Source organism: Panthera pardus, unplaced genomic scaffold (genome assembly GCF_024362965.1).
Source record: "Panthera pardus isolate Hobbes unplaced genomic scaffold, ASM2436296v1 HiC_scaffold_20, whole genome shotgun sequence".
Lineage (NCBI taxonomy): Eukaryota > Metazoa > Chordata > Mammalia > Carnivora > Felidae > Panthera > Panthera pardus.
In genome coordinates, this window is record NW_026526766.1 from 19551190 (window position 1) to 19839547 (window position 288358).

At 41.9% G+C, this 288358-nt stretch overlaps 2 protein-coding genes and 2 long non-coding RNA genes across 10 annotated transcripts; 2 read left to right on the forward strand and 2 right to left on the reverse strand.

Annotated features, from left to right (window-relative positions):
• Positions 1-25607: 25607 nt before the first annotated feature.
• On the reverse strand, positions 25608-58028 carry LOC109275362 (uncharacterized). Of its 3 annotated transcripts, XR_008424155.1 has the most exons (5): positions 57892-58027; positions 53724-53862; positions 46824-47025; positions 46165-46249; positions 25608-27132 (listed from the first exon to the last, which is right to left on the reverse strand). It is a non-coding gene; the product is annotated as an uncharacterized LOC109275362 (long non-coding RNA). The 3 variants fall into 3 exon arrangements; XR_002084085.2 differs by lacking the exon at positions 25608-27132 and having other exon boundaries at positions 46046-46249; positions 57892-58028; XR_002084086.2 differs by lacking the exons at positions 25608-27132; positions 57892-58027 and adding an exon at positions 56036-56321 and having other exon boundaries at positions 46046-46249.
• A 3745-nt stretch (positions 58029-61773) lies between these two features.
• LOC128778565 (uncharacterized) lies at positions 61774-148874 on the reverse strand. The gene is made up of 3 exons (XR_008424156.1): positions 148809-148874; positions 131912-132025; positions 61774-61920 (listed from the first exon to the last, which is right to left on the reverse strand). It is a non-coding gene; the product is annotated as an uncharacterized LOC128778565 (long non-coding RNA).
• Positions 148875-148943: 69 nt separating this feature from the next.
• CEP78 (centrosomal protein 78) lies at positions 148944-177474 on the forward strand. 5 transcript variants are annotated; one of them, XM_053907823.1, is made up of 17 exons: positions 148944-149452; positions 152885-153057; positions 153153-153225; positions 154498-154601; positions 156025-156199; positions 158162-158275; positions 159824-159888; positions 160167-160278; positions 161846-161863; positions 163112-163247; positions 164724-164769; positions 166390-166518; positions 172839-172916; positions 174108-174274; positions 175541-175712; positions 176033-176080; positions 176392-176845. In XM_053907823.1, exons 1-17 carry the CDS (start codon positions 149200-149202, stop codon positions 176527-176529), a joined length of 2001 nt encoding a protein of 666 aa, XP_053763798.1. In that variant the 5' UTR covers positions 148944-149199; the 3' UTR covers positions 176530-176845. The 5 variants fall into 5 exon arrangements, with proteins under 5 accessions (XP_053763798.1, XP_019319089.2, XP_019319091.2 ...); XM_019463544.2 differs by lacking the exon at positions 176392-176845 and adding an exon at positions 176852-177474 and having other exon boundaries at positions 148950-149452; XM_019463546.2 differs by lacking the exons at positions 176033-176080; positions 176392-176845 and adding an exon at positions 176852-177474 and having other exon boundaries at positions 148951-149452.
• A 32198-nt stretch (positions 177475-209672) lies between these two features.
• LOC109275359 (phosphoserine aminotransferase) lies at positions 209673-242675 on the forward strand. Its single transcript, XM_019463543.2, has 9 exons — positions 209673-209802; positions 215058-215118; positions 216052-216121; positions 218641-218846; positions 219662-219834; positions 222036-222205; positions 229810-229938; positions 240471-240608; positions 241534-242675. Exons 1-9 carry the CDS (start codon positions 209743-209745, stop codon positions 241637-241639), a joined length of 1113 nt encoding a protein of 370 aa, XP_019319088.1. The 5' UTR covers positions 209673-209742; the 3' UTR covers positions 241640-242675.
• The last annotated feature ends 45683 nt before the right edge of the window (positions 242676-288358 follow it).

Below are 288358 nucleotides of genomic sequence, written 5' to 3' on the forward strand. Positions count from 1 at the left end.
AGCCTGGAGCCTGCTTCGGATTCTGTGTCTCCTTCTCTCTCTGCCCCTCCCCCACTTGTGCTCTGTCTCTCTCTGTCTCTCAAAAATAAATAAATGTAAAAAAAATGGTTAAAATGGTAAGATTTATGTCATGCATATTTTACCACAACAAAAGGGTGCATTTATTAGAAAATCCAGGTGTCCTTGCATTTACTGATGACTTTTTCTTTTCACAGATCATACTTTTGATGTTGTGTCTAAAAAGCTGGACTTCATTAAACTTAACTTTTCCTCTGAGAAAGACTCTGTTACAAGAATGAAAAAACAAACCGCATTTGGGGAGAAACTATTTGCAAAATGCATATCTGATGAAAGTCTAGTATCCTAAATACATAAAGAACTCTTAAAACTCAACAACCACCACCAACAACAACAACCAGATAACAAAGCTTACAAATGGGCAAGAGATCTGAACAGATACCTCCTCAAAGGAGACAGACAGATGGCAAAGAAGCATACAAAGAGATGCTCAACATTATGTCATTAGAGAATTACAGATTTTTTTTAACGTTTTATTCATTTTTGAGACAGGGAGAGACAGAGCATGAACAGGGGAGGGTAAGAGAGAGGGAGACACAGAATCAGAAACAGGCTCCAGGCTCTGAGCTGTCAGCACAGAGCCCGACGCGGGACTCGAACTCACGGACCGCGAGATCATGACCTGAGCCGAAGCCGGCCCCTTAACAGACTGAGCCACCCAGGCACCCCGAGAATTACAGATTTAAAGAGATACAACCACCTGTCTATTAGAACAGCTAAAACCGAAGACACGGACAGTATCAAATGCTAGCACGGATGTGAGCAACAGAAATTCTCATTCACTTGCTGGTGGGAACGCAAAATGGTACATCCACTTTGGAAGACAGTTTGGCAGTTTCTTACAAAACGAAACATAATCTTCACATACGATCCAACAATTGCACTCCTCGGTATCTGCCCAAAGGAGTTGAAAACTTATACATTCAAAAACCTGCACCCAGATGTTTAGAGCAGCTTTCTTCAAAATCACCAAAACTTGGGAGCAACCAAGAGGTCGTTCAGCAGGTGAATAGGCAAATACACCGTGGTCCCTCCAGACAATGGAAGAAATGAGCTATCACATCACAAAAAGACATGAAGGAAACTGAAACGCATATTGTCAAGTGAAAGAAGCCAATCTGAAAAGGCTACATACTGTCTGATTCCAACTCTGTGACATTCTGGAAAAGACAAAACTCTGGAGACAGTAAAAAGATCAGCGGTTGCCAGGTTTTCAGGGGAGAGAGAAAAGGATGAATACTGAAGCATGAGGGATTTTTAAGGCAGTGAAATAATTCTGTATTATACTGTAATGGTGGAAAAATGTCGCCAGACATTCCTCAAAACTGGTTGAATATGTAACACAAATGAGGAATCTTTATGAAAACTATGGGCTTTAGTTAATAATAATGTAACGACAGAGTCTCATAAAAAACAAAAATATTACGTTAAAATATTATTTATCTTGAAAAAATGCACTTACTAAAGTAAAGGTCACTGTTTGCAGTCACAATTCTGCTTTTAAAATATTCATTTCCATAATTACCCGTTGGTTATTTAATATTGTACGGTAATTTATGGTGTCGGACAGCAACCTCTAGACATCTTCAAGCAGATAATTTTCATACTATGTAACACTGATTTGATCACTGATTCAGTAAGAGTCCCAAGACTCCTAGTTTTTACATTTTGATTAAATAATTTCACTATCTTGAATAAATAATCGATATGCAGTTTGGCAATCTAATTTCTCAAGATTCCAATAAAGTTGCAGTTGAAACGAGGGGCAAAACTCTCACATGCATAAACCTTCAGAGTTCTGTCGTTTCTTTTTTTTTAATGTTTATTTTATTTTTGAGAGAGAGATAGTAGGGGGTGGCAGGGCAGAGAGAGAGGGAGACAGAGAATTTGAAGCAGGCTTTGTGCTGAGAGCAGAGAGCCCGACGTGGGGCTCCAACTCACAAACCATGAGATCATAACCTGAGCCGAGGTCAGACACTTAGCTGACTGAGCCACCAGTCCCCCCAAGAGTTCTGTCGTTTCTGATGATAATACAGCATTAAGAAAAATAAGATACCAATAGTATTCATTTAACATAATTGTCTTTCTTATTTTCTGTGAAGACACGCAAAGATATAATTTCTACAACGTGGATGTGTCAGCTTGGAACCATGTTGGGACTTCCGTGCTGGGACTGGGGCTGAGAAAGACTCTTTGACCCAATTACAGAGACAAGTAGTATGAATACCAGTGTGGCTAATTCAGCCTTGACTCAGATTTGCTCATGCCAAGGAATCTGCTCAGGTGGGTAGAAGATAGTCAAAGGGGCCTCCTGGCACCACCACTATTCAAGGACACATGGGCTCATGAGGCTTCTGAGTTTTAATAGAACATTATCCATCAGATAGAAATATGAGATTTAGAGCTACCTTTCAGAGGTGAGTAAGCTGGACAGATCTGGGCACTCTGGGATGATCCCAGCCACATGGCATGGAATCGAGCCTAGGACCTCAGCCCCTCCGAGAACCGGCTGTGGAACCGGATAACCAGAGTAGAAAGCCAGTTCTTCCTGTAGGGCAAATATACTCGTTCAGGGACCCGCCACTGATATGAATGGGACTGTAGTGAATGTGCCTCCGTGGTCCAGAATGACTTTGAAACTGCATGCGGCTCGGCTGTCTGGGCCTTGACAACTCCAAGAAGCCGGGGAGTGACACTAACTTTATATTCACGCATCTCTCTTTGTCATTAAAATACTACTTTAGTCTGGGACACCTGGGTGGCTCAGTAGGTTGGGCGTCCGACTTTGGCTCAGGTCATGATCACGCGGTCCATGAATTCAGGCCCTGCACCGGGCTCTGTGCTGACAGCTCAGCGCCTGGAACCTGCTTTGGATTCTCTCTCTCTCTCTCTCTCTCTCTCCCCCTCTCTCTCTCTCTCCCTCTCTCTCTCTCTGCCCCTCCCCTGCTCACGCTCTGTCTCTCTCTTAAAAATAATTAAACATTAAAAAAAACCACTAATTTAGCCCATATAGTAGAACATAGTAGTCAGGCTTCCACACTTGTCACGAGAGCGATTACTCCCATTAGATCTCAGTCCTCACGGATCAGCCTTGCCCGGAGTTATGTGTTTTGAAATGTCAGGTACTTTCTCATATAAGTTGGGCTGTCTGATGTTGCAATTGGGTGGTTGATGTCATAGATCAGTAGATACTCAAATCTCTCCCCTACAGGGAGTGCTGACATTGGCATGAAACAGCTTGTTAAGTTTGGCGCCTTGTATCGCACATTTGGCCTGCTAAACGAGTACTATGCAAAGCGAAGATGCGTCATATCTTAAAATTATGGAACAGTTGAGCCGAAAGAGGTGTTAAACATCTAACCTTACACCCTCATTTCTCATGTATTCCCCCAAACACTGTAAAATCCTAGAGAGGTGGGACGGTGTTTCATTTCTTTCCACTTAATCAACATGGCCTCCTGCTTTATGCTTGGCATGGGAAAGAATTTAGATTATGTACATGACAGCCCCTCCAAGAAGGAAACATTCTTGTTTATGGCAAGCATGTGTTAACTCCCTGAGTTTCTCATGCTAAGGCCAAGGCCCCCAGGGGTGTGATGCTTACTATGTCTAACGGGTCAATCTTGCTAACTATTGCTCCAAAACGTAGACAGGCAAAATCAGCCATTTCCCTGATGGGTTTTTCATTGCCCCGTAAGGTCAATAAGGAACAGAAGGTGTAGTGGGTTCAGTGCAAGGTTCTGTTTGTCAGACTGGCCTTCACTGGTCCTCCCCAGAAACTGGGATTCAGCAGAGGGGCTGCGGCTCTTAACGTTAACGTGCCTTTAGGAACACTTTATACACACAGAATGAATCATTTCCCCCTCAAGAATTTGGGAAGTGTTCTCATAGTAGCCCAATGGGTGCATAAAAACAGCTTCTGGGGTGCACCTGGGTGGCTCAGTCGGTTAAGCGTCCAACATCAGCTCAGGTCATGATCTTGTGGTTCGTGGGTTCAAGCCCTGCATGGGGCTCTGTGCGGACAGCTCAGAACCTGGAGCCTGCTTCGGATTCTGTGTCTCCCTCTCTCTGCCTCTCCCTCACTTGTGCTCTCTCTCTCTCTCAAAAATAAATAAACATTAAAATTGTTTTTAAAAATAAACAACTTCCGGGGCGCCTGGGTGGCGCAGTCGGTTAAGCGTCCGACTTCAGCCAGGTCACGATCTCGCGGCCCGTGAGTTCGAGCCCCGCGTCAGGCTCTGGGCTGATGGCTCGGAGCCTGGAGCCTGTTTCCGATTCTGTGTCTCCCTCTCTCTCTGCCCCTCCCCCGTTCATGCTCTGTCTCTCTCTGTCCCAAAAATAAATAAAAAACGTTGAAAAAAAATTAAAAAAAAAAAAATAAACAACTTCCACCAATCTCCTCTGTTTCTATCCTTAAGATGTTTTTTTTCAATATCAGGGGGCTTGTTGTCCCTCCTTGCACCTCGCCTTGCTTAGGACCATCTCCATTCATTCAAAAATGCTTTAGTAACTCCAAAGCTCCAAGATAAGAAGTCTGACTCCCATTCCCCTTTTCCCAGGAGGGCTCTTGGCTTGAAGAAAATCTGCCTACCTCTCAGGCTACTTGTGATAGAAGCATTATTTGCACACAGCCCTCTGTTCCTCCTTTCCTTTGCTCTGTGTGGTGTGGAGTATCTTCCCTTCTCCAAGGATGCTGAATTTGGCCATGTGACTTGTTTGGGCCCTTAGAACAAAAGTAGCAGCAACAGTGCCAGTTCTGAGCTGTGGTCTCACAATTCACGCCAGCCCTTTTGTACCCCTGCCATCCCCCCGTAGAAAGAATGTGTCCTACCTAGCTGTTGCTCCTTTAGGCCAGGTTCTAGAATGAAAGACCAGTGGGTTAGACCTGAAATAGAGCTGTGGCCTGGAGCCAAGCCCAGCTGATCAACAATTCCAGCAGATGCTAACTGACCTGCAGACTGATGGGCAAGAAATAAATGTTTGCTGAGATTTGGGGGGCAGTTTATTATTAAGCATCAACGCAGGGATAGCTGACTAATACATTTCATATACCAATGAGTATAGGTACCTGATGAAGTTCAGTGTGCAGGATGCTTATTAGAGTCTCCTAGGGATCAAGACTTGCTTGGGAGAAAAGGAAGTAGGACTGGGTCCAGGGAAAAGTTGAACTGAAATGCCAGCCTGACAACAGCCTCGGCTGACACCACAGGAGCTCTGGAGGTAAAATGCGCCATAAGTGATGTTCCACATTGGACCAACTGACCAGGCTTTCCCCACTTGCCCTGTCAGTTTTGTCCCTGAACCTGATAGCAGAATGCTGTCTGACGGGGGCACTCTCAGTGGTGGGGCAAGTCTTTCCTTGAAAGAGTTCTCATCACCTCGACCACACCTCCCTCTACATACTGAGCTATCACCTTAGGGGCCTTTGCTATGGCAGAATATTTCTGGATTATTCCTTCCTTCAGGGTAGTGAATGGGCATGTGCATCTACATAAGGTCATTCCAGGGGCTTTCCCTATACAAATGCAAAGCTGGTGAAATTTTTATGTTACAACTTAATCGAATTCCTCTTTGAGAGACCACACAGCCTTGGAGACAATCCGATGATAATCTGGTTGGGGTAAATGATGAGACTCTGAGCGGGGGTGGTGCCGAGGCACAGAGGAGATGGGTCAACTGCAGAGCAGGAAAAAAGGAGAGAAATTTGGTTTTACTCTTGAGGTAAAGAGAGCAGACAGGGGAGTCCAGAAAGCAGGGGCAACCACGTGGCAGCAAGTGGGCACTTCCAGAGGTGAAGGGACAATGAGGCGGCCTGCTCGCTGACTTCTGATGTTCACAAAATCTCCTCCTTCCACGGTAACTTGAGGTCCCCACTGCATAAAGCAAACTGTCAGCCGCTTTTTGAAAAATATATTTCAACATACCCCAAACGAAAAAGTGTATAAAGAATAATACTAAATGCAGTGTCTGGTCACAACCCAGAATTAACAACTGTCAACCTCTAGCCAGATTTTCTTCTGACCTTCCAGTATTTTAATACACAAATTTTTACAGATAGAGTGGAAGCTTTTTGCTACTTTCCTGAACCCATTTCCCTCCCTCATCTGTGGCAACCACTAAGCTGAACTTGGTGTATATTCATCCTGTCCACATTAAATTTTTTTTAAATGTTTATTCATTTCTGAGAGACAGAGAGTGAGTGGGTTGGGGCAGAGAGAGAGGGAGGCACAGAATCTGAAGCAGGCTCCAGGCTCCAAGCTGTCAGCACAGAGCCTGATGTGGGGCTTGAACCCACTAACCATGAGATCGTGACCTGAGCCGAAGTCAGATGTTCAACCGACTGAGCCACCCAGGAGCCCCACCCTGTCCACATTTTCATACTTTTACTTGATTTCGGTTCTGTGTTTTGACATTTACAGAAATAGTATCATGCTGTATGTATTGTCCTGCAAATTGCTTTTTTTCTTTCAACTTACTATTTTCAAGATATAGTCATGGTCCTATTTTTTACCTCCTATATAATATTCCACTGCACGAGTAAATCTCTATTCATCTTGTCCTATAATGATAAGTAATGAGATTGTTTTAGCATTTTTCTTTCACAACTAATTCTGCATGGAACAGCCTTGAAAAGGTTTCCTAGGACAGAGACCTTGAAGTGACATCGCTGGGTTCCTGGGACATTACTTCTTCAGTTTTTGGTTGACAAGATTAAAATGGTGGCTTCCTAGCTTAAACCATTTGAGTGGCACTGCTAGGGACCTTCCATTGGATTTCTCTGCAGATCTTCTCTCCTGGGCACCGACAAAGAGTCACGATGTAATAAATGTCTGTTAAGTGAATTAATTACAGATGAAGAAATGGGGCCTTGAGGGAGGAAGTGGCCACCACAGTCCTATGCTAATGGCAAGGCCATCTCTAGAACCCACATTTTCTGGCTCCAGGGCTGCCTCTGAAAGACCCAACGAGAAGTGAGGAAGCTCAAGTTCAACTCCAATCCCACCTAAAAACTCCAAGGGAGTCATTAGATGACCAGTTGCCCTCTTATCATGTATCTGTTCACATAAAATGTTTTGAGAGGTTATAAATTGTGGACGTTTCTGGTTAAACAACAAGAATGAATAGGGGCGCCTGGCTGGCTCAGTCAGAGGAGCACATGACTCTTGATCTCGGGGTTGTGAGTTCTAGCCCTGTGCTGGGTGCAGAGATTACTAATAAATAAATAAATAAATAAATAAACTTTTAAAAAGAGAATGTTAAAAAGAAGAAGAAGAAAAAGAAGAAGAAGAAGAAGAAGAAGAAGAAGAAGAAGAAGAAGAAGAAGAAGAAGGAGGAGGGGGAGGAAGAAGAGAAGGAAGAGGAGGAGGAGCAGAATGAATAAAATTTCCTGTTCAAGACACACTTTCATGAGGTCATTTTAGGCCATCATCTAGCATCCCCATTTGAGCTGGTGGCATATTTATTTCTCCTATATTTAAAACAATTTTTTTACATTTATTTATTTTTGAGAGACAGAGCACCCGTGGGGGAAGGGCAGAGAGAGAGAGAGAGAGAGACAGAGAGAGAGACAGAGAGAGAGAGACAGAATCCAAAGCAGGCTCCAGGCTCTGAGTTGTCAGCACAGAGCCCGACGCTGGTCCCGAACTCATAAACCGTGAGATCATGACCTGAGCTGAAGTCAGATCCTCAACTGACTGAGCCACCCAGGCGCCCCTTCCTATATTTTAAAATGGAAACATGGGATTGATCAATAAGTACATGGATAGTGGAGGAAGGAACAATTCGAGCAACAAAATAAATAACATGGTATTGGACTACAGCCCAAAGTATAACATAAATATTCACAAGTCTATATTTATATAAGTGATGCGTAATTATTTAAATGAATGAATGAATAAATAAATAAATAAATCAGGGATAACCAAATTTCCTGTGCAGAAGAATTCCAAATGACTTACGTAGATGCTGGCCCCTAAAGAAAGGAGGACATAATTCCCTACTCCTTCAGTGGGCTGCACATCGTGATTTCCTTCAAAAAGTACAATGTGGGAGGAGGAAAAAGAGCAGCTTTACAGTGGAAAAACAGAACTACTTCAGCCATATAAATATGTTTTATACCATCAGTGATAAGTCATATTAATAATATATAACCTTGTTATAACAAGGATGGGACATTATCTCTGTGGTCTCCCTCCCTAAAACCTTAATTTTTAAAAATACTTATTTGGGGCGCCTGGGTGGCTCGGTCGGTTGAGCGTCGGACTTCGGCTCAGGTCATGATCTCACTGTCCGTGAGTTCGAGCCCCACGTTGGGCTCTGTGCTGACAGCTCGGAGCCTGGAGCCTGTTTCAGATTCTGTGTCTCCCTCTCTCTCTTCCCCTCCCTGTTCATGCTCTGTCTCTCTCTGTCTCAAAAATAAATAAACGTTAAAAAAAATGTAAAAAAATATTTATTTATTTTGGGGAGAGTGCAAGCTGGGGAGGGGCAGAGAGAGGGGGACCAAGGATCCAAAGCTGGCTCTGTGCTGCACAGGCTGATAGTAGCAAGCCCAATGGGGGGTTCAAACTCACAAACCATGAGATTGTGACCTAAGCCAAAGTCAGACACTCAATCGACTGAGTCACCCAGGTGCCCCCTAAACCTCTTTTAAAAAAAGAAAAGTTTATTTATTTTGAGGAAGAGAGCATGTGTGCATGTGTGAGTGGGGGAGGGGCAGAGAGCCAGGAAGACAGAGAATCCCAAGCAGGCTCTACACTGTCAGTGCAGAGCCTAACACAGGGCTCAGTCTCACAAACTGTGAGATCATGACCTGAGCCAAAATCAAGAGTCGGACGCCTAAAGGACTGAGCCACCCAGGTGCTCCCTAAAAACCTAACCTTCTTCCAACCATGAAGAAAACATCAGACAAACCAAGTAGAGGAACATTCCATAGAATACTTGATCAATATTCTTTAAGATTTTTAAGGTCTTCAAAAAACAAGGAAAGTCTGTACAAATGTCACAGGCTTGAGGACCCCAAGAAAACATGACAACTCAGTGTAATATAGTATCCTTGGTGGGATCCTGGGACAGAAAAGGAACACAGTAAGTTCTTTTTAACACAGTCCAGCTTTAAGTACGAAGGAAAGCTAAGGAAACCAGAATAAAATATGGACTTTAGTAAAGTTAGAATGTGTCGATATTGCTTTACTAGTTGTGACAAACTTATCATCCTAACCTAAGAAGTTCACAAGAGGGGAAACTGAATGCAGGGGAAATGGTAAGTCTCTACAATTTTGCAACTTTTCTATAAATCTGAAACTATTCTAAACCAAGGAGTTTATTTAAAAAGAGCCAGGACTTAGAAAAGCGGTGATTAGCTTTGTTTTCTATTTGTTTTTTTATATCATTTATATTTTCTACTAGGCAGGGAAGGGACCTTGTCACCTACTCCTCCTATTTCATAGGATTGGTGTCCACAGTAAAAGGGTACCTGCATACAGCCCGATGGAGCATTTATAGGTCCCCTAGCTAGAAAGTCACGGATTTGCTCTACCAGTGCATGCTTCTCTGGCTCTTTAGCACTGAGATGTCTTTGGCCAGTGAATTGGCTGTCTTCCTGAGTATGACAGATTGCTGCTGCTGCCAGGCCAATTCACAGCCTGAAGATCTTAGCTAAATGGAGGAGAAATGTTGATGGTATCCTTGCCAGTCACTGTTTTGTGTCCCATTGGTGCTTCTGAAAAATTAAAGGGGCAGGACCCAAATAGAGGAGTCTTCCATTCACACTTTTGGGTGTGTCCCCCCTCACAATGACTTCTGACCTCTCTGAGTATATCTCCTCTTTTCCTTTCACTGGCCCTAGAAGGGGGGAGTGCCTATGTTGTTCTCAGAGTAGGTGGCCCTGTCTCCCTGGCCATCGCTGACTGGATGCATCACTCCCGGGTGTAGTGGACTGATCAGGAATCCTTCCTGAGGATTTAGAACTGGGGCTGAGATTTCCATCATAGAACTGAATTGGCCTCTTGAGTTGGGGCCTTCGTCAGGACCTTGATACATCTTTAAGACTTAAATGTTGGTGTCCATCCAATAGATCTAAAGAATATGAGTTTTACCTCTCTCATTCTAAACCACTTCTGGAGTATTTACTGTCCTGGGCATATATTGTTCTTGGATTCCCAGAATCCATTCCTCAGTCTCTTGTACCCAGATCCCTGATTTTCCTTGGGAAAAACTATCCTCCCTGGATTTAATCATGCTTACCAACGATCTACCCCTAGAGTTTTTAGTTATATGAACCAATAAAAATCTTCTTGAAGCCAGTTTGAGCTGAGTTCTTGACATCTGCAATCGAAAGAGTCCTGTTTGGTATACTTCCTAAAAGCACGTGTCCATGTTATCCATGGGCTCTCCAGGCTCCTCTGTGAACTCTTTGAGTCTGCTCTAGGCTTCCCTTCTTTCCCGACTCTCATCTTCCTCACCCCAAACCAGCCCGTGTGTGTGTGTGTGTGTGTGTGTGTGTGTGTGTGTCTTCCAGCAGGGTCTTGGTTTAAAAACACACACGATTTGGGGCACCTGGGTGGCTCAGTTGGCTAAGCGTCCGACTTCGGCTCAGGTCACGATCTCACTGTCCGTGGGTTGGAGCCCCGCGTCGGGCTCTGTGCTGATGGCTCAGAGCCTGGAGCCTATTTCAGATTCTGTGTCTCCCTCTCTCTCTGCCCCTCCCCCGTTCATGCTCTGTCTCTCTCTGTCTCAAAAATAAATAAATGTTAAAAAAAAAAATTAAAAAAAAAAACCACACACGATTTAAGAGAGACTATGGCTGGTCATTATTTTAGGCTTGATTAACAAAAGTTGTTTTAAAGTGCTTGTTTCAAAACCCTTCATTTCAATTTCTGTATCTCACTCAGAGTAGGTAAGCACTGTCAAAGATAAGTCAGGGTATGAATCTTGGCATGCAATCAAAATGATAACCTAAATTTTCGGAAAACGTAAGAGTTTACGGTGCATGTTTGCGTGTATTGTTTCATTTCATCCTTAACGTGTAAAGGAGGGGTTGTCTTCATTGCTCAGATGAAACAACAGATTCACAGAAGTTCAGGGACTCACTCACAGATATACAATAATGGCTAAGAGTTACATAGGAGACTACTTCCAATGCACTAAACATCTTGTCTGTTTTGACCCAATGTTGGAGATATTACATTACACTTGCATTTTATAAATCTAGAAACTGAGACAAAAATGTCCCTGAACACACCCCAGGTCATATCCCAGGCGCATGCTATTCCCTATCTGCTTATCAGCAAAATAGGGCTTGAATTCTTCTGATCCAGGTCAAATGACTTTTGTACAGTATCAGTAAATATAACAAAGTAGCAAAACCCAACAACCAAAAACACAAATGAAGTTGACCACATGGAAAGATGATCAGACTAGAATCTGAAAACGTTATGTTTTCCCAGCACCCTAATGATGTCCTATAAGGATTTATGTATTTTGCATTAAAAGTTCACCATTTTAACTAAGAGAAACTAAGATAATTTACAGAATAGCACATAAGATTGAAGTATCTTGGAATTTTCAGATGTAGTATTCAGCTCTTTTTGTTTCGCAGTCCTTAAAAATCAGTTAATATATTGTATATCCCAGTCCTGCCATCTGTTAATCTAATTTAAATCATTTTGCATTTAAAATTATTATTAAGCTTACTTTAGAGAAATAATAAGCATGAAAAACACATGATATATGTACAGATAATAAAAAACATAGTCATCTATTTCAAAGAGTTAAAACATATTCTTGAAAAGGTTAATTGGACCACAGATGTGAGTGTGTGCGTGTGTTTGCACATATGCATATACAACTCTGCAGTTTTCCATTTTACTGATCAGCAATTGCTCTTAAGGAGGAGATCTGGGTTTATACTGACTTTTTTTTTTTAACATTTATTTATTTTTGAGACAGAGAGAGACAGAGCATGAACGGGGGAGGGGGAGAGAGAGAGGGAGACACAGAATCTGAAACAGGCCCCGGGCTCTGAGCTGTCAGCACAGAGCCCGACGCAGGGCTCGAACTCACAGACTGTGAGATCATGACCCGAGCCAAAGTCGGACGCTCAATCGACTGAGCCACCCAGGTGCCCCTATACTGACTTTTTATAGGATTATAAGTGATACCTGCCAGTTGAAGCAATTTGAATTATAGTATCAACAACTCCAAAGAATTATTTGTTGTTTTCAATCAAGTTTTTTATTATGATTTTTTGCTATGTTTCTCCATTTTCCTACTTATGAAAATAAGATATTATATTGATTATACTCGCTTTTACACATTTGTACAAGAAAATGGATTTTTCATAAAAATCTCTGCAGTAGGGGTGCCCGGGTGGCTCTCTCTTTCCCTCTGCCCCTCTTCCCTGCTCATGTGCTGTCTGTCTCTCTCTCTCTAAAATAAAAAAGAAAAATTTAAAAAATCTCTGCAGTAGTCTTAATGTGGAAATTCCACCATCCCAGAAAGGAAAGATGGGTGGTCACTGGCTAACCTGTTTGACACAGGTAGAGGCCAGGGTGCAGGGAGCTCCAATGCCCGGGGCTAAGCCTTGAATCGGGACAGATGAAGAGAAAGGTGAATCCAATGAACCGAGCAAGGAAACAAAAGAAGTAGGAGACAAAAGGCTAGGAGCTGGGACACCAGAATTGACTGAACACATTCCAGATGGATGCCGCAAGGCTGAACTGTCATGAAGGAAGAGGGCTTCCCTGGGGTGCAGAGTCCTTTGGGGCTTGTCTTAGGAAGATGAAAAGTCAGTAGAGAATGTGGGTCATAGCATTGTTCTCCGGTGGAATTTGCTTGCATACAAATAAGGAATCTTTGCTTCTCGTTTTCAGAAACGTTTTAGTTTGGAAAATTGTAGACACTCGACAACGGTACAAAGAAGGGAATGATAAATCCCCATGTACCAGCCCTTCCACAATTTTGCCAGCCTTCTTTCATTCATCCCTCCCCACTCTTATTTATTATTCTTGCCAGCACATTTTAAAGCGCATTCCAGACATCAGGCCTTTCCTACTCTTCATTATGCATCTCAAACTGGTGCTTCTTCATGAAGCATCTCTAATTGATAAGTAAACTGAAAAATGAAAAGGTCTTTAGTGCTATATAAGACCATGTTTATATTAAAATGCCTTGATTGTCTCAAAGGTGTTCAGTTTGGATCAGGGTCCAAACAAGACTCCCATGTTAATTTTGATCGTTTTGTCTCAAGATTCTTTTATTCTATTCCTTGCCAGCTGCCCTTTTTCTACATCTTTGATTTACTGGAGAAACTGGGGCATTTTCCCTGAAAGAGCAATGTCCCATATTTCAGATCATGTCACTTAACTTATTCTTCCATGTCTGTTATTTCTCCTAAACTGCAATATAGATAGAGATACCTGATTGAATTTAGAGTGATTTTTTAGGCAAGAGTACATCATGGGAGATGCTGTAAATAAAATATTTACAACCCATGGGCCATATCTGATCTATAGACATGGTCTTATTTGGCCCATACAGTTTTTTTTTTATGCTTTATTTGGCCCATATAGTTAAAAAATAAAAAGCTGTATCAGTTTCTGAAATCAATCTGGGTTTTGCCAGGAAACAGATGGTACTCTCATGCAAACTCTTTATAAGGGTATGGACAGAGTTGGGGAAACAACAATGAATGACAAGCCATTCTGGGGCTTGTAACTGCGGGGAATTGTCACATTCCCCCACCTGAAGGGCTTCTGGACAGGGGTCTTTGGTAGAGGACAGTCATCACAGACACCCAAACCCAACCTAAACCGATACCTGCAGAGAGGGGCATGGAGAAGTAACTCTCTTACCTCAACGTCCTCCCTTCCTCAGTGACCCTCTGGCTGGTGACTCCCACTGGCTGAGCACAACAGGAAGCCAGAGGGCAAAGAAGCCCATTGGTACTGTACCTAAAGGCCAGCCTCCCCCCAGGGAATCAAGTCAGGAAGGGTGGAGAGTGGATCTGGAGGGGTAACACCTGCCACTATTTACAATTAAAAGGTTTTATAACAATATAAAATTCTGCATTTTCAGCTTCTCTTGTCACATGAGATGTTCTGGCAGCCCGGAGAGCCTGATATTAACAACTGGCTAGAGCCCAGCAATGGCTGCCCTGTGGCAGGACATAGGAATGTGCTGTGAACCTCAGATCGTTACCAGGAAGAACAGGAGGGCAGAGAGGAGAGAAGCCTGGGACTGTACTGATTACTTACCTAGAAATCGAGATCTTAATCCAGAAGGGTGCTGAGTTTACTTTGAATTAGCGAGATTATGTTTTTCTTTGCTATTAGAAGTAATGGAGGTTCATATGAATTTAGCTTAAATTAGAGAAAAGCAAAGAAACGTTTTTGCAAACTTGAGTATTGCATTAATATGAAGTGTGATTATCAGAATACAGAAAAGAAAATCCTCCTGTATTTACAGGTGCGCTGAAATACGCATTGTGGCTGATTGCCATGTGTTAAAATGGATATTCTGCTGAAAACAATAATCATGTTTCAGAATGAATTTCTAGCCTACAAGAATAAATCTGGAAATATTTACTTAAAAGCAATTATGAAAAAAGTTTTTTTAATCTTTGTAAGCAAACTAAAATTTTTGACATTACAGCATGGGAATGATAATTTTTCAGCACTGCCAGCTGCTAGGCTGTTACTAAGATTCTGCACACTGTGGACACTGAATATACGGGGCCACCATATACAGTAGCTCAGGTTATACACTGCACAATACTAGGTAGTGTCAATCACTACGTGGGGTCTGTAAATAGGAATTTTTCTATTACTTTCTCCTATTCTTTACAGTAGTTATTATTTCTGCATTAAGGCTGCTTAATCATGGATGTTACTATGCATAATTTAAAATTATTCTTTATTTGTGAAATGTTCAAATGTATAGTCACTATTCTGTTTTCCCGTATGATGAGAAGAATTCATAAGTAAGAATTTTCCTTTATATACTCATAGCCCAGATGGAAATAGGTAAAATTAAATACAGTTCTTAAGAATTTAAGAATGTAGTCACTTACAGTTATTTTATGTAAAATTACAAATTAAAGTTTAACAATTTTACAGATATTAGAATTATGGTATTATCCAATCTTGAATATTATGCCTTCTATTATGTAAATTTTTATAGGATATGTTGACTTAAAAAAGATACAATACACTTCCTAAATGTTTCCAGCTAATGCACTTGCTTAATATTCTAATTAAGTATCAATCTGTTGTCTACCTCATCTAATTATTTTTAAATTCCTATGTGCTTTTGTAAATAATTTTAGTAACTTTATAAGTCACCATTAATTATCATTACATGTCAGAGGAACCTGGCTGGCTTCGTCTGAAGAGCATGAGACTCTTGATCTCGGGGTCACAAGTTCAAGCCCCCAATGGGTGTAGAGATTACTTTAAAAAAAAGAAGAAAAAGTCATCATTACATGTCAACTTACAGTAACAAATATGCATGCACTTCAACTTACTAATAGAATTTCAATATATAGAACACATAAGGGTGTGTTTCACTTTAAATTAGGGAGAATGAAAGCAAATATTCAGATAGTCACAGAGAATTTGAGTGACAGGTCCTACTGGCATAATAAAGTTGTTAGGCTGATTATGTGTGATGGTGACCTACCTGAATACACGATCATTGGTCATGGTCAAATTCAAGAATATGAGAAATGAGAGTAAAAAAAGCAATCAGCTTTTCAGCCTTACAACGGCAAAGACCGAAACCAGAGCCAAGGACTAGATTTTGGCAGAATATCAAGGCAAAAGGCAACGTAGATATCTCTTTCTAGCTGTTATCTGAAAATATTCTTCTGCATAAACTTAAAATAAATGGATCACTCTAGGGATGCCTGGGTGGCTCAGTCGGCTAAAGGCCAGACTTCGGCTCAGGTCATGATCACACGGTTCATGAGTTCGAGCCCCACATCAGGCTCCGTGCTGACAGCTCAGAGCCCGGAGCCTGCTTCAGATTCTGTGTCTCCTTCTCTCTCTGCCCCTCTCCACCCTCCCTCTCTCTCTCAAAAATAAACATTAAAAAAATTTTTTTTAAAAGGGGGTGCCTGGGTGGCTCAGTCAGTTGAGCATCTGACTTTGGCTCAGGTCATAATCTTGTGGTCTATGAGTTCGAGCCCCACATCAGGCTCTGTGCTGACAGCTCAGAGCCTGGGGCCTGCTTCGGATTCTGTGTTTCCTTCTCCCTCTGCCCCTTGACCCACTCTCTCTCTCTTTCTCTCTCAAAAATATATAAAATTTAAAAAGATTTTTAAAAAAATAAATAGATCGCTGTAAAAACTCCTAGATATTAGGACAGAAAGTGGCAGCTAATGTGCATTGAGAACGAACTATCTGGTTGGTCATTGTACCAAAAACTTTATCTTCATCATCCAATTTAATCCTCCTGATGGCCATGAGGTCAGTACCATGATTATGCCCAACTCATGGATGGGGAACTGAGAAAGAACTTCACAAAAACCATACTCATTGTGGGTGATCCATACCCAGAGTCTAGTTTAGTTTAATATGTGTGGAGTTCAGGTCAAGAACTTGCCACGAACCCTTGGCTTCCATAGAGAGGAGGGGAGAGAAAAAAGAATGTGTATGCTTCCCAGACACCACAGTATCCTAGGGGCTCCTTGCCTAACCCATCAGCTACCAAGTGATGGGCAGTATGAAGGCCTGGGGAACATGGGTCAAAAGCAAAGAGTAGGAGTGATGAGAATAGTGAACAGAAGACGTTGCATTTGCAACGAAGGCACTGCCTTTGGCTTGGGTCCCATTCTCCTCATCTCTCTCCAGGACTATTGTATAAGACCGGAGACGGGTATCAAACTTAAACTAGAGGACAGAGACATAAAGCAAAGGTCTCATAGGGTCACCATGATTCAAACATCTCCTACAAAGCACAGCATATATGGTTTTGTGTATACAGCCTAACTAAATTCATGCATCAAAGTTTGAGAACCACTGAGCTGACATAAAAAAAAAAGGGAAGGAAAATAAATTCATTTGTCTGGGCAGTCAAACCCGGCTTTTTAAAGAATGACTATCAATTCTCTTGTGTTGATGGTAAATGGGTGGGGAATCCCAAAATGTTTACTAGATCTCATTAATATTAAGTCTCTGTAACATTAAAAAAATTTTTTTAATGTTTATTTATTCCTGAGAGAGAGAGAGAGCAAGCATAAGGAGGGGAAGGGTAGAGCAAGACAGACACACAGAATCTCCAGGTTGTGAGCTGTCAGCACAGAGCCCGATGCGGGGCTCAAACCCACGAACCGTGAGCTCATGACCTGAGCCAAAATCAGATGCTCAACCTGCTAAGCCACCCAGGCACCCCTAAGTCTCTGTAACTCTAACTTTAATGCATGGTAAGAGACTTTACTTTCCTGCTGTTGTAAGGATTTAAGGAGTCACACCCTACAAGGGGATTCAGTTCTAAAGTCTGAGTGTAGATTAAGCTAAAGTTACAGTTTTCTCAAATTTTATCCTAAATTTTCTTCCTAGAATGCAAATCTGGTCACATCACACTCTTCCACAGAATCCTTCCATAGACTGAGTTGCTGATCTCTGATTTCACTGACAATAATTACAGGGGATAATAGGTGTTCAGTGAAACACCCCTTACCCCCAGTGGCAAGACCTTCCATGGCTCATCATCCCCCACATACAAGCATGTGACCCACGGGGATACAGGTCATAGTTTGGGGTTTATTGTTAAACTTGATTTGGTTCACCATTTAATTGGTCTGGTTAAGCCACATGGACAGTGTCACCTAATGGTTGCAGCCTCAATCACCATAGATGGCATAATCCAAAGCCACTCAAACACAGAAGTGTATGAGTTTCTAGGGTGCCTGGGTGGCTCAGTCGATTAAGCGGCCAACCCTTGATTTCGGCTCAGGTCGTGATCTCATGGTTCATGAGTTTGAGCCCCGCATTGGGTTCTGTGCTAACAGCACAGAGCCTGCTTTGGATCCTCTGTCTCCTTCTCTCTGCCCCTCCCATGCTCTTGCTCTCGCTCTCCCTCTGACTCAAAAATAAACATTAAAAAATTTTTTTAAAAAGTGTATGAATTTCTATTAATCAGAAACAAGGGTGTGCTATTCAAATATTTGTACACTTAGGAGGGAAGTGAGAGGTGTCCCCGTTCAGGAGCTGCTCGAGAGTCAGGCACAAGCCTTTTCCAAATCTGGCCCCTGTCAACCTTCCAGCCACGTCCCCTGCCACAACCCATGTTTACTACCCCCCAGTCCCCCCTTTACACTCAGTACTTGTCGCCTGCCATTCCTTTCCTTGGTCCTGCCTTCTACAGCTCTTCTTTGACGGTCCTCCCCAAAGACTTCTCTACAAGTTTTTCTTTCCTGATTTATTATCCCTCCCTAAAGTACAGTTCATCTTCTTTGACATCTCACTTAAGTCAACTATCACTTTTCTTAACTGTAATGTAATTAATTATTGACAGAAAGAAAGGAAAAAGAGGGAGGGGGAGGAGATAGTTTCGAATGGAGAATAAAGACTATTATAAATAAATGTAGTATGTGAGGCAGGTGTCTCTAAAATGGGTAGGATCAGAATATCAAAAACTATGATTTCTCCACACAGGCCTCCAGTTATGGCGCAAATAAGTCACAGGAAGGCAAGGCACCGAGTAGGGAATATAGTCAACCGTGTCGTAATAGTGTTGTATGGTGACAGATGGTGCCTCCCTGGCGGTGAGCACGGCAGAACATATAGGCTTGTTGAATCACCATGCTGAATACCTGGAACTAATGTCAACTTGTATGTCAACTGTACTTCCATTAAAAAATGAAGATATTCTGGGGTGCCTGGGTGGCTCAGTCGGTTAAGCACTGGATTCTTGATTTCAGCTCAGGCCATGATCCCACAGTTCGTGAGATGGAGCCCTAGGTCAGGATCTGTGCTGATGGGGTGGAACCCGCTTGGGGGTCTCTCTCTCCATCTCTCTCTCTGCCCCTCCCCTGATCCTGCACACATGCATGCTCTTTCCCTCTCTCTCTCAAAAAAAAATTTAAGTGTTTATTTATTATAGAAAGACAGAAAGAGACAGAGCATGAGCATGGGAGGGGCAGAGAGAGGGGGAGACACAGAATCCAAAGCAGGTTCCATCCTCCGAGCTGTCAGCACAGAGCCGACACAGGGCTCGAACTCACAAACCGTGAGATCATGACCTGAGCCAAAGTTGGATGCCTAACTGACTGAGCCACCCACGTGCCAGCCCCGCCCCTCCAAATTTTTTTTTTTTTTTAAAGTCAAGAGGAGCACCCGGGTGGCTCAGTCGGTTAGGACTCTGACTTTAGCTCAGGTCATGATCTCACAGTTCGTGGGTTAGAGCCCCATGTTGGGATCTGTGCTGACAGCTCAGAGCCTGGAGCCTGCTTGGGATTCTGGGTCTCCCTCTCTCTCTGCCCCTCCCCCACTCATTCTCTGTCTGTCTCTGTTTCTCTCTCTCTCTCTCTCAAAAAATAAATAAACATTAAAAAAATTTTTAGGGGCTCCTGGGTGGCTCAGTCTGTTGAGCATCCGACTTCGGCTCAGGTCATGATCTCACAGGTCGTGGGTTCGAGCCTCATACCAGGCTCTGTGCTGACAGCTCGGAGCCTGGAGCCTGCTTCTGATTCTGTGTCTCCCTCTCTCTCTGCCCCTTACCCTGCTCACACTCTGTCTCTCTCTGTCTCAAAAATAAATATTTTAAAAAAAAATTTTAAATCAAGATATTCTGGGACAATTGCAGAAAGTTGAATATGGATTTTATATAAGTTAATCCTTACTATTCAGAGTGTGAGCTGTTGACCATCAGCAGCATTACCTGGGTGCTTGTAAGAAATCTGCTTCATCCCCCACCTGAGGGGATTTATACGTACCCTAGAGGTCAAGAAGCACTGTATTAGACCAAAATAAAAAATCCTTTCTCCAGCTACAGCTCCTTACTATCTAGGAGTCCACAAATCTTCTCTAGAACATCTAAAATCACATACATCTCCCTTCTCAGAGTTCACCTCCAACTTGTCTCTGTGCCCAGTCAGGTTTACCTGACAAATTCATCTTGCCCTTATAATCTTCACTCTTCTCTGCAAACTCCTATCCTGGGTTTAAGAGCTTTTAACCCCACCCTGTCCAGAGTTACATCATAAAGCATCCTCCATTCACTGGATTATGAAGGTCACCATGCTCCTATCTCTTCCTCTTCATTTTCAGGAGTGGGCACCAAGAGGGATTCTTTGGCCCAGCAAATGAATATTTGAGTATTTATTGCTTCACTTACCGCCCCCGTCCCATCCATTCACTCACTCAACAAACATTTGCTGAATTGTGATAAATGCAAGGTGCTTGCCAGGGGCTACATAATCTACTTAGATTAGAGATCCGAATCATTCTTTGAGTCTTCCTTTCAAAGGCTTTTCTTTCGCACTCTTCCTCTCAAAAACCCACACAACTGTTCTTATCTTATTTCCGTTGCAAGTCTCTAATTTTCTTGCGAGAATTTTTGATTAAAAAAAATTAACCGTATAAGCAACTGTCAAGTAATATACAGTCACGGCAGTTCCAGAAGCATCTATGTACTGCTGAATTTACTTTATCAACCCCAAATTTTGCTAAGAGGCCCTTCTCTTGCCCAATTTCCTTAGAAGTGTATTGCCTCCCCATCTGGCTGGGTTGCTTATTCTCAGGTTTCTATTTTAGGTTTTGTCCCCCAGAAAAAGCCCTGACACGAGATGTGAGTCCAGGTCGTCTGTCTGAGGTGGTTTCCACACAGCAGTCAAGAGTGTGACCCTGAAAGGAGGCCGGGCTTTATTGTGACCTGGTTTAGGAGTCCAGGAAAAACCATCGTTTCATCCTGACACACACCCGCAGTTTTCTCCTGATATACACCTGCAGTCAACTCGTATTCCCTGTGTTCAACTTCAGCTATTTCTTAAACGAATGCAACTCAGGGGTGCCTGGTTAAGCATCCAACTTCAACGCAGGTCATGATCTCACAGTTGGTGGGTTAGAGCCCCATGTTGGGATCTGTGCTGACAGCTCAGAGCCTGGAGCCTGCTTGGGATTCTGTATCTCCCTCTCTCTCTGCCCCTCCCTTGCTTGCTTCTCTCTCTGTCTCTCTTTCTCTCTCAAAAATAAACATTAAAAAAAATGAATGCAACTCAAGAATTTAAGTATTAGCCAGAAATTGCTCAGAGGTAGCTCTTTCAGTGGTAGTCTTTCAGATTTCTACTTCTTAAGTCAGAGGGAAAAAGAGAATTGTGGTATTTTCACTTTTATTAGCTCTGGTTTGCATAAGACAGTGGTGTAAGCTGTGCTTTGAAGCTATGCCACGGCCCTGCCAGGGGCCCCACGGCCTCCTGCGAGGGTGGTAGTGGCTTGGCCCCAAAGCTGGGTCTGCTTTCTCCTTATCATGTTATTCCTGTTTTGTCAATGTAATGATGACCATACACTATTATTTTAAAAGTGAAAACATATGGGTTCTTTTCCATTTTAATTTTTACAGCTCTTCTGTATCTATAAAAGTACACGATGTTTGCTATAGAAAACTCAAAAAAGGTAAAGAGAATAAAATTAAAATATCACTTAGAGATAATCACTTTGAACATTTGATGTCTATCTTTCTTGTGTATTTATAAAAATTATACACATTTTTAATACAAAGTTGACACTACATTATACATTTAATGTATAACTGTTTTAATGCCTCAGAGGTGTAAAGTTTTTCACTTAAGCATTGCTTTTTAAAGATTTCAGTTTAGGGGCACCTGGGTGGCTCAGTCGATTAAGCATCCGACTTTGGCTCAGGTCACGATCTTGCGGTTCACGAGTTTGAGCACCAAGTCAGGCTCTGTGCTGACAGCTCAGAGCCTGGAGCTGCTTTGGATTCTGTGTCTCCCTCTCTCTCTGCCAACCCCTCCAAAAAAAGAAAGAAATAAAAAAAAGATTTCAGTTTATACACTCTATAAGGTTTTACAAATGCTATTTGACATCTACAAGTAAAACTATTTTATAAAAAAGTGAAGCACTCATTTCCCTTTTTTAGATGGGTATACTTACATGTAAACCCACCAGTCTGTATTTTCTGGCCATCAAAAATTCTCTCTAGCTTAAATCACAGGAATGTACCCCAAAAACTAAGAGCACACTGTATACACTGTATGTTAGCCAACTTGACAATAAATTATATTAAAAAAATTCTAACTTAAGAACTAGAAAGTAGCATTTCTAAAAAACAAGAATTTCTCAGCAGTTTTATCTAAAGATTGGCCTTTACAGGATGTGAACATTTTAAGATTTGATTCATAAGAACATTTACATTGACCTTTTGCTCAGTTTGCTTTGGAAAAGTACACGATGTGATGGATCTAAGCATTAGTAAATGCTTTTAATAAAAAATAAATTCCATTTCTCCTGGGAACAAGAGGTCATATTCTTTATTTGAGCAATGTTAGGTAGCTATAAGTTAAAAGAAAATCACAGAGAAATTACCGATTAAAAAGAACTTAAATTCTCTTCCCCCCTATAAAATGTGCCAGTTTATGGTCAGAGATCTCTCCTTCTCCAAGGGAAGCTCTGTTCTGAGATAGTCACAATGTATTCTCTGTTGAAAATTACTTGCTTTGTACAGTGATACACATCTTGAAACACACTATCAAAGATAACAACTTCCTGAGTTCTCATTAAAAGCCTGTGAGTTGGGCAGTCCAGAGTTACTATTCCATTTCATAGAGGAGTTTGGTTAAGCCATCTGCTAAAGTGGCCCTCAAGGACTCCCACCTGGGATTCATGCCCTTGTATAATCTTCGCCCCCTGAGTGTGGGCTGGACATAGGGACTTGCTCTTATACCTACAGAATACAATATAGGTGAGCAGATGTCCCGTTGTGACCAGGTTCGAAAAGCCTACAATTTCTGTCTGCGGAACAGATTCTATTGTCGCTCAGCTTACATGCTTGGATGAAGCACGCTGCCATGCTGGAAAGTCTCACATGACAAGGAACTGAATCCTGCCAACAGTCACGTGACCTTGAAAAAGGATCCTTCTCCGGTTAAACCCTGAGATGACTGGAGTCCAACCTAGTCAATTCCCTGACTGCAGCTCATAGGAAACCCTGAAGCTAAGCTCTGCTCAGATTCCTAGCCCACAGAAACTATGAAATAATAAATGTGCATTATCTTAAGCTGCTTTGTGGCAATTTGTTACCCAGAAATAGATAACTAATGCTAGGGATAAACTGAGACTAAAGGTAACCTGTCTGTGGAAACGGTTAAACATGGCCCCAAATTCTTTGACACTCCTGCCATCCAGAGCGGAGTTCTCTGTCCCCTCTACTTGCATCTGGGCAGGCTTGGGATTGCTTCCAACCATCAAGTACACTGGAAGTGATACTATGCGATTTCTCAGGCTGCGTTGTTCAAAGGCCATGTAGCATCTATTCTGATTACTGAAGCCCTGAGCTGCTGTGCAATGAGTCCGACCACCCGGAGGCTGCCATGCTGTGAGGAAGTCCACGCCACTTGAGAGGCCTCATGTGGGCACTCCAGACCACAATCCCCACTGACCCTGCTCATCCCAGCTCAGGCACCAGACACACAAGTGAAGAAGCATCCAGAGGATTCCAGCCCCAGCCATTCAAGTTTTCCCAACTTAGTCACGAACATCGTGAGGCAGAGATAAGTCATGCCCACCATGCACTTTTGGAATTCCTAAGCATGGAGTTTCTGAGCATAACGAAATGTTTGGGGATGTTACTCCATTGCACTGATTTTGGGGGTGGTTTGTTACACTGTAATCGGCAGCTGGAACACTGCCCAATGTCACACAGCTTCTAAACAGCCACGTTAAAACTCAGATCCAGGTGTTTCGATCCTTACTTCAGCATTCTTTCCACCAGTCCAGATGTTGCCTTTTATCCGGGGCAGGGGGTGCTCCTTTCTCACTTACTATAAGAGAATCTGTTCTGCAGTGCGGGTCAACTTTGGGAGCACATTGGAATCACTAGGGAAGCATTTAAACTACTGATACCCGGATCTTGTGCCCAAAGATGCTGACTATTTGGTCTGGGGTGCAGCCTAAGTGGCAGGAGTTTCACAAAACTTCCCAGGTGGTTCTAATATATAGGCATATTTGAGACCTACTACTCTGTACCAACATGCTGATCAATGCAAAAAAAAAAAAAAATCACACCTGGTAATGATCAAATCGATCCTCGATGATCCATCCTAATGGAATGACATAGAGGCACAGAGGATTCAAAAGAGATTATTTTAAAACCATAATTGTATTATATAAAGATTATGTGTGAGTGTGTGTATGTGCATGAATGTGCACATGAGGACCAGTGTGTGTGTGTGTGTGTGTGTGTGTGTGTGTGTGTGTGTATCTACGAGGCAGAACATTAGCTCTCCAACAGTATATGCAGACGGTGTGCTAACCATCAGGACCTATAATAATATTAAGACCTGATACGTTCTCACTAAAGGAACTTACCCTCCAGTAACAAGAGAAAGAAGAGGAGGAGAGCCTTGCAGTCTAAGACGCCCTACATTTTGGAAGTAGTACTATCCCACTTAATAGGACTCATCACACAGGGCACTCATGATAAGTGGAGAACCATGAAGTCATGTTGAAACCCAAGTGCTAATCTCACTCACATACGAGCAAAATGACCTGTTCCTGGGTGCCAGCTTCATAGCTCTCAAAAATCAAAACTGTGTGTGTGTCAGATAAAATGACAAATATTCCCAGGTCTCAGACCTTCAGGGTTATTTGCAAATCTTTAGAATCAGACAAGGTTAAAATTCTTGAATATGAGGATTTACTGAATCCTATAAACTATAATTCAATAAAGATATAAACAGTGTGTAGTAGCACAGGAGAAAAATTCCCTTTTTCTGATGTTTTTAAAGAAGAAGGTTTGGGGCACCTGGGTGGCTCAATCGGTTCAGCATCCAACTCTTGGTTTTGGCTCAGGTCATGATCTCACAGTCTGTGGGTTTGAGCCCCTCGTTGGGCCCTGCACTGACAGTGAAGAACCCGTTTGGGATTCTCTCTCTCTGCCTCTCTCTCTGCTCCTCCCTGGCCCATGTGCGTGCACACTCTCTCTTTCTCTCTCACAAAATAAATAAATACACTTTTTAAAAAACCCAAGAAGGTTTAAGAAACTTGAAGGAGAGATTATGTAGGATGTGTGCTTTAGAGTGCCCACATATACGCAGAAATACTCTGCATACAAGCCACATCCTATAGATCTATATAGACAAAAATATTGTATTATAATCATCGGACTTGCTAAGAGACTAGATCTTAATGATTCCCAACACACACACAAAAGAAATGATATTATGTGACGTGACAGAGGTGCTATTACTACAATGACAGTCACATTACGATATATAAATGTGCCAAAGCGATATGTCATACGCCTGAAATCTATACAATGTCTTACGCCAAATACATTTCTTTTTTTTTTTTTTAATAATTTATTGTCAAGTTAGTTAATGTATAGGGTAAACAGTGTTGTCTTGGCTTTGGAAGCAGATTCCTGTGAACGTTAAGTACAGTTCAATGAAAAATCGTGGTTAAAAAAATTTTAAGCTATGAAATTGTTCTTGTTTGTAGTGATGAAAGGAAGATATTGAAATTATATACTCAAATAAGGTAAATGATCAAACAATGGAGGAAAGTTACTGGAATAGGAAGTTAATAATTGAATAAACACACTTTAAGGAGAGAAAGGTTGTACCATCACAGACACTCCATCTCAATTTCATCAAATCACACAAGGTATATGTGTGCATGTGTATATGCACGTGTATTTCTAAGCTTTTATATTTTGCGTGCCAAAAAGAAATAGGAAGAGGGATCAAAACCGGAGAATCTTAGACTGCATTAGCTGAGACATCCCTGAACCAAGTTATGGTTCTAGCTGTAAATGCGTTGCTGTTCATGGAAACATGGCCCTGAGATAAACAGCAGTTCGCCTTTTAGTGGACACTAACCCCCCCCCCCCCACCCCCGCCGCGTGTGTGTGCCAATGAAATACATTAATTCTGTATCTATCCTCATTTCTCACTCTGCAGGTCTGCGTGTTTCCTCCACTGGCTGCACATTAAATCAGAATCTGTCACTCGCCACACACTTTGGCTACTAGGTATTAGCCTCAAATTGTGTCCCAGAGTCATCCAACTTTGCCAAACTCAAACTGTCGCTTCTCCTTTAAGCATTTAAGGAAAACACGATGCTTTCTCCTTTCTTTCTTTAGAGGGATTCTCCAAGTTCACACTGAAGAAAAGGTGAAGAGTAAGTCTCACTGTACTGCTTGGGCAAATATTCACAGAAAAGGTACTTTTTTGAGCTGGTCCCAAAGGAAGCCTACTGAAAACTGTAGAAGTTTCTAAAACACACACTGTACAAAGCCTTAAGAATGTGTATAGCATGGTGAGGGAGTTAAAAAACTGGTAGAAGTAAAAATTCATGAAAATTAAATCATGTCACCAGACAATGATATAAGATATATCCGAGACATGCTTAAATATTTGGCAAGTGCTGGGTATAGATAACTTAGGCTACGAGTTTAGAAAAGGGGGTTCCCTCCATAAGATGGGATGAGCTTCAGCAGAATGTTGCATTTTGTGAACATTACATACAAGAAAAGAAGGAGCACCAATAGAAGTAAAGAAGTAACAACGTGTAAAAAGCAATACATCAAGGCACTCCCTTGCAGAGAGGGAGGAATCATTCAAAAGTGTGTTGGTCAGTTGCTATCACCACCTTAGCGTAGATTCGCAGAATTTAGTAATTCGTAAATAACTACTCCAATGTTGACTGTGGTATTCTGCTTTCAGCGGCTGCCACCTTCATTTCGATTCATTGGGTCCTCTTCCGTGAGCTTCTGTACACCCACATTTCCTCAAGACAGGGGGGCTCTCTGGTGAGCAGACAGGCAGAGGAAAGACAGACGGAACCGGTTGGGTATTCCCGCTGAGTCCCTGTCTTGCTGTTAAGCAGAGAAAAGATTTTACGATCTGTTGATGGCTTTCAGCTTTCTGTCTACGCTAAGGTTGTTTTCTGTTTTCTAGGCCGTTCCTTTGATCGCTCTGCAGCAGTCACATGAAGGGGGAGATCCCCGTGATAATGAAATGCTTTTTGGTTCTTATTCCTTGCTATTGTACCTCCTCCCATGGTGATACACAGTCAAAAGGTGGAAGCATCCTGGGGTCTGAAGTCGTCCTCTTGGCGACAGGCAAGAGAGAGCTTCATATTTGTATAAATCAAAAATCATTTGTGAATAAGCAAAGCCTAAATACATACATACGTAAGCCCCAAATAATAAAATACATGGAAAATCTGGAAAAGATTTTGGGGGGGACAGGATAAAGCAACTATGTGATTTTATTAAGTTTACAGGAACCTTAATTTCTAAGAGTTTTCCTCCCTTGTGGGTCCTACTGGCACGTTCTCCGAGTGTGAAAAAGAAATGTACAGGCGGGTGAAGTCCACAGGCATTGCTCAGGGCTGCTTCGAATAACCTGCTCTTCCTCCAAAGATCCTTATGTGATAATAAGGGATCATCACCTTGATGTATTGGTGGTGAATAAAAGGAAGTTCCAGAACAACTAGTATATAAGACCATAAAAAACAGGAGTGGCTCAGTTGGTTGAGAGTCTGACTCTTGATTTCAGCTCAGGTCATAATCCCATGGTTTGTGAGTTTGAGCCCCACACTGGGTTCTGCACTGACAGCTTAAAGCCTGCTTGGGATTCTCTCTCTCCCTCTCTCTGACCCTCCCCTGCTTGCTCTCTTTCTCTCTCTCTTTCAAAATAAATACATAAACAAAATATAATAAAGGTGCACAAGAAAACTATGTGTACGAACGGATGGATGCATGGATCTATCTGTCCATCTTTCTACATTTATCTATCTATCCACACATAGGACAAATCTGGGAGAATACACACCTAATTGTAAATAGTGGTTAATTCAGCAAAGGAAACTTGCTAGCAGTGGAGTGGGGATGATGAAGAAAGATGATACACATTATTTTACGTATGTCTTTTCAATTGCTTGCAATTAATTAGTTTTGATTTTTAAATACGCCACAAAAAGAAAAAGGAGTGAGCAAATAAATCGCCAGCCGGGATCTAAAATACAAAAGTGAGTTGCTTACAATGATAGCATAATGATTTTATTTTTTGCAATGATAAATTGACTGCTTTGATCTCACCATGATGTGTTTATAGAAGCTTATGGGAAAAAATAACAACTGTGCTTGGTGGTAACAATGTCTTCAGTGGCAAATCTGTTGCTCCCTGGAAGTAACTTGGAAAGAACAGACGATAAACTACAAAGATGGTGCTACAGAATAGAGAGACCTGGAACTGAGCTGTAACATCACTGTAAACATGCATCCGAGGGGCACCTGGGTGGCTTACTCGGTTAAGCACCCAACTTCGGCTCAGGCCATGTTCTTACAGTTAATGGGTTCAAGCCCTGCATCGGGCTCTGTGCTGACAGCTCAGAGCCTGGAGCCTGCTTCGGATTCTGTCTCTCTCTCTCTCTCTCTCTCTCTCTCTCTCTCTCTCTGCCTCTCCCCTGCTCATGCTGTGTCTCTCTCGGTTTCTCAAAAATAAAATTAAAAAAACATAATAAATAAACATGCATCTGAGGTGATAGAAACCAAACAGAACAAAAGCAAAAAGCCCCCATATGTCTGAGAGGATATTGATTGCATTATTTTTAAAGGTAAATTTAATTTAGCAGACATTTGTGATGATTACCCAGTGTTATGGACTGAACCGTGCCCCACCCCCCACCAAATCCCTATGTTCAAGCCCTAACTTCCAGTGTGACAGTATTGGGAGATGAGCCTTCGATGAGGTAATTAAGGTTAAATGAGGTCATAAGGGCAGGGCCCTAATGCAAGACGACTGGTGTCTTTATAAGAAGAGGAAGCGACACCAGGAGTGTGTCTACACAGAGGGAAGGCCATCTGCAAGCCAGGAAGAAAGGTCTCAGAAACCAGTCCTGCCGGCAACTTCATCTGGACTTCCAGGGTGCAGAACTGTGAGAAAGCAATTCAGTCGTGTGAGCCACCCAGTCTGTGTGGGCAGTCCAAGCCCACTAATCCATGCACCACAGCACGTGCAAGGCGGTGTTGTGTGAGAGAGGGGGGAAAGGTTACAGAAATAAACAAGGCAAGGATTCTGCCTTCCAGGATTGAGGCACAGTAGCGCATGATTCAGAACATGACTCTGGAGTTAGACTGCGCTGTGTGACCTTGAGCAAGTTACTTAACCTCTCTGAGAGACAATATCAGTATGCGGGGATGTTATGAGCCTCATGAGGATTAATTATAAAGAACCTGGAACAAAGACTGGCACACAATAAATGCAATTTAAGTGTCTGGTCAACAAATAGATGAGAGTGTTGTCCATTGGAAAAGAGGATATGAGATAAAAAATATGATGAATAATTTTAAACACTTTTTTTTAAGTTATTTATTTATTTATTTATTTATTTTATTTATTCTTGAGAGACTCTGCAAGTGCACAGGCAGAGGTGGGGCTCAAACCCATGAACCATGAGATCACGACCTAAGCTGAAGTCAGATGCTTAACTGATTGAGCCACCCAGGAGCCCCTAAATAATATTGATTTGCTTATAACTTTAATTTAACACCCCAGAGAAACTTACATATTCCCTAAAAATATTATGGAGTACCTCTCTTGAATGTAAATACAAACTATAATGTTAAAGAGAAAATTAATAATAATAAATAAATTTTTTTATTAATTATGACATTATACTCCTGTCAAATGTTACTAATAAGGGAAATTGGGCATGGGTGTATAAGAATTGTCTATACTATCTTTGCAATAATTCTGTAAATCTAAAACTATTCTAAAATAAAATTTGTTTTTAAAAAAGAAGGCAGGGGCGCCTGGGTGGCTCAGTCAGTTAAGCGTCCGACTTCGGCTCAGGTCATGATCTCACAGTTTGTGGGTTCAAGCCCCGTGTCGGGCTCTGTGCTGACAGCTCAGAGCCTGGAGCCTACTTCGGATTCTGTGTCTCCCTCTCTCTCTGCCCCTCCCCTGCTCATGCTCTGTCTCTCTCTGCCTCTCAAAAATAAATAAGTGTAAAAAAATTTTTTTCTAAAGAAAGATAAATTAAAGGGTAATTATTTGCTAAAATATGGACCATTAAATAATAAAATTTAGGAACTGAGCCACAGTAACCTTTGACTCACGCCTTTCTATTTTACAGGAGGGCTGACTTAAATCAACCTTTACCCAAATCTGATTTTCAAGGTCAAATTCATATAGGACAAAAAAGGGGGCAGAAAAAGAAGAGCAATGACCTAGTAAGACAGGAGGTACCTTGTCGAATTCTAGTTCTGCCTGGAACTGGACTGTGACCTTGGCACATCACAGTGACAACTCTGAGTCTCCATTTTCCATTGGTCACTTTCGGCTCTAGCATTCTTGACTGCCAACTTTATGTGCGTCTACTTCACAAAGTAAGGAAGCCCCAGGAAGCAGACTCTAACCCAATCATCTCTCCAAGCCTCTTTGGGTGTTGTATGTAAGCAATGAATCATGGGAATCTACTCGTGAAACCAAGAGCACACTGTATACAGTGTGTGTTAGCTAACTTGACATAAATTATATTTAAAAAAAAAAGAAAAAGAAAAAAGAACTGTATGCAGTTTATGCAACAACTTTGGAGTGTGAGTGGATTGTGAAATAACTAGACAAATACTTTAAAAAAAAAAAAAAACAAAAACTCAACACCCAGGGCTAGGTTTTCAGAGGCTATACTATCCAACAATTCATTCAGATTTGGATAGGAGTCATTGAGGACCAATCCTGACACTAAAATATTTACAGAAAACTTGCAAGCGACAGGGGACATTCTAAATAAGTTTGGGGTATAAGATATTAGTAACAGATAAAATCTGATGCAGAGAAAGGAGGGTCTGGAATTTTCCTACAATGGTAACTGAGCAAGAAAGATTAGGAACTAAGGCAAAAAACATTTCAAGCCACGGGGCGCCTGGGTGGCTCAGTCGGTTAAGCATCCGACTTCGGCTCAGGTCATGATCTCGCGGTCTGTGAGTTCGAGCCCCGCATCAGGCTCTGGGCTGACGGCTCAGAGCCTGGAGCCTGTTTCAGATTCTGTGTCTCCCTCTCTCTCTGCCCCTCCCCCGTTCATGCTCTGTCTCTCTCTGTCTCAAAAATAAATAAACTTAAAAAAAAATTAAAAAACAAAACAAAACAAAAAAAAACATTTCAAGCCAAAAGGAAGAACACTTCCAAAGGTTTGCAAGAAATTCAGCCTGATGCCAACTAATATTGAAGAAATGCCACGCCCAATAATAAACAGACTGGCTCCAAGAACCATCTATTGAGAAAGCTGAAGAATAATGACAGCTATTCAGTCAACAATTCAGGGGAGAAATTCAATTGCCCCAAAGCCCTTTTCAATCCCTCTACTAGTCATGAACAAATTGTCATTCACATTGTAAACATTGTGTATGTTTACTGTAAAAGTCATAATATTTTCCTTTTGTGAGATACTAGCAAAACATGTACTCAATAATAACACATAAACGAAAATTCAATGATACATGGGTTATGATTTCTTTTCCACCTAAGTAAGTCCTATTCTCATGTTTGCAAATTATTAGACGCCTAAAAGTCCCACACCCTTCATGCCCTGCATAACCATTTGATTTAATGTGATTGCACATTGATGCACAAAGAAGTTTTTTTTCTTTTCTTTTAACCATTTTTAACAGCATTGATTGAGACAAAAGTTCAAGAAACTGAACAGCCTCTACATTGGCTCTGAGCTTGATGTTATTTAAAAGATCTGTGCTTGAAACATTGAAAACTAATGGCAATCCTAATTGCTCTTTTAACACCATTAAATAACCATTTCAGGAGTCAATTCCTTGGGGCGCTTATATGTGGGCAGAATATTTATATTTTAACAGACAATGATGCATTCTAGGTACAGTAAAAGGGATTCTCTCATGCTTATTTTCTACCCGGATATACATTTCTTTTTTTTTTTTTTAATTTTTTTTTTTTAACGTTTATTTATTTTTGAGATAGAGACACAGCATGAATGGGGGAGGGGCAGAGAGAGAGGGAGACACAGAATCGGAAGTAGGCTCCAGGCTCCGAGCCATCAGCCCAGAGCCCGACGCGGGGCTCGAACTCACGGACTGCGAGATCGTGACCCGGGCTGAAGTCGACGCTTAACCGACTGAGCCACCCAGGCGCCCCTACCTGGATATACATTTCATCAAGCAGAAAGCTGGATGTCGCTAGTGTTTTTTTGATAGTCAGTAGAAAAGTCTACTGATACAAAGAGTGAAGTATGACAACTTATGTAAGAATTTGTCCTTCCAGAACTTTCATGATGTAAACACTGTTGTCAACAACCAATAACATAACTGAATTACTTAGTATGTTTGATCAAGTTATATACGCAAACAGCTAAATAATATTTATTTATTTACTTATTATTTATTATTTCCTCATTTGGACCAATTTCTTTTTTTTTTAATTTTTTTGACATTTATTTATTTTTGAGAGACAGAGAGAGGCAGAGCATGAGCAGGGGAGGGGGAGAGAGAGACACACACACAGAATCCAAAGCAAGCTCCAGGCTCTGAGCTGTTTGTTAGCACAGAGCCCAACACGGGCTGAACTCGCGAACTGCGAAACCATGACCTGAGCTGAAGCCAGAAGCTCAACCAACTGAGCCACCCAGGTGCCCCTCAATTGGACCAATTTCTAATCACTTTATTCTAAATCAGGACTACCATAATGCACAACGTCAGGGGCACTCTTCTCATTATATTCAGTTTAACTTACTGTAGGTAACAAGAATGATGCCCTCTTTGAATTGTACACTATAGTGTCCCTGCTACAATTAATAAAAAAACACGATGAAAAATGTATATCAATAAATATCAAGTTATTGACATGTTTCATTTTTAGCAAAATCAGACTTTCAAAGGCCATAGCATTTTGGAAAAAGAAACCCCATCTTGGATATTTTCCTTCAGTTTGGTTCCTTTTCCTTCCCAACATTCCTTTTTTTGGGACAAAGGCTCTTCCCCGACTCTGAGCAATTTTAGTGATGCTGACAATCACCAGTGATTAAAGTAGTGGGCATGGCATCCAGGCCTTACCAATCATGACACCATATTACCTGGTTGACAGTGATTGGTCCAGGGGTAAGCATGTGATACCAGCAGGGCCAATCAGAGTTCTTCCATAAGATTTGCTGTGTGGATGTAGAACTGTAAGTATGTAATCCCGGGAATGTTGGCAGCCCTTTTCCCTACTGGAGGGAAATCTCAAAATGTAAAATTAGAGAGATCAAAGCCAAATAGAGAAAAGAAGAGTGTGCAGTGGAGAAAAATATTTCTGAGAACGTCTATTTGAGTCCCTTGATTTATCTCTGACCTCCTCCCAGTTATGTGTGCAAACAACTTAACTATTTTTTCCTCAATGTACATCAAAATGAGTTTGTCACTTGTATTCAAAGGAGCCTTAATTATCAGAACCCATGACTGCAAGTTTTTTATTCCTCTCAGGATACTTCTCCAAGTTGAGTCAATTTAAAGCCATATAGGACTACATCCTTTCTCAGAAACACAAACAGAAAAGTTTTAAACACCAGGTCTCCGGGCTGATTAACTCACTTGACCCATGATATTAAGGCAATATTTCCAGGCAATACTCAAGGTTAGTAACAATATATAGCAAATGAAACGAGTAGAATTTTTAAAATATCTTCTTCATTACAAAAACATTCAGAGCACAGTTACTGACAGTAAGATAAGGGACTGTGGTTTCAGTAACACCAAGTGTTACCAAATCTTCATACTTTGCCACATGAAGCTGAAATTCATCACACCTCTAACCAGGGTATAAATTCTTTCTCACATCAAGTCCATGACTTGAGAAAAAGTTAAGATGTGAACATTATATATATACTATATACTGAACTAATACCAGTTCAATAACTTATTGGGTGAACATGGACAAATTATGTAACTTCTCTGAGCTTCAGTTTCCTCATTGTCAAAATGCAGACATAAAAAAGAATCTACAGGTTTAGAACTGCTATTGCTTGTGTGTGACTGTTTTCCTATTCATCTTGTATTCTGATGCCTTGCACAAAGTCTTGCATGGAATAGACATTTGACAAATAATTGGCAGGAGAACTGGATAAACTATGAACACATATTCACCTCGTGCGTTGTCATGAAGAATATACCAGATAACCCAAAGTAAACATTATAATACCTAACACATCATAGTTGCTCATAAATATTAGTTCTTTTCTTACCTTCCTTCATCCTCCTGCTGTTGAGACACAAACCATTTAATGTGTCTGATGCTTTGTTCACCATTTTTGACACTAAACCCTCTTTATTCAAAACCTTCCAGAATTCTCCATAAGGCCTCTCTGATGGTAAGTCCACTAGCTCCAAATCAACTTCACTGTGAACACCACAGCTTTGCACTAGAAAACCTTGCTCTACTTGGCATGTGCCTGTGTGGTTTTTTTTCATATTTGCTTGTCCTCTCTCCTGATTAACCTCATTTCCTACAGTGTCTAATATAGTATTTTCACTAATGGGATAATAGTGATTTCCTGACTTCAACAAAATTTATCAGCTTGGAGACAATTGGAGCCCTCCCTTCCTTATGTTACTTTACCTAAACTAACTTAAAGCATAGGCCCCTTTATTTTGTTGTTGTTGTTTTCTAATTTGAGAAAGAGACAGCGAGAGAGAAAGAGAGAGAGAGCATGGGGAGGGGGGTGGGGAGTGGCAGAGGGGGAAAAAGAGAGAATCTCAAGCAGGCTCCGTGCTCAGCAAGGAGCCCAATGCAGGGCTCAATCCCATGACCCCAGGATTAGGACCTGAGCTGAAGTCAAGAGTCAGATGCTCAACTGACTGAGCCACCCAGGTGCCCCCCTCTTTCCTTTGAACTTGCTTTCTTCTGCCTATGTAAAGATAATTCTGAACTCCCTGTTTTACTTGGGAATAAGCCACTTTTCTTTAAAGTTCATTTATTTCTTTTTAAAGAGAGACAGAGAGAGAGAGAGAGAGAAAGAGAGAGAGAAACAGAGTGTGTGTGAGCAGAGGAGGGACAGAGAGAATCCCAACAGTGTGGAGCCCAGTGCGGGACTCAAACTCATGAACTGTGAGATCATGATCAGAGATGAGATCAAGAGTCAGACGTTTAACCAACTGAGCCACCCGGGTGTCCCAAGGGATAAGCCACTTTTTGAATGAGAATAATACTTGCTTATAATACCATCCAACTTTAGAATGGCTTTTCATGTAGAATGTTTCAATTAGTTTTCATAACAGATTAGTTTAGCATGGCTTTTGGAATCTAAATGAATTGGGTTGGAATCTTAACTCTATCACTTAATAGCTGTATGATTTCAGGTAAATTACTAAACCTCTCTGACCCTCAGTTTCCTCACTTATAAATTCAAAGAAAATATAATCGTGCTTCTTAGGATGATTGTGGGAATCTAGTGATACATACAAATCAGGTACCATGCTAAAATTTAATCAATGGGATGGGAGCCATTAATAAATGATAGTTATAATTATTATTTTATAAACAAGAAAACCAAGGCACACAGTACAAAGGAAGCAATCAGAAGGCTCTGTGTAAAGACAGATTTTGATTCCAAATGCCATGCTTCAATCTACTTCTCTGCCCTTCCAGCAAAGCAGCCTACAAAAAGCTTCTTCACACTTTCTTTAATTTGATCTTTATAACAACCTTAAGAGGTTTATGTAGAAAATTACTCTCTAACTCTGTGGGGAAGTGAATTTTAATGGACGAGTTTTAATGGTTGTTCAAGTTAATTGGAAAGGTTGGCCAGCATCACAACCTCAACAAGGAGACAAGTAGAGCAGAAATATAAAGAATAATAAGTATGTAAACTAAGATGATCTGGCCTAGAGACGATGAGGCTAATGGCACTAACTCAGGACAGGTGCATTTAACAGTGACTCACAGAAACCAGAATCTAGGGGAGCCTGGGTGGCTCAGTCGGTTGAGTGTCTGACTCTCAATTTAGGCTCTGATCATGATCGTAGGATCAAGCCCGTGCTGGGCTCTGTACTGAGCATGGAGCCTGCTTAAGATTCTTTCTCTCCCTCTACCCCTCTCCTTCACTCACACACTCTCTCTCTTAAAAAAAGAAAGAAAGAAAGAAAAAAACCTGAAATCTAAACTCACCCTCACCTGATACTCAAAAGCAGTTTCCTTATTTTTTTCTTATTTTAGTTAATTGTCCAAAAGGGCAAAAAGAGGCCCCAGAAAGAAGCAAAGAAAAATTTTCTTCATGCTTAGGAGGCCAAGTTGATGTTAGATAAATGACCTGGGACACTAACTGACTTCTTTGTGGTCCTGTTTCCTCATTCGCAAATGAAGATAATATCACCATTAGTGTTCTCCAGAGAAATAGGACCAATAGAGTGTGTGTCTATGGAGAAATAGTGAGATTTTAAGGAATTAGATTGCATGATTCTAGAGCAGTCCAAAATCTGCAAGAAGGCCAGCTGACGAGAACTGGGAGAAAGTTGATGCTACAGCTTGAGTCCAATGGCAGTCTGCTGGCAGAACTCTGTCTTTCTGAGGAAAGTCAGTCTTTTTCTTAAGGCTTTCAGTTGCTTGGATGAGGCCCACTAACATTATGAAGGGTAATATGCTTAACTTGAAGTTTAATGATTTCAGTGTTAATCTTATCTAAAATACACTTTAACAGTAACATCCAGACACGTTTAACCAAATATCTGGATACTGTGGCCTAGCCAAATTGACATATAAAATTAACCATCACAGAAGGAATACTGATCATGCAAGGAACAAATTTAGCACAATATCTAACACACAAAGCTAATCATAATAATGATGATAATAATAATAATATAATATAGCTATTATTATTTCTGCTGTTATTATTCTTTACTGAATACCTTTTTTTTTTTTTTTTTCTGGGCATCAAGTGAGGTTCTGAAGACATGAGAATTCACAAGATACCCAATCTTGGTCCTCAAAGAACTTACAGTCTAAACACAGATCCTAATAAGCTACCTGACAGCGTTCTGAATACTATGAGAGCAAAAGACTACTCTGAGGAATATGGGTATGGTAAGAGTGCATAAAAGGGCCCTGACTCAGAATGGGCCGAGGGGCAGGGATAACTTAGAGATGGTAGATTGGATGAACAGACTCCAGTCAGGTAAATGGACACCGGTGGCGGGGAGGAAGAAGCAGGTGTATGGTAAGGAGATAAGTGCATGGAACTAGAATTGACAAAGAACACAGTCTGTTCATAGAACTGCCAGCAGTTTATCATTCGTTGGGTGAGAGGATGAAAGAAGCAAGTAAAGACAAAAAGGCAAAAAGACTGCAAGTTTAAGGCTGTAAGAGGGCTCTTACCAACCTAAGCAGTTTGGATTTTATCCCCAAAGCAATGATGACCTAAAATATGGTAGTGATGTTGGAAATGGAGAGAAGAGACAAATTTGAGAGGTCTCAATGGGTGAAATGGATAAGGCCTGATGATGGATGAAATGTTTGAGATGAGGGAGGAGGGTGGGAAAGCTAATACTTAGAAGTGAGCTAGAGTGTGTTTAGAAGATGCTAATAACTAGGGGCGCCTGGGTGGCTCAGTTGGTTAAGCGTCCGAGTTCAGCTCAGGTCACGATCTCACAGTTTGTGAGTTCAAGCCCCGCATCGGGCTCTGTGCTGACAGCTCAGAGCCTGGAGCCTGCTTCGGGTTCTGTGTCTCCCTCTCTCTCTGCTCCTCCCTCACTCACGCTCTGTCTCTCTCTCTCCTTCAAAAATAAACAAAAACATTAAAAAATTTTTTTTTAAAAGATGCTAATAACTCTTGTAATTCCAATAGGATATTCTGAAGAAAGCTGAAGGACTTTGCACTTGTCATCTGCCCTTTGTTGTTCACTTTCCACATTTGTGAAATGAAGATATTGGACTCAATTCTCTTTAAAAGCCCTTGTCTTACTCTAAACTTCTGCAATCCTGTGACTACTTTGTACATAATACATTCTGGAGGGGGATGGGGGAATACTTTTGGCCCTACCACGTCAATAAACTGAAAGCAATAAGTAGTACCACCAGATTGGTATTTAACTATGATTTTGCAATTATCACAGGATGTCAGAATGAGAAAGATCAGGAAATTAGATAACACATGCTAGTATCTTTTCTGTTCTGTTTGAGCTGTCAGAAAAATAGGGGCGGTTGACACTGCAGATCTAAAAAGATTAGACGGATTGTTCTAACTAGAATCAAAGTTGATAAGCAAATTTCTATGAATAGTGAAACAGACCAAAAAGCTGATTGGTGAAAAAAAAAAAAAATGCATGGGAGAGAGAAACAAGCACGCTCTTTTTTCTCTTTTTTCCTATTGTGTGTTTGCAAAAAAAAAAAATTATTGATTGCTCTGGTTTCAAGCACTTGATTTATCTTTTATGACACTTGAAACCCAGTGTTTGCTCTACAGCTTAAAGTTTATTTGGTGAGCTAACAAAGGCCCTGTGGAATCTAAAGGAGAGGATGAAATCAAATGACGATTTGAACGGAAACCAGTCCAGACGGTCATTGTGTCCCTCCTCAACTTGAACTTGAACCATTATTTGAAGTTTTTTTTGAGCAAGAACTGAATGAGGAAAAGATTTTCAGAGATAATCTGGTATAAACCATTCATAACCTGGTTGATGAGTTGCTGGAGCTCTTCTGACCTGAAAAATAAGGAGCTGAACATGAGGCTGTGACACAACAGTCCGATGTTCTGGTAGAGTGCTGGGAGTGAATATCTTACATCGCAAACATCGTATTTGCAGTTAGTTATCATCGTTTAGTTGGACGCACACAAAAAGCCATTGGAAGACATTTTATAAAAAAAATCAGAATACATATTAATTTAGTTTAGACTCAAGGTGTGTGGGTGTGTGTGTGGGGGGGGGGGTTGGATGTCTATAATTTGCTAGGCAGCACCATTAAAAATAATGGGCAAATTTAGTTTTTTTCCCATCTTATTGCACCTAAGAAATCATTACAGACCATATCAGTAGCTCTGATGTTCTTGGGAGAACAAGGGGAAACTATTTTCAAGCCTCACTTTGAGAAACTCTGCCATGTAATATTACCGAGTTCTAGTCTAAGGGTTGTGGGATTTATCTAAGGGCTAGATGAATCCGATAAATTTTCTGATCCCACAATAATAATCATAAATAGTATTATCTTTATCTCTCCATTGAATTAATAATTGAATGCTGATTCACATTCTTCCCTGATTTAAATCCAAACCTGAGAATTATCTCTTTCTGAGAAATATCCTCAAATAATCCTTTCTATTGTGCAGCTAACCCTTTACAATGTGTTTGAATTAAGATCAATTTTTTTCTAATGCTACTACCATGCAAATTTACTTAAATATTCAAGTAATTTTAGATATTTTATTCCAAGGCAATAAATGAATTTAGATAACCCTAGGATTAGTGAACCAAGTTAGACTTAACCTGAATAATAATGTTTTATATAATTTTGCTAATTCCATAATCTATTTTGTCTCTATGTTATTAAAATCCTCTAAGGACAAGAACAGTGCTTATTTTTCAAAATGTGTTTCAAATATCCACTGAATTTTCAGTCCTTTGATGTTGGTACCCACATCAAGAAGAGTCAGTCGGCCAAGGTGAGGCATATATCCATGTGCATTCATACTAGCCTTTGGGATCTGAGATAGGGAAACAAATACAAATTAAAGAAGCTTCCTGAATTTACAAGGAAAGGGGAGAACAAGAAGTATGAGTCCAAACTCAGGTCATAAGAAAATGTAGAAGGGCAAGTCAGGGAAACTGAGGTAAGTGAGCAAGTGCCAAAGGCAATAACAAGAAACTATCAAAAGGAGAGGCAAGTCAAGGGTCAAAAGCTGAGTTGAACTGGAACCAAGTGGGAGCAAGGGCAGATCTGGAACACCAGTATTCTGTTGTGACCACAGCCTCCTGTGCAAGGTGACTCCGTCCTTATGGACTCTTGGGTCAGGCTGGACTTTGCATGGGCCACAGGACATCTTCTTGGTCTGGAAGAAGTCCTAAGTTGCTTGTAGGCACAACTCTGATGCCTACATTGCCTTGAAAGGATGGGGGCACCTCCTTTCAAGCAGAAGAAGGAGGTAATGTGTCATCTACCTTTAGGAGTTCAGAGAAAGGAAGAAATGAAACATTCCCAAAGAGGCCCAAGGATGTTTTTGTCTTGTTTCTATTTTATTTATAGTCCCTTTCCTCCTCCCATCAGAACTTTGCTCCTTCATTCAGTAGCTTAAATTTATCCTTGGTGTCCATTTTGTCCATGACCTATACCTGAGGTCTCCTCTTTAAGGAGGACAAGGAAGTTGTGAGGGAAGACACAGAGTTTTAATTGTTCCCCAGGGGTCTGCAGTTGATGCCAATATTCCCCTCCACTTCCATCTGTCCTGAATTAACCCAGTGACACTACAGACCAACCACAGTTGACATGATTGCTACCTCCCCACCACCACAAAGGAATACCAGCAGAATGAGAGAAGAGAATAGTTTTCCAATCTGCACCATCAGTCCTTTATTTATGTGGGACCACGGATATGGACAACTGAGGCCAGTATGGCCATATGTGATGATGTTTTCATGTAGCTGCAGAATTTTCTAAAATGGGACAGAACCTCCCTTTAAGCTACATTACACATTAGACAAAGGAAGATCCCCTAGTATCCTTCCGATCTACTGCTACCAAAAACAAAGCAAAAAAACTTACTTGATCAGATTTTATGTCAACATTTAGATAATAATATAGGGTATTTTAAAAATAGGATGTTACAGTATTAAGATAGCTCAGACACACACACACACACACACACACACACACACACACACACACACCACCTTCTCATTATCAAGTCAATCCCTTCATATCACTAAAAAAGTCAAAGGGATCCTATTTTGTGCCAAATTCTCTTCGTTTAGCAGCTGCAGCCAGGTATTCTTCCACGAGGATCAAGCAGCTCTTCAGAATCTCCCAAGGTAGAGAATTCTAATTTAAATTCTCTCAGGTATACTATGAACTTCAAGTTCATAGTATCAACTGAATACATAAAACATCACAGCCACAGACCCATACCCATATCCATACAAGACTAGCCACTAAATACCAATTTCTTTAGACCAAAATTTTCAACATGGGAATGAAGTAGTTACTTAGCTGACAAGGTTGGGGATAGTAGGCACAAGCAAAGAGGTATCCCCACAAAACTAAAGCAGCTTCATTTTAAAAGGTATTTTTTTATACATTGGAGATTTTCAGAATATTTCATTTGAAAAATAGGTTCTTCTCTCTCTGCAAAATTTTAAGAACTATTACCTTATAAAATACTCTTTTCCAAGCTGAAGTAGTGTTCTCAGACTCCACTAAATGTCTCATAACCTAGAATCGCATTGCTTTTAAAACTGTTGACCTTGGTGGGATTGGAGGGGAGTGAGGCTGGTAAGGAGCAGGCAGAGAAAATGAAAGAGAACAAAACAAAACAAAAAAAAAAAAAAAAGAAAGAAAGAAAGAAAAGAAAAGCTTCGTGGTTTCTATTCATCAAGTGCAATCAATCACTCTGTGCCAGCTGCCCAGCCACCTGTAAACTTAGAATTGAAATGGCTACCCAGATATTTCACTCCTACCTATCTATTCAAGGGAAGAGAAAGACTAAGTCCACAAAAGGCCTTGTAGGGGAATGTTCACATCAAATTTATTCATCATAGCTCCAAAATGGAATTAGCCCAAGTGTCCACCAGCACAACAAACTGTGATTCGTCCACACAATAGAATTTCTCAGCAATAACACTGGAGCGACTCCTGACATATCCAACAACATGAATAAGTCTCAGAATGATCGTGCTGCATGAAAGAAGCAAAAGAGACGCAAGACACAAAAGAGAAAATATCTTATGATTTTATTCACATGAACTTCCGGAATAGGCAAATCTAATCTATGGCAGAAAAAAACCCAGAATGCTGGTGGCTTCAGGGAAGGGATATAAAGTGACTGGGAGGAGACACAAGGGAAGTTTATAGTAATGAACATGTTCTATATTTTGACTGAGGTATGGGTTACAAGAGTAACCCATTGATTTGTCAAAACAGATCAAACCATACACTTAAGAATTGTGCATTTCAGGGGCGCCTGGGTGGCTCAGTCGGTTAAGCGTCCAACTTTGGCTCAGGTCATGATCTCACGGTCCGTGGGTTCAAGCCCCGCGTCGGGCTCTGTGCTGACAGCTCAGAGCCTGGAGCCTGTTTCAGATTCTGTGTCTCCCTCTCTCTGTGACCCTCCCCCGTTCGTGCTCTGTCTCTCTCTGTCTCAAAAATAAATAAACGTTAAAAAAAAAAAAAAAAGAATTGTGCATTTCAGGGGTGCCTGGGTGGCTCAGTCGGTTAAGCGTCCGACTTCGGCTCAGGTCATGATCTCGCGGCCCGTGAGTTCGAGCCCCGTGTCGGGCTCTGTGCTGGCAGCTCGGAGCCTGGAGCCTGTTTCAGATTCTGTGTCTCCCTCTCTCTCTGACCCTCCCCATTCATGCTCTGTCTCTCCCTGTCTCAAAAATAAATAAACGTTAAAAAAAATTTAACAAAAAGAATTGTGCATTTCATTGTGTGGAAATTTTATCTGAATAGATTTAACTGGTGGGGAAAATACTCAACTGAAAAACTAAATGTGGCAAAAAATTGAGACAATATAGAAAAATATCTTTATGAGCTCGGAGTAGAAAACAATTTCTTTAAAGTGTTTTTATTTTTTATTATTTTTTTAATATGAAATTTATTGTCAAATTGGTTTCCAAACGACACTCAGTGCTCATCCCCAACAGGTGCCCTCCTCAATGCCCATCACCCACCCTCCCATCCCTCCCACCCCCCATCAACCCTCAGTTTATTCTCAGTTTTTAAGGGTATCTTATGGTTTGGCTCCCTCCCTCTCTAACTTTTTTTTCCCTTCCCCTCCCCCATGGTCTTCTGTTAAGTTTCTCAGGATCCACATAAGAGAGAAAACATATGGTACCTGTCTTTCTCTGTATGACTTATTTCACTTAGCACAACACTCTCCAGTTCTATCCACATTGCTACAAAAGGCCATATTTCATTCTTTCTCTAAAAGTTTTTTTTAATGTTTATTTATTTTTGAGAGAGAGAGAGAGAGAGAGAGAGAGAGACAGATCATGAGTGGGGGAAGGTCTGAGAAAGACAGAATCTGAAGTAGTCTCGAGGCTCTGAGCTATCAGCACAGAGCCCAACACAGGGCTTGAACTCACAGACTGTGAGATCAGGACCTAAGCTGAAGTCGGACACTTAACTGACTGAGCCACCCAGGTGCCCCAGAGAACAATTTCTTAAACAAGATACACAATGCTCTACATAGAAAGTACTGATGAGTATCTTTATTAAAACTTAAAATTCATGTGAAGAGGAGATGTACAGAAAAGGTCAATTCAGAAAAATGACCAATAAACATCAGAAAGGATGCTGACAGGTGGTAGCTACACTTGCAATGAGCATACCTATAGAGCTGCTGAATCGCTATGTTGTACACCCAAAACTAATGCTCACATAGTGTGTCATCTACGCTTCAAAAAAATAAAACAAAATAAATGAAAGGGTGCTTGACCTCGCGAGGGATCCTGTGAATGCAATTATTTTTTAAAGAAACAATTTCTTATCTGCCAGATTGGCAGCTTCAGAGACTTGGGATTTGGTGAAGCCGTGAGATTGTAAATCATACCGTGCTTTGTGACTGTCGATCAGTTTGGCGAATTCAGTCATTTTAGTATAAACAGAGCACTAGATCTAACACCTAGAAACTGAATTTCTGTTATAGACTCTAGAGAAACTCTTACATGGGCCCAAAGAGCATGTACAAGGAAGTTTATTGTAGCACTGTTTGCACTAGTGAAAAGATGGATTCCACTGCAACATCCGTTCATAAAGGTGGTATAGTCGTATGGGGCAATATTACATGGCAGTTAAAAAGAATAAACCATATCTCCATGTATCAAGGTAGCTAGGTCTCAAAAACATGTTAAAGTAAATATAATACCATATTTGTATTAAAACTGTGTAAGTGTATAAAAACTGACTCATAAAAACCTTAATCTTGGCTATGCCTCAGAAACAAAGAAAGGAAAAACAAGTGATGTAATGATTCGAAGGACTTTATCTGAAATTTGTTATTAAAATAATAGGAAGAATCATCAAAATGCAAATGAATGAATCTTGATTTATTTCTGATATGTTACACAAAAATTAACTCAAAATTAATCCTAATAGGCATTGATTCTAGACTGTGACCTTGGGTTAGGCAAATAGGTCTTAGATATGATGTCTAAAGCACAAGGCATAAAAGAAAGAAAATTGATAAATTGGACTTCATAAAAATGCAAAATTTTGTTCTGTGAAAGACCCTGCTAAAAGCATGAAAAGACAAGCTATAAAACGGGAGAAAATATTTGCAAATATTCTTATCTGACAAAAAAAATTGAATCCAGAATATATGAAGAATTATCAAAATTCAACAATAAGAAAATGAACAGCAGATATTTATTTTTTTAATGTTTATTTTTGAGAGAGAGAGAGAGACAGAGACAGAGTGTGAGTGGAGGAGGGGCAGAGAGAGAGAGGGAGACACAGAATCCGAAGCAGGCTCCAGGCTCTGAGCTGTCAGCACAGAGTCTGATGTGGGGCTTGAACCCATAAACCGTGAGATCATGACCTGAGCCTTAGTCGGACGCTTAACCAACTGAGCCATGCAGGTGTCCCTGATTTTTTTTTTTTTTTAATGAGCAAAGATTTAAACAGGCACTTCACTAAAGGCGATACATGGAGGGCCAAGAAGCCACATGAAAGCTGCTCAACATCGTTAGTCATTAGGGAAATGCAAATTAAAACCGTGAGGAGACCGTGCTACACCTAACAGAATAGCTTAAAAAAAAAAAAAGAATTTTTTTTCAGACAATTCCAAGGGCTGAGAGGGACGAGAGGCAACTGGAATTTCAGATACTGCTGCTGGAAATGCACAGTGGCACAGCCACTTTGGAAAACTTCAGGCAAAGGAATGTGGGTGCTCCAGGTGAAATCAGGCAGCCTACAAGGAAGTGGTGAGGGCAAGAGAAAATGGGTAGGGTACCCCCTGCGTCTGTTTCCACCCCCATGTAACTGTACTTCAGTTCCCAGTTTATGGAGGGTTCTGTGAGGTTCTTATAAGGACAATCCAACCGTAAAGATTCATCCTTAACGCTTTATCCTAAATGCTTTATCCGCAATCTTAAGCAACATAAGAAAGAGAAAAAAGGGATGTTTGTCACCAGGGCCGGGTATAATCAAACCAATGCCTGCACACCAATGCCCTATGGATTCTGAGGTGAGCCTGCTCTGTCCCTAGAGGAGAATGGCTAGGGTTGCCAACCCCAGATTCTACTCCTACCACACGGAACGTTGCCCACCAGATATGAAAAATACTTTCGTAGGTTGAGATTCCTTAATGAGTCTAGTGAAATAGTCAAGAGTCTAGTGAAATGAGTCAAGAAAATAGAAGTATAAGTATGATGATAAATGACAGTGGACGCTTGGCTTTGATTTGGAGGGTGTCGGGGAGAGAAGGATGGGGATAGTGGCAATTTACAGAGTCCATGCCCATCTGAGGGAAGCAACTTTGCTATGTGGAAATGCAAGAGCAGGTTTCAAATCTTCTTATTGTCCTAGGGAAGCAGGACACCTGGGTTTGTACGTGAAATCACCTGAGTCGTAAACATTGGAAATGATTTTAAATTTTATTAGAACAACAACAAAAAGGTCTGGGGGCCAGATGAGGACTGGGAGGCACCATACTGTGTCCTCTGATGTGGACAGACTAAAAGCTAGGCCAAGCCACTCACCCCAGGCATGCTTTCTGTTGAACTCCCTTGGTTAGCACCTCCCAGTCTAGAGGAAGTCCCTGGGTTGGTTTACTTCATTAGCTGCCTGGAAGAGAAGGGAAAAAAGAGAAGCCAAAATTACTCTGAGGTCCCCAAAAAAGAAGAAGCAAACATTTGCTACAGGCCAGTTATTATTCTTTTTGTCCTGGAATCGCCTGGGGTGGGAAAATGCAGAGTCTCAGGTCCCCTCTCAATTTACTTAATTAGAATCTCTGGTGGCTGGGTCTGCTGTAGATTTCCATTTTAACAAGCTCCTTGGGTAATTCTTACCCCCACTGAAGTCTGACACCCACTGTATTGAATTTTTCCACCTTTACTACAGAGGATTCAGTTACCATTGGGTCCATTTGGTCCTGTATCTAAACTTGAGGTCTCCGGTGGGAAGAACAGTAATGGGAAAGAAAGGAAAGCTTTGAGCGCCCCCTAGGGGTTATCTTGTACAGTGAGCAGCTTTATCATGATCAGTGATTTTTCAGAGGTGCTAGGAATAGAAATTAAGTAGTATTTTTGAGCCCTTATAGGCATTAAGCATTGTGACTGGCCACTCACATACATTATCTGATTTCAGCCTATGAGGCAGGTACTATTATTATTTGCATTTTGCAAAAGAGGAAATTTACCTGTAAATCCAGTGGCATGGCTGATGACTCCCTCTTCCTCAATATATTTTCTTCACATGGCTTCCAGGACACCATACTCTTTTCCATTTGCTTCCTGGCTCACTGGTTATTCCTTCTCAGTCTTCATGCTAGCACTCTCTCTTCTCCAAGACCTATTAATTTTGGAGCATCCCAGGGATCAGTCCTTGGTTTTCTTCTTTCCCTGTATAATTAACATACAGTGTCAAGTTAGTTTCACGTGTACAATGATTCAACAATTCTATACATTGCTCAGGGCTCATCACATGATAAGTATACTCTCAATCCCCTTTATCTATTTCACCTATTTCTCCACCCACCTGCCCTCTGGCAACCACCAGTTTGTTCTCTGGATTTAAGAGTCTGGTTTCTTGTCTCTTTTTTTCTCTGTTCATTTGTTTGTTTCTTAAACTCTACATATTAGTGAAATCATATGATATTTATCCTTCCCTGACTTATTTCACTTAGCATCATACCCTCTAGACCCATCTATGTTGTACATGGCAAGATTTCACTTGTTCTTATAGCTGAGTAATATTCCATTATGTATATATACCACATCTTCTGGGGCACCTAGGTAGCTCAGTTGGTTAAGCATCCCACTTCAGCTTAGGTCATGATCTCACAATTCATGAGTTTGAGCCCCACGTTGGGCTCTGTGCCTGCTTTGGATTCTGTGTCTCCCTCTCTTTCTGCCCCCTCCCCCCACCCACTTGTGTTGTCTCTCTCTCTTTCTCTCTCAAAAAAAAGAAACATTAAAAAATTTAAAAAAACATATTCCATATCTTCTTTATCCATTCATGTATCAAGGTACACTTGAGTTGCTTCCATAATTTGGCTATTATAAAATTGCTTCAATAAACATTGGGGTGCATATATCTTTTTGAATTAGCGTTTTTGTTTTCTTTGTGTAAATGCCCGGTAGTGAGAGTACTGGATCATATGGTAATTCTATTTTTAATTTTTTGAGAAACCTCCGTACTGTTTTCCACAGTGGCTGCACCAATCTGCACTCCCACCAACAGTGCATGAGTGTTTCTCTTTTTCCACATCCTTGCCAATTCTTGTTATTTCTTGTGTTGTTGATTTTAGCCATTCTGACAGGTGTGAGGTGATATCTCGTTGTGGTTTTGACTTGCATTTCCCTGATGATGAGTGATGTTGAGCATCTTTTCCTGTCCTGGCCATCTGTATGTCTTCCAGACATCCAGACATAAGCAGGCATAACCAGAATGATCTTCCTAATATGTAATTCAAAATGTATCATTTATCTGCCTAAAATCTTCCCAGGGCTTCCCATTGCATTCAAACAAAATGGCGAAATCCTTAGACTGTCCAACAAGGCCTTCTACAAGTAGGGCCCCATCTCCTCTCTGACCTCACCTCCTGTTACTCCCTCCCTTATCCTGCTCCTGACGCACTGGTCTCCAATGCTATTCCTTACATATTCTTGGCTTGATTTGGCCTGAAGGCCTTCACCCTGGCTCTTTCATCTGCCTCAAACATTCTTCCCTCAGAAGTCTACTTGGGTAACTATGTCACTTCCTACAAATCTTTACTCAAATGTCACCCTCTCAATGTGACCAACCCTGATTCTGCTGTCGGAAATTACGAGCTGTTTTTCTCCCTGCATGCCCAAACCTCTTATCATGCTCCATTTACTCCATAGCGTTAGGGCTTGGCAACGTATTACATAATTTAACTCTTTATTATGCTTGTAGTTATTCCCCCCCCCCCACCCCCCGCCCCACACACTAGAACGTAAGCTCCAAGAAGGCAGGGATTTGGGACTGTTTTGTTTACATACAGGTCGCAAACACATAGGTCAGTGCCTGAGATTTAACAGAAATATCTCTTGAGTGAATGAGACATGAAGAGGTTACATACCTAGTCCTAAGTATTCAATACTCCATTTGACAAGTAAACCTGAATAAGAAACAATTCTTTTCTCCTTATAGAGAAACATACAGAAGCTCCATACAGTCTGTTTGGACATCTTCTATGGAGAGGAGTGCTGAATACCAGCAGCCACAGACCCCTTTAAAGAGGTGACACACAGCAGTGGACTGTGTCTATCACTCACCTCTCCACCACTTGTACCACACACAGAGCTGGGCACTGTCTTCTTTACCCAATTTATTTAGGGACTGTAATGCTGAGCTACAAGTAGTATTCTTCCCTACCATGAGAAGTAATATACAGTCTGTGGGGTACATTTTTTAATATACTATACAGGTTTATTTTTTAAGTTTATTTATATTTATTTTGAGAGAGTGAGCATGAGTAGGGAAAGGGTGGAGAGAGGGAGAGAGAGAATCCCAAGCAGGCTCCACCCTGTCAGTGCAGAGCCTGATGCAGGGCTCAAACTCATGAACCATGAGATTGTGACCTGAGCCAAAATCAAGAGTTGGACACTTAACTGACCAAGCCACCCAGGCAACCCTACCAAACGGGTTTAAAGATGAATTGCAACTCACAAAAAGAAGCAACGTAAAAAGTCTGTGGAATAAACTTTCACTAAACATGTTACTGAGTGAGGCTGGCTTGCCATCAGCTGTACCTTGATGAGGGATGCAGCAAATGGCTCTTTTCAGGGCGTCCTGAATTGCCAGAACTTCTCTGTAATTCTCACAGAGAAGCAAGCAACAGCTTCCTGTAGTAAGTACCTTAGGCAGCTGTATCAAAAAAAACAGAGACTTCTTTTTTTTTTTTTTAATTTTTTTAACGTTTATTTTATTTTTGAGACAGAGAGAGACAGAGCATGAACGGGGGAGGGGCAGAGAGAGAGGGAGACACAGAATCGGAAACAGGCTCCGGGCTCTGAGCCATCAGCCCAGCGCCCGACGCGGGGCTCGAACTCACGGACCGTAAGATCGTGACCTGAGCTGAAGTCGGACGCTTAACCGACTGAGCCACCCAGGCGCCCCGAGACTTCTAAGACCCAGTACCAGAAAATAAAGGGATTGGGGCAAGAAAAACCTCCATACTTCCTGAAACATTTATCCAATTTACTCACACAAATTCCCAGCAATCTGAATCACACCTACGATTCCCGCTCTCACAACTGGACAATTCGCTTCAAAGACAAAAGGCAGCTAGACAGACTGCTTAAAGATGAAAGAAAAGATTCTAGTCTATGTCAACAATTAAATTGTGTCAATGGTGTGTTTTTCGATTGCAGCAGCAAAATCATCTCAAAAGGGTGTGTGTGTGTGTGTGTGTGTGTGTGTGTGTGTGTATAATTTCAATCACGGTAACTACCTTTTCCTGTGGGAATAATTTATCCATAAGGAACCACTTCCAAATTTGGCATATTCCATGGTAGCCAGTATCTCCTCCTTCACAGAGGATGCCTGGTGGTCACTGTTATGGCAAGATGGCTTCCTAGCAAATGCACCTGAACTTGTTGACATACTTACTTCCCTTGACATCCAGGCCACCACACCCTCCAGGTTTTCCTCTCACCTCCCTGCTCACTTTTCAGTCTCATCTCTGCTCCCTCTCATCGCCCTGACTTCTAACCATTGGACTGACTGCCACAGCGTCAAGCGTTGAACTTCTTCTTTACCTTCATTCTCTCTGGTGATGATCTCAGCCAGCCTTCATGACGCCATCTACATGCTGCTGGCTCCTGCCTTTCTACCTCCAGCCCAGAATTCTCTCCTGGATTCTAGACTTTTCTAAGAGAGAGACTTGACTGGCATCTCCACTTGGATACCTAACAGGCATATCAAATCTAACATTCCCCGAACCAAACTCCTGATATCTGACCCCACCCCCACCCAAATCTTTGCTGTCTCAGGAAATGGTAATTCCATTCCTCCAGTTGCTTAATCTAAACTTTGGCTTTCTTTGTTTCTTTGTTTCTTTGTTTCTTTGTTTCTTTGTTTCTTTGTTTCTTTCTTTCTTTCTTTCTTTCTTTCATCATGCTCCACATTCAATGTTTCAGCAAATCCCATTGGATCTATATTCAAATTCTATCCAGAATCTAATCTCTTCTCACCACTCTTCTGCCACCACCTGGTTGAACTGAAGCCATCAGTATCTGTTTTTTTCTGGATTATTGTGAAGAGTCCCATAGCTGGTTCCCCTGCCTCAACTATTCCCCCTTTTAGAAACTATTCTGTTTACCAGCCAGCGGTTCTCACAGTGTGGTGCCAGACCAGCAGCACTGGCATCACCTGGGAACTTGCTAGAAATGCAAATTCCCCTGCATCACACCAGACCTACTCAATCAGAAACTCTGGGGATGGACGCAGCAACTGTGTGCTAAGAAGCCATCAGAGGTGGCTGATGCACACTCAGGTTTGAGAAACGATGCTCTACAGAAGTGGTTAGCCAGAATGATCCTTTAAAAATGCAAATCAGGGGGTGCTTGGGTGGCTCGGTCAGTTAAGCATCCGAATTTGGCTCAGGTCATGATCTCGCGGTTCACGGGTTCGAGTTCTGTGTTGGGCCCTGGGCTGAAGCTCAGAGCCTGGAGCCTGCTTCGGCTCCCTCTCTCTCTCTGCCTCTCCCCCACTTGTATGCTCACTCCCTCTCAAAAATAAATAAATAAACTTTAAAAAATGCAAATCAGATCATGGTCCCCTTTCCACTCACAATCCTCCAGTGGCTTTTCTAGCTCCTTTGAGTAGGAGCCTGCCTCCTCCTGATGGCCTGCAGCCACCCTTGTGATCCATTCCCACTCACACCATATGTGTAACCACCTCTCTCTTCTCCCTTTATTCACTGTGTCTCTCTGCTTTGCCTCCAGGCAGGGCCTTTGGACCACTGTTTCCTCTGCCTGGGACACCCTCCCTACTCCATTCTCTCATAACCATGTGTCCCTCTCCCTCTTTTCCTTCTAGTCTCTGCTCAAATGTCAGCTCATCAGAAGAGTTTTTCCAGCCACCATATTTAAAATTAAAAACCCCACTTCCCATCCCCACTTCTTGTGCTCCTTTCCCCCCTTACTCCACATTATTTCTTCTGCACAGTGCCTGTCACCTTCCAGCATAGAGTATGCTGCACTCGTTTATTTGTTTAATAGTCACTGCACCCAAGAATATACGCTCTATGAGACCGGGATCTGTGTGTATTGTATTCACTGTTGTATTATCAGAGCCTGGAATAATGCTGGCATATGGTAGGGGCTCCATAAGTATTTGTTGACTAAGTGAATAACTAAATGATGGCCAAAGCATTCCTCTGGATAAATGATACATTTCTAGTCATGATACTGCCATTGCTGAAAATATTTTTAGGGCAATAGTCGGGAAGAAGGGAAACCATTTAGGAGGACACTATTTGCAATAATCCTGAAGAAAGATGACAATGGCTTCAATTTGAACAGGTGGTGCATAGGAGGTGGTCAGAAGTGACTGGCTTCTGGATACAAGTTGAATATAGCACTGATGGACTGAGGTCAATTTATAGGTCACATATGGAAACTAGTCTCAGAATTTAAGAGAGATCGCCCCTTTAAAAAAAGTGAAAAATACAGTAGCTCAGCTTAATTACACACATTATTTACTAATCCCAGAATCATACGACATTTGGCTTTATTGCAGAAATCAAATTTCCCCTTGAAAAGAGAAATGGAGAACCACTGAAGACATTCACAGGCTATGAATGCAGTTTCCTATATGATGAAAGAATACATTGGATTTTCACAGGATACAATCTTATATTTGTGTGATTTAATCCTCACAGCAATCCTTTGAGATCCTTATTATTAACCCCATTTTTCAGATGAAGGAAATAAGGCTCCGGGCAGAGGATTTCAATCCAGGCCAGGTCACACATTTTCTTGATGAGTAAAAGCAATGTGCTGGGAACAAAGGCACATGCTGCCTAGAAGAGAACATTTCGGTACGTCTTCTCTCTCTTGACTTCATATTCACATTTCATAAGGACAACTTCTCCAGAGGATCAGAGCCCTATAGCAAATATAAAACAGCCAGGACGATGGGGGTCAATTCTGTTTTTCCTGCCGTTCAGGCTGGGAACGAGTCTCCTTTCAATAGCCGAAGCCCTGGGTCAGGTGCCATGGTTCCTCCAGACACCGTTTCCAGCGTCCCCAGGAGAAACCATTGCCATCTTGCCATCGCCACGGGGATTTGATGCTCTCCAGGGCTATGTAGACAGCATTGTCTCAAGACAAGGAACTATTGTTTGGGTAGAAAGAGAGGGTGTTTCTCACTTCAGTGAGAATGGACTTGAATACGGATTCACATTTCAACAATGCGTCCTTTTGTAAAAATGGGTGGGTTTTTATTTATTTATTTTTTTGGCTTATGTGATTTTCTTTTCAGACTCAGATCACTGTTTCTAATGACGATTTCTCCTACAACGTTTCTTAAGAATGTTAGGTATGTGTTCCTGGGTGCTATGCACCCAGGGAGTAAAACTCATGTTGCATATTAACCTGAAGTCTCCTTGCTATCTTGAGCAGACTCTGGGGCAGAGAGGGAGGCTGGGGGCAGGAAGACGTGGGTTCATGGGTGGGAACTGGCACTTACTGAGAGCAGCATCTAATGAGCAGACACTTCAGATACATTATTCCAATTAATCCTCACAATCACCTGAGCAGATATTATCCCCGTTTTCCAAATGAGAAATGTAATTAGGTAACTGGAGCAAAATCACACAGCTGGTGAGACTGGAATCTGGGATCGGTTCCCAGATCTCACTCTAAACCTGTTCTCTTTCCATTTCCTGTTCCAGGCTTCCTTGCTGACCTTTTTAAGCTTTAGTTTTCTCAGATGAGTCACCTGGTGGGAAGAGTATGTGAGATGGTGCTTCTGAACGAATGTCTCCATCATAGCCGCATGTCACATAATAGGTACTTGAAAATAATCAAATTTTCTCCTGTCTTCCTTGTGCATCATCTCATCTTACCTTTCTAATTTCTCTTTCTCTTCTCTCTCCTATTCTTTCAGCTCCTGCTTTCTTTTCATTTTCGTATCCTTTTCTTCGTAGAAAATCAAAATCTAAAGAACTCATTCCCAGTGGCAACATAAGCTTTAAAAACAATCCCCTAGGAGTAAACCAACAAGAACAATGCAAGGTCCATGTGAAGACAACTATAAAATTTTATAGAAGATATAAAAGAAGACCCAAATAAATAGAAAGCTACAGTTTCTGGATGAAAGACTTGATATTATAAAGATGTCAACTTCCCAAATTAATCCATAAATTCAATGCAATCCTAATAAAAATCCCAACAGGAGATTTATTGAATTTGATAAGCTGATTTTAGAGTTCATGTAAAAGAGAAAATGCACAAGAACAAGCAATAAAATTTGAGGAAAAAAAAGAACACTGAGGACTTTTCAGTTATCAAAATATACTAAGTTTATGTTAAACAATGTTGTATCAGTTCAGAATAAAGACATGAAAAATTGAACAGAAAAAGGCAATTCAAAAACAAAGGAACATGCATTTCAAATCAGAGTAAGAAGGATACACTATTCACAAATTATATTGAGAGTGTTGGAAATCCTGAAAAATATTTAATTTAGATGCTAGTATCATATCATAAACACAAAACCAAAATGGATTAAATTCTAAACACTAATTTAAAAAAACAAATCAGAAAGGAACTACATGATATATCAAGTTTTATAATGTTGGAAGAGGCAGTGATAAAGCCTTTCCTAAGAAAGACAAAAATTCCAGGAGCCATTAATAAAAAAGTCTTACTGTGAACAAACTGAAAGATCTGTATAACAAAAAACCCCACAAAAACAAAAACACAAACAAAATAAAAGGTCCCACTGAAAGTCTCTGTAAAACATATAAAACCAAATATAGTATACAAAAGCCATTAAAATCTCCTAAAGTTATTGCAAATATAAAAAATACAAAACTGGTTAAAAGAAATAGAGAGACAATTCACGTACACAAAAAGAATGATAAAATCTAAAGTTGTTTAATGCCCAGAGTAATAAAGGAAATGCAAAATAAACCATGAGGCACACTTTATAACCAATCAGGGTCTGACACCAGTATTATCAGATGGAAATGGGCAGTTTCTGTAGAGGCTGTAATAGTGTACATTGATATAAAATTTTTTGGGGCACCTGGGTGGCTCGGTCGGTTAAGCATCCGACTTCGGCTCAGGTCATGATCTCACGGTCCGTGAGTTCGAGCTCCGCGTCGGGCTCTGTGCTGACAGCTCAGAGCCTGGAGCCTGTTTCAGATTCTGTGTCTCCCTCTCCCTCTGCCCCTCCCCTGTTCATGCTCTGTCTCTCTCTGTCTCAAAAATAAATAAACGTTAAAAAAAAATTTAAAAAAAAATAAAATTTTTGGATGGCAAATTAGAAATATCTATTAAAATTTAAAGTAAGTACATCCTTGGAATTCTATTTCTAAAAATCTGTTTTTCTGAAATATTCATTCACGTTCAAAAATAAATAAACATAGGGGGAGCCTGGGTGGCTCAGTCAGTTGAGCGTCTAGCTTCGGTTCAGGTCACGATCTCATGGGTCGTGAGTTCAAGCCTCACATCGGGCTTTGTGCTGACAGCTCTGAGCCTGGAGCCTGCTTCGGATTCTGTTTCTCCCTCTCTCTCTACTCCTTCCCCACTTGCGTGTGCTCTCTCTCTCTCTCAAAAATAAACATTTAATAAATAAATAAATAAATAAATAAATAAATACAGTCATTGCAGCTTTATTTATAATAAGGAACAACTGAAAAGGGCAGAAATTTCCCTCAAGTAGCGAATGGTTGAATGAATTTTGCGCATTTGTATTGTGGAATACTATACGATGAGTGAAAAAAAATGAGGTAAATTTATATTTACTACGTGAGAGTTCCAAGACATATGATCAAGTAAAAAAAGCAAGATGCCAACTGCTTTGGGTGAGGAGGACTTCTTTTTTATTTACTCTTATGACTGCATATTTGTATGCAGTTAGCACATTTTGCTTACATAAGTAAGAATAAAAGGAATCTTACTTAATAGGATCCAAAAACCACAGCAGTACCATTACTGCTGTCACGTATCCATAAACCTCACCGGGGCCCACAGGCTGCAAGAGGTCCTGGGCTACACCCTTCCAGGTCAGGGGTTGATTGGTGATACCAAGGTCAAGAGGTTGGAGGCTCAAAAGAACAAAGCTGAAATAATGCTGAACTAGCTAGCACAAGAGGAGAAAGTTCTTCCTCAACACCGTTTACTGGTCCAGCTGTCGGCAAGAATCACTTACTTCCTCTTCTGTTTTGGACTTCATTGGAATTCCTTTCGTCAAAGGGAACTGCAGTACCCAGGACACGACAATGCCGTATCCATCTTCTATTTCTTGATAAAATCCCTCCTGTCACGGGGGAAACACAGCACCAAGTCTCTCTCTCCTCCTTTCCCTCTGCAAAACCTTCATTCTTGTTTAGCGGAAACATTTAGGGAAAACAAAACAAAGCAAAAAACTACTTAAAAACAGATTTTTTGTAACAAAAACATAGGTGCATCTATAAAGGTTATGTATTAGACTTTGCACCAAGAATCATTTTCTCTGGAAAAATTCATTTAGAAAGTGAAAAAGTATCATCATTCAAAACAAGGCCATTATTCTCCTACAATTTTTTGCGTATGTATTCTAATTATTTTACACTATGTTGCACTATTTAAGAATCTTTCTTTTTCCATGTAGGTTTTTCAGCTTCTAATCATTTTGCACTGTTTTCATATATTTTTCAGAAGAGTATATTGTTTAGCCTAAGGTTCACAGGATAGCAAGCTAGAACCAAAACTGTAAGTGATCACACAAATAAGGAAGCAGGTGGGAAAAATTCTGTGCTTATCACTTGAAGAATAACCAAAACACTTGAGCATTTTGAGCAGAATGAACTTTGGTGTGAAAATTAGGAAACCTCAACTCCACTGTTCTGCACCAGTCATTCCATGAGATGTTGGACAAATGTGTGGCCTCTTCAATATTTCACAGATAGAGGAGTTTCCTTATCTGTAAATGAACTGGACTGGATAACAATCCATTGATAAGTTGCCTGAGCTCTTACTGTGTGTTCAGAACTAGGCTATGCGCTTTATATATATTATCTTGTTTGATTCCTATCACAGCCATTTGAGATAGAGATTATTCCCTCAATTTTTTAGATGAAGATGATGAGGCTCAGATAGAGTAAATAACTTTATTTCCCTAGGGAATACAACTGAACGTGGGGAGTCTGGATTTGAATCCAGATCTAATTCTGAAGTTTGTATTCTTAAGCTAAGAGCTAATCATAACCTTCACTATATGTTGTTTTAAGGCTACCTTTGCATTATACTTTTACTCCTGATGGGTTGAGGGAGAAGGAGGAGAGGTTTGAAATAAGAGGACTTTAAGATTCCCTTGCTGTTTCAGACAGCGAGTATAACTTAAAGCTTCTTCCATATCTAGAATGTTCAGATGTGGGGGGCAATACATTTCCACACCAGGCTGGAAATTTATAGTTGTGAGGCCATCCTGAAAATTTCCACTAAGATGACAAATGATTTAAGCGGCTGAAGACAGACAAATCTCTCAGCTAAAAAGACACTTCCAGGTCAGCTTCGCTGGCTAGCCTGGATGCTTATGATTCACTTATTGTGCGATAAAGTGGTGGGCTTATGTTTCCAGAGCTAATGATTCAAAAGCTTTCTGTGGTATTAAACTGAGACGCATACAGAAACAAAAGGCAATTAGAACCAATCAAGGCATTCAGAAATTAAGATTCAATTCTGCATTTGCTAAACTCTTCATGAAGGAAATCAGTAAATTTTTTAAAGCCATGAATATGATACACAAAGAATTAAAAAAGCAATCAATTTAAAAATGTACACATGCTTCCCAGAATGCTTAGGGTATGTAGGACTGAGCCATTTTTCACTTGTCACATTCACATTTATATAGACATGTGCCTGTGAACACTCTCTTGAGTAATATTTCTATTTCAGTTGACAGATGAACGGGTATGTAACTCTTTGAGCTCCAGAAAAATCCTTATGACCATCTAAGACTAAAAGCCACACTGAACTATTTTTACAAGTACTTCTGGCAAAATGCAGTGAGCAGGCTTCTCTTACTTGGATTTTGGTATAAAAGATGTTTGAAAATCCCTGAAGTCACCTTCAGCTGGTAGATCTTAAGGTTTGTGAGAGTACCATCATACTCAGCCTCTAGGAAACTCTAAAGTGACAAGAAGACAGGAATAGAAATAATTATTTTTTAGGGTACCTGGGTAGCTGTCAGTTAAGTGTCCGACTTCAGCTCAGGTCATGATCTCACGGTTCGTGAGTTTGAGCCCCACATTGGGCCTCTGGTTGACAGCTCAGAGCCTGGAGCCTGCTTCAGATTCTGCGTCCCCCTCTTTCTCTGCCCCTCCCTCACTCAGGCTCTCTCTCTCTCTCTCTCTCTCAAAAATGAATAAACATTAAAAAAAAGTTAAAAGAAAAGAAATAATTATTTTTGCATCCAAGCAACTCTTTGGCTTCTTCAGTTAATACTTGCATTTTTCTCAGTGCCAAATTCAGTACCTTTAGAAGATGGAGTAAAGCATTTACGTTTCAGACATCACCCTTCCATTAGTCACTCACGTTTTTTGATTTTCTTCACATGGTTCAGTTTCTATATTTCATCCAAATTTTTCCTGCGCAGCTCCTTTGTACCTGTTGTTACCTATGTCTGAAATACTCCTATATCTCCTCTCCCTTTTCCAGCTGGCTCACGTTTTAGGTTTTAGCTTAAATATCACCCTTTGGGAGAGGTTTTCCATACTAACTGCTAAAGCACGACTCCCTCCTGATGCAAGAGTGGCTCAAAATTCACAAATCAATCAATGTGATACTTCACGTCAACAAGAAAAACCACATGATCATTTCAACAAGTGCAGAAAATCACCTGACAAGGTAACAACATCCACTCATGATAAAAACCCTCAACAAAGTAGGTTTAGAGAAAACACACCTCGAAATAATAAAGGCCATTTATGAAAAACCCACACCTACCATCATACTCAATGGGGAAAAAATGAGAGCTTTACCCCAACATCTGGAACAAAACAAGGATGTCCACTCTTACCACTTTTATTCAACATACTACTGGAAGTCCTAGCTACAGCAATCAGACAACAAAAAGAAATAAAATGTATCTAAATTGGTAAGGAAGAAATAAAACTTTCACTATTTGCAGATAACAAATCCAAAAGATTCCACTAAAAAACTGCTAGAATTGATAAATGAATTCAGTAAAGTCACAGGATACAAAATCAATGCACAGATATCTGGTGCATTTCTATACACTAATAATGAAGCAGCAGAAAGAGAAATTAAGAAAATAATCTCATTTACAATTGTGCCAAAATCAATAAAATTGCCAGGAATAAACTTAACCAAGGCAGTGAAAGACCTCTACTTGGAAAACCAAAAAACACTGATGAAAGAAAGTGAAGATGACACAAACAAATGGAAGGATGTTCCATGCTCATGGATTAGAAAAACAAATATTATTATAATATCCATAGTGCTCAAAGCAATCTACAGATTTAATGCATCCCTATCAAAATACTCAACAGCTGTTTTCACAGAACTAGAACAAACAATCCTAAAATTTGTATGGAACCACAAAAGACCCCAAATAGCCAAAGCAATCTTGAAAAAGAAAAACACAACTGGAGGTATTACAATCCTAGATTTCAAGATATACTACAAAGCTATAATAACTAAAATAGTATGGTACTGGCATAAAAACAGACACATAGATCAACAGAACAGGAAAGAACACATAGAAAAAATCCACAGTTATATGGTCAATTCCTCTTTGACAAAGGAAGCAAAAATACGCGATGGGAAAAAGACCATCTTTTCAACAAATGGTGTTGGAAAAACTCGACACCTACATGCAAAAGAATGAAACTAGACCACTTTCCTACACCATACACAAAAATAAACTCAAAATGGATTAAGGACCTAAATGTGAGACCTGAAACTATAAAAATCTTAGAAGAGAGCACCGGCAGGAATTTCTCTGACATAGGCCATAGCAACATCTTTCTAGATATATCTCCTGAGGCAAGGGAAACAAAAGCAAAAACAAACTATTGGGACTACATCAAAATAAAATCTTCTGCACAGCAAAGGAAATAATCAACAAAACTAAAAGACAATCTACTGAATGGGAGAAAATATTTGCAAATGACATCTCTAATAAGGGATTAGTACCCAAAATATATAAAGAATTTATACAACTCAACATCAAGAAAACAAATAACCCAACTAAAAAATAGAAGAAGATAAATACCATATGATCTCAATCATGTGTGGAACTTAAGAAACAACAAGTAAACAAAGATAAACAAGACAAACCAAAGAACAGACTCTTAACTATAGAGAACAAGCTGGTTGTTGCCAGAAGGGAGGTGGGTGGGAGGATGGGTGAAATAGGTGAAGGGGATTTAGAGTGTGCTTATTATGATGAACACCAAGTAATGTATAGAATTGTTGAATCACTATATTGTACACCTGAAACTAATATAACATACTATGTTAACTATACTGGATTTATTTTAAAAATGGGAAGAAAACATGAATAGACATTTCTCCAAAGAAGACAAACAGATAAGGGGCGCCTGGGTGGCTCTGTCGGTTAAGCATCGGACTTCAGCTCAGGTCATGATGTCACATTCCTGAGTTCCAGCCCCAAGTCAGGCTCTGTGCTGATGGCTCAGAGCCTGGAGCCTGCTTCAGATTCTGTGTTTGTGTCTCTCTCTCTGCCCCTCTCCCGCTCATGCTCTGTCTCTCAAAAATAAATAAAGATTAAAAATATTTTTTTTAAAAGAAGACAAACAGATGGCCAACAGACACAGGAAAAGATGCTCAACATCACTCATAATTAGGGAAATGCAAATCAAAATTACAATGAGATATCACCTCATACCTGTCAGAATGGCTAGAATCAACAACATAAGAAATAACAAGTATTGGCGAGGATGTAGAGAAAAAGGAACCCTTGTGCACTGTTGGTGGGGATGCAAACTGCTTCAGCCACTGTGGAAAACAGTATGAAGGTTCCTCAAAAAATTAAAAATAGAATTACTATATGATCCGGTACTTCCCCTAATGGGTATTTACGCAAAGAAAACAAAAACACTAATTCAGAAATATATACGCACCCCTACGTTTATTGAAGCATTTTTACAATAGCCAAATTATGGAAATAACCCAAGTGTCCATCAATAGATGAATAGATAAATTAGAAGATGTGGTATATGTATACAATGGGATATGATTCAGCCATAAAAAAAAGAATGAAATCTTGCCATTTGTGACAACATGGATGGATCTAGAAGGTATAATGCTAAGTGAAATAAGCCAGAGAAAGATAAATACCATATGATTTCACTCAAATGTGGAATTTAAGAAACGAAAATGAAAAAAGGAAAAAACAGGATAAACAGAAAGACAGGCTCTTAACTATAGAGAACAAACTGGTGATTACCAGAGGGGAGGAAGGGGGGGGGGGAACAGGTGAAATGGGTGAAGGGGATCAAGAGTATACTTATCATGATAAGCACTGAGTTATGTATAAAATTGCTGAATCACTATATTGTACACTTAAAATTAATATAATACTGTATGCTAATTATACTGGAATTAAAATGTTTTAAATGTCCACCTACCTCCTTCCATTTGGTTCCATTACTTTAAATAATCATATAAAATTATTCATTTATTTTAAAACAATCATATTTATACTTGTATATCTAAAATAGCATTTATTTTCTTTTAGTATTTCTGACTTTTCCAACAGGACTGTAAACTCCATGAGAGTACAGAATGTAGTGAACATTACTCACTGCTCTATCTGTGACCTTAAGGTGCATATACATTGCATTGTTTCCAGGTGAAAAAGTGATACATATACAAACAGTATAAGGCGCACCGCCTCTCTGCCCTTCCTACCCTCTTCCGTGGGCCTCTTGTCTTTGCTTGGCTCTAGAGAGTCCATTCTGCTAGTCTTCTGGCGGTTTTCTGGGTTATTTAAGCAAGTGTGGGTGGAATCTAAGTGATCAGCAGGATGAGGTGAGCCCAGCGTCCTCCTATGCTGCCATCTTCCCCCTATGTTATCCAAACACAGTATAAGAAAACTACAGACCAATACCCCTCAGGAGTATAGAAGGAAAATCCTTAACAAAATATTATTAAACAGGTCTCAGCACATATAAAAGCAATTACACATCATGACCAAGTGGAGTTTAACCCAGAAATACTAGGTTAGTTTAACAACTGAAAATCAATTTAATGTGATGCACTATATTAATACAGTGATGGACAAAAAAACAAAACAAAACAGATTACTATCTCAATAGATGCAAAAAAAATCACTTGGCCAAATTCAATAGCTATTTATGATTTAAAAAAATATTCTCAACCAGCTTCCTCAACCTGATAAAGGGCATCTCTGAAAACCTACAATTAACATCCCATGTAGTAGTGAAAGACTGTATTCTGTCCCCTCCCCCCAAATCAGGAATAAGACTAGGATGTCCACTGTCATCACTTCTATTCAAGATTGTACTGGAGATTCTGTCAATGCAATAAGACAAAGATACTAGAGGCATAAACATTGAAAAGGAAGAAGTAAAACTATATTTGTGATGACAGAGTCATGGATGTAGAAAATCCTAAGATACAAAAAAAGAAAAAAGAAAAAAAAACAAAGAACTGGAACAGTTTGGGTTAGCAAGGTCAGAGTACACAAGATCAATATAGAAAAATCAATTTTATTTCTCTAAGCTAACAATTAACAATCCAAAAGTGAAATTGAGGAAACGATTTCATTCATAATACTATCAAAAGATCAAAATACTCAGGAATATATTTAACAAAAGAAATGCAGGACTTGTACAGTGAAAACTATACAGAATTGTTGAAAGCAATTAAATGCTTAAATAGAAAATTATTTCATATTCATAGATGGGAAAGACTTAATGTTGTTAGTTGGCAATTCCTTCTAAGTTAACCTATTGATTTAATGCAATCCTTATCAAAATCCCCACAGGCTTTTGTAGAAATTGACAAGAAGATCCTGAAATTTACATAAAAATAAAAATAGAACAGCCAAAATCTCTTTGAAAAAGGACAAAGTCAGAGGACTTATCTTACCTGATTTAAGACTTACTATAAAACTTCAGTGATTAAGACAATGTGATATTAGCATAAGAATAAGTATAGATCAATGGAACAGAATAGAGTCTGGGAATAAGTTATACATACACAGTCAATATATTTTTGATAAAGTTTCCAGGGTAATCCAAGAGGATAAGAATTATCTTTTGAACAAATGAAATGGTGCTGGAAAAACTGTAAATCTAAATGCAAAAAAATAAACCTAGCCTTCTTCCTTATACGATGTACAAAAACTTACTCAAGACAGATTGTACACCTAAATATAAGAATTAACTACAAATCTTCTAGAGGCAAAGAAAGATTACAGTCTTTGCAGTCTTGGGTTAGGCAAAAACGTCTTAGGTATGACACCAAAAGAATAAAGGTTGGCCAACTGAAGTTACAAAACTGAAAATGTTTGTTCTTCAAAATACAACACTGAGAACATTATGAACTGACAAAGTCATAAGCTGGGAGAAAACATTTACAAAACATACACCTGATAAAGGACTTGTACCCAAAATACATATAAGAAAAAAACTTCGTAACTCAATAGTAAGACCAACAGCCTAATTAAAAACAGGGAAAATATTTTAATGGACATTTCACCAAATAAGATAAATGACTTGAAAATAAGCACATGAAAAGATGTTCAATATTACTAGTCACTTCAGAAATACAAATAAAACCATAAGATACCACTGCACACCCACTAGAAAGGCTAAAATCAAAAGGCTGACAATATCAAAAGGCTGACACAGATGCAGAAAGATGTTGGTTTTGAAGGAATTCATGTGAGAGAAAGATAAATGAGTGCTTTGGGGAACAAACCTCATGGAGGTGATGTGGCTTAGACTTTTTAATTTTTTTATTATTTTTTCATGTTTATTTATTTTGAGAGACAGTGTGAGCAGGGGAGGGGCAGAGAGAAAGGGAGACACAGAATTCAAAGCAGGCTCCAGGCTCTGAGCTGTCAGCACAGAGCCTGATGTGGGACTTGAACTCATGAACCCTGAGATCATGACCTGAGCCGAAGTTGGATACTCAATGGACTGAGCCGCCCGGTAGCCCCAGCTTAAACTTTTTTGATTGGGCAAATCTCAAATGGTTCTGCCAGGCAGCTACAACTTAAAAATGAGAGAATTGTATTAGAGGAGCCATACAACTCCTTCCTCTAAAATGGGAATAAGTTACGGGTGGACCTAGGTGGCTCAGTCAGCTGAACGTCCAACTTCAGCTCAGGTCATGATCTCAGGGTTCATGGGTTAAAGCCCCACATCTGGCTCTATGCTGACAGCTCAGAGAGTGGAGCCTGCTTTAGATTCTGTGTCTCCCTCTCTCTCCTGTCCTCCCCCACTCGCATTCTGTCTCTCTCTCTCGAAAATAAAAAATAAACATTAAAAAAAATTTAAATGGGAATTAGTGGAAGGGAGAGGAAATGCAACCTCAGGGCAGGGAGAAGTATACATGGAACACATAAGTGGTTATGCTGAGCGTGTGTGTGATAATGAGACAACAGCCAGACGAGGGATAGGCTGCAGGCAGATGAGCTTCCAGGAGTAGATCAGGAGAGAGCAACATCAGATTTGGGTTGTCCTTGAAACCACAGCTCTGGAAAACTGGGTTTGAAAACAGTATAGAACAAAATAAAACGTAAAAAAAATTTTTTTCACTCTTACAGTAAACTATTTTCTTCACTCATTTGGGTTAGAATTTCCTAGTGATTTAATTCTCCAGGCAAATTCACTGCAAATCTTTGATACAAAACAGTGAAACCAATTATCAAGGGGAAATTTTTATGTCCCTCCTCCTTCTAGTGTCTTGGTTTTTCCTCTGAACTTTTTATATTGTGTTTAAAATGAAAATAAAATTTCATTTAACACCTGTAGGTAAAAACTGAATCATTAGTACACATTAAAGTTTGAATTTGACATGCCTGAGGATGTTAATTTTTTGGAGTGTTCTTGGTACTTAGTAAATTTTACTCACCTAACCATCGTGCATATTCTTATGAGGCATCACTAGCTTTACAGGAAGGATTCAGAGGAAATCAGTATGAGAAATAGGTTTCACCAAAAAAATATTTTAATAATTTGCTTTTACTAATACAACCTGATAAAATTCAGAATACATATTGTCTGATTTAAATTTTGCCAGAACTATTATCTTCTGATTTTTCCTCTGACTGGGCTGCCTGACACTGGAGAGCACACATACCATTTAAATTGTCATTTTATGCCACAGAAATTTTATATAATATTAAATTCATGAGACAATAATGGTTACACCATCCCACCTCACAAATGTAACTCTAACATGTGATCATCTAGTGACCATCTGTAAGGATCTTAGAAGAGGAAAACTGCTTCACAAGGCAAGCATTTTCCTTGTTTGATAATACTTTCATTTTCAGATATACAAATGCTCAATATATAATTTTTAAATTAATAAAGTTGACTATTATTTTTCTACTTATAAACAGTCTCTGATTTCAAAAAAAAATCCACAGATATGCTACATTGTGATGCTCAAGAGAAATTAATAATCAATCACCCCCTATTACTTGAATGGTCAATCAGTGGCAGCAAGCAAGAAATGGGGAGGGATTTTTTGGCATAGAGTAGACTATTTGATTCTACTGTGATCAAGAGAACTGTATTCCTGGGGCACCTGGGTAGCTCAGTCGGTTAAGCATCCGACTCTTGATTTCAGCTCAGGTCATGTCCCACGGTTTCTGAGATCAAACCCTGAACTGGGCTCTGCACTGACAATATAGAGCCCGCTTGGGATTCTCTCTCTCCCTCTCTACCTGTCCCTTCCCTGCACAGGTGTTCTTTCTCTCTCTCAAAATAAATAAATAAAAACATTAAAAAAAAAAGAGAACTGTATTCTCAAGCAGGATGGTTCAGTGGTTTACTTAGGCTTGTTTTGATTCCCATTGGTACACTGATTTATAATATTGTGGTCTTTAACCTCTCAGAGAAAAAGGAAGAAAATATGTTACATCGAGTTATTAACACTAGAAGGAGAAAAAGCTCTTGCCTACAGTATAAAATGAAGGAGGCCAAAGAAAGTAAGATGTCTGTCTTCCATCCATATGTTTCAACAGGGCAAATGATGTTCAATGCTAAGGAAAAGGTTGTAAAATCTGCTGAATCTGATATAAGTGCTATCATCCTGTGGGATGTCTCTCAACCATTGCTCAAGGCATGGAAATACTGCAGAGTCACAATCAAGGAAATTTTTGAAACTTCTCATTTCTTAGAATATTTGCTAAACCTTCAAAGACTTTTTCTAAATTAAAAAAAAATTTTAATGTTTACTTATTTATATTGATAGAGAGTGCAAGCAGGGGAAGGACAGAGAGAGAGGGAGAGAGAGAGAATTCCAAGCGGGGCTCAAATTCCTGAACCACAGGGTCCTGACCTGAGCTGAGATCAAGAGTTAGATGTTTAACTGACTGAACCACTCAGGTGCCCCTAAATCTTCAGAGTTTAAAAGTCATCAACGAGAAAGCAACTGAAGGGCTGGAGACCAGCATGCAAAGAACGGGAATTCAAGGGAAGTTGCAGAAGATTCAAGAGAGTGAATAAAGAACCATGAAGACAAACCACTTTTGTAGCTTTATTCCACACGAAGAGATGGCATCTGTCCACATCAACCCTGGAGAACTTCAGAGATTCATCATCACAGGAGACAGTTCTCTTTAGAGAGGAGTCTTATTTGCCAGGGAATGGCCTCTAGTATTCCAATTACACAGGGGAGAAAAAGAACCTCTTTCAGGACTTACCTAAACTGCAAATACTTAAATACCTCCTGTACATTTTTTTGCCATGTTGGTATATCCCTTGGTATGATTTTTTAATGGATTAAAATTTTCAGACTCTAATATATTTACTTAAAGTGGAAAAAATAGGTAACTAAAACAAATGGAACTCCAGGAATGTTACTTTTAAAAGAAGGCAACCATTAAAATAAATATACATTATTTTTTTATTTGGTCCCTGATTAAGTATTGTAGCTTGCTAGAAGTTCTGGGGAGGTATAGGAGATATAAGACCATAAGACTAAGCCTTTCATCTTGACTACTGAGAAGAGTTAAAAGAAAATTAAAAGGGGATAATCTACACATACAAGTGGAATCATCTCTTACACCACTGTTTGTATGATCTAGTACATGTATAGCACATGTATAGTTAGATAGGTTGCTTTCAGTATTTTGAACAAGCTTTATTCAATAATTTAAAAAAATCTTAACTGTTTTCTTAACTTTTACTCTGTGGGGACATTCCCTTGCCTTGGATTAAAAGATTTTGCTGGTCATCCTGCGGTAGTAAAAATCCAAAGATTATATTAAGTGACAAACACATTGTCACTTTTAAATTTGTCTTCTCTCTGCTACTAGAGTTGGCTGTAGCCAAGGCATAAGAGTCTTCCTACAAGATTTTCTTTATGCTAAGCCAAAATCTACTTTCTGGTCTCTCCCATGCCTAAATCCTACCTCTCCTCTATGGAGACATTCTAAATAAGCCCCACCCTTTTCCTCGGAGGTAACGCCTCTATAATTGAACATAGCCATCTTGGCTTTTCTTCCATTCTTCACTTAAGCCCAAATTACTCTCCTCTCAGTGGTTTCTCAAGATAAAATTTCCCCTTTAAAATTCTCACACCTATAGAAAACTGGAAAGATTAATACAGTTGTACCTATATATCCTTCACCTAGATTTTACATATATGTATAACTCTTATCTTTCTGAGCCATTTGAAAGAAAGTTGGCAACAACATGCTGTTTCATGCTTAACTATTTTAGCGTGACAACGTGTATCTCCTAATAACAAGAACTTTGTCTTCAAAACCACATCATCATTATCTCACTTAAGATTAACAGCAATTTGGAGCACCTGGGTGGCTCAGTCAGTTAAGTGTCCAACTCTTGGTTTCAGCTCAGGTCATAATCTCACAGTTCATGAGTACAAGCCCTGCATCAGGCTCTGCACTGACAGCACGGAGGCTGCCTGGAATTCTCTCTCCCCCTCTCTGTCTCTGCCCCTTGTCTGCTCTCTCTCAAAATAAATAAATTAAAAAAAATTTTTTTAAAAAGATTAACAGCAATTTAATACATTTAATAATATGGTATATACGGACCATATAAAATTCCCCCATTATTCAAATAATGTCTTTTTAGTTTGTTTTTTTTTTAAATCTAGGATCAAATAAAGGAGCTCACATTGCATTTGGTTTACATGATTTCTCCAGTCTCTTTTAATCTAGAATTGTCCCTTCAAATTTGTACGAATTTCATGACATTGCTCAAGTTAAAATTTTAATCCAGCCATCCTGACCAACCTCAATCTGACAAATCAGAGCCCAGAACTTTCTTCAGATGTAGACAGGCAAAAATAATTTAGAAGAAGATTAACATCTCCTTTTCTTTCATAGCTTTTTTAGTAGCTGCAATAAACAGTTGGTTCCTGTGGTCAAAAACAGCATACCTTAGGCCTGTTTTTTATGAATACCTGTCATGCCGAGTCGTCCCTACCTTGGACTCTTATAATTCTGTTTTTTTTTTTAAACATTTTTAGTGTTTATTTATTTTTGAGAGAGAGAGACAGACAGAGTGAGACTGGGGGAGGGGCAGAGTGAGAGGGAGACACAGAATCCAAAGCAGGCTCTAGGCTCTGAGCTATCAGCCTAGAGCCTGACGCGGGGCTCGAACTCATGAGCCGTGAGATCATGAACTGAGCCGAAGTCGTATGCTCAACCGACTGAGGCACCCAGGGGCCCCTTATAATTCCGTTTTTGACCATACTAATAAAACCTTCTTGGTGGGTTCTTTTCTGTTGGTCTGGATCACTCGTGAAAATCAGTTGAGATCATTTTGAAAGCTGAGTCTCTGTTTCATTCATATAGTTGTCACCCTGATTTGTGACATGCCCACATGGGATGAACATAGCTTTGTAGCAGAGGAGAAGAGCTGAGCACAGCTGAGCACAGGAGTTGGTCACTCAGGCAGGACCAGAATGGGGCAGACTGACAAAGTGTTGATACAAACGCAGAGACTCAGGATGGCCAGCAAAGAAAGATGACCCAGGGTTCCTAACAATCCCCGTTTTACTGCAGGCAATGGGCCGCCAGGGATGGGAAGGTGAAGATTCCAAGATGGTACTGAGGTCTTCAACGGTGAACAGTGAACCTGGACTGGAGTGTGCTGTGGGGCGCTCTCAATCCAGGAGATAGGCAGATTGCGGGAAGGGAATTTTGTGCCTGGACAAACAGGGTCCTTGCCCTCAGACAGAAGTTCAGGACATATTTTCTGTCCCCAGAAAGATTGCTGCATAAAACAGAGCAAGTATTCGGAGAATTTATGTACATAGGGGGTTAGAACTGGCTTTTAGAATAGAGACAGAAACAGTATGTGAAAAGGGGGTTGTGGTCTGGGGCAACAGTAGACCACCGTATCTTGATTCTGTATTCAAAACACTATACCCCAAATCAGTGGCAGTTCCAGGGAGTATGTGCGCATTTGATACTCCTCAAGTCAGTTTCATCCTTGCTTTACCTTTTGGCTCAGAACCTCGCTGAAAAACAAAACAAAAACTCAAAATCCCCTCAAACCCTTTTCATTAATATAACCTCTGTTTTATCAGGTATCATCAGCCTATTGTATTTTCATTTGAAGTAAAAATAAATAATACACTTTGTATTCCAGGGGATTTCTTATGTCCTGCTTCCTCCAGACAATTCTCACATTTATCTTAGCCCTGAGTTCCTGGCAGATTGCTCTGGTTCTTCCTCTAATACTCTTTCACTGCCATCCTCTGGAGCCTGCAGATTGTCCCTGGTGACCAGAAACGCTCTATTCTTATCCCCAATGCCCTGGATCTTGCAGGTTTTAAGAGTAAAGAGAAGCCAGGTTATGCTGTCGTAACAAACGGTCTCCCAAATCACAATGGCTAACTGCAAAGATTTATTTCTCACTGTGCTTCATGCTCATTACAAGTCAGTACAGCTTTGCTCATACTGCTTTAACCCGGGACACTGGCTGATAGAACAGCCTCTATCTGGAACATTGCCAGTCTCATCGCTGAGAAAAAGGAGAAATGGCAAACCACACACTGGGTCTACAAGTGGCCGCCTGGAAATGACACATGCCACTTCTGCTTACATTTCATTGGCCAGAGGAAATCTCATGAACTGACCTGACATCAGTGCTATAGGGAAGTATAATATTCAGGAACAATATTTCAATTTACCATATGTGTTGTTGCTACTAGGATATAGGTTGCTATCAGGGTTCATGTGCCTATCAGGATCCACTTGCTTCTCTATCAGGATGGATGTGCCATTGCAAAAGGACAAGAAGCTTCGGGGTCATTGGCTGTGACTGAGTTTCTAACTGGTGTATTGACTACATAGTTCTCCCTAGGAATACAGGTTTCCAGAATTTCTTCTCCTCTTCCTCACATGCACTGTGGGTTCTGGGCTTGCTTAGGGATCAGGCTTAGGTCCCGATTGATACACAAAGAACAAGCATGGGATGCCTTCTTTTCCTCTCTTACTAGCAGCTGGGTCACAGGCCTCCCCCAAGCTTTCTTTTTGGCCCATACAGCTTCTTCCTGAAAGACTGTTTTTGTTTCATTTTGTTATTATTATATTTTTTTCATCCTGGCCAACCATTTCACAACAGACTGACAGCAGATTCAATTTTTCTTATGTTTCTTTATGAAATGATTTTTTTTCTTTAGCACTTTTTAAAACCCCAGTTCATTCTAGGTTTTGGCCTGCCTGGCACTATTGTCACAGGTTTCTATCATTCTTTTTGATTTATTTCTCTGTGACTCAAATTTCTACTCAAGGCTATGAGTACAAATGAGATCACATTTACAGTAATAACTCAAATTTCCTTGATTCATCTTGTCCCCTTGCTCATGTAAGACCTCTTGATCTCACCAAATGTCTCTCCAGTTATTTCTGGGCATGCCAGGAGTGCAAGCTGGGGTCAGGAGTTCCATCACATTCTTCTGTCTAGGCCTCCATCCCACAAATATCTACTGTTGGTGAACCCAGCTTGACACTTGGGTTATTTAGGATTCTGGCTGCAAGTTATAGAAACCAGCTGAGCTAACTTAATCAAAATGGGGAGTCTACGATAAGAATACTAGGCCATCTCTCAGAATATATGGAATATACCTGGGTCTCAAGAAAGTTCTATTAGACATGAAAAAGAAAACATTTAAGAATTTCCCCTCTTTCATCTGCTCATTTCTAGGTGTCTGTTCTCAGCTTGCCTTTACAGACAGGCCCTTTCTGCTCTCTGGGCCCACATTGGAGAGATCCCCAAATTCTCCCCAAATCCCAGATTCAATTTCTGCTGAGAGGATGCCCTTCCCTCAGGTTTGATCAGGAGTCCAGGTGTGGACTTTAAGTTAAAAATAAGGTTTACTTACCACAAAAAAAGTAGGGGAGAGGTCTGGAGATTTGGCAGAGTCAGGTGGGAATTGGGGGGGAAAAGATTTTTCTTGAGTTTGTCAGACACTGTAAAATAAAGTACCACAGACTGGGTGACCTAATCAATAGAAATTATTCTCTCATAATTCTGCAGGCCAGAAGTCCAAGAACAGGGTATCAGCAGGTCTGATTTCTTTTGAGGTATCTCTTCTTGGCTTATTGATGACCTCTTTCTCGCTGTGTCCTCACATGGTCTTTCCTCTGTACCTGAAAATCCTTGATGTCTCTCTCTGTCCTAATCTCCTCTTATTTATAAGGACACCAATTGGATTAGATTAGGGTCCTTGTTTTAATTCAATAACCTCCAAAAGGCCCATTTTGAAATACAGTCACATTTTGAGGCATAGAAGCTTCAACATATAAATTTGGGGGGAACACAGGTTAACCCATAACATCTGTTGCCTAATAACTCATCCCAAAATTTGGTGATGTAAAACAAACAAAAAAATTTTAAGTAAGCTCTATGCCCAATGTGGGGCTTGAACTCATGACCCCAAGATCAAGAGTCACATGCTCTATTGACTGAGCCAGCCAGGCACCCCTGCAAAACAAAATTTCTTCCTAAACTCATAGATTATGCAGGTCAGAAATTCGGAAAGGGCAGAGTGGGGATGGCTCTTCTCTGTTCCCTGATGCCTGGGCCCTCGGTTGGGGGGTGACTCAAATGGCTGGGTGCTGACAATCAGCTGAGCTAGGGGATTCACATCTGAGATGGCTTCTTCACTCACAACTTTAGTGCTTGGGCTGAAATGGCTGAAATATATGCTTAGAAGGTATTGTCAACCACAACAAACACATGTCACCTCTCCATGTGACTTAGGCTTCCTTGCCAAATGGCAGCCTTGGGAAATATGGATTTCTTAAACGTCCACTCAGAGCTCCAAGAATGACTGCTCCAGCGATCAAAGAACACAGTGTTGGGGTGCCTGGGTGGCTAGTCGGTTAAGTGCCCGACTTCGGCTCAGGTCATGATCTCACCACTTGTAAGTTCAAGCCCCACATCAGGCTCTGTGCTGACAGCTCAGAGCCTGGATCTTGCTTCATATTGTGTCTCCGTCTCTCTCTCTGCTCCTCCCCCACTCACACTCTGTCTCTCTCTCTCTCAAAAATAAATAAACATGAAAAAAATAGAAATAAAAAAGAACACAGGATCACTTCTGTTGTATTCTATTGACTGAAGAAGTCACAAGCACAGATAAAACAAGGGCCAAAGAATTTGTGGCCATATTATAAAATTGCCACAACATACATGTCCAAACTAGCTACTACATCACTGTCCCATGTACCCTCTGTGAGAAGACTTGGGATCTAGACTTTACTTAGACTAGTCTTTATTTATTTAATTCCCTCCCCAGATTGTTTGTTCTTGATGTACCTTTTAAGGTAAGCTTTTTAAAAACATATTTCTTAAAGTTTATTTCTTTTTGGTAATCTCTATACCCCACATGGAGCTCAAACTCACGACCTTGAGATCAAGAGTCGCATGTTCTACCGATTGAGCCAGCCAGGTGCCCTTGTAAGCTTTTTAACTGTTTAATCCCTGTCACCACTAATGTGTCAACAGCCACACTCAAGTTCTTTTCTAGTCATGCATCTTAAGTCTGCAATATTTCAAGGTTTTTTCAGTCTCATCCTATCTCACCATTTGCTTGTGGGCACTTACGTCTTTTAAGCCCTTGTGAGAAATTCACACTTTTAGTATCATTTTTCTAAGCATATTTTGTTCAGTTTAAAGGAATTAAAGAGGTATCAAACTGTTTTTGTTGAGATATAATCGACATATAACATTATATTAGTTTCGGGCATGTAAAAGAATGCTTCAGTATTTTATATATATTGTGAAATGATCATCATGATAAGTCTAGTTAGCATCTGTTACCATACATAGTTACAGTATTTTTCATGTGATGAGAACTTCTAAGATCATTCTCTTAGCAACTTTCAAATACACAATACAGTGCAAGTAGCTATAGTCACCATACTGTACGGCCCATCCCCAGGGCTTATTTATTTTATAATGAGAAGTCTGTATCTCTTGACCACTTTCACTCATTTCACTCACCTCCAACTCTGGCAAACACAATCTGTTCTCTGCATCTATGAGTTTTTTCTTCTTTTTTTTAATTTCACATATAGGTGAGATTATACGGTATTTGTTTTTCTCTGTCTGACTTACTTTACTTAGTGTAATGTCCTTAAGGTCCATCCATGTTGTTGTGAATGGCAAGAATTCCTTTTCTTATGGCTGAGTAATATTACATTATATATATAATGGAGATATCTTTTCAGATTAGTGTTGTTGCTTTCTTCAGATAAATACCCCAAAATGGAAGTTCTGGATCATGTGGTAGTTTTATTTTTAATTTTTTGTGGCTCCTCCATAATGGCTGTACCAATGTATATTCACACCAACAGTGCACAAGTATTCCCTTTTCTCCACATCCTCGTCAACATGTTATTTCTTGTGTTTTGATTTTAACCATTCTGAGAGGTGTAAGATGACACCTCATGGTTTTGATTTTCATCTCCTGATGATGAATGATGAGTGATGATGAGCACCTTTTCATGTACAGGTTTGCCATCATCTGTATGTCTTCTTTGGAAAAATATCTATTCAGATCCTTTGCCCATTTCTTAATCAGATTGACTTTTTTTTTTTTTTTTTTTTTTTTTTTGCTATTGAGTTATAGGAGTTCCTTACATATTTCGGATATCAACCCTTTATCAGATATGCTACTTGCAAACATTTTCTCCCATTTGTTAAGCTGCCTTTTTATTTTGTTGGTTTCCTTTGCTGTGCGTAAGCTTTTTAGTTTGATGTAGTCCTACTTGTTCATTTTTGCTTTCGTTGCCTTTGCTTGTAGTAACAAGTCCAAAAAAATCATAAGCAGAACCAATGTCAAGTAGCTTACTGCCTGTTTTCTTCTAGGAGTTTTATGGTTTTGGGGCTTATTTTCAAGTTTTTAATCCATTTGAGTTAATTTTTTATATGCTGTAATGTAGTGGTCCAGTTTTATTCTTTTACATGTGGTTGTCTAGTTTCCCCAACACTACTTATTGAAGAGACTGCCTTTTCCATGTTCTTGGCTCCTTTGTCATGAACTAATGAACCATTTGTGTGTGGATTAATTTCTGGGCTCTCTATTCTGTTCCACTGATCCATGTGCCTGTTTTTATGCCAATACTGTACCGTTTTCATTACTATAGCTTTGTAATATAATTTGAAATCAGGAAGTATTATGCCTCCAGCTTTGTTCTTCTTTCTTGAGATTGTTTTGTCTATCTGGAGTCTTCTGCAGTTCCAAACAAATTTTGGGATTAGTTCTTGTATTTCTGTGAAAAATGCCATTGGAATTTTTATAGGGATTGCATTGAATTTGTAGATTGCTCTGGATAGTATGAACATTTTAACAATATTAATTCATCCAATTCATTAGCACAGATTATCTTCCCATTTATTTGTGTCTTCAATTACTTTCATCAATGTCTTATAGTTTTCAGTATACAGGTCTTTTACCTCCCTGGTTAAATTTATTCCCAGGTGTTTCATTCTTATCACTGCAATTATAAATGGAATTTCTTTCTTAAATTCTCTTTCTGATAATTCACTATCAGTGTATAGAAATGGGACAGGCTTTTGTATTCCGATTTTGTATTCTGCAACTTTGCTGAATTTGTTTATTAGTTCTAACAGTTTTTGGTAAAGTCTTTAGGGTTTTTTACATATAATATCACATATGCAAACAGTGAGTTTTATTTTTTCCTTTCCAAGTTGGATGCCCTTTATTACTTTTTCTGCCTAATTGCTCTGGCTAGAACTTCCAATACTATGTTGAATAAAAGTGGCAAGAGTGGACATCATTGTCTTGTTCCTTAGTAATTTTTTATTGGATACTCGCTCTTGTGAATTTCACATTCTTTGGGCATGAGTATTGTATTCTTTAAAAAATGTTAAATATTTTCTGGCCAGTGGGTCACTAGCAGGTTAGTTTGATCCTTTTAAGGTTATTTAAAAGTCTTTTTTAGAGTGAGTCTAGAAGAGCTTTTTTTCTGGAGCTAATTTAGTCCTGTTTCTAAGGCATATCCCTCATGGAGTCTCTACCAAATGTCCTTCGTACTTGGTGAAATCTCTCGTTTGGATGGAAAAACTCTAATAATTAATATGCAGGCCTGGGGCCTATTCATCTTATAGCTCCCCAGTAATTGTTGCTTCCTTTGAAGTTGCTCTTTTCCACCTACATGGGGTCTAATCATATATATTTGCAGACTGGTATTTTGTAAAAACATGAGGCAACCTATGCAAATTTCTAAAGTTCTTTCTCTGTGTAGCTGTATCCTCTCTGGTACTCTGTCCTATAAATTCTAATTGCCTGAAATCTAAGCTCTGCCTTCTTAATCCCAGAAGATTGTCAAACTCTTTTTGTGTCACAGTCTAAGAATGATCCCAGGAGAGAGAAAACCTAGGCAATGGGAGGGGGCTCACCTCTCTTATTTTTCTTTTCTCAGGAATAAAGTTCACTATTGCCTTATATCTAATATCCGAAAATAGGTGTCTCCTATATATTTTCCACTTTTCTAGTTGTTTATGGTGGGAGGGTAATTCCAGATTGTTACTCTCTCCTGGCTGAAAAAAAAAAAAAAAAAAGCCAGGATACTTTAATAACTAATCAAAGCACTCAAGCTAAGGAGCTTAGCTACTTCAGTTGTATGCTAATCTATGTCCAAGCTTCCTGGAATTCAAAGATTATAAGGGCAATAACTTCTGTACCCGTTCTTTAAGGATATAAATTCACAATTGGCTGTGTACATCATCAACTACATTTAAGAACTTTCTTCTGCATCAGAAATATTCCCAATTGAAAAAAAAGAATTTTATTTATAGAACCACCATTCTCCCTGGCCATTTAATTGTCTTCCTTTCTGTGTTTTCTTAAAACTGCTTTCTTATAGTCTAGAGTATATGTATGATTATTTCTCAGATTTCTCTTCCTTTCCCTGACACTTTCCATGTTGATGAAATTCAGAATTCTATCATTTCCACATCATTATAACTTCTTCACTGTTCTTTAGAATTAGGTCCAAGTTAGTAGTTCTCTTTATTCCTTCCACCACCTGCTTTTAGGGAGAGTGATTATAAGGGCAGAATTTACCCGTGCTCTGTTTTTAGAAGATTGAGACTTTGTGCAGACATCTGTCTGTTCAGGAGAAGTTCCCCATCCTTATTATATCTTGTCTCTAGACCAATCTTGTACTCTGTATGAGGAAAGCATTTCTGAGGCAGTCTGTAAAACATATTGTCTTATAACATTCACCCCATCTAGTCTTCTCTTTGTTTAATTTCATCCAAATGGCCTCTGAATCCATTTTACTGATGGGGAGGATGTATATACTTGGTTTTAGTACAGACCATGACTCTTTCTAGACAACAATGTTCATAGTTAAATGAGAACTATCTGTTATTTTTCCCAGGTCTTGCCCTCCTCTATAATTTCACATAGCAAGGATAGGGCAGCAAGACATAGGCAATATTGTCAACAGCCATCAAAACCCCAGGTTGGGGTCAAAGAGTTTCAGGCTCGAGGAAAGATGGTCTGGTGATGTAAAGAGCGAAGTGGAAGAGTGGAAACAGCTGTATCTATTATTTTGGGTGCTTTGGTAAATACAAATAGGGCCTGTGCCTTGATTATTGATTAGAGTCTTCGTAGGTTTAATGATTTTTGAAAACCACAATATATTTTCCATGACCATGGTTTACTATCATATGCATATTGGCTCCTTCTGGGATTTACAGAAAAGGAATGTACACAACTGAATGAAAAAAAAAAAGCTGGCTGTGTGTATCTTGAATATCAAATGTGAAAAGACCAGCTACTGAAAGCTGATTAAAGTACTGCTGTATACAAAAGGCAGTCTGAGCAGAAAAAAAAGTAATACAGAGTTGTTGTTTTTTTTAAGTACCCAAGCCCAACAGTATTTATACCACTCACCAAACATAATTGATAAGAGATAAATTTTTTCCTAATGTTAAATGAAGTTAATTTTGTCCCTCTTCAAGGATTTTGAACATTATTTCCATAAAACCGTTAAGACAGGGACACCTGGGTGGCTCAGTCAGTTAAGCATCCGACTTTGGCTCAAGTTATGATCTCATGGTTCATGAGCTTGAGTCCCACGTCGGGTGAGCTCAAGCCAGGCTCCACACTCTCTATCCCTCTCTCTGCATCTCATGGGATTCTCTCTCTCTCTCTCTCTCTGCCTCTCGATCACTCTTGGTCTCTCTCTCTGCCTCTCGATCACTCTTGGTCTCTCTCTCTGCCTCTCGATCACCCTCGATCTTTCTCTCAAAAATAAATAAATAAACAAACAAACAAACAAACAAACAAAGATAATAGTAGATGATTGGTTCTGCTTACATTCAAATGGTTCACTAGCATTTCCCAGAACCATCGTGCATAGGTTACACACACACACACACACACACACACACACACACACACACGCACGCACACGGGAGCCGGGGCAGGGGGTGGGGGGAGAGAAGACAGTTGTATATTTGAAATAACAGTGAATTAGGGGAGCCTGGGTGGCTCAGTTGGTTGGGCATTGGACTTTAGCTCAGGTCATGATCTCACCCTTGATGAGTTCAAGCCCTGCATTGGTCTCTGTGCTGACAGCTCAGAGCCTGGAACCTGCTTTGGATTCTGTTTCCCTCTCTCTCTGCCATTCTCCTGCTTGCACGCTATGTCTCTCTCTCAAAAATAAATAAACATTAAACTTTTTTTTTAAAAAGAGTGAATTATGTGACTATAATCCCAGTGTTTAAAAAGTACTGACATGTTATCTTGAGAGATGCTTATAAAAATAATACATAAAAGAGTAGGATACTAAATTGCATTCATCAATATGGCTAACTACGTAAAGTAAAAGCATGTAGAATATTAGATATGACTTCTGGTTAAACGTTATAGACTGAAAGTATTTCTCTGTTGCTTCCTGAAACCACAGTTAAATGATGACAAAATAATTGCTAAAAAAAAAAAAAAAAAAAAAAAAAAAAAACTAACAAAGAGAATACACCCAAGATGTCAAAGAAAATGCCATTAGAGATGCCCGTGGATGAGAGACATCATTTAAATTTAGATCCCTAATAGGTGATACACAAGTGTTAACTGACTTGGAAGACCAAAGAAAACTGAAGAAATAAGACCTAAACAAAAAAGGAAGCCAATTCATGCCACCATACCCCCTAAAGCCTCAGGAATTGGTAAAGATTACCTTCGATGGTGGAGGTACAGAATTGCTCAAATGTCTATTTTTAAAACATTTAGACCATACAGGTCTCCTTGCTGCCCACACAACCAGGGGATAATCCCTGGCAAAATACTAAACATTTATTGACCTGAGAGTTAAACCAGAGGAAGTCAAGAGGTTCAGATAAATTACTGGATGGGGGAATAGTAGAAAAAGGATATTAACTAAGTGATCCCATTTCCTCCCACTCACCTCCAAGAAGACAAATTCAGATCATACACTTTTTTATGCTGAAGGCTGGATTGCTCTCTATTCTGGCTTTAAAAAAAGACCTACAGATATTGACAATTGGGTATGTTTTCATAAAATAGCCAGACTGTCTTCTAGGAAAGTCTACCATACCACTTGTACAAAGAGCTTCCAATCAGCCTTTGAGGCCCTCCCTCAATATGTTTAGAATGCCAAAGATCATGAGGCATTTGGAGACAACCCCTAAGAGTAAGCATAGAAACCAGAACAAATGCGAATAAAAGGAATCTCCAAGGAAAAACATTAAATACCAAAATCAGAAGACTTCAAATCCTTAACATCCCCAGAGATATGGGAGAATTATTACATCCAAAAGAGGGTCAGATTGTTGTACTTAAATTATAAATATCATAGCTGATATAAAAAAATTAATAGAATGGTTGGAGAATAAAGTGGAGATATCTAGAAATGTTCTTCTAGAAATTAGAACAGAAAGACAATGAGATGGAAAATTGGATACAAAAGAGAAGAAAATAAGAGGATCAGATAGGAGATTCTACATTGTACTAACAGACATTCTAGGAAGTGAGAACGGATAAATTAAAGAGGAGAAAATTATTGAAGAATTATACAATAAATATTTCCAGAAATAAAGAATGAAAATTTAGGGTGGAAAGGGCCATTGAGTGTGAAGAATAACGGGTAAAAAAAGTATGTTCCACACGAACAAAGAACATCACAAGGGACAGAGCTACAACTCAAAAAGCTTTCAGAGAGAGAAAAACAGGTCTGTACATAGAAATGGCAATTAGAAGACAGTATAAACATGTCTTTAAAATTCCTAAAGTCGTCCCCAATTTGGATGCCTTGTATTTCTTTTTGTTGTCTGATTGTGTGGCTAGGACGTCCAGTTCTATGTTGAATAAAAACATGGTACATATAAAGTATATAATATATAATATGAATATAACACATATGAAGTATATAACATATATACCACTCTTTTTTTTTGAACCACCAAAACAACATAAATATGGAAATAAACTATTTACAACTGGCCAAGCACGCTCCTCTTGCACCTCACCTGAATCACTACAAAAACTTTCAAAAGCATTCTCATTTTTCAAAACACAACTAAAATGAAGTAAACGTAAAGAGAAAATAAATAGCACCTAATCAACTTTCGGATCATCCACTCTTACCTCCATTATCTTTTATCAATGCATAAACTCACAGTGTTACTGAATCCTATCCTGTGTACACCTGTGTAATCTGGCCATGGTTGTTCCCCAGAAGGAGCATTGCTCAGTCTGGGATTGGTGCAAGGTGAAAGGGCTCGGGAAAGAAAGTGGGCAAAAATGGTCTAATTCCTTGAGATTTCTATTTCTTCATCTGCAAAATAAATCCAGTAATTCCCCCCCTTATAGGAGGAAAAGAAATGATATATTTAAATCACCTGCCATTGTGCCTGACAGACATTAAGCATGTAGTAGGCATTTTTCCCTCCTTCATGACACCTTCATATTTTTAAAAGCACTTAGAACAGTGCTTTGTATATGACAGATAGTGAGAATCTATCTGAGGTATAAAAATGTCACACTTTCAAAGTAAGTTATTAACCTGATCATTAGCTCTCTTTTCTTCAGGCTAAGAAATCTTAAATTGTTATGAAGGTTTTTATAAAGGACTTAATAATTTTGAATATATTCTTCTCTGGACTTTCTCCAAGTTCTCCACTGTGGCAGATAATCCGGGTTGCCTAGCCCACAGGCAGGTTCCCATAATGCCTCTTAGTGGAAAGAGACTCCTTCCTTTCCAATACACAGTGAGGAAACCAGATATTCAGTTTCCCAGCATTCCTTGCTGCCAGAAAATGGGCAAGTGAGCCAACTGTGACAATGGGACCTGAGAGGAATGTGCTGAGAAAACTTCTAGAAAAGATTTTCTTCTTTAGTAAAATAGAAACTCTTTCCTTCCTGCTTCTGTTACTGGAGAGCATGATCTTTGGGGCTACAGCAGCCATATTGTGACCATGAGGAGAGGAGAAAAGAATCACAAAGAAGCTGAACCTAGTACAAAACCTAGTATAAAATTCTAGTTATAAGAAGAAAATAAACCTCTATTACTTAAACAACTTTTAGTCCGATGTTCTATTTTCTAAAGCCATAAGTATCTTTAAAAACATCCATGATAAGCTTAAATTATGTAATGAACCCAGCATCTTAATAACCAATGCTGGTAAACAGTCACATAAACAGCTGCTTTTCTGTTTTGTTTTTATTTACAGGCTAATCAAGAAATTTTCTTTTTAGGAGGAGGAGGCCAAGATGGTGGAACAGCATGGAAGTTTTTATTGCATTCCTTGTCCCTGAAATGAAGCCAGATCAACACCAAACCATCCTGTACATGAGAAAAGTGATTTGAGGATTAACACCACAACCTGCACAACTTGAACCAAAGAATTTGGCAGATATGCAGCATGGAGAGATGAACTGGGGGAGATAAGCCGTGGAGGGCAGGGAGCTGTTTGTGTTTGCAGACAGAAGACAGAGAAGGGGATAGAGTACAGGAAAAACAATGCCCTGCCCCAAACAGCTGGAGAGAGAAAGAGTGGAAATAGCTGCAGGTACTGAACAAAAAAGGGAGAAAAGAGAAAGGAGAGGGTTTAAATTCCATTAAGACTCTATAAACAGGGGAGCACAGAGTCTGAAACCCCACAGCTGGATACCTGGAGGTGCTATGGTGGGAAGGGCAAATCCCCAGGAGCAGAGAGCAAGGTCCAAGGGGTCCTCAGGTCACATGGGGAGAAGTGGTTCCTCTGCAGGGAGGAAATTTGGTAGAGGTTGTGTGGCCTCTCCTTAGGCAAAAGTCCCAGCAGACCCTGGAGAACAACCACATTCGCTGGTGTTGGAACAAGGACCTTAAGGGTGAATCCTGGCACCAGATGTGTGTTTTGATTTACCATAATCCCTGAAACGTTGCTGCTACATGATCATGTGACCTGTTTCTGGGGTGGGCTGGCACCTGGCTGCAGTCTCTGGGCATCAGCAGCAGCATGGTCTTGGTGAACATTCCTGGGGACAGGCTGGCACCCAGCCATTGCTCGGCAAGACCCTCTCCTAGAGGGTATGAGCGGGTCAAAGCCACAGTCCCTCAGAATTGAGGTGTTGGGAAACACAGCCACATCTGAAATAAGATTCAGGAGGGAGGTGCTACCTGACAGCCTGATGGCTTGGTCACAGACTGTGTAGAAGTTGGGGAGTGAACAGAAGCCTGAGACAAAGGAGGGGTGCTTGATTGCCGGTTTGACACTAAAGACTGGGTAGCTGGGTGATGCCATTTCCACCCCTCCTGCACATGTGCATACATGTCTACCTGTGCCACAACCCACCTCAGTAAGCTAAGCAGTGCCATCTAGTGGAGAACAGAGCCATCACACCAAGCCCCACCAAACTGGGCCAAATGTGCTCTTGAGGAACACAAGTTTCTCCTCCTGCTTAGTTTATGAACTATAAAGTGCTTCATAGTTTGACATCTAGGGGAAACTGATTGTAATTTCAATCATATGTTTGCTGGTCCATCCATTCAATTTTTTTTCTTTTTCTTTTCTTATTTCTTAAAAAAAGTTTTTTTAATGTTTGTTTCTGACATAGAGAGAGAGAGAGAGAGAGAGAGAGAGCAGGGTGGCAGGCAGAGAGAGAGAGAGAGGGAGACACAGAATCTGAAGCAGCCTCCAGGCTCTAAGCTGTCAGCACTGAACCCAATGCAGGGCTCAAACTCACAAACAGTGAGATCATGACCTGAGCCAAAGTAGGACACTCAACGGACTGAGCCACCCATACACCCCTCTATTGTATCAAGCTTCCTTCAACAACCAGACAGAAACATACCTAGGATCTGGTATCCTTTGATTTTTTTGTGTTGTTTTTAATTTTTTAATTTTAATTTTTTTGTTTTATTATTTCTTTTTCTTCCTTCAAAATGACAAAATAAAGGAATTCACCCCAAAAGAAAGAACAGGAAGAAATGACAGCCAGGGACTTAATCAATACAAATACAAGCAAGACATCTGAACCAGAATTTAGAATCCTGATAATAAGAATACTAGCTGGGGTTGAAAATAGATTAGAACCCCTTTCTGTGGAGATAAAAGAAGTAAAATCCAGTCAGGATGAAATTAAAAATCCTATAACTGAGATGCAATCTTGAATGGTTACCACAGCGGCAAGGATGGATGAAGCGGAGAAGCAAATCAGCGATACAGAGGTCCTCTTATGGAGAATAATGAAGCACACAAAAAGAGGGGCACTAAAGCAAAAGAGCATGAAATAAGAATTAGAGAACTCAGTGACTCATTAAAAAGGAATAACATCAGAATCACAGGAATCCCAGAAGATGAAGAGAGAAAAAAAAAATGGGTAGAAGGTTTATGTGAGCAAATTATAGTAGAAAACTTTCCTCACCTGGGGAAAGATACAGATATCAAAATCCAGGAAGCATGGAGGACTCCCATTACATTCAACAAAAACCGCCCATCAGTAAGGAATATCATAATACTCCGGCAAGGAAAGAATCATGAAAGCAGCAAGGGGAAAAAAAAGTCCTTAACCTATAAAGGAAGACAGATCAGGTTTGGAGCAGACCTATCCACAGAAACTTGGCAAGTCAGAAAGGTGTGCCAGGATATATTCAATGTGCTGGATTGGAAAAACATGCAGCCAAGCATTCTTTATCCAGCAAGGCTGTCGTTCAAAATAGAAGGAGAGATAAAAATTTTCCCAAACAAAAACTAAAGGAGTTTGTGACCACTAAACCAGCCCTGCAAGAAATTTTGAGGGGGATTCTCTGAGGGGAGAAAAGATGAAACAAACAAACAAACAAGCAGACAAACAAACAAAAAGACCAACAGCAACAAAGACTAGAAAGGACCAGAGAACACCACCAGAAACTCAAACTCCTCAGGCAACATAATGGCAATAAATTCATACCTTTCAGTACTGACTCTAACTGTCAATGGACTAAATGATCCAATAAAAAGACACAGGTAACAGAATGGATAAGAAAACAAGATCCATCTATATGCTGTTTACCAGAGATTCATTTTAGACCTAAAGACACTTTCAGATTGAAGGTAAAGGGATGGAGAACCATCTATCGTGCTAATGGTCAACAAAAGAAAGCTGGAGTAGCCATACTTAGACAATCGAGATTTTAAAATAAAGACTGTAACAAGTGATGAAGAAAGGCATTATCTCATAATTAGGGGGTCTGTCCACCAAGAAGATCTAACAATTGTAAACATTTGTTTGTGTTTGTGTAAACATTTGCCTCCAAACGAGAGGCACACAAATATATAAATCGATTAATCACAAACAGAATATCAACAAGGAAACAATAGCTTTGAATGACACACTGGAGTGAATAGACTTAACAGATATATTCAGAACATTTCATCCTAAAGCAGCAGAATACACATTCTTCTCCAGTGTACATGGAACATTCTCCAGAACAGATCATATACTGGGACACAAATCAGCCCTCAACACGTACAAAAAGATCAAGATCATACCGTGCATATTTTCAGCCACAATGTCATGAAACTCGAAATCAACCCCACAAAATTTTGGAAAGATAACAAATACTTGAAGACTAAAGAACATCCTACTAAGGAATGAATGGGCTAACCAAGAAGTTAAAGAGGAAATTAAAAAGTACACAGAAGCCAATGAAAATGATAACACCACAGCCCAAAACCTCTGGGACACAGCAAAGGTGGTCATAAGACTGAAGTATATAGCAATCCAGGCCTTCCTAAAGAAGGAAGAAAGGTCTCAGATACACAACCTAACCTTAAGGAGGTGGAAAAAGAACAGCAATAAAACCCAAAACCAGCAGAAGACAAGAAATAATAAAGATTAGAGCAGAAATAAATGTTATCAAAACAAACAAAAAAACAAAAACAAAAAACAAACAAAAAGTTCAGTAGAACAGATCAGTGAAACCAGGAGCTGGTTCCTTGAAAGAATTAACAAAATTGATCAACCCCTGGCTGATCAAAAAGATAAAGGAAAGGACCCAAATAAATGAAATCAAGAATGAAAGAGGAGAGATCACAATCAACACAGTAGAAATACAAACAATAATTAGAGAATATTATGAGCAATTATATGCCAATAAAATGGGCAATCTGGAAGAAATGGATAAATTCCTAGAAACATATAAACTACCAAAACTGAAACAAGAAGAAATAGAAAATTTGAACAGATCCATAACCAGTCAAGAAATTGAATCAGTAATAAAAAATCTCCCAAAAAACAAGAGTCCAGAGCCAGAATGCCATCGCATTCCAGGGGAATTCTACCAAACATTTAAAGAGTTAACATCTATTCTTTTGAAGCTGTTCCAAAAAATAGAAATGGAAGGAAAACTTCCAAAATCATTCTGTGAAACCAGCATTACCTTGATTCCAAAACCAGACAAAGACCCCACTACATAGGAGAATTACAGACCAATTCCCCTGATGAACATGGATGCAAAAATCCTCAACAAGATACTAGCCAACTAGATCTAATAATACATTAAAAGAATTATTCACCATGACCAAGTGGGATTTATACCTGGGATGCAGGCCTGGTTCAATATCTGCAAAACAATCAATGTGATACATCACATCAATAAGAGAAAGGACAAGAACCACATGATCCTCTCAATAGATGCAGAGAAAGCATTTGACAAAATACAGCACCATTTCTTGATAAAAACCCTCAATAAACAGGTATAGAAGGATCATACCTCAAGATCATAAAAGCCATATATGAAAGACCCACCATTAATATCATCCTCAATGGGGAAAACTGAGAGCTTTCCCCTTAAGGTCAGGAACAAGACAGAGATGTCCACTTTCACCACTGTTATTCAACATGGTATTAGAAGACTTAGTCTTAGCAATCAGAAAACACAAAGGAATAAAAGCATCTAAATTGGCAAGGAGGAAGTGAAACTTTCACTGTTCGCAGATGACATGATACTCTATTTGGAAAACCCAAAAGATTCTACCAAAAAATTGCTAGAATTGATTCATGAATTCAGCAAAGTCACAGGATATATAATCAATGTACAGAAATTGATTGCATTCCTATACACCAATAATGAAGCAATAGAAAGAGAAATCAAGAAATCAATCCCATGTACAATTGCACCAAAACCCATAAAATATTAGGAATAAACCTAACCTAAGAGGTGAAAAATCTATACGTTGAAAACTATAGAAAGTTTATGAGAGAACTTGAAGAAGACACACACAAAAAAATGGGAAAATATTCCATGCTCCTGGATTGGAAGAACAAATATTGTTAAAATGTCGATACTACCCAAAGCAATCTACATATTCAGTGCAATCCTTATCAAAATAACACCAGCAATCTTCACAGAGCTAGAACAAACAATCCTAAAATTTGTATGGAACCAGAAAAGAATAGCCAAACCAATCCCAAAAAAGGAAACCAAAGCTGGAAGCATCACAATCCCGGACTTCAAGATGTATTACAAAGCTATAATCATCAAGACATATGGTACTGGCACAAAAACAGACACTCCAATCCATGGAACAGAATAGAGAACCCAGAAGTGGACTCACAAACATATGGCCAACTAATCTTTGACAAAACAGGAAAGAATATCCAATGGAATAAAGACAGTTTCTTCAGCAAACGGTGCTGGGAAAACTGGACAGTGACATGCAGAAAAATGAACCTGTACCACTTTCTTACACCATACACAAAAATAAATTCAAAGTGGATGAAAGACCTAAATGTAAGACAGGAAGCCATCAAAATCTGAGAGGAGAAAGCAGGCAAAAACCTCTTTGATCTCAGCCACACCAACTTCTTACTCAACACGTCTCTGGAGGCAAGGGAAACAAAAGCAAAAATGAACTATTGGGACCTCATCAAAATAAAAAGCTTCTGCATGGTGAAGGAAACAATCAGCAAAGTGAAAAGGCAACTGACGGAATGGGAGAAGATATTTGCAAATGACATATCACATAAAGGGTTAGTATCCAAAATCTATAAAGAACTTATCAAAGTCAACACCAAAAAAAAAATAATAATAATAATAATCCAGTGAAGAAATGGGCACAAGACATGAATAGACACTTCTCCAAAGAAGACATCCAGATGGTTAACAAAACACATGAAAAAAATGCCCTACATCACTCATCATCAGGGAAATTCAAATCAAAACCACAATGAGATACCACCTCACACCAGTCAGAATGGCTAAAATTAACAACTCAGGCAACAACAGATGTTGGCGAGGATGCAGAGAAAGATCTCTTTTGCACTGCTGGTGGGAATGAAAACTGGTGCAGCCACTCTGGAAGACAGAATGGAGGTTCCTCAAAAAATTAAAAATGAAACTACCCTACAATACAGCAATTGCACTACTAGGTATCTATCCAAGGGATACAGGCATGCAGCCCAATGTTTATATCAGTGCTATTGACAATAGTCAAAGAATGGAAAGAGCCCAAATGCCCATCGATGGATGAATGGATAAAGAAGATATGATATACATATAGAATGGAGTATTACTCAGCAATAAAAAAGAATGACATCTTGCCATTGCAACTACATGGATAGAACTAGAGGGTGTTATGCTAAGTGAAATTAGTTAGAGAAAGACAAATATATGATTTCACTCAAAAGAGTAAGTTAAGATACTAAACAGATGAACATAAGGGAAGAGAGCAAAAATGATATAAAAACAGAGAGGGGGACAAAACATGAGACTCTTAGAGAACAAACTGAGGGTTTCTGCAGGGGCTGTGGGAGGGGGGATGGGCTAAATGGGTAAGGGGCATTAAGAAAGACACTTGTTGGAATGAGCACTGGGTGTTATAAATGGGAGATGAATCACTGGAATCTATTCCTAAAATCATTGCTGCACTATACGCTAACTAAAAGACTAAAACAAACAAAAAAAAGAAATTTTCTTTTTAGATAAGCTAAATCAGCATATTACCTACTCTCTGCATTGAGTTGGGTGGTGGTGATTGCCTTCAAACCACATGAGACAGCTTTGTCTGGTTCTAAACTAAAATTTATTACTGTTAAAAAAAAAAGTCATGCAATTCAGAAAGGTACCAAAAGAGAAGTAAAAAATCACTTTTAGTTCTACTTTTTAGAGAAAACTACAGTTGCCATTTTGCTGTTTCCTTCTAGATTCATTTTATATGCATCAATTCCAGTTGTTGTTGCTATTTACTCATTTTATGACAGAATCAGATTACTCCAGAGAGCAAACTGGTTGTGCTAGGTAGATGTCAGAATCCTGAAGTCCTTCTAATGACACAGCCAGAGAAGCAGCAGCTTGTTCACATACCTGGAAACCCTGATCTGTGATCTGGCATGGAATGTGTCCACCCTACTTTGGAAAGATAATCTGGCTTTTACTAGATGGACTGTTTGCATTTTTTTTTCTTCACTCCTCCAACTAAATGTATCTCAGCACCCAAAGGAGCAAATGTTCACCAGGGGTGGAAGTTTCTACAGAAAAGGACGTTGGTTCAATGTGGTAGCAGTTTGGAATCAGCTGAGAAAGGAAAGCTACTGTCTAATATACACGGAGCCAAACTGGTAAACCAGGAAGGGTGGCAAGTCAGAACTGCAGAGTTAGGGGGAAATAGTCTCAAATTGTAGGCTAAGAACACGGAGAGTAAGGATGCTTGGGAAGCAACATCAAGAGATAGCCATGGCCTGGGACAAATGACCTTTAACCACTTGGCCCAAATCTATAAGTTGCTTCTCCATCATCTCAAATGGTTGTATTTCCAAATGGTATACTCATGATTGCAGTATCTTTAAAACTCACGTAAATTTTGTTTGAAAACATAGACATCAGTGGCTGTGGCAGTGGGTAGTGACAGTGGGGACAGTGAGGGAAGAGGAGAGAGCATGGTAAAGTTAGATGAAGCCCCCTCACCTGTCTTGTCGTCGAAGAAGGGTCTGCTGTGGACCAAGGGGAATGAGGAGGCTGGTGGGGTTGTCCTATTCCCCATCCACCTGCATGGCCATCTCTCTCATCTTGGCCTATAAGTACTTGGAGCCTAAGTAATCCCTCAGTAACTCAAGCCTTGGCTTCCTGGGAATAACTATCATCTCTTGGACCTGGACCTCCAGAATAGTGGCATATTCATTGCCTAGGGTTGCTGTAATGAAGTACCAAAAACTGGTGGCTTAAGGAGTGGCATGATATATTCAAAGTCCTTAGAGGAGAGAATCTGCAGGCAAGAATACTCTATCCAGCAAGGCTGTCATTCAGAACAGAAGGAGAGGTAAAAAGTTTCTTAGACAAACAAAAGCTAAAGGAGTTAGTTTATGACCATTAAACCAGCCCTACAAGAAATGTTAAAGGGGATTCTGAGTGGAAAGGAAAGACCATAACTAAGAATATGAAAAGTAGGAAATATAAAAGCAGTAAAAATAAGTATATCTGTAACAATCAGTCAAGGGATTCACAAAATAAAAGGGTATAAAATATCACACCATATACCTAAATGGTTCAAACTTAAGCAATCATTGACTTACCATTGACTGCTATATGCAGAAGATGCTATATACAAACCTAATGGTAACCACAAATAAAAAAACAATATTAGATATGTAAACAATAAAGAGAAAGAAATCCAAATATCTCACTAAAGAAAGGAAGCAAAGCATAAAAAAGAGCAAGAAGAGAAAGGCTCAGAGGAACCCTATAGAAACAATCACAAAACAAGTAATAAAATGTCAATAAATACATACCTATAAATAATTACTTTTAATGTACCTGGACTAAAGAATCCAACCAAGAGTAACACAGTGACAGAATAGATCAAAAAATCTATCTATAGGCTGCCTCCAAGAGACTCATTTCAGACCTAAATACAGGTGTAAATTGAAAGTGACATAATAGAAAAACATTCATCATGCAAATGGATGTGAAAAGAAAGCCAGGATAGCAATACTTATATCAGATAAAATAGAGTTAAAAAACAAAGAGTGTAATAAGAGACAAAGAAGAACAATGTGTAATAAAGGGGATAATCCAACAAGAAGATATAACAATTGTAAATACCTATGCACCCAACATGAGAGCACCCAAATACATAAAACAGTTAATAACAAACATAAAGTAACTAACCAATAGTAATACCATAACAGTAGGAAATTTTAACACCCCCTTTAATCAACAGACAGATCAGCCAAACAGAAAATCAACAAGTGAACAGTGGCGCACTGGACCAGATGGATTTAACAGATATATTCAGAATATTCTATCCTAAAACAGCATAATACACATTCTTTTCAAGTGCACATAGAACATTCTCCAGAGTAGATCACATATTAGGCCACAAAACAAGTCTCAAAAAATTAAAAAAGATCAAAGTTATACTACATATCTTCTCTAACTATATTACTATGGAACTAGAAATCAACCACAAGAAAAAATATGGAAAGAGCACAAATATATGGAAGTTAAATAACATACTACTAAACAATGAGTGAGTCAACCAAGAAATCAAAGAAGAAAAAAAATGACATGGAGACAAAAGTGAAAACACCATGGTCCAAAATCTTCAGGATGCAGCGAAAGCAGGTCTAAGAGGGAAGTTTACAGCAATACAGGCCTACATCAAAAGCAACAAAAATCTCAAATAAACAATGTAACCTTAGACCTAAAGTAGCTAGAAATATAAAAACAAAACTCAAAACCAGCAGAAGGAAAGAAATAATAAATATTACAGCAGAAATAAATGATATAGAAACTAAACAATAGAATGGATCAATGAAACCAGGAGCTGGTTCTCTGAAAAAAATCAACAAAATTGTTAAACTTCTAGCCAGACGCATCAAGAGAGAGAGAGAGAGAGAGAGAGAGAGAGAGAGAGAGAGAGAGAGAGAAAGGACTTAAAATCACAAATGAAAGAGGGGAAATAACAACCAACACCACACACAAAAAAAAACAATTGTAAGAAAATATTATAAAATCCATATGCTGACAAACTGGACAACCTAGAATAAATGTATAAACTCCTACCAACATATAACCTATAAAAACTGAAGCAGGAAGGAGTGCCTGGGTGGCTCAGTTGGTTGAGTGTCCAACTTCAGCTCAGGTCATAATTCACACTCCGTGAGTTCGAGCCCCACGTCAGGCTCTGTGCTGACAGCTCAGAGCCTGTAGCCTGCTTCAGATTTTGTGTCTCCTTCTCTCGCTGCCCCTCCCCTGCTCATGCTCTGTCTCTCTCTGTCTCAAAAATAAATAAAAACATTAAAAAAATTTAAAAAAACTGAAGCAGGAAGAAACAAAATTAGAACAGAGAGTTTACCAGCAATGATACTGAATTAGTAATCAAAAAACTTCCAACAAATATTCAGAACCAGATGGCTTCACAAGCAAATTCTACCAAACATTTAAAGAAGTTAACCCTATTCTTCTAAAACTATTCCAAAAAATAAAAGAGGAAGGAAACCTTCCAATTTCATTCTATGAGGCCAGCAGGACCCTGATACCAATACCAAATGAAGACACCACAAAAAAAGAAAATGACAGGCCAATATCTCTCATGAACATGGATGCAAAAATCCTCAACAAAAATACTAGCAAACTGAATCCAACAATACATTAAAAAAATCAGTCACTGTGCTCAAGTGAGGTTTATTCTCAGTATGCAAGGATGGTTCAATATTAGCATCAATCAACATGATACATCACATCAACAAGGGAAAAAAGCATAAAAACCACATGATCATTTCAATTAACACAAAAAAGCATCTGACAAAGTAACAACACCCATTCATGATAAAAAAAAACAAACGTCAACAAAGTAGGTTTAAAGGGAACATACCTCAACATAATAATGGCCATTTATGAACAACCCACACATAACATCATACTCAATGAGGAAAAATTGAAAGCTTTACCCTAAGATCAGGAAGAAGACAAGGATGTCCTCTCACCACTTTTATTCAATGTAGTACTAGAAGTCATAGCTACAGCAGGTAGACAACAAAAAGATATAAAAGCCATCCAAATTGGTTAAGGAAAAAGTAAAACTCTCGCTATTTGCAGATGACATGATGCTATATACAGAAAACTTGAAACACCACACAAAAAAAAAGCACTCTAGAACTGATATATAAATTTAATAAAGTCACAGGATACACAATCAGTGCATAGAAATCTTGTGCATTTCTATGCACTAATTAATGAAGCAGCAGAAAGAGAAATTAAGGAAACAATCCCCAGGGCATCTGGGTGGCTCAGTCAGTTAAGCATCCAACTTCAGCTCAGGTCATGATCTCCCTGTTCATGAGTTCGAGCCCCACATCAGGCTCTGTGCTGACAGCTCAGACCTGGAGCCTGCTTCAGATTCTGTGTCTCCCTCTCTCTCTGCCTGTCCTCTGCTCACACTCTGTCTCTCTCTCTCAGGAAATGAATAAACATAAAATTTTTTTTTTAAAAAAGAAAACAATCCCATTTACGATTGCACCAAAAACAATAAAATGGCTAGGAATAAACTTAACCAAGGCAGTGGAAGACCTGTACTCTGAAAACTATAAAACACTGATGAAAGAAATTGAAGATGACACAAACAAGTGGAAAGATGTTCCATACTCATGGATTAGAAGAACAAATAGTATTACAATATCCATACTATACAAAGTAATCTACAGATTTAAGGCCAACCCTGTCAAAATCCCAACAGCATTTTTCACAAAACTGGAACAAATATGGAACCACAAAAGACCCCGAACAGCCACAGTAATCTTGAAAAAGAAAAACAAAGCTGGAGGTATCACAATCCCAGATTTCAAGATATACTACAAAGCTGTAGTAATCAAAATAGTATGGTATTTTCACAAAAACAGACACATAGATCAACAGAACAGGAAAGAACACCTAGAAAAAAACCCACAATTATATGACCAATTCTTCTTTGACAAAGGAGGAAAGAATATACAATGGGAAAAAGACAGTTTCTTCAATAAATAGTGTTGGAAAAACTGGACAGCTACATGCAAAAGAATGAAACTGGACCACTTTCTTACACCATACACAAAAATGAACTCAAAATGGATTAAGGACCCAATGTGAGACCTGAAACTATAAAAATCCTAGAAGAGAGAACAGGCAGAAATTTCTCTGACATTGGCCATAGCAACATCTTTCCAGATATATCTCCTGAGGCAAGAGAAACAAAGACAAAAATAAACTATTGAGACTACATCAAGAGAAAAAGCTTCTGTACAAGCAAAGGAAACAATCCCTAAAACTAAAAGAAATCTACTGAAGGGGAGAAGATACTTGCAAATAACATATCTCATACTGGGTTAGTATTCAAAATATATAAAGAATTTATACAAATAAAAAAAAGCCAAATAATCCCATTAAAAATAGGCAGAAGACACGAATAGACATTTCTCCAAAGAAAACATACAGATAGCCAAAAGACACATGAAAAGATCAACATCAGTCAGCATCAGAAAAATACAAATCAAAACTACAATGAGGGGGCACCTGGGTGGCTCAGTCAAGTTTGACATAAGCTAAGTTTGATTCTTGGTTTTGACTCAGGTCATGATCTCACAGTTTCATGGGTTCAAGCCCCACATCAGGCTGTGTGCTGGCAGCACAGAGCTTGCTTGGGATTCTCTGTCTCTCTTTCTCTCTCCTTGCCCCTCTCTTCACACTGTCTTTGTCTTTCCCAAAATAAGTAAACTTTAAAAAAATTACAATGAGATATCACCTCACACATATCAGAACGGCTAACATCAACAACACAAGAAACAACAAATGGAGAAAAAGGAACTCTTGTTCACTGTTGGTGGGAATGTTGGTGGTGCAGGCACCGTGAAAGACAGTATGGAGGCTTCTCAAAAAGGTAAAAATAGAGCTACAATACAATCCAGCAATTGCACTACTTGGGTACTTACCCAAGGAATACAAAAACTAATTCAAAGGGATACACACACGCCTACGTTTACAGGAGCATTATTTACCACAGCCAAGATATGGAAGCAGCCCAAGTGTCTACCAGTTGGTGAATAGATAAGGAAGATGTGGTCTATAGATACAATGGAATATTATTCAGCCATAAAAATGAAACTTTGCCATTTGCAGCAACACAGATGGAGCTAGAATACATAATGCTAAGCATAAGTCAGTCAAAGAGAAAAACCATGTGATTCCATTCATATGTGGAACTTAAGAAACAAAACAAACAAGCAAAGGAAAAAAAAGAGAGAGAGAAACCAAGAAACAGATTCTCAACTATAGAGAACAAACTGACGGTTACCAGAGGGGAGGAGTTGGGAGGGTAGGTAAAATAGATCACCTATTTTAAAATTTGAACTTAATGAAACATACTCGTGGCTTAAAACAACAGCAATTTATTGTTTCACAGTTCTGAAGGCTAAACGTCTGAAAATCAAGAAGTCATCAGGGCCATGCTATCCATTTCAAGGCTCTAGGACAGAATCCTTCATTGCTCTTTTAGCTCCTGGTGGTCACCAGTATCTTTCGCATTCTTTTGCTTCTGGATGCATCTCTCTGATCTTTGCCTCTGTTGTCATATGGCTGTCTTCTCCCTGCATGTCTTCACATCGTCTTTACTGCCATCTTCTTAGAAGGACACCAGTCATATTGGATTAGGGGCCTATCCTACTCCAGTATGACTTCATCTAAACTAATTACATCGCAAAATCCTGTTTCCAAGTTAAGATCACATTCTAAGGTACTGGAGGGGAAAACCTAAGTATATCCTTTTTTTAGGGGAGCATCATGCAACGTATCCAAGTAGCAAGAAAGAGATGCTGGTTACAAGTTTTGGAGAGCCTTGTTTTTTACGGAATATAATTCTGAAAATTTTTCTTAGGATTCCTTGGACAATACATACACTTGTGATGGGTCCTAGAAATACCGCTGTGTTGGGATTTGAATTCTCATTCTGGAAGATTTTCTGTTATCAATACCAGCACAATGTGAGCACAAGAGAAGTAGAATTAGAGAATGACAGCAAGGAGGAAGAAGATCATCACACACAGAACTGGGGCAGAAACATGGAGGCAAGGAAAGAAATACAGTCAGGGACTGAAATCCAAAACAGGACAGTCACCAGGCACAGAGACAGCTACCTTCCCCTTCTCCACACTGGACAGGAGGCCATTCATTTTTGCTTCACATTGCACCTGCTTTTCCCCCTTCTTTTTCTCTACTGTTTCTCTGTTCCATTGGCTCAAAGCTTCCTTTTCATCACATCACATTCACCTTATTTCCCAACTGTATTTCCTGGGAAAGAGAATCTAAATGAAAGCATAGAAAGCATTATTAAATACATGAGACTGCTCCTTTTGTATGGCTTTAGTTCACAGGGAGAATGAAGATGACGAATGCTCTAGAGAGATCTTGAAAAGGCAAATATAACAGAACTCGGTAATTGTTTGTGTGAAGGGTAATGAAGAAGGGGAAGTCAAAGATAATATCTTGTTATTGTCTTCAACAAGTAGGTAGATGATGAATTAGAAGAGGCTAGCTTATGCCACTTTAACAAATAACCCCTGTATGAATTGAACCGTGTCCCTCCAAAATTCATATGTTGAAGCCCTAACACCCAGTGTGACTGTATTTGAAGTAAATAAATAATTAAGGTTAGATGAGGTCATAAGGGTGGGGCCTTGATCCAATAAGGACTAATGTCCTTAAAAGAGGACACACCACAGAGCTCATTTGTACTCCCTCTCTCCACCATGTGAGGACACAGTGAGAGGGCAGTCATCTGCAGGCCAGGAAGAGACACCTCACCAGGAACCAAATCAACTAGCACGGGCATCTTGGACTTCCCAGCCTCCAGAACTGTGAGAAACAAATTTTTGTTGTTTAAGCCACCTGGTCTGTGGTCTTTTGTTATGGCAGCCTGAACAGACTAAGACAACCCCCTCACCCCCCGCAAATCCCAGTGGATTGTGATGCTGAGGCTTGCAACAACAAAAGTTTCTATCTTGTTAATGTTATGTGTCCATTGTGGGTTGGCTATGGCTCTATTCCATGATATTTTTACTCTGGGACTCAAACTGACAGAGTAGCATCTATCTGGTATATAACCTATTTTATGAAAAAGAGAAAGAAAAGACATGGTAAAACATGATCTGGCTGCTAAGGCTTCTGTTTGAACAAGATAAACATCACTTCTGCTCCCGTCTCATTGACCAGAACAAGCCATATGGCCAAATCTAACACCAGTGGGGTGCAGTACTATAATACCCCCAGAGGAGAGTAACAAATGCTTGTGAATAATATAATAGTCTACCACAACAGTGTTGCTATTCACTAAAATCAATGTGGTGTAGACTTGGGGATATGAAATATACAGAATAATAATGCCCCAGATGTGGTACTGGGAAGTTGGGTTAACAGTGGCCCCATTATTTATCCCAAGGTTCTTGGACTAAAAGAGACTGTAGATAAATCAAAAGGTAAAATAGCACTCAACAAAAAGGCAGGGGATGTGGAGGTATTTGCTATATGAAATACAACTTGCTGGGAACACAGTGTAAAAGGTTGGGAAGTAGAGCTCAGTGGGAGTCAGGTCACACGAGATAAAGCACAAAGAAGTATGGAGAAGTGTCACAGCAGCCTGTCTAAAACTCACATTGTGCACAAACACATAAAAGATCCTGAGAAGTCCTGCAGTTAAGATTCTATGAAATGTATTTGTCCAGATAGTAGCCCTCCCCTCATTTTCTATTAACACCAGAGTTCCAGAGAATGCATTTCAGAAACACTCCTGTTGACACAGTGAGAACTGTGAATTCAGTAAAGTCCACTGTAACATCTTCCATCTATCCTTGTAACCAGAGAATTTCAAGAACTAGTCGGGAACAAAGAAATAGGCTGGCAGAGAGGTGTTCAAACTGTGTTATTTCCAACCAAATCTTACATAGAACCTTGGTATACAGAATTGAGAGAGGCAGAGCTGTTGTGGTTTGATCAGGTCTGAGAAGACTAGAGCTCTGCTTTGTTAGCCCTTTATGCCACCTCTCTCACCTCAGCTGCTGAGAAAGCCTCGTGGAACCCTAGGAACTGGAGAAACATTGGCTTAAAAATCCATAATCCAAGACGAGTCCTTCATTCTTGGATGAGGAGACAGCAGCATACTTAACACAGTTAGGGGCACAACTCCATCTATAGTAAAGGTCTCTCGCACCACTAGGCAGAGCATATTTTCTACAGCATTAAAGCTGCCTTGTATCTTTGTCCCTCTACCACTTGTATATCTCCTTGTGATTACTCTGTTCCTCTGGTGATTCCTAATATCGCAGCATCAGTGAACATAATGAACTCTATTCTTCTTAAGAATCTCCCTGGGAATAGGCATTACACTGAGAATCATTTGGCCCATTACTGGTGCACTAAATAATAGCATCCTAATGGAATGAACCAGTTAATGTTACTACTCAAGTGTCAAACATTTTATAGAAAGTGACTTGGCCACATGCCAGATTAAGTCTCTAAGATTAATAGCCTTTCTACAAACTTCCTGAATAATGGCTTATCCCAATCTCAGAACAAGATCAAAATGATTTTGTGAACAAAATTCTTAGCAGATTTAAGATTTTGAAGATCTGGATATGAATGTGCTTGAAAGTTTTCAGGAATATTCATATAGGTATTAAAGAAGCACTAAGAACATTCAAGCTTGTGCACATTGCTTTGCTAAGGCCTCATCTACTTAGCACTGTGCCCTTGGGGAATGGTATTATTATAAAAGCCAAAACTTGCATATTAGATTTTATAAATAATAGAAAACAAGTAAATGGGACAGCTGTGCCAATGGCAGAAAGAACATTGTTCACAGCCTCCTGAAAGCTCCTGTGTTGTAATGCAGGAATTATCTTAATAAATGGACCCATTTAATGTCAATGTTTCCATTTTACATGCACTGATAAGGGTTTCCTTGCTAACAAAAGGAAGGATTATCCGTTCTTTTACAAAAATTATATGACACTATGGTTATTGTTCTAAGACAGGCTTTTTTCATTTAAAAATATTCAAGACTTTTTTCCAAATACGTAGAAAGTTACCTCACTCTCTTCATAACTGCATAATATTTTAAAGCACAAATCTACCCCAGTTTATTCAACAATTTCCCTTTTTATAGTCTTTCCTTTTCTTGTGATAGCATCAGATGTTTACAATCTTTACAATCTTTGTCATTATGAGGAAAAATACCTTGTTTTAACTGGCATTTCCCTGATCAACAGCAAGGCTAAACTGATTTTGTGTGTTCCTTGGCCAATTAGAATTTTCTCTTCTCTACATTGGTTTGCAAGTGTTCATCCATGTTTCTACTACATTGTGTAGTTTTCTTATCAAAAGAATAGGAATAGTTTGTATATTAGCGTTTAGCCATAAGCCATAAGCCTACCTTGTCTTTGACACATTTATATTTTCCTCTATCCTTAAGTACTTTTAGAGTTTAGTGTTCTCAAATTTTTCAATCTTCTCCTCTATGATTTTCATTTCCATGTCTTATGTTTTTTATTTGAAGTTCTAACTGGCTTTACTCAGTGATTCATAAATCAGCATCCCATCTAGCAATTAGAAAGGAGCTCCCAGGAGCTGTACAAAAAGCTGTACAAAATGCTGATCTGGAGGCTATACAATTTTTTCCCTAAAAGTTTTTGAAGTTTTGTTTTTATCACATGTATGTCTTTGATCCATCTGGCATTTATATTTATGGATGGTGTGAGATAGGGATCTAGTATCATTTCTTTCCCTGTGGAAAACCAATTTTCCTTCTATCTAAAGGATTGTCTTCCAATGCATGTTCAAAGCTGGGTTGTTGCAGGTCCACATTACAGCTCACAGGAAGGGGAAAAGGAATAACCAGGGCAAGAGATTTTCTTTTACTCCCGTTCCAAAAGCCAGAATTTAGACATGAGCCCGTATGTAGCAACAAGGGAGGCTAGAAAACCAGCCTTTAGCTAGGTAGCCATGTGCTAAAGGAAGAGAGTGAGACTGGATTTGAGTTAATAGCCAGAAATTTCCACCAATATACATTTCTCCCATCGTCCTTAATACAAGCAAATATTTTTTAGGAGAGCAACAGTTTTAATTAAAAAAAATCTCTTGCTGCTTGCTATGGTCATGTGACTATATGTAGAAATTGATGTGTAAGATTTCTGAGACAGATCCTCCACAGAAGGACAGCTACCCTGGTATACCTTTCTATCCCTCTCACCTCCTTTCTTCCTGTTACCTGGAATGTAGACATTACTGTTGAATTTCAAGGAAGCATCTTGGAAGATGAAGAATGCTGAGACTGAAAATCAAGCACTCAGGATGGCAAAACACAAATCAGAGGATATCTTGGTGGCTGATGACTTTGCAGAACTGCCACACCAGTCCTGGGTGACCCATCTCTAAATTTCTTATATACAAGAGAAAAATAACCTCCTGACTTATTTAAATTATTTTAAAATTTCTGTCACATGCAGCCAAACCTCTTATTAATTTACTTTCAGTTCTTCTATTTTTTTAAGTTTATTTATTTATTTTGAGAAAGAGAGAGACAGCATGAGCAAGGCAGGGGCAGAGAGAGGGAGACAGAAAGAATCCCAAGCAGGCCTGTGCCATCAGCACAGAGTCAAACTCAGCGCTCGAAGTCACAAGCCACAAGATCATGACCTGAGCCAAGATCAAGAGTTGTATATTTCATTGACTGAGCCACCCAGGCTCCCCTATTTTCAGTTCTTATTGCTCTTACCCTATTTATTGCACAGGCACTTTTTGTGTAATTATAACACAGTGATAGAATTTGATATCCTGTCTCATGCCTGATTTTAAACAGGACTCATCTAAACTTTCCCTACTAAAACCGATGTTTGGGGGCACCTGGCTAGCTCAGTTGGTACAGCATGTGACTCTTGGTCTCAGCGTTATAAGTTCAAGCCCCAAATTGGGTGTAGAGATTACTTAAAAATAAAATCTTTTAAAAATTTTTTATTTTTATTTATTTTTTTAATGTTTATTTTTGAGAGACAGAGAGACAGACAGAGCACAAGCAGGGGAATGGCAAAGAGAGAGAGGGAGACAGAATTCAAAGCAGCCTTCAGGATCTGGGCTGTCAGCACAGAGCCCAATGTGGCTGTGGGGCTCAAACCCACAAACTGTGAGATTATGACTTGAGCCGAAGTCGGACGCTCAACCGAATGAGCCATACAGGTACTCCTTTAATAAAGAGACTGATGTTTGCTGTGATATTTTGGTACTTATCTTTGGTCCGTTAAGTGTAAGGAAATCCCCTTCTATGCTTAAATTACAAAGAATTTTTTATTTTTTTTTTAATTTTTATTTATTTTTGAGAGAGCGAGAGACAGAGTGCGAGCAGGGGAGGGGTGAAGAGAGAGAGGACAACACAGAATCCAAAGCTCCCAGGCTCCGAGCTGTCAGCACAGAGCCCAACATGGGGCTTGAACACATGGATCATGAGACCATGACCTGAGCCAAAGTCAGAAGCTTAACCAACTGAGCCACCCAGGTACCCCAATTTACAAAGAATTTTTAACCATGAATTCGTGTTGGATTTCAATGAATAAGTTTTTTCTCTGTATCTTAACAAGATGGTCATAAGATTCTTCTTTCTTTAATCTGTTAATATGCTGTTTGCCTTAGAAAGACTTTTCTAAAATTTTCTGAAAACTTCTACAAAACATGCTAAATGTTGTAGTGCCTGTCCCAACCTCTTCCCTGATATCCAGACTTATTTATCCAACTACATCTTTGAGATTCCTCTTGCATATCTAATAGGTATCTCAATATTAAAATGCTCAATACCTAATTCTTAAATAGAATCCATACATTCTTTTCTCCCCAATTATTCTCCCACTTGATAAATAGCATCTTCATTTACTTAATTTCACAGTCTCATATTTGGAATCTACCTTATCTATTCCCCTTCTCTCACATCCTACATCACATCCATCTGGGAATCACACTAGCACTGCTTCAAACATATTTTTATATTTTCATTCTTGAACACCTCTATTTCTTCTATACTGGCCTTGTGGCTTAAGTTAAGTTCCTTGGGAACTGATTTCTGAGATGGAAATTTGCATGCAGAAAATTTACTAGGGAATTCTTTTGGAATAAAAATAGCAAAGGATAAAGGAAGTAGAATTTGCAGAGGGAGAACTGAATTGAGATGGAGTTGCAACAAAGGCCTTGGGTGTTCTGGAACTGGGACAGTCCTTTCCTCAAGCCTGGAGGCAAGGGGACTAGACTTTAGATCTCAGCATTGATTGTCATTGGAAGCGAGCTGCCCTTGGGGACTGGTATTACATTGAGCACAGCAGGCTTTGACAAAGGGCAATTTCTAGAGAATCCAATTGAGAGTTGTCAGGTACCAACATCTTCAGCATCTGGGGGAATAAATTTCTCAGTCTTAAAGGGAGCATCTTGATGGCAATATTACATCATCCATTTCCAGTCCTCCCCATCAATTCTTCTAGTCCTACTGCAATAGTTTTGTAATGATCTCCTGCTATCCCTGCTCCATCAGATATCAAGACTGATTACAAAATTATGGTAATCAAAAAAAAAGTGTGGTACACAAATAGAAACAAGTAGAGCAGAACAAAAAGTCATGAAACAGACTCACACAAATACACTCCCATGATTTACAACAAAGGGTGGACTTTTCCATAGTGAGGAGTCAAAATATATGTGGAAAAAAATATTAGCCACTAATATCATATCATATACAAAGTCAATTCTAAATGGGCTGATGATCTGGATCTCAAAAGTAAAACTATAATATTTCTAAAAGAAAATTTTCATAAGCTTGAGGTTGGGTAAAAATTATAGTTTATAAATAAAAACACTGATTATTGGACCAAACTAAAATTAAGAACTTCTGCTCATCCAAAGATACCATTAAGAGGAAAAAAAAAAGGCAAGATATTGTCCCTACTTACTTTTAGGATTTTCCATTTATCACTGGTCTTCAGCAATTTGTCCTGTGCATTGATACAGTTTACTTCATGCTGATCTTGCTTGGGGTTTATTAAACTTTTTGGATATATGGGTTTATCCTTTCACCAAACTTGAAAAATTATTCAACCATTACTTCTTCAAGGCTTTTTCTGCATCCTCTTTCCTTTAGGACTCTAATTACACGTATCTTAGATGTCTGATATTTGCTCACAGGTCACTGAGGCTCTCTTCGTTTACTTTTTAGCTTTTTTTCTCTCAATGCTTTATTTTGGATGGTGTATATTGCCAAGTTTTCCATTTCGCTGATCTTTTCATTTGCAGTATGCAAGATATCAGTCAATCAGTAAATTTTTTTATTTCTTATCCTAGTTTTCAGTTCTAGAACTTCCAATTTTTTTAATTTCTTTATTTAAAAAAAATTTTAATATTTAGTTTTGAAGGAGAAAGAGAGAGTATGAGCAGGGGAGGGACAGAGAGAGGGAGACACAGAATCCGAAGTACAGAGCCTGATGCAGGGCTCAAACTCACAGACTATGAGATTATGACCTGAGCTGAAGTCGGACACTTAACCAACTGAGCCACCCAGGCACCCTATTTTTAAAATTTTTTTTTAATGTTTTAGAACTTCCAGGTTTTTTTAAGCAGTTTGTTTTCATTTCTCCTGTATTCTATATTTATCCTCTCATGTTTTCCTTTAAAACCCTAGTTTTATTCTCCAAAGAAGACATCCAGATGGCCAACAGACACATGAGAAGATGCTCAACATCACGTCATCAGGGAAATGCAAATCAAAACTACAATGAGATATCACCTCACACCTGTCAAAATGGCTAAAATCAACAACACAAGAAACAACAGGTGTTGGCAACGATGTGGAGAAAAAGAAACATTCATGCACTGGAATGAACTGCTGTAGCCACTGTGGAAGACAGTATGGAGGTTCCTCAAAAAGTTAAAACTAGGACTACCCTACGATCCAGCAATCACACTACTGGGTATTTACCCAAAGAATACAAAGAGATACATGCACCCCTATGTTTACAGTGGCGTTATTTACGATAATCAGCCCAAGTGTCTATCATTGGATGAATGGATAAAGAAGATGTAGTATATAAATATATAATGGAATATTATTCAGCCATAAAAAGAATGAAATTTTGCCTTTTGCAACAACATGGATGGAGCTAGAGAGTACTATGCTAAGCAAAGTAAGTAAGGGAAAGACAAACACCATATGATTTCACTCGTATGTGGAATTCAAGAAAAAAGCCAAATGATCAAAGGAAAAAAGAGAGGGAGGCAAACCAAGAAACAGACTTTTAACTATACAGAACAGATTGATGGTTACCAGAAGGGAGGTGGGGGGGATGGGTGAAATAGGTGATGAGGATAAAGGAGGGCACTTGCTATGATGAGCACTGGGTGTTGTAGGGAAGTGTGAATCACTATATTGTACACCTGAAACTAATACTACACTGTATGTTAACTAATGCTGTTTGTGAACAGATTAGTATTTGGTCAATATGTATGGGGTCTGCTGTGCAGATTTCTGGATCTTCTTCCATATAAAGTTGCCTTCTTTATAGGCACATATAGGCATTCTTGTCCACATTAGCCTTCTGGACAAATTCCAGCTACCTTAGGGTCCCTGGATTCTGATCTCTGTCAGTTCACCTCATTGAGACTGCTGTGCTCTATTTAAGCTACCTATCCTTGCACCGTTGTGCAGAAGATGTGTCTGCAGAAATCCAGGGTGTCTATGGATTTCATTTGTTTCCATTCTCTCAGGGATCAGTCCTGAGATGTCTACTGAACATTCTCTTAAAATATATACATGTACATATATACAGTCAAACAGTTATATTCAATATATAGTAACAGATATACATATATATATAATAAATATATCACAGAGTAATTACCTCATTATGGCTAGAAATGACTTTGATTTTATTGATTAATCAAGAAATCTCCATCCAATACTTGAACAAAATCAGAGTTCTAATAAAAGTTTTGAAAAAAGGCCAGTGGTTTATGGACTCAGAAAGAGAGACCACTTTGAGGAGGAGGTCACTGTATCTTTCATTATATATATTTTTATATGTTTATTTTGAGAGAGAGAGAGAGAGCAGGGGGAGAGACAGAGAGAGAGGAGAGAGAGATTCCAAGCAGTCTCTGCACTGTCAACACAGAGCCCGATGCAGGGCTTCCTCTCACAAACCATGAGATCATGACCTGAACCAAGCTCAACAGTCAGACACTTAATGGACTGAGCCATCCAGGTGCCCCTGTGTTTTTCAATATAGATAACCTCATTTTATTCTTTGATCAAGGTTTTCCCCTTTTCTTTTCCCTTTCAATGTGTCCATTGAGGAATTATTTTTATTTATCCTGCACAAGATTCATTGTTTTTTCTCTCATCTGAGAATTGACATGTTTCATCAATTATTGAAAATTATCCATCAGGGGTGCCTGGGTGGCTCAGTTGGTTAAGTGTCTGACTTCGGCTCAGGTCACGATCTCACGGTCTGTGAGTTCGAGCCCCACGTCGGGCTCTGGGCTGACTGCTCAGAGCCTGGAGCCTGTTTCAGATTCTGTGTCTCCCTCTCTCTCTGACCCTCCCCCGTTCATGCTCTGTCTCTCTCTGTCTCAAAAATAAATAAACGTTAAAAAAAAAAATTAAAAAAAAAAAAGAAAATTATCCATCATTATTAAGTAAATATTGCCATTCATCCATCATGCTCTTTATTCTCTTCCTTTGGAGAACTTAGAGGTGAATTAGATCTTTCATTCTTTGAGGCTTTTCTTCTCTTTCATATTCTTTTGTTTTATGCTTCATTTTGCAAGATTTCTCCAATCTATCCTCTATTTAACTAATTGTCATTTCAGCTCTGCCTAATCTGCTGTTTAATCTGTTCAATAAATTTGTAATGGTAATAGTTACAATCTACAATTACAACTGCAGTCTAATAGTTGACTCATTTTTCATTTCTAGAAAATTATTTGGCTCTGTTCAAACATGCTTGTTCTTGTTCTTTTTTTAATAATAGGATCCTCTTTTTTCCCACTATCATTTATCAGTTGCTTTGATCTGCACTATAAATAACAAAAGACTAAGAAAATCATTCAAATTATAAGAAGTTATTTGACAACATAGAAAATTCAGAGATAGGGTAGCTCCAGAGCAGTCAAATTCAGCAGATCAGGAATATCAAGGACCTAGGGTCTTTACAACTTTCTGCTCTTGATCTTCTTTGGCTTTTATCCCTAACCTTTTCCTCTTATGGTCACAGAATAGCTGCAGTGGCTCCAAGCACCTCATCCTTATGCAGGTTGCCCAGTGGCAGAAAGGATACCTCTTCAAACATCCCTTTATATGATCAAAGAAGACTTCACCAAAATCCTACAGCAATTTTTTCCTCATGCGTTATTGACCAGAATTTTGCCACATCTTTCCTAAATTAGAAGGTGTTGAAATTACCATAAGTGACTTATACCAATTATGATTTGTCTTCTAAATCTGGGAAGGAACCCGTTCTCCTCTGAAGTACATGGTGGCTTACAATCTAAACAGAAGTAGCATCCCACTACAAGCAAGATATTGGAAAAAATAACTATTTTGTACACAATTAAGAATATGTTCCATTGTATCTATTCCTTTAGAAAAATCTAACTAGGTAAATGTTAAATAAGTATTTATTTTAAGGAATTGTTCAGATTATTTTATTACTTACATGTTTAGGGTCATAAGACTCCTGATTGTCTGCTGGCTGCTTCTCAGAGTTGACCACTTCCTCATGCGACTTGTAATTATCTTATAATGAGCAAACCTTCACTAGGAATTTTTTTCCCTGTGGAGAATTCTGTAAATACAGTGTTGTGAAAGTGGTCTATGGTTTTATTATTGGTTTGTTCAAATGTTTGCTGCATCTGGGATTCCCAAGAGTTTTGACTAATCTAAGACCTGTTTTTAATATTAGTATTTCCATGTGGGGAATGCCACACTAAATGTGTAATATAAATTTTTATTCCATCCTATGCAGAGTCCAGATGTGGACCTTTGATGTCTTACCAAAGGCATGTTTGATTTCTATTTTGAGCCTCACAGAGTCAAGCTCTTTTTTGGCTTCCCGGGACCAACGACCATAGTTTTTTCAGTTTTCCTTTTCCAGAAGTGGCAGCTCTTCCAGAGACCTGGTTTTATCCAGACTTTACCCTTCTCAAAGAGAATGTTTTGGTGCACACCTCCAGCGGAACACCATTCACATTAAGAACCGTCATTATAACTGTCATTCACATCGTGCTTTGTTTCCTCTAGCCGGTGGGGGCTCAATTTCAAGCTGTAGCCCTGAGAGAGTATGTTGCATCTGAGCTCTCCCCTCTGGGGAATGTCCTTTTTTGTTTTGAGCCCTGTAAAGTATTTAATATTTTTTATTTGTATTTTCTCCAGAAGTTCAATGTATTTGTGGTTACAAGTGAGGGGTCTACGTTAGTTCAGATTACCAAGCTGCCAAAACATTTTATTTATAAACATTTATTATCCACTCAATGTTTTTCTTTTTTTCAGATGATAATTGGGAGAGTGGATGTTTAGAAAAGCTACTAAGTTCTGTCTGTTGATTGTGTATTCTGCAAATCTTATAGAACAAATATTAGGGTTTTATTTTGCTGTTGTTTATTTTCTTACATTTTCTCTGTATGCAGCTGTACTGCCAGCAAATAATAGCGTTGTCTCTTACTTTCCAATATGCACACCTCTTGCCAGTTTTTTTCCCCTGAGTATTGCATTGTCGACGATTTGCTATGATGAATAGTAGCAGCATTAGCAATCACCATGCCTAACTTTACTAGAAAGAATTCTAAGTAACGATTTTTTAAAATCAGGTTGTGGTGGGTATGGGGATGAACCACCCAGATCCCCTTTCAAGGGGGGAATTGTTGCCACAGCTCTTAGGTCCTCAGCTACAGAGAGCTACCGCAGCCAGTGACTGATCAAGGCAGAGGATAAAAGCCCAACCCTATAGATCTACCGTAAGACTCCATCGATTGGTTTATCTCTTTGCCCAATCCTGCGGTCTCCTTCCTTGCATGTGGATTGGTCCCGATCTTGTACACTGAACTCTGTGTTTTTGTCTATATTTTTGGCTACATCCTATTGATAGTATATGCATTTATCATAATCACATATTTTCAATTAATTTGTAATTTTAGCTTTTTAAAATCTCTAATCCAAATTTCACTTAGAAAACTTTCTTAATTCCGGGTGTATGTGTGACTTAAACACACACACTTATAGCTACCTTTTAATATTAATTTTCAGATGTTTTTGATTGTGGTCAAAAATCATAATCTAATATATTTCTCTAGAATTTACTGATATTTTATTTGTGGCCTAGTGGTTAGTCCAGTGCTGTATATTTTTCATAGCTATTAGAAAAACATGATTCTCTATTCATTGGGAATACTGTTAACAATATATCCATTAAATCATTCTTACTAACTGGATATTCAGATTTGCAAAGTCGTATATTATTTAAATTTTGACCACTTGATATATTAATCCGATAGAATGCTGTTACAGTTTGACACTATCATCATGCATTTTTCATTTTCTCAGCAATTGTATTAGTATTTCCTTTATGAATTTTGGTCCTATGTTACTTGGGGCATAAAGATTTATAACTCTTATCTCCTTGGAGGATTCTACCTTTTCTCAAAAACCTTTCTCAGTTTAATTCTTTACTTTTTACTTCTGGTATCCTTAACTCTAAATATTGTCATATGCTTTATTTTTGTGAGCCCTCACCTAACATAACTTTGTCCCTCCTTTTATTTTAACCCTTCTGTTTTGTTTCATTTTCAAGGGGTATTTTTTTTTTTTTTCAACGTTTTTTTAATTTTTTTATTTTTGGGACAGAGAGAGACATAGCATGAACGGGGGAGGGTCAGAGAGAGAGGGAGACACAGAATCGGAAGCAGGCTCCAGGCCCTGAGCCATCAGCCCAGAGCCCGACGCGGGGCTCGAACTCACGGACCGCGAGATCGTGACCTGGCTGAAGTCGGACGCTTAACCGACTGCGCCACCCAGGCGCCCCTTCAAGGGGTATTTTTAATCTTTCTTGAAAGGCAGTGTCTTTAAAAAAATTTTTTTTAATTTTTATTTATTTTTGAGAGAGAGAGAGAAAGAGAGAGAGAGAGAGACAGAATGTGAGCAGGGCAGGGTCAGAGAGAGAGAAGGAGACAGCAGGCTCCAGGCTCTGAGCCGCCGGCATAGAGTCCAATGCGGGGCTCGAACCCACAAAGCGTGAGATCATGACCCAAGCTGAAGTCAGATGCTCCACCAACTGAGCCACCCAGGTGCCCCAAGGCGGTGTCTTTTAATATGGATATTTTACTCCTCCTGTGGGTGAAATGCTACATCCTGTTTAGATCTGTACAACTAGGCCAGGAAAAACTAGAAAATTAGGAAAAGATAAGATAGGAATAATTTGCATAAGTAGGAGTTTGTCTTCTCACAAGACATTAGAAACATTTTCAGTGGCTCATTTGTTTGTGTTTCAAAAGGTGCTAAGAAAATGTGCAGTTTGGACAACTAGCTGGAGACAAAGACATCCTGAAATGAGACCTAATCTAAGAGTTTTCAGAGAGCAGTCCTGAGGAGGTGTGCTCTTGTGGCTGAGGTAAGCAGTCTGAACAGCTATAAAAATTCTCTCCCTTCTGTTTCCAAGGCCAGAAACTAGAAGTGAAAATCAGTGGGTTAAAAAAATATGTGGATGTAGAATGTGGTCAGAAGTCTGCTGTTGGAGGCTCTCATAGAAAACACTGAAGTTAACAAGTTTGTTAGAAATGCTTACTTTCCTCTACACTGTCAAGTTCTCCAGTTTCAGATTGACAAAAGGCTGCTGGGAGTAACTCACAAAGCCTATGGGCTTGGCCTGTTTTGTTTTGTTTTGCTTTTACACTGACCAAAAAAAAAAAAAAAAAAAAATGGCTGCTGAGTACAGATTCAAATACCTCTGTATGGGTGAGTGCTTTCTTATGTTCATGGGTGCCTAAGGCCTGTTTATTTTGGGAAGCTTATTGGTACTCATTTCCACTAGAACATAGCAGAAGGAAGCTAGATCATTTTATTCCCACAAAAGGGGAGTAATAAATATTCTGTAAAAAATTGTTAGGAAGGAAGATCAGTGATAAGCAGGAACATGTCAAGGAATATTGCATATTCTGTTTTAGGAACTTTTGAAGTGCGCAGTGCCTGAGAAATCAGAAAAGCTGCTTTTGTTGTAAGGAAATGGCAATTTGAAGGTAATCTATTTCTAAATCTCAGGGGTAGTATTGTAAGCCTATCCAAGGGTCTGAGGTCTAAGTACAAAGGAAAGAGGAAATGAAAAATAGGAAACAAGAAGAACTCAATTTAGAAAAGAAATAGCCTATTCCACCGGAAGAAACACTGGACACAGTTCCTGTACTAAGCCACAGACATTTTCATGCAGGGCTATTTGAATTACCAATAGATTCCCAAGTGGAAGATCAGCTGAGTTGAGTCACATTAGATATGAAAAAATATGGTGTGCCCAGTTTGTAGAGGATAGATTGGCCTATTATTTCTTACTGCGTTTTTAATTTTATATAGCTGCTCTTCTAAGGAGAAGAAATCAATAGCTCTAGTATGACTTCATTAACTAAGCATTTCTTCAACATTCTTACCTCCATGGCTATTAAAACAAACTTGCCTAGAAAAGACAGAGTTCTCAGCACTAGGAGCTAGAATCTCAGATCAAAACAAGACATCTGGACCTCAAACCAAAGGTACAGACATATGACTCTCGGCAGTTCATGTGATTTCCAGCTATAGACAATAGCTACACAGTCTCTGGGACAGTGGGACTGTAGCAGTTAATTTCTAAACAGCCCGGGATTGGAGTAGTTAATCTCTGAGACCTAGATGCATGGAGAAGGATGTATGTCCTCCTACGCCAGGTATAGATCTATTTAATTAGAGAGAGGGAGACACAGAATACGAAGCAGGCCCCAGGCTCTGAACTGTCAGCACAGAGCTGACACGGGGCTTGAACTCACAAACTGTGACATCATGACCTGAGCCAAGTCGGATGCTTCAACTACGCCATCCAGATGCCCTCACACAGCAATCCATTTTTGAGTAATTTCTTCCATGAAAATAAAAGTACTAAGATTCATTCCCCAAAATGCTTACTGTAGCAATGTTTTAGTGGTAGCAAGACTGGGTCCAACCAATGGCCATCATTAGGAATGGTCAGATGAATTTTGGTATTTCCATTCTATGGAATATAGCTATTTAAAAATGAGTTAGTGGGGCGTCTGGGTGGCTCAGTCGGTTGAGCGTCCGACTTCGCTCGGGTCACGATCTCACGGTCCGTGAGTTCGAGCCCCGCATCAGGCTCTGTGCTGACAGCTCAGAGCCTGGAGCCTGCTTCCGATTCTGTGTCTCCCTCTCTCTCTGGCCCTCCCCCCGTTCATGCTCTGTCTCTCTCTGTCTCAAAAATAAATAAAAATGTTTAAAAAAAAAATTAAAAAAAAAATAAAAATGAGTTAGACCCCTATTTATTGATGGTGGATATAGTAGATGACATTTATGGAAAGCTTACTATGCAACAGTTCTGTGCTATATATTTTATAATTTTAAAAAATGAGAACAATTATTTCCCGCACATTATTTTATGGACAAGGAAACTGAGCACAAAGATGGTTACCAAAGATACTAGAGCTAATTAACAAGGAGTCGTGACGCAAGCCTAATCAGTTTGACTCTAGAACCTGTGTTTTCTTTAACCATACACTAGTTTACAAATTGCCCAGAGATGGAATGTAAGACAACATCTGAGTAAAAGCTAACAAGCCAAAAAAAGTACATAATGCATTTATGTGTCTGTTTCAATTTGTATGGACATGAAGAAGAGACTGAGGATGTGCAATGGGATTATTAAGATGGATTACCTTGGGGAGTCAGGTGTGGGTGGAGATAAATGGAGTGGGAGAGCTCATTACCTCTTCATTTATAACGTTTGCCCTGTTTTCCAGTTCAGAGACAGCATGTGTCTAATAGTTGTATCTCTAGCCTAAGTGATAAGGTTCTTTGTGCACCCACAATACATGCCAGAATTCATCCATCCATCCAAAGAACATTTACTGAGTTTCTGTTATGAGGCAAGCACTAAGCCAGGCTTAAGAGTACATATGTGAAAGCTATCTAGGGGGGACTCCCCCGAGTTCAAGGGGCAGACAAGTAGAGCACGTGATAAGTGTGAGGACTGCAGCAGCAGCAGCAGGAGCAGCAGCAGTAGTGGTAGTAGTGGTAGTGGTAGTCATAGGGACAGTTAACATGGGCAGGGCCAGGACTGAGGGTGGTGGTGGGAAGAATGGTAATCTTGAAACATTTCCCAAAAAAGCAGCACTAGGCAGCCTCAGTTTAGCAATCTCCTATGCTCCTACGATCTTGACTTTACTATTACTGCCTCCTTTTCTTTCATTTCATTTTCTTGCATTTCATTTCAGTTCAACTTTTGGCTCAGAGAGGCAACTAAGGTATATTTAAAAAAGCCTGGGCTTTGGAATCCGGCAGGTTTGGGTTCAAAATCCTACTCTGTAATATACCAATTGTAAAACCTTGGGCAAGGCACGCACACTTTCTCTAAGCCTCAGGTCTTAGTAAGAGTTTTACCTCTTAAAGGCTGATAAAAAAAATTAAAAAAAAATTCTTTCAATGCAGAGTAAGTGTCCTGGGAATCTATCGCTGCATTAAAAACCTTCCAAAAATCGAACAAGAGGACATAACAATTGTAAATATCTAAGCATTCAACATTAAAGCACAAAAATTCATAAACCAAAGATCAACAGACAAAGAGGGAGAAATTGAAAATAATACAATAATAGTAGGGGACTTCAACACCAACTTACATCAATGGATAGGATCATCCAGGCAGAAAATCAATAAGGAAACAGTGTCTTTGAATGATACATTAGACCAGATGGACTTAACATATAAATATAGAACATTCCACCCAAAAACAACAGAATACACATTTTTTTCAAGTGCACATGGAATATTCTCCAGGATAGATCACATCTGAGGCCATGAAACAAGTCTCAATAAATTTAAGAAGATTAAAATAATATCATGCATCTTTTCCAGCTGCAACACTATGAAACTAGAAATCAATGACAAGAAAAACACTGAAAAAAATGCCACAAACATATGGAGGCTAAACAACACACTACTAAACATCCAATGGGTAAACAAAGAAATCAGAGAGGAAATTAAAAAAATACATGGAAACAAACAAAAAGATACATGGAAACAAATGGAAAGAAAAGCAGAAAAGTCAAAAATCTTTGGAACACAGTAAAAGTAATTGTCAGAGAGCAATTTATAATGATATAGGACCACCTCAAAAGCAAGAAAAATCTCAAATAAACAACCTAAACTTAAACCTACAGGAACTAGAGAAAGATGAACAAAGGCTAAGGTTAGTAGAAGGAAGGAAATAATAACGATCAGAGAAAAAATAAATAAAATACAGACCAAAAAAACCCAAAACAAAACAAAACAAAACCTCCCACACAATAGAAAAGATCAGTGAAACCAAGAGCTGGTTCTTTGAAAAGATAAACAAGATTGATAAATCTTCAGTCAGACTCATCAAGGAAAAGAGAGGACCCAAATAAATAAAATCAGAAATAAAACAAAGGAAGCAAAAACCAATCCCAAAGAAATACAAAGGATTATCAGAGACTACTACACAGATTATATGCCACCAAACTGGACAACCTAGAAGAAATAGATGAATTCCTAGAAACATACAATCGTCCAAAACTGAATCAGGAAGAAACAGAAAATCTGAACAGACCAATTACTAGCAACAAAATTGAATCAATAATCAAAAAATTCCCCAAAACAAAAGTCCAGGACCAGATGGATTCACAGATGAATTCTAGCAAACACTTAAAGAAGATTTATTAACTAACTAGAACTTAAATAAAAATTTGAAGAGAAAAAAATTAAAAATAAATAAAGAAGAGTTAATACCTATTCTCCTCACACTATTCCAAAAAATAGAAAAGAAAGGAAAGCTTCCAAATATATTCTTTGAGCTCAGCATTACTCTGATACCAAAAGCAAACAAAGACATTAAAAACAAAACAAAACAAAACCCTACAGGTTAATATCCCTGATAAACATAAATGCAAAAGTCCTTAACAAAATACTGGCAAACCAAATTCAAAAATACAATAAAAGGATCATTCAGCATGATTAAATTGGATACATTCCAAGGACGCAAGGATGGTTCAATACTTGCAAATCAATATGATACACTGACATCATGAAAGATGCGTTAACAAAAGATTAACAACAATGACAAAATGAAGCATAAAAATATGATCATCTCAATAGATGCAGAAAAAGCATTTGACAAGATTCAACATCTGTTCATGATAAATGCTATCAACAAAGTAAATTTAGAGGGAACATACCTCAATGTAATAAAGACCATATGAAAACCCCACAGCCAAACCCATACACAATAGTGAAAAACAGAGCTTTTCCTGTAAGATCAGGAACAAGACAAGGATGCTCATTCTCACCACATTTATTCAACATAGTACTGAAATTCCTAGCCACAGCAATCAGACAACGAAATAGAAATAAAAGACACCCAAATTGGAATGGAAGACATAAAACTGTCAGTATTTGCACAATGTATTTCTATACATAGAAAATGCTAAATATTCCATCAAAATCAATTAGAATAAATGAATTCAGTAAAGTTGCAGGATACAAAATGAATATACAGAAATCAGTTGCATTTCTGAAGTAGCAGAAAGAGAAATTAAGAAAAAATTCCATTTATAATTGCACCAAAAAGAATAAAATGCCCTAAAAATAAACTTAACTGAAGAGGTGAAAGATCTGTACTCTAAAAACTATAAAACACTGAAGAAAGAAATTGAAGGCAACACAAACAAATGGAAACATATTCCACGCTCATGAATTGGAAGAATTCATATTGTTAAAATGCCCATACTACTCAAAGCAATCTGCAGATTCAATATTACTCACTCATATAAAAATACCAATAGTATTTGTTCACACAACTAGAACAAATAATATTAAAATTTGCATGGTACCACAAAAGACCCTGAATAGCCAGAGTATTCTTAAGAAAGAACAAAGCTGGAAGTATTCCAGTCCCAGATTTCAATATATACTACAAAGTTGTAATAATAAAAGCAGTATGGTACCAGCACAAAAACTGACACATAGATCAATAGAACAGAATAGAGAGCCCAGAAATAAGCCCACACTTATATGGTCAATTGATCTACAACAAAGGAGGCAAGAATATACATTGGGGGAGAACACAGTCTCTTCAATAAATGGTGCTGGGAAAACTAGAAAGATACATGCAAAAGAATGGAACTGGACCACTTTCTCACACCATACACAAAACAAACTCAAAATAGATTAAAGACCTAAATGTGAGGGGTGTCTGGGTGGCATCTAGCTTCAGCTTAGGTCACGATCTCGTGGTTCCTGGCTTCGAGCCCCACGTAGGACTCTGTGATGATAGCTTGGAGCCTGGAGACTGCTTAGAATTCTATGTCTCCCTCTCTCTCTCTCTGCCCCACCACCCCCTGCTTGCACTCTCGCTTGTTCTCTCTCTCAAAAATAAATAAATAAACATTAAAAAAATACCTATATATGAGACCTGAAACCATAAAATTCCTAGAGGAAAACATAGAGAGCAATCTCTTTGACGTCAGCCTTAGCAACATTTTTCTAGATATATCCCTGCAGGGAAGGGAAACAAAAACGAAATTAAATTATTGGGACTACACCAAAGTCTTTTACACAGCAAAGAAAACCATGAACAAAATAAAAAGGCAACCTATTGAATGGTAAAAAATATTTGCAAATGTTATATCTAATAAGGGATTAATATCTAGAATATATAAAGAACTTATACAAATCAATAATCAGAAACAAATAATTCAATTTAAAAAATGGGCAGAGGAACTAAACAGACTTTTTTCCAAAGAAGACAAGTATAGATAGCCAACAGACACATGAAAAGAGGCTCAACATCACTAATCATTAGGGAAATACAAACCAAAACCACAATGAGACATCACCTAACACCTGTCAGAATGGCTAGAATCAAAAAGACAGAAAATAACAAGTGTTGACAAGGATGTAGAGAAAAACTAACTCTTGGGCGCTGCTGACAGAAATGAACATTGGTGCAGTCACTGTGGAAAACAGTATGGAGGTTCCTCTAAAAAATTAGAAATAGAAATACCATACAATCCAGTAATTCCACTACTGGGTATTTACCCAAAAAAACAAAAATGCTAATTCAAAAAGACTAGGTACCCGTATGTTTATAGTAGCATTATTGACAGTAGCCTGGATATGGAAGCAGTCCAAGTGCACACCACAGATGAATGGATAAAAAAGACATAGAGAGGTAAATAGATAGATACATAGGTAGATAATGCGATATTACTCAGCCATAAAAAAAGTATGAGATCTTGCCATTTGCAACGATATGGATAGACCTAGAGGGTATTTTGCTAAGTGAAATAAAACAAAGACAAATACCATATAATTTCAGTTATAGTGGAATCTAAAAAACAAAACACGTAAATAAACAAAGAAGCAAAAAACAGACTCTCAAATGAAGAGAACTGGTGGTTGCCAGAGAATAGATGAGTGGGAGGATGGGTGAAATAGAGAAAGGGGATTAAGAAGTAGAAACATCCTGGGGCGCCTGGGTGGCTCAGTCGGTTAGGCGGCCGACTTCGGCTCAGGTCACGATCTCGCGGTCCGTGAGTTCGAGCCCCGCGTCGGGCTCTGTGCTGACAGCTCAGAGCCTGGAGCCTGTTTCAGATTCTGTGTCTCCCTCTCTCTCTGCCCCTCCCCTGTTCATGCTCTGTCTCTCTCTGTCTCAAAAATAAATAAACATTAAAAAAAAAATTAAAAAAAGAAGTAGAAACATCCAGTCGTAAATTAAATAAGTCATGGAGATAAAAATTACAGCATACAGAATATAGTTAATAATATTGTATTAACACTATGGTGATGGATGGTGACTACAGTTATCATGGTTAGCACTAAGTAATTATTAGAATTGTTGAATAAACATGCTGTACGACTGAAACTAATATAAGATTGTATGTTAATTATATTTCAATTAAAAAACTCCCCAAATTTAGAGATTTAAAACAACTACATAGCGCATTTTGCTTCTCACTCTGCAATACAGGCTAGGCTCGGCGGAGAGTTCATTCCTGCTCTACACGGCATCACACTAAGGCTGAAGGATCCTCTCCCTAGTTCACTCTCATGGCTGGATACTGCAATTTGGCACTGGGTCCTTTCCACATTGGTCTCTCTCTGAGGCTCCTTGGACTTTCGCACAGCATGGAGTCTAGATTCTAAGAGCAAATGTTCCAAGGGATAAGAAGTGCAAGCTAGCAATCTCTTCTGGCCTGGGCCCAGATATTACAGACTTACCCCTGCTATATTCTATTGGTCAAAGCAGTCACAGAGCCCTCCCAGATTCAAGGTAATGATTGTGTTAGGAAACTCTGAGGAATACAAGTCTGTGCAACTTATGGTCAGAGAAATTCCTGAAGCAAAAAAAAAAAAAAAAAAAAAGCAGGTCTGGCAGTAGGTAGTTGGATGATGTGAACTAAGGCGATAAAGTCAGGGGACATGGCCAGAGCAACAACAGGGCAATACTACTACCTGATCTGCTGTAGGCTGTAAGCCCCGTGAGTTACAGGAATCCTTGACTATGGAAACAAATATGTGCTCAATAAATGATTACAGAATGAATAAATGACTGAATGACTCTAAAAAATTGGCCCTAAATGTAAACAAATTCATATTTTTCATTCTCCCATTTAATTCACTAGAGTGAAATGGAAGTCCTAAAACAAAATCCCTCTCCCTCTAGTGAAATTAAAATCTGAAAGAACTTACAGTTCATTTTTCTCACCATCCTAATTTCTTATTTTGTTCACTCCCAGTTAGAGTTGCTTCACTCACATGGAGTCCTAATTCCTTTGTTTGCAGCTATGGCCTAGGACATCTTCCATTTAGATGGGTGAAGCTCTCTCAAACCCTCTAAAATTAGGTTAATGCAAACTGACTTATCTCACTGCTCTGGTTTTCTCAAGTTCATATTGATCAGCAGAACACATAAAAACATCAATGGGTGCTACACCCAAGAATACAAACGAATACCAAGTCGTGACAGTAGTTTCTATCCAAGCAAAGTTATTTCTCTAGATCCCAGCATATGGTATAATCCAGACCACAGTTGTGTTGGCAGTCAAAGAACATAGCAGAGACTTAATGTTTTCTTGGAAAAGGTGGGTAGGCAAAGAAAATGGCAGAAAGAAAATCAAAGATGTGTTTTATATTCTTCCTCTTCTAAGACCAACACCTAATTTATGAGATTATCACATTCCTTTTTAAGTTTTGAAGCAAACCTGAGTCCTAAAGGCACAGTGTTTGGGCACAAGCTTTTAAATTTCCTTTCTAGTCCTTAGAATTTTAACAATATCATTGAATTTTTTTCTCAACATCAACCTGACTAGTAACGGTTTCCATTTAAACATCTGCTTAAAACAAAAAAAACCCTCCATGCCAACCCTTACCCTGACCCCACCACAGCTGAACTCACAAGCTTGACTCATATCTATGATGTGAGCTTATGAAATGAACAAGTTGGAGCCAGCATGAGGGAATGGGCTGGTAGAGACCCCGGTGGTGAGGGGCTAAGGTAGTGAATTCCAGGACCTGAGAATGACCCACATGAATCCAAAGCTGAATTCCACAGTGATTTTCTTTTCCTTGCATCCTCTTTGAAATGAAGAGAAATGAGATTTGGAATTACCATCCTAGTGCCACCTACCCATGCCAAGCACTAAGAATTCAGATCCCAAATGTTTCACACATTAGTGTTCCCAAATCTTCAGGAATTAAATAGCTTTTACAGTTTAAAATACTGGCTACAGTAATGACTGAATAACACAACAAAGGGAAAAACAGCTCTTGTGGAAAAAAAAATTACTGTACCTACCAGTACCTAAAACACCTAAAACAGTATACTGAAGCACTCCCTATCTTGAGATGACCATCTTCTGACCCCACAAAGCACCTCTATTCCTAATAATCTGACATTAACTCAAGTGACAGTGTCAGTTCTCATAGGTACACCAGGAGACTCAGTCTCCCTAAATAGTACTTGGTCCAATTACCAGTTCTTATGTAGATATCCACATGAGCCCACACTGGATGTCAATATGTACCTGTTTGGTGAAAAAGGTCATATGCTATTATGATAATAACAATCCTGCCCTAATTATTTACCACTCACCGCTCCTCCTTGTGAGATTTCAGACCAAATATGTACAAGAAGAAATAACCAAACGGGAAACAAAATATCTCTATATTAATGGCAAAAACCATACACAACCATAAACACACCTGTGTATGGCAAGCCTGAAGGTATGTCATCATAGTTCAATATCCTTTGGTATTTCTAGAAAATACAAAACAGAGGAAATAAACTAATGGCAAAACCCAACAGAGCTGAACTCTCAACTTCATATAAGAAAAAAGGGAATATTACAGGAGAACCCTGAAATATGCCCAGCTCAGAAACTGTTTGAATTAAAAGAAATACTTGCTCATGGAAAAATTAATTAAACTCAGCAAACAGAACTAGTCCTCATAGAAACAGAGTTAATACAAAGAACAGAAGAAGAATATACTTGGTAACCTGAGAGAAATTTGATAGGATATTTTATTAAGGGGGGAAAAGGCTGCTGTGAAAACCAAGCATTCAGGAATTTGGGAAATTAAAAACATAATTCCAGAAACACAAAACTAAGCTCAATGGAAGGCTAAATAGTAGGATGGACCCTACTGAAGACAGAATTAGTGGGGTGCCTGGGAGGCTCAGTCGGTTGAGCATCTGACTTCAGCTCAGGTCGTCATGATCTCCCTGTTCATGAGTTCGAGCCCCACGTTGGGCTCTGTGTGGACAGCTCAGAGCCTGGAGTCTGCTTCAGATTGTGTGTCCCTCTCTCTCTCTGCTCCTCCCTTGCTCATGCTCTGTCTCTCTCTCTCTCTCAAGAATAAATAGAACATTTAAAAAAATTTTTTAAAAAAGACAGAATTAGTTAGCTGGAATATTAATCACCTTATTCTTGCAGAGAATACATAAAAGAGAAAAAAGAAGACAAGATAAGAGACATGGGGGCTCTAAGGTCTCAGATTCAGGACAATGGAATGAAGAAAATCGAAAAACGGAAATATCTCCCTGTGTTAAAAAAACAAAACATTGAGCATCCATTTGATTAGAATCTGCCTTACCAAATGGCGATCAAGAAAAACAATTATTAAAATACCTACCATAGTCCTAGTAAAATTTCAAGTATTAGATGAAAATACTAAATTATCCAGACACTAAAAAATTACAATAGGTCAAGAATCAGATTGACTTCAAAATTCTCATTTGAAATGCAGAACACCAGAGGGTGAAGCAATAATGTCTTTCCATTTCTGCAGGAAATTTTGCCCTAGAGTTCCGTATCACTCAAAACCAGTATTTAAGGCTGAGGGCAGAAGAAATATTTTCTATAAAACTTATCACCCATGGGGCGCCTGGGTGGCTCAGTCGGTTAAGCGGCCGACTTTGGCTCAGGTCATGATCTCGCGGTCCGTGAGTTCTAGCCCTGTGTCGGGCTCTGTGCTGACAGCTCAGAGCCTGGAGCCTGCTTCAGATTCTGTGTCTTCCTCTCTCTGACCCTCCCCAGTTCATGCTCTGTCTCTCCCTGTCTCAAAAACAAAAATAAAACGTTAAAAAAAAATTAAAAAAAAACTTATCACCCATAAAGTCCTTTATTCAGAATTGAGCAAGAATGTATTCCAGAAATAATAAGGTATAACCCAAGGAAGAGGAATATATCAAATAAAAAAACCAATAGTGAATAAAAATGATACTAAAAAATTGTTGATACTAAGTTTGAGTGGCCTAATACCAATGTTTTGACATCAATGAGAATAGAAACATAATGTAACAATAGAAGTATGATAATAACATTTGATAGAATTTGATAATTTGATAAAACTTGATCTAAAATAAATTGGTAGATTATTTCAGAAAAACATGGAACTTCTCAGAAGCAGTGTGGGGAGATTTTGAGTGCTGAGGGTAGAGTCCCAATGGGAGGAGGAGAGAGAGGTCATGGGTCCTGTAGAGTTTTGATGCTGAATGTAAGCTAACAGTTTTATTAGAAATGGATTGTTTACAACCTTTATATGAAAAATTCTGAAGTCTGGAATGCATTTATCCAATACACTTGCAGATAAGAGACTGTGGACCTCGTAGCCATTTAGCAGAAGGTGTGGCACAGAGCTTTTGCTCTCACAGTGAGTAAGCGCTACATTCTGGATAATATTGCAATGTGCTAACGCAGTAGAGTACTTAAACTGAACAAGAAGAAGCTATGCAAAAGAAAAGGGAAAGATGTATTGTTTGAAAGACCACTAGATTGGTCTTTCTCAAAATGCAGTCTGGGGACCACCTGCATCAGATGCTCTGAAATGCCTATCACAGATTCGGGGGCCATATGGCAAATGTTCTAAGTAAGTTTCTGTGGGTGAGGCCTGGAACCTGATATTCATCTCCCTTAGAACTCCAAAAGTTCTTTAGCTGTATCTCCTCTAGCATTTTGCCTCTCTGCTTTGTGCTTTGTGTATGCACTTATCTCCTCCCCATTATAAGATTCGAAGGTTATGAAGGCAGAGACTGTCCTTGAAAACCCTGCAGTACACAGCACACTGCCTTTCATAGAGATATGCACTGACATATTCAATTGTGTTTATGCTTCTCCACAATATTATTATCTGTTAGAGTGTAAGATGAGTTGATTTGCTCAAACAGAACCCTGTGCAAAAAGTTGTTTTAATAAATGTTTGAGAACAAAACTGTTTTGTGCCCTTTTTGTTAAAAAAAAGAGAGAAAGAGACAGATTATGGAAAATACTCCCTCACCATGATCCTTCTCCATTAGAAGGATTTTAATATGTATGCATACATAAACCTAATGCATCATTACAACAAAAATAAATAGCATCACATCTATAAAAGTAGATGCAAAATATATACAGAAGACTTATCATTTTTTAAAAAATAAGCAGGAAAGTGTTCTCTACAAGAAATCTCCTACCCTGGCCTTGCTATCATCCTCCTCTCTTACAGCTAATGCCAACAGCTGAAAGGATACAGCTGGAGCTTCCTCTAAGGTCCCTAACCCAAGAAAAGATGAAGGGAATAGAGAGGTAAATAACTACCTACACAGCATTTCATACTAATCCACCCCTGCACCCTTTCTTTTGTCTCTAAGATATTTCATCAAGGTGTTAAATATGAAAACGGCTAACCTTGTATCATACCAGGACAAATAGTAGAGAATTACATAAGACACACAAAAGCATACGATAAAAATACAATTTTCTTCATTATATTGGGAGATGTTAACATGCACATAAAAACAAATACATTTCATTATTTGTTTTGAACGTTAACTTTCACTAGTATTTAATGTAAGTTTCCTTTACTGTTATGTCTGATAAAACAAAGGCTCTGAGGTGCCAATCTGGCTTGTGTCCTTCTGAGAAAAGAGTTCAGGAACAGTGTTACAGCACATTCTCCCATAAAAATAGCCCTGAGAATGTTTACGATTAGGCCTCCTGGAATAGATAATTTCCATTTCTACTCTTGACATTTATTCCTAAAATATCAGTGGTGAGGAGGTGGGGGGGGGGCAGTGCTGGTACATAAACCATCTCTGGGCTTATGCTATTGATTTTGAAACTTTGAATATGAGATGGTTTGGAAAGTCCCATCTCCACCTGTGATCTGAAGACATACAGAATAAGCTAATAAGTATCATGCGTGAATTTCCAATACTGTGAAAAGGAGAGGCCACATCAACGGGATAGAGCACAGAGAGGAAAACAGTCTCGTGGGAGTGATTCTGAGACTCATTAATGTACCTTATCATTGATTCGGCAATAGAACCAGCAGGAGTCATCCTAGCCTCCCATTGGGAAGCAAATCATTATTCACTGGGAAAGGTAATTCAAATGTAGCTCTTATAGAAAGCAAATTAGCATATGTAAATCATACTATCCAATAAAAAAAAAAAAATACCCTGGGAACAAAGGAAATAAAGTGTAGAATAAAAGAATGTAAGCTATAGCAAGGTACATTTCTCTATTTCCCTAGTTTTCACCTCCTGATTCCTAAATTACCTCTGAACTAAAGAAGAGAAGTGACAAGAATCATAAGTCAAAATAATACAAAATGAAGCCCTGTTCATGTTTGCAAATACATAAAATACATCGTATTACAAAGAATTCCAATAACATTGAAATACAGTTGTCAAAATACAAAATAATATGTTTTGGTAATTAATGTGCTGCTTTATTAATAAATAACAATATCTGGCAGCTGGTCTGCTAACTACCATAATTTTATAGTAAGTTGTATTACATGATGTCTGCAACAACTGCGATGGGATGTGCATGGATGGTTCACCATCCCATCAAAACCACAATGAGATATCACCTTTTAGAATGGCTATTATCAAAAAAGACAACAAATAAAAAGTGTGGGCAAGAATGTGGAGAAAAGGGAACCCTCGCTTACTGTTGGTAGGAATGCAAAATGGTGCAGATGCTATGGAAAACAGTACAGAGGTTCCTCAAAAAATTAAAAATAGAACTACCATAAAATCTAGCAATGACACTTCTGGATATCTATCCAAAGGAAAAAAAAAACACTAATTTGAAAAAGATATATGCAGCCCCATATTAACTGCAGCATTATTTACAATAGCCAAGATAGGGAAACATTCTAAGTGTCCATTGATAGATGAATGGAAAAAGAAGATACGGTATGTATATATATATATAATGGAATACTTTATGTCAGCCATGAACAGAATAAGATCTTGCCATTTGCAACAACATGGATGGGCCTAGAGGGTATTATGCTAAGTGAAATAATTCAGGCAGAGAAAGACATATACCATATGATTTCACTTATATGTGGAATCCAAAAAAAAAAACAACAAGACAAACAAATAAGTAAAACAAAACAGAAAGACACTCATATATAGAGAAAAGTCTGGTGGTTGCCAGAGGGGAGGAGGGTAGGAAGATGGGTGAAATAGGGGAAGGGGATTAAAAAGTACAAACTTCCAATTAGAAGGGCGCCCGGGTCACTTAGTCAGTTAAGCATACAACTCTTGATTTCAGGTCAGGTCATGATCTCACAGTTTGCGAGTTCAAGCCCTGTGTCGGGCTCCTTGCTGATAGCACAGCACAGAGCCTGCTTGGGATTCTCTCACTTTCTGCCCCTCCTCCACTTGCTCCTCTCTCTCTCTCTCTTAAAATAAATAAATAAATAAATATTTTTTTTAAACTTCCAGTTATAAAATAAATAAGGGGCTCCTGGCTGGCTCAGTTGGAAGGGCATGTGACTCTTGAACTCAGGGTTGTGGGTTTGAGCTCCACGTTGGGTGTAGAGACTAGTAAAAATAAATAAATAAACATTTTAAAAATTAAAAAAATTAAAAAATATTTAAAATAAAATAAACAAGACACAGGGGTACAATGTACAGCACAGAAAATATAGTTAATAATATTGTAACAACTTTGAATAGAGAGGATAGTCAGTTTACCATGGTGATTGCATCACAGTCTACATAAATCTTGAATTTATGTGTTGTACACTTGAATCTAATACAATATTGTATGTCAACTACACTTCAATAATTTAAAAAATCTTTATCCTGAGCCCCCTGACCCATTTCTTCCACCATCAGTATAAGAACTAGCATGTTTGTTTTGATGCGTGAGAAGCATTGAGAAGGCCCCTGATCTTTCCAGTGTTTCCCTCCAGGGTGTCTTAGGATGGGGACAAGTCCTTGTGATTATGGAGCTCTCGAGGGTTACAATCTTGAGACCTCTCATAAAATAAACCTCAAGACTCTTTCAATCCCCTTCCCATTGTTCAGGGCCAACCTAAAGGTTGCCACTGAATTTAAACACCCTTGCAACTTGCATTAGAGAACACCAGGGGACTGGTGTTTGGACTTACACAGCGGTTTCACTTGCAATGACTCTTAACACCCGGAAAGCAAACTGGAGTCTCCTATGCCAGCCTTGGGAAAGCGTGGGACTGGGGGAGCGGTGAGGCTCTCCTTGTAAGGATACCCCTATCTGACATATTTGCTTGTTGGAGATAGGATTGCAAGTCACTGGGGCGTGCCTATACCACTTCCAGGGACTTGGGTCTGTCTTGTGCCTGGAGTCTTAAGTGTATTATTACATCTTCCTCTTGGAAGGTTGCAGTCATTGTCTGCTTTTCTTCTTCAGCCCTGATTACCTCTCACTAATCACAGGAATTCAGGCCACTCCAGGGGTTTCTGGTGAAATCTAATAATTCCAGCATATAATTTTCTCCCATTCAGGTCTAATCTTATTTCTTCAAGCTGGGCTCCCTTATTCTTCATCATGAATGGCCAGTTGTAGACATCCCTCCAGCATGAGCTAGTAATTAGATTTCTCCCTTTTGTGTGGATGCACAGTTGTGATAATAACTGATTCCCAGTGGGTTCTACGACCCATTCTGCAAGGCCAACCAACCGAGAATATAGAAAGAATCTGGAGAGCAAATCCATGACAAATGCCTGGAGCCGTGGCTCTCAAACTCGGCTGCATGTTCCAATCACTGAAGAAGCCTTTGAAAAACGCGGAGTACAGAACACACCCCATACCAAGTAAATCAGAATATTTGGAGTAGGACCCAGGCATCATTACATTATTATCACAGCTATGAAAAAAAAAATGTAGACAATTCAATAAAATTATTACCTTGCTACCTCTTTGGGCGGGAAGACCATGCATTACTATTTTGCATTTTCTAATTTTCTTTGCAATTTTAGCTTTTTGTTTCACTATGTATGGCTTTTGTGATAGGTAAATGTGGATAGGTAATCCACTTTTGCTTTAATAAAACCAACATTTAAATAGTAATGGAAAGGCCTTATAGCTTATGGAAAGACAAAAAAGAAAAATCCCCTTGCTCTGAGAAGCACTGGGTAAGATGATGAGTAGAAACAGCAGGAGAAATGAAAACAAGCTTGTGTTCCTCTCACTTCTGGGGAAGACTTGAGCTTTCCAGTAAAGTACATGACATGATAACTCTCCAGTTCTCACTCTGGAGTTCATGAAGTTGATGAGCTTTGGTCAATCCTGCAACCTCCTGAATTGTGTGAGAAGTACTGAGTTTCCATGAATATTTTTCTGGTAAAAGGCTTGACTGAATTAAGCATAATCTCAAGGAGATTCATGACCCGACTGCCTCAGATCCTCACTGTTTGAAAGTGTGAGTATCACCTGCATGGGAAACAGTAGGGATTTTTGTTAAGATGCAGGTTCCAAGTTCCACTCCCGGCCCAATGATTGAGAAATTTTCAAATAAAAAACAGGTACTCTTTTATTATAAGTGAGACCCAATTATTCCATGGGTCATACTAAAATAAAATAAAATAAAATAAAATAAAATAAAATAAAATAAAATAAAATAAAATAATTCCATCAGTGTTACCTACAACCAGATGGATGAATCTGAAAAGCATTGGGCTACATGAAAGAAGCCAGACACAAAAAGCTACATATTGTATGATTCCACTTACACTGTGTTGTTTCTAGAGGTAAGCTTACAAAGACTGAAATCTGATCAGTGGTTGTCAGGGGTGGAGGGTAAGTGAGGGATTGACTAAAAGGGAGCACAGTGGAACTTTGGGGGGTGATGAAACTATTCTGTACCTTGAGTGTGGTAGTAGTTACATGATGTATATGTGTAAAAATTTATAGAACTGTATACCTAAAATGGGTGAATTTTATTATGTGTAAATTACACTTCAATAAACCTGACTTTTAAAAAAATTCATTGTTCATCTGAATTTCACATATAACTGGTCTTCCTGTATTTTTATTTTCTAGATCTGGCAACCCTATCTTGTATTGTGAAATTGACTCCTTTTTTTAAAATGAACCTTTAGTGATTCTTAGGCACACCATCCACAGATGTTTCATAACCAATGCTAGAGCTCTTTTGTAAACTTCATACTATACCTACTACCAGTCATTGGACAAGTGAGATTATATCACTTGTTCACTAGGGCCTGGGACAGCTCTGATCCCTGCCTACAGTGGATTTTTACAGTTACTGGAAACAACCATGTGCTTTATACCATAGGCTGCCCAGTTTTGCAAGGTACAGTGGGTAGCAGGAAGAAATTTTGTTTTGATCATTCCAGCCTGGCAATTTCTGACAGCCCCGGTGCCTCTTTGTGGGCTAAAACCAGGAAACCTGGTTGAAAAATTGCTAATGAAGAAGGAATAAGACCGTGTTTTCCTTTCTGTTTCAGAAAGGGATCTGACTGCAGACTCATTAACCGCCGTTTTGTTAAGGGAACATTGCCACCTAGCAACAGAATCAAGACTCCAGACAAAGAACTGACTCTGGCTACACATTTTCAAGTGCACAGATTTGCAAGTTCAGGTTTTGATTACTTTCCACTTATCATTCAGGGTCTGTAAGCCTTCCATGGAATGCAGGGACAAAAAGTCATTTACCAGTAAAGCCCAAGTTTGTGAAAAGTAGAAAGGATCTCTAAAAAAGGAGAGTAATATAAATAAGAATGGATTATTCCCTTTAGTATGCACTGGTAAGTATGAGAATAAAACAAACAAAACTAAATAGACTTTGTTGCAAGAAACTTTTCTGCCAGGAGCTATGTAGATGAAATTCATATTTATTTTGCAATTCATAAAATGTCCAAGTCCCTGGCATATACAAAAGGATGGATAAAAATTACCAAACTAGAATCTCACATATAAAAACAGCATGGCTTGGAAGCATTAAGCTTTGGCTCCCACTTGAGATTCCAGGACCAATTAAGTGCTCCCCCAAAACCTAGCTAATCCTATAGCTTTCAAACTCAAAATTCACAGCAAAATTCACAAAGTCTCATGTCACGTGTGTTTCAAATAGAAATGATAAATCTTTCCATCAGAAAACAGAGATTGACTAAAAAGGAGCACAGAGTGTTAGAATTTCCCAAGCATTTGATGTAGGCCTTCCCCCCACCCCACCCCCACCTCTTTTTTACAAGGGGACTGAAGCTAGTGAAAAAAAGAAAACTCTTTTCAACTTGTCAATTTAATAGTTACTCTTGGCTTAGTGCCACCAATCTTAATAAATATATCCTTGTGAGTTGTAGCAACAAAAACTATATTGCTGTAATAAATATTTACTGTCCCTTATTTGATCCTAAAGAATTGTGATTTCAAAGTAGTATAGTCTTACAGTTGGTTACTGACTATGGATATGTCCTACAAATTTGTACAACATCCAACAAGATTATTTTGCATAGAAAAAAAAACTTTAAACATTTCATCTTTCAATCAAAATAATCACTTTTTTCTTATTGAATACTTACAATGGGCCAGATATTGAGCTACAAGCTTATATAAAAGAGGTGGATATCATTATGCCCATTTTACAGATGAGGACACTAAAGCTTGAAGAGTTTAAAGTAATTTGGCTCAAATCACACAACCAGTTAAGTGTCAGAGCTACGCTTCTATGCCACTGATTATAACTCCAGAGAGTGGGACAGATGCCTCACTAGCAAAGTCAGTAATGAAAACTTTAAACACGTGGCTGCATTTTATTTAAGCCAGGCTGAAACAGATAATGTCTATCTACCTAGTCAACCTGCTTCACCTGTGTCCTGAGAGAAGGTTGTTGAACCCAAAATAAACCCACAGCCAGATCCCAAGGCCACATCCTCATTACAGAGTTTCATCTTAGCACAGAAGACTCAGATGCTTCAGGTAGGGCCGTGGACATTGGATGATGTTCCAGTAATCCACCTAAAACTTAATGGATTAACAACAACAACAACAAAAACTTAACGTATTAAAAGACCAACGACATCTATTTTGCTCATGAATCTGCAGTTTGGACAGGGATCAGCACAGACAGTTCATCTCAGTAAGAGCTAGCACAGCTCAGAGCCTGGAATTAGAGTCATCTGAAGGCCTTTTCAGTTTACATGACTGGTGATTTTATAATTGGAATCTTAGCCAGGGCTGTTGGCCAGAACACCCAAATGTGGCCTCTTCTTGTGTCTGGGGCTTCCCTCACAAAATGGTAGTTGGTGAGTAGTTACAAAGGTGAGTACCCTTAGAGAGAAAAATCCAGACAGAGGTTGGATTGCCTCTCATAACTTAAACTTGGAAATGACTTAACCTCACTCTTGTGGGTTGAACTGTGTCCCCTCAAAAGACATGTTTAAGTTCTAACCCCCCAGTACCTATGAATGTGTACCATTTTCTTTAAAAATTGGGTCTTACTCATATTAAGATGGGGCCATATTGGATTAGGGTAAGCCCTCATCCAATGACTGGTGTCTTAGAAAAAGAAGAAAATTTGGACATGGACACACACAAGGAAGAATGCCATGTGACAATGGAAGCAGAGATTGGAATGATGCATCCGCAAATCAAGAATGCCAAGGTTTTCTGGCAATTACCAGAAGCTAGGAAAGGGACTTGGAACAGACTTTCCCTCAGAGCTCTCCAAAAGGAATGAATCTCAATGATGTCTTGATTTCAGAATTCTATGCTTGAGAACTGTAAGAGGATACATTTCTGTTGTTTAATTCACCCAGATACTTTGCTGTGGCAGCCCTAAGAAAGGGATTCACTGGTGTCTGCTGCATTCTACTCACTGAGACAGCTAGGAAGGCCCACCCAGCTTTAAGGGAAAGGTGAAGAGACTCCAACTTTCGGTAGAGGCTAGCGTATGTGTATATGTTATGTATATATATGTATGTCATATTATATACATATGCACATATATTTGTGTATATATGTACATGTATGTATATGTGCATGTGTGTATGTGTACACACACACCTGAATATAAATATATGTATATTCTTAAAGGCAACAAGAGCAGAAAACATTTTCCATTTTCATTTATTCCCACAACATTTATTTATTGTTATTGTTTTTTAATATAATTTATTGTCAAGTTAGCTAAATACAGTGTATACAGTGTGCTCTTGACTTTGGGAGTAGATTCCCATGATTCATCACTTAGTTACAACCCCCAGTGCTCATCCCAACAAGTGCCCTCCTCAATGCCCATCACCTGCTTTCCCCTCTCCCCTGCCTTAACCCCATCAACCCTCAGTTTGTTCTCTGTATTTAAGAGTCTCTTATTATTTGCCTTCCCTCTCTGTTTGAAATTATTTTTCCCCCTCCTTTCCCCCATGGTCTTCTGTTAAGTTTCTCAAATTCCACATATGAGCAAAAACATATGATATCTGTCTTTCTCTGACTGACTTATTTCATTTAGCATATTACCCTCCAGTTCTATCCACGTTGCTGCAAATGACATGATTTCATTCTTAGTGCTAAGTGGTATTACATTGTATATATAAACCACATCTTTTTTATCCATTCATCAGTTGATGGACGTTTGGGCTCTTTCCATAATTTGGCTATTGTTGATAAAGAGAGCTGTGAATGGACTTCACTATATGGTTTGAAATAAAACAAGTGACAATCTAGGGCATTCATCCACATGCCCATGCTAATTTAAAGAACTTTGTGGTCCAAGAAGCTGGGCTCTTAGAATGTTGTGTGCTCTTCACTCCGAAGGGGCAGCCAATTCATGCATTTTGGCTGCCCTGACATAAGATGTGGGGTGTGAGATATGGTGATATATAACCCCAGGGAGCCCATTCCCTTTGTGTCTAATGTCAGTGACAACTGCTAAGGAACAACTCTGTGGTTTCAGTCCAACTCTGAACTGAAAACTGCTAAGGAACTCTTTGTGCTCTCAGTCCAACTCTGAACAAACTGAATGATGGCCTTTAGGTTATACCAGCTATGAGCCCTGGAAGAGGGCACAAAGAAGTTGAAAATGTTTCCTAGTGTGAGTGTCCTCATCTCCCTATCGATGAGCTTTAATACTTTTATGTTTTTCCACACGGGCAAGAGTTGGGGAAGGGGAGGGAGGGAAACAGAATTGCCGAAGCAGAGCAAGACTGAGACATTTCCCCACAAACATTTCCCGCTGTCCATTTGAGACTCTCTGATACTAGCCTTCTGGTATAGAAATCCTGTCTGATTGTTTTTATCAGAGATAAAAAGCATGTACAGAGATACTCAAATAAACAGGATCCAGGAATTACTTTTATGTAACAAAAGGCCAGTCTCTGAAAACTTTAAAACTATGAACTCTCCTTTGATGAGAAGTTCTTGAGTCCCAAATACATGAAAGAGATCACTGGCATGGGAGACTCATGTCCTGAGTCTTTTAGTTCTGCCTTTTCCACCTAATGGGTCGCGGAAAATCTTAGAACTTCAAGTTGGAAAACTCAAACACAATGAAAGGTATGCAGTATTGTTCAAAAAATTATTAAAATAATGAATTAATTTCTCAGATTCTAGGCTGTACATGCTCTCTAAGACTGCCCCACTTGATAGGAGTTAAAGGTTGCTAGGGCAGGTGGAGAGCCTGGAGGAGCCAGGTGAGCCCTACGGCCCCTGAATTTTCAACCCTTCTGGGAGTAAAAGACAATACTGGTACAAAGGGTGGCTCTGGCGGCTTCTTTCATCACATATTCATGAAGAACCCCCATACCTCCTTTGCCTTTTTCTTTGTGGTCTTGCCCTCTTTGGAGTCTTTGAGAGCAGTTGTTCCACTCAGTCCTTGAAGAAAGCTGTGTCCCATATGACATAGATGAGGAAACAGTGCCTTCAGACACTCTGACTTAAGGCCGAATAGGGATCCAGAGTGATCCCAGCACCACTGAACGCTGAGCACAAGAAACAAGGACCACATCAGCAAAGGGGCCCTGGAGAACACCTATTTTGGCAACTTCAAGTTCATAAAGACTCACAAGGTGGAAACCAACCCTGATGAGCTAACCGTTCACATCAAGGACAAGATCTGGTGAACTGTCATCCTGCATGGCTGGAAAAAAAAATAACATTCCCAAGAAAGGGCAATGCCTGCCATGACAACATCCATGCTTGAAGACATTATCTTGTGCTCACATATAAAGCCATTCACATCCCTGCTGGGATGGCACCCAAGTGCTGCACACTCACCTGATCAGGCGCAAAGTCCTGTGGCCTGGATCAGGCTGGGGGTGGGTGGAGAAGAGGGCAGGAGAAGGCAGATGAGAGCCAGGGATAAGTAGGAAGGAGGAATTCCATCTCACCCGCTTCCTCATACTTTCACCTTTTCATTCTTTATGACTCAAACATCCATCAAGCTTACCCTCACCCTCTGTCTCATTTTCCCCCAAGTTCCTTCATGGGCGGCTGTACCATGAACACTCCCATCACAAATGAACAGACGATGCCTTTGTCCTGCATGAAGTCACCAAGCCAGGCATGATGGAGAGATTGTGTGAGGAAGTCCTCGTCTTTGAGAAGATACCCAGACAGCAGGGGACCTAGGTTGAGTTCAGATGGGTTTCCAGACAGCTCAACACTCTAGACACAACAGAACCTCCTTCTAGGCCTTGCCCCAGCTTTCCCAGCCACAGTCAGAGCAACATTCACACTACAACACACACCCTACCCAAGGCCCACTCTGTTCACTGGACAGTGGCTACATTTGCTAGAACACAGAAACAGGGACAAGTTTTCAACAAAATGTCCTTGTACCTGAGCCCCTTCAGTGCTGTTGTTGCATGGTTATCAAGGGTGGGCAGTCAGGTGAGCTGGACCCGGCCGGGAGGCAGTATTCATCATGTTCACGGCTTTGAATCCGGTTTTTGTCTGGAACAGGAAAGTGACCTGAGTGTTACTTGTAGACACAAATATTTCTTGCCCAACCCTGGAATGTCCCCTTCCTCTCCCTACTCTGCCAAGACTTTCCTCTGCCCTCATCCTCCAGCATCCTCCTGTTGAGGAAGGCAAGAGAGGAGACAGGAGGCTACCCCCTCAGCTCACCTGGGCTACAGTTCCCAACTACAGACGACTGAGGTAACTACACATATTTCACCTACCTGTGTCATTACTAGATGCTGGGGACTCACAAGGGTTGACACAGAGGGGAAGCAGTCACTGACGAACCCCTTTTCAGGGGGACAGGGGTTGGGCAGGAGGTAAACGAGGCTCAGAGATGACTCCTTAACAGCGCTGCACCTACAGGGGCTGTGAGGCCTACAGCTTCCTTCAGATATTACACTGCGGAAATCTAGCACCATATTGTTCCTTTGCTTTGATTTCCTCAATCCTCTTGCTAGTTTTAACAGATCATCTACAATTAGGACACCCAAACCTTTCCTTTCCACATAAGTTGAAACCTCTTTTGCGTGCCTGTCTTCTCCCACAAAATCAGCCATCCTCCAAAGAACTCACCCTTCCAAACACACCTTCTCTCCTCTCTCTTCAGTGTAAAATGATTCTTAGCAAATTCCCCCACACATGCCAATATCTCTGGCTTTGGCATTTATGGCCTCATTGTGGCCCTAAAAAATCCAAAGGCTCCAGGACCCCATATATCACATGTTCTTCACAGGTTAAACACAGCTAAGCTTTAGAAAGAACATTTTCACTTGAGAATAAAGGACTATAGGAATGGTCCATCACCTGTATTTCTCAAATATGTCAATATCCTGAAACACAGAGAAAGGCTGGGGATTTTTAAACCTGGAGAAACCACAGAGACATTATATTTAAATACCTGTGTAATCTTTGCTGGATCCAGAACCTGAGGAAAAACAATGCTATAAAGGACATTACTAGAATGAATTGAAAGAAACGACATTAGTAGAAAGAATTGAAATATACATAGTAGATTAAATAAAATTTGTATTAATGTTAGATTTCCTAAAGTTGATAAGCTGGTAAGTCAGCCACTCAACCGACTGAGCCACCGAGGAGCCCCAAGCGTCCAATTCTTGATTTCTGCTCAGGTCACGATCTTGGGGTCATGGGATTGAGCCCCAAATTGGGCTCAGCACTGAGCGTGAAGCCCGAATCAGATTCTCTTTCTCTCTCTCTCTCTGCCCCCTCCCCATCTTGGGGAGGAAAAAAAATTAAACAGAAAGGAAGGAAGGAAAGAAGGAAGGAAGGAAGGATGGGAGGGAGGGAGAAGTCTATCTTGGAAACACATTCTGAAAGACTCAGGGAAAGGGACCATGACATATGCAACTTATTGTCAAATATTCAGGAAAGAGATTAATATAGGGACACAGTAATGGGATAACATTTTTTAAAATACAGAAATTCATGCAACTTTTTTGTTTTATTTCTTTTAACATTTATTTGTTTTTGAGAGAGAGAGAGAGAGAGAGAGAGAGAGAGAGAGAGAGAGGCAGAGAGAGAGGGAGACGCACAATCTGAAGCAGGCTCCAGGCTCTGAGCTGTCAGCACAGAGCCCCACGCAGGGCTCGAACTCACGAACCACGAGATCATGACCTGAGCTGAAGCTGGATGCTTAACCTACTGAGCGACCCAGGTGCCCCTCCAAATAAAATGTTTTAAAATACTGCCCACAAAGCACCAGATGACTCAGGCCTTAGAGATGCCAAATAAGAAATAAGTGGGAATGAAGGAGGCTATAAATAAGGGACTAGTTACAGATCTGGGTAATTAGATGCACCCTCCCCCCCTTCCTTAACTGAAGGGCTTCTACCCATCACTGAACAGCAAAATTGGTTTCCTTCTACCTCCTCCCCATCCTTGCACCCTGCCTCAAGCAGAGTGGACGGTTGGTAATTTATCACTGGAAAAGTGGAACTCAACAGGCTTTGAGCTCAGGGATCCAAGTAAAGCAGAGTATGCGGTGAGGTGCAGGGATTACCTGAAAGTGCCTTCAGAATGGGAGTTCCCCTCTTGGCACATACCTCAAGCACCCAATATTGCTTTAAAAACTCCAGCAACCAAGACAGTTACAGAAACCAAGACAGGAGATCAGTGGGCCTTACCCATGAACATTTTAAATTCCAGAGAAAAGCCCTCCAGATACAGGTATCTGAGCGTCCAGTCCCCAAAAGAAGCTTTCTACCCAACTCCTCTGGAGTAAATTACACATTGGTGCGCAGAGTCTCCATATACCTAAGGTCTTATTCTAAAGATGGGAAGAAATCCAAAGTTCACTGTACACTTGAGAAAAGCCTAAAACATGGAAGACACAGACTTGAAAATTGGAAAATTGTTCATAGGTAGGACAGAAGACAATGTTTAAAGAAATGCCCCAAAGAAGTGAACTAAAAGACAGAAAGAAAAAAGATTAGAAGCTAGAGGCTTAGACCAAAAAGATAAGAATCCAACTGAATAAGTCCTCCAGAAGACAAAAGGGAGAAAAATTATTTTTTTAAAGTCTATTTATTTATTTTGAGAGAGAGAGAGAGAGAGAGAGAGAGATCGCGAGAGCAGGGAGGGGGAGTGAGAAAGAAGAGGGAGAATCCCAAGCAGGCTCCATGCTCGGCACAGAGCCTGATACAGGGCTCAGTCCCACAACTGGGAGATCATGACCCCAGCCAATATCAAAAGCAGGATGCTTAACTGACTGAGCCTCCCAGGAACCCCAAGAAAAAGTATTTTATAAACATATCATATGGTGTGGTCAGAAACCATATGAGCTTATCAACATAAAAAGGCCACTGAGTACTATGAACAAAAATGAAAGATCCACAATCAGGCAGTTCCACAGGAAATTTCAAAGAACCCAGCTGGAATAAAAAGAGAATTACTTACAGTATCGGAAGAAAAGCCACATAGGGAAACCAGAATTGCATGGGATTTCTCAGTAGCAGCTATGAAAGCCAGGTCATGAAGAATGCTGTCAAAATCCTAACAGAAAATTCTTTCCAAACTCGTATTCTCTACTTTGACAAACGATCATGAGAAAAAGAGAATGAAAACATTTTCAGGGGGTGCTCAGTCTGTTAAGTGTCCGACTTTGGCTCAGGTCATGCTCTCATGGTTGTCTGAGCCCCACGTCAGGCTCTGTATTGACAGCTCAGAGCCTGGAGCCTGCTTCGGATTCTGTATCTCCCTCTCTGCCCTCCCGCACTTGTGTTCTCTCTGAAAAATAAATAAATATTAAAAAAAAAAAAACATTTTCAGACATTTGAGGTCTCCAAAAATTGACCTCCCTTGCCCTTAGTGTTAGGAAATTCCTGGAGGATGTGTCACCACTAAAGTGAGAGAGAAAAACAAGAAAAAGGATAACTTAGCATACAGGAAATAGGGTCCTGGAATATGAGTGCATGGAATGGGAGCCCCTGGGGGGCAACTTTGCAGCAGATTCAGAAAACAAGTAGTCCATATTGAATAAGAGGATGGAGGGCTGTCTTCAGGGGAATAAAGGCAATGATTGCTTGATGGTCTTGAGCACATAGCAAATGGGCATGAAATTTAGGATACAAAGGAAATCTGATCAATTAAAAATAATATGTGTAAATTTAAAATATATTTCCTGCATAAAGAACAAAATATTTTCCTGGAAATTTAACACAATTATAGTATCCTACTGGATACAACAGTTAACAATATTTATCTGGTCACATGTAATTATGTAAAGAATACAATTTACTGAATATTATGTTTGCAATGTACAATGATGTGCCATGCGTCATAATGTATAATAATAATGTAAAAACTGAATACTGATTTAACCATATATTATAAAGTAACTGTATTATGAGGATATGGGAAAACAGGGCTGGTGGTGAAAGCAGTATTCTCAGTTTCCCTTGTAAGAGGACGATGTTGTAAGATCTAAAACTGATGATTCAATAAAATAATGATTAAAAGCATACTATTTAAAAATATGGAGATTAACACTGCAAGAAATGAGTGCAGGAATTTAAAGCCACTACCTTTGCAAAGCAGGACTTGAGATAGATGGAGGTGGGGGAGAAGGGACTTATATTTTTGGTTATAAGATTTCTAGCAAAATCTGACATTTCAAAGTGCATGAATTACTCTGATAATTAAAATTCATTTAAGAAACATCCAAGATAAAAACAAGCATTCCTCAGAGGTTTGTGAAACCTGAAGAAGACTTGGATTGTTGTGAAATAAGTAGACAAAAAAAAAAAGTACTCTGATTTCCATTTCCATGAATTTAACAAGAAGGTTTCTCCCATCACAAAATACCAAAATACCAAATCCTAGGTAAACCAGAGCAAATCTACTTTTATATGTCCTACTCAGCTCAAAAGAAAATAAACATGGTCTCAAATAAATTTATTAAGTGCTGAAACAAGAGTGGTGTGCCAACACAGGAGCCCTAGCTGCCCTGAAGTATGCCAAAACCAGAAACCAAGAGATGCGTGGGTTAACGGTCCACAGGACTGAGCAGGGCCTGGGCCTTGGAGAGCCAGGGCTACCTTCATGAGCAGTCAGCCAGAGTCCCACACTCAGAACCCCCTACTTTGGTTTAATATTCTATTGTCATCTTTCTTGAAATTCTTAATTTTATTTCTCAGCTTGTGTTTTCTAAGTAAAGTTTATGGGACAGTGGAACAGGCGTGTAAGAGTAGCCCGTGCAATCGCATGCCCATTGTTCTTGCTGCCCCATTCATGCACAGCAGTCACAATGCCCCATGTGCACAGCACTCAGGTGGGCCTGCAGTGGTGGCAGCTGAGCAAGAGCCGGTACCCAGTACCTGAACATCCGAGTACGCAGAGGTGCTGACGGCCCCCAGAGGCTGTGCTTTACACGCTCACCAAAGTCCTTCGGACACAGGGAAGGCAATGGGGTTCTAAGAAACATGAACGACCAAGGAACCTATCTATCCCAGCCTTCCTTATTCAATTACTTCCCTGTATTAGTCAGTTGCTTAGTGGCAATGATAACACAGAAGGAAAGATAGGGCAGCCCATAGTTCTTTCTCCTTTCGGCTCTTTTCATACAACGATGAGCTGAAGGTACGAATCAGGGGAGAAAATGTACATGTCAAAAAGTGAAATTAAAACTGTTGACTTAGTGGGGCCCCTGGGTGGCTCAGTTGGTTAAGCGTCCGACTCTTGATTTTGGCTCAGGTCATGACATCATGGTTCTTTGGATTGAGATCGAGCCCCGAGTTGGGCTCTGCACTGATAGCATGGAGCCTGCTTGGGAGTCTCTCTCTCTCTCACACACTCTCTCTCTCTCTCAAAATAAATAAACTTAAAGCAACTGCTCAGTTAGGTTTGTGCAGCGCTTCCACAGCATAGGTAAGAAAGAACTACATATGCATATATCGTCTATGAAGGCTAAATTGTGTAATTTGGTAATTTTGCATTTAAGTGAAAAGCTCTTACATTTGCACTTAAAACTCACCTTGTACAATATAAAAGTGAACAATAAAATTCATGATAATCGTGCAAAATTTTAATTTTTCTTTACTTAGAACAACGATCAAAAGCAAATAAAAAATACCCTGACAAGTTGAAAGACAGAGACTTTGAGGAAAAAAAAAAGGAAAAGGTTTTATATTTGAGTACTGTTAACACCACTTTTCTCTTGCTTTTCAAACAAAGGACTCCCCATTCTCACTTTGCCCTGGGCCCTGTAAGTTATGGAGCTGTGCCTGGACATTTTTCCTGATTAACTTAAAGCTATGCTGTGTGAAAAGTTTGAGGTGAGAAGGTCATCTGCCTCATCCTCTAATAGGCACCAATGTTTTTATTGTTTTTAATTAACAAGTGACTTAGACTGGTTCCCAGAAGCAGACTCTGAGAGGGAAGCTGTTTTAAGACAATCTGGGGGAGCTGGAACTGGAAGGAGGCCAGAAGGAAAGTGCAATTTCAAGGAAAGTCCCCTGAAGTCAATGAAGTCACTTAAGGGTGAATCACAGGGGAGCTGTATAGAATCAAAATGCATGCCTTTGAGTTGCTCAAGCAAGGCTAGACTGTGGGAGTCTGTACACTCCATCTGTCAGTTACTTAAAAGCTGGGTGGGGACAGGAACAGGAACCACCAGTCACGTCTGGCTCCCCAGGCCACAAGCAAAGCTGTCTCTGGTAGCCTGAAGTCACCCTAGTAACAAAGAGACACAGGTGCTGACCGCTGCAGAGCCAAGCACCCTAGGTGCCAGAAAGCATAAAACATAAATACATTCTAATAAAACTACCTGAAGCATCAGAAATGTAGCAAACAAAAAGTGTTCCTCCAGAGAAGGGTAACCCTGATACCAATTCGATTTGATGTGTGTTCTTCCAGGTCATTTTCTGTGCTCTCACAGTCCACAAATATTTACGAGTGCCCACTGTGTGTCCACTAGAGGCTGAAGATATGTCAGATGGACTTCGTCTCTGCTCTCACACATTTTTTTTTTTTAATGTTTATTTAGAGAGAGCACACGTGCGCAAGTGGGGAAGGGGCAGAGAGAGAGGTGGAGAGAGAATCCCAAGCAGGTTCTGCACTGTCAGCATGGGAGCCCAGCTCGGGGCTCGAACTCATGAACCGGTAAAAGCATGACCTGAGCTGAGATCAAGAGTCCATCGCTTACCCGACTGAGCCACCCGGAGCCCCTGCTCTCACACATCTTACATTTCTGTGGGCATAGTGTTTTCTGACCATTTTACATCTCACCTGTTTCACTTTCAAATATATTTTGGATAGCTTGCTACATCAACATATGCAGATTTGCTACATATTTTATTGGCCACATAACATTCCATAAAGTGATATGGGGTAATTCATTTAACCACTTGCCTTTTGATTAATCAGTGATTCCTAAAAGAAAATATCTGAGAAGAAAATAAAGCAAGTATCTCCTTCAGATCTGTGTGTGAGTATATTCTCTGAGGCTGACCAACAGAGGATCACTGTTTTAGGATGAAGACATGTAGGGAAAGGTAGAGCAATCTACCTAAAGTTACACCTAAGATTATTCTGTCTGGGTGAGGATGAGCAGAGATCTGGAGTCAGGCCAAACTGAGCACAAAGGCCATAGTAATGTGATTAAATTGAACAGGTGTTGCAATTAGAAACTATTATGAATCTTTGGAGGAAGTTTAAGTCATATACGTTTAGAGGAACTTTAAGGTGTATATTGTATGATTTCCAGTTATTAGTTTGCCATGCAATCCTCTGATGCATAATACAGATGAGGAAAATAAAGACCAAGGGTGCATACCCAGAAACCTGGATTTGAACTTTAGTCTGACTCCTCATTCTTTAGCTTTTCCAAACACAATGCTGCCTGCACTTTTGCTAAATTGTCAGCTTTTAAGTGGCAGAGTATAAATTGGTTTGCATTTTACTGCCTGGCCCAGGAGAGGGGGAGAAACCATGATTATGGAAAATGAAAACTGTTTATCAACAGGATGAGTCTGTAGGGGAGAAACTTAATTCTTTATTTTTCAGTACATTTTAAAATAGAAATGTAACATGCATTTGGGAACAGGTGCACAAATTAGAAATATCAGTGAGTTTTGGGGCGCCTGAGTAGCTCACTCGGTTAAGTGTCCGACTCGTCATTTCAGCTCAGGTCACGATCTCACGGTTAGTGAGTTCAAGCCCTGTATCAGGCCCTGCACAAACAGCACTGATCCTGCTTGGGATTCTCTCTCTCTCTCTCTCTCTCTCTCTCTCTCTCTCTCTCTCTCTCTCTCTCTCTCCCCCTCTCCCTCTTTCTCTGCCCCTACCCTACTCTCTCTCTCTCCCAAAAACAAATAAACATAAAAAAAGAAGTATCAATGAGTTTTTATAAAGAACACCTGTGTAACCAGATCTTTGCACTATTACTAGCAACCCAAAGCTCCATCAAGATCCACCACAATCCTGAGCCTATCATCATGGATTTATTTCACCTGATTCAGAACTTTACGCATGGAATCACATCGGGTGGTAGGCAGCTTCTAAATGAGTTCCATTGACCTCTACTTCCTGGTATTGGTGTCCTTGTGTAATTCCCTCCCCTTGAGTATGGCCTGGAACTAGTGACTTATAACAATAGAACGCGCCCAAAGTGATGGGACGGCACTTTCAAGGCTAGGTTACAAAGATCCTACCTTGTCCTCCCTCTTACTCCCTCTGATAGAAGACAGCTGCCATGTCATGAGCTGTACTATCAGAGACTCTGCGGCAAGGTCACAGACCCAGCCAGGGAACGACTGAGGCTCTCAGCCTAGTCGCCTGCGAAGAAGGAATCCAGTCCAGGACAAAACAAGCACACCTGGAAGCAGATTCTCCCTCGTTCAGTTTTCAAACAAGATGACAGCCCCAGCTGACGCTCTGAATGGCAGCACTGAGGCAGAGGCACCCGCCTAAGCCACACCTGGGCTCCTGAGCCACAGAATCTGAGATAAATAAATGCATGTTTTAAGCTGCTAAATGTTGTGGTAATCTGTGATGGAGCAACAGACAATATGTGGTATGCACGCATTTGCATCAGGCTCCTTTCACTCAGCATTAAATTTGTGATTCAGCCATGTTTTTGCATGCAGCAAGAGTTAATTCACTTTCGTTGTCTTCTAGTGCATAAAGTTACAATTTATTTATTCTGCTCTTGATAGATACCTGAGCTATTTCTAGTTTGGGGCTATTTAAATAGTGCTTCTTTGAACACTCTTCCCATGTCTCTTGGGACATACATACACACACATGTCCTGAGTGTATACTAGGAGTGCAATGGCCAGGTCACCAGCAGCACACGGGACTTCCAGACACTCCCCATCTTCATCAGCTCCATTTTCAACGTGACCATTATGGTGCACATTTAGTGGCATCCCGTTATGGTTTTAATATCCCTGATTAACTCGTGTTTTAAATGTTTAATTAAATTACTTAATTTTCACTCCCCTCATTAGGATGGGCACTTTGTCATGGTGTTTTGTTTTGTTTTATTTTGGTGATTTTGCATATTCTATTCTGTGAAGTGCTTATTCAAGCTTTGCCTATTTTTTTGTTGGGTTGTCTTTTTCTGGAATCAATTACTTTTTCTGGAACCAAGCTCTTGCCAGAAGTAGATATCGAAAGAATCTTCTCTCATTCTTTGATTTGCCTTTCCACTCTTTAGTGATCATTTTGTTGACCATTTAGTTCAACAATCCATCTAGAATTGACTTTGGGGTTTTTTGCTTTTAATATTTATTTTGAGAGAGAGAGTGTATGAGCAGCAGGAGAGGCAGAGAGAGAGGGAGAGAGAGAATCCCAAGCAGGCTCCACGCTGTCAGTGCAGAGCCCAACATGGGGTTCCATCTCATGAACCATAAGATCATGACCTGAGCTGAAACCAAGAGTTGGATGCTTAACCAACTGAGCCACCCAGGTGCCCCTGGAATGGACTTTTGTATGTGGAGTGAGAGAAGGATCAATATTTTTTTCCACAAATGACACATAAGCATTTATTGAAAAAAAAATCCTTTATCCATTATATTGTCATCTTTGTCATAAATGAAGTGACCTTATCTCTCTGGGTAGGGACCAAACCTTCTGTTTTCTTCCATTGCTCTTCCATTCTATTCTTGTATCATACCACATTGTTTTAATTATCATACCTTTAATGAGTCATGTTGTCTGGTAGTTTAAGTACTCCAACTTTGTTCTTCTTTTTCATGCCTTACTATGACTGACCTTAAGAATCTCCAAATAGGGGTGCCTGGGTGGCTCAGTCAGTTGAACATCTGAAACTTGATTTTGGCTCAGGTCATAATCACAGTATCATGGAATCGAGCCCCGCGTCCATGTTCAGCACCAAGCCTGTTTAAGATTCTCTCTCTCTCCCCCTGCCTCTCTCTCTCTCTCTCCCCCTCTTCTCCTTTCCCCCATTCATCCATTCATTCATTCTCTCTCTCTCTTTCTCAAAATAATTTTAAAATCCTCTGTTCTGAGAGGAACAGCTAAAATTAACAATTCAGGAAACAACAGATATTGGCGAGGATGCAGAGAAAGCGGAATCCTTTTTGCACTGCTGGTGGGAATGCAAACCGATACAGCTGCTCTAGAAAACAGTATGGAGTTTGCTCAAAAAATTACAAATAGAACTACCCTATGAGCCAGCAATTGCACTACTAGGTATTTAACCAAAAGCTATAGAAATGCTGATTCGAAGGGGCACATGCACCCCAATGTTTATAGCAGCATTATCAACAATAGCCAAATTATGGTAAAAGCTCAAATGTCCATCAACTGATGAATGGATAAAGATGGGGTATGTATAAAATGCAATATTACTCAGCAATCAAAAAGAATGAGATTTTGGAGCACCTGGGTGGCTCAGTCAGTTGAGCGACCAATTTCAGCTCAGGTTATGATCTCAGGGTTCATGAGTTTGAGCCCCACATCGGGCTCTGTGCTCACAGCTCAGGGCCTGGAGCCTGCTTTGGATTCTGTGTCTCCCTCTCTTTCTGCTCCTCCCCCGCTCACACTCTCTCTCTCTCTCAAAAATAAATAAACTTCAAAAAAAAAAAAAATGAATGAAATCTTGCCATTTGTGACAACATGGATGGAAACTCTTAAATACAGAAAATAAACTGAAGGTTGCTGGAGGGGAGGTTGGTGGGGGGGGGTGAGCTAAATGGGTGATTAGCATTAAGGAGGGCACTTATTGGGATGAGCACTAGGTATTATATGTGAGTGATAAATCACTAAATTCTACTCCTGAAACCATTATTACACTATATGTTAACTAACTTGGATTTAAATAAAATTAAAAACATTTTTAAGTATTTAAAAATTTTAAAAATAATTAAAAAAAGAGTCTCCACGTAAATTTTAGATTCAGCTTGTCAATTTACACATGCACATACAGAAGGAATTCTGATTCCTACTGCACTGAATCTGTAGAAAGTTTGAAGATTACCGATTTACAATATTGAATCATGCAATCAATGACCCATGATATACCAGACCATTTATTTATGTCTGATTTATCTCAGTAAAGTTTTTCAGTTTTCTGTGTAGAGTTTTCATAAACTTTTTGTTATATTTATTCCTAGGTGCTTGATTTTTTTAAACATTTTTGTTATAAGTTACAGACTCAGGAAACCACAAAAGGTAAATAGATAGCTTAATGATCTTATAAGACAAGTACCCTTGTAATCACACCCAATGCAAGGAATAGCACTTTGCCTGAAGCCCCTTCTTGTGTCCTGATATAATTATAATTTCTTTCTTCCAAAAAGTAATCATTTTCCTGACTTTTATAATTGACTCATCCTTAAATTTCTTTATAAATGTATCATCCAAGTTTGCCTCCCTAGACAGCATGGTTTAGTTTTCTTGTTTTAAATAATGACTTTTTCTCTTGTAATCTGTAAGTCACCTTTCCATCCTTTTACTGCCCTTCAATCTATCTGTTGAAGAATGCAGGCCACTTGACCTGTAGAGTTCCCCACAATATGGATCTTGCTGAGTACATGTTCATGGTGCAGCTACACATGTTCCTCTGTCCTCTATATTTCCTACAAAATAAGAAACTGATCAGTCCTTTTGGGAAGACTATAGACTGTGGCGTATTATTTCATCAGATAATATCTGGTTATCTCTCTTTATGTGATATTGGCAGCCGCTGATACTCAGTGAATACACAACTTTTTCATTCAATCACCAGAACCCCCATTTCTTCTAGTTAATCTTGCATTTCTGAATTCTGCCAGATCCCAACATGAACTTATCAGAGACTGCAAAATTGTGATATTCCAACTTGATCGCTTCTTTTCCATTTATTGGCAGAAATACTTTTATGAAGAGATCTATCCCCTCATCTACAATTTGGTTACACAATGATATAGTTCACAATGGAAAGGCAGGATAAAAAACTTGGTTATTCTCCCACCCCACCCAATCCCACCCCTACTATTTAAAAAATCCATTTTCATTATAATGAATGTTTCCCAATTACCCTCATACGTTGACTTTTTTTTTTTTTTTTTTGGTATCCATAGAAACCTGTGGATTTAAACATAGTTGATGGGTTTCAACTCATTGTAATTTTATCCTACTGAAGTTCAAAATGTTCTATTGTCCACAGAGAGCCTCTGCACATTTGGCTCCTGAATCCTTTTGAAATGACCTTAGTACTCTTTGATAACTTGTCATTTGGTATCACAAAATTTTCCAAGTTCATCTCACACAGATGCACCACAGACCTGAAATAAGCCATACCAAGACCATAATCTGGGCCCTATGGATGTCTTTTGCTATTGGGTTGGTCACTGGTTCTAGGCCTATTCACAGACAGAGATAGGATGTGTGTGTGTGTGTGTGTGTGTGTGTGTGTGTGTGTGTGACAAATATATATGACATATGTTTGTTGTATTTAATCATATACATAGATAGTATATAGTTTTATATAAATTTATTGTTATACAGAAATTGACCTAAGTTTGTATATAAATATAAATACGGTTAAAATACTTTATGAATTACAGATAATTCTAATTCTAATTCAGCACTCCAGTTTTAAGTAAACCTCCTCTATCTCTGTATTCTTTTTCTTACATCCTGAGAACCCTATTGCCCTAGCTCACAGATGTTATAACTATAATAATCCATAATTTCTCATTCGTCCTATTCCATATGACTCATAGGACAGACTCAGAATTGCAATTTCAATGTTATGTTTAATAAACAATGCTTGAAAACACTTTTAACTTCATTTGGTGTTTGTTCAGTCCTTCTCTGTCATTTATAGGACTGATACCTGCATTGTCAGAGCACACAGCCATTAGAAGTGATACTCTTTCCTGTGTAACCCTCATTTACTTCTCATTCTAGAAGCAGCAGTTATGCTTAATGCTCAATAGCAGTACTTATATTGATTGTCTCCTGCCATTTTGGCAAGTGGAGTGTGAGGGGATATGATGCCAGCAGAGGTCTTAAATGGGCTTAAGTGGGCTCTCCTCTTGTGTTTCAGTGGCCAAGGTGAGAAGAGTGTGCCGTAGGAGCTGCTGCCCCACGGTTGGGCCCTCGAGTCAGATATGTGGGACAGACCTCAAATGGACCCAACCATGGAGCAAAACCAGACATCTGGAGGTCTAGAACAGAGTCACTACAGCTAATCCTCAAATCAAAAAATCCCAAATTCTTGTTGATGTCACTGAGCTTTAGGATGATTTTCTTCCACATTATTACAGTATGAGTGGACTAACAGAATATCTTCCAAATTACTGTTACCTAGATGGCTACCACTGTGCCTATATATGAGGCAACTGCGTACTCAGAAATTTTGAGAATTCTTGAACTCTTGGTGCCTCTCCAGAATATTTCACATGGTTAAAGTTTCCCCCAAACAAGTCTGGTAATGTGCCATAAAGACATCTCCCTAAACTTTTATTAAAGTAGAGTTCTATTTATTTTCTGCTTGTATGTAGTCAAGATGCTTTTTATGAATATAAAAGGATGAAAAATTGTACAGGAACATCTTTTTGGCTAGCTGTTATTCACAGGGGAAAATTACAATCAAAATGGGCATTTCGCTGAATGTAGAGCACTGATGCCCCCAGTGTCTCTCAATGCCAAGTAAACAAAGGCACTTAATAAGTATGGAAACCTACTCTCTCCATTAGAGAGGGAGAACAAGTTGTTCTTAAGTGGTGGAGGGATGCTCTTAGCAACTATTTGCAACGCTCTGTGAGCTTAGTTACTATGTTGCTATGAAGCAGCCTATTGTCCAAGTGTAACTACAGAACCTTGAAAAGTAGACACGGAGAGAAAGGGCTGGGGAACTCATTTCATTCATCCATTCATTCACCAAATATTTACTGACCAGGTTGACCATGTGTATAGCACCATGGTAAGAAGTGCACAGAGCACAGAGTTGTATCCGCACTCTATGAGAGCTTAGATACCAGCGGCGAAGATAAAATGTAGATGCCTTACGGCAGCTCCAGACGTATCCTACTAAACTGTTCGCAAGTTCGGAGAAGAGAAGGGATCCATATCTTGCTTGGATTCTCAGTGAGGTTTTCCCAGAGAAGGAGACATAAGAGTGGTGACTATAAGAGTTTTTAATATTATAACACACGAGCTGGAAGGGAGCAAAGATGTAGAGATAATTAGACTCATCGATTAAAAACAAGTCTGGAGGGGCGCCTGAGGGGCTCAGTTGGTTAAGGATCTGACTCTTGATTTCAGCTCAGGTCATGATCTCAACAGTTTGTGAACAGAGCCCCGCATCAGGCTCTGTGCAGACAGCGCAAAAACTGCTTGGGATTCTCTGTCCCTCTCTCTTTGCCTCTCCCTCCTTCTCTCTTTCTCTCAATAAATAAATAAAAACTTTTTTAAAAGTCCAGAAAGTGAAACTCAAGACAGGTTATGGAAAGTTTTAAATGTCATTCTTAAACATTTGGGCTTTACTGTGTTGGCAAGATGTGTCAATGGAAGGTTTGGAACAGGGCAACAGCATGATCTATGAACCTTGGGAGGTGTAATAAATGATGTTTAGTTGAGCCTGAATGTGGTATTCTCTGAAGCAAGCATGATAATCCACACGTAAAATAATGAATAGTGGCATTGGAGTAATGGCAAGGCAGATAGAAGGAAGGAGTATCAGGCATGCTGTAAGGGAAAAAGTGCCAGGGCTTGCTCATTGATTAGGTCCACTCACTTGTTCATTCAACAAGTGTTATAACTAGTGCTGCAGTTACATGTAGCATGTAGTAACTGTGCTAGTCCCCGGAGATGCAAGAGGAAGTAAAACAACGTGATCTCTTCCTCATGGACCGTATAGTCAACATCTATCTTAAAACGACTGTGAAATGTGATGAAGGCCTGAATGAAGAAGAGGTACATGGTGTTTGGAGAGCTCAGGCCAGGGGGCCTGATGAGTTGAGTAGGTAAGGGAATGCTTCCTTGGCAATGTGATACATGAGCCGAGAAGGATGAAGAGACATTAAGTACATACAGACCAGAGGGAAGGATATTTCATGTAGAGGGAAGAGCATGGACAATGAGCCATGAAGCATGTAGGCCTGAAAGGAGTCCACTGTGGGCCAAATTCTTGAATACAAAAGGGTGCAAGATGAGGGGCGCCTGGGTGGCTCAGGCGTTTAAGCCACTGACTTTTGATGTCAGCTCAGGTCATGATCTCCTCGGTAGTGAGTTTGACCTCTGAGTCAGGCCCTGTTCTGACAGCGGGGAGCCGGCTTTGATTCTTTCTCTCCCTGTCCCGCTCGTTCTCTCTAAATAAACAAACAAACAAACTTAAAAAGATGAGGAAGTCTGTGTCTGAAAACCTATTTTCCCACTGAAATAAGAGGTATCATACCTCCTCATACCTCTTCCGGTCAGAGAGCAGGGACACAGAGTCTAGTGGTGACACGAGAAGAGTGGAGGAGATTTGGAAGAGCCATTGCGAACAACTTATGGAAGTGGAAAAAAAGAAATGGGAAGCACATGACAGTTAAAATAAGACAGGACTGGATCCAACAAACTCATTGCTCTGAAAGCAGGTCCAGAGAAGATCAGTGTTGGAGATGAGCAGAGAGCATCTGCACTGAGGCTCCATGGGAAGGTAAGCTGGGTTCGACGTCTGGGTATAATGTTGTCAGGATGAACCAGGAGTGAAGTACAGTGAATAAGAGGTAAAACAATCCTACTCGACCAGCGGATGCTGTCAAAAACCAAACTCCGCCCACTGAATAAAAGGAAACAGAAAGATGAGTTTGTTGCAAGGCTTTCAACCTCCAACCTGGGAAACTCAAAGCGAGGAGAGCAATCAATTCTGAGTCGCTCACAGGTTAAGGGATTTTTATAGGGTGATGCATAAGTTATTTGGATTTTTCAGCGGATTGGTTGCCTACTGGTCTTCTATTTTATTTGGATCAGGGTAGCTGAGTCAAGGGAACAAGGAAGTCCAGAGAAGGGATGATCAGACTTGGCATTTGGGGATTGGCTGGCGTCCTCTGCTGATGTCTGAGAAGAGCTACACGTTCCTGTAACTCAGATTAAGTTTCCCGTATGTGTGGCAATTGAATATCTCCATTCCGTCCCTAACAAAAATGATTTCCACTTTAGCTTGGTTCTACAGTGGAAGAGGAATGCTGTAAACATAATGCCTAAGGCCTGACCAAAGGACTATCACTGTTCTAGAAAACGGATACAAACACAGGTTCTGAGGCCAATTATCTGAGTTCTACTTACTTAGCTGTAAGGTACCTAACGTCCTCTGCCTTGGTTTCCCCTTTTGTAAAGTAGATATACAACCGTTACGTTCCTTGGCGAGTTGTTAAGAAAATTAAATTATTTCATACTTAAACAATGCTTAAAATGATGCCTAGGAGACAGAAAGCACTAATTATGAGAGAGTTAACCGTCGCTGTCAATACAAAACAAAGTGACTATTAGTAATCACAACAATGTCCTGAATTCATGGAAGTCCTTACAACATGCCTACAACCGCGTGAGGTAAGTAGAAACAACACAAGTGAAGAGTTACTTGTAGAAATTGATACAGACAGCAAAGATTTAATGCACATGCACGGCAGCGGATATTCACTCGGTCGTTTGCACATCCCTCACCAGGGGTCCTCTCTCCTGGGCGGTGCAAGCGTAGACACTTGTCGCAAGTTTACACTACTTTGTAAATGTGATGCTACGTCCGCCTCTCCCTTTAATTCGATCAACCAGTTAAATCCTTTTCTGCAAACCCCAAATTCCGAAAACAGCCTACCTTTCGCACCTTCCTCGCCTCGAACCTCCCGCCTCTCGTCCTCAGGCCCCGTCCCCAGGAGAGGCGGGGCCTGCGTGCGGACGCACAGCGAGCGCGCTGACGTCTCCGCGCCCCGCCCCCCACAGGCCCCGCCCGTCGGCTTGAACTGCAGCCCCGCGCCGCGGAGGGCGGTGAGGCGGGAGCCAACGGCCGGCGCCGCGGGGCGGGGGGCGGTGCGCGAGCGCGGCGTCGGTGGGCCTAGCTGGGGCCGGGGGCTGTGAGTCTTCTGGCCGAGCCGCCGCTCCTGCGCAGCCGTGGGATCGCAGCAGTCGGGCCTTCGACGACCCGGCGTTCTGGGGCGCCAGCGGGCATTGTCTCCGCCGCCGGCGTCCCCCGAGGCCGTCCCCGGGCCATGATCGACTCGGTGAAGCTGCGCCGCGACAGCGCGGCCGACTTCTTCTCGCACTACGAGTACCTATGCGCGCTGCAGGACTCAGTGCCGCTGCCCTCGGTGCGCGCCTGCCTGCGGGAGGGCGTGCTGGACTTCAATGCCGACCGCCTGCGCGTCGTGGACTGGGCGCCGCTCCTGAGCACCCTCAAGATTAACAAAGATCTGCCCCTAATCTCCATCAAGAGCTTCTTCCAGCCGTGGCTTGGCGAAACAGGTTTGTAGTTCCCGCCAACAGTGGTCCTCGTGTCGGTGCCGCGGCGCGAGATTTTAGACGGCGCCAGGTGGAGGCTGGGCGCAGGCACGGGTGTGCCCTGCTCGGGTATGTGTGCAGCACACGGGGCGTGCGGCCTAGGACTCTTACCAGCTCAGGGGGGCCCGGGGTGAGTCACTTAAGGCCTGCGGGTCTCAGCGGTCTCTTTCGTAATATAGACTAACAGGACGTGCTGTGCCTGGCGATTACAAAAATGCACCAAGTTAATGCTTGTAGAGCACTTAAGGCAGTTTGGGACATAATTAAGCATTCGACGTATGTTACCTATTGGGTTACCTTGGTTTCTCCCATGCCTTCATACACTCGCCCACAGAGCCCAGACCTGCACCTGGGGCCCAGAGCTGTCTAGCACGCACGATTGGATACCCCACTTCACCCTTAATCCAGACTAAACCCTATGATTTAGTCTGATACAGAACAAAGCATTAGGAAAACTGATACATCCCAGCCTTTTGCACCATTTCCTTTTGAATAAGACATGGCTGTTAATCAAAAAAACGTTTTTGTTTTGTTTGTTTGTTTAATCACACATAGTGGAAAGAGCACAGATGGGAAGGCAGCCTAGGGTTTGAATTCCAGGGTTTACACTCTGTGTGGTGGGAGCAAGTTACTTTTAAACTACAATCCCCACACTTGTAAATTAACATTTCCATGGGTTGTTAGAGTTAAGAGTACACTTAACTGTGGTGAGCACCGAGTAATGTATAGAATTCTCAAATGACTATAATGTACACCTGAAACTAATACAACACTGTATGTTAACTATACTGGAACTTTAATAAATCAATAAATACTTTTTACTCCTAAAAATTAAGCAGGTTGTTGGTATACAAGTGTCCTGGCACTGGAATGAGTTCAGCCAGCACCCAGCACTGCAGGAGACATGGTTCCTGCCCTGGAGGATCTCCTCTTCTGCTGGGAGAGGCAGCAAGTAAACACTAGCACCGAAGTTAGGGCTCTGGAAGAAGAGAGCCAAAGCATAAGAGACTCTTAAAAACTGAGAACAAACTGAGGGTTGATGGGGGATGGGAGGGAGGGGAGGGTGGGTGATGGGTATTGAGGAGGGCACCTTTTGGGATGAGCACTGGGTGTTGTATGGAAACCAATTTGACAATAAATTTCATATATTGAAAAAAAAAATAAATAAATAAATAAATAAATGAAAAGAAGTGAGCTCTGGTGCTGTAAAGCTGAGAATGTTAGAAGGGAAAGTTAGGGAGGGTTTCTTGGAGGAGCTGCCTCCTTTGTAAGGTTGTGTGGGAGCTGCTCAAATGGCAGGAGGGAGCTGCTTGTGCCCAGGTTTGAGAAATGTAAGAAAATATGGCAAAACTAAGGTAGAGGACTGCAATTTAGGGTTTAAAGAAGGGAGGGCTGAGACAGGAAACCTGGTGGGGGCCACACAGGGAGGGGCCTTGTTTGTCCTATCCAGTGGTTGGATGTTTATCCTAACGGCTGTGAGAGGCACTCAAGGATGCTGAGGTGGACTTTTGATTTAGAAGCTTGCTCTGACTTCCATCTGGAGGGCAAGTTGATTGGGAGGAGGGCGAATTGTAATCTGAGATATCAAAGAGACAAATGGATGGGGCCTGGGGACCAGTTAGAAGGACGGGGGGACAGCAAGCTTGGGTGACAATTTATAGGAGCACCCTTCTGTGAGACACAACACAGCAGGAGCGGATTGGGGTCTGGGGTCAGGGAGAAGATCTCGCTTCATCCTTAATGCTTTAAGAGGGCCCTGTGGGGCATCCAAACGTGTGTCTAGATAACTCTGGGCTCCAGGTGCAGATCTGGGCTCCATGGGGGAGTGTTTGAAGGCATGGGAGAAACTAAGGTAACCCACAAAGAAGATCTAGAAAATCCTACCCCTAAAAGATGTTTTTTAAATGGACATCTTTGAGTATGTTTATAAGCTGACGCAAAGTAGCCAGCACACAGGGAAGGTGTGAAGATACAGGAGAGGAAGTAAACTACTGGTTTATTTTTTTTAAAAATCTGGACACTCGGGGGCGCCTGGGTGGCTCAGTCGGTTAAGCTTCCGAGTTCGACTCAGGACGTGACCTCACGGTTCGTGAGTTCGAGCCCCGCATTGGGCTCTGTGCTGACAGCTCGGGGCCTGGATCCTGCTTCAGATTCTGTCTCCCTCTCTCTCTGGCCCTTCCCCTCTCAAGCTCGCTTGCTCGCTCTCTCTCAAAATAAATAAACATTAATTTTTTTTTTTTTTTTTTTTTTTTTAAATCTGAACACTCGTCATGTGCCTGGTCCTTTTCTAGCTTCTGGGTTTCATGTCATCTGTTATCTCTTCTGCAGGGACATCTCAATTTGTCCTCTGGTGAAGAGAAGTGAGATTATTGTCTACATCTCATTCAGGTTTAGAAACTGTTCTGTTCCTCTGGAGCGACTTGACTTAACTAAAGTAATAACTTAGAAATCAGAAGAAATTACAGTTGGAAGGGATCTCAAAGTCAAGGCCATTGTACTTAATCTTGCCTCATACTTCACAGTGAGTGTATGAAAAATGTATCACACAGACCATTCTCTTCAGAATCCCTTCACTGAACCTTTGTTTTCTCTTGCATCCCGTGGGTCCAGACTATACGTTTTGTCCTCCTGGGTCTGTTTCTTTATTCTCACCAGCTTGTAACCAGTTGTTGCTGCCACTGAGCTCAGTTTCTCTCTCCATTCATCTGCCTACTGGGCTTCCGTGATCTTCTAAAATGAAAACGTGTCCTTAAAATAATGCTCATAATGGCTCACCGGCACAGGATCAGCGTGCATTGGCTGCACAGCTTGTGTCCTACACAGAAGCATGGAATCTGAGCCGTGCTCTGCTAAAGCCCAAGGGGCTGGTTGACCCTGGGGAAGGGATGCTTTTTCTAATCTATCTGACTTAGGTACGGTTTTCTAACCTGTAGAGGCACCCTTACTGTGCCCCTGGTAGCCCTGGTCCTCTTTACCTATGAGATAAAAGCCATCGGCTTTTTATCCCAGGCTGATTTGGGCCAACCTCTCCATTTTAATTTCTTTCTCCTCCCCCTTGCACCCTGGCCTTTAGATGTCCCCACCTGCAATATTTTCTGTGGCCGGCAGGTGCCAGGCTCGGACGTCTTTGCACTTCCCACGCAGACTTTATGTGGTCATTCTCTTTCTAGATTCAACTTCAGCGTTGCCTTGAAGCCATCACTTAGGTAAAACTTTGTTTTCACAGGAACCTCTTTGCATGTAATTTATGTTTCTGTAAGTCATGTGATTGACTTTTTGAGTTTACATGTGTCCCTCAAGGAGGACTTTAAGAGCACGATTCATTTTTGTACCTTAGCGCTGAGTAGATATTTTCTAATGATGACAACACATACTTTACAATAATTTTTGTTTTAGGTTCTGACAGAAATAAAGTTTGCAGAAGTCGTGTTCCTGCAATAAGAAGCAAAGATGTGACCTTCCAGTTATGTAAAGCCCTCAAATGCTGTTTAAGTATATCAAACGCTCTGAAGAACCTAGAGTTGAATGGACTAGTTCTGAGAGAGAGAGATTTAACAGTTTTGACAAAGGTAAGCCTTCTCCAGTGTGTCCTGCAAACACTGAATATTTGCTTTAGAGGGTAAACTGAGCCTGTAAAATTTTTAACTTTTTCTCCCCCTTAAAGGGATTGAATAAATCGGCTACTTTGGTGCACCTGTCTCTTGCAAATTGTCCAATTGGAGATGGAGGTTTAGAGAGTAAGTTTCAATCTTGTTTAAGTCTCCTCCCGTCAGACTGATCTCACGTTTCCCTGCACGCATGTTAACTGCTGTCTGTACCTTTTCTTGGTGCTGCTCTACCTGGATTGTCTCTTGTGCCTGTTAAAACCTTGGCCTCATCTCACTTGTACGCCAAAAGTCTGTCATGCTGTATACTCTGAACCAGTTCGACTTAAGATTGTGTTAAGCCACAAGCCACACACATATATACTATTCTGTTTTTTTGTGTTTGTTCACCTTTTTCTTTTCAAGAAATGTTATGGGAAAGGAAATAGTAAGATGTAAAGACAAAAAAAATCATTATCTTTAAATAGTTAAAACTATTCATATGCAATCATAATTATGTAATGCATATGTTATGTACTAAAATAGGGAACATATGCAAAGATCAGCAAACTCAGTGGTGCTGGTAGGAGCGTATCATGGAAATAATCACGGAGAAGGTGATTGTTGATTGCGGTCCTGAAGAATTAGTGTGTGTTCACTGTGTCCAGTAGAGTCTGGGGTGGTAAGGAAGGCTGCATTTTAATTTGAAGGAACTAAGAGTTTGACATCTTCCATCTTCTATTGCTCTAGTATATTTCATAGCACCTAATAAAACGCCGGGTTTATAGTTGACATTTAAACTGATTGATAACCGAGTTTGGGTTGTATCACTGGAAATGAAACTAGGAAGGGTCTTAGGCTTTTTAGGTTTCTCTTTCTTATGTCCCAAAAGGTATATAGTACTTTACTGACTAGTTGGGAATAAAGTTTTCAGTGTTTGGAGTATTCATTTTTAGCATCTAAATAGAATTAAACTATTGCTGTAAACTGGAATAACACTTTGTTGCTGACATATTTAAATTTTTTTTTTAACATTTGTTTATTTTTGAGAGATAGAGACAGATCATGAACAGGGGAGGAGCAGAGAGAGAGGGAGACACAGAATCCAAAGCAGGCTCCGGGCTCTAGGCTCTGAGCTGTTAGCCCAGAGCCCACATGGGACTCAAATCCACAAACCGTGAGATCACGACCTGAGCTAAAGGATGCTTAACTGACTGAGCCACCCAGGAGCCTCTGTTGCTGACATATTTTAGAATGCACCAATCCATCAGTTGTCTGGGAAGACTGTAGATAGTGAATTTAAGAATACAGCTGTAAACCTCCAATAGGCTCAGGAAAAGCAAAGATGTCAGGATTGACCAGACTGTATAGGCTCTTCATCTTATTGTATGTGTGTTTTTTTGTTTTTTTTGTTTTCCCTTTTAGTTATTTGTCAAGGTATAAAGAACTCTATCACTCTTAAGACAGTAAACTTCACGGGCTGTAATCTGACGTGGCAGGGAGCAGATCACATGGCCAAGATCTTAAAGGTGACTTTATGTTTAAACTTTCATGAAAACATTATGTGATTGAAACATTATTATTTTGATTCAAGATGGCAGGGGTTTTTGTTTTGTTTTGTTTTTGTCCTTTGATACATGTGCTTGCAGTTTTAGTTTTATTGAAAGAATATGACCAGTTTTCAGTTTGGGATTTGCCATTTAGTGAAAGTAGTTCACTTATTCCTAGAAATAAGAAATTTCATGTATAATACATTATAAATACTGTCATGTATTTTGAGTTACTGAAAATAGCCCATCACCTGTGATAAATAGTTTTTTTAGAATATAGCCACACCCATTTGCTTATATAGTGACTGTGGCTGTTTTCATCCTATCCCAGTGGAGCTGAGTAGTTGCAACAGAAACTGTATGGCCCCCAAAGCTGAAAATTTTACCTTTGGGCCTATATAGAGCAAGTCCATTGACCCAGGATACAGAAAACAGTGAAGAGCATGGATTCTGAAACCAAATAGCCTAGGTTCAAATTCCAACTCCATTTTCATAGCTTGTGACCATGGACGTATTGCTTAGCCTCTGTGCTTTGTATTAAACGAACTAATTTGTATAAAATAGTGCCTGGCACATAATAAGCACCATGTAAGTGTTTTGCTGTGATTCCCACTTGTTGCTTTTATAGGTTATTGTTAATAGAAAAACACCAACGATTTTCCATTTTAGAGTGTCACAGGAACTTTGAGTCTTTTGTTGTTTGAGCATGTAGTAAGATTGCTTTCTTTGAAAGTCAGTGTTCCCTGTAACCAAAATTTATCTTACGAATGTAGAGAAATAAATATATCTTTCTGACTATATCTCTGGTTAAAACTTAAACCATCAATTTCCTACAGCATGTCAAACTGCCTTTGCATGTTGCAGGCCACTGAAGTTAGTGTACATACCTTAAAGTAGTAAGCAAGATCCCCTGGGTTAGGGAAAGAAAATATTAGACCCCCTATATTTGTTTGTGTATCATTTAAAAAATACCTTGAGAGTTTATAATGTACACGGAATATATGTACAGAACTTCCTGTGTATAATTTTTCAATCAATAAGATACGTGTTGCAGAAAGTGCACTTGCAGGATGCCCAATCAAGTGTTTGGAGACCACCGGAGGACAGAATGATACAGCCTCAGCAATAACAGAATTTAGAACTAATTCCCTGGGTTGGAGATAAGGAAAATAAAATTTGTAGAATGTAATTGATTGCCAGAGTTTCTATAACTGATCAGCGGTTATCCAGTGGCTAGAATCTAACCAATCTCTGGCAAACTAGAATCTGGGTCACTGGACTCCTAAACCCGAATCGACTGTTAAATCTCTTGGGTTGACCGTGACATGCTAAGCCATCTTCAGTAGGCCTCCCCTGTTTCCTTATTCAAACGTCTTCATTTCATCCTCTTAAATCTTTGAAGTATCAGACCATGAGAAGGCACGAAGAAACCTGGGCTGAGAGTCTTCGTTATAGGAGACCTGACCTGGACTGTATGGCTGGTTTGAGGCGTATCACTTTGAATTGCAACACGCTCATTGGTGACCTTGGCGCAGGTGCTTTTGCAGAATCTCTCAGTGATGATTTATGGCTTAGAGGTAAATTCTAAAATGGAAAATAGTGAATTTTTAAATGCTAAATATGCTTAGCTTTTGGCATGATATTGTCATAGGATTTTTTTCAAAGCCTTATTTTTCCAATACCTTTTACTGTGCTTTACAGCTTTCCTAAGAATTACGTATATTTATTCTTCACAGAAAATACAGAGTAACAAGAAAACACAATTACCCATAATCTTAATACCTAGACGCAATCACTGTTCATTTTTGGTATACTTTCAGTGTTTTATTTTTCTACAAATATCCTTGTATACTTCAGAGACTAAAAAAGTGGACTCATAGCACACTTACTAATTCATGCTCTTTTAATTAATGATGTATCCTGTGGTACTCCATTTATATTGACATGTAATAGTGTTGCAAATAGATGTAGACAGTTGTGCTTTTCCCTGTAGGAAACAATGTGTGGTGAACACTTTGTTCATACATCTCTGCATCCACTGGTATTACTTACGTAGATTAAGTTACTAAAAGTGGAATGACCTCGTAAGATGACATTTTTAAGACATTTACTGCGTGTTGCCAAATCACCATTCAGAAATTCTGTGCCGATTTATAATCCACCTTAACAGTGTCCGTGAGGCCTCTACCCTCACAAGCACTGGCTGTGTCACTTTGAAAAACTGTAAGACAAACAAAAGTTAGTAGCCCACCCTCTTTTATGCAAGTAGGGTTACTCCAGATTTTATAACTTTTCTCATTTCATATAGTATGAGCTACTTAATGAGTCACTAAATTTCTATCTACCACATCATTTTTAGTGACTGTTCAGAGTTCCATTGCATGAATATGCCATAGTACACTCAGCTTACTCATTCTTGCTAGATATAGGAGCTCTTTGCAGTTTTTCACGTAAAAACAGTACTCTGATACATACCCTTGCCTACATCTATTATTGGTTAAATTCTTAGGGAGTTGTTGGGTCAAAAGGGCATGCACATCCTAAAGGTTTTGTTTATATGGTCTTGACCTAATCTGGTAGAACAATCATATTATATTGTTTTAATTTGTATTCAGTGTATATAGTAGTGGCAATTAACTATTGTTAGTAATTTAGCTAGTTGATTAATTGTATCCTCTGTCCATTCTATAGTAAGAGTTTGTAAGGGTTGCTTCATATCATTTCCATAGATCTGGCTCACTTCTTTGTACCCTGGGGTTTTAAAAGCCTCCAGTTACTTTAATGTAATGGTTTACACGACACTTTTAGAAAAGGGCTCATATGATAGTTTCCTCCTATGTAATGTTTTGTATGCCTGTGCTTTTGTGATGATCCCTTTGGTTTAAATGAACTACTAGTGTTTCGGATCACTTGTTCTGTTCTTTGACCTTTTAAAGACGGTGTTCTTGACTATCATTCTTTGTTGATAAGTTCTTAGCGTATGTTCCCTATTCACACATTGTTTGGATTTGTTATTGTTCACATCCTCTTGAGACGTCTTTCTTTGTCTTTTTTGTTCTAAAACTAACACTTATTACAAATCTTCTATTTGGCTTTTTTCTTTCAACTCATTTCAAGAGTGATTTGGAGCTCAAGATCATACCAAAAGAATGCAGTGCGGTTTCTGAGCTCCACCGAGTTTTTGTATATGAGGTTCCCACTGCCACCAGCATTCTTGCTGATTATGAACTGGGATTCCTTTTGTGATGTTTTTCACTCATAGACTGTATCCAGTCATTCTTCAACTATGTAATCGTAAAATATGTTGGGTGATATGTTGGTACTGTGGGCAGGGTAATTGAGGCACATCCGAGAGTTTTTTATTGGATTTTCTATTATGTGTGTGTATACTTTTCTGTTTTTCTTTTTTCCACGTCCAAGATTAAAACCCTGCCATGATTAGGCTTGTACCAAAATCTTACACGCAGGAATACGTGACAGTTGACTGTGTGTTAAATCTGTGTAGAGTTGGCAAGTGACCTTTTGTCTTTCATCAAAAGCACTTGACCTGCAGCAGTGTGGCCTCACCAATGAAGGAGCAAAGGCTTTACTAAAGGCCCTGGAAACCAATAGAACTCTGGTCATTCTGGATATAAGAAAAAATCCGCTTGTTGGTATGTCGCATCTTCTTTAATCGATTAACGAATGGCAAAACAAAGAATTTGCTCATGTATTGACAGTTTTTAAAATTTAATGTGTTTACTTTCCTAATCTTATACTTTTTTGAATCTTGTACTTCCCTTGTGTTTTTAGCAGATAATTTACTAATTGAAGTGAATTGATACTTGTAAATTGCTCTTGGCCGCCACTCTGTATAGACTTGAATCTAGATAATGAACCTGCTTCCACCAAGAGAGCTGTTTCCTCCTTGTGGAACCTTTGCATTCTTGGAAAGAGCATTTCATTCATTTCTAAGTTACCGAGTAATTTTTTAATCCTTTCTGTGTTCCAGACACAGGTTTTAGGCACTAGGAATGTGGCAGTGAATCAGATATTCAAAAGTCTTGTCCTCCTTCCAGTGGAAGGGTTCAGGTAGAAATGAGTAAACAGATAAGTAGTGTACTCTTAGATAGCAGGAAGTACAGAAACACCTTAAGGTGAAGACATTGAATGGGGCAGTAGGGCTGTATTAGATTTGTCAGGGGACAGCTTCACTGGAGAAATGACATTTGAGGGGACACCCAAGTGAAAAGTGGTAAGCCATGGGAGACCTGGAGAAAGCACGTTCCAGAACCAGGAGGCTACGTGTGCGGGTACATAGGTGGCAGGGTGGGTAAAGTACTAAGGAAAAGTGCAGAGGCCGCCATAGCCAGAACACTGAGTGAAGGAGAGCATGGTATGCAGTGAGGTCATGTTGGTGGCCAGGGGCATGATCTTGTAAGGTCTTGGAAAGCCACAGTAAGGACATGAATCACTCTGTGTGAGCAGAGGGTTTTGAGGTGGGAAAGGCTTGATCTGAATAGCGTTTCAGTAAGATGACCCTGGTGTAGAGAATAGACTTGGGAATGGGCGTGGGGGATAAAGAAGGGAAATGGGGAGACCAGTCAGGAGACTGTCACTCCAGTCAGGAGTCCAAATCAGGGCTGTTTCTGGCTTAGCTTAGGGTGGAAGGTTGGAGCTGGTGAGTGGTTGAATTCAGGTTGTGTTTTGAGGGTGTAGCTAATAAGACTTATGGATAGATCAGATATGGGGTATGAAAGAGATAGTAATAAGCAAGTCCTAGATGATTATGTGTGCAACTGGTTGGTACCACTCACTGAGAAAAGGGGGGCTGAGGAGAGGGGCAGCTTTGAGAGACTCAGGACTTTGGTTTGATGGATTAGGCACCTGTTAGGTATCTAAGCATCTGGACAGTGCCCCCAGACTCTTTGCTTTATAGCCAAAGCTATCAAAGCCACTTTAGACACAAAGTGTCTAGATTTTATCTTGGCTGCTGCCAAAATAGAAGTCATCGGGGACCATATGGGAGGAGGCATACTTTCATCTTAGGTTTTTGAGGAAGAAATTAGAATACTCAAAGGGGGAGATAGGTAAGTAACTGCATAATGTGGGTCTTATACTTAATTTTATGTGAAGAGCAGTAATTAGTTGGCTTTTGTTTTAAATGGGCATAACCACTCATTGGGAGGCAGTACTATAATTTCAATTTTATTTCACTTTAGATCATTCTGTGATGAAAGCAGTTATTAAAAAAGTTCTCCAGAATGGAAGGAGTGCCAAGTCAGAGGTAACATGTAGTCCTCTAGGAAGAACTTTTCGTTAATTGCATGTTTTTCTTTTTTTTTTTCCTAATAAAACTATCAAGGCATTTTTCTGCCATCTTAAACCAAATAAATCAAATCAAATGGCCTTCTGTTTTTGAAAAAATTGTGTGATTCTTTAATATACGGTCTCAGAAATGCAGATAGCAAACCTTTTATTAACTTAAAATATCTGAATTTCAGTTGAGATCAAACCTCATAAATTACCTGTAACTGAAATGCGTATGTATTATTTCTCTTCCAGTACCAGTGGATCACTTCTCCATCAGTGAAGGAACCATTCAAAACTGCTAGACAGAAAAAGAGAACTATAGTTCTGGGAAGTGGTCGAAAAGGGAAAGCTACTATTAGAATCGGTAACTCTTTCTAGCCTGGCTTTTTAGCACCTACTAGAGCTTACACCCCTTATGTGTTCCAGGGTGCTAAAACTGAAATCTGTTCTCATTATACGACATCAGTGGCAACAACCAATATTGACGATGTGCAGATTAGAAAGACTGTAAATGTTCTATACAGATTATGCGAATTTATAGAATGTAGAAATAATTTTTAAAAAGAGATACTAATATTTCCATTTTTTTAGTTAAGCAACTTTATGTTTCATAGAAAATTCATTATTTTGAATATATTTCTTTGTTAAGATTTTCGTTTTCTCCTTCTGTTGTCTATTAACATAATTCCATGTGGCTTAAGTATAATTTGCCACTTTTCTATTTTCACTTCATTTTAATTTTATTTTAAGTGTTTATTTATTTTTGAGAGAGAGCGCATGCATGTGATCTGGGGAGGGGCAGAGAGAGGGGGACAGAGGATCTGAAGTAGGTTCTGCACTGTCAGCACAGAGCCACTGGGCTCAAATTCACGAACCCTGAGACCATGACCTGAGCCGAAGTCGAACACGTAATCCACTGAGCCACCTACGCACCCGCTTTCACTTCATTTTAAACTAAATTTAAATTCTGTACGGTTCATAGTTATACTTTTTAATGTATTCACAAGGTTTCACTGAGTTGATTTGTCCATTTTTTTAATTACTGAAAAATTTGGGGTGCGTAGCTGGCTCAGTCAGTAGAGCGTACGACTCTTGATATCAGGGTCATGAATTCAAGCTTCACATTGGGTATGGAACCTACTTAAAAAATAAATAAATTAGTGAAAAATATTGTAAACATTTTCATAAGTGTAACTGCTTTTTTTACCACTAAAAGATACATGTTTTTGATTCTCCATTAATCAGCTTATTTGATCAACAAAATATTAAATAGGAGTTAAGAGTGTTTATTAAATCAAAAGAAAGCTTACAATTATCTACCAATTTTTATTTTAAAACAGTGATATTTTAGTAGTTAATATATACAAAAAAGTTGAGATTTGTGGTATCACACTATGTATTATTATGAAAAGTTTACGTCGTGTGTAAAACATTTATAAAAGTGTCTAAGTTGGGGGATGCCTGGGTGGCTCACTTGGTTAAGTGTCCGACTCTTGGTTTTGGCTCAGGTCATGATCTCATGGTTGTGGGATCCAGCCCTGCGTCTCACTCTGCTGAGCATGGAGCCTGCTTAAGATTCTTTTTCTTTCTCTCCATCTGCCCCTTCTCTGCTGGTGCACGCTGTCTCTCACTCACTCTCTCTCTCTCTCTCTCTCTCTCAAAAGAAAAAAGCGTCTAAGTCGGTATTTTGATATAATATTAGAAGTAGAGCTATCTATAGGAAAAAGAAATATATCTATATGTTATATTCAGATTCCTGTAATCTTAGTACCTGGAGGTATATAACAGGACTTTGTGGAATGAGAATAAAAATTTTAAAAATTTTTCTTAGCATGATTAAACAAAGTGGAAATGTGACTGAAGTTTACAAGCTCACTGAGCTGTTTCAAGAGTAATTTTATTTCTTGGGCTTTTTTCTGTATTTGCCTCAGTTATATGGAGACATAGAGGTAAGCCAAATCAGCGTCTGGCTATATAGTTAGATCCAGGTGAGTATAGGGGTTAAATAATTGTGTGAGTTGTGTCATATTCATATTATAATTGTGTGTGCAGAAAGAAGATAGGAACTTTTATGGGATTTTTTTTTAATCTCCTAACAAGATAAGCGTAGATTCTTTTGGTTTTACTTAAAAATGACATTTGCATTAGTTTCTGAAAGTAAGGGGAAAGTTGTATACATATAAACCATATACATGATGAACACTATTTGCTTGAGAGTAATTAAGTTAGACAACAAAACATAGCACATGGTGAATGGAGCTTCTGTGTATTTTAAGAGGCGTGTAAATGTATCCAGAGAAAACATACAGGGGTCATGTGGTGATTGCCAGTAAGCTATACTCTATGAAATATTTGCTCTGTATTACCCCTTACACTTTATTTCACATACTTTCCTGATGCTGCTAAAGTAGTATAGTGAAACAGACTTGAAGAACGAATAGAACCAACCTATATTACTTGTTTTCAGTAACATAGAAAAAAATAAATCTTTAAATGTAGGTCAATTTTAATATATGGTTTATTCTAAATAAAGTATATTAGCATGTAGGTCTAGTTTTGTTACCAGATATTTCATAAGGATACTTGACTCTTCAGTATTGAAATATAGGCTAAGTCTCCATATCTTGCTCTTCTATCCAGTGGTTTCTTTTGTTTTCTATTTGAAAATAAATGAGTAATGAGGGTCAGCAGACTTAAAGAGGGTAACATTGACTCATCTGCCTATTACAAGCTTCAGTCCTGTTACTTTTATCATTTTCACATAGAAAAATGAATCTTAAATTGAAATTTTGTTCTAATTCAGATCCTGTTTGGCAGGAGTCATGGATCTATCAGTGTTTCTCTACCTTGGAGACTCAGATATACCAAAGCTATTCTGAGATTCAGCAAACTGAATGTTTCTGCATGATACAAGAAACGTATCATGCATGTTTCATTCTTTGGGATATATTTTTTATTTACTTTTGCATGTTTTGTACATTTCACATACTTATATTTTAGTTAAAATGGTAACTTGTTACTGGAGAGGACTTGTATTTTTAAACGTTACCAGTCTTTTTACAAAATCTTGTTCTTAATGGCTTTTGCATCATTGTCAATTGCCTGTTTTATTCTTTTAAAAGTGTGAACATATGATGATTGCTCTGTTGCCCTTCAGTGCATCTTGATTTTTTCTTTTAATGCTTTTGCAAACATAGGATTGGGTACAAAGAAACCTGTAAGTAACGGAAGAAAACACTCCCTTGGTAAAGACTATTATGCTCCTGAACCTCTGCCTCCTGGTGTGTCTGGTTTCCTGCCGTGGCGCACAGCAGAACGTGCAAAAAGGAGCAGGTAGGGCATCTTTAGTCCCTGTCTTTAGTCATTCACCATTCTTCATTTTGGAGCTTCTATTACGTGGGAGATCTCTGGTGGTTTCTGTAGAGGAAGAACGATAAATCACACTTCTGCCTAATGAGTCCTTTAAGGAAGAAAAACAAAAACAAAAAAATTATAATTGGGAATTTCAAGTGATTTCTTAAGTGTCACAACAAAGGTAACCCTGTGGGAATCCAGTGGAGATAAAATTATCTTCACTTGAGCAGATGATAAAGGTTTCATTAAAGGCAGTTGTGACTGAGCCAGTCCCTACAGTACAAGAGTAGGAGCTTGGATTTATAGGAATAGGGAAAAAAGACATTTTAGGCATGGAGAATAGTTTAGTGCAGAATGGATGGGGAGTATGAATTAGACTTAATCTAACTCGGTCAACCGGCTTAACTCACTTCAGTGAATCAGATTTAGCAAAACAAACTAGATATAACTAGTTTTAGCTGATTACTTACCTGGGGATAACTGTGCAGAATAATTTTTTGTCCTAGAAGTATAAAAGTCTCTTTACACGGGGGCACCTGGGTGGCTCAGTCAGTTGAGTGTCCGACTTCGGCTCAAGTCATGATCTCGCGGTCTGTGACTTTGAGCCCCACGTCGGGCTCTGTGCTGACAGCTCGGAGCCTGTTTCAGATTCTGTGTCTCCCTCTCTCTCTGCCCCTCCCCTGCTCATGCTCTGTCTCTCTCTCTCTCTGTCAAAAATAAATAAACATTAAAAAAAATTTTTTTTATAAAGTCTCTTTACACGATTAAACTATAATTTTAGGCTTGCTGAGTAAATAGAGTAAATAGTAAATCTATAGGCCTTGCTATAGATTATTTTCAAGTAACTTAACCTGGTAGTAGTCAAGAAATTGAGGATGAGCAATTGCTTAAGAAAACGAAGAGTTGATTTTCAATAAGGCTTGAAGAAGGTGCTGTGTAAATTAACCGTGCAGTAGCTCATGTTAAGTTGATGAATATAATCTCCGCTGGGCAAGTGACTGCTGTACCTTTTCACAAATGGTGATGTGAATTATTGTCGTGTAAACTATAGTTCTGAGTCCCCAGTCTTGCACTTCAGTTTTATAGCTTTGTGGTTTCATATCTTCTTCTCATGATACTTAGTCATCTCGAGTCCATTCTGAGCACAAGGAGTTGTCAACTGGAGAATGATTATCAGTTAGAGAAGTTAGATTGGAAATCTCAACCATCCTGAACATAGGAAGTGGAGACACCTCTCAGCGGTTCAGAGAGTTACCACAAGGCAGTCTGCTAAATTCTGTTCAATTTTCTCCATAGCAGAGCCTCCCAGGTCCTTATTTTGAACTTACTCATGTTTATACACAGTTCGTATGTATTCTTAATAGTATTATTGTACATAATACAAGTTTTGTTAACTGAGGTTAACTGGTGATGTATTCACATCAAATATAACTGAACTTGTTGGTATCTCTTCAGGGGTTTTCCGTTAATCAAAACTCGTGACGTGTATAATCATTTGCAGGTATGTAGTTCTCATATTTACAGTAGGTAGAAGGTTGAAGTGGGAAAGGTGGGAGGACGTTCTCTTTGCTTTTCAAACTAAACAGGAACGCCTGGGTGACTCAGTCGGTTGAGCGTCCAGCTCTTGATTTCGGGTCAGGTCACGATCCCAGGGGTCGTGGGATCCGAGCTGAGCGTGGAGCCTACTTGAGATTCTGTCTCTCTCTCTCCCTCTCCCTCCCCCTCCCTCCCGCCCTCCCTCCCTCGGCCTCTCTCCCCTGTCTCTCTCTCTCTCTCTCTCTCTCTCTCTCAAAAAATAAAAAAATAAACTGAACACAACCTTACAGGGAACATCTCCCTCCCTGAAATAAATCCATTTGAAACTTGTCAGGGTGCTCTCCCAGTGACACTGTGTAGTTGTGTGGACGCGGCACATGCTGGGGCCCTTGTGGTTTCATCTGTAAACAGGGAAGCCATTCTCCAGTTCACGAGTCACCTGTTACCCAGTGAAACAAATTTGACATTCCTGACCCCACATGTGGAGTTATCATTTTCAGGAATGTCCTTCTGTTTTCAAGAAATGTTGTTTGGGGGCTCTATGTAGAAGTTCCAGATCCTGAAGGCAAAATAAAGAGGCCAGTCCCAAAGCTTCCACTCTCTCAGAGCACTTCTCCCTCTCCCACCCACACCACACACACCCCCTATCCTACTGTCTCCTGGTCTTAAAACCAGCCGATCCCCTCAGAGTGTCAGGTTCTCCTTCCCCTTGTCCTGGGAGACTGCGTAGTTGCTCTGAATAAGGTAACACTGTTGTGACTGAGAGAAGAGCGCCCTGGGTGTGAGCCCTGCCCCCCGCATGCCCAGAAGAAGGGGCACACACCTCTTCCTACTGTTGGGATTTTCCTGCCCTGTGGGGTTTGCTACCTGTGGTCGTAATGGGACCCTAGTGTTGTGTCTTCTGTGCAGTTACGGAATCCCAGTGCACCTCTTTTTAATCTGTAGACTTTTTATGGGGTGTGACCAGGTCATTTTTCTAATGTTTGGAAACATCATATTCAACTGCATTCCAGTGGCAGTGAAATTTTACAGGAAAACTACATTACTCTTACCCTAGTTTTGGCTTGAGGTGGCTTAAGGATGATAAAATGAAGTTTTTGATGGGTCAGTTTTAGTTGTGTATGTGTAAGTGATTCATTTTTTAAAATTCTCATGTTCAGCATTCACTAGATATGTTGACTTTCAAATTATTCTTCTAATTCTTTATCAGTCCCCCTACTGATGGATTTTCCTCCAAAACTACATTTTGTTTTAGACTTTTTGTGCCTAATGGTGGAAAATAAATTTCTTGTCTGCAGTATAAAGTTGATCTGAGAAAAGTGTTTGCCCTGGCTCCTCACTTGGCTTATGTGAAAGAAATTTTATAAAATAATATGGGTGATTTCAAATATTAATCTTAACAACAGAATTCTGTACAGTAACAGCAAAAATAAGTTACTGTTATTTTGTCATTGCTTGTTTTTGACTAAGAGCAGTGGAAGACATTTATAAATAATGATACCTCACATCACTTTTGTTAAATGTGCTGTAATATCACTCTCTGGCTTTTGTTATCTCTTCTACAACCCTGTCTCCTTTCTCTAAGCAATCGAATTTTCCTGTGACTGTGACAGTAGAGAGTCCTTCTTCCTCAGAAATTGAAGAGGTCGAAGATTCTTCTGAAAGTGTTCAAGAAGAGCCTGAGAAAACCAGTTTAAAACAAGAAGCATTACAGGTACAATGTTATCACTTTAGAGATACACAGATTATTGTTTAAACTGTGGTGGTTATCTGGCGGAAGCCTGATCACAGCACTGGCTAAGCTCACACATGGATTCTGTCTTCCCCTCAGTGGTTCCTTAGCTTAGACCAGGGCGAAAGGTAGACGTTTGAATTCTAAGAAATGAAAATCAAAACATGTCATCAGTAATATATATTTTCCTTTCATTAGAACCATAGACTCTTAGATGTAGAGAGAACCTTAATGATCGTCAGATAAACTCAAGGAAACAGACTTCTGAATGAATGTAGTCAGCTGATTTGCTATTCTTATTTTACAGATCAGGAAATTGGAGGTCCTCGCTGAACTCTTCTTTTTCTAAGAGGAAAATATGACCTCGTTTTTAATAAAAAAAAAAAAGTTGAAAAAACGATTTGGATGTTGACAGTCTCCCTTCCCAAATTAAAAATACTCAAGAAGCTATATTGTACTGCCTAATAAACCTGACCTCTAACGTCATTTGATATTTCTGTTTGGACAGAAAAGAAAAATTGATTTTTATAACAAATTTTATAACAAAATACCATAGTTATTTTATTTCAACTTTAATGCAGAGCTGACATTGGTAGTAAATAAGGGAAACACCGTTTGGGAGGGACCTTGTCTTTTTTTGTGCTATCGAGTCCACATTTAATTTTTAAAAATGATTTAGGATGGTTTTCTTTTACTGTCAAACTTGACAGATTTAAAACTAGTTATCTCATTATTGTAGGACTGTGGAAATTACTATTTGATTTTTTTAAAAAAGAAAGCCAGATTTTTATTTTCTTAATTAAAATTAATGACAATAGTGGAGAGAAATTAAGATAAGTACTTGGAAAATGATGAAGTGTTAGAGTGGGAGGAATGTGTAGTTGATGTAGAATTATCCACTTCAGGGTGCCTGGGTGGCTCAGTCGGTTAAGCGTCCGTCCAACTCTTGATTTTGGCTCAGGTCATGATCTTGTGGTTTGTGAGATCAGGTTCCCCATCAGGATCTGTGCTGACAGGGCGGAGCCTGCTTGAGATTCTCCCTTCCCATCCCTGCTCCACTCACTTGCACACTCGTACATGCGTGCACACATTCTCTCTCTAAATAAACTTAAAACAATTACCCCTTTCATCTTGTAAATGAGCAATTTGTAGCGATTAAGTACTTTGTTACTAAGTTGCAGAGTGGCAACAAGACCCTGGACTATCTAATTTGCACTCATGGTCATGTTAGATAGGGGTTCCTTTCCTGCATGGAGAGACTAGGGAGATGGTACTTGCAAAAGGGACTCTAGGCACTGGGGAAGACCAAGAGAGTTAGGAACTATAACTAGGGAACAGCTGATTCAAGATGTGTTGAGGATCCTTTTGGCTCTTCTCCATTTTGACAAGACACAAAAATGATGGGGGCACCTGGGTGGCTCAGTCCGTTAAGCATCCGACTTCGGCTCAGGTCATAATCTCACAGCTTGCGGGTTCGAGCCCCGCATCGGGCTGTGTGCTGACAGCTCAGAGCCTGGAGCCTGCTTCGGATTGCGTGTCTCCCTCTCTCTCTGACCCTCCCCCGTTCATGCTCTCTCTCTGTCTCAAAAATAAATAAACACTAAAAAGTTAGAAAAAATGATGGTATTAAAATTTTTTAGACCGTATCCGCAACAATTAAGAGATTTCAACATTTTTTGCAAAGACAGAAGACAAGTAGAAGAGTGTGAAGCCAGAAACTAGAGGAAAACCACAACCTAGAATATGCACAGAGATGTGCTGCAGCTGAGGGGGGACCTGTCCCCCAGGCAGAGATAGCTCCAAGCCCCAGGTGTGCATGTGGGAGAGAGGGTGACGTTAGTTAGAAATGTGACTGAAACGAGGAGAGCGTGTGGAAAGTTCATAATTGGCAGCGTGAACTCTCGATCCCACCTTCATTCTCCTAAAATGAGACAATTTTACTTTAAAAAGAGCTGGGAGAACTGGGGCTCCTAGTATGTAGTTTTGCCTCTTCACACCTAAGAGAAGCCAGTCCATCATGAGCTTCCAGGGAGCCTTCTTCTCCCTTAAGAGTTAAAAGTTAAATTATGTGTGGGGCGCCTGGGTGGCTCGGTCGGTTAATTGTCCAACTATTGATTTCGACTCAGGTCGTGATCCCACGGTTCAGGAAATTGAGCCCCACAGCAGGCTCTGTGCTGGCAGCGCGGAGCCTGCTTGGGATTCTCTCTCTCCCTCTTCTCGGCCCCTCCTGTATTTGCGTGCTCACACACCAGTTCACACTCTCTCAAAGTAAATAAATAAACATTAAAAAAATAAATTATGTGTATTCATAAAGCAATAAAATTTAACGAGCCAGAGCCCCTGGCAACAGTGTGGATGCATTTTTAAGAACAGTGTTGACTGGAGGACTGTATATATTGTGAATTCAGGAGGTGGCACAACCGGAGCGTATTTTTAGTGATGCGTGCATGTAAGGGATGCGGGTGGTCTTTAACTCTGGGAGGAGGGAAGGAGCTTGTTATGGCAAAAGGATATGGGGATTTTCGAGATGCTGACAAGCTGTATATACAGGCTTGAGTGCTAGTTATGTAAGTAAGTGTTCTCTTTATTTGTGACACTGACAGTTTTATTCTTTGCACTTTTTAGTATGATATCACATTTTACAATTAAAACCTGCTTAAAGGGGCGCCTGACTGGCTCAGTCGGTGGAGCATGTGACCCTTCACCTCAGGGTTGTGAATTCGAGCCCCGCATTGGGTGTAGAGATTACTTAAAGAAAAAAAAAAATTAAAACCTGCTTAAAGAAGGGTTGCCTCGGGGCGCCTAGGTGGCTCAGTCAGTTAAACATCCAACACTTGATTTTGGCTCAGGTCATGATCTCAAGGTTTATGAATCCAAGCTCCACACCGGGTTCTGTGCTGACAGCGCAGAGCCTGCTTGGCATTCTCTTTCTCCCTCTCTCTCTGCCCCTCTCCCATTCCTGTCCTTGCTTTATCTCTCTCAAAATAAATAAATAAACTTTAAAAGAAAGCAAGCAAGCAAGCTTGCCTCTAGAGGGCAGGATGTGTGAGTGAGAGGAGACTGATTTTAAGTCCACTGCTGTTTGTATTCACATATATTCATTAGCATTATGTGTGTGTTAACTCATGTAATCCTCATTAAGAACTCTGTGGCGTGGGAACCTGTCTTCGCTTTATAGGTAAGGAAATTGAGACTTAGAGTTACTAGCTTGTCAAAGGTTATAGAGCCAAGGGGTAGGGTCAGGTTTTAGCCACAGAGATTCTGAATGGTTTTGGTTTTTTTTGTTTGTTCGTTTGTTGTTGTTGTTTTTTGTTTGTTTTTGTTTTTAGAGAGAGCACATGTGGACTTGAGCAGGGGAGGGACAGAGAGAGAGAAAGAGAATCCCAAGCAGGCTCCATGCCAGATTGAAGCCCAATTTGGGGCTCAATCTCATGACCGTGTGATCATGACCTGAGCCAAAATCGAGAGTCAGACGCCTAACCAGCTGAGCCAGCTAGCAATCTAAAAGAGAAATTTGATTACTAATTATAAGCAAAGCAGTACATACTGAGGGAGATGGCAAGTTTTCACCTATCCAATTAGAGAAAAACCTTCTGCCTTTCGCACACATATATCTTGGAGTGACACGGGTTTTCCTTATTCAGCAATTACTTATTGTGTGCTTTGTGCTAGACACGTGTGCTGGGATAAAACACCCCTGCCCCTAAATTTCTTGCACTTTAAAGTGAAGAAGCAAGCCACCAGTTACAGAAGTTAGTATACCAGGTGACACATTGCTGAAAGCAGTCTAAAATGTTAGGAATCTTTTGGAAAGCAGTTTGGAAATCAGTATAGCAGAACCTTAAAAATGTTCATTTGCTTTGATCTCAAACTCATTCTTACTGATTTATTGCAAGAAAATTATTCTTACATGTGAGGAAAAGGCTTCATGCCTAAAAATAGGTATTTTTTTTTATAATATTGAAAAGTTGGAAAGAATTTAAATGTAAAGGAATGATTACATGAACCGAGAAACCTGCTCAGTGGAATATTTTGTAGACCATTAAAAAAATCAAGGTTATGAATTCCCTGATTATATAAAAATGATTCAATGTTAAATGGAAAAAAAAGTTGAACATAAAATTATTAATACAGTATGATGGGAGCCTTGTTCCAGAAAAAATCAGACGAGCCAATGAATAGAAGGGGAAGGAGAGCAGATGAAGGAAAATTTCTCCAAAACCTGATTATTAGTCTTATTTAAGTAACAGAATGTCAAGCAATTTTACTTTCTAATTTTTTGGTTCCTTATTTTTTTTAAGGAGCATGAATTCCTTTGTAAGAGGAAGGTACACTTTTTCATGAAAATTTAACATTATGTCCTAATTCCCTCCACTAGGGGGAGAAACTATTTCATGTAATCACATGATATACTCTATATTTAGAGCTAGCTGAGAAGGGAGTATTTCAGTCTACTTTCTCTAACTGTGGCGCTAGTTTCTTGTTTGCTTATTGTTTAGAATTTCTGTGAAATAAGTTTTAAATATTAAAACCATTATATAAGTAAGTGGAGGAATTCTGCAGTGTTTTTCCTTCATCCCTATTAAAGAATTTGAAGTTCGGCTATTTTTTATTTTTTAAACCTATGTTCTGAATATAAAGATATATGTTCATTGAGCAAATTTTTTTAAATGATGAAAAATTTATTGAAGAAAATAAAAGCCATCTCTGCAAGTACACCCATCTAATCTACCCTTTTGTCTTAAAAAGGTATCAAAAATAGGGGTGCCTGGGTGGCTCAGCCGGTTGAGCATCCAACTCTTGATTTTGGCTCAGGTCATGATCTCACGGTGCATCAGTTGGAGCCCCGAATTGGGCTGTGTGCTGTTAGCACAGAGCCCACTTCAGATCGTCTGTCTCCCTCGCTGTCTGCCCGTCTCCCCCCAAAAATAAATAAACATTTAAAATAAATAAATAAATAAATAAATAAAGCTGAAATCAAGATGTCAGTCATACATCAGATAGACCCCAGTCACTTTTAATTAGCCACCTGATTAGGTCACATCCACCAAAAGTAATCTCTTAATATCAATTAAAGATCAACCGATTTGAGGAACCTTAATTACATTTGCAAAATCACTTTGCTGCAGCACCTAGGTTAGCATTTGATTGACTAACGGAGGATTGTGTAGTTCAGCAGGTAGGAATCTGAGGAGCATAGAATTCTGCCAACCACAAGTAGCGTCCCTCAACGCAAGGACCTCACTGTTTTGTTCCTGGAAACCAAAAGGGAGTTTACCAAGTGCATTCTATCTTATTGACACTAGCGAATGGGAAGATCACCACCTCTCTGAACAGGCATGGCACCCAGCCTCCTCAATTCATAACGTGACTCTATAGCATAGTTAGTGACGTGATCTTAGGTGTCCTACTCTACTTGTCTCTGTCTCAGTGTTTTCAAAGTGTTTACTTTTTTTTAAAAAATGTTTAAATGTTTATTTATTTTTGAGAGAGAGACAGAGGACGAGTGGGGGAGGAGCAGAGTGAGAGGGAGACAGGAATCTGAAGCAGGCTTCAGGCTCCATGCTGTCAGCAGAGAGCCCAACGTGGGGCTCGAACTCACAAACCGTGAGATCATGACCTGTGCTGAAGTCAGACGCTCAACTGACTGAGCCACCCAGGTGTCCCCAAAGTGTTTACTTTTTTAAAAATGCATTTGAATCTGCCATTACGTAATTCAGGTGGGTTAGCCATGTTACTGAGGTTTTCTCTTATAAAGGAACCCATAAATAAAAGTAGAATTTTCCTTTTTTCACCTTAGTTTTTTATATATGACTTACTATAGTATACACATATGCCTTTTATGGTGAACTGCCACAAATTTATTTTGGAAAGCGTGGGACTCAAAGTCTTTTTTAATGATTATTATTTTGAGAGAGAGAGAGCGAGTCGAGTAGAGGCAGAGAGAGAGAGGGAGAGAGAATCCCAAGCAGGCAACACACTGTCAGCACAGCACAGCCCAGCACGGAGCTCCATCTCGTGAACCGTGAGATCATGACCTGAGCCGAAATCAAGAGTTGGACACTTAACTGACTGAGCCACCCAGGTGCCCCTCAAGTAAATTTTTAATAGCTAATTTGATATATTTTGGTAATTAATTTCACTAGCATGGGATGATATCATAAGTAATAGACGATAATCCTAAAGTCTTGAGTTCACTTCTGGCCCTGTGCCTAAATCCTTGTTGAAATGTATAACTGGAAAGGCTTTTAGATCTCATACTCTGAATCGTTTATAATATTTACTCTATTTCTTCTCACTAGGAAAAGCTGGAGGGGTGCCTAAAGCAGTTAAAGGAGGAAAGAGTAATAAGACTGAAGGCCGATAAACGAGTCAGTGAGGTAAACAATTTTTCCTCATACTTTTGAGAGTGTTTTTGTTTTATTTTGATTTGATTTTAAGCCATGCACATGCAGTTTTTAAACTTTAAAACTGTAATATGTTGCAAACTGTTGTACCGTATGAATCTTTGTATTATATTTAGTGGTTATATGATCTCTATTCCAGAAAACGTGTTTATAAAATGGAAAAATCTTAGGGTTTGTTTGTTTTTCTTTTTTTTTTTTTTGGTGTGTGTGTACTTTTATGTGACCTTAGCTTATTTTCTGCTCCTGATGCTTCAGTTAAAGCACTTATGCTTATACTGTATTTACAGTAACATAGAAGACATGATGAGACTTTACTATCAGTGAATTAGAAAAGTGAATAATTTAAATAAGTATAACATATTGGAAAACTGCTAAGAATGCAATGAAAGATAAAAATATATATTGTGAGAATTACATTAGCCTAATGTTCATGGAAGCAGGGCATAAGCTAAAAAGTTGAATGTAAATATATTTTATTATCATAAGGTGAGTTTAGGGAGGAATTTTTGCAAGTGCATCCGTTGGATTGAAAGACATTTACTCATTCAGTAAGTGTTGAGCACCTGTTAAGGTAAAAGGTGAATCATGAACAAAAGGGCCTTTCTGAGAAATACTAGAGTTAGGCTCATACATGGTTTTAGATGAATAGATATTGAGGGGGTGGGGATGTCCAAAGGAGGAAACATCGTCAAGAAGCCAAGGAGAATGTTGGTCATTGTACAGTTAATAAGTTGAGTATGATTTAGGACTTTTAAACCTAGGCATTTAATATCTTTCCCAGTAAAGTTAATCCTTAACGTCCAGCAAAGTTGGAATATGCTTTGCTCGAGTCAGACTATATTTCACTTTCTGATTTAAAGGGAACCACTAAGCAGCTAATTTTCTAATGTAAAATGAGGGTCTGTTAGGAATGTAACCAGTTAGAAAAGTGATCTTTTCAAAGATCATTAATAAAACAGAACTTTGGTTTATTTATATACCATCTAAGTGTTGTATAGGAAACTTCGTTGGATGTCTCTGGACTTTATTATCTGATGTGGTCTCTGTCTTTACTGGTGGAAAGTTAGGTTAATTACAAATTAATTATGTTTGAAATGTTTAACTCTTTTCTTTTGATGACAGTGAGAGAAAATCATATCAGACATTTTCATTCTTCTTTTATAGCTGGAACATGAAAATGCCCAGTTAAGAAATATAAATTGCTCTTTGTCTGAAGCCCTTCATGCACAGTCATTGACAAACATGATCCTGGATGACGAAGGTGTTTTGGGCAGCATTGAGAATTCTTTTCAGAAGTTCCATGCTTTCTTGGATCTCCTTAAAGATGCTGGGTTAGTTCATTTCTTTCGCATCATTCTCTTTGCAGCTGTAACAGTGGTTTGCTGAAGAACATGAGCCATTTTCATTGCTTCTATAGTTTTACTTAGGGTGTAACTATAATATAGAGGGTTGTTGTTGTTGTTGTTGTTGTTTTAATGAGGAATTACATGTTAAAAGAAATGCAAAATTGTAAAGTTGCTTCGGTAGAGGAGAAAGCCCAGTATGAAGGAGTAACCTATAAATAATTTGTAAGTATTGTCTTGGGTAAAGACTAAATTGAAGGTAATTTAACTTGAAAATATTCCAGAATGCATTGAAATTTCCCTCCATGTTATTCATTTTCCTTGTAAAATACGTTTGAATTAAAGCAATTTTTGTCCTACATATAATAATTATCATTAATCCGCAGGGCAGACATAGATCAGTCGTTTTCAACCAGGAACGATTTTGCTAAAAGAAGTTGTTGAAAGAGAGAATTGGAGATTGAAATTGATGGAGTGATGTTTTGTAGGTGAAGGGGTTGGCGTCGGGAAGGAAGGAAAAAACACGCATTTGGAGGAGAGGTGGCAAAGAAGTGGGGGAGAGGTGAGGGACGATGCACTAGGTGCATGCTAGAAGCTAAAGCGTTGCAGTGGAGCAGTAAATCAGGTGGTGGGCCAGACGTTGGGGGAAGAAGGAGTGCTTCAAGGATTGCATGATCTATTGTGGTCCCAGAGCATGAGTCCGGAAGGGCTGAGAATTTGGGAGAGAATAGGGGCTTGTAGGTGGAGTAGGATATTGGCTTTTAAGATTTTAGAAGTATTTCATGAGTGGGGCGCCTGGGTGGCTCAGTTGGTTAAGCATCTGCCTTTGGCTCAGGTCATGATCTCACAGTTCATGAGCTCGAGCCTCCCATCAGAGCCTGCTTGAGATCCTCTACCTCTCTTCTCTCTCACTGCTCCTCCCCAGCTTGCACCTCTCTCTCTTTCAAAAATAAATTGAAGGAGAGAGATACACAGCATGAGCAGGGGAGGGGCAGAGAGAGAGTGGAAGACACAGAATCCAAAGCAGGCTCCAGGCTCTGAGCTGTCAGCACAGACCTTGACATGGGGCTCGAAGCACAAACTGGGAGATCATGACCTGAGCTGAAGTTGGATGCTCTACTGACTGAGCCACCCAGGCCCCCTGAAAAAAAATTTTTAAGAAGTATTTCATGATTCTAGGTATGGGGAAATCTAAGCTGCTCATACACAGTTATAACAATCTTTGTTTTTTTCTCCTTTCCTCCTTTCGTCCAGGCTTGGTCAGCTTGCCACAATGGCTGGTATAGATCAGTCAGATTTTCATTTGCTGGGTCGTCCCCAGATGAATTCTACTATTAGTAGCCTGCCTAGAGAAGAAAAGAAGGCACTTGAAGATGAAAAACCAGAATCAAAGCAGAACTCCATAGGACAGATGCAGAACATCCAAGTGAGTGGACGGAATAGAATTTAATGATCCTAAGAGTGATGAGCAGAAGGGAATTACAGAGTCAGAGAGAAAATGATGACAATCTGTCTGTAATAATTCACACGCTTGGGAGCCTCTTTGGGGTCCTTTCCCAATCTGAAATTAGTAAGTTTGTGCCCATTTCATAATATCATATAGTTGTAAATGAGAAAATTGGGAGGCCTTTTGAAAATTTATGATGTAAAGCAAACTATTCTCAGTGAAGAAAGAAATGAAACATTAGAGAAAATATTCCAAATTTTAAATTGTGTAAATGTCTATTCTATTCATATTTCATCTAGGTTTCTATTTGTATGCAGTCAGCTTACAATGAAGGAACTCTAATGAAGGTACAAGTACTGATACAGATAATTTTCTTAAATAAGTAATCCAGACATAACTAAGAGACTAGGTATTAGAGTTAACCTTCCAGTTATGGGAACGAGAGAGGGGAACCCGTCTGCTTTCCCTCTGGCCTTCCCTTCCCTTTATCTCCCATATCGGCCAACCTCAGACAGTCTTGGGACCTGATAACTTGAGAACATAGTCTTCTCACAGATTGGATACTGCTTACATGTTCCTGGAGGATAGAGAAGAAATTAATTTTCTTAGGGAGGAAGGCTTTATTATTTTTTTTAATGTTTGTTTATTTTTGAGACAGAGACAGACAGACAGTACGAGCCGGGGAGGAGCAGAGAGAGAGAGGGAGATACAGAATCCGAAGCAGACTCCAGGCTCAGCTGTCAGCACAGAGCCCGACGCCAGGCTTGAACCCACGAACCGTGAGATCATGACCTGAGCTGAAGTCGGACACTTAACCAGCTGAGCCACCCAGCCTCCCCTATTATTTTTAATGAGGGAAAGGGAAGTGGGTAATAATTACCCCAAACCACGAAGTCTGAAAATGTAGTAGATGTTGCCTTGGATATAGCTAAGTTAAGTTAGGAATCACCTGGCAAGATACAATTAGAAAAAAAACGGATCTAAAATCTTCTAATTAACCAATTGACTGTCTTAATAATAAGATCACAGAGTAACATTAAAGTCATGGACTCTACTTTTTAATGGTTGGCTTTTTCATCACGGAATTTTTGTTTTGTCTTCTTTTGTTTTCCCTCCAGTTTCAGAAAATTACAAGTGATGCCAGAATTCCTTTGCCTCTCGACTCCTTCCATGTCCCTGTCTCCACGCAGGAGCCCTTAGAAACTTCGAGAGACAACCTGGGAGCCCCAGTCAGTGAGCAGTGGCAGGAGTCTTTCAAAGAATTCATTGCTAGAACATGTTCTCCGTCAGCAGATGCGATATCTGGCACTGGAAGCCAAAGAAAAGACGACGAATTATCTAGAAATAGCAGATCTTCTTCAGAGAAATTGACCAAAACAGGTGAATATACCAAAAAACACTCTGCTAAAAAACAGTCCAGAAACGACCTGCATTCCTGCTCTGACTCACCTGCAAATCAGAAAAGTCACAGAATTGGGCAGAATGGTGCTTTGGTTAACGAACCAATTAAAAGTGAGTCTTTGAAAAACCCCATTTCTGTCAAGAAAGAAAGTAAAATTGTGACTCTTTCATCGAAGAGAGCTAAAAGTAAACTCAATCTGTTAGAACACTCTGAAAGTGATACTCTTGGATCTGATTTTGAAATTCAAGAAAGCATCCATACTGTATCACACCTGACATAGGTCAAATCTTTTGAAATTATGTTTTGCGTCCTAATCTTAATAAATTTCTTATATTTTCATTGTGGCATATGGTGTCTTAAAATACAGTACTGGAAGCCATTGGAGAAAGATTCATCTGGTCTTTTTATTGTAATGAAACTTTCGGTGTATGTTTTTGACATTCTACACCATTCACTCACCAGGTGTGTCCTGAGGGCCTAACACGTGCTATACCATCCTGGGCGCTGTTGCTTTCAGCAGTGAACAAAACAAAACCTGTACCTTCATGGAACTGATATTCTGCGGAGGGAGGAAAAAATAAATGAAGCAGGGCAAAGCGCTAGAAAGGGATGAGGTAATAAGTGGGATGGTTTTAACATTTGGTTAAATGCGGAAATACCAGCAATCCCTTGGCCAGAAGTCAGTGGTGTGTCCTAAATCATAATAACCAAAATGGCAAATATTGACCAAGGTTCTTAGCCGTATTTATAGATTACAGCAACCATATAAATAGAAGGTAGGGCACCATTTTATGGGTGAGGAGTCGGATTAAGGTGAGTTGCCCAAACTTACAGAGCTTTAAGTAAGTGGTTGAGCTGGGATTTGAACCAGAACCTGTGCTCTTAATCTCTTTGTTGTCCTGTCACCTTGTTAAGAGAGGAAGGGCTTGAGGAGGCCATGGAGAGAAAAGCCAGCAAGCACCGGAAGTGCAGAGTGGGACTGTCAGAAAGTATAGCCGCCCCTCCACCATCTGGGTTGGGATTTCAAAGGCAGAATATGCGGGGCACCCGGGTGGCTCAGTAGGTTAAGTGTACCACTTGGGCTCAGGTCATGATCTCGCAGTCTGTGAGTTCGAGCCCCGCGTCGGGCTCTGCACTGACAGCTCAGAGCCTGGAGCCCGCTTGGGATTCTGTGTCTCCCTCTCTCTCTGCCCTTCCCCCACTCATGCTCTGTCTCTCTTGCTTTCAAAAATAAATAAGACAAAAAAAGAATTTTTTTTTAATAAATAAATAAATAAAGGCAGAGTATGTAAGGGTAAATGAGCACACGCCTCTGGACTAAATTCTGCCTCCCTGGTAAAACATGCATAGGTAAGTCTTGAGTTCAACCAGACTGTGACTTGAGAGGTAAGATCAGAGAAAAGCTGGGGTATCGGGTGTCTTCTAGAAGGTCCTGCCTGATTGATACCCAGAGGACTACTACAGTCCTACTGAGTTCATGAATCATGGAGTGAGTGCTATTGGAAGAAAACAATAGAGTTGTGCTCTTGGCGCTTAACTAACAGGAGAATGAAAGTGGTAGTAGACACATAAGAAGAGGACCTGTGACGGGAACGTAGCCCATGTTTGGGGAAGAAGAGAGAACTGGAAGGGTCATCTAAAGAAGTGATAACTAAGCTAAGTCTTGAAGGATTAGCTGGAAACTGGTGAATAAGGTGAGGAAGGGAAAGGATACTCAAGGTGGAGGGAACAGCATAAGCAGAAGTGCGGAACCAGGAGCGTGAGAGTGGTATGTTAGGGGGACGCCAGATACAGATTTCAGAGTTAGTCAGAGTTGGTGGAATGTCATCAGGCAGTGGCAGCAAGGAGATCGCCGGCAGCAAGGAGATCGCCTGCAGCCTCGCAAGCCGTGTTGCGTGGAGCTGGTTCTTTTTTCTCAGGAAATAGTGAGCTAGTAAAAGGGTTGAAGAATGGGGATGCCTGGGTGGCTCAGTCAGTTACGCATCTGACTTTGGCTCAAGTCATGATCTCACAGTTCATGAATTCGAGCCCTACGTCAGGCTCACTGCTTTCAGCACAGAGCCCACTTCAGATCCTCTGTCCTCCTCTGTCTATGCCCCTCTCCCATTTACTCTCTCTGTCTCAAAAATGAATAAAATATTTTTTAAAAACTTAAAAAGGGTTGAAAAATGGAAATGACATATTGAGGGTTGCATGTTAGAGCATGGATGTTCATTATTGGAACCATCAGTTTGAAGAAGCATGGAGATCAGAGATGATGCCACACTCTTCTGAGGAGCATTATGTTTTTATTTTTAAATAAAAATTAAAGGGGCCCCTGGGTGGCTCAGTCAATTGAGTGTCCAACTTCAGCTCAGGTCACGATTTGGCGGTTGGTGGTTTCGAGTCCTGCGTCAGGCTCTGAGCTGTCAGCACAGAAGCCTACTTTGGATTCTGTGTCTCCCTCTCTCTCTGCCCCTCCCCCACTCATGTACTGTCTCACTCTGTCTCTCAAAAATAAGTAAATGTAAAAAAAATTTTTTTTAATAAAAATTAAAAACTTCCTTGTCTTTACTAAAAGGGTTCCATGGACAAAAGTAAGGTCAATTCTGGCTTTAAATAAAGTTAAGCAGGTTTCTTTATGATTTCTTGGGACTTGTGCAGGCTAATGGTCATTCTGGATTTCCAAGACAGGCATAGGGATAGGGTACACATCCCTTTTCAAATATATTTGGTTATAGAATCCATTTTTAAAAGGAGTGTCTAATGGGGCGACTGGGTGGCCCAGTCGGTTAAGCGTCTGACTCTTGATTTTGGCTCAGGTCATGATCTCATGGTTCGCGAGATTGAGGTCTGCACTGACAGCACGGAGCCTACTTGGGATTCTCTCTTTCTCTCCCTGTTGCTGCCCCTCCCCTCTCCCCCCCCCCCCCAATAAGTAAGCTTTAAAAAAAAAAAAAAAAAAGGAGCGTCTAACAACCAATTCTACCAAACACCAGTTTGGGAACTTCTGAATTAGGCGATAGCAAATGGAAAAACGGTCTGAAATAAGATAATCTATGAAGGGAGGAAATAAATTGGAATTTTACTTAGGAAATAAAACAAGCAAGACGCGGTTGTGGGAGGTAACGAAGAAATAGGAGGCAGAGGCCAGACTCCCATTTGTGTGACTGAGGTTGGGTGGTGGTGTCACTGAGGTTGGAAATAGGGGGTGAAGAACTGTACTGGGGAGAAGACTTTAGCTTTGGATGTGTTCGGTTCTGAAGCGCCTGCAGAATTCAGGGGATGACCGGTAGATAACTGGACGTGCGTGTGAGGACACGGAGAGAGACACGTTTGGGTGTTGTCAGCACGTACGAGCAATGGTTACAATCACGAGAATGGTCGAGGTCACAGAGAACTGTGAAGACTGTCAGAAGTGTAAGTCCTAAGCAAAGACAGGATTTGGAGGACAGCGATCATCCTGTTTCGAGAAGGAGGAAGTAGGTAACAGTGTCACGCTGCAAGCAGTGTAAAGTGTCCACTGGATTTGGTGGGTAGGGCCCTGGCGACTTCAGCGAGAGCAATTCAGTGAAGTGGTAGGTGAAGCCAGATTAGACACGTTGAGGGGACAGGGCTGCCCTGAGGGGACAGCGAAGAGTGGGTATGGGCTCCTCCTCGAAGGAGTTTGGGTGAGAAGAGGAGGCAATGAGCCGAAAAAGAATTTTTTTAGAATGAGAGTGACTTAATTGTTGAAAGGAAGGAACCGAAGAAAGGAGCTACTGAAGATGCCCAGCGAGCGGCTCACCTGTACCTCGGGACCCCAGGAGGCGGGAGCGTGAGATGCGTTCATGCTCGTAGGACTGGAAGAAAGAGATGCGAGCAGGTGGGGCTGTAGATGGCTTGAATGCTCGGTGAATTTGCGGCGTCTCGCCGATATGCATACGGTGAAAATGATAATGTAGAGAATTGGGAACATACAGTGAGAAAACGGATACAGTTCATACTGCAAAATACAGAAGAATAACTTGTACGCCTCAAGTGAGATGAATTCTGGCAGTTTTGGGGAATAGAGCATTGGGAGGAGGTAGAAGTGAAATGAGTTTATACTGATAGCCTCAGTTTTCTTTTACCACACATTTTTAAAAGACATACGTGCCGGGGCACCTGGGTGGCTCAGTCGGTTGAGTGTCCAACTCTTGACTTTGGCTCAGGCCACGATCTCACGTTTTGTGAGATCAAGCCCCTCATCCAGCTCCTTGTTGACAGGGCAGAGCCTGCTTGGGATTTTCTCTCTCTCTCTCTCTCTCTCTCTCTCTATCCGCCCCCCCCACCTCCCCTGCTCATGCTGTCTCTCTCAAAAAAAACAAAACAAAAAAAAAAACACATGCATGCATACACATTACAGTTTTTAAATTCTTGCTTATTTTATGTGTTTCTTTAATCATTTGAAATGATTTCATTAAGAATCATCAATATGATTTAAAAAAAAAAAAAAAAAGAATCATCAATATGGGGGCGCCTGAGTGGTTCCATTGGTTGGGCATCTGACCGGCTCAGGTCATGGCCTCATGGTTTGTGGGTTCGAGCCCCATGTAAGGTTCTGTACTGACCCCTGAGATTCTTCAGATGCTTCCAATTCTGTGTCTCCCTCTCTTTCTGCCCCTACCCTGCTCTATCTCTCAAGAATTAATAAACATTTTTTTTCATTAAAAATTTTTAAAAAATTTAAAAATCATCAATATGAATGTTTTGTTGTTTAATACTTTCTAGCACTTTGATGTTAGACTTCCAACACTGCACCTGAAGCAATGTCACTTCCTTGAAGAACAGTATTTTCATCTGGGTTAGAGAAACTTACAAGCATGTTCCTTTACTGAGAAGCTACTGTGTACCTTTGCTGAGTGATTACCAGAGCATATGAAGTCTATGCAAAGAGGACTTTCTGAGGTTTTTTAAAACAGTGTCAGATGTGATACTGTACTGTAGCAAAGAGTTTGTCATCCTGCCCTAAGTCCAAGTAATTACTCTTGGTCAAAAATTACTATTGTATGCCTATCTGGTACTGTATCCAGGAATCCATCTAATTTCAAATGGATATTTACAGAATAATCCCTAATCTCAAGACTAGAACACTTGATTTTCAGAGGGTCAGCAAGAGAGGATTGATGATTAATTTTTTTTTTTAAGATTCTGATTATAAACTATATGCTGGAGTTTATCGTTTAACAGAGCTGACTGAACACATTCTTTGACTCTTCAGAATCTCACCAAGATGATTGGAGAAGTATTAAAACAAAAATAGATTAATAGCAGAGTTGGAAAACCAGAAAATGAACAATGTGGGATTTCTGGAAGATAAAAAACATATTATTGAAGGATCAGTTAGTTATTAGGAGCAGAACAGCTAAGCTTCCATTCCGTGCATCTTTGAAGCACCTCATTAGGGAGGTGACCACCAGGCTGAGGCTAAGAAAGCAGCTCTCTGAAGTGGCAGTTCTGGCCCAGGACACACTGAGATTGGAGAGGGTGTCACCCAAGTGACTATGAGGAGGAACTGAAGACAAGCCGCCCACCCACTCTCTCTGGCTGTGGTCACCAGCCACTCCCTTTATCATCACCAGAGGCGCCTGTGATCAGAATCTGTGTTCACTGAAAGTGCCACAATTACTTGGTTTAGGAAAAGCACTTCAAGCTGTAAACCTTAGGTCCACACCTATAAATAACGCCAAGAATCATCAGACTTGAAGAACACCAGTTCTTGAAGAACATAAGAGGAGACTCCAAATTAAAACAAATTAACCTGTTAAAGTAGTTACTAGGAAAAACAGAAGAAACTTTAAAATATGATTATGGGGGCGCCTGGGTGGCTCAGTCGGTTGAGCGTCCGACTTCGGCTCAGGTCATGATCTCGCAGTCTGTGAGTTCGAGCCCCGCATTGGGCTCTGTACTGACTGCTCAGAGCCTGGATCCTGTTTCAGATTCTGTGTCTCCCTCTCTCTCTGACCCACCCCCGTTCATGCTCTGTCTCTCTCTGTCTCAAAAATAAATAAACGTTAAAAAAAAATTAAAAAAAAAATATGATTATGATCTTCAGAGAGTCCCAAGGATGTGGTATCCATACAGAGTAAGATGCTAGGAAAAAGAAGGCTTTCATTTCCGGAAATTAAAAATACGATTATGGAAATGCACTCAGAAGATGGACTAGATCACAGAATGGGTTCAGCTGAAGCTTAAATTCGTGAACTAGAAGCTTTGAGAGATCCCACTCATGCCCTGCAAAGGGATAAAAGAAATTATCCCAAAGGGATAAAAAAAATTATGAAAGAAAAGTGAGAGCCCGCCACAAACAGGCATAGAGTAATTGCACAAGCACACAGATACTTGTGGGATGAATGAGACACAGATTTTGGTATTAGGGTTCTCAGCAACAAAAAGACATTTTTCTCTAAGAATTACCAAGCAAACGGAACAGTGAGTCCATGAAAGGTTTTAAATTAAAGAAACTGATGCTGCCATGTCACCTGCCAATTCCCCTTTATAATCACGAGATGCCGATAATCAGAAGTCTAAATGAATATTAATGCATATGGGAAAACAAAGTGAACTCCACCTCACCCTCGACCTGGGAGCCAGCTGATGAAGCATCACTATTTAGAATATTGCTGATTGCAACCTAAGGAACCAGACTGATGCAGTCATGCACACTGACTTAAAGCTTCTGCACACGGACCGTTTCGTTAGCCAGAGAGTGTCACATGACCATGCCCAAGTTCAACAGGGCAGGACAGGGTGGACTTCCTGTGTGCCAAGACAAGGAGAGAGAGAAGCAAATACATGTCACTAATAGCTCCCAAGCTACCAGGAATGGGGGATGGAATTTAAAAATCCACAAAAGTCAGGGAAGAGAAGCAAGTTACATAGAAAACAAAAGGTAGTAAGTAAGACTAGATGCTTTTCTCACAGTAAATGTCGAGTAGGTTAAATTCTCAAATTCCTTAGGCTTGAGTAAAAACATAAAATCCAACTACGCACTATTTACAAAAAGCAAACCTAAAAAAACCATCACGGATTATAAAGAAATAGATAAAAGTATACCAGGTGCTAACAAAAGTATATGTGGCTCTGTTGATTTCTGGCTAAAGAGAATCCAAGATGGAAACCATTAAATGGGACACAGAAAGAAATTCTTTTTGACTAATAGAAGGTATAGTTTTGCAGAAAGATTTTTTTTCAAATACCGTTTCAGGGGCACCTGGTTGGTTCAGTCGGTTAAGCGTCTGACTTCGGCTCAGGTTATGATCTCCCAGTTCGTGAGTTCCAGCCCCGCATCGGGCTCTGTGCTGACAGCTCAGAGCCTGGAACCTGCTTCAGATTCTGTGTCTCCCTCTCTCTTTGCCCCTCCCCCAGTCACACTTTGTCTCTGTCTTTCTCTTTCTCTCAAAAGTAAATAACATTAAAAAAAAAAACAGGGGCTCCTGGGTGGCTCAGTCGGTTGAGTGGCTGACTTTGGTTCAGGTCATGATCTCGTGGTCCATGAGTTCAAGTGCATCGGGCTCTGTGCTGACAGCTCAGAGCCTGGAGCCTGCTTCAAGTTCTGTCTCCCTTTCTCTTTGCCCCTCCCCTGCTCACACTCTGTCTCTCTAAAATAAATAACCATTAAAAAATTAAAAAAACAAAAACTTTCTTATACACCAGCAATAACCAATTAGGAAATGTATGGAGGAAAAGATCCCATTCATGTAGAAATAAGTTTCAGAGAGAAGTGTTAAGGCCCATATGAATAAAAAAAAAAAAATCCATGCTGAAAGAGATAAAAAAGAAAGACTGCCAAAATGAAGAGGCATGCCACATTTCAAAGAAGATCCAAACACAGTAAATAAGTTCGTTCTACCAAATAAACTTACAAATTCGAACCATTTTCATGTAATCAAAGGAAGGCTTTAAAAATGGATACAACAGCGTGATTACAAAGCTCATCTGGAAGAATATACATAAAACAATTCTGAAATCAAAACAATCCAGGAAGCCAGAGTGAATGAAATAGTTTAGTACTGGCAACAATAAAACAGGTTAAAGGCACAGAACAGAGAATGCAAGACAATGTGTATATACGGGAATTTAATACGTGAAAAATGGCATTACAAACAGGTAAGGAAGAGTTGAACTATTCGGTAAATGATGCTGGGATTGCTAATTACTTGGAAAACACTTCCTTCTTTCATATCATGGGAAAGAAAATCCAGATGAATTAAACATTAAAATATAAGAATAAGTAGAAGAAAATATTGGAAAACAATTTTCAATAAATGTGGCGTGAAGAAGGACCTCCTAAGCAAGACTCAAAATCCAGTATCCATAAAAGAAAAAAAAACTGATTTGACTACATTAAAAATATCAAATTTCTATATACAAAGTAAACATAAATAGGAGACAAAGCGTTGGGAAAATACGTGAAACATAACAGAAGGTTAAATATCCCTAATATAAAGCACCTACAAACCAGACAAAAAAATGGACAAAGGATATAAAAATATTTTTGTAAAGAAAAAGAAACCTAAACATTCAACTTCATAAGAAATCAAAAATTGAAATGAGAGGCTGTTTTTCAATCCTTGAAGTGGCAGATATGAAAAGACCAGTAATAGCTATTGCTGGAGATAATGTGGGTAAAGAGCACTCTTATTGTTGAAGGAAGTGTAAGTTGAAGCAGCTTTTTGAGTGGACAATTCAGTGTTGTATATCAGTAATTAAAATGTGTCCAGTCATGATTTAACAGCCATGGTTCTAAGCAGCCAGCCTAAAGATATATTCATACAAGTGTCCTAAGCATCGGGTGTAAGAATGTGTACTCAAGTACTTTCTAAAATAATGAGAAATTAGAAACAACATGATCGTACACAAATGTGGAAATTATTGAATTAGTACCTACCAATTCTTACCATGCAATACTCTGCAGCAGATAAAAGTAGCAGCTTTGTAGTATGGGCATGTATGTATTTTTAAGACCTACTGATGTGGGGCATCTGGATGGCTTAGTCAGTAGAGCATGCAATTCCTAATTTTTTTTTTAACCCACTTTCCCCTCCCTCCCACCCCCACATCAACCCTCAGTTTATTCTCAGTTTTTAAGAGTCTCTTATGGTTTGGCTCTCTCCCTCTCTTTTTTTTTCCTTCCCTTCCCCCATGGTCTTCTGTTAAGTTTCTCAGGATCCACATAAGAGTGAAAACATATGGTATCTGTCTTTCTCTGTATGACTTATTTCACTTTGCATATCACTCTCCAGTTCCATCGAGAAAAAAAAAATTTTTAAGGTTTATTCATTTTCAGAGACAGAGGCAGAGCGTGGGGGCGTGGGGACAGAGAGAGAGGGAGACACAATCTGAAGCAGGCTCTGGGCTCTGAGCCGTCAGCACAGATCCTGACATGGGGATCGAACTCACAGACCCTGAGATCATGACCTGAGCTGAAGCTGAACGCTTAATCTTAATCGACTGAGCCACCCAGGTGCTCCAGTAGAGAGTGCAATTCTTGATCACAGGGTTGAATTTGAGCCCCATGTTGGGTGTAGAGGTTACTTAAAAAAATAAAATCTTGGGGTGCCTGGGTGGCTCAGTCGACTTCAGCTCAGGTCATGATCTCATGGTCCGTGAGTTTGAGCCCTGCGTCAGGCTCTGTGCTGACAGCTCAGAGCCTGGAGCCTGTTTCAGATTTTGCGTCTCCCTCTCTCTGACCCTCCCCTGTTCATGCTCTGTCTCTCCCTGTCTCAAAAATAAATAAAATGTTAAAAAAAATTTTTTTAAATAAAATCTTAAAAAAAAAGATATACTGATGTGAAAAACGAGTTCCAACCTAATACTTATTGCACACTGTTAACATGTATATGGTTAAAAACCTGCTTACAGGTACATAGCGTTTGCGTGTGTCTGTGTTTGCCTAGAAAATATTCAGTCATAATACATATCAAGCTGTTGACGGTGACTCTGCAGAGGGCAGTTAGAGAGGAGGGATGGAAGGGGGCTTTTTGTATTTGACTCCATTTACTTTAGGTTATTTGATTTTGTTTTTTAATAAGTATATTTTTGTGCTCGACAAATAATTTTCTAAATTCTCTTCGTCACAGAAAACTTAGAAAATACAAATATATGTATGATCTGTCATCCTATATATCCTGTGTCCATTGATTTTTCAAAATCTGTCCTAGTATCTGTGTGGAAAATGAGCTTTACCATGTAACCTCGCAGATCTTTGTACCACTGGATGGCTCCCTACATATTCAAACTATTGTTTTTTCCTTTTAATCGCAACCCACGGTAAAAATTGTATTTTGTGCAAAGCACAAGGTAATTGTCCTGGCCCACACCTGCCTTGCGTGCATACGTAATGAATGGAAAATTTCATCAAACTGCTCTCACAGTACTTCTAGTGACACTCTGGTGTGTCCTGTTCTGTTTCATTCCTTTGAAGATTCTGTTTGCAACGCACTAAGTAGGTTTCACAATCCGCTACTGGGTGATGACCTATGGTTTGAAAACGCTGGGTAGAATGTCTCAAACATTTGCTTGCTACTCCTGACCGAATTGCTGTGCATGTAGAATGCAAAGCTTTCCTACGTTCACTTTGTTACGAGATGGGTCAAAGTCCTTCTCCGTTTGTACATTGCTTCCAGAGCCCAGCTTTCTTCATCTCTTTCCCTCTCAGTAGGCTTAAGGTATCTTAGGTTCGATTCCCCTTTTAAAAGTCCTTTTGTTACCCTGAAAGCCCGAGTTTTCAAATTGACGCATCTACGGCAGAATCCTGAAATATAATTTTGTCAGCTAAAAAAGCAAAGCAAATGCCCCCTGACTTAAGGCAATCCTTTGTTATGCGTGGTTGCTCACAAAGTACAAAACGTACTGTAAGGGTTGAAAGGGCTCCATACCCGAGTCCTCTTAGATGAGTTCAGAAATTGTAAACCAGTGTGAATTTCAAATACAAAAACCAAAACAACAACCAGGCAGTTTAGAATTAGCTAAGTACGCCTCCTATAGATTATATAAGCGTCAACTTTGTTCCTTAGTGACCGGTGAGGGTTAGTTGGTTTACTTACTGTCTTAGAAAGATAGTCCTCAGAGTCCTTGACCTGTGGAGGAGGCTTTTATCTCTAAACCAGAAAAACCAAACAAAACTTTACAAAATCTTAAAACTATACATAATCCCAGGTCAGTATCTTAAATGGTAAAATTTGACTGTGGTGTGAAAACACTAAAATTTTGGGAAAGAGGATAGGAGAGGTGTTGTATAAAGCTACGAATTTGCAACAAGTACGAAGGCCTGCACACATAATGTACAGTGTAGTAAATATAGGCAACAATAGTGTATTAAAATCATCAAACTTGCTAAGAGACTAGATCTGAGTTATTCTAACCACTAAAAAGAAATGATACTTGTGCGATGTGGTAGCGGGTGCTAAATTATCGCCACAATGGCAATCATAATACACAAATGTGTCAAATCAACGTGTCGTATGCCTTAAATTTACAACATGTTGTATGTCAAATATATTTCAATAAAACACACACACACACACACACACACACACACTAAAATCAATTTACTAAATAGTCGCTCTCCTATCTTTACACCAAAGTCCCAACTTCACCTAAATCTTTCCTAAGAATCGAGGTACCTTGCTGTATACCAGAGAGCAGATGCTTTCACACATCATTCCAAGACTTGAAAACCTGTAAGGGGTCGGAAGTATTATCTTTATACCCTTTCTATCAGTCATACCCTGGTACATGCTACTGCTTACAGTCAAGTGAACCGCAGCCTGTTTTTGTGATGAGAGGTGAGAACAGGAAATTTGAAGCTGTGGAACATGGTGTTTTTTTGTTTGTTTGTTTGTTTCATTTTATTTATTTATTTATTTATTTTAACATTTATTTACTTCTGAGAGAGACAGAGACAGAGCATGAGCAAGGAAGGGGCAGAGACAGACGGAGACACAGAATTCGAAGCAGGCTCCAGGCTCCGAGCCGTCAGCACAAAGCCCGACGCGGGGCCCGAACCCAGGAGCCACGATATCATGACCCGAGCCGAAGTCAGACACCCAACCAACTGAGCCACCCAGGCACCCCTGTTTCCTTTCCTTTATGGACACTTAAGCTTCTATCATTTCCTACAGTTGCTTTCTTCTCCAGTGTGGTTAATATAATAACCTCATAGCTATATAATAAGTTTAAATTGGCTAATGCCTCAAAAAGTTTTGGTATAGTTTTCCATTCATTTTTGGTTTTTTAAATGTTAAATACTAGAACTTTTTTAATAAAATAATTTTTTGCAGAAATCAATAATCTGTTTTTAAAATTTTTATTTATTTTTGAGAGAGAGAATGCACACAAGTGAGAGAGGAGCAGAGAGAAAGGGGGGCAGGGAATCTGAAGCACGCTCTATGCTGATAGCAGCGAGCTGACGTGGGGCTCAGACTCACAAACCATGAGACCATAACCTGAGCTGAAGTCAGACACTCAACCCACTGAGCCATCCAGGCACCTCAGAAATCAGTCATCTTAAAGAATGAAGTCCGTAGTCTTCAAGGCCTCAATTTTGAATACAACTGATAAGATAAAGTTTGGCGTTTTCTGCACTAATAGGAGCAGATTTACCCTGAACCTTTCATAGGGGGTTAACATTTTAGACCTTTAGGTTAACGTAAAGCTTCAGGCCTACAACCCGATTTTGCCTTACCTTTAAAGTGTTTCCTTCTTGGGGTGCCTAGGTGCCTCAGTCGGTTGAGTGTCCAACTCCTGATTTCAGCTCAGGTCATGATCTTGCAGTTTGTTGGGTTGGGGCCCTGCATCAGGCTATCCGCTGGCCATGTAGAACCTGCTTGGGGTTCTCTCTCTCCCTCTCTGTCTGTCCCCACCCCTGCTCTTATGTGTGGGCGCTCTCGCTCTCTCTGTCTCAAAAATAAACTTAAAAAAAAAAAAGTATTTCCTTTTTGTCCCAATTTTAGTATACGTGCTGCCAAAGCAAGCACTTGAGTATTTCCTTTTATAAAGAAGACCAGGATTGAACTTTCCATTAACCTGAGTTAACTCTGTTCTACAACGTACAGAGAAATTTCTAATCATTTAGGGTTCCTTCCTGCCTGGTCAATTTGAAACCCATAATTCTTCTCTGTAACAAAAAGATATCTCTCCACCTGACTTCTTCTCCATCTCCCCCATTCTTCCTTGAAGGAGGGTCAAATGCCTCAGGCCTTGGGTTAGAAATCAGCCTTGCAGGGGCGCCTGGGTGGCTCAGTCTGTTGAGCACCAGACTCTTGATCTCTCGGTTCATTGGTTCAAGCCCCAAGTCGGGCTCCTCACTGACAGTACAAAGCCTGCTTGAGATTCTCTCTGTCCTTCTCCATCGGCCCTTCCCCCACCTCAAAAATAAATAACTAAACTTTAAAAAAAAGATCGGCCTTGAAGGTTGTTGGTCTTGTGTGTCTGTAATAGCTTACATTGCTGCTTCAGTCCTTGCCAGTGACTTCAGCACCACACGCCTTTCTTCAGGACAGACTCTGAGAGAAATTAGAAACAGCTTCATTTCATCAGGGACTTCAAAGTCCCATGTGGAAGAGACAGGGTGCTTGCTAGAACGAGAAACCTCTTACCTGCAAGCAGGCAGAGATACTTCTTTGAGGTGGGTTTCCTTTTAAAGGTTTTGAGGAGGGGCGCCTGGGTGGCTCAGTCGGTTAAAAGTCCCACTTCAACTCAGGTCATGATCTTGTGGTTCATGAGTTCGAGCCCCTCGTCGGGCCCTGTGCTGACAGCTCAGAGCCTGGGGCCTGCTTCGGATTCTGTGTCTCCCTCTCTCTTTCTGCTCCTCCCCCACTCACACTGTCTGTCTCTGTCTCAAAAATAAATATTTTTAAAAACTAAAAAAATAAATATTTTAAAAACACATAAAGGTTTTGAGGAGAAGCCACTTTGGAGAGCTACTGCCACAGCACTTAGGCCTCAGCCAGCCCTGGACATCCGCCAGCCGTGGGGAGGGTTCTGTGGCAGCAGGACTGATGCCACGAGGGTGGTTTTCTCCTGGTGGAGTTGTAGTTCACGAGTCATGGACCCCAGACAACCGGCCAAGGGAGTGACATCCTGGAGAACCTGAAGCCAAGATTGTTGTGTAGTGGAGGCAGCTATGGAAAGAGCCAGACTCTACCCCCATCGCTGAACAAGGCCCCTCTGACCGACCCTGAACCGAGAAGAAACTGGGCGGGAAATAATTGTGGATTTTTAATTTCTTTAGAGCTCAACCTTCAAGAGAAAGGATATTAATTTTTTTTAGACTTTAATTCCTCCCTGAGAATTTAATAATGTGAGGCATTTCATATAGTTCAAATCAGGGCATTTTAATATTGCTGGCATTTATTATTTGGAATAGATTTATGCCTTCATTTGAATTCATCGCATAATCTCCAGTGAGCTCTACTGAATGTCCTACCTGGGAAAATCTAAGATGGAAAATAGATTGCAGAGGGAATTTTTCGGCTAGAGCGTTGGGGTAGCCTAGAGGGAAATTAAAAAAAAATTTTTTTTAACATTTATTTATTTTTGAGAAACAGAGTGAGGCAAAGCGTGAGTAGGGGAGGGGCAGAGAGAGAAGGAGACACAGGATCTGAAGCAGGCTCCAGGCTCTGAGCAAGCGGTCAGCACAGAGCCTGATGCGGGGCTCGAACCCACAAACTGTGAGATCATGACCTGAGCCAAAGTCGGAGGCTCAACTGACTGAGCCACCCAGGTGCCCCGAACCTTGAGAGAATTTAATCAATGCTCCGTTGAGACCCATTTCACAGCCTTCAGGGTGCCCTGGCTGACCTCAGGAGGGATCTCAAGGGGATGGTGATAATTCCCGGGGAGCAGCCTCATCACGGCTGAGGACACTTAGCATCCTTTCTCAGGAGGTATAGATGCACTCAGGCGGTGCTGAGCCCTGCATGTTAAGAAACCTAAATGTTAGAAATATTGGGGACACAGGGAGAGAGACATTTTCCCCTCCCTTCAAGCGTCAGCCTAAGTCACCAACCGTAAAGGTGAGTCGGCTTTCTCAGAGCTTCTGGACACTCAGCTTTCCTTCTCCCTGTCAGGTCCCTTTCTTTCTCCCAGGATGAGGGAATGGCTTCTTCTCGCTGTTGAGGTTGGCATTGGGGTTATTCCTTACACAGGCATGGCCTCCTCCTTCTGGGGACAGGCAGGATGTGGTCTTCTCTGTCATCCTGTCCACTCTCTGCAGTAAATCCATCAGAGCCTTCTCTGCCACTGTTGTGGGACAGGGGAGGGAGGGGTAAGGAGGGGTGGCACAGCAGGCCTGCCATTGCATTGCCTGGTAAATAAATTCCACTTGGTGAGGGAAGAGGAATAGAAAGACTAGCCTGGACGTGACTTCCAGACAGAGTCCGCGGTCCACCTTGAAAAGTACTGACGTGGCTACTTCAGTCCCCATTGGAGCCTCTTGGGCTTCTGTGAAGAGGGCTCAGTTGGGTTCAGAACTTTGAAGGGAAGAATGGTAGGATTAACTAGCACCCTAGAAACAACACAGACTGTGTTCCTCCACATGTCAAGAAAATATGACAATTAACTCAGGAGTCCCACCTCCATGGCGTCTGTCATAGGAGAGAATGATCAGTTAGAAATCCTGGCAAAACCACCTCACACCCATTAGGATGGCTAGTCTAAAAAACAAACAAACCCCAGAAGATAGCAAGTGCTGGTGAGGCTGTGTATAAATTGGAACCCTTGTGCACTCTTGGCGGGAATATGAAATGATGCAGACGCTATGGAGAACAGTCTGGAGGTTCCTCAAAAAATTAAAAATAGGACCACCCTATGATCCAGCAATTCCACTTCTGAGCATATACTCCAAAGAACAGAAAGCTGGGTCTCAAATATGTATCTGTGCTCCCGTGTTCACAGAAGCATTATTCACAGTAGCCAAAAGGCGGATGCAACCCAAGTATCCATTGATAAATGAATGGATAAACAGAATGTGGTATGTGCATATGCGAGATAATAGAAACTAGATATGTTGGTCTCTGTCAATAGAAAGTACATATATTTTATGCATATGTAACTATATATATATATATATATATATATATATATATATAGGCTCCTGATTCTTTGCACAGAGCTCCTAAAACCCTTGTAATTTCCTAAGTCGTCAGGGCACTATAGGAGCATCTCTTGTTCTAATGAGGTGACTCTGGGTGGACTTCTGGATGACTCCTGGATGAGGGCTGGTCACCACAAGGACCAAGACATAAAGAAGAGCTTGGAGTTTTCAGCACCACCCCCCCCCCCCCCCCCCCCGCTTCTCTAGGGAGAGGAGAGAGGCTGGAAATGGAGTTAATAATTGATCGTGCCTATGTGAGGAGGCCTCATTAGAGTTCCAGTAGTATGGGGTTCTGAAAGCTTCCAGGTCAGCAAACACCTCCAGGTACCAGGTGAGTGATATATGCCACACCAGGGGCAGAATCTCCTGAACTCAGGACCCTCCCAGACCTCGCCCTATGTATTTTTCAAATTTAGTTGTTCATCCATATCCTTTACCATATCCTTTAATAAACTGATAAATATAAGTAAGTGTCCCTGAGTTCTGTGAGCTATTCTAGGAAATAATCAAATCCAAGGGGGAGGTCATGGGAACCTCTGGTTTGTGGCCAAGTCAGACAGAAGATGTGGGTAACCTAGGGACCTACTACTTGCTCTTGGCATTGAAGTCCAACGAAGTTTTAAGGGACTGAGCCCTTACCCTATTGGATCTGATGCTAATTCCAGGCAGAGAGCGTCAAAAGCGAGTTAACTTGTGGGACAGTCAGCTGGTGTTGCAGAATTGCTTGGTGGGGGAAATGCCCACAGCTCCAATGTCAGAAATGCTGTAAGTGTGGAAGTCGTGTGAGAGTAAAGGAGACACACAGGGGGACGACTGTTTTTTTTTTTTTTTCCTAATACAACGTACAACAGTCATATTCACAGTGACAGAAAGTTGAATGATGGTTTCCAGGGCTCAGAGGAGGGGGGAGAAGGGAATGGAGAGTTAACGGGTTAAGAGTTTGAGTTTTCCAAGCTGGAAGAGTTCTGGTGGTTGCTGGCACAACAATGTGAATGTACGTAACGCTACTGGACTGTACATAGAAAAATGATTAAGATCGTAGATTTTTTAGTTATGTGGATTTGACCACAATTTTTTTAAATCCTGGGGAAGATTTGTGACGAATGCGTCTTGGATCAGGGCTTCGTTCTTGAAGCCATCAGTTGTGGCCAATGGGCAAGGTCAGCTCAGAACATCTGAGCGTCCGCTCCTTTAGAGAGAGGAGCACTAAGTGCCTGCTGCCGCTGGCATTCATATAACTTGAAACTCGTGAGCCACTGGAAGGCTTTGGAATCCTGTGGCTGAAAGATATCTGTGGCAAAGAAAATCATAAATAGAATGGAAGAGTCATTGAAATTTTTGCAGAAGAAACAACTCTGTAGTTTGGTGCTTTTTTACCAGGCAAGAGGAAAGGGTGAAATATTTCTTCTTTCTGAAGCTGTCCAAGCTCAGAAGAATAAAGCTAATAAATCTCAGAAGTTCAATCTGAGATGCCAGGACAGGGAGGGCAGGAAAGACTGATTTTTTGCTTGAAGCCCTAGGATAAAATGTTCTTGCTTGAGAAGTATTTCCCCAACGATGTATGATCTTCGGAGTTCAGGCATTTAAGGTCGTGTGCAATTTGCAGCAGTAAGGATTTAACGATTTTAAAATAAAAAAAAAAAAAGTCTTTCTTTTGTAATGTCACCTAGCACTTTGGTTCAGGGTAAAATGTTAATCATTGATTTTTTTTTTTTTTTTTTTTGAAACTTGGTTTTCTGCTGGGCTAGTCCCTCAGACTGAGGGGTCTACCCACATGGGTGATGAAGTGGAATGTCTGAGAGACAGCGCACATCAGCAAAACAGCTCAGAATTCTGGGTATTGAGAATTTGAGATGAGGTCGTCAGGCCGAGCTGTGCAAAGGAGGGGAAGGAGAGGGGCCATCCAGTGTTTGTCTTCCCAGCCCTCTGCCTTTCTTCTGTGGAGACCATCCCATTGTGGGATGAATTAATCCCACCTCTCTTCAGTATTGGGGTGCTACCAATCCTACCCCTTTGCACCCCTGAGTGCAGGAGTAAGTATGTGACCCAAAGGTCCCGGAGCCCTTCAGGGTTGTTTTCAAACTAGAAACAAAGGAAGAGAGTCCCTTCTCTTGTCTTCTCTTGTGGCAAAGATGGGACAGTCCCTGGCTGTGGTTTCAGGCCTGAGGAGAAATCCAGTTTGACAGAATGAAATGATGTGAAGAGAGAAGCAAAGACAAAGACATATGCAAATACACACCTTACAGCACGTGAGGGTCTGTCCAGGTTGTCCCTGAAGCAAAGATTCACCCATGTCCACCACCTTGAGGTTTGGTTCCAGGCTCCAGAAATGGATTCGTTTCCCCTCTGCCTAAGCTGGTCAAGGTTGAGTTTCTGTCATTCGCAATTGAGTGAGTCCCAGGATACAGCCCAGCACGTCAGCATAGGCCACTCAGCACTCACAGGTGTCCCTCAGAGATAAACTAAGGCAGGATTCGACTACTGCCTTCCCTTTCTGAGAAAACCAGCAGTGACAGGAAGTGGACTTGAACACTGGACTCAGAAGAGCAATCTGCCTTCTGCTCCCACTATTAACTGCCATCTTGGATGAGTTACCTTCTAGAACTTGTAAAACGAGGGGGCTAGATAGTGCCATCCAAACAGCATTTCAGCTTATATTCTTTCATTCATTCATTTATTTATTTAACTTCAGAGAGAGAGAGAAAGAGTGCCTAAAGCAGGAGAGAGGGGCAGAGGGAGAGAGAGAGAGAGAGAGAGAGAGAGAGAATCTTAAGCCCAGTGTGGAGCCTGATTTGGGGCTTGATCCCATGTCCCTGGGATGGTGGCCTGAGCCGAGATCAACATTTGGATGCTCAACCCACTGAGCCACCCAGGCGCCCCTTCTTTCAAATATTTAAATGTCAATTTATGCTACCAGTCTTCTCTTCATTTTAACTCCAACCCTGCCTTCAGTTCTTTGCTGACTTGCTCAGTTTTTAACAGGATTTAAAAATGAATCCTTGGGGCGCCTGAGTGGCTCAGTCGGTTAAGCGTCAGACTTCCACTCAGGTCATGATCTCGTGGTTCTTGAGTTTGAGCCCCATGTCGGGCTCTGTGCTGACAGCTCAGAGCCTGGAGACTGCTTAGAATTCTGTGTCTCCCTGTCTCTCTGACCTTCCCCTTCTCACATTCTGTCTCTCTCTCTCTCTCTCTCTCAAAAATAAATAAACATTAAAAAAAATCATTTAAAAAAAAATGAATCCTTCCTGTGCTGCCTAGAAGGACTAAGAGAGGGAAAAATAGCACACCCTGTATCTCCCCAGTTGAGTACTCAGATATTTAATAAAGACAAGACCTCTGGACTTGGCAGCACAGGGCAGAAGAAAGAGGAGTCCTCAGCATTTTCTGTTCCCGAGGCTGAATGCTGTCACAAGCTGATGATTTGCGGTGGGACAGAAGTGGCCAAAGAGGCAGAAGGTATGTACCCAGGGTTGAGTTCTGCTGTCTGAGCAGTGATTACAATTGCTATTTTGGAAGACTTGGAAAAATTCCCTGTGTAGGTGTGAGTTCCCCTGACATCCTCATGTAAGATCCTTTTAACAGCCTGGGACTGTAGTTCCTAAGCAAAATACATTAAGGTTTCTGTGTTCCTTTCAGGAAATATCTTGTCTGCGTTGTGAGGAAGGGGAGTAATGCAGCGTCCCTTGAATAGGCTAAGTCCCTCCGAAACACATGCTTGCTTGTTTGTTCCTTTGAAGTGTGTGTGTGTGCGCGCGTGCGTGTTCCTACAAGCACAAGAGCAGTTAAAGAAGAAGATTATGATTGGTTGATACCAGGAACTTTTAGTTTTTCTTTGTGCTGAGAGAAATTAAAAAAAAAAAAAAATAGGTCAGAAGATTTCTTGGAATAATTCTACTTTCAGAGGCTTGGCTGAACTTCTCAGCAAAAGTCACTGGTTGGCCACCCGCTAAGGAATGAACTTCACCAGTTCTGGACCCTGGGACAGTCAGCACTGTTGGAAAGTCTTACTCTCAGACCGACGGTGAGTTCTGTATTTACGATGACATCGTACTTAATAAAGAATAAAGAAGATGAAGCCCATTCTTTAGTTACTGTCTCTTGGGATGCTCTAATATTTGTTTCTGGTGATAAAAACAAAGTGTAGAAAGCCTCCAAGAGGAGAGGCATCCCCAGTTTTGGTTGTCCCTAAAATAGCTGGATCTCACAGTGTCTTCTGAACAAGCAAGACAGGAACCTGAGCAGTTCTGGCTCCTACGCCTTACCTCCTCCCACCTTCTGCTACTACCTGTCAAACAGAACCTTCTCATCAGACTTTATCCCTGGTTTATTTCTTCCTAAGGCCCATGGAGAGGAGCAGGCTGAACAATTATTGGCTCAATTAATTTATCCTGCTTACTTAGGCCAAAAAAAGAAAGGAAGAAAAGCGTGTGTGTGCGTGCACACATATGCCATGGCTTTGTATTTCTGGGTTCTTTACGTTTGAATCAAAAACTGCTTAATATCTCTTATATAGAATAAAAAAGCAAGATGCAAAGCAGTGCTCACAGTATGTTACCTTACGTGTAAAGGGGAGGGAAGGAATAACTATAGATATGTTTTTGCCTGGATTTGCTAAAGAAACTTGGAAAGATGCAAAAGAAACTGACAAAAGTGTCTGCTAATAGAGGTGAGATGGAAGCTAGCTGGGGGGAGGATAAGGAAATTTTCATTGTACATCTTTTACATGTGTGGTTTTTGAACCAGGTGAATGTATTGCCAATTCAAAAAAAAAAAAAAAAAAAAAAAGACCTGGTCCCTAAGCTAAACTTGTCTCCATGGTTGGATATTCCCTGTCTACCCTCTGAATGTCCCTAACGTTTGAACATTTCAACAACGATCATGTTACATTGGCCTCCGGAAAACTGAAAAAGGGAGAAAACTGTTAGGGATCAACGCATGGTGTTAACATTTTTCCTATGTAAGGAGCTCTAGGAAAACAAAGGCAAAGAACCAGAGATTTCTCCAGGTCCCAAGACTGTATGTAAGTGCGCCAAGTTCAAAAAGTAGGGAAGAAGAGGGACTCCCCCAACCACTGGGTCTTCTGATATGAACATTTCTAAATGTGCATCACAAATCGGTCAGAAAGCTTCTCCTCTGTGCCAGACCTCTAAGGATAGTTAATAATGTCCCTCTGGCACTCAGCAACTGCAGAAAGATTGAAAAGCAGCATGATGGCAACGGCTAACTTAGTGATAAATGGATGAAAGCAGGTGATAGTTAGCTTAGGATGGAAAGGGACTTCCCACCTACAGAGAAAAACGGAAAAGTGTAACCAAGGCTACTTGGGATACCATGGATCAACCCTGGGGCCGGCAGAACAGGGGAGCAGTGCCTGTAAAGGGGGACAGGAACGTTACGTGAAGCCCTTGCCTGCAGTTTGGAGAGGACACAGGCTTTTACTGAGGGAGTGGCGGCGAGGCGGGGCTGTGGGGCCGGGTGGGGCCAGGCTTCTGCATCTGTCTACACGCACACGCCCTTCGCTTTCTAGATCTCAGAATGCTCAGGTTCAGGTTGTATTTCTTGAAGCTTGCTCTCTTCTGGGAGAGTTCCAGTAACCTTGCAGACACCTTGAAATCATTTTTAAAAGCAGGGAAGTATGCATGAGACCAAAGGGTTATATTTTCTGGGCTGGAAATGCAATAGTTTGGTGTCCTCTCCTTGGTTTGATTGACCAGATTCTTGGTGACCTTAGCCAAATCCTTGATCTGGATTTCAGTCTTCCTTCCACCAAATGGGAACAAATATTGGTTACCATCAGGAGGTAAGAGCTGTTGGAGACACAGAGGGCGGGACTAGCCCTACAGTATCACTTTTCTCAACAGAAACTGGAAAAGCGACACTAAATTCCTGAGATCTATGATTTAAATTCTGTCAACGTCCCCAGAATACACGTAAGACACACTGGAAACGCTTCATATGTAATGCCCGAGAATGCTCCCATGTTGTTTGGAAGAGGGCAGATGCTTTTCATTTTATTCTTCAGAAACACACTTGGTCATTTTTCTTTCTTTCTTTCTTTCTTTCTTTCTTTTTTTTTTTTTTTTTGATGTTTATTTATTTATTTTTGAGAGAGACAGAGTGTGAGTGGGGGAGGGGCAGAGAGAGAGGGAGACACAGAATCTGAAGCAGGCTCCAGGCTCTGAGCTGTCAGCACAGGGCCTGATACAGGGCTTGAACTCATGAACTGCAGGATCATGACCTGAGGTGAAGTCAGATGCTTAACCGACTGAGCCACCCAGGCACCCCTTGGTCATTTTCTTCTATCTGTAACCTTAGAGTTTAGAATGCAATTTCTTTTGACCCCTGAGTTCCATATCATCAGTCTACTGGTTCGTTGCCCAAGGAAGTTTGGTCACGTTTAGAGATTTGAGACTCATGGGGCCAGCCTGGCACCACGTCATTCTATGTTACCTGAGAAGATTTTTGGTGCTATAAGTTACCGGGACGTTGGGACAGACAACATCAATATGGAGATTATTATTATTAAAAAATTTTTATTCTTTTATCCCATTCCCGGGTTCTGCCAGCCTCCACCCCAATCCTTGTGCAGGCCATCTGGGACTGACTTTGTGCGATTTATAGGTGAAGTAATTTTCCTCTCTGCTGCCCCAGGACAATGCTTGGGAGAGGCTGGCTCTCAGAATGTGTGGGTGGATAATTCTAGATGACGTTCCAAGATACCTTCCAGCTCTCTGGGTACTCTGTCTCCACCCTCTGCCACCCTGCTCCCCTATCCCCTCTTTTTCCCCCACAACACGCATCCCTTCCACAACTTGCAACTCACCAAGGGCTGCTGTGAACTTTGGCTGCTTGTGTCCAGGTACAGAAGTGCAGTCAGATCCAGTGCCTGTTGGACAGGAGCGAGGGATTTGCTAATCTCCCACTTGCAGCTTTGCTCACCAGTGAAAACCTTAACCTAGAATTCTAATTACACAGCGACATGTCAATACTCGATGCAGAGAAGGAGCCTTCCAGTCTCTGCACACGCCTTGGGCAGGATGGGCCTCAGCAGTCACCACGTTGCAAAGTGGTGTGCCAGGCTCACCAGACCTTCTCGTGGTCTAATGCCTCTCCTCACCCCACTCTTTAAAAATAACCAACTTTGGCACGCCTGGGTGGGTCAGTCAGTTGAATGTCAGACCCTTGATTTCAGCTCAGGTCATGATCCCAGGGTTGTGGTATCGAGCCCCACACTGGGCTCCACATTCAGATTCTTAAGCCCCACATTGGGCTCCATGCTTAAGAGTCTCTCTCTCCCTCTACCCTTCTCCCTGGCTCGCACACACTCTCTCTCTAAAATATAATAAATAAATAATTAAAAAATAAAGATAACTCACTTAAAAATGATTATTAAGTGTTTAATATTCACTATAGAAAATTCTAGAGCAATAATAGATATCCTTTCTTTCTCCCAGTGACAAAGACTATCAGCATCATTGTTAATTATTCTTCCTGCCCCAGACATTCACTCAGAAAATGCCTACCATGCATGTACTAATGCTAATGCTGGGGCTACAGCGTGAACACAGTGGGTGTGATCTCAGCTCTCAGAGGATATGTGTTCCAGTGGGGGCGGCAGCGGGGGGGGGGGGGTACAATGAGTAAGTATGCGAGTATTTCAGAGCCTGGCAAGTTATGAGAGACCTTCTCTGAAACCTTGCAGAATGGGGTGAGGAATAATTCATTACTAAAGGCAAGCTGCTTTCTGTCTCTAGAGGTAGATACCTCAACAGACCTTTTTGTTTTAGGAAAATTATCATAGTATATACAGTATTTTTTTTTTAATGCTTATTTATTTTTGAGAGAGAGAGAAAGAGGGAGAGAGAGAGTGTGAGCAGGGGAAGGGATGGAGAAAGACAGAGACACAAAACTCAAAGCAGGCTCCAGGCTCTGAACTGTCAGCACAGAGCCCGACGCAGGGCTTGAACTCATGAACTGCGAGATCATGACCTGAGCCAAAGTCGGATGCTCAGCCGACTGAGCCACCCAGGAGTCCCAGTATATGCAGGATTACTTACAAATTCAGTTTCTCAGTGCACAAATCCTTGTAGCTTACCCTAGACTAGGCACTGATCTAGGTGTATTAGCAAATTCACAGACTTTGGATTCTACCACACAGACTAGACAATGTGGGGGCCACGGGTAGGCCTGCCCCAAAATGTGCCACTGTGGAATATTGATTATTATAAGTGAAAGTTTCTTTGAAAAAAATGCTTATTTACTTGGAAAGAGAGAGAGAGAGAGAGAGAGTGCACACAAGCAGGGGGGAAGGGCAGAGAGAGGGAGACAGAGAATCTCAAGCAGGCTCCAGGCTCATCTTGGAGCCCCACACGGGGCTCGAACTCATGAACCATAAGATCATGACCTGAGTCGAAACCGAGATTTGGATGCTCAACTGACTGAACCACCCAGGCGCCCCTATAAATAAAAGTTTCTTAAGTGCCAGAAGACACTCTTAAGTGCCAGAAGACAGACCCCCTCTGTCCCCTTGAAAGCAGGAAATAACTCTCCCTATGAAAGGTACCCTCCCTGTACCATGAAGGAAAGAGACATCCTTTTCACCAGAGATGGGCAATTCAGAGCAGAGGAGGCTGAATAAACAACCTTGTTACTCTTTACTAATTTACTCCACCAGCCCAAATTCTGTTTAGAATTCCCTACTAACCGAAGCTCCCAAAGTTAACTTTTCTTTGTCCTGTCAATTCCTCACAGATGTATTGTCTTTTTGTCTAGAAAATGTAAAAACTGCATGCCTCAGTCATTTCCTTAGATCTCAATTTCATTATTGGTCCTCCATGAGCATGTAGTAAAACAAATAAAAATTAAAATCTCTGGGTTTTTTTCTATTAATTGGTCTCACATCCATTTAATTCTTAGTCCAGCTGAAAGATCCTGAAGGACAGAGACTTTTTCCTTCCCTTCATACATGTAAATAAATAATAAATGAATGAATTCTATTGCATGTTAGAGGTGATTCTTGTTTTGGAAACAAGAGAAATGTTAACAAGGTAAGAGTAAGCAGGAGCCCCAGGTGTGGATGGGGTGGTTTCGATGTTATCAGGGTGATCATGGAAGGCCTTGTTGAGCTGATGACTTTTGCCACATATAAATAGATTCTCTATAAATTTATCAAACACCAGAAGCTGCAGGAGGCAGGGAATATGCCTCATTGTTCGTGGTACATGGTAGGAACACAGTATTTGTGGAATGAATAAATGAACCTGAATGCATTTATTAACGTTCTGGTTTGGGACTATAAATTGTTGTATAAATTTGAGTAGGAATTGTGACCCCCTCAAGGAGGCAGGTTTGTTTTTTTTTTTTTTTTTTTTAATTTCTTTTTTTAACATTTTTATTTATTTTTGAGACAGGGAGAGACAGAGCATGAACAGGGGAGGATCAGAGAGAGGGAGACACAGAATCCGAAACAGGCTCCAGGCTCTGAGCCGTCAGCACAGAGCCTGACGCGGGGCTCGAACTCACGAACTGTGAGATCATGACCTGAGCCGAAGTCGGCTGCTTAACCGACTGAGCCACGCAGGCGCCCCCCCTTTTTTTTTTAAATGGGGGAATCATTGTTATGTTTGAAGAATGGAGATGGTTAATGGTTGAAGTGATATCAAGTGGCTTTTGTTTTCATTTGATTTTTCCTACTGAGCGTATTCCTGTGTTATTAAAAAGTCCTTGCGGGGCGCCTGGGTGGCTCAGTCAGTTGAGCCTCTGACTTTGGCTCAAGTCATGATCTTGTGAGCCCTGCGTTGGGCTGCTTCAGATTCTGCTTCAGATTCTGTGTCTTCCTCTCTCTCTGCCTCTCCCCAGCTCGCGCTCTGTCTGTCTCTCTCTTTCTCTCTCTCTCAAAAATAAAAAGTCTTCAGGACATCTGGATGGCTCAGTTGGTTAAGCATCTAATTTTGCTCAGGTCATGATCTCACGGTTCATGGGTTCGAGCCCCGCGTTGGGCTCTGTGATGACAGCTCAGAGCCTGGAGCCGGCTTCAGATTCTGTCTCTCCCTCTCTCTCTGCCCCTTTCCTGTTCTAGCTCTGCCTCTCTCTCTCTCTCTCTCTCTCTCTCTCTGTCCCTCCCCCGCTCATGCTCTGTCTCTCTCTCTCTCTCTCTCAAAAATAAGTAAACATTAAAAAAATTTTTTTAATAAATAAAATAAAAAGTCTTCGTGTGCATTCCATGTATTAGTGGTATAGCAGTTCACCACATGCATAAACCACGATCTATTAAACTGGCCTTCCCATGTTTTCCAGTTGTTTCCCTCCAGCCACATTGCCCACCTGTCCTTTCCTCTGTTTCATCTCTAGGATCACAGAAATGGTTCACCTATGCAGCTTTCAATTCTTGTTATTTTTTATTAATCTTTGCTGTCTTTCTATACCAAACATAAGCCAGTAAATAAATTAGATGATGGTCATCATTTATTTCTGAGGCAGTGTGTGTTGGAGTTGGGATTTAGTTGAGGTATAAGAAAAAGCAGGGTCAGAAGCAGGAAGTCCCAAGTCCTGCAGTGACTCTGCCCCCATTATCCCTGGCTTTGCTCTAGCTCCTTCCTTTATCTTTGTATTTGCTCTGGCCCCCGAAGAGGAAAACAAATTTAAAATGAGGGGCGCCTGGCCGGCTCAGTGGGTAGAGTGTGTGGCTTATGATCGGGGGGGTTGTGAGTCTGTGCCCCGTGTTGGGTGTAGAGATTGCTTAAAAATAAAATGTTAAAAAATAAAAAAAATAAAAGGAAAAAATAAAACCACCACCAGATTATTAACACTACAAAAGTCATTCTACATTTTTAAAAAATTTATTGTTTAATGGCTATTCATTTTTGAGAGACAGCATGGAGGGGGAAGGGCAGAGAGAGAGAGACAAAGGATCCAAAGCAGACACAGAGCCCAATATGGGGCTTGAACTCACAAACCGTGAGATCATGACCTGAGCCAAAGTCAGGTGCTTAACAACTGAGCCACCCAGGGGCCCCTGCAAAAGCCATTCTAAAAGACACTTGATGGTTTCTATAATGGGCACATGAAGACTTTGGACAGCTGATTGAACAAGTGCTCCGTGGCCCATTTTCATGCTTCCACATGGAACCCAGGTGAGGCAGCCCAGGTGAAGAGTGTTAATCCAAAACTGCACAGGTACATGACCAGGGGCAGCCCGGCTGGGTGTGGTGAATACTGTGTCTACACATCAGACAGATGGTGTCAAGGGGTTGCTCTCTTCCTTAAAAACAAAACAAAACAAAACACACACAAAAAAGTAGTGACATAAGTACATTTTCAGGTTTAAAAAAAATCCTGATGCCTTTTCCATACCAGAATCCTTTTAGGATGTTGGGAGATATAAGCAGTGTGCAGTCCCCTGTGGGGGATGCCCAGTGGTCCATACAGAGCGTTTCTCTTAAAATGACCCCCTTAGAGATTTTACTGGTGCAAACTTTGCTGTAGAATGCTCTCTATACTGACCATTCAAAAAGGGAGACAAAGGAGGCGCCTGGCTGGCTTAGTGAGTAGAGCATGTGACTCTTGATCTTGGGGTTGTAAGTGAGCTCCCACACGTAGAGATTACTTTAAAAAAATGAAAAAAAAAAAGAGAGAGAGAGACAGAGGGATGAATAGAGCACTACTCTGTATGATACTAATCAGGGTGGATATGCAACATTATACATTTGTCTAAATGCATAGTATTTTACAACATCAACAGTGAGCCCTAATGGAAACTCTGGTCTTTGGGTGACAGTGATGTGTCAACATAGGTTCATTGATTTGTAACAAACTTACCACTCAGGTGGGGAATATTGATAATAGAGGAAGCCATCTATGCATATGTAGGGGATGGGGGAGAGGAAAAATAACTTCCTCTCAATTTTCCCGTGAACCTAAAACTGCTCTAAAGATAAAGTCTACTTTAAAAAAGATATATAAAAAAAATAAATAAAGCAAAATGGATGAACCTTGAATACATTGTGTTAAGTGACATAAGCTGGTCACAAAAGACAAATTCTGTATATTCAGATGTGGAAATATTGGGGTTTGGCAGAAACGGTCAAGAAAGAGTTCTTGAGAGGTCTTCGGTTTATTAAAAGCACAGGGATAGGACTCATGGGCAGAAAGAGCTGCACTGGGGTTGTGAGGAAGGACTGATTATATACTTACAAGTTGGGAGAGGGTTAGGGATAGCGTAAGTCTCTAAAGAATCTTGGAAGAAATGTTTCCAGGACCTTGAGGGGGCTAGCTGTTGTTAGGAAAAGGTCATTTGTTACTGTCTAATGAAACCTCAGTCATGAGACCATTCATATGTATATCAGTGGTCCATACGCTTGGAGAATGGTTGCTAACATATATCTTGGAGGGATTTGAGATAAAGGAAGTTTCCAAAGGAATTTGTATATGTTAAAAGAAACTTACAAGAATCTGGAGGTCAGGATAATGTTAAGCTAAGATTGCCTTTTGCCCTTAACAAAGTGTCAACATCCAGACTGCTGAGTTCCTAGAGCAAGGTCATTCTGCCTGTCTCAAGGACTTGGAAAGTTGTAAGGAAATTTAATTTTTTTCTTTTGCCTTTGTTTCCCACACCGTGTTCCCCTTATGAGAGGTACTCAGAGCAGCCACATGCATAGAAACAGAAAGAACGGTGATTTATGGGGGCTGGGGGAAAGGGGAGTGGGGACTTACTGATTGATGGATAGTCAGAGTTTCAGTTGGGGAAGACGAAAAAGTCTGGAAATGGACAGTGGTGACGATTGTGCAACACTTAATGTACTAATGCCACTGAGCTGTACCCTTAAAAATGGTTAAAATGGTAACTTTTCTGTTATGTATGTTTTATCACAAATTTTTAAAATGCAGTGAAGTAGGGAGAGGGAATAAACTGAGGTCGTAAAGTAAGCAGGGTGAGTAACTTTTCCCACCTTTTGGGGTCAGAATGAAGAGTGTTATAGGATTTTGACTTTTTGTTTGAGTCCCTTGTCCTGTCCCTCATTTCCTCCAGGAGTAATAACAGAAAAGGATCTTCAGCTCCAACTACAGAAAAGGGCAACAGAAATACTCTTCCCTCATTCCCAACAGGTTTCTTTTCTGTTCAGTTCTCTTCTCCTTCCCCTCTTTTTTTTAAAAGTGTGTTTATTTATTTTGAGAGAGAGAGAGAGAGCGTCTGAGTGGGGGAGAGAGAGAGGAAGAGAGAGAGAGAATCCCAAGCAGGCTCTGTCAGCGTGTAGCTTGACTCGGGGTTTGAACTCATGAGCTGTGAAATCATGACCTGAGCCGAAATCAAGAGTCAGATGCTCAACTGCCTGAGTCACCCAGGCGCCCCTTTTCTCCTTCCCCTCTAAATGGGATGGCCAACCCGACTGGAAATGGCGGCACATTCACATATGTACAGTAAGGGCTCAAGAAATAACACCTGTGAAACTGACATTTGCAAAATACATCTTTCATAAAGAAGCTGCTTTTAACCTCAGTGAGAGCCTACTAAGAGGGGAGGGGCCCTCCTGAAATGCAGGAATCCCCTGGGCTGTCTTTATACATCTGCACTGCAAGATAGGCAAGGGTGACAGAGGGATATTTTGAGATTAAATTACATTTCCCCAGTGGTTTTTTTCTTTTCCCGTTCTCTCATTCAAGCAGGGAGCAGAGTGTATTCCTCGCTGAAGGAGGGAATTATGCGGCAGAATACTGTAAAGCAGTCGTTAGAAGGAGAGCTGGTGGCCAGCAAGCTGAATCAGGCCTGGAGGGAATCTAGGCGGGACCCCTTAACAATATTGACCTGTACAGTGCGTTCTGAAATTTAAATTCGGAGACGTTTAAAAATTGGAAGACATCACATCAACATCTGGGTTTTTGGTTTTTCCTTATAAATGGGAAGACAGCTCCATCAGCTTTGCCCATTTGGCAACAACAGTTGGACCTGAGCTGCAGCTGTCGTGTGGAGAGTGGGGTATTAATTCGGATAACATGAGCCACCGGAACAAAAAGCCCCTCGGATTTCAGTGGCACGACACAAAAGAAGAGATACTTTCTCGATTGTGAATAACAAGCCCGGAGTCGGTGATACAGAGACTGGATGGAGATCCTTCCTTTCTGTGTCTCCACCATCTCCGGGGACCGCAGAGTCTCTGATTTCAGCCTGTGGAGTGGGGAAAAGAAGTGCAGAAACACACCATTTCCCCACCCCGGAAAGGGACATCCTCGGTTCCATTCCACTGATGGGACCCAGGCACGCGATCTGCCTGGATGCAAGGAGAGCTGGGAAATGAGGAGACTGGCTGGGCCGCCACTTCCTGGCGACGACTCTGTTCCAGGGAAGGAAAGCAGGAACGCGTGGTGGGCCCGTGCAACTCCTGCACAAACGGGTGCACGTTCCAACTCACCACAATTTCACTACCACCTTTCTATTCCCAAGTGGCCCAGGATACACTGGAATTTGTGGTGCAGAATTAAGGTATTTGTGCCCAGCGTGTGAGGAAGAAACAGAAAGAAGTGGATTCTCTCTAGAATGAAAAAGAGATTCCCTTGGGCTGGGAGGAAGAGAGACAGAGAGAGAGAGAGAGAGCCAGAGGTCAGCAGCACCTGCCTGGGCAGAGGCTCTGTGTGCCTCAGTTCCCTGTAATATCATCTCAGAAACTGGAAAGCCCTAGAAGGAATGACCTCGTGGCCTGTCTCGGCCGATAGGATGATCGCCACCTCCAGCCCACCCGAATTTCCTGTGTTCCTTGTGGGACATAGACGTGGTTTCATTGACTGAAGCAGCCATATAAACCTGAATAGTGGAGACAACTCAGCCAAATTTGGGGGGATGGAGACCAAATGGCTGGGTGCTCCCCTCTCCATCCCACACCGCAGGGCCGTGTAAATCCCTGTGGTTAGGGACTCCAGGAAGGAGGAAGGCCAGCTCCCCCACTCCTTCAGTGGATTGGCTGCTCAGGGTCTATAGCTAAGTCTTTATATAAAATAATGGATGCGTGACTATTCTTGCACATCTTAGTTTATGGACTGAGATTCACACCTTTTTACTCAGTTTTTCAATTTCTTAAATGAGGGTGCTGTGGAAGGCAGTGACCTTGTTCATTTGAGCTTTTTCTAGAAATTTTGCCCTCCAACTCACAAATCCAAAGCAGGACCTCCACCCCCAGCCCCATCCCACCCACGTACCACAAAAAACAAACAAAAGCCAAAAAAACCCAGTCATCTTACAAGCCTTTTCAAATGGGGCGGTAGGTCCCCCTGTGGGTGGTGTTACAGGAAGCCCCGGTGTGTATTCCTGGAGCACTAATTTTGCTCAAAGATTTGGTAACATATTTTTTATATTCAAAGAAACTAGGTTAAATTATGGAGTAGAAAGCAGACTTCGCAGTTCAAAAAATAATGAAATTCCAGAATCCAAAGAAATATCTTTCTTGTGGGGAAGGGGGGGCCTCCCTGTTTCAGAGCACCATGCGGGTCTCCACGGGAGTTCTCTTGAGAAGGATGCGTCTGTGGAAAAGTTTGAGCAGCGCTGGCCTGGCGCCCGGCTTGGCTTGGGCTGCAGACTGACTCTGGGCCTCTCCCTAGGCTTGCACTGACTCCCTAGTGGTTTCGCATTGCCGTTAATATCTCCTCACGTTTCTAAACCCACAGCTTGTCAGCACCGGTGCAACCTGAGAGCGAATGCCAGGTCGTACTCGCTCTTTTCACAAAAGGAAATGGAGAATCAGCAACTTGAAAGGACTTGCCTGGGGGGGGGGGGGGGCATCCAGATTTCCCAGGCCAGTGCTCCTCCTCGAGTGCTTGGCCGCTCCATCCTTTCATTCTGCAGGAACTCCTGGTCCATCTATCCATGCAGGGAATCTCATTCCCCCTCCCCCCGCACTCCCCCTCCCGTCCGTCCACCCTTCACCCTGTAGTTCCATTCTTGAGAGCCCTGCCTCTCCAATGCGGCATCCGGGGCTGGTGGGGGGCGCTTAGAAAAGTTTCGTGAATTGGTAACCGCTGGTTCTGAAGCATGCATCAGAGCCCAGACCAGGGGCGGGTGAAGTGGTTGGACTGGGGAAGGATTTGCTCCACGTCTCCCAGTGCGACCAAGAGAGAGGGGCTGCGGTTGGAGGGGGGAAACGGTCCGGATCCAGGCCGCAGAAGCACGAACCCACGTTGGCAGGGGCAGCCCTTTCCCGCCGCCCACGATCCTAGGGCGGGCACTCTGCCGAGCTGGGCGGCTGGTGCAATCTCCCGCGCGCCTTGCACTGATCAGAAAGAGAGGAGCTGAGGCAGTAGACGAGAGGAGGAGCAACTGCTCCTGGGCCTTGGCTGAGGCGCATGACCAATGGGGATGCGAGCCCCGTAGCGCGAACCAATTAGCGCAGGGCCTGCGACAGCGCGGGCCAATGGGGGCGCCGACTGGGCGCTGGGAGGAGGCAGAAGGTCTGAGCCAGCAGTAGACTTGCGCTGCCCACGCGGTCAGTTCTCTCGTTTTCCCTCGCCTCCTGTGCGGCCGCATCATGAGCGCCCGGAGGCAGGTGGTCAACTTCGGGCCCGGGCCTGCCAAGCTGCCGCGCTCGGTAAGTCCCCACGAGCGCGAGCCGAGAGTGCGGTGCGGGCGGGAGCGCGCGCGGTTCGCAGTGTATCTCCGAGGCGGGGCGCTCGGATCCCCTCTCCCGGCTCGGAGTCTTCCGAGCGTTCTGCAACAGAGTGCATGCCCAGTTCAGGATCCCTCGCAAGTGGGCTTCTGGAAGAATGCATCTGGGGGAAAGGAAACTCGGCGACTTGCTTCTACAGCTGCCCCTGGCGCCGACTGCCCTGGGCGCGGCGTGCACGACTCGGCTCGCCCGTGCGGCGCACCTGCAGACTCCGGTGCTGTGCCTTCTCCTGGGCTGGGCCCCGGGCGCGGCGGGAAGGCAAGAGCTCTCATCTCTGCGTTCGCCTTGCCCGGCCGGCATTGAGAGCCAGGCAGTGCCGAGTGGATCTGTGAAGGGATACTTTGAATGAATGGTGAATGAGGATCGCGTTAACTGGAGGGGATGGCAAACTGGAGTCCCGCGCATGACCCCTCCTCGTAGGGAGTGTTTGGTTTAGCCGGCAATTGGGAACGTTGCTTTTCAGAAATGTAAATCTGAAAGCCTTCAGTCCACCCTTTCCTTGTTCCCCTAGAGAAGCTGCCCCCCCCCCCCCCCCCCGCCACCTTTATTTCAGCTCTGTTCCACGCGTAGGTTTTGTTTTTTTTTTTTTTTTTTTTTTTAAACTGGCTTGTTTCCTAAAAGCATTCGAGTATTCAAATTCTGTTAGGCTTTGGGCTGCTTGCCCAGTTAGCTTCACTTTGTTTTGGAGGAAATGGGATGATTGAATTCTCCCTGGGGCCACAACCAGACTTTTCAAGTCCTAGTGGAACTGACTCCCTGCCTTCCTAGGCACCATGCCAGCTTCCAGCTCCTCCCCCAACACCCATTCCTCCTTTCCCCATCACCCCTCCCCCACTCCCCAGTTTTGAAGAAGGCAGTTTGTGATTTGCCTTGAATGACAAACTGCTATCGCTGCTGTTATATTTTTATTTTTCTAACCAGAATGACTGATAATATGTTGTTGCAACATGAGGCATAGCCAAATGCTTTACAATTATCTATTGTTGAACAGAGTAGAAATCTCCCCGGGATAGAGCCTCCTCTGTGTTGTACGAACAGAGAATCTTACAATTTTAGAAGGGAAAGGATTTCTTGCATTTCTAGGGGCAGGGCTCGCGGTAGCTGAGAGAACAGGGCTTGTTTTTTCTCACCTATTACAGTCGGTTTTAGGCGAGATTCCTTCCCTGTCAGAGCTGTGCAAACGTTTCTTGTACCTGCCTCACCTTTGTCCCTTCTCTGTTTTGGAATCTTCTATTTGTTCCTTGTGCAATTTCTTTCTTTCTTTCTTTTTTTTTTTTTTAAGTAATCTCTCCCCACCCCCATGGGGCTCGAACTCAGGCCCCCTGAGATCAAGAGTCCCATGCTCTACCCATTGAGCCACCCAGGCACCCCTCCTTGTGCAGTTTCTTTATGCATTTTTTAAAATGGCAGTTGTGATCATCAGTAACGTAATTATTGTTTCCCTGGGAAGATTTTTGCCCTCAGATGCCCTCTCTGGGTGGGGGAGGGGGTGGGCGGAAGGAAGTGGGCAGATGTTGCTTTTTATGAGTTTTGATTTGATTGAATTGTTAGGATTAGAGAAGGTTTTCAAACTTTACTGTTGACTGTGACCACAATGAAAAATATATTTTACAAAATGACAAAATATATGCATATAATTATAATGAAAGCCTTATATTAAGGTCTTATGAAATATTTGGCCTAAATAACTACAACATACATAGTTTTGTATTCTATTCCACTCTAGTCTATTTCATTTAAAAAACTAGTTGTGAGGAGCACCTGGGTGGTTCAGTCCGTTAAGTGTCTGACTCTTGATAGCCGCTTAGGTCATGATCTCACGGTTCGTGGGTTCAAGCCCCGTGTTGGGCTCTGTGCTGACAGCACAGAGTCTGCTTGGGATTCTCTCTCTCCCTTTCTCTTTGGCCTTCCCCCGCTCGCTGTCTCTCAAAATAAATAAATAAACTTTAAAAAAGTTAGTTGTGACCCACAAAAGCAATTGTACTCTGCAGCTAAAGAAACTCCACTGGAGTAGAGGGGCATGATTTTTGGGGTAGAAGTCTTTTAAAACTCTTTGTAATGATTTGGGTTATAACCTCATTTTAGGGGATACTGTCTGTAAGAGAAATCCAGTCTTTTTTGTTGTTGTTTGTCCAAGATTTTATTTAAATTCAAGTTAGTTAACATTTAGTGTAGTATTGGTTTCAGGAGTAGAATTTAGTCATTCATCATTTACATATAACGCCCAGTGCTCATCGCAAGTGCCCTCCTTAATGCCCCTCACCCATTTAGCCCATCCCCCACGTAGCTCCCTTCCAGCAACCCTCAGTTTGTTCTCCATATTTAAGAGTCTCTTATGGTTTGCCTCCCTCTCTGTTTTTATCTTGTTTTATTTTTATTTCTCTTCTCCGGTGTTCATCTATTTTGTGAGAAATCCAGTCTTAAACAGGAGTTCAAAGATGGATTCACTAAAGTTTATTTGTTCAGCCAGTGCTAATAAGCATCTGGTAGTTTACAGAATAGTGACAAATCCTTTTTTCTAATGCTAGCTTTTATGATTTCTTTCTTTTCTTTTTTGAAAGTAATCTCTATACCCAAAGTGGGGCTTGAACTCACGACCTAAAAATCAAGAGTGTCATGCTCGCTGACCAAGCTGCCAGGTGTCCCAACAATGACAAATTATTGACCCCCCCCCCCCCCCCCCCCCGCCCCCGCCCTTGCCAAAGGAACCTTTTGTTTAATTCTTTATTGTTAAAATGTTGTTTTTTTCAGGGGCATCAGGGTGGCTCAGTCCTTGAGCATCGGACTCGTGATTTCAGCTCAGGCCATCATTTCACGTTGGTGGGATGGAGCCTGGCATCAGACTCTGCTCTGAATGTGGAGATTGCTTAAGATTCTGTCTCCTGCTGCCCCTCACTCTTGCTTGTGCGCGTGCGCACTCTCTCTCTCAAAAAGTTTGTTTTTTTTTTTTTTTTAGACAAAGTACACTCCAGTTTAGATTGTTTTATGACCGTCCTGTTTTAGCCTCTGTCTTTCGAGGAAACCTCTGATGCCTCTACAGAGGGCTTATCTCACCTGTTTAATGTATGTTTTCAGGGCATTTTTTCCCTTTCTTTGTACTTCATGACAGTTTGCACAGACACAAAGGTAGAGAGGGAATAATACAGTGAAATCCATGGACCCATCTCTGAGGATTTTGAATTCTGTGGACGTTTTGCCAGTCTTGCTTGTTTCAGTACTCCCTCCTCCAGCACGCTCTTACTCCCCACCGGCTCTGGGATGATTTTAAAGCCCATTCCAGGGGCGCCTGCGTCGTTCAGTCAGTAGAGCGTCTGACTTCAGCTCAGGTCGTGATCTCATGGTTCTTGGTTGGATCTGAGCCCCACGTTGGGCTCTGTGCTGACAACTCAGAGCCTGGAGCCTGCTTTGGATTCTGTGTCTCCCTGTCTCTCTGCCCCTACCCTTTGCTTGTGCTCTGTATCTCTCTCTCTCTCAAAAATAAATAAACATTAAACAAAATTTAATAAAAAAAAATAATAATGCCAATTCCAGGAACGCCTGGGTGGCTCAGTCAGTAGAATGTCTGACTTCGGCTCAGGTCATGATTTCATGGTTCTAGGCTCCGAGCCCCATATCGGGCTCTGCGCTGACAGCTCAGAGCCTGGAGCCTGCTTCGGATTCTGTGTCTCCTTGTCTCTCTGCCCCCACCATTCGCTTGCTCTCTGTATCTCTCTCTCTCTCTCAAAAATAATTAAACATTAAAAAAAATTAATAAACAATAAAGCCAATTCCAGATATCATGTCATTTCACACTTTAACATTCATCTCTGATAGGATTTTATCTTCCTTCTTTAAGAAAAATAAATAAAGGATTGGTGTTTTTTTGTTTTTTTTCAGTGTGTAGTTACTTGCATTTTACTTACTTTGGAGGAACAAAACATCAATGGGGCTCCCCCCAAGCCAGCTGTGTTTTGTAAGGTTTGGTGAGCCGTGCCCCATTTCCTGACTCTTTGGGATTGGTGGTAAATTGGGTCTCCCCTGCCCAGTTGTCCCTGTAAGGTAGAATGTGGTTAAGGGACTGCAGTAATCTTAGTAGAGGGGTCAAAGGGCTGGCCAGTTGCATAGCCCTCAGAGCCTTGGCTGATATTACTCATCTGCACATTGGGGATAGGAATATCCCCCTCATGGCTCTGTCGGTATGTCATTACCTCCCCTGCCCATTGATCTTTCACAACAGGTGTTTCTTTCTTTTTTGTTTTTTTTAAATGTTCATTTATTTTGAGAGAGAGCACGTGCTCCTAAGCAGGCTTCTCGGAGCCCGACAGGGGACCGGATCTCAGGAACCGGTGAGATTCGGACCTGAGCCCAAATCAAGAGTCCAGCGCTTAACCAACAGCCACCCAGGAGCCCCTTCATTCACAGCAGGCTCTTCCTAATTCCCGCACACCCACCCTGTTCCATTTGAGCACCTTAGACTAAAAAGATGGAAAATTGAGTTATCAGTTTAATTTCAGCCTCACCGACTTTTTTTGTTTTTCCTCGAACCCAGAACTTTATGCATTTTGTTGTGTTTCTGCATTCAGAGTGAGAAATGTGATAGTGGAGGGGATATTTTCTAGCGCGTCCGTTTTTTCCCAAAGGTCTTATCTTGACAGCTGAGGGTTGTCATCAGAAAAATTCTTTATTTGAACTTTATTTTTTGAATCCAGGTGAATTTTTATACCTAAATAAATTCATGCTTTTGGAAAAGCTGTATTTTTTTTTTGAGTTTATTTTTATTTATTTTGAGAGAGAGAGTATAGAGAGCGAGTGGGAGAGGGGCAGAGAGGAAGATAGAATCCCAAGCAGGCTCCATGCCATTAGTGTGGAACCCGACGCAGGGCTCGAGCTCATGAACCATGAGATCTTGACCTGAGCTGAAAACAAGAGTCTGATGCACAACTGACTGAGCCACCCAGGTGCCCCAGAAAAGCTGTATTTTAACATCAATCGCATCACATAATTTCACACTTAACTTGTGTGTCAATTGCATTAGCAGGGCTCTGTGGGCTGGGTGGGAGGAAGGGGATTGGCCGTGGGCACGACAGAAGCTTCCGGACCTCACAGGCCCTGTGGGTGGACTCCCTCTCTTTGATGTCCAGAGGGAGTGCTCTGCACAGAATATCCAAATCATTTTATTTTCTCTTTTTTTTTCCTAGGTATTGTTAGAGATACAAAAGGAATTATTAGACTACAAAGGAATTGGGATTAGTGTTCTTGGTAAGATTTACTTTTTGATTCTGAATATCCAGGTTCCAAAGGAAACTGATTAAATGCATCAAGCCTCGAATTTTTTCCCCTCAGTCTTCCTTTAGGCCTTTGTAGATCTATTTTTAAGTTTTAGTAATTTTGGTCGCATGATTGATGGAAGCAGTTTTGAAATCAGTACCCATGCTGGTGAGGGGTTCTTGCCTCTCCGCTTACCCTTTCATGGTTGGTTTTTGCTGTCGATAGCATCGGAGATCACATGCCTCACCATGCTCTGAACCTTTATAGTATTGCCTCACATTCATTGTACAGCCTGGTCTATACTTACAAATGAACTCAGTAAATGTTTAAAGGTCTACAAGCCTTTGCTCAAGATCTTGCGCGTTAATAATTTCATTAAGTTTCTCTTACATTATTGAGGAAGAGAACCTTGGAATTTAAAAATTTCCTCTTGAAAATTTAATGTCCTTTTTCTTGTTAGGTAATTCCAAAGGCCACATAGTATTAAGAGATCATAGGGTTAACTGCATGCTTGTTGCTATTAAATTTTCTTCCTGTGGGTTTGGGACGAATACTTGGGTTTCTGTGAAATGAGAGCCGCAGTGCGGAAATTTGTGCTGCTGTTCTCGGGGGTAGCCTTTGTGCATGGGTTCGTGTTTGTGAGAAATCACAGGGACGGAAGGATGAATTAGTAAATGGCTCATTCAGTGAGTATGCGACTTGAAAAATCATTCCGCTGTGGCTGTAAGGTTCAAATGTTTGCAATTGGAAAATCAGTTTGGATTTTTCCCCTAAACTAAGTGAGCCTTGGCCCACAATTTGCAAAATCACTGCAATTTCCCGTTATTATTTTATTTGCAAATTGTGCACTTGCTTCTAAAGTTTCTTCTGTTCATTTGGTTTTGAACTGGAACTGCGTTTTCTTGTTTTTCTTTCCTTCCACAGAAATGAGCCACAGGTCATCAGATTTTGCCAAGATTATTAACAACACAGAGAATCTTGTGCGGGAATTGTTGTAAGTTCAAAATTTTAAAGACCAAATTCGTTACTTTTGTTTGATAATCCACATACCTGGGTGTCTGTTATAGTATTTACTCTGCTGTGTGTTAAGAATATTTCATAATTAAAAATAATCTTTTAAAGATTCTCCCAAAGTCACTAAATTAGTACATCATGCTTTTTTTTGTTTGTTTGCTGTCCTGTGTTTGTGTGTTTTTATTTTATGTGGTGTTTCCAAAGATTTGGAATCATTATATCTAAGAAAGATTTTTCAGGCTTAATAGGGATTTAGATAACAAAGAAATGGTCATCTTGGTTAGTTTACTGACTCCTAAAAATGTGGGTCTCAGACCACCTGTCAGAATCACCTGGCTGCAGGGAGGTATTAAAAAATTTAAGTGCTGGGCCCCCTCTCTAGCCCAGCTGAATCCGAATCTCTGTAGAAACTTCATCTTTTGCAAACTTTTTGGGTAATTTTAAGAGTTCTTCACTCCAGGAACTTCTCAGGTGGTCCCTCTTAGCTTATCTGTACCATTCTCCTTACCCAGAGGAAACCTTACTTGTAAATAGATTGCTGTTTAAATGAGAGATATATTATCTATACATATTCACATAAACGTTATGAATATGGTAATCTTGGGTGGGGGGGGAGAAATCCACATTTTCGTTCTGCTCATAGAACTGGTACATGTTCATGGTAGAAAGTTTAGGGGAAAACCTGAATATCACAAATTAAACTAGAATTTAAACTACTGGATAGTTAAACTATGGATAGAATTAAACTATCCATAACCCTATCAGTCAGAGGTAATTATTATTAACATTTTAGGGTTCATGTTTGCATTATTTCGTTAACAAGATTGGAATTATATGGACTACTTCCTTTTAAATTGCCTTGATGAGACGCTTCAAGATGGGGCAGGCTTGGGGACACTTTTGTGAGGAGCCCCTAGAAGCCCAGTGCAATGCGAGTGGTCAGAACCAGTAATCGTTCGCGTGACTTCACTCACTGGGTCTGCCTGCTGGGTCCCGTGTCCTGTCCACAGCATAATCCTGTGCTTCATGGAACCTTGGCCCCAGAAGATGTGGGCTGTGAGCCTCCTGGGACTGGACTCTCAGTTCAGTTTATGGGCCTGTCCTTTAGTCTCCTAACCAAGTGCCTACCTTGTACCCCTGTCTGCTCTGTCTCTATCTGCTGTCCTTCCATCCAGGTGTTGGCCTTCTTATCTGTCTGGCATCTGAATAACATAGACCTGGAACCCTCTCAGCTGCTGAGAACCTCATGTTTAGAACCTCTCAATGAGACCTGGCAGTACGCACTGGATGATCACAGGCAGACATAGTTCAGGACCAGATATTTGCACAGCACCCATTCCCCAGGACCCTCTCGGGTTGCCCTGCCCTTTGGTTCTTACCTTGGTGCTGGGCCTGTCTGTAGCCACCTGCCTTCCATATACCTGTTTCCAAGCTCTGACCTTACTCAAAGGTTTGGGTCCAGTTTCCATGGCCTAGTCCCTCTGGAGCTGGCCTTCTCTTAGTGCCTAGAGCCATTCCAACCATCATCTTCATTTTCTATGCTGGAGTCCAGAAATTTCCCTGTTAGTCTTGTTTTTTTTTTTTTAATGTTTATTTATTTTTGAGTGAGAGACAGAGTGTGAGCTGGGCTGAGGAAGGGGCAGAGAGAGAGGGGAAAACACAGAACTCAAAGTGGGCTCCAGGCTCTGCACCATCAACACAGAGCCCAACGCAGGGCTCGAACTCACAAACTTTGAGATCATGACCTGAGCTGAAGTCGCACGCTTAACCAAATGAGCCACCCAGGTGCCCCCCTGTTAGTCTTGATGTATGTCCGTATGTGATTACATGCTTAGGCCTAAAACGTTATCTACGATTCTTATCACCGTCCGCATGGTTCATAGCATGGACCAGCACATATCTATTTTTAGGACTTCTGGTTGTAAGTGACAGATGCCCAGCTCTTAGCTTAAGTGAAAGAGGGGGTGTGTTACCGTGTGTAACCGTAAAGTGAAGGAGTGATTTAGGTGATGTTCAGGAAGGTCTTTATCTTCATCTTTTGGCTCTGCTTTTTTAGGTGTTGGCTTCACCAGGTGGCCACCAGGGGTTGTAGGATTAGCCGGTTTATCCTTTCCCTCAGTAGAAAGCGTTCCCCTTTTCCTGAAGTTTGAGCAAAGGTCTCAGAACCAAACCCCACTGGCCGGCTCGGGTCATGTGCCCTTCTGCTGGAGCGAGGGTTGGCCTCCCTTGAACCATGTAGTCTGAGAGTGGTAGCAAGATGACCAGCAGGGTGTTACTGACTTCCCTCCAAATATTCCCCATAGGCTTCCACACAGAGTCCGATAACGGTTGTCCAAGGAGGGAATAGATAAGTGACTGGATTGGGGAAGGCAAAGCCGCTGGGGGGACTTTACCATATTTCTTGTAGTATATCCACCCAGGGTAAAGTGCTGGTAGAGAGCATCACTCATTCTTGCGCCCTTTGTGTCTCTGTTTACCGTCACATGTGCTTCTGCCCAGAGCCGTTCCAGACAACTACAAGGTGATTTTTGTGCAAGGAGGTGGGTCTGGCCAGTTCAGTGCTGTCCCCTTAAACCTGATTGGCCTGAAAGCAGGAAGGTGTGCCGACTATGTGGTGACAGGATCTTGGTCAGCTAAGGCCGCCGAAGAAGCCAAGAAGTTTGGGACCGTGAATATCGTCCACCCCAAACTTGGGAGTTACACGAGTAAGTGCTGGGATCTGAGTTCAGCAGTGATAATGAAATGCTGACAAATGTTGATGGGTGGGTAGTCCCTCCTTAGATGTCAGGTTACCCCCGCCAAGGGCAACCAGCAGTTTTTAATTCCTTCTTCTGGTCAATAGTTGGTTTGGTACCATTCAGACTGGATGGTTGTACTTGTTAAGATTGTTCACTGGCTGCTACAGAAAGAGTGAGTATTCATAGGTTCTCTCACCTGAAAACCTAGAGGCTGATTGGCTTCAGGAATGGCTTGATCAAGGGCCCCAACAAGTGCCTGCAGGTCCTGGTGTCTCCCCTCGTCTCTGCGGTGGCTCCACAGTCGGAAAAGCTGTACTCCCTTTTAGAAGATGCTCCTGACCTTCTGTTCTCCCAAGTTTCAGTGCCTTTGCTCAAGCATTTCCAGTTAGAGTCTGACGTCTCCTGTGTTCCATTCCCAATCAGTCATGTGACTGCCAGTGGAATTGGCCACACTGGAGCTTCGTGGGCTTGAGCTGGGGAGGCTGGGGCCCCAAGAAGAAACTCAGTGGACATAGGATAGATGGATGCTGGGTAATGAGAAAAAACTCGACAAATACCCACCACACCATTCTTGAAGATGAGTTACCCCCCATAACTGTCAAAGGGGTGGGGTTGATAATCTTTTAAGTTGTTGATGGGGATTATAATGCAAGATGGATAGGGTAGTTTCACTTGGGAGGGCTTGGGATGAGCCTTTCACTGCTAGGGGAAGTGTGTCAGTCCCATCTACACAAGGAAGGCAGAATGAAAGTCCAGAGTCTCCACCTTTTCTTCTGTGGTAGAAATTCCAGATCCAAGCACCTGGAAGCTGAGCCCCGATGCCTCCTATGTATATTACTGCGCCAACGAGACTGTGCACGGAGTGGAGTTTGACTTTATCCCAGACGTCGAGGGAGCAGTGCTGGTTTGTGACATGTCCTCAAACTTCCTATCCAAGCCAGTGGATGTTTCCAAGGTAGAGTGTAAAAGAGCCTGGCGGGGGCACCCCAGTGTCTCGGATTCCGTGAGAGCATTTTAACATACGTACCAGGACACGGAAAGGCCCAGAGCGTCTTGGGCCAGCAGAGACCTCGAAGCCAGGGCAGCTCACAGCGATGGGCCGACAGTTGCTTATTTCCTGTGGGTTGTCAGAATGCTTACATCTTGATGTTACCCCGTGTTAATGATTGCTTCACAGGGTCACACTGGAGTCCTTGGGGAGTTTATCTGCCTTCGAGGGTCCCTCTTAGAAGTGTTTGGGCCAACGCAGTGGGAGTAGCTTGCTGTCTTCCAGGGAAAATTTAGATTATCCAAGCTCAGGGGATGTGTGAAGGAGCTGCACCTGGCCGTGAGCCCATCTCAACTCCCAGAGCATCAACAGGGCATATAGCCTTTCCTAGTGGCACACCAGGGTGGACGGGGGAGCACAGCACTCAGCTGAATGCAACCAGGGGGTGCAAAAAGTAAAGCATTTACTTTTTTTTTTAGTGTTTATTTATTTTTGAGAGAAAGAGAGAGATAGACAGAGTGCTAACCAGGGAGGCGCAGAGAGAGAGATACATACAGAATCCGAAGCAGGCTCACTAGGCTCTGAACTGTCAGTACAGAGCTCAGTGCGGATCTTGAACTCAAAAACCGCGAGATCACGACCTGAGCCGAAGTCAGATGCTCAATTGACTGAGCCACCTAGGAGCCCTGAATTTCCTTTTTTTTTTTTTAATGCTTATTTTATTTTTGAGAGGGAGAGAGACAGAACGTGAACGGGAGAGGGCAGAGAGAGAGACGGAGACACAGAATCCGAAGCAGGCTCCAGGCTTTGAGCTGTTAGCACAGAGCCCAATGGGGGCTCGAACCCACGAACCATGAAATCATGACCTGAGCCAAAGTTGGAAGCTCAGCCGACAGCCACCCGGGCGCCCCCTTTAAAGCATTTAAAAACAAACTCACTAAATGGTAGCCTGCCTTTAAAAAAAAAAAAATTACGGTAAAATATACATAACATAAAATTTACCACCTTAACTGTTTCTGAGTGTATAGTTCAGGGGCATTAAGTACATTCACACTGTTGTGCAAACAGCATCACCATCTGTCTCTAGAACTTTTTATCTTCCCAAGCCGGAATTCTGCTCAGTCGTCCCCCAGGCCCTGGTAGCCACCACCCTCTGTGAATTGGACTCTTCCGGGTCCCTCATAGAAGGGGATTCAGGCAATATTTGTCATTTTGTGTCAAGTTCATTTCACTTAAAATGTCCTCGGGGGTCATGCACGCGGTAGCAGGGGTCGCACCTTCATTCCTTTTTAAGGCTGAATAATCTTCCGTTGTGCGGTTATACCACATTCTGTGAATAATCCACTTTTGATGACCAGTTGCCGCGCATTGGCAATTCTAAACAGTGTCACCTATAAAGTACTCCCTATCAGGCCCGGCTGTCTTCCCTCCTTATCCTTGGGATGCCGTTTGATATTTATAAAGCATTCAAAGCGTTCATGGGAGGATGTGGGAGAGGGTTCTGGATCTTACATGACAAAATTTTCTGAAGTTCCTTTAAACATCTGTTGCCTAAACTTTCTTCTCTTTCAGGCAGCTTGTCTATTATTTCTCAACATCTTCCGATTGTCCTTTTATACAAACACGAATGCATTCAAAACTGTGTTTCTTTTGGTTACCAAGAACAGTTAGCCCCATTTTTTTATACTTTTTTTAAAAAGGTTTATTTATTTATTTATTTGAGAGAGACAGAGGCAGTGTGAGTGGGGAAGGAAAGGGAGAGACTCCCAAGCGAGAGCCTGACGGGGAGGTTGAACTCATGGGACTGTGAGATCATGCCCTGAGCTGAACCCAAGAGTTGGGACACTCAACCGACTGAGCCACCCAGGCCCATTTTAAATATTGGTTTGGGTGTAGAAAGGACGTATACACAGTGATAGGAATATGTATAAGGTCTTTGTAGTGATTGGTTCGGGCTGGCCCCTTGCTGGTGAGTGGGACCAGGGACATGTGTAACCTGCAGGCCTCTGAACTCTCCCAGGCAGAGATGCCTTTAGAGAATAGAATGCACTTTGAGCAAGATTAGGATAGAATCACTTCCTCATACTTTAGAAAGACATTGGGAAATTTGAATACAGTTATGAAAAATGACCAAGTGTATCTACAACAGCATGCCTTCTCTTTTTCAGTTTGGTGTCATTTTTGCGGGTGCCCAGAAGAACGTAGGCTCTGCCGGGGTCACGGTGGTGATCGTCCGTGATGACCTGCTGGGGTTCGCCCTCAGGGAGTGCCCGTCAGTCCTGGACTACAAAGTGCAGGCTGGAAACGGCTCCCTGTACAACACACCTCCGTGCTTCAGGTTAGCTCCGGGGCATGGCTCGGGGGCCTCGGGGACTGACGGAGGAGGTCTCACTCTTTCCCATCAAAGCGGAGGGAGGTAGCTTTCTGAAGTAAGTAGAGCACGTTTTCATTAGCCAGTGACCTAATGGCTCAGACATCCTATCAGGATTCTTTGCCCAGCTCACCTCTCTCTGTTATCCCCTGTGCACTGTTACATCAGTTTTCCTTGCCCTTTTTAGGTCTTGATAGCCTTAGGAGTTTACCATTAACCCAAAAGCTCTCTGCAAATGAGTGGCAGGTGTGCATCTCAAACATGAAGCTTTGGAAGCTTCCATGAAACTTTGGAAAAGGACTTTCAAAGGCCAGACCTCCCCGGCTTTCTTTTCTTTCCCTGCTGGACCTGCACAAAGCTGGCCACCAGGCAGCGAACATACTGGCTTGGGCTTTTCACCCAGTCTGTGCTTGTCCGGTACGCCTGGCTTCCTATTAGCCAAGTGAGAAAAGTGTATTAAAGCACATTCAGGGACAGCGAGGCTCCCCTGCCCCATGGTCTTTTAACGCCAAGCCTCGGATATTTTGTGAAAATCTTGTGACACTTAGGATTTAACAGTTGCCTGGGAGATTTTTACTACTTACTAGCTGTGTGATCTTGGGCAAGTCACTTAACCTGTCTGTGTAGCAGGTTCCTCCAGGAGTAATAATAGTACCCTGCTGATAGTGCTGTGAGGATTGATTGATTGATTGATTGATTTACTTACTTACATCTAAAACGCATTTGGTGGTTGGCACATGGTAATTTATAAATGTTAGCTGCTGTATTATTACTGTTTCTCTTGTTGCTAGTTCCCAGAGCTTTAGCAGGGGAGGGAAAAGCCAGAATTTATGGATTACCTTTCAGGCCATGTATGATATAGAATGGTGATACTTTATTTGTATGACCCTTTTAGTGCTCCCGAGCACCCGAGGAGGTAAATACTCTTTTTATTCCCATTTTGCAAGTAAAGAAGCAAAGGCCATACTTGTAGGTCGTGGCACGGCTGGGATTGGAACCTGGACAGCCTGGTTCCAGAGCTTGGGTGGGTTCACCCTGTACCTTAAGTGTTCTCCACAGGTGAAATTACCAGTGTGTGTTTCTTTGTGTCTGAAGGATTCGTCTTAGGAGATCACTGTTGGAGTCCAGCTCTTCCGCTCATGGAATTTTCTGGGGGGAAAGTGCTTTCGGAAGAGCATATGGAAAGGCAGGCTCAGGCTGGCGCAGAGAGCATTTCCCTCTGAGTTGGGACTTTGTCTGAGTTCTTCCTGATAGAGGCTGCTTCTAGAAAATCTTCTACGTAATTGGCTCTAGGAAGGAAAAGTGTTTTTTTCTCAAAGTTAGAATTCTTTTTTTTTTTTTTTTTAACATTTATTTTATTTTTGAGACAGAGAGAGACAGAGCATGAACGGGGGAGGGGCAGAGAGAGAGGGAGACACAATCGGAAACAGGCTCCGGGCTCTGAGCCATCAGCCCAGAGCCCGACGCGGGGCTCGAACTCACGGACCGTGAGGTCGTGACCTGAGCTGAGGTCGGACGCTTAACCTACTGAGCCACCCAGGCGCCGCTTTTTTTTTTTTTTTTTTTAATTTTAAATTTTTTAACACTTATTCCTTTTTGAGAGACAGGGAGACATAGCATGAGCGGGGGAAGGGCAGAGAGAGGAGACACAGAATCCAAAGCAGGCTTCAGGCTCTGAGCTGTCAGCGCAGAGGCCGATTGCGGGTCTGGAACCCATGAACCATGAGATCATGACTTGAGCTGAAGTCAGATGCTCAACCGACTGAGCCATCCAGGTGCCCCAGAATTCTTTTTTTTTTAGGTTAATTTATTTATTTTGAGAGAGAGAGAGAATGAGCAGGAGAGGCAGAGAGCGGGGGGCGGGGGCAGAGGAGCCAAAGCAGGCTCTGTGTTGACAGCAAACAGCCGGATGCGGGGCTGGAACTCACGAACTGTGAGATTGTGACCTGAGCCAAAGTCAGACGCTTAACCGACTGAGCCACCCAGGTGCCCCTCAAAGTTAAAATTCTGATGGAAATTTCCACTGGATTTCTGCACCGCTGACGGGGGCACAGCAGCTAATTTGTGTCTCCTGTTTTCCTTGGGGAATGGGGTGTTCTAGTGGTTACTGTCCTGGTCACTTCTAAACCCCACTCTGTTTCACCCTGGTTGAGAATGTTTCTGAAATGCCTGTTAAGGGTGGGGACGGTGGGGCTGAACCTCTTGTCCATCGGTCCTGTTTCTGGGGTTCCAGGCAGTTCCAGGCGCCAGTGATCACTGGCCAAGTTGGAAACAAGTTGGAAGTGCCGAGTGGTGAGGATGCAGGTGCAGGGGAGCCTGGGGAAGGGGCTTAGGTGCCAGGCTGCACAGTGACAGGTGGTGTTTGTCCTCCCTGTTATAGAAGGTGGGGCCAAGGCCTGGCTCGCCATCAGGTGGGTCTTTCAGGGTGAGACAGAGACCACCGTGGGCTCCAGGAGGAGGTGGGGGGAACACTGTCCTGAAATGTGGTCTGAAAGCTGGCAAGTTCAGATCACAGCACAGCCTGGAGGGGCGGGGGGGGGAGGGGGGGAGGGCACACTCTCTGGCACCTTCTCTGGTAGCTAAGAGTTACCGGAAGCAAATTCTAAAACATACAATGAATATGTTAAAATGCTGTTTGTTTGTTAATATTAGGGTGAAAAGTCAGTGGGAACAGTGAGAAAGCAGGTCAGTCTGTCTAATAAATATGACAAAATGATAGGAGACAACAGTGTGTGGAGTCAGACCCAGAGAGGGACTCCTCAGTGACTCTCATGTAGGGTCCCTTCCCTACCAGCTCCTGTGCAGGCCTCAGCCTGGGCCTTGACCAGTCAGCTCAGCTGGTCACCTCAGCTGGTCACCTGGAGGAGGGTTACATTGGGTGGAGGAGGGCCGTCACTGCCTCCCCAGAGCTTTCCTGCCTCAGGAGAGGGGGCTGAACCAGAAACAAGGGCAGAAAAGGGGCAAAACTTTTCCCCCCGGACAGATCAGAACAGTGCTGAGACCATCGAGGGGCAGAATCATTAATATTCGATTAGAATAGTGTAAACATAGCAGAGAAAGACCGGTTTCAAATGTGTTCTGACCAAGACCCCCTGGAAGTTGCCGTCCTTTCTCTTACCCCGAAAGAAGAGAACAGGAGAGAAGTAAAAGTCCATTCAATTGACCAATTACCGTAAATCTATGGCTTGGATAACCAACTTAGTTCATTTGTTGGTACTTAACAACCTTCAAGGTTAGAAAATTTTAGCTCACGCAGTGAGAACAAACCCCAAGTTAGAGATAAGATTTGTGCCAGATGCCCTCCCCGATCCTTGAATGTGAGCCGATAAGACAGGCAGAAGACTCCTGAGCTTTGAATCACACAGAAGTCCTTGAAAAGGCCCCAAGTTGTTTGAAAAGAAGCGTTTTTTTTTTTTTCCTTTTAAAATCAGAGCTGAATGACCATTGGCTCTGGGCATTTTGTGTGAACTGGGCTGAGTAACGCTTCACATAGTTGCCTGTAGCCCTGAGCTGTGAATTAGGGTGGAATAAAGGATCGCGTGGGCCTTCTGTTTTAACCCTTTAGTACATCACACTAAGCCCAATGAATGCACAGGCAAGAAGGTACACACACTTCCCTCTGTACCCACAAATAGTTCTCTGACCCTGTAAGTATATATTTGTTTTTTCTCTGTAGTACGAGGTAAAGTAACTAATAAGAAAATAACCCCGTTAATCAAGGCCGCCTCTCTTATCAGAGTAGGAGTGAGGGCCTGCCCAGGGCCTTAGCCTTGCTCCTCATGAGCCCCAGAAGCAGATGAGTTTCTGCAGTTAGAATCTTCAGAACAAACAGCCAGGGAGAGTTTTTCTGAGGATTTCTGGTGTGCTTTTCTAAGCCTTAGTGCACAGAGAGTATTTGTATTGCTTTAAAAAGTTAACATGTATTCTTTTTTTTAAATAATTTTATTTTTTTAAGTTAATTTATTTTCAGATCGGGTAAAGGGCGTCGGGGGCGGGGGGTGGCAGGCAAAGAGAGAGAGGAAGGGAGAGACGGAGAGAATCCCAAGCAGGCTCCATGCTGTAAGTGCAGAGCCCAGTGCGAAGCTTGAACCCACAAACTGAGATCATGACCTGAGCCGAAATCAAGAGTTGGCCACTTGACCAACTGAGCCGCCTAATGTGTTCCTAGCAAAGATTTCTGAAGTGAGCAGAACCGGCCGGGGTAACCACTATTCACTGCTCGTTTTGGGTCCCGACAGACCCTTAACTGGGCGTATGCAGATATACAGAGCTGTATTTAGTTATGTGAGTGGGACTTTACCCTGTAGACTATTCTGTGAATTTCTTTTTTCTACCCCACAATCTGCCACGAACACTATGCTATGCGATATAAGTTCAAATACCTGCCTTCCCCCCCCCCTTTGAATTGCTGTATGGTGTTCCAGTGGTATTCCACAGAATGGATCTACTGTGATTTATTTAGTAACTTAATAGACAAGCTTCGATGGTAAACCTATGCTGTGTGATGCAGGTGGCATTTTAGAAGTGAAGGCATGAATCAGGCATGTTAAATTGGTTAATGGGGAGAATTGAGACCGAACATTTAGGGTCCCTATAGTTTGAAGAGTTTGGATTGTGTGAGGCTAGAAGCTTGAGTTGATAATGAATCGGAAGCCACAGGGAGAACCCGCTTCCTTCCGAGCGGTCTGCCTCATGCTGAGGCTTCATAGGCGAGGCTCCAGGTGCCGGCTCTGGGACAGCATGGAAGATGGGAGGGCTTTCTGCCGAGCGCCTGCTCAGATCCCATTAAGATTAGCACTGAGTCTGAGCATGACAGCTACGGAGAGGGCAGTGTGTTGGTGCAGAGAACTGGCTGGGACTGTGGACCTTGCTGCAGCCTTGGATTTGAGTAGCGAGAAAGCAGCTAGGGAACGCTAGGATAACAAAGCTATAGGTGAAAGCGAAATGCGGCTTTGGAAGGGTACGGTCAGTGAATAGGCACCAGTGGCTTTGCCTGGGTCATGGGGCGGGGTGTGCTTCTGTGGTTCGTGGGAGAGTGAGTTTGGGGTTAGAAGGGAGTTCTAGAGCGGGTCACCGAACAGAGGAGTGGGTGGGCAGTGTCATATCTGTGGTTTTTTTTAATGTTTATATTATTATTTTTGAGAGGGAGAGAGCCGGGGCGGGGGGGGAGGCAGAGAGAGAAAGGGGCAGAGGATCCGAAGTGGGCTTCGTGCTGTCAGCAGCGAGCCCGATGTGGGGCCCGAACTCACAAACCATGAGACCATGACCTGAGCCCAAGTCGGCCGCTCAACTGGCTGAGCCACCCAGGCGCCCCCTCTTTTTTTTTTCCGGAGAGAGAGAGAGGCGGGCAGCGTCCTATCTGGAACACACACACATCCACACAGGTGTGCTGTGAAGCTGCTCTAGCAGCCGCACGGGCAGCTGTGTCTGAGCTTTGGTGCCAGCCTGGCTGCCCCACTAGCCGGTGAGGTAGTGGCTGAGGGTCCTGGAGCCCCTACGAAACCAGATGCCTTGGTTACTGCGAAAAAAGCCCAGGCTTTGGAGTCCGACCAGGCGGGGTTGCCATCCTGGCTTTATCAGCCACTACATGGGTGACATTAGCCAAATTAAATTCCCCAAACGTCAGTTTCCTCATCTGTGAAATGGGATGATGGTAGCTCCGACCTCAGGATTATTGTGATCAAGAAAAGAAGGAACAACTAGCAGCCTGCCTGGCCCCTTAATAGATGTTGGAATACACTCCTCTGCCTTTCTTCTTTCCACTTTGTCCCTCTGCTTTCTCAGTCATTATCCACAGAGCTGCAGCTGAGGCTCTAAATTACTCAGGGGCTGTTCTCCACTCTATTCTCTCTTCCCTTTTTGCCACTAGCTACTGTTTCTCATTCCTCAAGCTGGGGAAGCTTCTGGAGAGGCTATTACACGTCTTTGGGTGCAGGCTGCTGTCTGCCCACTGCCTACTGAGCAGCCCAGCGTTGGCTTCTCCTAACTTCTGGGGATGGAAACACCGGGGTCCTCTACCTACCAGGTTGACACAGTGAATGAGCCACTTGGTGCCTTGGGCTTCCTCTGGGACAAGCTTCTGGCCATTAGAGTGCTTTCCAGATCCAGTGATCTCCCTCTTCAATCTGTCACGGTGGTAACAGACCCGTGGTGTTAATGAATGAGGCAGCTCTTGTCCAGGGGTTAGCACCCCAGATCTTTGCTGGGCATTGACTCCTGGCCACTTGGTTTGCACAGATCCCTGGTGGGGACCTCTTTTCCACTCCTGGAGAGTGCACAGCCGAGAGCTGATCTGCATATTCCCAGCTCAAGTGGATGGTATCTCTTCCCTTGGAGACCTGTGCTCCTGCCCCCACAAACTTTCAGTGAGGTACACACGGAGCTGTTTGCGCCTTTAAGAGATGGGCTTTCAGGGTGGCTTTCAGGGCCTGGGTGGCTCAGGCACAGAGCCTGCTTGAGATTCTCTCTCTCTCTCTCTCTCTCTCTCTCTCTGCACCCCTCTGGTGCACACACATGCTCTCTCTCTCAAAATAAATAAACTTAAAAAAAAGAGAGAGATGGGTTTTCAGAAGGCCACTGGGAAACCATCCACTGCTCTTCAACATGTGTGTTCAGTGCAGTTATGAGCACTTCGTAATGAAGATGCTGTTGACTACACTTGTGTCACCTACCTGCCATGTGCCAGACCCTGCACTAAGCACTTCACCCGATCTGTCTCCTAAGGTCCCCTCGAGCCCCGATGTCTCACAGGTGGCCGAGCTGACATTTTGGCTCAGAGAGGAACACTGCCAAGCTCCAGGAGGGGCTGGGGTGCAGTGGCTCCTCCTGGAACCAGGGACACAAATCCCACCCCACTTGCTCTCCGTTTCTGATTCTTGCTTCTTTCTGCTGGAAAGCAGATGAGTCTCTGTCACATGTTCTTACTCAAGTCTCACACTTTGACCAGCGCTAGGTCTGCCTCTTTGTCCTCACTCCCAGGTCAGAGAATCCCAGGGAGGGCTCTGATCGGCCCCGTTAGGTCCCCTGCCCAGCTCTGAGACCAGAGGACAAGGGACCCTGCTGGGTCTGCCCGTCGGGTGGGCGTGGGGTTAGGAAGACTGGGACAGCTGAAATGCCAGGTGTCCAGCATAGGGTGGTAGGTGTCCGTCTTTCCAGATGGGAAAGCCGGGGTTTGGATTTCCAAGGTGACTAATCCTGGGTAGTCTTAGTGGCGGCAGTGGGACCAGAGTCAAGATTGACTCAGCCCCTGCTTCTAGTGCCATACCACACTTCTCCCTCCAGGTGGGGGCCCCGGGCCCCCTGTGAGGGCTCTGCTGTAGAGAAGGTGAACACTGTGCTTCAGGTCTTCCACAACCATAGAGTCCAGATCGTGGGCCCAGAGAAATACAAAATAAAGGAGTGAATGGTACAAACTATGGGACGTATGGGCTCTGTGAGTGTAGGAAGTGAAGGGTTAACTGGGTGGGGGTGGGGAGGATGCTTGCTGCAAAACAACAGTCGGCTTGAATGTCTTTCCACCTTTGCCAAGCTGAACTAGATGGATTTTCTTTTTTTTTAAATCTTTACTTCAGCATCTATGTCATGGGCTTGGTCCTGGAGTGGATCAAGAACAACGGCGGTGCAGCAGCCATGGAGAACCTCAGCTCCGTCAAATCGCAGATGATTTATGACATCATTGATAATTCGCAAGGATTCTACGTGTAAGTTGATGGACTTTCTCTCACATCTTGCCTCTTGTGAATTTATTTTCTTTAATTAATTAATTAAAAGGTTTCATTTATTTTTGAGAGCACGCAAGCGGGGGAGGGGCAGAGAGAGAGGGGAACAGAGGATCCAGAGTGGGCTCTGTGCTGATGGCAGCGAGCCCGATGTGGGGCTCAAACTCATGGAGTCGTGAGACTGTGACCTGAGCTGGAGTCGGACGCCAAACCGACTGAGCCACCCGGGTGCTCCTTGCCTCTTGTGAATTTTCACGCCTGTATATGACGTGTGCCTTTGAGAAATGGACACGTTTCCCTTTCTTGATGTTGAAGTGCCAGTGAGCTGGGTGGTCATGGGCCCCAGCAGTTGGAGGCAGGTGGGTTCTCCCCTTGTACGGCCCCACCTGCAGAATCGCCGGCCTAGGGACCTGTTTCCCGGGGGTGGTGATGTTTCTCACACCAAAGATCTCTCCTGGGGAAGAGTCTCAGTTCTTCCTGGGGCAGACCCCTTCTCCCTCTGTCTGCATCCTTGGTACATCCCTCGGGAAAAATCACGCAGATTTGCTGGAAGCGCTCCCCTTTATGTAGGGATTCCACTGGAGGCCCTTGGTATAAACACCTAGTCCTGATCCCCTCAGCCGGGTCGCCTACCTTTTTAGAAGTTCGCTGCTTCCGTTATTACAGGACAAATATTCCCATTCCGGGCCTGCAGTCTGTGAATGAGGAGACTTCTAGTTAAACATTTTTGTGACTGGGGAGCCTGGGTGGCTTAGTCGGTTGAGCACCGACTTCAGCTCAGGTCATGATCTCACGGTTTGTGGGTTTGAGCCCCGCATCGGGCTCTGTGCTGACAGCTCAGAGCCTGGAGCCTGCTTCAGATTCTGTCTCCCTCTTTCTCTGCCCCTCCCTCACTTGCACTCTGTCTCTCTCTCTCTCTCAAAAAAAAAACAAAACAAACAACAAATTTAAAAAACCAAAAAAACATTTTGGTGACCAGAAGATTCATGAATGTGTGTTGACTACTGGACCCGCTCCTGTGAGGGACAGAGAAAACGTATGGGCCTTGTATTCGTCTCCTAGAAGTGCTGGAACAAAGATTCACTAACTCGATGGCTTCATGCAACAGAAATCCATTCTCCACGTTCTGGAGGCCTGAGGTGCAAGGTGTCAGGAAGGCTTTGCTCCCCCCAGAGACTCCAGGGAAGAACCATTCTTTGTGGCTCCAGGCATTCCGTGGCCTATGGTGCATCACCCCAGTCTCTGACCTCACCTTTGCTGTGTGTCCTCGCTTCTGGTTGCTGGATTTGGGGCCTACCCAGATGATCCCAGATGGTTTCTGTCAACTAGAGACCGTTAACTTAATTACATCCTCAAAGACCCTTTTTCCAGGGGTTAGGACATGGATCTGCCTTTTGGGGGGCCACTATCCAGTCCCCTACCATAGACCTCTCACCAGAATGCTGAATGTGAAGCACCTAGCACAGTGCCTGGCACACAGGGAGCTTAATAGATGGTGTTTTTGTTTGCGTCCACCACCCCCCCCCGCTTCCAGGTGGCATACAGGTGTAGGAGACTTTCTGCTGCATGTATGTACATGTACACACATACACGTATGTTTGTGTGTACACATTTGTATGCATGTACATAAACACATACTCATTTACCAAGCCTGAGACCTCCTCAGTGACTGTTACTCTTTGGGTTCCATGATAGTAACTGACTGATAAGAACTAGAGAATGTATACTCTTCTTTGAGAATTCAGTGTGCCACGACAGATGGACAAGACGATGCTTTAGGCCTAACTTTAATACTTCTCCCTGACCACCCATGGGTGGTGGGTGGGGGTGTACTTGTGGAGTAGGTAGGATAAAGCAGCCTGCTACTGCTCCCTCTCTGTCCTTAAAATGCTTTTGGCTTGTTCCTGTGAGTTCTTGGCATGCAGTGACCCTCTAGCCACAGGCCCTGGGGGAGTTGGGTTTGGATGGATGCCTTAGCCTTTAGGCTTCTCCCCCACATGTGGTCTGGGGAGAGGTGTGCACGTTGTGCTTTCTGTCTACTCTGGTTCTGCACAACAGCGAAGTACAGACTGGGGGCTTGGTAGATGATCCGAGGAGTTCACAGCCAAGGGCTCAGTGATAGTTACTATAAGCTTGGAGCAGTAAGATGATAATGCTTTGCCTGCAGGTGTAGGGGGGGTTTTGAATGAGCTTGATTGCACCTTGGGCATGAGTAGAGTTAGAGGAGGGCAAAAGTACTTTTAGGAATTTTTAGGAAGGCAGGGCCCAGCCCCGCAAAGGTACTGAGGGGAGAAAGTACATTGTGTTTGGGGAGCTAAGAGGGGGTTGCCTAGAGGGGATGGTTGTGCTGGAATGAGAAGGAAGGTCTGGAAAGGTCTGAAGACACACTTAGTCCACCTGTTTAGTCTTCTGTTCACCTATCCACACATCTACCCCCCCACCTACCCTTCTGTCCACCCACCAACCCATCCATCCATCCATACATCCATCCATCCATTCATCCATCCATCCATCCATCCATCCCATCATGACCCACATGCCCATCCGTCCATCCATCCATCATTCATCCACACACCTTTCCATCCAGCCGTCCATCCATCCATCTATCCATCATCCATCCACACACATCCGTCCATCCATCCATCCCATCGTGACCCACATGCCTGCTCATCCATCCATCCGTCCATCCATCCATCCATCCATCCAGTAAATTTTCCTGAGCACTTCTCTGGGCTAACCTTGTTCTAGGCCCTGGGATACACAGAAGAGTAAGGTATCTTTCCTGACCCCCACAGTGCTCAGAACCTGAATGTGAGTGAAAGCACTTGGCTGTTGTGGAGGGGAGACCAAATTTTCTATTAGCTTTTGGCTCCATTTATTTCTAAGGAGATGTGTAGGCATGAAATGAGAAGACAGAAAGAATGATAATGCCTCTGGAAGAATCCAGAGAATTAGAAGCAAAACAAGGCATAGGAGAGAAACACTGAGAAACCCCAGAATTCCTTTTTCCCCCAAGGTTCTTATACTCCAAGCACGCAGCCTGGCATTTCCCAGAAAACAGCCTGCTGAAGCCAACATGGCAGGCGGGTTGTCTCCTGAGGAATCAGGTCACTTTCCCACCTAACACTTTTCATTTACTTATGCACAACCTTGACCCGGAATTTTCATCTTCAGAGTAAACCTCTTTCTGGGAACTTCCATCCGCCCTGGGCTGCCTGCCCAGAAAATGTCATCCTGGCGCCTGACGTTCTTGTGGGACCCTGTTACTGGAGTCAAGCGGCCTTTTGCTTGCTCCCCGCTCAGTGTTTGCAGTGGGTGCTTACTAGCTCTTCCTGTATTCACTTGGATTTTCAGGAACTTCTTCGCTTGTCTTTTCAGCTATAGACATATGGCCCCCGAGGGAGGTGAGCAATTTTAAAGAATACCAAATAGCCTAGAATTAGACTTTGTCACTTACCACCACCTCTAGCTCCTTATTTTTGTTCCCCCCTCCGCTTTGGCTTCCCCCAACTCATAAGGCAGCCCATTACTGAACATGGTTCTGGGCAGTTTCTAGGGGGTTGTACCAGCTCTGCCAGTGACCCTGGCATGGACTCCGACACTAGAAAAGTCAGCCTTCGAAGTCCCTGAGTTCATTACATAGTCTAACCATCCACATGGTGCTGGTTGACCCTGACTTGAGCCCATGTGGACAGTGAACCCCTCTTTGCCACTTATTAGCAAATGACCTAACTGCTCCAGACTCTGTCTCCTTATCTGTACATTGGGTGTAATGATGGTATACTTTTTTTTTTAGTTTGTTTATTTTGAGAGAGACAGAGACAGTGCAGTGGGGGAGGGGCAGAGAGAGGGAGAGAGAGAATCCCAAGCAGGCTCCACACTGTCAGTGCAGAACCTGACACGGGATTCAAACTCTTGAAACCGTGAGATCGTGACCTGAGCCCAAACCGAGTTGGACACTTAACCAACTGAGTCTCCCAGGTGCCCTAATGGTACATACTTCTTATGACTGTTGTGAGAAGTAAATGAAAATCCATGTGAATAAAGAATATATAACAAGGGTTCAGAAGAAGGGTTCTAGCGTGGGTTACCTTATAGAAAGCCCTGGAAGAAGTACTTGGCACCTAGGGAAAATTCCTTAAGAGTTAGTTCCTGGGGCACCTGGGTGGCTCAGTCAGTTAAGCGTCCTATTTCGGCCCAGGTCGTGATCTCACTGTTCATGAATTTGAGCCCTGTGTTGGGCTCTGTGCTGACAGCTCAGAGCCTGGAGCCTGCTTCGGATTCTGTGTCTCCCCGTCTACCTCTGTCCCTCCTCTGCTTCTGCTCTCTTTCTCTCTCTCTCAAAAGTAAATAAGTAAACATTAAAAAAATAAATTAAAAAATGTTAGTTCCTAATATTATTATTTTGTGTTACTATGGGAAGCCCTTAGAATGGTCCTGACACACAGTGCTCACTATATATTAGATACTAATTTTGATATTATAAAGATGTCCAAGTGAAGGTATCCGTATCCAGACCTGAGGTCCCCTTTCTTGTTACCTTCTTTTGGGGATCAGACCTTAGGAAAGAGGGGAGCATGGATGGGTCTAGTGATAACACTAGCATAAAACAAAGCAGGCAAAGCCCTGGTGCTTTAAGGTACACATTTTATGACAGCACAGCCCCGTGAAGCAGACAGTAAGCCTGTTTTCCAGAGGCACAGACAGGTGAAGGTGAAGGTGGCGGCTGGGAGGCGGGAGCAAGCCAGGATATGCACTTGAGGATATGCACATTAAGGACCCCAGGGGCGCTGGGGCCGGGGTCCTTAACTACTACACTAGGCAAACTACAAAACTCATAGACTGTGACTCTCTATTCGTAATGCAGGGATCAGTGGAAAACCTTAGAAATGATCAAGGTCAGAATTGTGATTAGTTACAGCTAAATATGTAAATGTCGATTACTTTGCTGTACTCCAGAAATAACAATGAAAAGCGTGATGAAGTAAAAAGATCCCATTTGTAGTAGCCACAAAAATGATAAAATATCTACAAGTAAATGCAGATGCTCATCTGGGCAAGTTAATGCAAAAGGATCGCTGCAAATTTTAAAAAATAACATATTTACATCAATCAAATGTAATGTTAATGTACAGTCTCCTAAAACTCATCCATGTTAATGTAGTGGGGCAGTGATAGGGACAGACAGTATTACTGTCCGTGGAAGAGTCAAGGCCAGAAGCTGTCCATGTTTGCTTGAGAATTGCATTTTATTTTTTAAAATTAATTAATTCATGAATTTTGAGAGAGAGAGAGAGCTTGGGCAGGGGAATGGCAGACAGAGAGAGACAGAGAGAGAGAGAGAGACAGAGAGAGACAGAGAGAGACAGAGAGAGAGAGAGAGAGAGAGAGAGAGAGAGAGAATCCTAAGTAGGCTCCACACTGTTAGCACAGAGACAGATGTAGGGCTTCAACTCAAGAACCGTGAGATCATGACCTGAGCCAAAGTTGGAAGCTTAACCAACTGAGCCACCCAGATGCTCCTACTTGAGAATTGCATTTTAAATTAGAGAAGAATGTTCGAAACTTTCTTAAGTTTTGATATTTGAAGCATTGTAATCCACTGAGACAAATTGTAGAGTTAGATATTTGCATCATGCCATGCTCAAAAAACAAGTTGTAATTAGTCAAAAGATCTAAATGCAAGAAACTGAAATAAAAATACCAGAAGAAAATATAGGAGAGAGTTTAAGTATAGGGAGTATAGAAGGTCTTTCTAAACAAGCCATAAAACTCAGAAGCCATGAAGTAAAAGACACTTAATTACGTGAAAATCTTTAAAATTTACACAGCTCATGACATCACAAATAGAGTGAAAACAAAAACAAACGACAGACGTGAGAAAAGATGTGTAGTAGCAAAATATATAAATGACTATCCTCGGCAAGAGCCCACAAGTGGAAAACGATAACCAAATACAAATGGGGTGGTTGCTAATGGTTTGAGCCAGTGACCCAGAAGAAACCCAGCTGGCTAATAGGCAATGAATGCCAACCTCCTTAAGAAATGCAGATTATAATCAGGAGATTTTGTTTTTCCCCTCTGATCAGCAGAAATTAAAAAGATGGATAACGTCAGGCAAGGGAACGCACTTGGTGTGTCAAGTATAAATTTGGATATTTCTGGAGTGACGTTTGCATCACCCATCGGAATTCAAAACTCTCGCTCTCTGCCCAAGGAGTTTGACGTCTAAGTAGATGCCTGTGTCCTTTCTCTTTGTGGATACAGAGGTGTGCCTAATTGTGGATACAGATACATGCCTAATTTGGTCCCTGCAAGTCCAGTGCTGTTAGGTGAAGATCTGTAGACAACCAGCATGCCCATCAGGAGGGGTGTGACGAAAGAAGTTAGGGTCCATCCTAATCGGGTAACGCGTGCGGTGAGAAGGGTGAGGGAGGTCTGTGTGAACAGACGTGGGAGGCTGGCCACGTTCTGTCATTGGGATAGAAGAGAAAAGTAAGTGTAGGAAAGGATGATGCATGTATTATTTCACTTAGAAAACCACAACATGTATATTTGTAAGCCCTGCATAGGTGTGTATATACACACATGAACATACATATACATGTCTGCACACACATTTGTATGTTTAAAAAGATGCTGAGGAATGCACACCAGGTTACTGATGGTAGCCGTCTCGGGGAAGGGGATGGTAGCTGTCTGCATTTTGACTCTAGATTTTCATAAGTTGTATAGAAATTTAAAATTAACTTTAAAATAATGTTTATTTTGAGAGACAGGGAGGGAGAGAGAGAGCGAGGCTGAGTGGGGGAGGTGCAGAGAGAGAGGGAGAGAGAATCCTAAACAGGCTCCAGTGCAGAGCCCAGCTTGGGTCTCGATCCCACTAACCATGAGATCACAACCTGAGCCAAAATCAAGAGTCGGGAAGCTTAACTGATTGAGCTACCCAGGCGCCCCTAAAGTTAGCTTCATTTAAAAAATCTGGCAGTAAAGAGAGGCCTCGTGATGGTGTTTTGCAGGCTTCTGTCCCACCGGGTGCATTCTTTTCCTTGCTCCCTGTGCTTCTCAGCTTCCTCATAGAAGGACATCGCTGAAGCTCACGTCCTGTGCCCTGCCAACCCTCACCCCCTCTGTGAGGTGGGTGATTGCTGAAGCAGTGCCTTTGCCCCACCCGGTCCGCTCCGGAACCTTGAGAAGTCCTTGTGTTCCTCAAGGGTCATTCTGGAGCTCTAATCCCAGAGACCCAAAGGGTTTCTCAGCCGCATGCATTTGAGGAAAACTGTATCCCTATAGGAATTGATCACGTGGGGAGCTTAAAATTCATATGAAATTCATGACAGGCTCCGGGAAGTTTAGTAGGAGTCAAGAAACTGGTTTAACCCTGTGACTGCAGGATTTGCTAAATTTATCAGGCCATGGAACTGCTTTTTCAGTAATCCCTCCCACATCCACTTTTACCATAGACATAGTGGGAAGCACTGCTTAGAGTTTCTCCTTAAATCTTTGTAGTCCTGGGATTACCCGGCTGATTACACCCTGCCTACCAGGACCCACCCTAGCTCTCTCAGCCTTGGCACCTTCTGCTAGCTTCCGAAATTCAGTAGTAACTCCCCAGATTGCACACTGGGGAGCAGTGGCCAAGTGTAGCCCACGACAGTGCTTTGTAAAGCTCACAGAGCGTTTATTTTATTTTATTTTATTTTATTTCATTTTATTTTATTTTTAATTTTAATTTTACCATTTTTGACAGAAGGAGAGAGCGTGAGCAGGGGAGGGACAGGGAAAGAAGGAGAATCTCAGGCAGGCTCTGTGTCGCCAGCGCAGAGCCCACGCGGGGCTCCAACTCCTAAAACTGCGAGATCATGACCTGAGCCGAAATTAAGATTCGGAGGCCCAACCAACTGAGCCACCCAGGCGCACCTCGCAGAGTGTTTAAAACACAACTTAAGCCGATATCGGAATATGGGAAGATCTTTAAAAATCCAGATTTCTTCATTTTTTAATTTTTTTGTGTTTATTTATTTTTGAGAGAGACAGACAGAGCATGATTGGGGGAGAGGCAGGAGAGAGAGAGACACAGAATCCGAAGCAGGCTCCAGGCTCTGAGCTGTCAGCACAGAACCTGACCAGGGCTTGAACCCGTGAACCGTGAGATCATGACCTGAGCCAAAGCTGGACGCTCAACCGACTCCAGATTTCTTACTTCATAACCCATGTGTCCCTGACAGTGGAGTGGGGCTGGTGGGGGGGACTTTGGTCAGGAGGACCATGTGTTTCAAGAAGAAGAAGGAGCATATTTCCCTGGGGAGGTAAAGAACGGGGCAGTCACATCTGTTAGGTAACAAAAGGAGTTTGTGCTGGTGTGGCCTACGGACCTGTTCTCATTTATATGACAGCGGGGCCCCTGTTGGCATTTGAGTTTACCCCCCATGCTTGAGGCTCCCCAGTGCCCCTGCCTTAGTCACAGGCCCTCATTCTTCCAAGCAGGAAACCTCTTTGTAAGAGCTTTCTAGCAGGTCTCTCCACCTTCTGGTGTTTCCACTCTGTTCTCCTCTGCGAGCCATTGTTCTTTTTAATTCCCTATACGGCCATCACACCAGATGGGGGCAGTGAATCCCCTTTAATCTTTGCTTCCCTTGAGCCTTACACCACAGACCCTCTTGGGCTCGAGGGAACGACTTGTGTGCCAACGCATGGCTCTCCTGCTGCCGTCTGCTTTCACGATAGAATGGGGTAGATTTGGGGTGGGGGTGAACTGTAAATAAGATATTTCATTCTTCCTCCTTTTAATTTTTTTTCTCTTCTTAAATTAGACGTGCTTTGTGCTATAATTGGACCCTCCTGTTGGGAGCCTGAGGCAGCAGAATATCAAGAGGGTAGCCAATGAATTTTTAATTTAAATGTCAGCCATGAAACCTACCACCTCGTGAAAGGGGGGTGCGTGGAATTCGGGCTCAAAGCCTATTACCGGATATTTGGTTTCCCTCCTTGGCATCTCTTCTGCCTGTGGGTGTGCACTTGACTCTTATTAACTTTAACAGGAATTATGTATGTGCCCTTAGGGGAGAGCATAACTTTTAACAGGGGCCTCCTCACACTGCTTTTATTTGCTGTTTAATTTTAATGAATCACACCCTGTGGAAGTGTAAGAACAAAACAGGATGAGCTTGAAAATAGAGAAAGGGTTATTACATATTTGACTCTTCTTTATTCTGGGTCTAGATGTCAGCTCTTCCATTTGTCTCCTTTGATTGTCAATGGGACTTAATCTTGGCTGCTTGTTTTTCAGATCTGAAACCGAAGTCAAATTTCTAAACTTTCCTAGATAAAAATTCACACATCATTTCATTTTTGAGAGTTTGTATAAGTCTTGAGCAAGGTGCTGGGAATAAAAAGATGAATTTGTTGAATTTAACTGATACTTGTATAGTTTAATATGTTCCAGGCACTATTTCGGATTGTATCAGTTACCTGTTTTGGCATCCCAGATCAGGCAAGACAGTTGTCAAAGCAACAGCCATTTTCTTTGCTCATGACTTTGGGTCAGTAGGTTGGGCTGGGCTTAGCTGGGTGGTTCTTCGGCCACTCTCACTTGGGACGTTTATTCGTTCAAGGTCATCTGGTCATTCACCTGGAGCCAGTGATCTACAGTGACCTCACTCACATGTATAGGAATTGGTGCTGGCTGTTACCTGGGCCTCTTTCCAGCAGGCTAGCTCAGGCTTGCTAATATGGTGGCCATGTTTTAAGAGGACAGCTATGGAGGCCGCATTCCCCTTGCAAGTTGCACAGCAACACTTCCGTTGCAGTCTCTTGGTCAAAGCAAGTCACAAGGCCAGCCCAGATTCAAAAGCTGTGGAGAGCTAGACCCCGTTCTTGCTGGGAGAGCTCTAGAGAATTTGTGGCCATTTAAAAATATACCTCAATATACCTCAAAAACTCCCTATAAGTCGTGGCTCACTTAATCCTCACATCAACCTTAGAAGGTATGTTCCATTACTCTTCCCACTATTCAGTAAATGAGGAAAATGAGGCACAACAGAGAGGTTTAGTAACTTACTCAAGGTCACACGGCTTGGGACAATCAGTGTTGACAAGTGATTTGAAAGCTGTTCATTATTAAGTTTTTCAGCCACTCTTAGGACTGACATATTTTTTCTCTCTAGCCTTGTAGAGAAACAATGTCACATTGTCATGTGGCTGCCATATGTTAGAAGCTCCATGTATGTTGTGCCATTGAACTATCACAACTAATCTGAAATGGAGGTGTTATTTCCATTATTTAGGTGAGAAAACGGAGGCTCATGGAAAGTAAGTACAAGTCATACAAGGCAGTGCTAACTCACTGTTCCATATGCAAGAATGATCTCCTTAAGTAAAAGTTATAAATGTCCTGGGGCAGACTTTTTAAATCTTCTATTGTAATGACAAAATGTTTAAAACAATTTTTCTGTTGATTGTTAATGGCTGTCGCACGTTTTGGAAAAGTAGCGAATAATAAACATGCTTTTCAGATGTCCGGTGGAGCCCCAGAATAGAAGCAAGATGAATATTCCATTCCGCATTGGCAATGCTAAAGGAGATGATGCTTTAGAAAAAAGATTTCTCGATAAAGCTCTCGAACTCAATATGATCTCCTTGAAAGGGCATAGGTGAGTATGCTTCCAGATCAGAAGCTCAGGTCACTGGCGTAATGTTCTGTTTTGTTTTTTTTTTTTTTAATTTTTATTTATTTATTTTTTTAAGTTTATTCATTTATTATTTCTGAGAGAGAGAGAGAGAGAGAGAGTGAGCACGCACGGGGGAGGGGCAGAGAGAGAGACACACACAGAATCGGAAACAGGCTCTAGGCTCTGAGCTGTCAGCACAGAGCCGGATGCGGGGCTCAAACTCACAAACGGGATGATCATGACCTGAGCCAAAGTTGGACGCTTCACCAACTGAGCCACACAGGTACCCCGTAGATTTTATTTTTAAGTGATCTCCACACCCAACACAGGGCTGAGATCAAGAGTCGCATGCTCTACTGGCTGAGCCAGCCAGGCGCCCCTCTCCTCTTGCTTATAGAGCCCTTAGCATGATTCCCTGGCTGGGTGCATGGTGGAGCCACATCTACAGGCTTTTGTCAACATTACTTTTGAAAATGTGTTAGATGACCTTTACGGCACAGAGGTTGCCGTGTCATGTCTGGTGAGAAAGGATCACTCTTGCTCCCGCTGGGCATCAGAAACTCCCGCATGCTCTATGAAAAAATGTGTCCTCGCCACGCGGGAGGTGAGACATCTGTCCTGCAGTGGTTGCTGGCCCCCTCCTCCCTACCCGGCAGGCCCATGGGTAGCTGAGTTAATCTAGGTCATGTGTGAGCATGATGGTCCTTCACTGCATTTGGGAGAATTTTGTAATGATGAGGTTTGAAGCTCCTGGCCATCTGTGAGGCTTTCAGGTGACAGGTTGGGCATGCTGGCCTCAGGTGCTGCGTCGGTCTCAGGAGCCGGTGACTGGGCACTGGAAAGACGGTTGTCTTGATGCTAAATTGGATGCTTTTGTTCTTCATGGTGGCATCTTTGGTCCCTCTAGGTCTGTGGGAGGCATCCGGGCGTCTCTGTATAACGCCGTCACGATTGAGGATGTGCAGAAGCTGGCTGCCTTCATGAAGAACTTTCTGGAGATGCATCAGCTGTGAACACATCTTAACCAGTGTGTACTCTGCCCTTGAACAGTGTACAAAATTGAAAGTAACTCGGCAATGATGACAGAAACTTAGCAGACACGGTATTTTTCTCGGGTGAACATGCTTATCATAGATCTCGTTTTTCAAAGAACAGCAACATGTCCACAGCTGTGCAAAGCTGGGGAGACTTAACGGCCACCACCTTAATTCTGACTTGAACTGGAAGCATTTTAAAAACCTTTTGCTTTCCTAGAGAGTTCCAGCTGATTTTGTCCTTGCTGCTACTTTTCCTGGCTAGATCTCAGTATTCAAACTCGCCTGTGGACTCAGTTATGCAAATTGAAGTTACTTTTTCTGGAAACACAAAAACAAGGCATGGAGGCTGGGTGGGGACCTCTAGGTGCTGAATCTTGATCCTTTACAGAATGACACAGAGGGGTGTCCTGGGTTCTGCACCTGTTACTTCCAAGTCCACACTGACCAGGTAGTGAGTGTTTAGGGGTTCTAGGCTAAAAGGCAAACTGGGGATCTTTCTTTATACTGTTATTCTCATAAAGAGATAAAAGTGATATACTGTATGTTTATATAGCAAGGTGTGTTTTTTAATACCCAATAGTTTATATTCTATGCAACATGTTTCTAATAATATGGTTCCTAGTGATGCATGTAGAGACCTTAGAATCATCGATCTCACATAGTATGCGTTACGCTTGCAACGGTATGTCCCTCCCCTCTCTCTTCCCTCTTAAAAAAACTGCTTTGCAAGATTTCAAAGTTCCCAAATTCCCTTTTACGTTCCTTTTAGTGGGGAGAAGAGAAGGTTGCTTGGTGGCTTTGCTCTTCATTTTTCAGTGAGGCTGTTAAATTAAAATTCTCTGTTAAACTCCCTTCTCCTTTGTTCACTTGACGGTTCTCTTTAGAGTGTTGGACCAGTGATGCTGTGAGTTCCGGAAGATCTTTGCTGAAGAGTCTTTTCCCCTATTGTTTATCCGTTGTCAGTATTTTCTCATGACTATGTGGAGGACATTAAAGTCTTAAAACACCTAAACCTTTGTCAGTGAATTTCTTTACCTGCTTTTTATTTATTGATTTTTTTTTCAAGCCCCCCAACTTGGGGCTCAAACTTACAACCCGGAGAGCCAGCCAGGCGCCCCCACTTTACCTGCTTTTTAGGCGCATTGTTCTGTTAAAAATTTGATGATGGAAAAACTTGAGTGTGAAAGTAGCATCGGATGAGGGTAATTTAGTTCCACCAATGGTATGTAGGTGTAAGACCTGAGACCTGGGTGCGTCCTTTTTTTTTTTTTTTTTTTTTTTTTTTTTAATGATTCCATGCACTGGTGGCTTTCCATTGGCTTTTGGAATGGACGTTATCAGGAAACCACCTTACAGCACAGCTCTTGGTATAAAGGTCTATGAACTCTGTCACATGGAGGCCGGAAACATGCCAGCAGGACAGTTCTGAGTGATCTGTGTTTCGTTGGTTTGTGTAATAGGGACTCCTGATCTCTTATCCCAGCTCTGCACCAGTAGTTTGGGTTACTGAGGTTCCCTGGTCAGGGCTAAGCTTCCCTGGTCTTAGTTCTTTCAGCTGTAAAAAGAAGGATTGAAATAATTCCCCCACTTGTCCCAGAGATGTTTAAGAGCTTAAAACGAGAGCTCAATGCAAGATATGAATAATAACTATAAGAAATGTTTAAATAGTGAGAGCCAGCCAGCCCATGGAGGCCACTCAGGTATTCACATGGAATAGTGCTCAGCGTCTACCTCACCTTCTTCATACTTCCATGACGGTAAGTTCCTGTGGTTTGTACTAATCCCGAGTCTCCCAAATGCCACTCCTCTTTTTTTAATGTTTTATTTTTTGAGAGAGTGCGAGCGGGGGAGGGGCAGAGAGAGGGCGACACAGGATCCGAAGTGGGTTCTGCACCAACAGGTTGACAGCAGAGAGCCCAGTGTGGGGTTTGAACTCACGAACCGTGAGACCACAACCTGAGCCAAAGTCAGATGCTCAACTGACAGAGTCACCCACCCATGTGCCCCTCGTGGCCACTTCTATCCACTCCTGTTGCTGTGGCCTGCTCTGCTGTCTGCCCTTGGAGGATTACTTCTGCAGCCTCCTCTCTCCCAGCCCCCACCCCTGCACAGCCAGCTGGAGTATTACCTCCCCTCATGCTCCTCCGTGCTAGGTAAAAAAAAACCAGGGTTCTCAGTCTGGCGTTGTAACTTTGCAGCATCTGGCCTGGCCTCGTCTTTCTTACAGTTATGGTTCTTGGAATGGTCCGTGCATTCATTCTCCCACGCTGTGACACATACACAATGGCCTAGAGTTCCTGCCTTATTTGTGCCTCCATTGGAACAATGCTCCTTTCCTTTGTTCTCACCAGGGTGACCCTTTATCCCATCACACACCTGCATTCTCTCCTGAGACATCTGCTTATCTCCCTTTCCCCGTAGAGCACCGTGGAAGGAGCCTTGTCTCTACTTCCAGCACCGGCATCCTTCCCCTTAGGAGGGACCCAACAACGGTCTGTTTAAGGAATGAAAAGTCTTAATGAAGGTCATATCGGTCTTCCCGAGTTTCACAAACTGAACCTGGAGTAAAGGCAAAGGTACAATCTTACATACATGGATTATTTTTAAAGCTTAGGGTACAACATACTTCCATTTTCCGCTAAACTGATCCAGTAGGTGTGTGGTTGAATGGGGAGATTTAAAATCTTGGAGGGCTCCCAGACCCATTCTTCTAAATCTGCGAACGCTTTTGGGAAATGGTCACAACAGCATTGTATGAGTGCCAAGGGTAGCGACTTGTTGGGACTCAGATTGCTGGGAGGTGTGTGTCCAGTGAAAACCTTGCCCTTTGTATTATCTCAAGTGAATGAACTGATGCCAACCTGCTTAGCACGTGGAGAGCGGTGGAAGGGGATCTGAGGATGCAGCCTCCCGGGTCAGCAGGCTGCAGGAGCCAGAACCGGCTGGTCTTCCCTCTAAGATTAAAAGCAAAGCAGATAAAACAAGTGTCTTTCAGGCCTTGGTCAATCTGTAAGGCATAGTGGCCTCACATTCCTCCGGATGCTCCAAATTCTACTCACTCCACACTGACCTTGGAGTTTTACTTTTCTCCTTCAAAATTCTTGCCCATACATAAATCATTCTAATGCCACTTGAATGAGAAAAAAAAAAATCGTTCCCATGTTCTTCGTGTTTATCTCCGCACACTAGTTGGTCTCCAACACTGTGGTTCTGTTCTTCGCACGAGAAACAAAATTCGTGTTCTGTCCCGGTCTTCATTCCCCCGCTACTGTATGTTTATCTGAATGTTCAATGCCGTTTCATCACAATGTAGCTGATCCTGGAAGGTTTGACAAGCCCTTTGGTGAACTATGCGATGTAACAAATAATAATTCTCTCGCCCCCACCTCCTTTGGAGGTGAAAGCGCCACTAAGACCCATGAAATGGACAAGACCCACTGATAGATGAGATGTTCATTTCTGCCGAAGGCATTAGCTGGTCTGGCCTCGTATCACTTCATGATTAATGTTTGTTGTAATGTGTTCTTTGGAAGGAAAATAAAATGAGGAAGAATTTTCTCACATTTGATCAGAATGAACATAATTAAAAAGTGAAATGCTACTGGGTTTGGGAAGAAATCAATCACTTTAATTGGAAAGAAGATTCCTTGCCTCTGTCGGTAATTGGACTCCTGGTAATTTAGAATTGGAATCCATGACAGTTTGTGATAAATTGGCTCCTTTTGGGCCTAAAGAAGGTAAGAAGTTCTAATTACCTCTGGATTATTCCAGAGTGGATGGAAAAGCTTGATAAAAGAAAGAGATATTGGGGAAGAGGTAGAAAAGCCAGCAGTGAGCAAAGGTTTATTGAATTTCTTCTTAAGAAGGTAAAGGATAACATAGTTTATTTGATGTGATAAAAACAACAGCATGGTATTTGTGGTATTTGACATCTCAGAGATGTAAATTGGATTTTCTAGGAGAATAGGGACCTGGGCATATTAGAAAAACTCTGCGTGCACAGAAGTTCTGTAATTAGGCTATAGTATTTAGTGCATGAGAATATTGACAACCTTGGGCCCCACTGGGGGAAAGTATGGAATTTGTACTTGAAGTGTTTAAGCATATTAGCAATTAGCACTAAGTTTAAGGAAGTCCTATGCATTTTATTCAAATGAAACATACTTTGTGGTACTAGAAATGTAGACAGGGCCATAATTAATGAAACTGCTGACCTGGTCGCTGTTGGTATCCTGTCCTTGTTTCTATACAGATTGCCTAATGGTGCCTGAGAAATAGACTGGAGTTTAGGTTGCCGCACTGGGTGATGAGTTTATTTTGAATTTTGTGGTTTGTTTTATATATCTATATAGTTGTAGAGGTATAGATGTAGATAGATATAATTTCAAACAGTCAAGTTGACAGATTAGTACAAAGAACTCTTGTGTTACTTAGATTCACCAATTATTAACATTTAGCTTCATTTGCTTTGTCATTCCCCCTCTCTCCATAGATACATTCCCCCTCCCCCAAACCATTTAAAGATAAATTGGAGACATTGTGCCCCTTTACCTCCAACTGGTGATGATTTCTTAAGAACAGGAACATTCTCTATCCCCACAGCGCAATGATCTGAATCAGAAATGAAACATTGAGACCGTTGACTCATCCATGGTCCATATTTCAAATTTCGCCAGTTATTCTAGTCACATTCTTCATAGCTATTTCTTTTAGCCCGAGAAACAGTCCACAATCATGCACTGTACTTAGTTGTCATGTCTGTTTCAGTTAACTATGGAACAGTTCTTTGGTCTGGCCTCTTTGTTCTTCATGCTATTGAGTGTGAAGAGTGTAAGCTGCGTGTAGTGTGAAATGATAGTGTCGGTTTGAGTTTGTCCTGTTTCCTCGTGATTGTTTCCGCAGAAGTGATACAATGTCCTCCGTGCGTCCTCGCCAGAGGCACCTGCTGTCTATCTGCCTCACCGGTGTCTTGCTTAAGGTGGTGCCATGAGGTTTCTCCACTGCCAAGTTATCATTTGTCCCTTTGTGGTTAGTAAGTAGTTTATGGAGAGATATTTCGACTATTCTGCTCTTCGTGATGGAAAAGGTAAGGTGATTTATTGCTGATGTTCCACCAGTATTTCTACAACCTACTCCTCTCTCTCGCAAAGGGAAAAACAAAACAAAACACTAAAATATAAGCAAAGGTGTGCAAAAAAAAGTACATTGGGAAGTCAGAAGCCAACAGCTGGGGATATATATCCCAGGACCCCTGAAGAGTAACAAATGTATTTTGGAAATGTGAATAGTATGGGTAAAGTGTGCTTTTTGGGGAACCAGGAAAGAAGGGGAAAAAATCTTATCAGGATATAGGGGCCAACTTGTGGAAATTTTCTTCTCTGTCCAGTCAAGTTTGTTTATATCTCAATATTTTTAGAAGTACAGGGCTTTGGCAACACAGACCTTTAATCTAATAGCCGGATCATGAACCACACAGCCTCATTATACTTTGAAAGATACCATATAACAACCTAAAGTTAAGGTTGCTTCTGAAGATTCTGGCCTAGCAGAAGAGCCCCCAAGAGAAAAATAAAATCTCGGCTTCCATCTAGGCAGGTAAAAAGCCGGAAGCATCTTAAATGACTGAGAAATAAAACTTGAAGCTGAAATGTAAGAAACATAAGAGGTTATAGGTCATTCTGGGAGGAAAAATAATGATCTTATCCAGCAGAGTAGAAGGCTGCTGCCGGCTAAATATTTTTTCCTGTTCCCTTCCCCCGCTTGAAAAATACACTTTCTTTAGGGTGAAAGTCCAGGGGTTGAAGCAGAAATCCTTAGGAGTTCTTAGGAAATGACAGGTAAGCAAGTTAATAACCTCAGGTAGCAACCATTCTATAAAATACACTGGGGGAAATATTTCTGACTTTTGATGCATTTAAATCTAGGATGGGGCACCTGGGTGGCTCAGTTGGTTGAGCATCCAACTCTTGGTTGCTCAGGTCATGATCTCATGGTTCGTGAGTTTGAGCCCTCCATCATGCTCTACGCTGATAGCTTGGAGTCTGTTTGCACTTCTCTCTCTCCCCTTCTCCGCCCCTCCACTGCTTGTGCTCTCTCTCTCTCTTAAAATAAATACGTTTAAAAAAATAATAAATCTAGGATAATCTTACACACTTTCTAAAGAAATCTGCTCAAATGAAGGCTCCAGCTGACTATCACCCAGGCATTTTCCCCTTAAGACATTTCCCATCTCCTGGTAGCACATTGGTCAGTGGATATGTAATTCAGTGTCTTCCATGAGCATTCCTGGGAAGACAGGGGCAAGCCAAATAATCAAGGTATTGTACCATTTAGGATTTTGTTGGTCACAATAGATAGAAAACTTGATCTAAACTGGCAAAAAAAAAAAAAAAAAAAAAAAAAAAAAAGGCAGGGAAGGAATCCATTGGTTAACATAACTGAAACATTCAAGGGCAAGGCCCACCAGGTCTGGTTTGCTCCAGAGGTACATGATGTGTAGCCTTTGGGTTCACCTTTCTAGGACCTTTAGACCTTCCTGCTTTGCTTCATGATAATATTGTGGCAATGTCAGTTCCAGACATCGGCTCTTAGTACTTAGGTTGACCAGGGGATGACAACAGACCTATGTTTCTGCCTCCCCAGTGAGAGGGTCCAGGCTCGCTCTGCTGGGGTTGTCCTAGTCAGGTTCTCATTCCTGAACCAAATAGTAGGGTGGGTGGCCAACCACACCGAAACCATATGGAAGCCTGTGCGGTTTGGCAAATCAATTCTGCTTTCTGTTGCCTTCATAGAGCCCACAGCCTAGTAGGGGAGGCAGACAATAAATAAATAATTGGGTACAAGATATGAAGTAAAGGAATGGACCTGTGAGACTCTATGCCAGGGGGATGCAGTCTGGTTTGGGAAGTGGGGAGTGACGTTTGAATTGATATCTGAATGGGAGAGCAGGAGTTAATCAAGAAAAGAGGTCAGGGAGAGACAAGAGCCATTTGGGCCTTTGGGGGGAACATTTATCATTTTATTTTCTTTTGGAAGAGTTGGTTCATGATGCCGCAGTTCCTATGAGTGACCACATGAGGACGACTGCAGGAAAGCACCAGCTGACCACAGGTGACCACAACCACAGGGGGCGGGATGAGCACCCTGCATTGGCCACTGTGGTGCCTGGGGCGCTCCCTTTCCTGCAGGGGTCTGAGGGCCAGCAGGGCTGGGGCTTGGATGGTGACAGTGAACTATGTAGGACGGAAGTAGATAAGTAGGTAAACAACTGTATAGCAGCAGAGTGTGTACTTGCTGGATTTCAACCCTGAGCGTATCTTGTTCTTCTCAGCCTCTTCCCACTGTCAAGGGACCACCAAACCTTCCATACGTGATATCCAGTAAATGTTGGCTAAACATAGGGATGACTATATTGACAGCCATTGGAAAATAACCTACGTTCATGCCTGATTGATACTGATAAGATTTCACCCCAGAACAAATTAGCAAACGCTTCCCTAGATTCTGAAGTGTCTTAGGCATTGATTCTCTACTAGAAGCTTCTGGAAGTTGAATCGACATCTGCCCGAGGTTTGCAGGGTGAGGAGCTCTAAGCATGGAGATACATGTTGATTGCGTTTTTCAGTTTTGGAAGCCCATACAGAGTGATAAATTCAGTTGTGTTTTGTTTGAACCATTTACTACTTATTATTAAATTAATGGCCACATTAAAAAATCGTGAGAAGGAGCATTCTTGATTCTTGTCTTTTCTTGAAGGGTGAAAACATTCCGGCCTGGTGTGGTGACAAATGTCTGGAACCAGTAGATGCTGCTTGTTATGGTGAGAAAGGCTCTAATTTGCCTTTCTTCTACCTTGCCCAATTTTGGGGTCATATTTGTTACCCACCTGGCCTTGGGTACTGGGTCTGCAAATAGCAAGGTTTAAGCTTTCTAATAGCAAACCATCCCAAGGCAAAAAGCATAAGACATCTTATCCTTGGTACCACCCTTCTGGCCTCTTCCGCCATTTTTACCTTTGCGGAAGTACAAAAACGAGCTTTATAGCTGTGTGAAGGACTCTCAGAACTGAGCTAGGGCAATCCCCAAACCAATTGATGTCGGTCTGTTGGCTCTGTGCAGCCTGAAAGCATGAAATCATCGTTGCCAGTTATGCCCTCTTGTCATTCCCCTTCGTTCTACAGTTTCCTCTCATGGCCTGAAAGCCTGGCCCAGAACTGATCCTTTCAGCTTGGTCTCCTTTTATTACCTGAAGTGTCTTTCCTGTTTAGGTCTGAAGTCCAGGCCTTTAGAATTTTTTAAACTTATTTATGTATTTGGAGAGAGAAAACCGAGAATGAGAAGGGAAGGGACAGAGTGAAAGGTGTGAAAGGACAGAGTGAAAGCGAATAGAGGATCCGAAGTGAGTGGGTTCCATGCCGACAGCAGACGGACCCGACGTGGGGCTTGAACCCATGAACCTGTGAGATCATGACCTGAGCCGAAGTCAGATGCTTAACCAACTGAGCCACCCAGGCACCCCCAGTCCTTTAGAAGTTTGAGTAAAAATCCCACACCCAAGTCATTCATCCATCCACCAAGGCACTCACTTACCTATTCATTTAACGAAATGGGGAACAGTGTTGGCAAGATCATTATCCTGAAAGAATTTGGAGCCTGGTAGGAAAATGAAAACGTTTATGTGCAATTGTCATACTCCGGGTCAAGTGCAAAACCAAGTTGGGCTGCCACATAAAATACAAGAAGTCCAGTGAAACTTGCATGGTTTATTTGCTAAATCTGGTAACCCCACCACCTGGGAAAGTGTCAGGTGCGAGGGAACACATACAAGGGGGCTAGTGAAAGCTTCCTAGAACTTCCATGGAGGCCCACACATCAGGGGTTAGTAGGGAGAGGGCGGGGGTAGGGCAGTCTTCCATGAAGAGCATGATGTACTGCATGTGTGAAGACCGGGACTCAAGCCACCCCAGGGAACTCAGGGACATGAAGTTCAGGACATGGTGGGTGGAGGAGTTTTGTCATAGAAGGAAGACAGTGAGGCAACGAAGTCCTGCCATGGAATCTGGACTTGATCCTAAGCACAGACATTAGCCATTGTAGGCCGTTAAGCAGCATAGCGATGCAAGATGTGCATTCGAGAAAGGTCCTGATCAGAGGGGAGAGTCTGGAGATGGGAGACGGTGGGTGATGGTGGTGGCTGTGGGGAGGAGAGGGGGATGGACGAGCTCCCACTGCATGTGGGAGGTGAGGGGAAGGGACGGTCAAGTGTGATGTGAAGAGTGGAAGATGGTCCCACTCACCGGGATGGGGGATGCAGGGAGAAGGAGGTACCGTGCTGTCATTTGCCTGTTTGCTCCCTGCCTTTCCACTGCTGTGCTCAGGGCTGGGGCTGCCCCTGCAACCCGTCTCTCAGATTGGCTCACCAACTCTTCCAGACAGGGTCAGCCGTGGAAAGCGTTGGCAGGGGCTTGGAGGGTGGGAGGAAAGTCAAAGACAGGCCAACTCTCCCTTGGGCCCTCTTCTCTCTTGGGGCACCTGCAGCTGGGCCTCTGAGTCCCCGGCCCACCAGGCAGCCATTCCCACTGCGCCTTCAGGTCCTTCCTGGCAGCCTGGCTCTGGCCTGGGCAACACCATCTGCTTCTTTGTCCCTCCAGCCATGAGGTGACTGTGGCTTTTGCTGCTGTGACTCTGGGCTGTCTTGCCATTCCGTCTGGCTTTTTAGATTTCCATCACTGGATGAAAGTTGCTCTATCAAACTGCTTGTCTTGGGGCTCCTTCCTTTCCCTCCCCTCCCCTCCCCTCCCCTCCCCTCCCCTCCCCTCCCCTTCCCTTCCCTCCCCTTCCCTCTCCTGCCTTGCCTTGCCTTGCCTTGCCTTGCCTTGCCTTGCCTTCCCTTCCCTTCCCTTCCCTTCCCTTCCCTTCCCTTCCCTCCTCTCCCCTCCCCTCCCTTCCCCTCCACTCCCCTCCCTTCCCCTCCACTCCCCTCTACTCCCCTTCCCTTCCCTTCCTTCAGTAGGCTTCACGCCCAGTGCAGAGCCCAACATAGGGCTTGAACTCACCAGCCCAGAGATCAGGACCTGAGCTGAAATCAGGAGTTGGATTGCTTGATCGACTGAGCCACCCAGGTGCCCCGGGGGGCTATTTTTCTGAGTGGCCACGGAGTAATATGGACACGGTAAGTTCGAGGGGCCTGCACGAGACATTTAAATGGAGCTGTTCAACAGGTGGTCACATCCACAGGTGGAAAGCTGCGGCAAGTGGTGACTGATGGAGACGGGTTTCCACGGTAGTTGAAGCCGGGGGAATGGGTGAGATCCTCTGAGAGGCAGCGTAGGGGAAGAAGGGCAGAGAGCCGCCTGAGACCAGGTCTCAGGGGACGACAGGGCAGGGCGAGAGAGAAAATCTTGGGGAGGGTTGGCCAGCACGGAAACCAAGGGAGGAAGATACTGTCCCGATAGAGACTGTGTGAGATGGTAACTTTGCTTACAGGTCACATAGATGAGGCTTGAGAAGCACAGCTTTGAACCCGTCAACCGAGAAATCACCGGGCGTCCAGGAGAGCACATTCAGGCAAGTGGTGGGGCAGCAACGGCGGGTATCTGCTTAAAAAAAACGCAAAAGGGGAGACACTTCGGTGTGAGCCTGCAAGCCCTGAGGTTTCCCAAGAGGACGGCAGACTCACACCCCAAGTCCCTCTCACTCTGTCCGTGAGCTCCTCCTGCACAATGAGAGATACAATCACTGACGTGGCTGAAATGATCATTTTTGTCTCGTTTTTATTCAGAGCAGATCTAACAGAATTTGTATAAAGTATGTGAATTAAATGTCCATATGGTGGGACTTGACTGTATCCTCACCATCCCCCTTCCCTTCTCGGTTTTGACACCTGCCCTCTTTGGCTCTTCAGAGCTGGACCCTACTTCTTCAGTCCACTGTCAGTTCACTGTGCGTGGCTTCTTTCTTGCCCGCATGGTCCTCGTTGACATCTTGCTCTCTCCCCTGCCTCCTGGTGGTCTCACCCCTCTCTGGCAGCTGTTAGGTCCCTTGAGATTGGCTCACTGCGGGCAAGGAACTGTCAACAGTGTAGGTAGGGGGAGATGACGGGGCAGCCAAGTGAGCCAGCCCTGAGTCTATGCACTGGCGGATGGGGGTCAAGGGCAACGGGAGAGAGAGAGCAGGTGGGCTGTGCTTCAGTTCTGAGACAGGTGTGCTTGGATCCGCACCCAGCTTTGCCTTTTTAAAAAAAAAAAAAAAATTTTTTTAACATTCAGTTTTGAGAGAGAGACATAAACAGAGCATGAGTGGGGAAGGGGAAGAGAGGGAGAGGGAGACACAGAACCAGAAGCAGGTGCCAGGCCCTGAGCTGTCAGCACAGAGCCTGACGCAGGGCTAGAACTCACGGACCGCAAGATCATGACCTGAGCCAAAGTCAGATGCTTAACTGACTAAGCCACCCAGGGGCCCCATAGCTTTGCCTTTTTTTATTGTCTCTTTGTTTAAAAAATTTTTTTAAGTTTATTTATTTATTTTGAGAGAGAGAGAGAGAGAGAGCGAGAGCAGAGGAGGGGCAGAGAGAATCCCAAGCAGGCTCCATGTTGAATCCACAGTGTGGAGCCTGATGCGGAGCTTGAACCCATGCCATGAACTGAGAGATCATGACCTGAGCCGAAGTCTGACGTTTAACTGACTGAGACTCCCAGGCGCCCCTCTTCATTTTCTCTTTTGACCCCATCCGGTTTTCTGTTGCCCTTGTCCTTCAGGGGACGGAAGTCAGCACCAGCCCAAGACTAGTCCCCAAACGCTTCCTACTTCCGAGCCCTAATGAGACTTGTGTACCTACCTCCTGCTTGGGTTGCCCTGGCATTCTTTATAATGGGGCGAGTGATTCCTGCCCTAGGCTATCTTTCCTGGTATCTTTCCTTGTTCTTGTTGATACTGCTGGAGGAGGTCATCGAGAGGTCATGACCCCAGTTGACCCGCAAGCTGGGTCTGGGCCAGCGGAGGCTCTTCGCCCCACACCCTCCTGCCAGACATTCCTACGGCGGCACACAGTCTTGGGAGAGCAATATGTCGCTGAGACCTTCTGAACCCTGTTAAGGCTTCAACATAAACTCTGAAGATTCTGGCAGAGACGCTCTTGCCTCGCGGCCGCCCAAGACCAGCCTCGTAAGTTCCCTTGCTTGTTGAGACCAACACCTGTCCGTCTGCAGCGGCCTGCCCCTGTCCTCTGTCTTCCCCGACCTCCATGGCCACGGCCAGTATGCAAACCAACAGGTACTCTTTTTATTTTTAAGTTTATTTTTTTATTTGAGAGAGAGAGAGAGAGAGAGAGAGAGCATGCACGCGCGAGAGTGCTCAAGCACGAACAGGGGAAGGGCAGAAAGAAGGGGAGAGAGAGAACCCCAGGCAGGCTCTGCACCCGCACAGAGCCCAGCTCGGGGCTTGAGCTCACAAACCATGAGATCATGACCTGAGCTGAATCAAGAGTCTGATGCTTCAGAGACTCTTAAAAACTGAGAACAAACTGAGGGTTGATGGGCGGTGGGAGGGAGGGGAGGGTGGGTGATGGAAACCAATTTGACAATAAATTTCATATATTGAAAAAAAATTAAAAAATAAAATAAAATGTGAAAAAAAAAAAAAGAGTCTGATGCTTAATCGACTGAGCCACCAGCAACAGATAATCTTAATGCTTTTTCTTCCAAGTATATACAAATCAAATCACACTTTTGTGATCAAAACTATGCAAAGAACCAAACATATACTTTCCATTTTATCCTTCAGGCATGGTTGGTGTTATACCGACCTGTTTCTTCATCCTCGTTTGTTCTTTGGATTCTTTTTTCATCGAAATCTGTTTTTCTTCAGACGATTCATAAAATCGTACTAATTCATAAAAATCGTACGTGAATCTGGCTGTGCTCGGTATATTTTACTCTCAGTAGTCTTTGAACAGAGTGCTGCCTTTAAGATGCCCATGCAGGATTCACAACAACAGTAAAATGCTTTTAAAAAGTAGTATCTTGGGGCGCCTGGGCAGCTCAGTGGGTTAAGCGTCTGACTCCGGCTCAGGTCATGATCTCGCGGTCCGTGAGTTCGAGCCCCGCGTCGGGCTCTGTGCTGACAGCTCGGAGCCTGGAGCCTGTTTCGGATCCTGTGTCTCCCTCTCTCTCTGCCCCTTTCCCCACTCACACTCTGTCTCTCTCTCTCTCTCTCAAAAATAAATAAACATTAAAAAAATAAATAAATAAAAAGTAGTATCTTATGTTTGCAGAGCAGCTTAAATATATTTTTTTAATTTTTAATTTTATTTTTGAGAGAGAAAGCATGTGAGCAGGGAGGGGCAAAGAGAGAGGGAGACAGAATCTGAAGCAGGCTCCAGGCTCTGAGCTGTCAGCACAGAGCCGGACGCGGGGCTCGAACTCACGAACTGTGAGATCATGGCCTGAGCTGAAGTCAGACGCCCAACCGACTGAGTCACCCAGCACTCCTGTTTGCAGAACAGTTTATACAGCGTATGGTACGCTGTTAATTATCCCTTAAAACCCAGTTTGTCATGGCTGAGATTGCTCGCACACCTGTGGGATCAGCTCGGGACTGTCAGTGGGGCTGGGGCCACGTGTCTGTCATCCCTCAGCAGATCTTGTGCTCACGGTGGTGGCGGGCTTCCAGGAGGCAGAGTAGACACTGCGTCTTCAGGCCTGGCTCTCAACTAGCACACCGTCGTCCCTGCTACATTCCACTGGCCATCGCCTGCAAAATGGTGAACCCAGATTCTTGGGTGGGGAAACTGCGTCTACCTCTCCATGGGAGAAGCTATAAAGTCACCTTGTCAAGGATGAGGATACAAGGAGATCGCGTGGGCCATTTTTGCAATTTTGGAAGACAACTGTTGCCTTCCTCAAAGAGGTGGTCAGGAACCTTCATTTTCCAGAACTCTCAGATTCCTAGAATTCTCCATCTCTGGCTTGGTGGTCCCTTAAGATTCCCCATCGCTTTGGGTGAGGGGGCGTTTTGAGACCGGTGTTGTCATTCCAAATGAGGAGTTCTGGGATTGACATCCTACCACTCCTCATACATTATTGAGAAGGTTCCCTCCGTGTATGAGCAATTATATTTCTGTGTATATTTTGAGAAATAAATTGTACAGGCCTCTTTTCTTTCACACCCCCTAGAGATGTTATAGAGGTAGTAAAAGTGTCCAAATTTGTGAGAAATTGGAATAATCAAGAGTTACCTGTATGGAATGCTATTAACGATAGCAATTCACGCTAGAGTACCTTTCATCTGAGACGCTCAGGGTCTGTTAACAGATTAAAAGTAGTAAAAGACACTGATCTAGAGAATTTTCATTATCTTGTGCTCTGCAAACTCAGATTTTCATTGGTTTGAATGGGCCTGAAAATACATTTTTATTACTAGGGGCCTAGAAGCCTCTAGCAGTGTTCTTAATAAAGCAAGGTGAGTTATAAGCAATCATCTGATGAAGGGTAAATGTACCATACTCCATTTTAAGAAAAATACAATATAAAAGTCTTACCGTGGAAGAAAATCTTTATATGGTCTTTTAAGAAAACTTCAAGAAAAATGAAGACATGACACTATATTAAATTTAAAGCCAGTGACTTATAAGCAAAGAAAAGCAAAGATGGTCTGATTAAAGCTGTTGCATTGTTCTGGCATTTTTTACGTCTCCCCCATTTCTGTGGCCTTTTTAGATCATAAGCTTTTAGGGCACAGAGAACGAGTCCATTTTGATGTAGTACTGAGCAAATGCACAGAGAGGTTCTCAATAAATAGGTATTAAATTCTCCGTCCAGAAAGGGCCTTGAGACACCTTCTCTTTACTCCCTGGTAGCACTATTTTAACCAGCCCAGAAAAAGAGTTTTTTTTCTTCTTTAAATCTCGAAATTCAGAGATTCCATGATAAGAATTTCCTTCTCCCCTTTGTTTCGTGCTCTGCTGAGGACATTGGCAGAGTGGTGTGAACCTGCCGTCCTGACGCACAGCTTGGGCCGCTGTGCTGTGGCCCTGTGCTAAGGGGCCTTTCTGACAGGGGCTCTGGGCTCCAGTGTGCCTTGGTCACGTTCTCTGGCGGAACGTTGGGTGCCTGACCACTCTGACCCTCGGTGTCATTTGCAGTCCTGGGGGGGGGGTGTTCAGTGAGCTTGTGTGGTACCAGGTGCCTGAGGCAGAGTAGGCATGGAATGAATCTTTTCCTCCTTTTAATGAGTGGCAGAGAAGAACTTGGCCCTAGGGATGGGCCACTTGGACTCTAGCTTGGTGCTTCTCAAACTTTAATTTTGTCTGCATCTCCTGTAGATCTTGTGAAAATGCAGGATCTGATTCAGTAGTTCTCGTGTGGGGCCTGGATCTGTTCCCAGCAAGCTCCCAGGTGATGGTCATGCTGCTGGATCGTGGACCATACTTGTAATGGCAAAGGTGAGGGGCTCTTTGTCCTGGCACCAGATGTCTGCTGCTGAAAAAACTTCTGTGATGGGAAGTATTATTTTTTTTAATGTTTATTTATTTTTGAGAGAGAGAGAGAGAGAGAGAGAGCGATTGAGCGAGCATGAGTTGGGAAGGGGCAGAGAGAGGGAGACACAGAATCCGAAGCAGGCTGCAGGTTCTGAGCTGTCAGCACAGACCCTGACGCCGGGCTTGAACCCATGAACCGTGAGATCATGCCCTGAGCCAAAGTCGGACCCTTAACCGACTGGGCCACCCAGGTGCCCCTGTAATGGGATTTCTGAAACCTATTTCCCTCACAGGCAAGAGGCCTGTGCCACCAGGTCAAGGAGAGCAAAAGAGACCTGTAGGCTGTGGGTCTGGTTTCCGGCACCTGGAATTGGAGGCAGAGAGTCTGGGTTTATATTTATTTATTTATTTATTTATTTATTTATTTATTTATTTATTTATTTATTTATTTTTGAGAGTCTGGGTTTAAAAACTAGGAGCACCTGGGTGGTTTAGTTGGTTGAGCCTCTGACCTTCAGCTCAGGTCACGATCTCAGGGTTTGTGAGTTCGAGCCCCCCGCATCAGGCTCTGTGCTGACAGCTCAGAGCCTGGAGCCTGCTTTGAATTCTGTGTCTCCCACTCTCTCTTCCCTTCCCCTGCTCACGTTCTCTCTCTCTCTCTCAAAAATAAAAATAAACATTATAAAAATACAAATAAAAACTGGCTCTCATATCCCCTGGCTGTGTGTTCCTGGGTAAATTATTTAACCTTCTGTGTCTGTATCTCCATCAGCAGCATGGAGATAATCATAATCTCCCAGGGGCTATTATGGGGATTGAATGAGATAACAGCACAGGCACATAGTAAACACCCAGGTTGTGTTACCTTAGCTCTGATTTTCACCAGGAGACAAGTACTGTTAGAAGACGAGGTGTCAGCAGAACTAAGGAATCTGTAAGACAAACGTTCCTACAGAATGTGAGCCTCCTGGCCTCCTGCAGCTGGGAGGCACAGCGGAGAAATTGGTGGCGTAAATAAGTCCACACCAGGGGCCTCTCGCCTCCAGCAGGCAGGGTCAAAGGTTGGCTTTCAGGGTCAGAAGGTCAGCCCCTGTCATTCCTGTTCTTTATTTCATTTCTTCCCCTTCTCCCCTGTGGGTGGATTCACCTTTTATTGCAAGAGAGAAGGAGCATGCATTAAAACAAACCTATGCTTACTTGGAAACTTCACGACTTTTTAAATTGAAAAAACTCCCGACCAAGAAGAGAAAGGAGCCGATTTAGGACAGACTTTAATTGGGTATTAGCGCGCTTACTGGGCGGTGGAAATTGCCTGGCCTTTGGCTTCAGACCATGCCGGGCACCCACGGCAGGCATTAATAGCCTATTAATGCACACCCTGTCACTGCTTTATTTCCTAATTAATACTTCCTGCTTTAGGGGTAGGGGAACACAGCTATAAAATTGTTTTATCTATTGCTTCAGCAATGAGGGAGAAAAAGTGTTATTAGCACCTCATGCCTGTCACATTAATGGCTGGACTAGAAAATCAGAAGGATTAGTATGGGTTTTATTTTCTTAATCTTTACCTCAGGGTGGAGAAAGGTCAATCCCAAACCCAACCCCAAGCTTAGGTCAGGAAGCTAGAATTTTGACAGCATAGTCAGCTCTCAGGTTCCTCATAGCGTCTTAGAAGTATGGGAAATAGAAAGGAATGATGCAGTGTGGGGCAGATTAGCCTCATTCTCTTTTGAGTCTTGAGAGGGAACGAGGAAGAAGAGGACTGCTCTGTGCATTTGGGCAGGTTGTGCACTCTACAACAACACTGATGTAGAACATTTGCTTGTGTTATTTGACAGCTTTCTGACAGATGGAAGTCGTGTCTTGAGGAAGTACTGTTTGCTCTTTTTCTTAGAGGATAGAGAAGCTCTCAATGGGTGCAATTTTATCCCCGAGGGGGTATTTGACAGTGTCCAGAGACATTTTTGGTTGTCACAAGTGGGTGGTGTGCTACTGGCATCTAGTCGGTAGGGGCCAGGGCTGCCGTTAGACATCCTACAGCATACATGGCAACCGTTCCCACTCCCAACAAACAAAGATCTAGCTCAAACTGTCACTAGAGCCAGGGTCAAGAAACTCTGGCCTGGAGGAGGAAGGCAGTCTTCCCTGCCTCTCAGTCTGGCATCTTTTCCCCTGCTCGTTCTGGAGGAATAGCTGCTGGAGAGGGAGGGAGCCACTTCTGAGTCCCCATCAGGTATATGTGCCCACTGGAGCCAACATGCCTGGAAGAGCCCAAGGCCCCTTGCCGGCAGGGCTGTGGCTCGGGATGACCGCCATGGTGGGGAAGACCTTCCTGCCTCTGGGCCCTCAGTGCATCAGGCCCACGTAGAGCTTCCTTCCGTCCCACGGGCCTTCAAGAGGAGCCGGCTTTCCTGGTCTCTCCAATGCTACCCAGCTGGCGATTCCCAGCCTCTCAAGAGGCAGCACTGTATCCTCGAGTTTGCTTTCCCTGCTGCCTCCTAGACCAGTTTTGAAAGGTTTTGTAGATGGCCGTTAGGGAGATACAGGCAGAAACTTTTTTCAAGTTTATTTATTTACTTTCCGAGAGACAGAGTGTGAGAGCAGGGGAGGGGCAGAGAGAGAATGGGAGACAGAATCCCAAGCAGGCTCCACACTGTCAGCACAGAGCCCAGTGTGGGGCTCGAAGCCACAAACCGTGAGATCGTGACCTGAACCGAAATCAAGAGTCAGATGGTTAACCAACTGAGCCCCTCAGGCACCCCACAGGCAGAAATTTGAGGAAAAATAGAACTCCCAGACCAGTAAGTGGCTTCACGATCCAGTTTTTCCACATGCTAGACATATGGCCTTAGGCACTTCACTGAACCCGTCTGTGCCTCAGTTTCTTCATCTGTAAAATGGGGCTGAGAATAATAATGCCTTGTGTTTAGTTCAGTGCTTGTCATGTACCGGCTGTCCCATACTTCCTTCCATGTTCATTTTTTGGGCACCGTATTAGTTTGCTGGAGTTACCATAACAAAACACCACAGTCTGGGGTCGTATAAACAATAGAGATTTATTTTTGCTCTGTTCTGGAGGCTGGAAATCCAAGATCACGGTGTCAGCGGGGTTGTTTCCTTCTGATGGCTGTGAGAAGGATCTTTGCAGACTTCCCACCTTGGCTATTAGACAACCACCTTCTCCCTACATCCTCACACGGTCTTTTCTCTGTGGGCATCCCTGGATCCTAATCTCCTCTTCTTATAAGGACACCAGTCAGACTGGACTAGTGCCAAATTTTAACTTAATTACCGCCTTGAAGGCCCTGTTTCCGAATACAGTTCCATTCTGAAGTACTGGGGTTAGGGCTTCACATGAGTTGGGGAGACACAAGTCAGCCCACAACACCTGACAAGCACCTGGTAATAACACCAACATGGTCCTTAATGTTTAACTGTGATACCAACTGAAAAAGCCAGGATGGACCTTGAGAGCATCATGCTAAGTGAAAAAAGCCGGAGAAAGAAAAATACTGTATGTTTTCACTTACATGTGGAATCTAAGGAAACTGGGCTTCTACAGGCAGAGAACTGCCCGGTGGTTTTCAGAGGTAGGGGAGGGGCGATGTGGATGAAGGGCGTCCAAGGTATAAATATCCAGTTATAAAGTAAGTCCTGGAGGGGCGCCTTGGTGGCTCAGTCGGTTAAATGTCTGACTTCAGCTCAGGTCATGATCTCATGGTTCATGAGCTTGAGTCCCCTGTCCAGCTCTGTGCTCGCAGCTCAGAGCCTGGACCTGCTTCGGATTCTGTGTCTTCCTCTTTTTCTGCCCCTCCCCCACTCGCACATTAAAAAAAAAAAAAAATTAAAATTCGTCCTGGGGATGTAATGGACAGCATGGTGACTGTAGCCCGTACTGTGTTGTTTCTTTGGAAATTGCTAAGAAAGTAGAAAAGTGCTCCTCACAAGAAAATTGCAACCACGTGAGGTGATGGATCCTTTTAAAAGTTTATTTATTTACTTAAGCACTCTCTATACCCAATGTGGGGCTTGAACTCATGACCCTGAGATCAAGAGCCGGCCAGGCGCCCCAAGGTGATGGATGTTAACGAGGCTTGGTGTGGTGGTCATTACACAAATACACATATATCAAATTATTATGTTGTATAACTTAAACTAATGTTATTCCTTAGTTATATCTCAATAACACTGGTGGGGGGGAAGCCAACATCTCAAGTGGAAAGCCTTATGTTTCAGGTGCGACCTCAGGCCCAGGTTTTATGTCTGCCTTAATGATATTCGTGTGTCAATAAATGACAGGTGCTTCCCTTACCAAACCTCCTGCTAGTTGTTTGAGAGATATGTCAGAGCCTCACTATTAGAGTGATCATATAACTTAGATTTTTTTGGACAGTCTTGATTTCAAAAATTCTGTGCTCGTGTCCATTTAAGAACACTTGTATTTTTTTATAAAACAGCTTCCAAAATTTGGTTTAGGAATTATGGCCAAGGTGTCTAACATATCAAGATGCCCACTTGGAGGATGGGGAGGGATGGGCAGGTGACAGGTGGGCGAGGTCAGCCAGAGGGAGGAGAGAAAAAAAAAAGAGCGAGAAAATCTATAATTCTAGAACAAATCCCCAAATACTACTAACAGTTTTCTATGGCATTGAGTACTAGCCTCTAGGTTATTCCTTAAATATCACACTAGTAGGAACATTTAATACAAAATTTCCTAGCTAAAATGGAAGTATTAAATTTTTTTAACATTTATTTATTTATTATTGAGAGACAGAGACAGAGCGTGAGCAGGGGAGGGGCAGAGAGAGGGGGAGACACAGAATCTGAGGCAGGCTCCAGGCTCCGAGCTGTCAGCACAGAGCCCAACGCGGGGCTCGAACCCACAAACTGAGAGATAATGATCTGAGCCAAAGTCAGATGCTTAACCGAATGAGCCACCCAGGTGTTGCCCCCCCCCCCAATATTTTTTAAAGTTTATTTATTTATCTTGAGAAAGAAAGCACAAGCGGGGAGGGGAAGAGAATCCCAAGCAGGCTCTGTACTGTCAGTGTGGATCCCAATGTGGGACTTGAACTCCTAAACCATGAGATCATGACCTAAGCCAAAGTCAAGAGCCAGATGCTTAACTGACTGAGCCACCCAGGCGCCCCAAATGGAAGTATTAATACTTGCTTGTTTGAAGGTTATTTCAAGGAGTGATGCTAACATGAATAAAGCCCTCTGAAAAGGAACCAAAGCAATGTAGAAAGTATTACCTTTCCTCTCACTCTTTATCACTCACCAAGCATGGTTCTATCTGTCCTGACTCCTGGAATTCTCTCTGAATCCTGACAGTATTGCAATGAGCCTCTTCATACCCGCACACACATTGTGTACCCGTGCACACTGTGTGCAAATGATTATGGCTGGGCTCTTGGACCTCATCTAGGAGCTACTGCATGAGGGGATCCAATTGATACCCGTTACGGCATCCTCAAGGGTCTTTGGCAAGGCCCTATGGATTATTTTGCTGAAGCCATTTGTTAATTTGTCAGCAGACCCTGAATGGACAAGCGCAGTGCACTTGTCAGCCGGGAAAAAGCCCCTTCAAAAATCAACAGACACAGCCAAAGTCATCTCAGTGTGAAGGCTGATTAGAACCTGGCTTGTATCTCGGACAATGAGCTCTATTTATGACGGTCTCCCTGTCGTTAAGTACCTCTGCTACAAGAGGAAACTGGGGCTATTAAGTCTTCCAGACAGAACCAGGGGGAAGAGCCATCATTTCTTTTATAAGAGAAGGGAAGGTTCTGCTCAATAAAGATCAATTAAACATCTCTGTTAAAAGGTTGCTTGGGAGTCGGTGCCAGTAGAAACTCCATTGTATGAAGCCACACACCCTCCTTGCCACCCGCCCTCCCACCTCTGTGTCTTGCACTGGGGGGACATCTTAAGAGGTTGTTGGCTGTTGTAAGCTGTATAAGGTGACAGAGGCCCTCACACTCGTGGCTGAATGGTCTGTGATGTTGAGTGACTTTTCATGCCTTTGGGCAGGGGCATCCCCAGAGGACAACAGGCACATGACACGCTTTTCGGGCTTCAGCCAAGTTATCAGTCATCCTGATGTAGGAGTGAAAAGTAGGTGCCCTGAAAGATTACTTGGTGGTCAGAGCTACTAGTAACCAGGACGTAGGAAGAGATCTGGGGGCCCTTGGGGTCCATTACACAAAGAACATAGTCCAAAGCCCCCCCACCATCTCTAACAGTTTACCCTTACAACCTCATTCTAGTTCTTTAAAATACTGTGCACTTCTTTTCTCTGGCTTAGATGGTGGCCTCTCAGGTAAATCCCATCTTTTTCTGATGGGAATTAACTGTCCTGCTTTCCAAGCCCCTGTACGGTTTTCTTCCATTTCAGTTATAACGCCTCCCTGGCAGTTATTTTTTCAAACATCTGTCCCTCACTCATCCAAGATGTAAACTTCATCCCCGATCTCCCATCCACCTCCCAATACCTGGTTTGATGCTTTGCATATGACAGGTGTGTTGAAAGAAGCCTGCAAGTTGATCTTGGATAAACATCATTGCAGTAGGCATCTTTTTTTTTTATGTTTGTTTATTTATTTTGAGAGAGAGAGAGAGAGAGCTGTGCCCAACTTGGGAGGGGCACAGAGAAGGAAAGACAGAATCCGAAGCAGGCTCCACACCATCAGAGCAGAGCCCCATGCAGGGCTCGAACTCACAAACTGTGAGATGGATGACCTGAGCTCAGATCAAGAGTCAGACGCTTAACTGACTGAGCCACCCAGGCACCCCTTGCAGTAGGCATCTTTAACTAGACTCCTGAAAGGTGGGCAGTGCACACAGGCCTGCATCACAGGAGGCAGGCATGATGGATGAATATGGCTATAAAGGACACATCCACCTATATTTAAACCCAGAAATTGTTGGACTTAAAAATCTCTAACAGTCATGGACACACCAAAGCCCTGGGCCTCTCTGTAATAGGTTTCTATTGCTGTGTAACAAATGAGCACAAAGTTGGCAGTTTTCCATACATCACTTTATTGTCTCACAGTTTCTGGAGGTCAGAAGCCCAGGCATGTCGTGGCTGGGTCTCTGCTCTGCTGGAGTCTCACCCAGTTGATGTCAAGCTGTTGGCTGGGGTTCGGTGCTCACCTGGGGTCCCGCGTCCTCTTCCAAACTCACTAGTCATTGGAAGAACTCGTTTCCTTATGGTTGTAGGACTGAGGACACCTAACCTGGCTGCCTATCAGCTGGGGAACTCTCAGCTCCTATAGGTCACCCACTTTTCCTGCCTCGTGGCCCTCTCTGTCTCTAACGCCAAAAATAGAGACTCTTCCCTCAAGTCATATCTTCCTCTCATGTTGGTTCTGACTCCATGACTTCTGGATTCAGGGTTAAAGGACTTAATTGATTTGATCAGGCTCACTAGGGTGATTTCCTTCTTTGTTTTTGTTTTTGTTTTATTTATTTATTTTGAGAGAGACAGAGGCAGTGCGATTGGGGGAGGGGCAGAGAGAGAGAGAGAGAGAGAGAGCGCACACGAGAGAGAGAGCAAATACCAAGCAGGATCTGCACCGTCAGCTCAGAGCCTGATGTTGGCTCAAATCCATGAAATTGTGAGATCATGATCTGAGCTGAAACCTAGAGCCAGGACCTTCACCGACTGAGCCGCCCAGGCGCCCCAGATGATTTCCATATCTTAAGGTATGGATTAACCGATTTGGGGCCTTAATTACATCTGCAAAATTGCTACAGAGAGGCACTTAAATTCCTGTGTAATCGGATAATTGGAAGAAAGTGTGTATTCAGGGAGCTGGAAAACGTGGGGGCCATCGTAGAATTCTGCCTACCGCACTTACCAACAGGCGGAAGTGAAAGCTTTGCCTCTTGGCCTGTGCCTGACCTACGTATGTCTTCCCCTATGTCATGAGTTGCGATGACAGAGTTGGTCACAAACCTGCATCCGATATTAGAAGTGCTGCTCCCCGAAGAGGGAGGGAAGACACAACTTTGACTATACCTCTTGATGTAGGTGATGCCTCATGGTGTTGGGGAGATTTTCACTGGATCAGTCGCCCAATTGAGAAGCAACCTTAGTACGGTGACAAACAGCAAGCATTAATGGCTCTTCTTAACAACACCATGAACGTCTGGGATAAGGACTAGCAAACTAGAGCCAGCCACCTGTTGTTTGTAAATTAAATATTGGACCACAGCCACGCCATTCATTTATGAAATTTCTCTGGCTACTTTTGCATTACCATGACAACTGAATGGTTGTGAGAGAGACCATATGTTCCACAAAGCCAAAAATACTCTCTGGCCCTTTACCTTGCTGACCCCTGGTCTGAGACCATTCCCGTAATTTTCTGAGGATAAGAATCACCTGGATCATTTGTTAAAAGCACGGTTTCTTGGTATTTGAGGAGTCAGAATCTCCAGGGCAGGGAGTTCAGGAAACTGTAGTGGATAAGCTTCCCAGGTGATTCTCATCACCAGAGAAATACTGGTCTCAGGTGCGCTTTGTTGCCTGGTAAGGGAGGAGCTTTTAAAAGAGGTGGTGTAGGGGCATCTGAGTGGTCCAGTTGGTTGAGCCTCTGACTTTGGCTCGAGTTGTGGTCTCGAGGTTCGTGGGTTTAAGCCCACAGCGGGCTTTGTGCTGGCGCTATGGAGCCTGCTTGGGATTCTCTCCTTCTCTCCCACGTGCTCACGCTCTGTCACAAGAAGTAAATAAACTTAAAAAAACCCAAAGAGGCGGCGTTGCCCTCAAGAACACAGACATCCAGTTTCCGTTGTCTAGGACCGTGGCTCTGCCTCTCACCTAACCTGCCGTTTCAGGTAAGTTACTTTAAATTCTCAGTTTCTTAGGCTGGGAAAGAAAATAATCGTGGCTCATTGTATATGTGCACGGTGCCTAATACAATGCTCAGTAGTGGTCAGGAGCAGCACTGTGTGCATACCAGATCACCCCACCGTGGAAACAGTTCGTAATTAAAGGGGACCCAGCAGTAGTCCATGGTGCACGGACATCTGCCTCAAAAAGAAAAACTCCCTTAAAGGAATCTTCCGTGGCTTTATGGAAGCATGAGGCCCTTTAGAAAATTCACAGTGCCCTGCGTATCCCTGAATATTGCAAGAGGTCATAGTTGATTATTTTAGGATATAACTGAGTTTACAAAAAAAAAAAGAGATTTCTGATACTTGGCAGGAAACTTGAGTTCCCCCCCCCCCCCCCCGCCCCCCCTAGTTTTGAAGTTAATGCTTTCAAAAATCATTGCCTGATTGGGGCGCCTGGGTGGCTCAGTCGGTTGAGCGTCCGACTTCGGCTCAGGTCACGATCTCACGGTCTGTGAGTCCGTGAGTTCAAGCCCCGCGTCGGGCTCTGGGCTGATGGCTCGGAGCCTGGAGCCTGCTTCCGATTCTGTGTCTCCCTCTCTCTCTGCCCCTCCCCTGTTCATGCTCTGTCTCTCTCTGTCTCAAAAATAAATAAACGTTAAAAAAAAAAAAAAATCATTGCCTGATGAGATCATGCAAATTCAGCCTTCTGTATAGCTGTTGAAGGAAAGTTTTTAGATAAATTGCTATGTCTTTGCCACATAAATTCTTGCAAGATACAAGCCTCCAGTCATACTTCAGGTTGCTGGGGAGTTTCGTATTTTACTAAAAAGGGGAGAAAAATCAATCTTGAATCTTTTAGTCCAGCGACCAAGGAATCTCTCCATTGATTTTGTTCAGTTATCCAGGTGGTGTGCAATTTCCCCTGATTTTTTTCTGATTTAAAGTTTATTTTTTCTGGGAAGTATTAATCTGAGTGTTATATGGATAACACTGTAATACCAGACTCTCTTTAAAGCCACTTTACACAGCTTATGTAAACATCCTAGGGTAGAGTTCCTCGTTAAGAGTTTTCTCAAATTTGGAACTTGGATTTGCTGCATGTCATTTCTCTTTTCAACAGAAGAGGGAGGCAAAGACTTGGCTAAACAGTATACTTGAACCCCAGGTTAGAGAGGAATGAGTTGTTTTTCTTCTTAAAGGAGCAGGTAAACAAGAACAGGAAGAATTCTTCCAGCTGTGATACAGCCTCCGTGAATGGAAACACACACAGACACACACATTTAGCAAGCCAGAGTATTTTTCCGGTTTCTTTTTTTTATTTACTTCAGTTTTAAAAGAGTACCATTGGGAACAGAGAAAAATCAAATCCTCAGAAGGCAGGGGGGAGAGATAGACTTCATTTTTATCAAGTGCAGTGTTGGGATCTTGCAATACCCTAAAACGGCGCTGGACAGAAAGGGCCGTTCAGGGGCTGCCTGAACTAACGCCCTAAGCAAACTTCCAGGTCACCAGGCCACCTGGCTGAGCTTTTAGGTTTGCGGCTGATGGTGCTATATTATCCCTTTCGCTAATGTCTAAGAGAAACACTGGACGTGCTGGCCACCAGTAGTGGCTTGCATTCCTGTTAGCTTTTTCTAACTCAGATTCTCTTAGATTGAGGTCTCCTGGGCAGTGCACCCCTTCCCCCAGGCTTGCAAAAACTTACTATGGCTCACACCTGGTCCCAACCCACAGCCATGGACCTGCTTGTAAGCCCTCATGAAAGGTTGCTCCTGGTGGTGCGGCCATCTTGACTGGAGGGTGCCTTCATCTTCTATGGGCTTCTGCTTGCTGTGGTTGCTAAGGGAGCAAGGCAGATGCACAGCCTTATTTGATGGAAGATGTGAATATCTGGGTTACGTTTCACTTCAGAGATTCACTTCTCTTTGATACGAGAACAGTATCATTTTTTTCGTGTGTGCCCAGTGCCATGGAAACACTAGGGGGTGGGAATCATTGGAGTCAGCTGAACTGGGTTGAGTTCTATGCCACTTAGCAGTACGCCCTTGGATGGGTGTCTTAACCTTTCTAGTCTTGCATCTGTAGAATGGGAATTACAATACCTATCTTGTTTTCCTCCAAGATTATTGTAAAGAATCAGTGAAATAGGTATATGAAAATACTTTTGCAATGACCACGTGCTCTGTATTGTGTGTGTGGCAGATAGCATCCAGCTTGAATTTAAATGGGACTCGGGGGGCATCTGGGTGGCTCATTTGGTTGAGTGTCCGAGTTCAGCTCAGGTCACAATCTTGTGGTTCTGTGTCTCCCTCTCTCTGCTCCTCCCTTGCTTGCGCACTCTTGTGCTCATGCTTTCACATGCTCTCAAATAAGCATTAAAAAATTAAAAAAAAAATTGGGATTCAGAGCTCTGAGAGTTAACTGGAAAAGCCAGGACTGGGGTGAGGCCAGCAGGGTGGCTAGGGTGCTAAATTTAAGCAAGCAGTCCCTCATGGGGGCGTTTGCTGACTGAGCTGGCAAGACCCTGAGAGCCAATGTTTCCTTAAACTCTGCACCCTACTTGCCTCACCCAAATTCCTGTCTGAGTGTTAGTAAGAGACAGAGCTGTTAAGAGCATGAATATAATACATGTTCATTGTAACAAAGTCCATTAGTACCTAATCTAACTTTGCAGAGGTAACCACTGGGACAATTTCTGGAATGTCTTTCTTTGGTCCTTTCTTAAACCTGCAGCCTTTGACTAGGCTCCTTATTCTCACCTCATAGGCAGCACAGAAACAGGCAAAAGAAACACAAGCCTGATTCCCAAACCTCACTGGTGTTCTAGATCTTGGTCATGGGTTTATTGTCAGACTCCGTGGAGGGGTTACATGGGACTTGACCAAGTGGTGGATGCTTACATCCTACTTCAGCCAGATTTTTCTCCTCCCATGGTCCAGATTTTAAGCAGTTGGAGACAATTCAGCCAACTGAGGGCTCTTAGCACTTGTCTTTGTCTCCCAGGTAAGTTCTAAAATGGATCCGTGTAGTAAGAAACCACTCCGCTTTAGGAATGGGGGTGGGGGAAATGTCAGTACTACAACGTATACCATATATACCCCTTTCTTTCCTCCTCCACCATCCTCCATTTTGAAATGGGATCACATTATGCCTAATGTCTCCTGATTGTGTAACTGAACCCACATTTGTCCACGCATGCAGCGAAAGCCAATCACTGAGACATCAAGTACACAGTGAGGAAGGGGTTTATTCAAGATGTAGCCACAGGAGGGGACAGGATGGTAAGCCTCAAATCCACCTCTGGGAAGGGGAAGAGTCCGGGATCTTTTTTTTTTTTTTTTTTGAGAGAGAGTGAGAAAGAGGCAGAGTGTGAGCAGGGGAGGGGTAGTGAGAGGGGGAGAATCCAAAGCAGTCTCCAGGTTCTGAGCTGTCAGCACAGAGCTCAATGTGGGGTTTGAACCCACGAACCTCGAGATCATGACCTGAGCCGAAGTTGGGTGCTGAACCAGCTGAGCCACCCAGGTGCCCCCCATGATCTTTAAAGGCATGTGGAAAAGGGTCTGGGTGAAGGGGATAGGAGCTGTGTGACTCAAAATCAGATAAGGGAAGTTACTAAGTAGGGGAGGGTTTTTCATTTTGTTGTACTCAAAGAGGAGGTCAGTGGTCCTGACTGGTTCTGGCCAGCTTCTTGAAACCTGGAGTATCTGCAAAAACGCTTAACACTTGCCTATCGTGGTGTCAGGCAAGAATCTGGGAGAAACGTGTAGTATGCTGCGTTCCTAGAATGAGCAGATTGGGGTAAAAGCGTGGGGCTGTGCCTACCTGCCGTGTTAACTCTCTGGTTACCGGTTTCGACAGACTGGTTTTACTGAATGCACCTTGGATCTTCCATAGCAGTGCTGTTGAGCTAACCTCCTCGTTTTTAATAGCCCCCTGTCATCCTACCATAGAAATGTCACAACCCTTTCTATACCTGGTATTCTTCGGCATGCTAACTAAGGATCTGTAGTGAACATCCTCCCACACTTTTCACTCACACGCTCTGATATTTAATTTGGGTCAAAGAGGATCTGCTTTCTGACAGCAGTGTATGGGAGACCATGATGAGCATAGCATGGGATCTGTCCCTGGTAGTTGTCTTCCTGACCTACCTGTATCGGATGGTTGTCATTTATAGTTTAGGGGCTGTAATGAAAACCTTAGAAGTAGTCTTTTTGTTTAAAAAAAAAAAAAAAAAAAATTCCCTGGTGGGGCACTCAGTCTGTTAAGCGTCCCTCTTCTGCTCAGGCCATGATCTCATGGTTGGTGAGGTTGAGCTCTGCTGCACTGACAGCTCAGGGCCTGCTTTGGATTCTCTGTCTCCTCTCTATCCCCCTCCCCCTGCTCATGCTCCCTCTCTTTCTCAAAAATAAATAAACCTTAAAAAAAAATTCCTTGGTAAAATAGTATGTGTGGCACAAAGATGCCCGCTTTGGGAGGGGTAGCTCAAAAGCAAGCAAGCAGGGTTTTCCCCTGCTCTCGATGAACCAACCATCCTGCAGCTTCTGGCCCTGCAGGGGTCTGGGGCAAGGGGTGCGAGAAGGAGCTGGAGACAGAGCCTTGCAGACGCAGCGCCACCCAGCGGCTGTCTGGAGAGCATGAACTCATTTGCAGGCACAGGTACAAAATTCCCAGAAACGTCTAGAAATGCTTGAGGGTCATTTTATTTATTTGAAGAGTGCATTTTGGTGGAGGCTGAAGTACGGCTGAATAGGGCAAGATTGGTGCCAGTGACACCGGGGCTGGTGCCTGGGGTGACTCTGGTTACTGTTGCTTTTCAGTGAATTTGCATTTTAGGTCTCACACTGTGTCTACGCTTATGAGAACACGATAGCGGCCATGTTCCGGGAGCAAGTCATTCTCCAGGCAGCGCTTACTTGACTTCGGGGACCGCTGCCGTAACTCTGTGGCCTGTAAGATGGGAACCACTGAGACAGGATATTGAAAAGCTGAGTGCAAATGAAATCACTGACTCAGTGTCAAGAGGAGTGTGTTCTTTAAAGCAGTCCTGGGGTGAGTTCTCTCCTTCCTGTTGGAACACCCTGTTACTCCTACTCAAGATCCTAAAATGATTCCCTGAGGTAACAAATCAACTTCTCAGACAGCTTGTTAGCTTTTCCTCTATGGCCAGCCTCCACCCTATAATGAGCCCTATTTCCTGCAGCCCTGGTCAGGGCCGGGGCTGTCCTAGCTATCGGCAAACAGGAGGCTTGTTTCTGCTGCTAGATCTTGGCTTGTGTTCTGTCTCTTCAAAATGCCTCCTCCACCCCTTTAGTAATCTAAAGCCTACCATCTTTCAAGGCCTTCAACACCCACTGCTCCATATCCTATCAGTCAACTTGGTCCTGGAGTGACTTTCTTTTTTGTAAACTCCTGAAGCTTTAAAGTTGGTGTCATATATTTGATATGATCTTTGTTTTGGGCATATCCTTTTATCTTAGCTGGGTTGTCTATTCTGACATAAGTGATGTCAAACGTCTTCATAGCTTCTTGAAGGAAGATGCTAGACACAAAAATAGTGTAATGTTTAACTTGTTACATGATAAAAGCCAAGTTTTTTTTTTTTTTTTTCCAAACTTGTTTTTGTATATTGGATCTGCTTCAGGTAGATGAAAAAAACTCCATTCATCCATCCATTCAGGTGTGTGTGTGTGTGGTGCCAGATATATTTCAGCCATGTCTCTGTTTGGCAGAGAGTGGAGAAAACACCTTGGTTTTCTAGAACAGGGGTAGATGAGCCAGTCCATGCTCTATGGACAAGACCCTCATGACTTGTTAACCATGGCTTTGAAGATGCCTGTTTCCCCAGTTGTGGTGATAAAGTTCTCTAATTCTTACCTGTGCTCTGTAGACCTACATTAAATGCTCATATGAGGCTGGGCACGGGTCTAGGGGCATAGTCTTCCTCTTAGGATGGACATGTATTCCCATGAAAAGCATGCTCACCAATATAGAAAATCAAGCCATTTATCACAAAAAACGAAGGTAATCTGCCTGGATCAGGGATTGAGAACCCAGACCACCTGCATCATGTATCCCTACATTCCTGCACCTGCTCCAACAGCCCAGGAAACACATATTGGATGGGCGGTGTTCACATTTGGTTGGCTTCAGCTCTGCTGCCTCTTCTTCTCTGTGTGGACTTCTCTGTGCATACCATGTTTTGCTGTCCCCTGGGTTAAGAGTAGTGATTGAATGCACACAGGTCAACAGACAACTGCTAACTGGTAGAAGTTCAGGGGATCGAATACCTTGGGAGGATTTATACTAATTCCTTAACTGCCTGAATACCAAGTTCCTTCACATGAGCTTTATAACAAGATGAGCTAGGTCACACATTTATCCCAAGAAGACAGACTTATCCAAATCATCTATATTTTAACAGGGAGAACCAAACTTGAGGCCTCAGAAACACGTTTTAAATAATTCTTGCTGTGCCATATATTTTAAATATCATTAAAAAGCCATTTTCTTTTAAAAATATGTGCACGATATATTTTATGAAACCTATAACAAGTCTATGAAAAATTGATTATTTTTTCCACAGGGATGTGTTCAGATGATTTCTCATTCTGCTGGCCAAATGAGAAATCTAGCATGTGCTAGGCCCTTTATCTTATTCCCTCTTGTGAGTATAATCACCATGTTCCCAAACAAAGAGAAAGGGGTTACACTGTAGGAGTAACCAAATAATTTCCTGGGGTGGGCAAAAGTGTTGGTGCAGATCTAAACTAGGGTTTCCCTTTCAAAATCCTGCTTTTCCTGATCTGTGCCTCTTTTCAGTCAGCTCCATATAAACTGGGTCAGAAGAGAAGACACGTGCTGAGGTAAGTTTCAGGTACTGGGCAATGTACATGTGATTGAAGTAGGTCAGTTGAGGACCTGAGGAAGATGAACTTGACTGTCAAAGATGGTAATTGTTCTGTCTTTTAGTTAGGAGATATATATATATATATATATATATATATATATATATATATATTTAATGAAACAATAGGTGCTGATGCTCTCACTTACTTTGGTTTTGGAGTTCTTTGGTTATCTTGCTATGAACTGGTTATGGCAGCCCACATCTACTCCTTAGGCTCAGAACCATATTGTGCACAGAGGATAGGGAAGGATGGGCTGTCATTAATGGTTCTCTGGCGGTGGGGGGCAGGGTGGAGAGGGAGGGGTCTTTTCTGAGCTAGTCCCTCCACCCTTCCATCTGGGAGTCCTGGACACTCGTTATGTCCCCAGAACAGGCAGAGGCTGGGCCTTCAGGGGTGACCATGGACTAGAAGTAGAGCCTCACCCATGACTAAGGTGGGAATAGAAGTAGCCTTCCCAGCTGGGGTAGTGGTTGAGCACCACTGCCTTTGTGTCACAGTGATAAATGAGGCATCACAGAGAGTCCCGGGGCTCCATTCTGGTGGGAGCCTGGGAAAAGAAGCCAGGAGGCTGGTGTCTTAGGCTCTTGCTCTGCTGCATCAGGCAGCAACACTTCGGTTTTACTTATGGAGCCTCTAGGTAAGATTTCTTTCATTTTTATTGTGGTAAGAACTCATAACATAAAATTTACCATCTTAATCACTTGAAGGCTCAGTAGTGTTAAGTATATTCACGTTGTTGTGAAACACATCTCTAGAACTTGTTCATCTTGCAGAAACTGAAACTCTAACCCCTTTAAACAACAACTCCCCTTTCCCCACCACACTGCCCCAGCCCTTAGTAACCACCATTCTACTTCCTGTGTCGATGAATTTGGCTAGCCAAGTAGAATTTCTTTTAAGAAAACAGTCCTGGGGCGCCTGGGTGGCTTAGTTGGTTAAGGATCTGACTCTTGATCTCAGCTCAGGTGATGATCTCATGTTTTGTGTCTTGGGGCTCCACATCCGGCTCTGTGCTGATGGTGATAGAGCTGAGCCTGTTTGGGGCTCTGTCTCTCCTTCTCTCTGCCCCTCCCCCACTTGTGCTTGCACTTTCTCTCCCTCAAAATAAATCAACTTAAAAAAAAAAAAGTCCTGTAGTTGAGGAGGTTTGGAAGGCTACTGATCCATCATCCCCCCTCCCCCGGTTTTTCCTACCCTCTTTAGAGAGGAAACAGGGATTCTGGAGGTCCTGGGAGGCCAAAGTGGCCACAGTGGTGATATCTGGAACCCAGATACTTAAACAGAATTCCCTGGCCTAAATTCTGGTTCTGACCCAAGCTGGGTATGTGAAAATGGGCAGTTAATTGAACTCAGTGCCTCGGTTTTTCAGTCTGTTAAAGGGACATAACAGTATCTGCTTGACAGGCTGTTCTGGGGATTAAGTGAGGTAATTTACACAAAGCACTTGATTAAAGCCTGGCATTTATATAAGTGTTTGTTGTTATTAATGTTAAGTGACTTCCTAGCACGACATAGCTCTTCCTGAGAAGAGCTGTTACGTTGAGCCTCCCACCAGCTCCTTTGGTGCGTGTCTCTTGAGAGTTTCCACTTAAGGCTAAATAGATAGTTTTGGCTCACATGCTTTCCTCCTACACATCCCTATTTCTCATCAGGGCATGCCATTGATCTTGAAGGAAGCTCCATCAATATCTGAATTCTCAAGGGGAGAGTGGTGCCAGACCTATCCTACAGCACAAGGACTGTCATCCTGTGACATTAATCAACTAATATCTATTGTATTCTTTTGATTTGGACACACTGGGTTAGGTGCTGGGGTCACTGAATGAACAAACCAGGCAGAAATTCCTGCTCTCATGGAGCTTGTGGTCTCATGTGGCAAGCCTTCGCCCTGCAGCCCATATAATAAATGAAATGTTTCTTCTTGGGCTTATCTAGCCCAGGAAGATGAAAAGTTTGCATAAAAATGCTCAAGTTTGGAAATGAACGCTCTAGACTTATTGCTAGCGGTGACTTTTGAAAAATGGTTTGCAAAAATAGATACTAAAAATGGTGCAGAAAAACTGGTGCTCTCAGGTTGAGACCATTTTTCAGAGAGAAAGTTTCCCAATCAATTTATCTCAAGTTCTTATTCAAGGGTTGTGTGTATAGCACAGTCCATCATATTTAGAACTTGGTGAGGACAGCATAAGGCTCATTTCACTTGTGCTTCAATCAGATGTCAGAACGAATGTGGGGTTCCACCTGCCTGTGCCTCTCCTGGGCTTTATCCTTTCTTCCTCAATGTGAGTTTCTGACATTCAGACACAGAGGAAGCAGAAGTTGGCATAGCAGGGTTGAGACTAGCCTTGTTGGGGAAGAAAATCGGAATTGCCATCAGAGCGGGACACGCTGAGGCTCACCTGTCACAGGCTGGGGACTAGCTAGCTAGGAAGAAAAGATTTGTGATCCAGGCACTTCTGTTGCTTGTTACTCCCCTGTGCAATGTGCATCACAGCTTTTGATAGAAAGTACCGTTGGCCATTGAGCTACCAGGGACAGGGGAGTTAGTGGCACCAACCCCCATCCCCTGCACAGTTGGAAATCGGTACATAATTTTGGACTCGCCAAAAACTTAACTGCTAATAGCCTACTGTTGACCACAAGTCTTAATGATAACATAGTAGATAGAGTGGGGGCCAGTCATGGGATTCCTCCTAGATGCTTGCGGGGACGTGGCTGTGCTGTGCGCCACGTAGGACACCCCAGGGAAGTTGTGAGCTGGAGAGTCATGTATCGGATCATGTGTTCACCGCGATGACAGAGTGGGGGGTGGCACAGGAAGGGGAGACGGCCGGCAGGTCATTTCGATTATCCAGGCAAGAGGTGACCACTCTGACCAAGGTGGTTGCAGGAGGAGAAGTGAGAACTGACTGGATTCTGGTATATTTTGAAAGTATGTGCAGGATGTCATGACGAATTGGAAGTAGTTACACAACAAAGTGGACTCAAGGACGATTCTAGGTGTGAGTGTGTGTGAGCGCGTGTGCGTGCATGTCTCTCTCTCTTTTTTTTTTTTTAACTAAGCAACTTTAGGGGGAAGAATGTGGAGGAGGGATCAAGTCTGAAGGGGAAACAGCTCAGTCTTGGACAAGCTAAGTTTGACTTGCTTGTAAAATATGCAAGTAGAGGTGTTTACTAATCACTTGTCTATAACCCATTGGAATGCACATCTGGAGTTTAGGGACAAGGTAGAGGCTGAAGGCATGCACTTGGAGATGCGTTCAGCAAATACATTGTACTTAATGTGGTAGCCTGGATGAAAACCCTTAGGAGTGAGCGTCTGAGGAGAAGAGGTGTAACTTCAAAGTTACAGGTCAGAGGGTGACTAGAAACTTGAGAAGGAGCAGCTAGAGGAAAGAGGAAGAGTGTGAAGAGCTGGGAGCTGAAGATATTTCCAGAAGGGTGGAGTGATCAGCTGAGTCACATGCTGCTGGTTGGTCAAGTAGGATGAGGACCGAAAGTTTCCCTTGGATTTAGCAAGGGAAGTGCTGAGAACTTAGCTAAGTGACTCCATAATGTAGCTGTCTTGGCATCCATTTGTTTGGCTAAGTGGCCCACAGAACTGATGCTAGCCCCTCATGCAAACACATGCCCTGGATAACAGCCCACAGAATTATAAGAAGATGTAAGTTCTTGCTAGAAATTCCCCAATAGCACTTGTGATCAAGAGTCTTCCCCTGCCTCCTGGGGTCTTCCCCTTATGTTCCCCTTAGATAAGACCCCTGTAGAGCTTATCAAACCTCTACTCTTGGTTTGAATTGACCAATCCGGTCATAGCCCCCGAACCCCAAAGCACTCTACCCGCAGACCCTAATAAAGGCATGTGCCCCAAGTCTTGCCTCTCTGTCTGCATTCTGCCTTGACTTCCCAGGGTGGCCACACAAGGTGTACCACACCCCTCCACCAGAATCTGTGAGTAATCATCTTGATGATCTAAATTTCTCTTAAGGTCTGTTGAAGTGCAATTCACCTATGGGCACTCTGTGCTCCACTTAATAAGTGTTGATTTAACAAAGTTCTAATCGGAGTTCATCAGTGAGGTCGACTGGGCAGTTTTGGTGGAGTGGTGGGTACAGAAGTCAGAGTGGAGTGGGGTGGACTGGGGGACAGGATATACTCAAGTCTAAGAAGGAGTTTTGCTGTAAAAGGGAACAGAAATGGGAGGGGTTAGCTGAAGGGGGATTCAGGGTCCAAGAAGGAAGAATATTTTGTCAAGGCAAAAACTAACCTGTACAGAGCAAAACTGGCAAGGAAGATTTTGTTAAAGGCTATTGCAATAGAGGAGAGAGGACACAATTTGGTCTGCATTCAACTGTCCTCAACTGCTCTCATCCTAGAAACTGGGTGATGAGGGTATATCTCTTTTGATTGTATTTCAGGAGATGGTTCCCAAGTCTTTAAGACAGTCCTGGACTATGAAACTGGCAAGAGGCTTTTTACCAAGATGTATGTATACTTCAAACGGGCAGAGAAAGAATTTATGTTTTCTAAAGAAAATGCTCTAAGAAAAGGGAGGTCAGGTGCTTAGGAAGAAATTTAGTCAAGCCGAGGGGAGTATTGAGGCAATCTTGGTTGATTTCTAAAACAGATACATCATTAACTTAAAACTTCTTTTGTGTGTAGGATAATCCAGGCTATTTCCCATGTCTGCCTCTGTAGCTTCATCTGTTGCCATACTGCCTTTTCCTAAAGCCTACTAATGCTCCCTGGCGTTATTGGCTGTGCCTACACCATTCTAGAAAGGGACCTGAAGTCTTACCTTGTCCTGGCTGTTCTCTGCTCTCTGGGACCTCCTGTCCAGACACTGCTACTGACTCTCTCTGGTGCTGAGTTCCAAGTGATCAGTGCTTCCTTCCTCCATGGACCCCTAGAGTCTACACTGCTTTTATGGCACTGTCTCTCAGTTTTAAGGGCCTCAGTTGATTTTGAGTGCCTCAGGGCACAAGCATATTTTATTCATCTTACTGGTTCCACCTGAAGAATGTTTGGTTCTCAATAATCCATGTGGTATAAGGTATGATATATCTTGTGGGAAGATCTGTCAGTTTTTTTCCTCCTAAAATTTAGATCTCCCCAACTAGGGAAAAAGGCCTAGAGTATTTTATTTATAATACTTGCCATGCTATGTCTCTAGTGCTTTTTGGAGTACAGGTCTTACAGTGGCTTCCACTAAGAAGCATGTATGATATAAAGGGAATAATTGCCTGCGTTTCTGTTTAATGGCAAGAATTTTATTCTGAATATCCAAACGCTGTTAGGAATGTGTTTAATAACCCTGCTACTGCAAAATGCTCTTGTTAAGATCTCAGGGTGATGAGGCCTTACCCACCATAGGGGTTCTGAGTAAAACAGTTCATAAATTATTAGAATTTTAGATGGTATGGAAATAGATGTAGAGGGGTCATGTGGGTGTCGGTCAGATTCTTTGGCCAAGCTGCATGAAATGAGAGTGTGGAATTGCACAATTACGGATTGACAAGTTGGTTTAATATCAGCTTGAGAGAAGGCATCCACTATAGAGTCGCTGCATTGATGAAGCAATACAGCATCGCAGGCTCTAATGGCTTTGGGTTTGCAAAAGGTTTCATGGGATACGGACCTTCAGGGTTCAGCTTTGGAACCCATGAGAAGAGCCAAGGTTTGCACCTATAATTGTTCTGGGGGCATCCTATGCTTATAACTTCAGACCTTTGAATGGGGCTGAAGAGGGGAAAAAAGACTTTAGAATTAGCAGAAGAAAATGAACATGAAGACAAAAAAACCAATAAGTGGTCACAGAGCTGCCAAGAGTGAAGACGGTAATGAGACAGAATTAGTTCTTACTGACAACTTGAAATTGCCTGGAACATTATAAAAATCAATCAGCCTGTTAAAAGCAGACTTGGTGACCACTGGATGGTGTGATGTTTGCAATTTGTCTGCACACAAATTTAGAGAAGCCAGTGGAGATTTAACCTAATACGTAGCTTTTGGTTGGTACACAGCTTTTGGAAGAGAAGGCTTAAAATTAGTTTCAACCCAGGTTATTTTTCTCCAGCAATCTTAAAAATCCGTAGGACTGAAGTTAGTTGATTACTTAGTTCTCCAAAGTATATCTATTGCTGTCTTGATGTCCTTACTACGTATGAGAAATTTCAGTCTCTTTTTTTTTTTTTTTTTCCTGCTGAATATTCCTTTGTGGCTTATGTTTCTCTTTTTCTCCCCCGCTCTAGTGGCATTTAACCTTATTATTGTAGCCCTCAAAATTTCGATTTTGAAGAGGTGTGGGAGAGTATTAGCCTACTAAATTCTATCAGGGGTGGTGGGTGCTGAATACGTAGAAACTCTGCAAGGAATTTTTGATCTCTAGGAGAAGACGAGTAAGCCAATAATTGCAATTTGTACAATGTCTTGACAGGAATTGCCTAGCCTTGAACTTGTACAACTTGGCACATGGGTAGAATTTTGTCTGATGGCTTAAACTCTCAGGGAGATGGATGTGTTGAGAAAGGAGATTGTAGACATAGGGGAAAGCAAATACAAAGTGTCAAGAGTATGAACAAATCTTGAGGCCATTATGTGATGTTTGGGGATTGTGAAGGCTGCAGGAGGTCAAAATGCCAATGGAGGTTGACTCAACTCACAAAGGGCCTGTGGTCAAAGGGCGCCCTCTGAAGGCTGCGAGGAGCTATGGAAGTTCCTGCCTGCCCCGGGTGTTCATCAGAGCTCATCATGTGGCCAGGGAGGCTCGTGGTTAGCTTGTCTTAGATTTCTCCTGCCTCTATGGGAAAAGGTCTGGAAGGGATGAGTCTCGAACAGGGTTCTCAAATAGGAGCATTTTTTCTCCCCAAGGAACATTTGGCAATGTCTGGAGGTATTTTAGGTTGTTACAATGTGGGGATTGCTACTGGCACTTACTTTGAGAGACCAGGGATGCTGCGGCCCCTCAGGATGCACAGGACCCTGGCTTCCCTGCCTCTGCACCCCTACCCTGCTCCCCAAACAGTAATCCAGGCCAACATGCTGTTAGTGCTGAAGTTGAGAAAGCCTGGTCTAGAATGAGAAGGTCATTAGGGAATACATAGAGTTGCAAATTTACTTAAACTACAAATGAGGTGTGTGGAGAAAGCAGGTTTTTTTTTTTAAAAAATGCTTATTTGTTGTGGAGTGGGGGCAGGGGAGGGACAGAGAGAGGGAGAGAGAGAATCCCAAGCAGGGTCCATGCTGTCAATGCAGAGCCTGACATAGGGCTCAATCTCATGACTGAGATCATGACCTGAGCCAAGATCAAGAGTCGGGAGCTTGGGATGCCTGGGTGGCTCAGTCGGTTAAACGTCTGACTTTGGCTCAGGTCATGATCTTGCAGTTTGTGAGTTCCAGCCCCAAGTTGGGCTCTGTGCTGACAGCTCAGAGCCTGGAGCCTGCTTCAGAATCTGTGTCCCCCCTCTCTCTGCCCCTGCCATGCTCCTGCTCCGTCTCCCTCTGTCTCCCAAAAATAAACGTTTAAAAAAATTTAAAAAAAGTCAGAGTTTAACTGATTAAGCCAGCCAGGTGCCCCGAGAAAGCCTAGCTGCTTAGACTTGTCTCCAGCTGATCTGATATTCCTCAAGAGCCCACTTAGAGTGAGAAGGAAAAAAAAATGAACATTATTTACTTGAATGCACTTTAGAACTTGTATGACCCAATAATTTTGGCAAATCCCTTTGGAGAGGGATCGGTCTTTAGGGGATCATTTCAGTCTCTTGGCTTGTAAGACCATCTCCTCCCCTACTTTTCCTGATCTTAAAGTTAGTATCTGAGTTTATTGGAGGAGGGGGGCTCACGAGACCTCATATTGATCTCAGAGTCTGGAAAATTCTTTGAAGAGCTCAGGAATCACTGCTGGGTGGAAGGAACTGCCATCCTATGGTTTTGAACCCAGAGTGACTCAGCAATGTTTTGTCTTCATTTATATATTTGAGTTCCATCTAAGATTTTGATTGAGAAAGGTTTGCGCTGAAAACATTTAAAAACTGCTTGAAGCCGTTTGAAGCCATCTATGCTGGAATGTGAGATAAAGACTTAGCTCAGTGTCCTGTGACCCATCAAGGCATTTTTATGGGTATCATGACATTTGTTTCTAGGTTTTGTCCCTGAGAAGTAGACTGCCCGAAACCTTTTAATCACAGCCAGTTTTGTCATCACTGCGTAGATTTGGATAAAATCTTTCCATCATGGTCAATATGTTCTTTACAAATGTAGCAATTTCTCATTGAATAGTGCCCTCCTAAGGGAACATAATAGATTTCATGGTTCTCCAATGAAGAGAGAAGGTGCTAACTAGCCGTGTGGCTCAAAGTACATCATTACAGTAACTACTTCCCTTTGAGGAATAAAGAGCCGGTATTACAGCCTGAAAATTCCCTTTTAATGCCAATAAAAAGAAATTTTCACACTTGTTCTATGAATATCGTTTTTTCAATAGACTCACTATTGCTGAGTCTTAGGTTTCAACTATGATATCAGAGGACAGTTAAATGAGACAAGGGTTGAACAGGGCTGAAAGGTTTATGATGAAGAATTAATATGTCAATTACTATAAATAGCAGTCAGTATTTTTTAAGCTTGTTTTGAGAGAAAGTGTGAGTAGGGGAGGGACAGAGAGACAGAAAGAGAAAATCCCAAGGAGGCTCCTTGCTGTTGATGTGGAGCCCGACTTGGGGCTTGATCTCATGAACCATGACGACATGACCTGAGCCAAAATCAAGAATTGGATTCTTAACTGAGCTACTCAGGTGCCCTGACAGTCAGTATTTACTGAGTACTTACTATGGTCTAAGCACTGCTCTGAGCACTTCTCATTTACTAATGCTAATCCTCTCCACAACCCTACAGGTCAGTGCTTAGACAAGAAACTGAGGCATGAGGAGGTTAAGTACCTGCTTATGGTCACATGCGACTGACTGTGATTCAAACCCGGGTGGTCTGGTTCCAAAGCCCAAGTGCTGTGTTTTTTTGCCTTGTGGATGGATTGTTTTCTCTGCTTTAAGGCTTTCTGCAGTGAGATAGTCCATCTGTCCTCAGTAGGAAAACAACATTGTGTCATCCATCAGTGTCCTTAAGCAAAGATCTGGAACACTTGGATCTTTAAAGGACAAGGCACAGAGATGTGTTTTGTGGGGGGATTTAGTGAAAATTCTAGTAGGAGTTGTGAGCTCCAGAATTCTACCCATTTGTGACCATCATGTTGTCCTGGACGGTCTACCCTGGGTTTGTGTGACTGCAGGATGTGGAGCCAAGAAGGCGTTGAGGATACATTCATGCACTTAGCAAATCCTGAAAGTCCGTGGTGGAAACCGCTCCTTGCCAGTGTTGTGGGTAGATCTATGGCTATTTATTCACAAAGGATTTATGATCTATTAGAGAGGATGCACATTTATTAAAATATACCAGTTTTGTGCCAAGTAATGTGCTAGGCATTTTACATTGATCTTTGGATTCTTTTGGATTCTTTTGGAATCTTTGGATTCTTCAAATGAGAGAATTCTTGGGAGTAGGTACTGTCCCTATTAGATGGATGGAAAACTGCATCTCAGCCGAGAGACTTGCTTAAGGTCACATAGCCAATAAAGAATGAAGCTTGAATCCAGTCCTAGAGTCAACCAAATAAAAGTGTCATTTTTTTGATGAGACCTGTTTATGTATGGAGCTCACGGAATCCAAAGAAATGAAGACTCTGATAGCTCTGGAGATGAGTGTTTTTTAAACTACTTTGCATAGAATTAAATTCCAGAAGATGTTTCTTTGGGGAGGGGAAAACACCCCAAGTCTTTCTGTAGTCAAATGAATGTGAGAAGTAGCATACCATTTTCTTCTCAGGGATTCACAAAGTTCATTAGCATGATGAGACCCCCAAAAATCCTGCAGAAGGAAGGTTTTTAACATGTTAAATCCATCCAGCATTTCCAGACTTCCTGAGGAGTGGTTATCCGCAAAAGACCAGGGTCAGGGATTGTGATTTGAGGGAAGAAAGCCTTAGGAGAAACGAAAACATGGGTAAACTGCCATTGCAGAATTAAAGTACCAATTCATTTATGGCATCCAGAGTCTCTCTGAGTCATCCTAGATGTCAAAGGAGAAGGCACCAACCCATGTGGCCCAAAGTCCTCTCTACTCGAAGTAATTCTATAAGGTCATTTCCTTTCTTTTAAACTGACAGATGATTTTTATTTTAGTTTGAGGTGGAATTCACATACCGTAAAATTCGCCCTTTGTACAATTCAGTGATCTTAGGTTATTCATAAGGTTAATATAAGAATATTCATAGGGGTGCCTGGGTGGCTCAGTTGGTTAAGCATCCCACTTCAGCTCAGGTCATGATCTCCTGGCTTGTGAGTTCAAGCCCGGCGTCGGGCTCTGAGCTGTCAGCACCTCTGCCCCTCCCCCCCTCGTGCTCGGAGTCTCTCTCAAAAACAAACAGTAAAAAAAAAAAAAAAAAAAATAACTCACAAGTGTAACCATGACACGAATTTGAGAACATTTCATCACCCTGAAAAGAAACAACATGCCCATTAGCGGTCGCTCCCCTGTTGCCCTTCACCCCACTGCTTGGCAACCACCGGTCGGCTTCCTGTGTCTGGATTTGCCTATTTTCGATATCTCCTATAAATGGAACCACAGAGTATGTGGGTTTTTTAGGCCTAGCCTCTTTCAACTAGCAACATGTTTGCAAGGTTTGCGTATGTTGTAGCATGTGTCAGGACTTTATTCCTTTTTATGGCTAAATAAAAGGGATTGTTGGATGTGCCTTGCGTTTGCAGTTGGGAAAGGATAGTGATGGGAGAGGACCCATCTTATCTATGATGGGGGAAGGGCAGAGGTGGGCCATCTGTTTGTGTACACAGGTTCCTCACTCAGAGGCCATGTTGGTTTCATTGGAGGAAACCGGTCCTCAGGCCAGGGGAGGGGAACCAAGCTTGGACCATCTGAGGTTTATTCTATTGAGGCATGTGATCCACACATGCCTGGATTCATAGGAACAGAGGCCTCTGTCCCCTGTTTAGGGTCACTGTGGACAAGTGTGTTGACCTTTCTGTCACAACTTACAGTGGATCTGTTTGAGTGGATAGAAGATAAAGGAAAGCAGAGGTCTTATAAATCTACCTACCAATTAAAAACCCTTAGATGGGTTTTCTTTTTTAAAATTGAAGTGTAGTTGACACACAGGGTTATTAGTTTCAAGTGTGCAACATAGTGATTTGACAATTCTGTATATATGTTGCCCTATGCTCACAAGTATGGCTATTGCTATACTCCCTAGAGGTAAAAGCTGGAAATGATATATACTACTCTTAAAAGGGATAGGAACATCTTAAAAATACTTGGCCAATCCATATAACTGAAATATCTTTAATTTCACCATTAAAAACACTTTCCTGAGGTGCCTGGGTGAATCAGTCCTAAGCATCTGACTTCAGCTCCGGTCGTGATCTCTCGGTTCAGGAGTTTGAGCCCTGAGTCGAGCTCTGTGCTGACAGCTCAGAGCCTGGAGCCTATTTCAGATTCTGTCTTTGTGTCTGTCTCTGTGTCTCTCTCTCTGCCCCTCCCCTGCTCATATGCACTCTCTCAAAAATAAATAAAAACATTAAAAAATTAAAAAAAACCCCAACATTCCTAACATCCATCATGATAGTTAGCCACTATTTACTCATAATCATTTTTTTTTTTAAACTTCATTTATTTTGAGAGAGAATGTGCTGGGTAGCATGGGGGAGGGGCAGAGGAGAGAGAATCCCAAGCAGGCTCTGCACAATTAGCACAGAGCCTAACTCGGGGCTCCATCCCACAAACTGTGAGATGGAGACCTGAGCTGAAGTTGGACACTTCAAGGACTGAGCCACCCAAGCACCCCTATAGTCACTGTGTTAATTGGCAAAGCCTTTGGTGTTGACAGACATACAGATCATAAAAGTGTATGCATTTTTGCCTCTGGTGGGTTTCCCTTTTTATGCAATGTTTTTAAAAAAATTTTTTAATGTCTATTTATTTTTGAGAGACAGAGCATGAGCAGGGGAGGGGCAGAGAGAGAGGGAGACACAGAATCTGAAGCAGGCTCCAGGCTTTCAGATGTCAGCACAGAGCTTGACACGGGGCTTGAACCCATAAACTGTGAGATTGTGACCTGAGCCGAATTTGGACGTTTAACTGACTGAGCCACCCAGGCACCCCTTTATGCAATGTTTCTATCAGGACTGCACATTGTCTCTAGAATTAAAGCTTAACTAACATATACAAGATTTCATATTGTCTGTGCTGAAGCATATGTGAGTTACAGATCTAACTTCTGACCGTTGTAGAAACCCTGGATCAAGCTGTTCCCGATGATGTATTTCTGTGAATTTGACCATTATGTGAGTCAACTCACTTTACGTTTTAGCTTAAGCTGATATGAATTGAGTTCCTGACGGTTACTCTGAAAATATTTCTGAAAAAGTGGAGTATTAGAAATATAGAATGGAGGGTGGGTGGATGAGCCTATATTGGTCCCTCTTAACTCTTTTCTCAATTTTCAACTAAACAATTTCTGATATTTGTAACTTAACGCTTACAGAAAATAGTAAAACCTTCAATATTTTAAGCTAGGCCCAGTTTTTTCCTGCCAGAAAATGCAAATATCCTCTACTGTGACGTTAAGTATTTTTCTAAATTTTAAAGCTGCCTTAGTGAAACCATCTTCTGAATTTATGCCCCTCCCCACCAAGCCAAGCTTCATGGGTGGGCACTTTGTTAAGCAGCTTTCCTAGAAGACTGAAGCCCTGGGACAAAAATGGAAAGCTTTATTTCGTAAACACATGTTAATAGCACAGGAAGTACTAGGATCCTCAAAACTAAAGATCATCAGGAAAGAATAGTTATTTCTTTTTTTTCTTTCTTCCATGGAAATCACTTCCAGAAGGCTCCAACATTAAAAAAAAAAAAAAAAAAAACCCCAAAAACAAACAAAACCCAACTGATATTGAAAGCTACTGAATGGTCTCCTCATAAATCCCTATCCCTTCTCCAGGGTGAAGACATGATATTTTCAATTGGATCTCTGCCTTTTTGGCTCTGGGTCTATCTATGTTTCTTACAAGAGGAGCAAGGGTGGTTCAAAAGCCTCCATGCAAAGAAGGGGTGGGCACCCTGGAACTTGTAGGAGGCCTGTGGTTCATGTACCCCAGTGGTTCCTTTGCTCCAATTGCTTTGTGATGGTGAAAGGCAAGACCCTGTGCTGCATTGATGAGATTATTGGGGCCTGGAAATAGACATGCACTGGTGGACCGAACCCTCTGGTGGGAAGCTGGACAATAAGCAAGGAAAGGGTTATGTCAACTGTTTGTTTTTGTTGTTGTTTTGTTTGTTGAAATACCACTACCCCATTTTAACAGTCACTGTAACAGTGCCCGGAGGGAGACCGTTGATAGTCCTGTTGGCAGAGGCAGGGTTGAGAGACTGGGGTTGGGCAGGGGTCTACTTCCTATTGAGGTTGGCCCCACAAGCCCTGAGATGAATAGGGGACAAATATCCATTTGTCCATGTGCCTGAATTGTTTGTAGTAACAAGAAGCCTAATTATATGAGGTCCTAGTGTGGGTCTATTAGACCTAAGCCTTGGCAGGTGGACTTGGCAGCAGGTCATGTGACAACCATGGCAGAGGGAGGGGGGAAAGAAGTGGGTAATCATTCCAGCCTTGTGTTCTTAGCACCGAGGTTGTGACAGAGGCCTTCCTACTCGGGGTGTGGTCCACTGACTGGCAGCAGTGGCTTTCCTGGCAGCCTGTTAGAGTGTCAGGCCCCACCCCAGACTTGGTGAATTGGTCTGCTTTAAAAAAAACTTTTTTTTTAATGTTTTCATTCATTTTTGAGAGCGGGATAGAGTGTGAGCAGGGGAGGGACAGAAAGAGAGAGAGAGACAGAGACAGAACCTGAAGTAGGTTCCAGGCTCTGAGCTGTCAGCACAGAGCCCGACACAGGGCTTGGATCCACAAGCTGCGAGATCATGACCTGAGCCAAAGTTGGACTTAACTGAGCCCCCCAGGCACCCCTGAATTAGTCTGCTTTTTAAAAAAGCTCTCTGATTGCTGACTGAGGCACCTTGAGAAGCATGAGCAACAGAGCTAAGAATGAATAGGGCTGAAACCTGCCCTCAACTAGGTCACAGATTTGTTGGAGATGGAAACGCAGGTGTGTGTGTACTTATGTGAAAGCTACGGTCAGGTAACAAGGGGCTAGGAGCACAGAAGTGGGTGTGAGCAATGCTTAACGGGCACAGGTGCCATGAACAGTGGAAGAAGCTTGGGGAGGGCTTTCCTGGGTAATGGCACCAAAGCTAAGATGTGGAAGAACTGGTCAAATGCAATGTTTCAGGGTTGCATAGATTTGAAGAACTCTGGGTTTGTACAAAGATGGGCTGAGGAAGGGTGAAACAGAACTCAGAAGACCAGTGTTCCAGGTAAGACCAGCAGGACCTGAAACCATGTGGTTGCATTCTTCCAGACTTGGGAATGGTCCTAGGACCACTGCTGGAAGGTTTAGGGAGAGATAGTACAGAACAGGGCAGGACTGGAAGGCTTGGAAGGATCATGATGTATCCTCTTGGTGCTCAAGCTGACTTTACTGAATCTTTCCAGAAAAACCTGCAGGAGTCTTCCCCTCAGTAGTAATGATGGATTTTCCCCCAGCTGGATTGCTCCCTTTCTTTGTGCACTCACCCAGCTTGGAGCTGGCCCTAAATGGCGGTTCCTGAGTTTAATGGCAGAGGGAGAGGGCAGGCTGGCTTCCATTATTGGCAGATCATCACCCCTACTTTCCACTTTAGGTTTCCTGCTCATAAATATATGTAGACGTAGACTTTCTCAAAGTGTTGGAGAACTTTGGAGGGAAGGAGGGAAAACAGTGCCATTGATAGCAATTTAGGTGATTCTATTTTTAGCAAACAAGATGGGCCATTGAATGACCATTGCGAGGGACCAAGTCTGAATGTCTCCTGGACTTGATTTGAGAACAGTGGTTTCTCAAACTATTGATTTGAAACAGAAGAACTTTTATTCTCCCTTGACACAAAAGCTCAGTATGTGAAATAGTTAAAGATACTCCAACTTAGGAGACAGATGGCAACTGTTAGCAAATCATATATACTCCTACAAAGACACTCCTATTGTCTTTGCATCCTAAAACTAAAATCAAAAAAACAACAGTTGTTAAGCATTTACGTGGTGGTCAATTTGGATTACAAAAAAACACATTAAGCTGTCAAGTGAGTGTTTAAATCATGAGGAAGTGAAATAACCGTTCTTGGGAAGGTGATGAGATGTCTCCCAGTGCATCTCACTCACAGCTTCCTGGGGAAGAGCCTGGTGTGGAGTGTAGCTGAGATAAGCTGTCTGCCTGTACCTTCTGAGTAGGTGCTGGCTCCAGCCACAGAGTGTTC

Coding starts and splice junctions, on each gene's coding strand:
- LOC109275359 (XM_019463543.2), top strand. CDS start 209,743: ATGAGCGCCCGGAGGCAGGTGGTCAACTTCGGGCCCGGGCCTGCCAAG. Junction 219,835..222,035: donor AGCCAGTGGATGTTTCCAAG/GTAGAGTGTAAA, acceptor TCTCTTTTTCAG/TTTGGTGTCATTTTTGCGGG. Junction 229,939..240,470: donor AATTCGCAAGGATTCTACGT/GTAAGTTGATGG, acceptor CATGCTTTTCAG/ATGTCCGGTGGAGCCCCAGA.
- CEP78 (XM_019463544.2), top strand. CDS start 149,200: ATGATCGACTCGGTGAAGCTGCGCCGCGACAGCGCGGCCGACTTCTTC. Junction 158,276..159,823: donor AAGAAAAAATCCGCTTGTTG/GTATGTCGCATC, acceptor ATTTCACTTTAG/ATCATTCTGTGATGAAAGCA. Junction 176,081..176,851: donor ATGAAGGAACTCTAATGAAG/GTACAAGTACTG, acceptor TTTTCCCTCCAG/TTTCAGAAAATTACAAGTGA.